The sequence below is a fragment of the Callithrix jacchus genome, chromosome 7 (genome assembly GCF_049354715.1).
Source record: "Callithrix jacchus isolate 240 chromosome 7, calJac240_pri, whole genome shotgun sequence".
Lineage (NCBI taxonomy): Eukaryota > Metazoa > Chordata > Mammalia > Primates > Cebidae > Callithrix > Callithrix jacchus.
The window spans coordinates 157,455,990-157,743,062 of NC_133508.1; the positions used below are offsets into that span (position 1 = coordinate 157,455,990).

General features: G+C 44.7%; 6 protein-coding genes, 2 long non-coding RNA genes and 10 pseudogenes across 24 annotated transcripts; 7 read left to right on the forward strand and 11 right to left on the reverse strand.

Moving 5' to 3' along the window:
• The first annotated feature begins 12,441 nt into the window (after positions 1-12,441).
• Positions 12,442-48,055, forward strand: HAO2 (hydroxyacid oxidase 2). Of its 2 annotated transcripts, none has more exons than XM_009001993.5 (8): positions 12,442-12,616; positions 34,654-34,792; positions 36,483-36,634; positions 38,306-38,583; positions 40,134-40,343; positions 45,437-45,595; positions 45,928-45,997; positions 47,092-48,055. In XM_009001993.5, exons 1-8 carry the CDS (start codon positions 12,547-12,549, stop codon positions 47,145-47,147), a joined length of 1,134 nt encoding a protein of 377 aa, XP_009000241.1. In that variant the 5' UTR covers positions 12,442-12,546; the 3' UTR covers positions 47,148-48,055. The 2 variants fall into 2 exon arrangements, with proteins under 2 accessions (XP_009000241.1, XP_003733590.1); XM_003733542.6 differs by having other exon boundaries at positions 12,442-12,559.
• LOC144577088 (uncharacterized) lies at positions 39,701-47,629 on the reverse strand. Its single transcript, XR_013520374.1, has 4 exons — positions 47,029-47,629; positions 45,491-45,588; positions 44,873-45,079; positions 39,701-40,232 (listed from the first exon to the last, which is right to left on the reverse strand). It is a non-coding gene; the product is annotated as an uncharacterized LOC144577088 (long non-coding RNA).
• A 12,569-nt stretch (positions 48,056-60,624) lies between the features above and the next one.
• LOC100404791 (heterogeneous nuclear ribonucleoproteins A2/B1 pseudogene) lies at positions 60,625-64,305 on the reverse strand (annotated as a pseudogene). The gene is made up of 2 exons (XR_013520605.1): positions 64,291-64,305; positions 60,625-62,252 (listed from the first exon to the last, which is right to left on the reverse strand). The product of XR_013520605.1 is annotated as a heterogeneous nuclear ribonucleoproteins A2/B1 pseudogene (transcript).
• A 2,966-nt stretch (positions 64,306-67,271) lies between these two features.
• Positions 67,272-75,160, forward strand: LOC100400416 (3 beta-hydroxysteroid dehydrogenase/Delta 5-->4-isomerase type 1-like). 2 transcript variants are annotated; one of them, XM_017975059.4, is made up of 4 exons: positions 67,272-67,314; positions 67,443-67,673; positions 71,605-71,826; positions 73,943-75,160. In XM_017975059.4, exons 2-4 carry the CDS (start codon positions 67,532-67,534, stop codon positions 74,752-74,754), a joined length of 1,176 nt encoding a protein of 391 aa, XP_017830548.2. In that variant the 5' UTR covers positions 67,272-67,314; positions 67,443-67,531; the 3' UTR covers positions 74,755-75,160. The 2 variants fall into 2 exon arrangements, with proteins under 2 accessions (XP_017830548.2, XP_017830549.2); XM_017975060.4 differs by having other exon boundaries at positions 71,662-71,826.
• A 14,994-nt stretch (positions 75,161-90,154) lies between these two features.
• On the forward strand, positions 90,155-92,209 carry LOC100405151 (copine-1-like; annotated as a pseudogene).
• A 1,000-nt stretch (positions 92,210-93,209) lies between these two features.
• LOC118143111 (glyceraldehyde-3-phosphate dehydrogenase pseudogene) lies at positions 93,210-94,147 on the reverse strand (annotated as a pseudogene).
• Positions 94,148-98,500: 4,353 nt separating this feature from the next.
• LOC100389654 (3 beta-hydroxysteroid dehydrogenase/Delta 5-->4-isomerase type 1) lies at positions 98,501-176,605 on the forward strand. Of its 8 annotated transcripts, none has more exons than XM_078332871.1 (5): positions 141,619-141,659; positions 141,784-141,829; positions 167,629-167,845; positions 172,054-172,218; positions 175,406-176,605. In XM_078332871.1, the coding sequence occupies exons 3-5, from the start codon at positions 167,701-167,703 to the stop codon at positions 176,215-176,217; spliced, it is 1,122 nt and encodes a 373-aa protein (XP_078188997.1). In that variant the 5' UTR covers positions 141,619-141,659; positions 141,784-141,829; positions 167,629-167,700; the 3' UTR covers positions 176,218-176,605. The 8 variants fall into 8 exon arrangements, with proteins under 8 accessions (XP_078189000.1, XP_078188999.1, XP_078188997.1 ...); XM_078332869.1 differs by lacking the exons at positions 141,619-141,659; positions 141,784-141,829 and adding exons at positions 144,085-154,348; positions 155,588-155,690; XM_078332873.1 differs by lacking the exons at positions 141,619-141,659; positions 141,784-141,829 and adding an exon at positions 141,510-141,613.
• LOC118143113 (proteasome activator complex subunit 2 pseudogene) lies at positions 118,227-124,255 on the reverse strand (annotated as a pseudogene).
• Positions 124,238-126,567, reverse strand: LOC100387123 (glyceraldehyde-3-phosphate dehydrogenase pseudogene; annotated as a pseudogene).
• Positions 132,330-140,378, forward strand: LOC100387484 (3 beta-hydroxysteroid dehydrogenase/Delta 5-->4-isomerase type 1). The gene is made up of 3 exons (XM_017968999.4): positions 132,330-132,520; positions 136,799-136,963; positions 139,173-140,378. Exons 1-3 carry the CDS (start codon positions 132,376-132,378, stop codon positions 139,982-139,984), a joined length of 1,122 nt encoding a protein of 373 aa, XP_017824488.1. The 5' UTR covers positions 132,330-132,375; the 3' UTR covers positions 139,985-140,378.
• Positions 133,666-141,424, reverse strand: LOC144577091 (uncharacterized). Its single transcript, XR_013520378.1, has 2 exons — positions 141,135-141,424; positions 133,666-136,973 (listed from the first exon to the last, which is right to left on the reverse strand). It is a non-coding gene; the product is annotated as an uncharacterized LOC144577091 (long non-coding RNA).
• LOC144577089 (coiled-coil domain-containing protein 86 pseudogene) lies at positions 144,085-160,875 on the forward strand (annotated as a pseudogene). Its single transcript, XR_013520375.1, has 3 exons — positions 144,085-155,690; positions 156,624-156,989; positions 158,549-160,875. The product of XR_013520375.1 is annotated as a coiled-coil domain-containing protein 86 pseudogene (transcript).
• On the reverse strand, positions 156,398-157,153 carry LOC100388199 (ubiquitin-conjugating enzyme E2A pseudogene; annotated as a pseudogene).
• On the reverse strand, positions 156,398-171,305 carry LOC100388922 (keratin, type I cytoskeletal 18 pseudogene; annotated as a pseudogene). Its single transcript, XR_008473127.2, has one exon. The product of XR_008473127.2 is annotated as a keratin, type I cytoskeletal 18 pseudogene (transcript).
• A 10,147-nt stretch (positions 176,606-186,752) lies between the features above and the next one.
• ZNF697 (zinc finger protein 697) lies at positions 186,753-216,481 on the reverse strand. Of its 3 annotated transcripts, none has more exons than XM_009002002.5 (3): positions 216,357-216,481; positions 193,376-193,638; positions 186,753-191,441 (listed from the first exon to the last, which is right to left on the reverse strand). In XM_009002002.5, exons 2-3 carry the CDS (start codon positions 193,599-193,601, stop codon positions 190,030-190,032), a joined length of 1,638 nt encoding a protein of 545 aa, XP_009000250.4. In that variant the 5' UTR covers positions 193,602-193,638; positions 216,357-216,481; the 3' UTR covers positions 186,753-190,029. The 3 variants fall into 3 exon arrangements, with proteins under 3 accessions (XP_009000250.4, XP_035108524.2, XP_035108523.2); XM_035252633.3 differs by having other exon boundaries at positions 215,976-216,481; XM_035252632.3 differs by having other exon boundaries at positions 215,546-216,481.
• Positions 215,218-217,141, forward strand: LOC144577090 (uncharacterized). 3 transcript variants are annotated; one of them, XR_013520376.1, is made up of 2 exons: positions 215,218-216,785; positions 216,920-217,141. XR_013520376.1 is itself a non-coding variant. In XM_078332876.1 (2 exons), exons 1-2 carry the CDS (start codon positions 215,838-215,840, stop codon positions 216,945-216,947), a joined length of 792 nt encoding a protein of 263 aa, XP_078189002.1. In that variant the 5' UTR covers positions 215,218-215,837; the 3' UTR covers positions 216,948-217,141. The 3 variants fall into 3 exon arrangements, 1 of the variants encoding a protein (XP_078189002.1); XR_013520377.1 differs by having other exon boundaries at positions 215,218-216,774; XM_078332876.1 differs by having other exon boundaries at positions 215,218-216,601.
• Positions 217,142-262,351: 45,210 nt separating this feature from the next.
• On the reverse strand, positions 262,352-262,817 carry LOC100406615 (small ribosomal subunit protein eS19 pseudogene; annotated as a pseudogene).
• Positions 262,818-273,204: 10,387 nt separating this feature from the next.
• Positions 273,205-273,757, reverse strand: LOC108590093 (interferon-induced transmembrane protein 3 pseudogene; annotated as a pseudogene).
• Positions 273,758-287,073: the final 13,316 nt, after the last annotated feature.

The following is a 287,073-nucleotide window of genomic DNA, read 5'->3' on the forward strand; positions in this document are numbered from 1 at the left end:
CACTCTATCACCCAGGCTGAAGTGCTATGGCCTGAACATGGCTCACCACAGGCTTGACCTCCCAGGCTCAATCTATCTACCCACTTCAGTCTCCCAAGAAGCTGGAACTACAGGGGTGAACCACCACACTGAGTTGATTTTTAGTTTTGTTTTTTATAGAGATGAGTTCTTGCCATGTTGCCCAGGCTGGTCTTGAACTCCGGGATGCAAGCAATTCTTCCAACTTAGTCTCCTGAGGTGGTAGGATTACAGCCTCAGCCCCAATTTGGAAAAGAAGCCTACGGATCTGCATGTTCATTTGTGGTCGAATTATAACCTGACTCACACGGAGGTCAAGGCTAGTTATTACCTTGTATAACAAGAAGTCCTAGGTTGTAGTGTCAGGTTCCCTTTGACTTTGGCTAAAGGCAACCTGACTGACACAGCAAGGCACCAGGTGTGAGTCTGAAATAAAGAAATGATTATGGCAGAATATCGGTTCTCAGTGAGTATGCAATGCATGGCAAAAGGCAGAGAAGTACATTAAAACATTCGGAGAAGCATTTAAGTACAGGCATGGAAAAAGCAGAGTCGGGGCAGACAGAGTGTACTGTTGGTTATAAAACCCCTCAGTGACATCACCAAGGGCTGGGTGTTGCTCTTTTTCCTCTGCTGTCCTCAGCATGCAGGCTCCCAACCCCAGCAAGCTCTCTTCACAGTCATGAGCCTGCTCTTACCTGCAAACCTCGCAGCCTCCAGGGGTGCCCCTTTGTCAGGAACAAGGAGATCTTTCTCAGAAGCTCCCAGGAAGACATCCCCTTCTATTCATTGGTGGAACAGAGTACCACACCCCTCCCTCAACCAAGCACAATAGGAAATGGGTTTCCCATGATGAGGACCCATCAGCTTTTACCCCTGAGTAATGGGATCAACTTTTCTAAGCAGACGCCTGAGTAACGGGATAAACTTTTTCAAACACATGGTTCACTGGAAGAAGGTGAACACCTGAAAAAAATCGGGGTTCTACTACCGAGGAAGAAGTTGCAGAAGGAAGGGGACTGGGGGATAAATTCGGTGTGTGGAACCGATAGTATCTAATAAAATAACACATGATAGCAGTGTCTATTGAATTTCACCTCACCTTCGATTGACTCATTTCATCAGTTCTAGACACAGAGTATTGAGAAGATGGGATCTGGGTCAGAAAGGCTTTGTTGGGGAAGAAAACATATAGGAATGGATGAGAGCCTGAGGCCTCACCCAGCCAAAGAGCCAATGGGGTGTGAAATCTCAGTAGGGAGGAGCGGGAAGTCAACCCAGAAATGCACCTACGCCAAGCGCTGGATTAGGATATCCATACACATTATCCTATTGAATCTTCATAAGAACCCTTCAAAGCTACACGGTACTATTCTCCTATTACAAATAAAGAAATCAAGGCTCAGAGGAGCTAGGTGGCTTACAAGGGTCACAGAGTAGTGAGCAGCAGAGAGAATTATGTTGGCTGCTGAAAGTGGCTGCTGCTTTCTCTATAAGGTCCAAGTTTCTAAGGAATCACGGGAATGCAGACCTCAGCCAAACAAATAGGTTGCTATTAGCTGAAGCTTTGGTTCCCCAACCTCCGTGAAGTTTCCTGTCAAGATGGGTCACTGATGAGCAGTGAGATTTTACGGGGGTAGGAAGATTGTAGTGTTAAAAATGGGAAAGCTAAAAGCAAATTTACAAAAGCCAATTGGCTAAAAACAGGGTAGCCAACAATCAGTTTTGTGAAATCATTTGCTGAGTGATCAATTTTCCAAACTAGCAGTTACTAAATTCTCGTTGATGTTAGCTGCTCCTAGAGTTTGTGGCAATTCATGTCGTTTGCGACAGTTTCAACACACTTTGGAGAACTTTTCTAGATTTCCCAGAGGCTTTGCCACAGCCAGAGGAACTAAGTACCGTAGAAGAATTCTGCGTATGAGAGGGCTTTGTACCTGTGATCCCTGATGGAAGAACGGCCCCCATTTTCAGAGATGTTTGAGTGCCCGGCTTAGGGAAGGATTCCAAGAAGCAGTGAGGAGTGGCCATGCAGGCAGCCACAGACGCCGAATCAGCCAGATCTGTGCATTCAGGGACACGTGTGGCAGCCCCTACAGGCAACCCCGGGCTAGATGCTGAAGATGCCTGTAAGTCAAGTTACTGAGTTTGAAATTCCCAGGGGGTGCTGAGGAATCGCTGAGCGCTATAGTGCTGAGAGTGTAGGCGATACCTGCAATAGTGCCTGGCACACCAGAGGCACCCAGTACGTGCTCATTGAATGAACGGCTTATCCTAAGACGATCCATGTTCTTCTGCTGCTACATAAATAGCAAGGCTGGAAGCGTCCTCCTCTTTGAAGCAGATTACACTGACAGTAGTTCTGCTCTCCTCAGGAAGAGGCCACAGCCGCGTCTTTGGTATATTTTTTGGGATAAGTGTGGTCCAGCTGCCTTGCTTATTCTCTAAAATAAGTATAATTAAAAAGGCAATTACATGTGAGAAGCATTATATCAGCAGACTTCCATGGTCTTCAAAAATTCTGATGCCCAAAGATCAGCCTTCTTTGCGTCCTCCACCTCACTCATGGGCTGAAGAGGTGGGCCCATGTGTTCTCATTGTTCAACTCCCACCAGCTGCAGCTTCCTAATAGCACAGGGCCTTCTGCACCAGCCATCCTGGCTCTCAGCTGCCCCGCTACACCCACCTTTCCCCCAGGCTGGGCCCTCCTTCTCCCTTCTCCCCTGCACTGATTACCACCAGCTCTTTCGCTGTGTGCTTGCTCTTGCCTTTGACCTTGAAATCCACAGACCTAATGGAGGGGACAGGCCTTGATGGCCTCAGTCACCTTCCTTTGGTCACTTCCTTCTTTCCTTCTCAGGCACCTACATCTTGACTTTCTTTTTTGATGGGAAGAGACTCTTTTTCTTTCTTCTTCCTTCCCTCCTTCCTTCCTTCCTCCTTCCTTTCTTCTTCCTTCCTTCCTTCCTTTTTTCCAGAGATGGGGTCTTTCTATGTTGCCCAGGCTAGTTTCAAACTCTGTGACTCAAGCAATTCACCCATCCTGGCCTCCCAAAGTGCTGGGATTACAGGCATGAGCCACCACACCCAGATAGAAGAGACTCTTTTTCATCTTTACTGTCTTAGAAAACCCCTGGTCCCGTATGGAGCCCATCTCATCCTCTTATGGCAAATCCTCCTCCCCTTATTGTCACCCATCCATTCCGGATAATGACAGCTTCCGGTTTCAGGGGCAACTTTAGCCACGTCTCAGAAACTCTGTCGCTCATTTCCATATACAGATGCTCCTCCGTCTACAATGGGGTCAGCCCTAGCTTGCCTTAAACATGCTCAGAACACTTATATGATTAGCCTACAGTAGGCAAAACCACCGAACACAAGCTGTTTTAGAATGAATGGTTGAATGTTTCATGTAATTTATTGAAAAACAGAACGATAGTGTCGGTACGCAAAGCATAGTTTCTACTGAGTGCACATGGCACAATGAGAAGCCATAGGCATGTAAAGCTGTTTCTCCAGTTCACCGACACCACCAGACCAACGCCTCTTTCTATGATACAGATGGAATCGTTGCCCCTTTACCATCCTAAGATTAAACTCACAGTTTAACCGACATCTGCACATTATTATAAAAATCAATAGGCCAGGTGAGGTGGCTCATGCCTGTCATCCCAGCACTTCGGGAGGCGGAGGCAGGCAAATCAAGAGGTCAGGAGATCGAGACCATCCTGGCCAACATAGCTAAACCCCATCTCTACTAAAAATACAAAAATTAGCTGGGTGTGGTGGTGTGCACCTGTAATCCTAGCTACTCGGGGGGCTGAGGCAGAAGAATTGCTTGAACCCTGGAGGCGGTGATTGCAGTGAGCCAAGTTAGCTCCACTGCACCCCAGCCTGGCAACAGAGCAAGACTATCTCAAAACAAACAAACAAACAAACAGTATACTATCCTAACTGTGCTAGAAAGGTTAAAACATAGTATTCTGTGATAAAAATATACAACTATATATATATATATATATATATATATATATATATATATATTCACACATAAACAGCACATAACTGGGTCACATGCTTGCATCTACTTAAAATGATTGTTTGAATTGGAAAAAATAATGCCATGCGTGTAATCCTGGAACTTTAGGAGGCTGAGGCAGGAGGATCACTTGAGCCTAGGAGTTTGAGACCAGGCTGGACAACAAAGTGGGACCCTTACGTCTCCAAAAAAAAAAAATTACCCTGGTGTGGTGGTGTGTGCCTATAGTCCCAGCCACTCAGGAGGTGGAAGTGGGAGGATCACTTGAGCCTGGAAGGTCAAGGCTGCAGTGAGCAGAGATGGTGCCACTGCACTCCAGCCTGGGTGATAGAGTAAGACCCTGTCTCAGATAAATAAATAAATAAACATCAGAAGACACTCTACACAAGAAGTGCAGGAAAATAAAACAGCCGAAATACCAGACACTAGAATAAAACCTTGATTCAGATAAATGACAATAGGCCAGTCTGATTATTTGTATGTGATAAGACATAAAATAAAATAATCTTAATTAACCAGAAAAGGAAATGTGTTTTACATTTGGGTCAATGGAGAATGAAAAAAAGAAAGCAGCTACAGGAGGCAAGATATAAACAGAGATCAGGAAATCAGCAGAAGCTGGAACTCACGAAGTATCTAAAAAAAAGTTCATCTTTTGAGAATCCGTGGAAATATGGAAAGGGAGGAATAGAAATTCCAAATTCTATGTGATATGGGAGCCAGAGCCAGTTTTCTTTTTAATATTGAAGAGAAATTGGCCCCATATGACCAGAGAACAGGAACACGTGGGAGGTTGAAACTTGGGTTGAAAATCACAGCCCAGGTAGAGTTGCTGTCACTGTGTGAGATTTATCAAGAGAATAAACCATGTGCCTGGTCCAGAGTGGGCACTTAACAAAGGCTGGCTGTCAGCCAAGCTAATATGCATTTGCTTAATGGCCCCCTTGTATAATTCAGACAAGGAGCCTACTTAATATTGAGGTTTTCATGTACTGTGCACCCCCATGATGGTGCTTTATCTACATTGCCTAATTCTTCTAACAACTCTGTAAGGCACTTACTATTATCTTTATTTCATGGGTATGAAAACCCAGATTTGGAAAGTTGAACCCAGATTTGGTCAAGCTCTTGGTAGGATGTGGATGCAACCGTTTCATATTTGAGTCTCACCCTCATCCCAGGTGATAGGTGGCCAGTAACAGGAATTACTCTTCCCACTTTGGTTCTGAGTCCCCTGAAGCCAGCAACGGTGATGTAACTTGCCAGATGCTGGGCAGCTGGTGTGCAGCATCCCCCTCCTCCCTGGAAAGTCCCTGTCTTCTCGGCATTTACATCATATCTTGTGAAATGCACATCAAATTTGTTTTCGGGATCTCAGAAATCAGCTGCAATCTTAGGCAAATTAAATTAAACTCTACCACCCAAATAGGAGAACGGTAACTTTCACATCAGAGAGCATGCATTTAAATGTCACTTGGTTAAGATCATTTAGTTAAGATCTGTGCTCAGTATGGGGACAATTAGCTAACAAGTTGCAAATACATTCTCTGATTACTTTTGGGGATGGAATAGTGACTTGTTACGAAGCCATTCCTGGATACGATGGTGATGTGGCTCTGTCGTCTGCATCAAGTTGCATGTTGATTTTGAGCCCGCATGGTGGTGGGCTGAGCTGCTCTGTCTTCCTTGCCCATTGCTCTTTGAACAATCTTCCCAAATTTGCATGCTGGGCTGAAGGTCCCGGTGAGTGGAACACCCTTCTCCTGTCAGGGTCATCCGAGGGTGAAGCATCTCCTGAGAGGCAGAAGGCCCTGTGAAATTGGTTTATAGAAACCAGTCTGATGGCTGTACGTGCTCTCTAATCGGTGGCTACGTGCGACTGGAATGAAGCCTAAGTGAAGTGAAATAACTAGAACTTGTATACTTTGAAGGTAGGAACGTAAAATGGGACTCCTTTTTCTTACAGTTAAAAATACATCTGCCTGTTACTCACCGACTTTACTATGAAGACTTTAAGAGAAATAAAATACAGTCACAAAAAATTCTGTGCGAATATTCACAGCGGTTTTATTCATAGTAGCCCCCCAAACTGGAAACCATTTGAACGCCCACCAGCAGATGAATGGACAAAACCAATGCGTATTAGATTCATACAACAGAACGGTGCTGAGCAATGGTGAATACAGTGAAGTACTCAGCCAAGCAAAACACAGATGACTCTCAAAAGCATGTTGAGCGAAGGAGTCGTAAATACATGCATGCATGCATATTTAATTGATCCCAATAATTTGAAATTGTAGAGCAATAATTTGAACTCTATGTGATAATGAGGGAAGCCAGAACAGTGAATGTCTTGGTGAGTGAAACAGCATTGCCTGGGAAAAGACAAGGAAACGTTCTGTGATGATGAAAATGTTCCGTTATCTTGAGTGTGGTGGTACTGATGCCTGTCTTGCCAAAACTTGCACTGTGCACTTAAAAATGGATTTATTTTACCGTGCATAAATTATATTCCAATTTAAATGAAAGCTAAGACGATTTCAGCTACTGGAAGATCAGAACTGTGTTCTGTTTCCACTCCTGCCTTCTCTTCTGCTTCTTTCTTTTATGCTACAAGCCGTAAATGCCACCCCTGCAGCAAGCGTTTGCCTGGGCATCCAGGCGCTTCCACACATCTGATATCTGGGCGGAGGTTTCCAGACCTCAATTCTTGACTTCTGTGCACCCGCAGGTTTAACACAGCATGGAAGCTGCTAAGGTGTAGGGCTTGGACCCTCTGAAGCCACAGCCTGAGCTGTACCTTGGCCTCATTCAGCCACTGCTGGAGCACCTGCAACACAGGGCACCAAGTCCCCAGGCTGCACACAGCACAGGGACACTGGGCCCCACGCATGAAACCACTTTTTCCTCCTGGGCTAAAGGGCTTGCGCTGGGAGGGGCTTCTGTGACGGTCTCTGATGTGGCCTGGAGACATTTTCCTGTGGTCTGCTGGGAGGGGCTGCCGCCATGGTGTCTGATGTGGCCTGGAGACATTTTCCCTGTGGTGTGCTGCGAGGGGCTGCCGTGATGATGTCTGATCTGGCCTGGAGACATTTTCCCGTGGTCTGCTGGGAGGAGCTGCCTTGATGGTGTCTGACCTGGCCTGGAGACATTTTCCCTGTGGTCTTGGGGATTAGCATTAGACTCCTTGCTACTTATGCAAATTTTTGCATCAGGCTTGAATTTCTCCTCAAAAAATGATTCTTTTTCTACTGCATCATCAGGCTGCAAGTTTTCTGAATGTTTATGCTCTGTTGCCCTTTAAGATGGAATGCTTTTTAACAACACCCGAGTCACCTTTTGAATGCTTTGCTGCTCAGAGTTTTCTTCCACCAGATACCCTAAATCATCTCTCTCAAGTTCAAAGTTCCACAAATCTGTAGGGCAGAGACAAAATGCCACCAGTCTCTTTGTTAAAACATAGCAAGAGTCACTTTGCCTCCAGTTCCCAAGAAGTTCCTCCTCTCCACTTGAGACAACCTCAGCCTGGACCATATTGTCCATATCCCTGTCAGCATTCTGGGCAAAGCTATTCAAGCCTCTAGCAAGTTCCAAAGTTTTCCATGTTTTCCTGTCTTCTTCTGAGCCCTCCAAATGGTTCCAACCTCTGCCTTTTGCCTGGTTCCAAAGTCACTTCCACGGGTTTGGGTATCGTTTTCAATAATGCCCCGCTCTACTGGTACCAATTTACTGTATGAGTCCATTTTTATGCTGCTATCTGATAAAGACATACCAAACTGGGAAGAAAAAGAGGTTTCATTGGAGAGTTCCACATGGCTGGCAAGGCCTCAGGATCATGGCAGGAGACAAAAGGCATTTCTTACATGAGGGCAGCAGGAGAAAATGATGAAGAAGCAAAAATGGAAACCCCTGATAAATCCTTCGGATCTCATGATAGTTATTCACTATCATGAGAATAGCATGGAAAAGACTGGCCCCTGTGACTTAATTACCTCCCCATAGGCCCCTCCCACAACAGGTTAACATTAGGTTGGTGTGAAAGTAACTGGTTTTGCCATTAAAAGTAATTAATGCAACCTTGGGTTGCTAGGAATTCTGGGAGATACAGTTCAAGTTGAGATTTGGGTGGGGACACAGCCAAACCATATTAGGCTCTAACTGGGAGTAAGTGGTACCCATATGGGCAAGGGACTGAGGGTCTCATTAGACTTTTAGAACTTAATAAAACTACCCTTCATGAAGCTGATTGTACTAACATAACCTGGTGTGCTCACTTGGACGCCCTTGAGAGTTAAAAAATGTAAACATTAGTCCAAGATCAAGATGCCCTGACCTTTTCATTAAGTTGGCCATACCCTTTCAGGGGAGACCATGGATGAAAGCAGAGAGAGCAGGGTGAGACTGGGTGGAGATGGGCATAAGTAAGGCTGACTGCATCCTATCCCCTGCTTCTTTGAGAATTCAGGTTTTAAAATCTGTTCTCTAATTCCACAACAAACAATCATCATGCACCTACTATGTACCAGGCTCTGTGCTGGGCAGTGAGATTCAAGAATGAATGCAACATGGCTCCTGGCCTCAAGGACTCAAAGTCCTGAAAAAGTCACACCATAATGACAAACTGCAATACAATGTGACAATGACAAGTTTCTCCCTCCCTCCCTGTCTCTCTCACACACACATACATGTGCGTGCACGTGCGCGCGCACACACACACACACACACACACACACACAGAGCCAGCTCTGCCCACAGGCATTGAGGAAGGCTTCAGGGATGAAGAAACACATCACCTGAGTCCTAAGGATGAGGAGTGATTAGAATGTTCCAGAATGAAGAAACAGCGCATACAAAGCAGAGTCTTCTAAAAAATGGGTTTTGATGTAGGCAGAGCAAAAGTCTTCCAGTGGGCTATTAGAACTTTCCTGAAGACTTGGATAGTCTTGAAGAGTTTCTCACCGGCTTAACCACTGGTTTCCCGCTCCCCGCAAGCTCTCGCTTCAGCAGGCCTGTGGCCTTGGCTAAATAGCCGGAGCTCAGTTCACATAACAGCAGGACCTGTGGACTCAGTTTCAGACCCAAGGACTAGGGCTGGTAGAAGACAACAGAGTTCAGTTTATGTGAAAGGGCCAGCTGAAACAGCTGTCTATTCTGGCAGTATTCCTCGGTCACCCTAGCTGGAAGCCATCTGACCCTGTTCTGGTCTCCCATTGGCAGCTCTTTGTAGCATTAATTAAAAGCACCACAGGTAAGTGTGGACTATGGGGCCAGAATGCCTGGTTTTGAATTCCAGAATGCCTGGCTTCTGCTTCCATGTCTGAAAACAGAGATAATAATTATCCCTACCGAATGAGTGAAGAACTACCAAACCCTTAAAACACTGCCTGCCACATAGTAGATGCTCTACAAATGTTACTAGTTATTATTATTGAAGATAATGCAACCATTCATCGAGCATTTACTGGTACTAAGGGCCATGCTAGGCCCTTTACACACCTTATCATTGCTCAGCACACAGTGCTGAGTGTCTGAGCACAGAGGATGTCACAATATTAGGTGACTTTAGGGAGGACATTTCTGCTTTCTCAGTAGAAGAAACTTTCTCTCCTGCTGAAGCCATCTGACATAGAAGTTGTGTTTGATCCTGGCTCAACATAAACCCCTTGAAGAATACAAACTGTCACCAAGATGCCAGTGACTCTGACATCAACAGGCTGAGAGTGGATCCCACAGCATGTCACACACAGGCACCCATGTCCTTGACCCCAGACACCCAGCAGATCCAGAAATCCTGATCGTTTTACTTGTACCCAGCAACTGACTTTCTCCGTGATCTTGGGAAGGTCTGTAATCCCAGCTCCTGCTATCTAACTCATCTCCACATCCAGAAACCCCATGTTCTTCAGGTCAAATCTGATCTATGTAGCAAGCTCAGGAGCTAGAGGGACACACTTCCTTCCTAATTTAGACCCTATAAAGCCAGCACAAACAATGCAATCCCATGACAGAAGTCGTTGGCCTTGGACCAAGGTCTCCAGCAGGCCCACCTTCAGCCTTTCTCTCCATATTTTCTTGTATCTCACTCTGCACAGCTGCCCCCATCCACTATGTGGCCATTACAAAGGGCTTGTAACCTATCAGGGACTTGGTGGCTGCAGAAATGTGCAAACGGTCTTAAGTTTGACTTAAGTGTATGACTGCTTTGGCTTCAGTTGGCAACAACCCAAGGTTGCATTAATTACTTTTAATACTTTTAATAACAAAACCACAGTTACTTTTGCCCCGACCTAATATTAACCTGACCACAGCACCAAAGTGTTCATCTTTAACCCCGACAGGCTTGAGCACAGAATGCAAAGTCCAGGGCTCATCCTGACTTCCAGAATCACCTCAAGCAGTATGGATGGCTGGGTTAGGACAGCGGCACAGTGATCAGAAGGACGTAGCATGCTTTTAATCCCCTCCATCATGAAGAATTTTGGCAGTCTATTCTACTGTGAAACGGCATTTGCTTTCTAAAAGACTGGGACACGACAGCTCAAGAATGACCCGACATTTCTCTTCATCCAAAATAAGCAGGCGTATTGCTCAGTGGGTACCCACGACCACCTGAATAAAATCAGTTATTTTCATAACTTCATCTTGAAACATTCTCCAAGCCTAATGATGGGTCCAAAGCTGGTCTGTCTTATCCATGGACCCATTCCCTGAAATTCAAGAGGTGCTGCAAAAATGTCACCTCAAATAGCTCTCCCTGTGGCCCTGTATCCCCCAGTTGAGATTAATTCACTTTGGTGCAAACATCAGAGGCCGATATTAGAGTGTGTTACCTTGAAGAGAAGATATTCTTTAACTCAGTGCAATGATGCGATTTAAAAGGTCTCCAAGATGGCCGTTGTTTCAAACTTGAGAATCTCCTATGAGAACCTCTACCGTTCTACCTGCTGCCGGCACCTTTTCAGCATGAACTTCCTTACTTTTCATTACAGCGTGGGAGGTGTTAGGAGGACACTGAGGCGCAGAGACTTTAAGTAGCATGTGGAGGTGAGTGAGTACCTGCAGTTTGGAGTTGGAGCACCATGATCCAGGCTGTGCTCATCACCACGCTTCCTTCTGGAAGGGACAGATAGATTCCAATTCTGGAGGACAGCAAGGGAGGGTCTGGATCAGGGGACTGTGAGCAGGCCCGGGGGTGTGAGAGCTGACTGAGGACATGGCCTCGAGGCTGATCATGGAAGTGGTCAAAATTGCTATGCAAAAGAAATTTCCAGAACCCAGATTATGGCTGCCTTTGAAAGCATTTTTGAGGTAATGCTGTCCTCTAGTGGCTAGATAGCAGGTAGCGATCACCCCCCAAATAAATAGCCAATGAGCCTTGAGTGGGGATGCTATGACACGTCCGTGGGAAACTCGTTACTTTGCACTCTCAGTGCAGATTTTAAAAGACAGGCAAACCCCACTGCTACGGCCATCGGTGCAGCTCAGGATTTCTGCCTGCCTCTGTGTGTCGGCTACAGGCTAGGTTCAAATCCCAATTCTGCTCGTGACTGCTGAAAGGCTTTGGGCACGTTCATTAAGCTCATTCGCTCTTCTGAAAAAGAGACGATCTTGGAAAGATTTGACTTTCTGTGAAGATGAAATGAGGTGATACGTGTAGTGCGCGTCTGGAGTAAGCACGTCGCACACGTGAGCTGGGGCGACACTGAGGAGCCTTGCAAGGGGCCTGCAACGAAGGAGTGGAGATGAAGGGACCTGGAGAAATTAGAGGCCGTACTGGGACCCCTTAGAACTGTTCCGGAGAAATTCGTTCTGTTTCTCCGTGCCCTTTTAAGTTAGCTTTTCCTGACATTTCTTCTACTTTCCTGAATAATTTTCCACCCAAACGTTTTACTGGTTCTCCCTGCTTCCCATATGAATGTAGACATCATTAATTTCCCCAGGACAGTTTTGTGGGCAGGGAGGGCTCTACACTGTGCATCCTTCAAATTCCCAAAGCTCAGACTGTCCCTGCCTGTGTCCCCACTGCTATCCCACCCACGGGCTCCCAGGCTGCGCTTCCTCTTCTCCCACCCCAAACCGATCTCCACAGACAAGCCCCTCCTTCTCCAACACGGGGACTTTGGTAATTTCCTGCCTGAAATCACCCACTCCCTACCTCTAACAGTCTGTGGTGAGCAGAGGACAACATAAAATTTGAGAGAAAAGAAACCGTCTGTTCACTTTGACGTTTAATTTTGTAATAAAAGTTTACTTAATTTTGAAGTAAATTTGCAAAGCCAGCAAAGTCCTTTCAAAGTCAGCCTCGCTCTGGCCTCGTTGCTCATTTACTGCTGAGCAGGATGTTTTCCTTAAAAGATTAACTTGGAGCCTTCAGCCTCTTCTTTAGCATGAACTGTGGGTAGTGACGTGGCGTGTTTCCTAACACCTCCAGCAGTGAGCCAGGCTTTGAGTGGCTGCCTCTAAACACCTCTTTCCCTGAGGACTGGGAGATGTCAGAATCAGGTTTGTCACTGAGCGTGTTCTGTGTGCTTGGAACTGAGAAAGGAGATGAAGTGGCAGGTAGGGTGGGAATGGGAGATATCATGGAAGCCAACTCTGAGTATGCAAAGCAAGGACCGTGGCAAACACGGTCCTAGGGAGACAGGTGTTAGGGAACTCGGGGGGCATGGGCAAAGGAAGACTTCGTTTCACAATCATACCAGGTTAAGTCTAGGAAGTTAAGTCTTAGAATTGTATGGTGGAATATGTGTGGGTGTCTGTGGGAAGAAAAATGGGTTAAAATGTTTTTACTTGACAGCATTCTGAAAGCTAAAAGGTACAGCCATTGCCTTCAGAGATATATTTAGTATTTTGACCACTGCTTCCTGGCCACAGGCAGAGGAAAACAGTGACAGAGCTACTGCGCCTAAAAAAGTAAAAGAAGTTAATATGTCCCAAACGGTGTAGTTCCTTTGGGGAATACGCTTATTTGGAACAAATAGGTTACAAAGTCCATCTAATGAAGAGCCTCTGGGGTCGTGATTGGATTACGCTGGATCTACAGATCAGCCTGGGGAGAACTGCTGAAGAACACTAGTGAAGACAGGAAGGGACCGGAATAAAGATAGACAGTAGGTCAGTGGGACAGAGTAGAAAGTCTATTAGCAGGAAGCAAAATCCCCAGAGCTTTGATTCTTAACTACTGCTATATTCTGCATTTCACAAGGTCCTTTGACTGAGATAGACGGTAACAGCCTAATTTAAAGATAGATGGGAATTGGAGTTTGTCTAGAATAGACTGAGTGCAACATCATTTGTGGGATATAATTTGAGAAGTAATGGGAATATTGCCAAATTCCCACAAAGGGACTCTGTTATATCTAAATGGTATCACCTGTCACATAATCAGCTATTAAAGTCTGTCTTCTACTGTAAGCTTCTTGAGAGCAGAGACTGATGTGATAAAGGTTTTGGGTTTTTTCCCCCCAGATCTCTAGTGTTCACCATAATGCCTTCATATATTATGTTAGATTAGGCTATGTTATAGTAAAGAAAAAACCCTGAAGACCTAGTGAGATAACACATAAATATTCCTTCCTCCTCACACAACATCAGCTCATCTCCAGAGCTACTCCTTTCCAAACGGCAATTTGGGGATCCAAGTGGCCTTCCTCTTGCAGCTCTGCCTTCCAGAGGACGGAGGATCACTGCAGAGAAGGAAACAAAGCTGAAGGTCACATACCAGCCCTTCAGTCCTTGGCCTAGAATAACGACAGTAGTTATTATTAGAAGCGGGTCTGCAGAGTGACGCTTTATCGGGCTAACAGGTCTTGTCTTTAGTGATGGACAGGGAGGGGCATAAGCAGAGGTTGTGTAACTGCTTTGCTTTTCTTTAAATCGCAGCACGTTAGCGGGCGCATGCTCTGCTTGGCTGTGTGTGCTTCTTTGATGCTGACAATTTTCTGTTTCTGAGTGACTTCAGGCCAAGTTTCTAGCTAGTTTGGACCACTAATGATAAAAATATCTGCCTTTGTGTCTAATAAGCGAGTAAAATTCTTATTTCTAATTTTCAAGGTAATCATGGATCTCTGATCAGTGATAATTGCTTCTAATATACTCTTGTGGCTCCTGTGTGTCTACAACTTCTTTTTCGTTTTTTTTTTTTAATTTGGGCGTTGAGGACTTAGTATGGTAAAAGCAGTAACTGAGCTATCTTTGACTTAGAGATAAGAATAGGCAGAGTTTACATTCTGTCATCACTAATCTTACCCCTAAGTCAAAGGTATCCATTAGTTTGGTGATCACACTGGGACTAACCTTACTGCTCTTGGAGGCAGTGGGCTTTTGATCTTGGTTGCAACCATTTTGGGGTCTTCTTCTCTTAGCACTAATTCATTGGGACAGGGTGATCCAGTCCTGCGCTCCTAGGGGTGACTGCTCTGAGAGAGAGGACAGTGGGCTTTCCATCTGACTAGGGAAAGCCACCGGCATTGCCTTGGTTGAGAGTGGGGCTTGGGGCTGGCCTCTGGAAGTTTCCTTTCTGCTTGTTTTTATCAACTCTGGACTTGCAACGATTTGCTCGATGTCCCCTCTTCTCACATTGGGGGCATACAGAAGGGGGTTCTTTCTCTGAGTTACTTTGGTCTTTACTATTGGGGCATTCCATCTTCATATAACTTGGCTCTCTGCAGAGTAGACAATTTGGGTTTCTCTCCTTTTGCATTTTAGGAGGCCTTAATGCCATAGCCAATATTTTGGCTCTGTGTGTCAGTTCCCTCCAGCTGGAAAGCTCGTGTTAGTTCCTTCACAGTAGCTGCCTGTCCTCTGATTGCCTGCGTGGCTTGCTGGCAATCCACCTTAGTGTTTTCATAAGCTAATTGTGCCAGTAAGATACCAGCAGCCTGGGCATGACTAATTTGTCTTTTAATTGCCTGGGTTAACTGATTAATAAATTCAACAAATGGTTCCCGAGGCCTTGGTCGAATACTTACAAAGGATCTTCGGTGAACTTCCCTTTGGGGAATTCAGTCTTAAGCCTCAGGAGAGCACAAAGACACCTGTGCCGAGTCTTGGGGAGCAGACTTTATTTGCTGTCATAGTTGGTATAGGAGCCCCTCTCCCGGAGCATAGCAGCTGTTACGTCTTGCCCGGCCGCTTGAAGCTGGTGGGCTTGCAGTTCGCACAACTTACCACATTCTGCCTTCTAGAGGAGGCACTGACTGGGCTCTAAAGTTGTCTTAGCACTGACTAGTCTTACGGAGTCATGCAGCAGTTGTCTGCTACGGCCTCCGTTAATCTTTCCATAAATGCGCTAGTGCCTCCGTTCTCTCTCATGTTTCTTCTTATCTCTTTGTAAGTGTCAGGAGAAATGGGTTCGTGTACTGGATTGCCTTGTCGATCTTGCATTGCCGGGCACGCCAAGAGCTCCTCTTTCAGCACTGACGGCCTGAGACAGGGTCCTATGGCTGTAGCGTATCTTTCGTCTTTTTTCTAATTTATTGGAGGAGGGTGCTCAGGGAGAATTTCTGTCTCCTCTGTGGCATTTCTACTCTGTAACAGTGGGACTGAGGGAGATGGAGAAGGCGGTCAGGTAGGTGATGGTTCCTTCTCCCTTCCCTTTTTAGGGTCTGCTGTGTACAGCGGGGCCAGAGCAGCCTTGACTAAGGCCTATCATGTTAGAGGTGTTACTGGGACCCGTTGCCCTTGTGCATGATGCTATTCAAGATTTCTCCTCACGTGTTCTATGTCTAGCATGCCTTCTGCTGAGAATCGTGGGTTATGGAAAACAACAGTCTGCATTAAGGCCTTTCATCGAGCCTGCAAAACTGAGGCTCAGCCAGCTTTAGGCAGCTGTTTCAATACTGTTATATACTGTTTCTGTTGTGCTAAGTGCTGTCCTGTGGTGAAACCTTAGCCTGGACAAGCGGGGAGGTGGAAACTTGGAAATCCTGAGCAGGCACTCATGACGACGTCCTGACTTACTGACCCCACAGTCTCTTCGCCTTCGTTTTCAAGGGTGATTCCCTCAAACTTGGAAATCCTGAGCAGGCACTAATGACAACGTCCTGACTTACCGACCCCACAGTCCCTTCGCCTTCCTTTTCGAGGGTTCCTTCACGGTCTGTGATCCACTGCAGCATTCCTCACTCAAGGGCACCAGCTCCTGAGCTTCACAACCAGTCTCCTGCTTCAGGATCTGTAAGCCTCAGAGTCCCCTAGCCACGCACACAAGCAAAACATCTATGTCTACGTACTTTTGTCATCTGTCGCTCAGATAGAGTCCTCCAGTCAAACTCAGCAGCCTACAAGTCTCAGTCCATTGGCAGAAGAGCTAGTCACAGAGCCCTGCCTGTATTTAAGCCACAGGGACACGTTAAGCATGTGGGGAGCAATAAATGCCTCCACCATCCTGGCCGAGAGTGCGTGTCAATAAACCTCAGTTAAACTAACTAGTAAATCTGACAGAGGTTTAAATTACACTATGACAGAAATACTCAAATCCTGAAGCAGCTTTCAATTTCCAGAGCCTCAGATGAAATCACACACGTCATCAACAGGAGGAATAATGAACATGGAGCTGCCTTTATCAACCATCTACTCTGTACAAGGCACTGTTCTAGAAATCTTTTTTTTTTTTGAGACGGAGTTTTGCTCTTGTTACCCAGGCTGGAGTGCAATGGTGCGATCTCGGCTCACCGCAACCTCCGCCTCCTGGGTTCAGGCAATTCTCCTGCCTCAGCCTCCTGAGTAGCTGGGATTACAGGCATGCACCACCATGCCCAGCTAATTTTTTGTATCTTTAGTAGAGACGGGGTTTCACCATGTTGACCAGGATGGTGTCGATCTCTTGACCTCGTGATCCACCCGCCTCGGCCTCCCAAAGTGCTGGGATTACAGGCATGAGCCACTGCGCCCGGCCTGTTCTAGAAATCTTATAAGGGCCATAGTCTTTAGTCCTCTGGCGGCCTTATAGGATGGATGTTAATATTCTCCTTTCAGAAATACGTTTTGCATGTTGTGAGCAAGCAGTAGAGCTGGGATTTCAGTCTCTATTTGCCAAGTATCAAAGCTTATGATACAGTCAATCTTCTTTATTCTGCTGACTCACTGAGTCGTTAGTTCCTTGGCCACAGTTGATTGGTAGAAAGCAATGGCCCTCAGAAACACAATCTGGGTAGTTGCCATAGGCAGAGATGCCAGGAGGAAGGCAATGAGAGACAAAGCTGCACTCCACAGCTGGGCTCTTCCATCCCCAGCTGCTCAGCCCTTTCTCCTCTTTCTCCTGTACCACCCAGTGATTGCCACTGTGAGAAGAGGTACACCTGCAAGAGCTGAAGTCAGTCGTGGTGCACAGGGCCTGTTCTGCAGCTCTGTAGGATTCTGAGGTCTGCTTTGCACATTCTATCCTTGTTGAGCAGATGGAGAGGCAGGAGCAGTGAATCCCCAGTATCACCTAGGACTCCTTTCCCAATGGCCCGGACTTTCTGGAAATTGACCAAGCTCACTCACTCTGTCCAGCTCTCTGAGCATTCAGAACAGCTCTCCGTCTCCTTCATACTACTAACACTCCATCTGGCTGAAAGACATTGGAAACAAGCCAGAGGATTCCAGGGCAGGCTTTGCCACTTCTGTTGTGTTAGCTTGGATAATTCACATGGATTCTCTGAACTTTAATTTTTTCATCTACGACATGGGGCTCGTACATATACTCCCTGGATTGCTGTAAGCAGCAAATGGAGTCCTGTACGGAAGAGTGCTCTGTAGACTGTTAAGACAGATTTAAACGTAAGAGGTTATCTTTTAGTGATTGGCTGAATAATGAAGATTTTTTTTAACTTTGACAGAGTTATGAGCTTTTGAAGCAAGAAAGCAAAGTTGCATATGCCCATGATATTTTAATCGGTCATTCTATAAACCACACTTAGCTGCACCCATTTTCTTCTAGTAGTTAAGAGCCAGGCCACTGGAATCATGACACGTTACCAAATATGTAATATTGAACAAAGTATTTTAACCTCTTAAACTTCAGGTTTCTCACATGTGAAATGGAGATGATAATATTTGCATTGACTATTAAAGAAGGTTGACAACAGTCACGCATGCAAAGCACTTTACACAGTGCGTGGCACGCCACGGAGCACTTTACACAGTGCGCGGCGTGCCACGGAGCACTTTACACAGTGCGCGGCGCGCCACGGAGCACTTTACACAGTGCGTGGCGCGCCACGGAGCACTTTACACAGTGCGTGGCATGCCACGAAACACTTGATCAACGGTTGCAATAGCAGCAGCGTTATTGTGATTCACATCAGGGAGCCATCATGCTGCCTCCAAGGCTCTTTGCATAATCAACCTATTTCCACTGTTTGAAAGAAGAAGAAAATCCTCAATTTTTCAAAACACTTCATACATATTTGCATCAATATCTCCCAGTATTCCCTAAACTATCTTCAATGCCCTATGAACAGCGCCCAGTTTACAGCACGGCTGAGCTCCAAAACTCTACTTGGAAGGCATTTGTCTGAAACTCAGAACAGAGTTTCCCATAGAAAGAACGCTATTAAAATAGCGGTTGGAGTCCCAGGTGACTGAAAATGCCCACTTGATTCACAAAGTAGCAGAAGATTAGCATATTTGCAATGCAAATGACTATAAAGCAATGTTACTGCATTGCTAGTCCTTAACCAAAACTGAAAACTAAGAAAATTATGTTATAAATCATTTTAAAAATTTCTTGTATATGCAGCTGATGAAGAAAAGCAGACCTAATTAGAGGAAGAGAGAATTCAATGGAAATGTAAGTAAGAAACGTTAAGATGCCTTTGAGGGTGTTTTTGAAGGTTTTTGAAGTCCTTTCCTAGGTCTAATAGCACTTCAAAATTGTTTCACTTTGTTCTTGATACAAAGGACTACAGAGCACTAATTTCATCTACCATAATGAAATTATTTTTGGTTTGCAAATAGAAAAACAAAGGCAATGGGAGAGATTAAGAAAAGAGAAGAAAGGGTGAGAAAGATTTCCCTGAGAAAGGCACTCAGTAGTTTGGAGAAATTGAGAACGGAAGAAGAGGCACATCTATGTAGTAAAATGGCTTTTGATTATCTGGTCTGAGAGCAGGAAAAACAGCGTGTGTGGCATGCCTATCCCCTCGTAAAAGGGAAATAGTGACAAGACTGGTTAAGTAGTTATCCACTGGAGCCATAAGGTGGTACCACTGGACCAGAAGTGTTCATGAAAAGAAAGGCCCTAGGCTGGGGAGGAGGAGTGAAGGCAGGCTTGAGCACCCAGCTAATTGGTGTTAGCAAACATGTCTAAATATTGTGCTGGTTCCCTGTTCTATACTTTATTGCCGCAAAGTTAATGCCGTACTAGAATATCCATATGATCTCATCTAAACAGCTCCTTGAATTTATGGGCAAAGGAAGCACAGAATATGAATACTTGAAGGACCTCAGCTCAGCTTTTAATTTCAGGTGGCTTCAAATCTATCACGGATAAGCTAAAATATACAAAAATGTATATTTTTTCAAATGAGGAAGCTGAGACTTGGAGCGGAAGGCACGTAGCCTGCCCCTGCTCAGATAAATGTCTGTAACTATCCGCCTTGAAGGAGCCTGCCTCTAGACTCAACTGGAGTCAACACTCAACTCATCTACACTGGATTCTATCATTCCCTCAAGGATAGTGGATGCGAAGGGTATAGCCATCACCATAGCATTGCCAACAACAGCATTGTCACGGGAGAGGCTGCAGCTAGAGGAGGCCCTGAGAATGAAACGGGGGATGGGGGAGAAGGATCCCCGAGCTGGGGAGACTGGGAGAGCCGTGGGCAGACACATGATAAAATCTAGTGTGGAGGAGTTGGGTCTCTAGAAATCTTAGGTCTGTGCTGAGAAGCTAATTCTCAAGTGAGGAGAAGTAATTCTAGGTTATACCGCCATGCTATCCAGAAGCAATTGCAATAGTCCCATTGTAAGTCCCAATCCTCAACAGGCGGGATGTGTGGGAGGCAGGACAGTGGTAGCTAATTGCATAATTAGGTCACAACAGCTTCAGGGTGAGCATGTGTTTGACATAAACATGCCCTACCCCGGACTCAGAAACTCTTTCAATCTATGACACACAAGGCTCCTAGAGTAAAGCAAAAATGTGAGTCACTCCCCTGCCATGACTAGGGAAGCCATTCCGAAGAAGTCAGGCATACACTTCTTTTTTTTTTTTTTTTTTTTGAGATGGAGTTTCACTCTTGTTACCCAGGCTGGAGTGCAATGGCGCAATCTCGGCTCACCGCAACCTCCGCCTCCTGGGTTCAGGCAATTCTCCTGCCTCAGCCTCCTGAGTAGCTGGGATTACAGGCACACGCCACCATGCCCAGCTAATTTTTTGTATCTTTAGTAGAGACAGAGTTTCACCATGTTGACCAGGCTGGTCTCGATCTCTTGACCTCGTGATCCACCCGCCTAGGCCTCCCAAAGTGCTGGGATTACAGGCTTGAGCCACCATGCCCGGCCAGGCATACACTTCTTATGACAGAACATGCTCACAGGTCGAGAAGAGAATTTTCATTACCCAGAAGGAGAAAAAGGCTAATGAGAATGGTTGAGGAATGGCAGGCTAAAGAGGAGACATTATTATTACATAAATCAGAATAAAACAGACAAAAAAAGGGGTCGGTCATTCTGGTCCAGAAGGAGCCCTGCATCCTTGATTTACAATGTGCAAGGGCGCAGGGAAGAAGCCAGAGCCGATTCTGGGCTGACGGGTGCCAGGAATTCATCCTTGCCGCATCTGAACTGAACTGGCTCTTTCTCTCCTCACACCTATACAAATGCCATCTTTGATTCCTCAGGTCACTGCAGTGTTAAAAACGGTCTGGTTCCCATTTTACTCTGAGGGCTGACCTGCTGTTCCTGGGAATCCAAGTTCTTCCCCCTGCCCTTTCCTCCCCATGCTGGGGTCTCATTGGAGGCTCATCTGCTTCAGTCACAGGAGCATTTTCCAATGCCACTGATTCATGTCTTCCCTGAACCCAACACTGCCTCTGCACACGGCTCTCCCAGTCTCCGCAGCTCGGGGATCCTTCTTTCTCTCTCATCACCTGCTTCATTCTCAGGGCTTCCTCTAGCTGCAGCCTCTCCCATGACACTGCTGTTGCTGGCAATGCTGTGGGGAAGGCTGTACCCTTCGCATCCACTATCCTTGAGGGAAAGAGTGATTAAAGCATTTTCAGCAAACTTAGAACAGTGTAATCTCTCCAACTCGGCCCGTAAAATGTAGCCTTGGTATTATCTGACATTCCATTGGGAAACTTGGCATAAGTTCCTAAAGAACTAGGACAGAGGTCCTGGAAGTGCTCCATCCTAGGGCACCAAGCAAGTACTTCAAAGTCAGGCATCAGAGGCTGACTTTCATCCCCCATTGTGTCTCCACAGCCCACCCTGCGACTTTCACCCTGAGATTTCCCACAGACTGTCTAGGAGGTTTCCATACAAATAGAAGCTCTGATAACCCTGAGCTCCAAAAGCGACACTAACGCAAATCATATGAATCACATAAAATCTTCAAAAGAAGGCAACTTGTTATCTGGCTGATGTTAAATCAGATGCAATATTGAAGAAATAGAAGGCTTCCTTAAAAAGCCTGCCTGCTCCTCTGCACCCGTCCTTCCCTTGGTCAGGAGAGTTTGAAATTCAGATTGTTAGTAACAGCTACTCCTGAATGTCCTTGCTCTTAGATTTCTGCCTGCTTGTCACTGGCCTGCTAAATGTATCTCACTGTTTTTTTTTTTTTTTTATTGCATTTTAGGTTTTGGGGTACATGTGAAGCACGTGCAAGATCATTGCATAGGTACACACATGGCAGTGTGATATGCTACCTTCCTCCCCATCACCTATACCTGGCATTTCTCCCCGTGCTGTCTCTCCCCAACTCCCCACCCCCCACTGTCCCTCTCTATTTCCTCCGACAGACCCCAGTGTGTGATGCTCCCCTCCCTGTGTCCATGTGTTCTCATTGTTCAACACCCACCTATGAGTGAGAACACGCAGTGTTTGATTTTCTGTTCTTGTGTCAGTTTGCTGAGAATGATGGTTTCCAGGTTCATCCATGTCCCTACAAAGTTCACGAACTCATCGTTTTCGATGGCTGCATAATATTCCATAATGTATATGTGCCACATTTTCCCTGTCCAGTCCAGTCTATCATCAATGGGCATTTCGGTTGGTTCCAGGTCTTTGCTATTAAACACAAGGCTGCAATGAAAATTTGTGTGCATGTGTCCTTATAGTAGAACGATTTATAATCCTTTGGATATATACTCAATAATGGGATTGCTGGGTCAAATGGAATTTCTATTTCTAGGTCCTTGAGGAAGTGCCACACTGTCTTCCACAATGGTTGAACTAATTTACACTCCCACCAACAGTGTAAAAGTGTTCCTATTTCTCCACATCCTCTCCCGCGTCTGTTGTCTCCAGATTTTTTAATGATCGCCATTCTAACTGGCGTGAGATGGTATCTCAATGTAGTTTTGATTTGCATTTCTACAATGACCAGTGGTGACGAGCATTTTTTCATATGTTTGTTGGCCTCATGTATGTCTCCTTTTGTAAAGTGTCTGTTTGTATCCTTCGCTCACTTTTGAATGGGCTTATTTTTTTTTCTTGTAAATCAGTTTTAGTTCTTTGTGGATTCCGGATATTAGCCCTTTGTCAGATGGGTAGAGTGCAAAAATTTTTTCCCATTCTGTTGGTTGCCGATTCACTCTAGTGACTGTTTCTTTTGCCGTGCAGAAGCTGTGGAGTTTGATTAGGTCCCATTGGTCTATTTTGGCTTTTGTTGCCAATGCTTTTGGTGTTTTGGTCATGAAGAACTTGCCTACTACTGTGTCCTGAATGGTTTTGCCTAGATTTCCTTCTAGGGTTTTTATGGTGCCAGGTCTTATGTTTAAGTCTTTAATCCATCTGGAGTTAATTTCAGTGTGAGGTGTCAGGAAGGGGTCCAGTTTCTGCTTTCTGCACACGGCTAGCCAGATTTCCCAACACCATTTATTAAACAGGGAATCCTTTCCCCATTGCTTGCTTTTGTCAGGTTTATCCAAGATTGTATGGTTGTAGATATGCTGTGTTGCCTCCGATACCTCTGTTTTGTTCCATTGGTCTATATCTCTGTTTTGGTACCAGTACCATGCTGTTTTGATTACTGCAGCCTTGTAGTATAGTTTGAAATCCAGTAGTGTGATGCCTCCCACTGTGTTCTTTTTGCTTAGAATTGACTTGGCTATGCGGGCTCCCTTTTGGTTCCATATGAAGTTTAAGGTGGTTTTTTCCAGTTCTGTGAAGAAGGTCAATGGCAGCCTGATGGCGATAGCATTGAATCTGTAAATTACTTTGGGCAGTATGGCTGTTTTCACAATATTGATTCTTCCTAACTATGAGCATGGAATGTTTCTTCATCTGTTTGTGTCCTCTCTTATTTCGTTGAGCAGTGGTTTGTAGTTCTCCTTGAAGAGGTCCTTTATATTCCTTGTAAGTTGTATTCCTAGGTATTTTATTCTCTTGGTAGCAATTGTGAATGGCAGTTCGTTCTTGATTTGGCTTTCTTTAAGTCTGTTATTGGTGTATAGGGATGCTTGTGATTTTTGCACACTGATTTTGTATCCTGAGACTTTGCTGAAGTTGCTTATCAGTTTCAGAAGATTTTGGGCAGAAATGATGGAGTCTTCTAAATAGACAATGTGTCATCTGCAAAGAGACAATTTGACTTCCTCCTTTCCTATTTGAATACCCTTTATTTCTTTTTCTTGCCTGATTGCTCTGGCTAGAACTTCCAGTACTATATTGAATAGGAGTGGTGAGAGAGGGCATCCTTGTCTAGTGCCAGATTTCAAAGGGAATGCTTCCAGTTTTTGCCCATTCAGTATGATATTGGCTGTTGCTTTGTCATAAATAGCTTTTATTATTTTGAGATACATTCCATCAATACCTAGTTTATTGAGGGTTTTTAGCATAAAGAGCTGTTGAATTTTGTCAAAAGCCGTCTCTGCATCAATAATTATGTGGTTTTTGTCTTTGGTTCTGTTTATGTGGTGGATTACATTTATAGACTTGTGTATGTTGAACCAGCCTTGCATCCCGGGATGAATCCTACTTGATCATGGTGGATAAGCTTTTTGATGTGCTGTTGCCATTGGTTTGCCAGTATTTTATTGAAGATTTTTGCATCTATGTTCATCATAGATATCGGCCTGAAGTTCTCTTTTCCTGCTAAGTTTCTGCTGGGTTTTGGTATCAGGATGATGTTGGTCTCATAAAATGATTTGGGAAGGATCCCCTCTTTTTGGATGGTTTGGAATAGTTTCAGAAGGAATGGTACCAGCTCCTCTTTGTGTGTCTGGTAGAATATGGCTGTGAACCCATCTGGGCCTGGGCTTTTTGTGTGTGGTAGGCTCTTAATTGCTGCCTCAACTTCGGACCTTGTTATTGGTCTATTCAGGGTTTTGACTTCTTCTTGGTTTAGGCTTGGGAGGATGCAAGTGTCCAGGAATTTGTCTATTTCTTCCAGGTTTACTAGTTTATGTGCATAGAGTTGCTATAATAATCTCTGATGATAGTTTGTATTTCTGTGGAATCTGTGGTGATATCCCCTTTATCGTTTTTTATTGCATCTATTTGATTATTATCTCTTTTCTTTTTTATTAATCTGGCTAGTGGTCTGTCTATTTTGTTGATCTTTTCAAAAAACCAGCTCCTGGACTTATTGAGTTTTTGAAGGGTTTTTTACGTCTCTATCTCCTTCAGTTCTGCTCTGATTTTAGTTATCTCTTATCTTCTGCTAGGTTTTGAGTTTTTTTGATCTTGGTCCTCTAGCTCTTTCACTTTTGACAATAGGGTGTCAATTTTAGATCTTTCCTTGCTTCTCATGTGGGCATTTATTGCTATATATTTTCCTCGAGACACTGCTTTAAATACGCCCTAGAGATTCTGGTACGTTTTGTCTTTGTTCTCATTGGTTTCGAAGAACATCTTTATTTCTGCCTTCATTTCATTATTTATTCAGTCAACATTCAAGAGCCAGTTGTTCAGTTTCCATGAAACTGTGTGGTTCTGAGTTAGTTTCTCAATTCTGAGTTCTAAGTTGATTGCACTGTGGTCTGAGAGACTGTTTGTTATGATTTCCGTTCTTTTGCATTGACCGAGGAGTTATTTACTTCCAATTATGTGGCCAATTTTAGAGTAGGTGTGATGTGGTGCTGAGAAAAATGTATACTCTGTGGATTTGGGGTGTGGAGCTCTGTAAATGTCTATTCAGTTTGCTTGGTCCAGGCTTGAGTTCAAGTCCTGGATATCCTTGTTAATTTTCTGTCTTGTTGATCTGTCTAATATTGACAACGGGGTGTTAAAGTCTCCCACTATCATTGTGTGGGAGTCTAAGTCTCTTTGTAAGTCATTAAGAACTTGCTTTATGTATCTGGGTGCTTCTGTATTGGGTATGTATATATTTAGAATCATTAGCTCTTCTTGTTGCATTGATCCTTTTATCATTATGTAATGTCCTTCTTTGTCTCTTTTGATCTTTGTTGCTTTAAAGTCTATTTTATCAGAGACGAGAATTGCAACTCCTGCTTTTTTTCTTACTCTCCATTTGCTTGGTAAATCTTCCTCCATCCCTTTATTTTGAGCCTTTGTGTACCCCTGCATGTGAGATGGGTTTCCTGGATATAGCACACTGATGAGTTTTGGCTTTTTATCCAATTTGCCAGTTTGTGTCTTTTGATTGGGGCATTTAGCCCATTTACATTTAGGGTTAATATTGCTATGTGTGAATTTGATCCTGCCATTTTGATGCTAACTGACTGTTTTGCCCATTAGTTGATGCAGTTTCTTCATTGTGTCAATGCTCTTTACCATTTGGTATGTTTTTGGAGTGGCTGGTACTGGTTGTCCCTTTCTATGTTTAGTGCTTCTTTCAGGAGCTCTTGTAAAGCAGGCCTGGTGGTGACGAAATCTCTGAGTAATTGCTTGTTCGTAAAGGATTTTATTTCTCCTTCACTTATGAAGCTTACTTTAGCTGGATATGAAATTCTGGGTTGCAAGTTTTTTCTTTAAGGATGTTGAATATTGACCCCCACTCTCTTCTGGCTTCTAGGGTTTCTGCCGAGAGATCTGCTGTGAGTCTGATGGGCTTCCCTTTGTGGGTAACCTGACCTTTCCGGCTGCCCTTAGCATTTTCTCCTTCATTTCAATCCTGGTGAATCTGACAATTATGTGTCTTGGGGTTGCTCTTCTTGAGGAATATCTTTGTGGTGTTCTCTGTATTTCCTGGACTTGAATATTGGCCTGCCTTGCTAGGTTGGGGAAGTTTTCCTGGATAATATCCTGAAGAGTATTTTCCAGCTTGCATTCATTCTCTCCGTTACATTCAGGTACATCTATCAAACGTAGATTAGGTCTTTTCACATAGTCCCATATTTCTTGGAGACTCTGTTCATTCCTTTTTATGCTTTTTTATCTAATCTTGCCTTCTCATTTTATTTCATTGAGGTGATCTTCGAACTCTGATATCCTTTCTTCTGCTTCGTTAATTTGGCTGTTGAAACTTGTGTATGCTTTGCAAAGTTTTTGTGTTGTGTTTTTCAGTTCCATCAATTCACTTATATTCCTCTCTAAGCTGTTTATTCTCATCAGCATTTTGTCAAATCTTTTTTCAAGGTTCTTAGTTTCTTTGCATTGGGTTAGAACACATTCTTTTAGCTCAGAGAAGTTTCTTATTACTCACCTTCTGAAGCCTGTTTCTGTCAATTCATCACACTCATTCTCCATCCAGCCTTATTCCCTTGCTGGTGAGAAGTTGTTGATCCCTTGGAGGAGGGGAGGCCTTCTAATTTTGGGTGTTTTCATCCTTTTTGCACTGGTTTCTTCCCATCTTTGTGTATTTATCCACTTGTCATCTTTGTAGTTGTTGACTTTCAGATTGGGTCTCTGAGTGGATGTGCAGTTGGTTGATGATGAAGTTATTTCTTTCTGTTTCTTAGTTTTCCTTCTAACAGTCAGGCCCCTTTGCTGTAGGACTGCTGAGGTCCACTCCGGGCCCTGCTTGCCTGGGGATCACCTGCAGTGGCTGCAGAACATAAGGGTTGCTGCCAGTTTCTTCTTCTGTTATCTTTGTCCCAGAAGGATACCTGCCAGATATCAGTCTGAGCTCTCCTTTATAAGGTGATTCTTTGGATATGCAGGGTTGAGGGAGCTGCTTGAGGAGACAGTCTGTCCTTTATAGGAACTCAAGTACTGAGCTGTGAACTCTGTTGTTCATTCATAGCTGCTGTGCAGGTATGTATAAGTCTGTTGCAGCAGAACTCATAAACACTTTTTTCCCCTTGGTGCTCTGTCCCAGGGAGTTAGGGCTTTATGAGTTTCTGTTGTGCTGCTGCCTTTTTTCAGGGCTGCCCTGCCCAGCAAGGAAGCAGCCTAGTCACTGTCTGCCTGCAGAGGCTTTGCTGAGATGCTGTAAGCTCCGCCCAGCTGCTGTGTAAACTTCCTTGCAGTCCTGTTTATACAGGTATAGTTAGAACTGCCTCGGCAATGGCGACCCACCTCTGTAATGGTGGACTCTCTCTGTAATGGTGGGCCATCTCGGCAATGGCAGGCTGCCTCAGCAATGGTGGACTACCTCTGTAGTGGTGGACTGCCTGGGTAATGGCAGATGCTCCTCCCCCACAGAGTGGACCATCCAAGGTTCAGCTGTGCTTGCTCTGAAACTCTCAATCCAGAGCATTTAAGATTGCTGTTTTTTTTGTGGGGGTAGGACCAGCTGAACCTGATCACCTGGTGCCCTGCCTCAGACCCCATGTTTTTTTAACATTGAACAGGTGACTCTGTCTCCCAGATGTTCCAGTTGCCTGTTGAAAAGGTGCCAGGATCTGTGTGATTTCCCATGTGGTGACCCACTGCACAAGCTGAAACAGCTGCACTGAGATTCATGGCACTTTTTTGCCTGGGGATCTCCTGGCCTGGCTCCCTGTTTCAGTCCTTTTTATCAGTTGAGTGGGTGACTCTGTCTCCCAGGAGCTCCAATCGCCAGCTAAAACAGTGCCCAGACCTGTGTATTTTGTGTGGAGACCTGCTGCACTGGCCAAAACCGCCGTGCTGGTAACCCGTGAGGCTCCTCCACCTGGTAATCTCCTGGTCTGTGAGCAATAAAAATCCACCTGGAAATGTGGCGTCCACTCATCCTCCATGCTTTCGCTGGGAGCTGCAATCCTGAGCTGCCCTTAATTAGCCATCTTGGATCTGTCCACCTCACTGTTTTTACTATCACATAAAAAGCCTAAAGAGGTTCAAGGAACTAATATGAGCTGAAGTTTCTAGAACAATAGCTAGCAATTGGTGAATTTGCAATTTTATTCTTTTCTCCTCTGTCTCTTCTTCTTAGGCAGTAAGAATAAAAAAGGAAAAAGAAAAAAAGCATTGAAATGAAAACAAAATAAAATGGGAATACAAGAAAACCATTAGAATACTTGAATCTTCCCTTTAATTTCTGGTGGCTTTAAGGCTGGTAGGGAACAAATTGAAATAAAGTACATAAAAATATACGGTGCTAAGTTCTTCCAAATTTAGAAAAAGCTTTGAACAATGAAGTTATCCTTTTCTTTAATTATAAACCTTATATTAAACATCTAGTAAAAATAATAGACCACTAAGATTTACATATATTAAAAAAGAAAAAATTATAATTGTACTTTTAAACCTATGAAATTATCTTAAGTTCAATATAAAAAGCAATTTATGAGAACCAACTATATTGTTCTTTACATGAAATTGAAAATAGAGAATGTCTATCTTTAGAAGCTACCAGAACACATGAGTCTGGGACCATCTCTCATAATAACTTACTACATGATTGTATTAGTCCATTTTCATACTGCTATAAAGGAATATCTGAGACTGCATAATTTATAAAGAAAAAGAGGTTTAATGGACTCCCAGTTCCGCATGGCTGAGGGAGCCTCACAATCATGGCAGAAGGTAAAGGAGAAGCAAAGGCATGTCTTACATGATATCAGGCAAGAGATAGTGTGCAGGGGGACTGTCCTTTATAAAACCATTGGATCTCAGGAGATTTATTCACTATCATGATAGCATGGTGAAACCCACCCCCATGATTCAATCACATCCCACCGGGCCCCTCCCATGACAGGTGTGGATTATGGGAGCTAAAATTCAAAATGAGATTTGGGTGGGGACACAGCAAAACCATATAATTCCACCCCTGGCCCCTCACAAATCTCATGCCCTCACATTTCAAAACCAATCATGCCTTCCCAACAGTCTCCCAAAGTCATAACTTTTCAGCATTAACTCAAAGTTCACAGTCCAAAATCTCATCTGAGACAAAGCAAGTGTCTTCTACCTATGAGCCTGTAAAATAAAAAGCAAGTTAGTTACTTCTTAGATACAATGGGCATAGAGGCATTGGGTAAATACAGCCATTTCAAACAGGAGAAACTGGCCGAAACAAAGGGGCTATAAGCCCCATGCAAGTCCAAAATCCAGCAGGGCAGTCAAATCTTAAAGCTCCAGAATGACCTCTTCTGACTCTATGTCTCATAACCAGGTCACACTGATGCAAGATGTAGCTTCCCATAGTCTTGGGCAGCTCTGCCCCTGTAGCTTTTCAGGATACAGCCTCTCTCCCAGCTGCTTTCACAGGCTGGTGTTGAGTGTCTGCGGCTTTTCCAGGTGCACAGTGCAAGATGTCAGTGGATCTACTATTCTGGAGTCTGGAGAACAAGACCTCTTCTCATAGTTCCACTAGGCAGTACCTCAGTGGGGACACTGTGTGAAGGCTCCAACCCTACATTTCCCTTCTACACTGCCCTAGCAGAGGTTCTCTGTGAGGGCTTTGCCCCTTTAAGCAGACTTCTGCCTGGACATCCAAGTGTTTCCATACATCCTCTGAAATCTAAGCAAAGTTTCCCAAACCTCAGTTCTTGTCTTCTGCACACCCACAGGCCCAACAACATGTGAGAGCTGCCAAGCTTTTGGGCTTGCACCCTCTGAAACGAAGATCTGAGCTATACTTTGGCCCCTTTAGCCATGGCTGGAACACAGAGCCCCCAGTCTTGAGACTGCACAAAGCAGCAAGGTGCCCTGCATCCTAGGCCTCCAGTCCCATGATGGGAAGGGCTGGGATAAAGATCTCTGATATGCCCTGGAGACCTTTTCCCCATTGTCCTGCAATTAACATTTGGCTCCTCATTACATATGCAAATTTCTGCAGCTGGCTTGAATTTCTCCTCAAAAAAATTGGTTTTTCTTTTCTATTATCACATCATCAGGCTGCAAATTTTTTTGAATTTTTATGCTCTGCTTCCCTTTTAAACATAAGTTGCAATTCCAAATCTTATATTTGTGAATACATAAAACATAAAACTCAATGCTTTTAACAGCCTCCAAGTCACCTCTTGAATGCTTTGGTGCTTAGAACTTTCTTCTGCCAGACACTCTAAATCATCTCTCTCAAGTTCAAAGTCCAACAGATCTCTAGGGGAGGGGTAAAATACTGCCAGTTTGTTTACTAAAACATAGCAAGAGTCACCTTCATTCTAGTTGCCAATAAGTTCGTCATCTCCATCTGACACCACCTCAGCCTGGACTTCATTGTCCATGTTACTATCAGCATTTTAGTCAAAGCCATTCAAAAAGTCTCTAGGAAGTTTCAAGCTTTCTCACATCTTTCTGTCTTCTTTGAAGCCCTCAAACTGTTTTAATTTCTGCTTACTATTCAGTTCCAAAATCACTTCCACGTTTTCGTGTATTTTTACAGCAGTGTTCCAAGACAGGGTACCCATTTACTGTATTGGCCCATTTTCATACTATAAAAGAAATATCTGAGACTGGATGATTTATAAAGAAAAAGAGGTTTAATGGACTCCCAGTTCCACATGGTTAGAGAGGCCTCACGATCATGGCAGAAGGTGAAGGAGGAGCAAAGGTGCGTCTTACATGGAGGCAGGTAAGAGAGCAGTTGAAGGGAACTGTTCTTCATAAAATCATCAGATCAACCAGGCATGGTGGCTCATACCTGTAATCCTAGCACTTTAGGAGGCCAAGGCAGGGGAATCACTTGAGGTCAGGAGTTTGAGACCACATTGGTCAACATGGTAAAACCCTGTCTCTACTAAGAATACAAAAATTAGCTGAGTGTGGTGGTGCGTGCGTGTAATCCCAGCTACTCAGGAGGCTGAGGCAGAAGAATCACTTGAACTGGGGAGACAGAGGTTGCAGTGAGCCAAGATCATGCTAAGCTTTATATACATTATAAAAATTAAATGCATAGTTGTATTTTTAAACCTACAAAGTTCTCTTAAATTCAATGTAACTAGCAATTTATGAGAACCAACTATTTTGTTCTTTACATGAAATTGAAAATGGAAAATGTCTATTGTTAGAAGCTACCAAAACACATGAGTCCAAAACCTACTGCACTCCAGCCTGCGTGATAGAGTGACACTCCATCTCAAAATAAATAAGTAAATAAGTAAGTAAGTAAATAAATAAATCATCAGCTCTCATGAGACTCATTCACTCTCAGAAGAACAGCATGGGAAAACCCACACCCATGATTCAATTACCTCCCATCAGGCCCCTCCCGTGACACATGGGGATTACAGGAGCTACAATTCAAGATGAGATTTGGGTGGAGACACAGCCAAACCATATCACCGATCTTTCACCAGTTATTTCATTTCTGAGGCCTCAGTCTCTTCAAATGCAGAATAGGAAGACTAATACCTACTCTGTCTTCTTCACAGGGTCATTGAGAGAAAACTGTAAATAGAAAGAGTCTAAGGAAAAATTAGAAGTGGTATAGGAATGAGATAAAATAGTGTATGTTATATATAAGATGCTAGGGTTAATTCTTAATGTCCAAGCAGCTTTCAAATTGTATAATTCACACTATTCAAGGCACATGACTCTGAGTCAGCATGAGCCATTTCTTCTGGATTAGACACAATCTTTGTGTCATTTTTACGCTAGAATTGTGTAGAACAGCATTTCTGAGTGTATAGTTTGAGGATATGTAGATTTGTCGAGATATTTGGAGTTGAAACCTGGTGAAGAATTCTTATTCAATAATGCAGAGAACTGGCAGGCAGGGGAATGTTAAATTCACATAACGAACATTTATAAGCAGCACCTCAGTGCCACGTACTATCCTAATACCTAGGAAAAGTGTGTTGGGAGTCCTAGGTTCAGTTCTTCAATAGGAGGAACACATAGTTGAGGCAATACTTTGTTACTAAAAGGATGCAACACAAAACTGGCAAAGGGTAAAATGGTTCTTGCAGCAAAGTCTGGAGGAAATCAGGTATAAGCTTCCATGAGTCCTCTGCCCGCGACTCATGTGGGATGCAGTGAATTCCCCCAGCAACAAGATGTGATGTCAAATGAAAATGTTACGTACCTGGGGCGCTCGGGGGAGATGCGACGCCCAGAGCTTCACGTTGGGGGCTGGTCAGAAGATCACCCTCTGCCTAGCCCATACCAAACTTTTAGACTCCCAGAGGAGAAGCAAATGTTTGTCATACACCACATTGTTTATACAGTCTACACACAGGGAGCTGCTCTTATCAAGGAACGCTGGGAACCCTGTTGAAATCCAAATTCCAACCAAGGTCTAAAGTTGCAAGCAGACCTTTGGAAGAATAACGTTCCCAGGCCTGATACGTTAATTCTTTTATGCACACAGAGAAACAAACAAGCAATTGCAATAGAGTTGGATACTTGCAATTATTAATTCGTTTGACTCACGTTATTAACCCTTTGAAGGGTGGAGTAAGAACGAGCTACATTAAATATGTTTGTAGTACTTTGTCAGACTCAACTCCCTACCCGACGGTTCTCTCCTCACTCACTGGCGAGTACTTTTTCTATAAAAAGTGCTATGGCAGGACTACAAATTCCTCCTCATAGCCTCCATCAGGAGCCGAGTGCACATCCTGGGGCCTCTGTTTTTCTGTCCATCATCTAATTTCTTCCTGCTTAGCCTCTTTAGTAAGTGCAAGGGCTGCTCCTGTTTCACTTGACCAGATTCCGGCTTGACTCGAGGTGCCCACAGGCAAGTTCCGCCCCATCCCTGCCCCAGCCAAGATTCCTAGGACCCCACATCTCATCCGGCCTCTCTGTCCCCTTTGTCCAGTAGAGGAACTAACCCATTTCTGGTTGAAGCCCTAGTTACTGGGACCTATTCCTTTCCTTTAGATAATGGGTTAAAAGCCATTTCGTTTCTACCCACAGCCTTGTTAATTGTCACATGGGTGCTAACTGCCTGGGAGTTGGCTGGGGCTTAGAACTTCAGGTTTCTCTGTTTTTCTTCTGGAACCTTCTCATGCAGGAGCTCGGCATGCTGTAACTGACAGCAACTAGAGTCTTCAGCATCTTTGCTGCTGCTGTTCCTACTGCCCTGTTTCTACTGGAGAGATTTATTTGGTTACCCCCAAGCCCTGCCCTCTTTCTTCTTTCAGGAGTGTTGTATCAAAAGTACCAAGCTCTGGGTTTATAGGGCTCAAATTGAAGATGGAAATAAATGGAGGTAATATACATTGTTTCCCAGGTCCCAGAATTAGCAAAAATAGAAAAGAGGTAGATGGTGACACTTGGGCCTCCTAATAATATCAAGCAACATGTTCAGTGACCCAGCTAAGAATTACAAAGTACACTTTCTCTTGTCCCTTCCCCACCCTGTCATCCAGAGCCCCAGGCAATTCAGACATTCAGATGTTCCTGGGAACTCCCAGATATCAGTATCAGTTCACCAAGAAATGAAGCTGCTGAGGCAGTGAAGAGCCAAGCCCTAGAAAGCTGGGAATGCCATGATGTGAAAGGCAACAGGCAGGCACAATCAGCCTTGAACTCTAGGAAGGTCACAGGCAGCCGAAGGAAGACAAGATGGGGAGTTAATGTAAAGGCAAGATACAAAAATAAGAATTTTTTGTGATTAAGTTTTTAAGAGGTGGTAGGGCCTCAACTAGGTCTGAGGTGGTGTGTGTAGAGTGGAGGAGAAAAGATGAGAAATATTCAGAAGGCAAATAATCGGGATTTGGGAAGGGGAAGAGGGGAATGGAGGGATGGACCACTATTCCCTGCCTTCCGGCTTAGGGATTGCTGGCTTTGGCAATAACTCTATTAAGATAAAGAATACGGGCTGGGCGCGGGGGCTCAAGCCTGTAATCCCAGCACTTTGGGAGGCTGAGGCGGGTGGATCACGAGGTCAGGAGATCGAGACCATCCTGGTCAACATGGTGAAACCCCGTCTCTACTAAAAATACAAAAAATTAGCTGAGCATGGTGGTGCGTGCCTGTAATCCCAGCTACTCGGGAGGCTGAGGCAGGAGAATTGCCTGAACCCAGGAGGCGGAGGCTGCGGTGAGCCGAGATGGTGCCATTGCACTCCAGCCTGGGTAACAAGAGCAAAACTCCGTCTCAGAAAAAAAAAGAATACACGGAGATCAATGTTAAATCCAAACAATTTCATACTGCAGCTTCCCCTTCATTTTCTTTTCTGCATCTGAAGTGTTCTTACTGGGTTTGGTTTGCTTTGGTTTTCTCCTTGGAAGGTCCAGAAATGTCCTTGGTGTGTCTGACAGACTTTCAGGCTCTTGCACGGGAGCACCTGTCTAAGTCAACTCGGGATTATATCGAAGGAGGAGCAGATGACAGTGTCACGCGGGATGACAACGTTTCAGCATTTAAAAGGTTTGGTCTTCCGCAGCCTGTCTATTGTTAGGCTAAGGTGCACTGGGGGAGTGCCCCTTGGATGCTGGTAGTCCTGGTTTCTGCTTCCAAAAATCACAGACCACTCAAGACCTAGAAATGTGGGTAATATTTTGTTGTTTTGGCTTAGTGTGGCCGGGGCGGGGGTTGATGAGAAGTTGGAAGAAGAGGGTATTTATCTTATCACTAGCATAAGTGAGTCATTCTCTTTCATCTCAGCAACTATGCAACCTGGCAAAACAGAACAGGAGTCCCAGAATGACCAGTTCCGTGGGCAGGAAGGATGGGCCTAGACCTCCTGAGGTCCTAACCTCTGGCTTGGAGAAGGAAATGGAAGACAGGAGAGAACACTTTAGGTTTAGAGAAAATACGAAGATCCAAGGAGTCTTAACGATATTAAGAGATTGAGTCAAGGGAGAAGAGTTAGGCTGAAAAAGTAGGAGGTGGAGCATCACTCAGCCAAGAGCAGTCCCCAGGCAGAGGCTGACCTGCCACTTAGAGCATCACTCAGCCAAGAGCAGTCCCCAGGCAGAGGCTGACCTGCCACTTATTTTTCACAGTCCACAACTTAAGGACGGCTTTGCATTTTTGAATGGCTGGGGTGTAGGGGAGTCAAGAGAAGAAAAATTTTAATATATAAAAATTATATGGAATTCAGATGTTAGCGCCCATAAATAAAGTTTTATTTTAACATATCTGCGCTCATTTACTACTGTGTGGAGGCTTTTGCCCTGTAACAGCCGTGCTGAATAATTGTGACCGACTCTCTGGCCCTTTATAGAAAAAGCTTGCAGATTCCTGTGATAGAGGGGTCAGGAGAAAACTGAAAAATGGCGTAAAAGGGGCCCTATATTCTGTATTTTCACAAGTAATAGCAGTACACTAGGCATCGTGCATCATTTATTTCATTTCGTCTTCACAAAACAACTGGGAAATTTGAACTATTATTCCTGTTTCACAGATGAAGTGACTGAGGTCACTCAAATTTGCACAATTAGAATTTTCAGAAAATTTTTCTAAGTTCATGTACAGAAATGATACTATTGTGTAAACAATGAAAACTCGGCCCCTGAGGCTAAGTATACATTTATCTAAAAAGCGTGTTTGGCCTGTTTGTTATTTGTAAATTCTCCTATCTTCTTCTAAAGCAGTGTTTAAGTCAAATCTTCAAATGAACTAGTCTCTCTCTCAGGAGCCTCCATCACTCCCTGGGATTTGTTCTCATTCAGTGGCCTTTTCTTACCTTCTGGAGACTTATTCCTGACCTGAGAGGAAAAGAGCCTGGAACTTCTTCCTACTTGTTCTTTTCCTTTTTGTCCCTGTTATGATGAACCAAATCAAACCAGCCCAGTGCTGCAGTGTAGTCAGGGAGGCGCGGCTCAAAGACACAGACCCTGACCCAGCAAAGCAGGTATAGTGTGGACTTGGTGTGCACTGGGGCTTCAGAGAAGGCTGGGGAACGGGGAACGAGGTGTTGGGAGCGGCTACCAGGAGGAGAGCCCGTCCTGAATCCACACAGGTTGCTCAGCTCTCAGCCAACTGAACCCAGCAAGGTTCCACAGGACCCACTCTGGCTCAGACTTGCATCAGGAATCAGGGGTCCACCCCAGACAGCACATCCCCACTGCAGAGTTATCGCACCAGCGGAAAATCTCTTTGTTGTCTGGCACAGAATTCGCCTCCGTCCCCGGTACCTGAGAGATGTGTCTGAGGTGGACACCAGGACCACAATCCAAGGGGAGAAGATCAGCGCCCCCATCGGCATCGCACCCACAGGCTTCCACTGCCTTGTCTGGCCTGATGGAGAAATGAGCACAGCAAGAGGTATGAACCATCACCACGAGGCTCCTTTCCCAGAAGAAGGTGTCCCTCAGAGCAGTGGCAGAGTGCTCCAAGATTCTCTCTAGAAGGGCCTTAGGAATGCAATCTGGTTAACACTAAGGAAGGCAGGAAAGAACACTTACAGCTACACTTGTGTGACTTGAGAATGAGAAAACATTCATTTTCCGTAATAAAGAAGAGTTAGAGTGGGAGGGCGGCTACAGATGAATAAGATGATGCTAAAACCCAACCCAGTCATCCCTCAGGAAAGGGGTCCTGGCCCCTCTGGCTCACATAACCTGTAGGGAAAGGGATGCTTAATGCAGCCCCACGGCTAGGGCTCTCTTTGGCCCTGATGGGCTGGAGCTGGGGCTGAATGACAGTCTCTGAATATAGGATGAGGAGAGAATCCTGACATTAGGTCCTACCACAAGGCCCTGGCAGCTGCGGTTGCCCAAATATTCCATTTCCCTTCTCCTCAATTGAACTTGTCATCTCATTTGACAAAGACTTTCTTGTCGGGTTCCATCTCCTTCCCAGTCACACATCCTCCTCCGCCGCCACCACCAGCATCACCACCATCACCATCTAAAATCATCATCATCATCATCATCATCATCATCATCATCATCAGAGTAAAGGAGAGATGGGGCTGAAGATGCTCCTGGGACTCTTTTGCAATCTTCACTCTAAGTCACATCTGTCTTTGTGAATTAATTGCTCAGGGCTTCCCTGAGGTCTTTTCCTTTGACTCCATGATGTGGGAGGCTAGGAAGTCAAGGATTCTAGAGCTGGAGACCATGTCTAGCTAGGTTGAAATATTAATATCCTCTATTAATATGACTAGTTGGCTAAATTGTCATGGTTGAACGTGTTGTTTGGGAGTAGGATGAAAGAATGGGATATCTCCTCTTGACATGAAAAATTGAAAATGTTAATGTTTGCTTAGGCCAAATTCTCTGCCCATGTGTTGTAGTGGGACACTGACATTAGCCTGTTGTCAATTTCACCGAAACGAATAAAGTAGGAAATGGGAAATCTGCCAGTCAGCAGCAGCAGCATGAATGTCATCACCACCACTGTCATTAGCACGGCATCTCTGCGGAACACCACTTTGCAATGTAAAGCACAGACCCATAGTCAGTATCTTATTCCGTCTCCCAACAACCCTAAAGGCATGTATGATTATTTTCCCCATTTTACAGAAAAAGGAAATAAGGGGCTCGAGGCGACACAGCAAAGAAGGGGTAGAACTAACATTCTTCTAATTTCATGTGTTGTTTTCTCCACTATGAAATTCAGGATTCTCCACTGGAATGGCATTTCCTCATCTTTTCCCCTCTCTCACTCTCTTCTGCCTCATTAGGAGTTCATAAGAAGCCCAGTTTCCTGTCTGGAGGCTGTAGCACAGCCAACACGGTTTTGGAGATTGGATGGCATCTCTAGCTGGAAATATTCTGTTATTGAGCGGAGGGTTTGTAAGACAGGTTATAAGGGGGAGAATGCAAACAGCGTTAGGTCTCTCGGTCTGATCACGTTGCCTTCCATCCCTGCCTTACAAGGAAGCAGAATGAAGTTAAACTTTATCTGCATTCATGGGGCCACATGGCCAGAGGCTACACAGACTCCCAGGATTTCTCAGCCCTCTAGCCTGTGCCGTCTTTTGCTTTGCAGCTGCCCAAGCAGCTGGTGTCTGCTACATCACCAGCACAGTTGCCAGCTGTAGCCTTGAAGACATTGTTACTGCAGCTCCCACAGGCCTCCGCTGGTTCCAATTCTATGTACATCCGGACCGGCAGCTGAGCAAACAGCTGGTGCACAGGGTGGAATCCCTAGGTTTTAAGGCCTTGGTAATAACTGTGGACACACCTGTGTGTGGCAACAGACGATATGACGTTCAAAACCAGTTGAGGAGGAACTTAACACTAAAAGATCTTCAATCACCTAAAAAGGTAAGAAGGATGCCATACTCAGTGGGCAGGCATTACAGAAGGCAAACTTCCTTTCCTCTTTTCTCTTTTCCTCCATTCTTTCTTTCCACAAGTATTTATTGAATGCCTGCTCTGCGCCAGACACGGTTTACAGCAGTTTGAAAAAGCAGATACGGTTCCTGCTCCCTAGAGCTTCCAGACAAGTGGAATATAAGACCAAATGTTCGCACCCTTGGATCTGCCCAACCTGTCACCGGAAGTGTCTGGGCAGAGCTGCAGGCTGAAAAATCGAAAAGCCATAAAAAAGATTTTTTAATGGAGCAGGACGGTAACGAAAAAAGTTCATCCAACATTTTCTACCTCAGGACAAACTCAGAAAATGCTAATTTTGGATGGCACACATAGACAAACTGACTCTCCAAAGGGGATGTTAATGACCAAGGTGACTGGCCAGATAGTCCAGACAGGCCAGGTTCTACCCTGCTGCCCTTAGAACTGGGGAATCAGTGTCTCTGCACATACAGAATTCATTTGTGGAGCACCCGGTTGCTATAGCACATTTGTTTGTAATCTCTGAACTAGGTGACTACGAAGGGTACCTTCCCCATTAAAATCCTACGATTAAATGGCAAGAAGTGCCCCAGAGAGAGACAGCCAGGATGAAGTTGGAATCCCTGGCTCTAGTAGAGATAGTAAAGCCAGGCCTTTCAGACAGTGCGTAGCCGTAACACCCAGCCGAGCAGCTCAACGGTTCTCATGAATCACAGATTGGCCTTGAGCTGCTCCAAAATTCTTCTTCACATTCCAGAAGCACACTGAGATTCATAAATATTTGATGTACATGGTGAGTCAAGAGTAAATATTGGGTAATGACTGATTTTGTATTGCTTAGTTCTTATCCTGGGTACGTTTTAACCGTAACATAACACGTTGACCTTTAAGTGCGTGTGCTTGTCAATATCATATACTAAACTCTGAATTTTTTTAAAGTAGAAACTTTGTCTTATTTGTCTTTGTGTCCCCAGGTCCTAGCACAATTATTGAGCAACAACATGATTCATGGCTAATGACAAGCAATTGAAGTAGAAATTCTTTTATACAAATTTTGTTAGAAAAGGGAGTTAGAAACATTGTTGGGCTTTGTTGCTCCCATTTCTTTTTATCTTCTTTTTTGTTTGCTTTTGAGACAAGGTCTCACTCTGTCACCCAGGCTGGTATGTGGCGGCACCATCACTGCTCACTGCAGTTGTGACCTCCCGAGCCCACGTGATCCTCCCATTTTAGCCTCCCAAGTAGCTGGACTACAGGCATGCATCACCATGTATTTTTTATAGAGGACCAGCAGCAGGGTTCCTCTGTTTCCCATGCCGGTCTCAAACTCCTGGGCTCAAGACAGCTTCCAGCCTCAGCCCCACAAAGCGCTGGGATTATATGTATGAGCCATCATGCCGCGACCTGTTCCTCCTCCTTCCAGTTTATAAATGGCAACTCTCCACGTGCGTCTCATCTTTGGAATGCATCAGGTAGACGTGTGAGAGTTCAGAACTAAGTTCCCTTTTTATTTCCTGTAGGGAAATTCATTACCTTATTTCCAGATGGCTTCTATCAGCACCTCTTTCTGTTGGAATGATCTCTCCTGGCTGCAGAGCATAACTCGATTGCCCATCATCCTTAAAGGGATTTTGACAAGAGAGGATGCAGAGTTAGCGGTGAAGCACAATGTCCAGGGCATCATCGTTTCCAACCACGGTGGGAGGCAGCTTGATGAGGTTCTGGCTTCAGTAAGTAGGATTGCTTCAGAGAGGGTTGTGCTTGTGAATGGTGTGTGTGTGTGTGTGTGTGTGTGGTGTCCACATGAAGGCACTCTGTGAAATCTGGCGCGTATTTCCCACCCCCATACCACATGTGTGTATGTATTTGTGAATTTTAAAGACTGTCATTGACAATAGCCTACTGTGTGCCAGGCTGTTTTTTCGACCTTCACATATAGCATCTCTAAGTCTCGTGCCAATGCTGGAAGACGGGTGCCATCATCACTGTTTTGTAAATGGGGATACTGTAGCTTAGAGATGTTAAGTAACTTGTGTTTAGCTCACATAGATAATAAATGGTTAATGTGGAATTTGATTAGAGAGATCTTCTAAAGGAAACATCTTTCATGGCAAAACTCTATAAACACCCTCATGAGTCTTTTGCTAAAATCTACAAAAGTCCATACTTTCTTCCCCTAACCTATAAACTTATGTCCATTATAGATGAAGTTTGAAGGCAAAAAAGAAAAAAGAAAAAAAGAGGGACAGGAAGGCAGGGAAAGAATCTTTACATGGAAATTTGTTGTTGATTTGTTTTCATTGAGTTATATTTTTCCAAATGTTCTATTGCTGCTTGACTTGTTTTAAGAAAGAGAAATGAAGTTTTTTCCTTTTCAGTCTCCTTGACACGTATAAATAAAACATGTTCACTGCAGCTAAGTTAGAAAATATACATAAGCAAAAGATAAAATCAACACTGATTTTATCACTGTCACTAATGTCAATATTTTGGTCATTGTTAACATCTTCATGCAAATACAACTTCTTGTGTTTAAGAAAATTATAAATTGTATTTTGTTATTTTATTTAGCATAAAATTAAGAGCAACTTTTTGTTTCAGTATATATGCTCCTCTTATTTTTAATGGCATTTAATATGAACAGACAACTATATAACCGACCTCCATTGTAGAACAACTGTATCCCCTCTGATCGTTTATTTTAAACAACACATCAGTGACTGAATCCTCAGCACATTCTCAAGTACTTCTTCAAGATCAATTCCAGGAACTAGGAATTTGCACTAATTGGTTGATACATTCCAAGACACACGATGCTTGGAAGCTGAAGGTCCAGCCACTCACCTCCTCCTCTGCACCAGCTCTAACTGGTAGAGGCAGAGGAATGGCAAGCCCACATGGAAAGCAGGGGCCACACTTCACTGTGGCTCTCTGGTAAGAGCTGGACTGAAGTGGTCAGGCCTCCTACTTTCCATCCCACCTCTTGATTTGCAACCTTAGGAGAAAGTGGCTGGGCAGAGCACACACTAAACTCTCTCACCCAACCCCTGCCAGAAAGCCTACAAGTCATCCAGTATTTAGCAAAACAGAGAAGGCAAAAGAGTGTTGCATCCAAAAGCAGCAAACGGTAGAATATAGACTTTTGAAAGAAAACTAATAAAATACATTATACGATAGGTGTCAGGCTCTCATTAATCAACTTAGCTGGTCTTGTTTCCTTGGGAGAACTGAGTAATGGAGAAAGATGAAGACTAATTCTCCCATCGTGCTTCTCCAGTAGAGAATGAGCATTGGCTAAGGCATGGGCCAGGGAGAGGAGAGTTTTCCTATCTTATGGTGCTGGTCAAATTATCGTTCTCCCAAGCTATTTGATTCCACATCCAAACCCCAGGTCACTCAGAGACAGCACCAATATCAGCGTGAGCCTAGTGAGGGTTTTGCTTCGGCAAAACCTGACCCTGCACTTGTAAAACCCTGCCTCATTCGCCTCACCGTAATCCTAGCTCCAAATCTATTTATTTATAAAAACAAGCTTCCAGCTCACAGGTCAGACTTTCCCATTTGGTTTTTTAAAACCCTCTATTCAAATATCATTTATCTGAGTTTTTAAAAATACTTTCATAGTTTATTAAGGAACAAGTCGTGTTCTGTTACATGAGTAACTTCTTTGGTGGTGATTTGTGAGATTTTAGTGCACCCATCAACTGAGCAGTATATACTGCACCCTGTTTGTAGTCTCTTATTCCTCACCCCTTCACACCCTTTCCCCCAAATCCCACTGTATCATTCTTATGCCTTTGCACCCTCATAGCTTAGCTCCCACTTACGACTGAGAACATAGGACGTTTGCTTTTCCATTCCTGAGTTACTCCACTTAGAATAACAGTCTCCAATCTCATCCAGGTTGCTGTGAATGAATTCATTCCTTCTTATGGCTGAGTAGTATTTCATATCTCCCAGTTTCTTTAGCCATTTGTTGATTTACGGGCATTTGGGTTGGTTCCACATTTTTGCAATTGTAAAATGTGCTGCTATGAAAGTGTGTGCAAGTATCTTTTTCATGTGACTTCTTTTCTCTGGATACACACCCAGAGTGGGATTGCTGGATCAAATGGTAGTTCGGCCATTTTGTTCTTTAAGGAATCTCCACACTGTTTTCCATAGTGGTTGTACTAGCTTACATTCCCACCAGCAGTGCAGAAGTGTTCGCTGTTCACCACATCCATGCCAACGTCTATTTTTTTTTAAATTTTTTGATCATGGCCATTCTTGGAGTAAGGAGGTATAGCGCTGTAACTTTGATTTGCATTTCCCTAATCATTAGTGATATTGAAACTTTTTCATATGTTTTTTGGCCATTTGCATATTTTCTCTTGAGAATTATCTGTTCATGTCCTTCGCCACTTTTTGATGTGTTTGTTTTTTTCTTAAGTTGTTTGAGTCCCTTGTAGATCCTGGATGTTAATCTTTTGTCAGATGTGTAGATCGTGAAGGTTTTCTTCCACTCTGTGGGTTGTCTATTTACTTCACAAACTGTTCCCTTGCCATGGAAAAGCTCCCTAGTTTCATTAAGTCCCAGCTATTTATCTTTGTTTTATTTGCTTCTGCTTTCTTGGTCATAAAATCCTTACCGAAGCCAACGTCTAGAAGGGTTTTTCCTATGTCATATTCTAGAAATTTTATAGTTTCAGATCTTAGAATTAAGTCCTTGATCCATCTTGAGCTGATTTTTGTATAAGGTGAGAGATGAGGATCCAGTTTTATTCTCCGACCTGTGGCTAGCCAATTATCCCAGCACCATTTATTCAATAGTGTGTCTTTTCTCCACTCAATGTTTTTGTTTGCTTTGTCAAAGATCAGTTGGCTGTAAGTATTTGGGTTTATTTCTGGGTTCTCTATTCTGTCCCATTGGTCTATGTGCCTATTTTTATACCAGTACCATGCTATTTTGGTGACTATTAGTAACTAGAGAGAATTCATGTCCAAATAAGAGAAATGTTTTATAGTCCCAGCATGGTATTATTTGAATTTTTTTTTTTTTTTTGAGATGGAGTTTCACTCTTGTCACCCAAGCTAGAGGGCGATGGCATGGTCTCAGCTCACTTCAACCTCTGCCTCCCGGGTTCAAGCAGTTATCCTGCCTCAACCTCCTGAGTAGCTGGGATTACTGATGCCCATCATCACGCCTGGCTATTTGTATTTTTAGCAGAGATGGGGTTTCACCATGTTGGCCAGGCTGGTCTCAAACTCCTGACCTCAGGTGGTTTACCCACCTCAGCCTCCCAAAGTACTGGGATTACAGGTGTGAGCCACCATGCCCATTACAATATTTTTGTAATGTTGTGAAAGAGAAATTTGTTTGTACAAACTCCAAGTAAGCCACACTATGGAGTGGAGTTGGTAATAAAAGTGAAATAAAGTGGGGAGTGAATTTCACCTTAGGGTGCAGCGAGGCTTTAATTTTTAATAGGACAGAACAGGACATTCATTAGCGTCTTCTGGGGACAACAGCTGACTTATCCTTTTTCCCGGTCCCAAGAGGAAGTACAAAGATAATGTCAGCTATGAAACCTCAGAAAGGAGAGAACTTTACTCAAAATGTTCACCTTTATGGCACTGACACCAGCCTGCAGGGAGTGGGATGCTGACCGCAGGCACAGAATCTAAGCGGGTACCAAAAGCTCAGACACTACAGTTTGAAATCAGGTGATTTCAAAGTTCCTCATAGAAATTCCCAACCTCTTTCACAACATTGTAAAAATATTCCAAATAATACTATGCTGGGTCTATAAAAAATATCTCTTATTTAAACATGAATTTTCTCTAATTATTACACGTAAGTTCAAAACATATTCAATTCACCCCTCTAAATCTCCCACCTATAAATTAAAGGAGAATGTTATTTCCTCGCTAGTTTCTTCTTCCGTTCAGTCTCAGCCAAAGGATCCCATTCAGACAGAATTCTGATATATTCCTTTGGCAGCAGAAGGCCTCATAGGGCCTTCTTCTCTTCTTCTCAGACCATCCCTCAGAGAAGCACAGACAAGCACCCTGAGGCTCCCTCCCCAAGGATCTGTCCCCCGATCCAGAAGGGACCTCCTGTCACTTCATCTTACAGACTTGCAACTACCTAGAGGCGTAGATTGGCCTGGGGTACCTTGTGTGGTCAAGGCCTATTGGCCTGTTCCCTGGAATAGAAGAGGCAACATAAGACAAAAAGTTCTGTAGAAAAAAAAAATCAGGCCAAGGTAATTCTTACCATGCTGCACTTTAGTCCTATCTCATTTTCTCAGATAGGGCACGAGGGACTCAGGGACAAGTTGGTCAGGTGGTGCATGAGAAATGATACGCAGCCCAGTTTCTAAAGTCAGGCTGCAATCCAGACACGCAGGCCGTGGATGAGCATACGTGTCTTGCCAAAAAGACCTAGTGCCTTCGCGGTGGAGAGTCTTTCCAGTTGTGCCATCTAGAAACAGAGAGAGTGGAAGAAAATTAAAAGTCAAAGTGTTGCTTGAAAAAAAGAAAGTTAACGTGAACATTATAAACGGAAAATGTCCCTTTTAGGACGGAAAAAGCAACGAAGCAGTTCTTCCGACCCGTGAGACAGTTAAGTGAGTCAGAGGAAAGCTGGGCTGGGGTCAAGGCAGGAGGGCCTCGGGAATGTAACCGCTGCCGCCTTTGATCAGCGCCCGCAGCCTCAGCATGGAACGGGAAGAAATTGTCAAGGACATCTTCCCAGCCTGGTTTTCCTGATCGCATTAGGAAGACCACGTCTGAGAGTCAAAACAGAAAGCCCCCCAGCCCATGTGTGTCTCCTTTTCAGATTGATGCTTTGATAGAAGTGGTGGCCGCAGTAAAGGGGAAGGTTGAAGTCTACCTGGATGGCGGGGTCCGAACTGGCAACGACGTGCTGAAGGCTCTGGCTCTGGGGGCTAAGTGCGTTTTTCTCGGGAGACCGATCCTATGGGGTCTTACCTGCAAGGTGAGCATGACAAAGCTAACCAGCAAGAAGATACGGAGCTTCCCATTCATTTCCTTGCTTTTCTGTGGTTCATTTTCCAAGATGAGCCATTTGCCAAGTGATTCCTACAGGAGAGTTACACCCAACCTGCATCTCCATGCTTTCTCTGAAGCATACTGCAAAACATTCAATAGCTCTCATCCCCTATCTTTGTCTCCATGCTTTCCCAAGGTGATTCTCACTTCGCAGATTCCCATCCTTCCCATCATAGCTCTATGTCCAGAATTTACCCTCAGTGGATCGTCTGAATGTTCCTTCATGTCTCTTTGTGTCTCTGTCTGCCTTGGGAGCAGGGTGAACACGGTGTTAAGGAAGTTTTGAACATTTTAACAAATGAATTCCACACTTCCATGGCCCTTACAGGTAAGTTTAAAACGCTGCTTTTTCCTGATTTGGAACTTAACGCAGGATGACTAAAGAACAGGGGCAACCGTCCTTCCCTCCAGCTGACCCTTACCTGGCGTGGCAGCTGTCCAGAAGACAGGCCAAGGAGGCAACATTCAAGACAAAGATTAAGCACTGTTCTGTGCCCAGTGGAAATCAGAGCCCTCCTCAAGATCACTGTCAGTTCTGGGGAGTGTCAGCTCTGGCTCTGAATTCTTGCTTCTGTTGAATTTGTTCAATTTCAGGGCATTGATATAGCCCATGCTTGCTGTTTCTGTCCACTCCAATCAACCCAGGCGTGAAACTCAACTCTTTTCTATGCTTCTATTTTTAGGAAAAGACCTTCTTATTAGTATATTTCTGTGACTAATATGTTTTGCCCAAGTTATGGAGCATACATCATAAATATGGAACGAATTCCCAGTTAAACATTACATAGCCTGTTACTGAATTCTTTCAGTCTCTCATCTCCGGGGACTTCCCATTGCCTGGTCAATCCCACAACTCCCCGGCCCCATAACATCACACCAGCTCCTCTTCCTCCCTTCTTTTCTTATCTGGAGTTACTCTCTTCAATCCTTATGTCCAACCTGAGCCACAGTTATAACTTCCCATATTAATTAAGATCTTCTTCTAAAGAAGAGTCTTTTCCTTTGACAGAACTTTCCCTTAGACGGCAATTGTTATGTGGAATATTCACCCTATCTCCTTCGCTGTGTGTCATATTCCTCCCTAACAGATACTTCCTATATCCCTGAGCCTTATCAGAACCAAGATAAAGATGAAGGCCATCTATTGCACATGAAAATTGATTTTAGAAAATGCTAAAATAGGGTTTTTATAGGTTACCCTGACATTTTGACATGGCTGTGTTCAGAGATGACATGGGCCCGGGTTCACAGAGTAATTCCCGATGCAAACAGAGTTACATCGTTCATTCTGTATGCAAACCATCCTGTAAGAGTGAGCACAAAGGTCAAGTCAGACTTGCTCCCCTTAGCACCGCTTACCCGTAAGGCAGTGAGTTGCTGGTGTTTGAGAGAAATGAGCTGGTAACCACATTGTTCTTTTAGGCTGCCGGTCGGTCGCTGAGATCAATCGACACTTGATCCAGTTTTCCAGGCTGTAAGAAAAAAGAGCTAATAACCGGACTGCTGAGGTTGCCCACAGGAGAATCGCAAACTCACGGCACAGTGTGTGATGCTGTCCCGCCTGGAACCCATCCTTTCCGGAGGCTTATGCCCCATATTCCCAATCCCTCCGCCCCTGTGCTTCAGGTTCTCCAAACCCCTTGTGTTCCTGAAATGTGCCGTGCGTTTCTTTGCTTCCCTATTGCATGTTGTTCTCTTGCCTAAAACTTTCCTCTGAAGTGAAAGATCTCAAGGGGAGAGATCATTGATAACCGGAACAACTAATGGGTTATATGTTTTGCAGACTCTGTATAAACTCTATGAAATGACTATAGAGCTTTGCAGTCTGCACAGAGGAGCTGTACATACAAAGCATTTTTCCAACAACAAAAAAACAGACCTATCTATAGAAAACAGGGAAACAGTGAAGGACATAGACTTCGGAGCCACGCAGACGGATCTGACGGCCAGGACTACTGCTGGCAAGCGGAGTGACTTGGGCAAGTTTTCCTATCTCTGTGTTTCTGAGTCCCAGTCTGTAAAATGCGGATGACACTCCCTCAGCTAGTAGTTTGGGAAAAAGTTTAAGTAAGATAATGTGTTTGAAGTTCAGAACACAATGCTTAGCACCTAGTACTAGTTTAAGAAACAGGAGTATTTAATATATATAATATATACAGATACATATATGTATACACATATAATAATTGTTTGGAAAATTTCTACTAACTTTCAAGGCCTTGTTCAACTGTCACCGAATATTAACCCTGGCTATTTGCTCAGTGCTTCCTGTTGTATTTTGCACATTCCAATATTACAGCCCTCACTATAGTGTGCCGTGTTTCTTTATTTGCATATCTGTCTCCACAAATAGACAAATAGACAATAAATGGCTCCAGACAAGAAACTGTATGTTTGATCCTGGGCTTGGTAGATAGAAACATCTCATTGAACATTTCTGGGATGGCTAGATGGACGGATGGACAGAGGGACAGATGAAAGAGAGCTGAAAAATAAATAAATGACCTATCAGAATAAAACCTCCCGAGACCAGTAGTCAGCTAGAATAGATTTCAAGAGCAGGGGTACCCAGCTGAATAAGATCTGACACTTGAAGACATCAAGAAGGTTACAGATGGCTGGGATGAAGGTTTATGCCTATAATCCCAGTACTCTGGGATGCCAAGGCAGGAGGATCACTTGAACCTAGCAATTTGAGACCTCAGTGGGCAACATAGGGAGAACTCTGCAAAATTAAAAATTTGTTAAAAACCTAGCTGGGCATGCTGGTGAGCAGCTGTGGTCCCAGCCATCCAAGAGGCTGAGGTAGGAGAATCACTTGGTCTGGGAAGTTGAGGATCGTGCCACTGTGCTCCAGCATTCTGGGTGACAGTGCAAGACCCCGTCTCAAAACAACAACAGCAAAAACAAATAAACAAACAAACGAACACAAAAAAAGAGGATTAGAGAAAAAAACCTATGTCTAAAGTAATATCTTCAACAATGGTCTCCAGCTGCTTGCCACACTGTTCTCCACGCAACAGCCTGAGCGAGTTTTAAAAAGTAAAATCAAATCCTATGCCTCGCCTATTCAAAACCTTTCTATAGCTCTCCATTCCACTTGCTTTGCACTCTAAACTGATCCCCAGCTATCCCGGGCCCCCCACGATCTGCTCCACTCTAAACTGATCCCCAGCTATACCGGGCCCCCCACGATCTGCTCCACTCTAAACTGATCCCCAGCTATCCTGGGCCCCCCACGATCTGCTCCACTCTAAACTGATCTCCGGCTCTCCCGGGCCCCCCACGATCTGCTCCACTCTAAACTGATCCCCGGCTCTCCCAGGCCCCCCACGATCTGCTCCACTCTAAACTGATCTCCGGCTCTCCCGGGCTCCCCACAATCTTCTCCACTCTAAACTGATCTCCGGCTCTCCCGGGGCCCCCAAGATCTGCTCCACTCTAAACTGATCTCCGGCTCTCCCGGGTCCCCCACGATCTGCTCCACTCTAAACTGATCTCTGGCTCTCCTGGGCCCCCCACGATCTGCTCCACTCTAAACTGATCCCTGGCTCTCCCGGGCCCCCCACGATCTGCTCCACTCTAAACTGATCTCCGGCTCTCCTGGGCCCCCCACGATCTGCTCCACTCTAAACTGATCTCCGGCTCTCCCGGGTCCCCATGATCTGCTCCACTCTAAACTGATCCCCGGCTCTCCCGGGCCCCCCACGATCTGCTCCACTCTAAACTGATCTCCAGCTCTCCCGGGGCCCCCACGATCTGCTCCACTCTAAACTGATCTCCGGCTCTCCCGGGGCCCCCACGATCTGCTCATCCTTCCAACCCATTTCCTCATCACTCTCCCTTTACTCAAAGGCCGCAGCCAGACTGGCCTCCCTTCTATTCCATAAACAAGCAAAACAAGCCACCTCCGGATCTCCACATTTATCAATCCCTTTCCATAAAACGGTGTTCCTCATCTTCTCATGGTTGACTATTGACAGGTAGATCTCTGCTGAAATGTCACTGCCCTGATGAGGTGAGACGTCCCCGACCATCCTCCCCGAGTGCACTCTGCTTCACTCATCACATCACCCGGTTTCTCCCTTCCTGTTACCACAGCCTGCAACTAACTTATCAGTTGTCTACTTTATTGTTCATCTGTGCCCACACAGGGACCTTAGACTGTCTTGCTCCCTGACACGTTCCCAAGAGCCTGGAATCATGCCCAATGTCATAGACAGCGCCATAAATATTTATTAAATAAATTAATCCAGGAAGACAAAGCTGGATCAAACTCTATCAACAGATCTGGAGAATTATAGTAGTCAGAGGAGGAAAACAGTGAGCTAGGATGGAACCCAGCAGAACGGGTCACTACGCAAGCCAACAGATCTAAAAAGCCTTCTGTCAGTCCTTGACTGGACACTTCCCTGCATGAACCCATGCCACAGTGCAGGTCCACTTTTGTCCAGATTAACCCACAGAGCCAAGGGCTGGGCCAAGGGAATATTAGCATGGGAAACACCAAAAGAAAAAGCATTCCCACAGCAGTTGCCCTGGTCATAACCTTTACGGCTTACTTGCTTAACCTAAATATAGGTATAGGGCATGTACCACCCACATATTTAGAAAGGGAAAATGAAGTTTGCTCACACAACCTGCTTGCCTACAACTGCAGTTCAGAACCCAGAATTCAGAAGTGAATACCCAAACTTTCAAATCAGCAGTTCCTTTAAAAAAAATAAGTTCACGAAGTGTATGACGCAAAGAAGTCCCTTTGATTCTTCTCAGAACAAAAGATCTTAAAAGGGCAGATCAGAAATGACTGAAATAGCCCTTGGATTATAATATTTTGCATATTCTTTTATCTCTATGAAATAACTGTGGAGCTTTGCACCCTGGACAGAAGAGCTATACTTATAAAATAAGCCCCAACAAAGATCATACTATCTATTAAACAATGCAGCACAGACAAACCAAATGAAAAGAAAGAAAAGCAGATGTTGTTAGAATACTTGGAAGAGCAACAGATACTTTGGAGAATTGTGGTCATTGAAAAGGGGCTCAGAAAGCTAAATTAGATATAATTGTTAATGAGTTGATAAAAAGAAAAGGGAAATTGACCATGATCCTGGTTTTCGGCCTTAACTTTTTATTTACGTGTCAAATTGGCTGCTGCATTGGTGGGCTGATAATATGAGGTCAAGGAGGGGTCTTCAGTCTGGCAGCAAGGATGGCGTGCTTGTGCTAAAGGCTTGGGGAAATACTAAGAAAGCACGTGTCTGGGGTGACTGCCTGCCTGACACAGAAGTCACAGTTGCATTGTGGGACAGGAGGCCTAGAGGAGCATGGGCCTTGAAGATGACCTTCCACACCCTGATTTGCATGGCAACATGTGACTTGTTAAAAATGGAATTTAGTCTGTTTGTGCTAGTATAACAAAATATACGAGATCAGATAATTTATAAACAACAGAAACTAACTTCTCATGTTCCAGAGGCTGGGAAGTCTGGTGAGAGCTCAGTGTGTCTCCTTCCAAGATGGTTTCTTGTTGCTGCCGCCTCTGCGGGAGATGGACACGGTGTCCTCACTTGGTGGAGAAATGGAAGGGGCCACCTAGTTTCCTCGAGCCCTTTTTTAAGGTCACTAATCCCATTCATGAGGGCCCTATTCTCATATGTTAATCACTTCCTAATGACCCCACCTCTAAATACTATCGCATTGGCAATTAAGTTTCAACATATGAATTTGGGGGGAACACATTCAGACCATACAGTTTCACAAGACCAAGAAGGAATGTGGGACAAGGGTGATCTTGATATGCCCTAACTCGTGCGCTGCTGCAATGGACTTTGGGAATATTTTTTATTTCGAGTCACACAGCCAAGGCCAGAGCAAGACAGAACAGAGGAACAAATGAAAGCCTAAAATATTCATTGTCGTGACCCAGGATGTTACAGGATTTTATGGCCCACTGACTAATGTTATTCTGTGCAATACACTGACCTCCCAGAAAAATAGCAGAAAGAGAGTTTTGGATAAGAGATGCAGGGACTCTAAACAAATTAATATTAACTCGTCCAGTTCTTCTACAGTAAATGAGAAAAAAGATACCTTTATTTTGGTCATATTGGATAGTTTTAGTATTTAGATGGAGGCTTTCTCAATACAGGACTAAAGAGCTAAACAAAGGGCAGAGATTTAAGTCTAAGAAATCTTACCCAGGGGTCCCCAAGAACATGGCCTCAGACAGTGAGCAGACTCATGAGAGAGCTGTCCCACCAGCCACTTCCCACAGCATATGACCAGCTTAGACAGACTTGGCTCTTCTCTGGCCTGTACCTCAGTCCTCGTACCCTTGTCCTCCGTCAGGAATCAGCCTCACAGGCAGTGGGACCTGGTGCCCTTTCTGGAACTTGGCTCTCTGGAATTTTACTTCTTTAAGTGAACTTTTTGTCAGATGCCATTTTTTCAGCCTCGTTCCATTTGTGTTAAGTTGATAACTATGGTCTCATGGTTCTGCTCACATCAGAAAAAGGTAAGAACATCTCAGTACTAAATTGTTCTTCTGATTTTGTAAACAAGTAAAGCCTTCAAGATAAGACTTGAAATTAGAGAAAACAAAAGCAGGGGCCAGGCGCGGTGGCTCAAGCCTGTAATCCCAGCACTTTGGGAGGCCGAGGCGGGTACATCACGAGGTCAAGAGATCGAGACCATCCTGGTCAACATAGTGAAACCCCATCTCTACTCAAAATACAAAAAATTAGCTGGGCATGGTGGCACGTGCCTGTAATCCCAGCTACTCAGGAGGCTGAGGCAGGAGAATTGCCTGAACCCAGGAGGCGGAGGTTGCAGTGAGCCGAGATCGCGCCATTGCACTCCAGCCTGGGTGAAAAGAGTGAAACTCCGTCTCAAAAAAAAAAAAAAAAAAAAGCAGGATAACATCCACCCCTCCAAACACTCAATCACAGTCTCGTAAATTAACTTTTTTTCGTGCTTTCATGCTAACTAGTGGTCACATTGCAAAATTTCCCCAAGTTTCTTTTATTACAGGGACTTCAGTGCAGGCATTAACTGTCTGCCTAAGGTCGTCTCTTCAACCCTGAAATCATCAGCCGAGGACGTGTGGGAGACATTACAGATTGGTTTGTGGTAAGAATGAAGCAAATCACATGAGCATATGGTGTTAAGGTAATGTGATACACAGACAATGACAACAGCTTACTTTATAAGAGAACGTAGAAGCTCTTTGTATACATCCACCTGGTGACAGCTATGTTCCCGGATACATGTGTGTAATTTTTTAAGTTGTGTCTGGGTTCAGAGGGCTAGATCCAAAATTATAAGGGAAATGAGCAAGAATGTTATCAGGATAATAACAAAAGACTGTTGTCTATTGCTCAGAAACATGAATAAAGGAATGATCACAGTAAACTGAAGAGATGCATGTGAAATCTCAGATGCAATCTCTTAACTCCTAAAAATGTCTTACATTTGGAATGCAATCTAATATAAAGATAGTCAAAAGACCTGAACAGACACCTAGCCAAAGAAGATATATTGATTACCAAAAAAAAAGCATATGAAAAGACAGGTAAAAGACCTAAACAGACATCATCCGCCAAAGAAGATACACAGATTTCAAAAAAAAAAAAAGCACACGAAAAGATACTCAACATCATATGTCATTAGAGAATTTCAAACTAAAACAAAAATGAGATACCACTGCACACCCATTAGAATGGCAAAATCCATAACACTGACAACACCAAATGCTGGCAAGAATGTGGAGCATCGGGAGTGCTCATCCATTGCTGGTGGGATGCAAAATGGTACAGACACTTTGTACTGGCAAGAATGTGGAGCATCGGGAGTGCTCATCCATTGCTGGTGGGGTGCAAAATGGTACAGACACTTTGTACTGGCAAGAATGTGGAGCATCGGGAGTGCTCATCCATTGCTGGTGGGGTGCAAAATGGTACAGACACTTTGTACTGGCAAGAATGTGGAGCATCGGGAGTGCTCATCCATTGCTGGTGGGGTGCAAAATGGTACAGACACTTTGTACTGGCAAGAATGTGGAGCATCGGGAGTGCTCATCCATTGCTGGTGGGGTGCAAAATGGTACAGACACTTTGTACTGGCAAGAATGTGGAGCATCGGGAGTGCTCATCCATTGCTGGTGGGATGCGAAATGGTACAGACACTTTGTACTGGCAAGAATGTGGAGCATCGGGAGTGCTCATCCATTGCTGGTGGGGTGCAAAATGGTACAGACACTTTGTACTGGCAAGAATGTGGAGCATCGGGAGTGCTCATCCATTGCTGGTGGGGTGCAAAATGGTACAGACACTTTGTACTGGCAAGAATGTGGAGCATCGGGAGTGCTCATCCATTCTGGTGGGATGCGAAATGGTACAGACACTTTGCACTGGCAAGAATGTGGAGCATCGGGAGTGCTCATCCATTGCTGATGGGATGCAAAATGGTACAGACACTTTGTACTGGCAAGAATGTGGAGCATCGGGAGTGCTCATCCATTGCTGGTGGGATGCGAAATGGTACAGACACTTTGCACGGCAGTTTGGCAGCTTCTTATAAAACTAAGTATATTCTTACCATATGATCCAGCAATCATGCTCCGTTGCATTTACACAAATAAATTGGAAACCGATTTCCACACCATAGCCTACTTTTAGGTTAGATTTTTATAGTAATTTCACTCATGATTGTCAAAACTTGGAAGCAGCCAAATTGTCCCTCAGTAGGTGAATGGATAAATAAGCTGTGGTATATCCAGATAATGGAATATTATTCAGTGCTTAAAGACAAGAAGAAAGCTATCAAGCCATAAGACGACATGAAGGAAACTTAAATGTATGAAACCTAAATGCAAGAAGCCAATATGAACAGACTACATGCACTGTGATTCCAAATATATGGCATTTGGAAAAGGCTAAACCTTGGAGATGATGAAAAGATCAATGGCTGTTAATTTCAGGTGCACAGATGGATGAATAGGCAGAGGACAGAGGATGTTTAGGGAAGATGATACTATAATGGTGGTTACATGTCATTATACATTTGTCAAGACTCAGAGAATGCGCAAGGCCAAGAGTAAACTGTAGGCTTTGAGTGACAAAGATGTGTCAATGCAGATCAACTGGTTGTACCATATGGACCATTGCGGTACAGGATGTTGATAGTGGGGGAGGCTATGGATGTGTGGGGGTACGGAACATGTGAGATCTCTCTACTTTCCCTCAGTTTTGTTGTGAAGTAAAAACTATTATAGAAAATAAAGTCCATTTTAAAAATTAAATGAGATAACATATGTAAAGCTCTTGATACATAGTAAAAGGCTCAATTAATATATTAGAGCTTCTATGTAGAGCTTTCTGTGTGCAAGGAGATGTCCCACATTACCTCTTGATCTGATCATAACTGATTATTCCTTAAAATAAATGTCCAGAGAGGAGGGAAAACGGCTGACAGGAGGCAGGACTAAATTGCTCCTCCCACTTGGATGGACAAAGCAGTGTGTGGAGACTCACATGGTGAACTTTTGCTTCAGAACGACTGAAAGAATATACCAGGAAAGCTGAGAGAATCCGCAGACTCTCTGAAGGAAGTAGATTGCTCCTGCAGAACTTGGAAGACAGCCCAAATACTCTGAACGCCCAAGGCAGGAAAGTGAGAAAAGGGTAATCATCCGTTTCCAAATATATACCCTCACCAAGGAGCCTGAAGGTCTGGATCACGGGATAAGGATTTGATCTTACCTGGAGCTGAGTCCATTTAGAGAGTCAAGCAAAATACAGGTGTAGAGGGAGCAGTGGGAAAAGCCCTGTGGACTCTCTGGGTCCTCAAAGGAGCCATTTCTGACTTGTCTCACAAGGGTCCCTGGGGAGAGCTGCCAAGGAACCGGGAGAAGAACGTAGAGAGAAGGAACCTTCAGCTGACCTTTGTAGCAATTCTAACCAAATAAACTCAAAGGAGGGTGTGAATCTAGTGTGCAGACCCGACAGGCAGGAAGGCATGAGAGCCCTGCTTACTTGCTCAGCTGGGAGGCTTGTAACCTGGTGCAAGTTCTCAGTCCTGCTGGCACACTGCCTGGAAACACACTCAGTGATGTTGCAGGAGAGGAATGATGGGAGTGAGACCAACTTTTTGGATGTGTGGGAGGGAGCTGGGTGAGGCCTGTGACTGCTGGATTTCCCCCACTTCCCTGACAACCTGCATGACACAGCATAATCTTCCTGGGAACATAACTCCATTGACCACCACTGAACCACAGCCCTATAGCCCAGCAGCTGCAGCAAGCCCACCCATGGAGAGTCTGAGCTCAGACATGCCTAACCCTGCCCCCTCCTGATGGTCCTTCCCTATGCACCTGGTGGCTGAGCGGCATATTTTCTTAGGAGTTCTAGGGCCCTGCCCACTGCCTGATCCTCCCTATACTACCACAGCTGGTGCTCTCTTAAAAATCCCACCTCTTGTCTAGAGGCCAACTGGCACAAAAATAGTGCATTTAATCAACCAAAACTAAGAACTCTCACAAAGTCGATTTCACTCCCCTGCCAACTCTACCAGAGCAGGTGCTGGTATCCACAGCTGAGAGATCTGTCACAAGACTCTGTGCAGACAACCCCCAGTACTAGCCCAGAGCCTAGTAGCCCTGCTGGATAACTATACCCAGAAGAGAAATAACAGTCACTGTGGTTCAGCTTTCAGGAAGCCACATCCCTAGGAAAAGGGGGAGAATATACATCAAGGGAAGGCTATATGTGACAGAGAATCTGAACAGCAGCCTTGAGTCCCAGATCTTCCCTCTGACATGCCTACCCAAATGAAAAGGAACCAGAATAACAATCCCAGTAATATGACAAAACAAGGTTTTTAAACACCCCCCACCAAAAAAAAAAATCAAACCAGCTCACTAGCAATGGATCTGAACCAAGAAGAAATTCCTGATTTACCTGAAAAAGAATTCAGAAGGTTGATTATTAAGCAAATCAAGGAGGCACCAGAGAAACGTGAAGTCCAATTTAGGGAAATTAAGAAATGATACAAGATACGAGGGGGAAAGTCTCCTGTGAAATATACAGCATAAATAAAAACAATCACAACTTTGGAAAATAAAGGACACAGAGAAATGCAAACTATACTGGGAAGTCTTAGCAATAGAATTGAACAAGCAGAAGAAAGAACTTCAGAGTTCAAAGACAAGGTTTTAGAATTAACCCTATCCAATAAAGACAAAAAAAAAAGAAAAATTTTAAAAATGAACAAAGCCTCCAAGAAGCTGGTGATTATGTTAAATGACCAAACTAAGAATAATTGGCATTCCTGAGGAAGAAGAGAAATCTAAAAGTTTGGAAAACATATTTGGAGGAATAATCAAGGAAAGTTTTCCTGGCCTTGCTAGAGACCTAGACATCCAACTACAAGAAACTCAAAGAACACCTGGGAAATTCATTGTAAAAAGATCATTGCCTAGGCACATTGTCATTAGGTTATCTAAAATCAGGACAAATGAAAGAATCTTAAAGCTGTCAGGCAAAAGGGCAAGCGCTTTTTTCCTTATAGGCAAAATCCATAAAGGAAAGCCTATCAGATTAACAGAGACTTATCAGCAGAAGGGATTGGGGCCCTATCATTAGCCTCCTTTAACAAAAAAATTATCAGCCAAGAATTTTGTATCCAGCAAAACTAAGCTTCATAATGAAAGAAAGATACAATCTTTTTCGGACAAATAAATGTCGAGAGAATTCACCACTACCAAGCTACCACTGCAAGAAATGGTAAAAGAAGGTCTAAATCTTGAAACAAATCTGAAAACACATCAAAACAGAACCTCTTTAAAGCATAAATCTCACAGGACCTACAAAACAAAAATACAATTAAAAAAAAAAACCCAAGGTATACAAGCAACAAATAGCACAATGAATGGAATAGTACCTCAAATCTCAATACTAATGTTGAATATAAGTGGCATAAAGGCTTAACTTAAAAGATACAAAATTGCAGAATGGGTAAGAATTCACCAACCAAATGGTTCCTTCAAGAGACTCACCTAACACATAAGGACATTTATAAACTTAAGGTAAAGGAATGGAAAAAGACATTCCATACAAATGGACACCAAAAGTGAGCAAAAGTAGCTATTCTTATATCAGATGAAACAAATTGTAAAGCAACAGCAGTTAAAAAAAAAACAAATAGGGTCATTATATAATGATAAAAGGCCTTGTCCAACAGAAAAATATCACAATCCAAAATGTACATGCACCCAACACTGGAGCTCCAAAACTTATAAAACAATTACTACTAGACCTAAGAAATGAGATAGGCAGTAACATATTAATAGTGGGGGACTTCAGTACTCCACTAACAGAACTAGACAGGTCAACAGAACAAAAGTCAACAAAGAAACAATATATTTAAACTATACCCCATAACAAATGGACTTCATGTATATTTACAGAGCCTTCTACCTGACAACTGCAGAATGTACATTCTATTCATCAGTTCATGGAACTTTCTCCAAGACAGACCATATGATAGGCCACAAAACAAATCTCAATACATTTAAGAAGATTCAGATTATATCAAATACACTCTCAGAGTACAGTGGACTCAAATTGAAAATCAATTTCAAAAGGAACCTTCAAAGCCATGCAATTGCATGAAAATTAAATAAACTGCTCTTGATTGATTATTGGGTCGAAAATGAAATCAAGATAAAAAATTTTAAAATTCTTCAAACTGAATGATAATAGAGACACAGCATATCAAAATCTCTGGGATACAGCAAAGGCAGTGCTAAGAAGAAAGTTCATGAGGCAGACCTTAAACGCCTACATCAAAAATTCTGAAAGACCACAAATAGGCAATCTAAGATCACACCTAAGGTACTAGAGAAACAGCAACAAACCAAACCCAACCCCAGCAGAAGAAAGAAAAAAACCAAGATCAGAGCAGAACTAAATAAAATTGAAACAAACAACCAAAAAACAAAAGTAAAACAAAAAGGTGGGTCTTTAAATAGATAAATAAAATTGAAAGACCACTGGCAAGATTAGCCAAGAAGAGAAGAAAGCTAAATAAGTTTAATCAGAAACAAAATGGGAGGTATTACAACCAACACCATGGAAATACAAAAGATTATTCAAGGTTACTATGAACAGTTTTATGTGCATAGACTAAGAAACCTAGAAGAGATGGATAAATTCCTGGAAAGATACAACTCTCCTAGCTTAAATCAGGAAGAATTTGAAACGCTGAACAGACCAATAATAAGCAGTGAGAATGAAAAGGTAATTTTAAAAATTACCACCAACAACAAAAAAGTCCAGGACTAGGTGGATTCACAACTGAATTCCACCAGGCATTTAAAGAGGAATTGGTACCAATCCTATTGACACTATTTCACAAGATTGAGAAAGAAAGAATTCTCCCTAAACCATTCTATGAAGCCAGTATCACCCTAATACCAAAACCAGGAAAGGACATCACAAAAAAAGAAAACTAAAGACCAATATCTCTGGTGAATATAGATGCGAAAATCCTTAACAACATATTAGCCAACTGAATCTAACAGAATATCCAAAATATAATCACCATGATCAGGTGGGTTTCATACCAGGATGCAGGGATGGTTTAACATACACAAGTCAATAAATGTGATATATCACATAAACAGAATTAAAAAGAAAACATCACATGATCATCTCAATCCATGCAGAAAAAGCATCTGACAAAATCCAACATCCCTTTATGACTAAAGCCCTCAACAAAACTGGCACACAAAAAACATAATATTATACTATTTTACGAAAATAGTATTATAATATTATATAATATTTTTTCTAGTTCCGTGAAGAATAATGGTGTTATTCTGATGAGAATTGCACTGAATTTGTAGATCGCTTTTGGCACTACGGTCACTCTCACAGCATTGATTCTAGCCATTCATGAGCATGGGAAGTGTTTCCATTTGTTTGCTTCATCTATGATTTTTTTCAGCGGTGTTCTGTCGTCTTCCTTGTAGAGGTCTTTTGCCTCTTTGGTTAGGTGTATTCCTAAAATTCATATGAAATCCAACAAGAGCCTGCATAGCCAGATTAAGACTAAGCAGAAAGAACAAATCAAAGGTATGAATAGCAGGAGGTAGAGATGATCATTGCCACCTCGGAGGCTGGCTACCATACCATCGTTGTCAGCCTCTGGAGCCCCTGATTGAATGGCATCTATGTGACCTCCCTCCCAAGATACTTGGCAGAGTTATTCGTAAGGGATGGGAAAGAGATTTTGCTAAAGCCTTCTTCCTCAAACTGAAGGCCTTGCTGGGAAAGACAGCCAAACGGAGCTCATATAACCCAAAAGCTCTGGACCTAGCTCCCGGTGTACAGTGGGGGTAATGACCCATTCTTCCTTACTTCTGACAACCAGCTTTTCAAATATACTTCAAACAATTGGGAACCTACTCACATCCATCCTCTGAATGGGAAGAAAATTGCTTCTCCTCGGCAAACATCTCTGGCCTGGGCAGTGGTCCCAACCCGTCATTAGTATGAGAAACTTTCCAGTATGCTCATTTTTGTGGTCACTGTTCTTTTCTATTTCCTTTTATGTATTAGTTCATAAGCACTAAGTTTCAAAAGCACAAAAACATTCTAGAGTCCTCGATTGCTCACTCATCCTTCCACTCATTTATTCCATAAACGTTTATTAAGTTTCTATTATGTGTCACATGTTGTGCACATTCTTATGGTAATAAAAAGATGTATGAGACACAGACATTATTTAGTCGCTCAACAATGTTTGAAGATCACTCTGTACGGGGTGCTACGGATCAATAAAGGGAAGAGTCCAGCTTAAGACAACACAACAAAAAGAAACTCTTGACTCCACTGGCCGTAACATCTTTTTACTGAGATCTTCATGGCACAACTTCTTGATGAGCAGGTATTTTTTTTCCTTTAGAATTATTTTATTAAATCATAAATGTACAACAGCTTCTTAACTCTAAACACGCACTTAAATTTTTTTAAAGGAAAAACGTTATGTCTTATTACACCATGATCCTGGCTAATAGCTTTTCAAAACCTTGAGAAAAATCTTTAAAAAGGTTTCACATGTCACCTGAAACTTACAAATTTAACATTATCAAAGAAGGAGTGCTTCTACACTCTTACAAAGACCACTAGAAAGAAACAACAATTAAAAAGCTAAGAAACTGTCTCAAAGGCATTTTTTTTTACAATGCTTCCTCCACAGTAAGGTAATGTTATCAAATAATCCAATCCATTCACAAAATGGCTCTCTGCATCTGCTCTGGTGTCTTCTGCCATATCACTGCATATTTATGCATGACTGAGATGAGAGTTTCCTTAACATTGTTATTTCAATAACCTGAAGCTGTTCTGTTACCTCTGGGTTCTCATCCTTTCCTATTTTTACACAGTGAAGCCCATGGCAAAGAGGAAGAAGCTCAATATCGGCTCCTCCCACCATAACCCCCCCTTCCTCCACTGCCTCCTGGACCATAGTTTCCTCCACCATATGGTCCCCCCATGTCCCTGCTGCCACCAAAGTTTCCACTTTTCATTGGACCGTAGTTAGGAGGTTGCTGGTTATAATTTCCAAAATCATTGTAATTTCCGCTGCCATAATTTCCTCCTCCATAGTTGTCATAACCACCTCTGTAGCCCCCACCCTGGTTGCCATATCCAGGTCCCCCACCACCATATCCTCCTCTGCCTCCTCCATAACCAGGGCTACCTCCAAAATTGCCACCTCCGGGTCCTCCTCCATACCCACTGTAGCCATCCCCAAATCCACGTCCACTGCCATATCCATCAGCTCCTCCTCTAAAGTTACTTCCTGGTCCTGGTCCGAAATTTCCTCCACCGCTACGAGAATCCCGAAAGCCAAAGCTGCCTCCTCTTCCACTCCTAGAACTTTGAAGTTCCTGCATTTCTTGTCTAGACAGAGCCTTTCTTCCTTCTGCATTAGGACCACTGATGCTGTGGTATTTCCGCAACACGATTTTATCCGCAGGATCATGGTCATCAAAGTAACCAAGCCAAAGCCTCTCTTCTTTCCAGACTGCCTATCAGTAATTATTTCAATGGTATCGATCTTTCCATACTCCTCAAAGTCATCTCTAAGGTGACGTTCCTCAGTATCTTAATTCCACCAACAAACAGCTTCTTCACAGTTACATGAGCCCCCGGTTTTCCAGATTCCTCTCCTGCTACAGCACGTTTTGGTTCAAGGACTCTCCCATCAATGGAATGAGGCCTTGCAGCCCTGAGCATCAACCTCAGCCGTGGAGGAGAAAGTCACAGAACCAGATCCTCTCGATCTTTGGCTGGATCCCTCATTACCACACAATCTGTAAGCTTTCCCCATTGTTCGTAGTAGTTCCTCAAACCTCCTTCTGTGGTTTCAAAGCTTAAGCCACCAATAAAGAGCTTATGGGACGGTTCCTTTTCTCTCTCCGACGCGGACTCGGTGGCTTCAGCCCGATTTCCCGCAGCCGAGCGAGAGGAGAGAGATCTCCGCGGACCAACACGAACTGACTCGTCCTGGCGCTGTAGTGAGAACTGCCGCTGCTCGAGAAACAACAGGTTTTTTTGTTTTTGTTTTTGTTTTTGTTTTGAGACGGAGTTTCTCTCTTGTTGCCCAGGCTGGGGTGCAATGGCGCGATCTCGGCTCACCGCAACCTCCGCCTCCTGGGTTCAGGCAATTCTCCTGCCTCAGCCTCCCGGGTAGCTGGGATTACAGGCACGCGCCACCATGCCCAGCTTCCTTTTTGTATTTTTAATAGACACGGTTTCACCATGTTGACCAGGATGGTCTCGATCTCTTGACCTCGTGATCCGCCCGCCTCGGCCTCCCAAAGTTCTGGGATTACAGGCGTGAGCCACCACGCCCGGTCACAACAGGTATTTTATTACTGGTCACTCCCTTCACTTCTTCCTTCTTCTCCTCAACACACAGATGAATTGTGTGCTGTACTTTCCAGTTGAGCTTTCAACCCAAATGTTCAAGGAAATTGCTCTTACCAAATTACTGAGGATGTTGCCAAAACCAAAGGCCAATTTTCTTCCTATTGGATTTGATGCACCCAACATAGGGGACCACACTCTTCTTGAAACACTTTCTCCAGGTGACTTTTACAATGCCATCCCCTAGTAATTTTCCTCCTGTCACCAACTCCTACTCAGTATCTTTAGCTGGCCCTTCCTCCTCTGTTCAACCTCTAAATGCTGTTATTTCTATTCCAGGATTCAATCCAGAAACTTTTTCTTTTATCCATGCGTATTCTTACCTTAGCTATTTCATCTAATCCTGTGTTTTTAAAATCTATTCTATACTTTTCATGTACAAATTGACCTCTCTAGGACGAGCATAGGGGTGTAATTATCCTAAAGTAACGCAGGAATTTAATAAGCTGGCCAAGAAGGGAGATTTTCCTTTTCCCAGCATGAGCGATTGTGTCTACTATAGCTTCCTGTACAATGGGTGGCTTTCTCCCCCAAGAAAAAGGAAACTCTTCGCACAAGTCCCAAGGTCTCTACGTGCTGGGAAGTTGATTTTCCCAATGTTGTGAGCAGCTGGCACCTAAATCAGACTGTTTCACACCAACAGCCTGTGTTCCTCCATTGATAAGGATGTGTCCTTGTGCTTACAGGATAAGAAATTATAATAAAGGAGAATAGTGTTCCTACACTGGAATTAAGACGCACATTGCGAGCCCAGCAATCTTTTGATAATTTATGCCTCAGCATAAGACAGGAGGATGGGGAAATCATGCCATCTGTTCTTTTGCTGACCAGTAATCTTTGTGAGTTTTCCTAACACAGCATATTATTTAATCCATGATTATCATATTGAGAAATTCTTCACAAACTCTGACGCCAATAGGTGGTAACTCAGATGGGCATGACTTTACACAGCATGCGGACCTTCCCTGAGCATGTGGACAATTTCGTTGTCTCCGTGTCATATGTATAAACAACTTTCCCATTGAATTTGCCTTTCGCAAAATCAATTGATCATATGAATTTAGGCCATTAACTCACACATAAGCAAAAATTCCCTCAAAATGGATTATAGGCCTAAATGTAAGGGCTAAACTATACACGTCTTAAAGAAAACAGATTAACATATCCGTGACATTGGATTAGGCAAAAGCTTACGTTTTCCTGGTAGAAGGAAAGGAGTTGAAAATGAGACAGGATCAAAACTAAAAATGTTTGCATTTAAAAAGCTATCAACACCAATAAGAAAGTGAAAGGATAAGCCACAGACTGGAGGAAAAAATTAAATCACAGATTTGAGAAAGGACTTGTATCCAGAATGTAAAATGCACACACAACAAAAAGGTAAATAACCCGATTTTAAAGTGGGCAAGATATTTGAACAGCCATTTCACCAAAAAGGAAATGACCAATCACGTGAAAAGATGGTCAGCCTCATCAGTCAGCAGGGAAATGCAAATCAAAACCACAGTGAGACACCGTTTCTTACCCACGAGAATGCTACCATAAAAAAGACAGACAGTAACAACTGAGGAAGTGAAAACACAATGCTGTGGGGAAACTGAAATACTCATGCATGGCTCACGGGACATGCAGCCATGTTCAGAAACATTTCAGCAGCTTCTTAAAACATTAAAGACACATTTACCATATGACCTAGCAGTTTCACTCCTATCTGTCTACCCCAAAGAGATAAAAATGTATGTCTACACGCCACATGAATATGAATATTCATAGCAGCTTTACCCATAATGCACTTTGGGAGGCTGAGGTGGGCAGATTACGAGGTCAAGAGATCGAGACCATCCTGGCCAACATGGTGAAACCCTGTCTCTACTAAAAATACAAAAATTAGCCAGCCATGGTGTTGTGCACCTGTAGGCCCAGCTACTCGGGAGGCTGAGGCAGGAGAATCGCTTGAACCTAAGAGGCAGAGGTTGCAGTGAGCTGAGTTTGCACCATTGCATTCCAGCCTGGTGACAGAGCAAGGCTCCATCTCAGAGGAACAAAACGAAACAAAACAAAACAACAAAAACTGGAAACACATTAAATATCTATCAACTAATAAATGAATAAATTAACGGGAGCCATCCGTACAATTTAATGGAATTTGGCGCCTTAAAGGCATGAAATCTTGATATGTGCTACCACATCCATGAACCGCGGGAGTGTATTAAGCCAAGTGAAAGAAGACAGACACAAAAAACCACATATTGCATAATTTCATTTATATGGTGTCCAGAGAATCAAATCTTTGGAGTCAGAAAGTCAATTAGGGCCTGCCTTGAGCTAGCTGGGGGTTTGGGAATAAGGGATGGCAACCGAGGAGCATGAGGAATTCCTTAGGAAAGATGGAAATGTTCCCAAACGAGATTGTGGTGATGGCCACACAAATCTAAAATTTTACTAAGAATAATTGAACTGTCCACTTAAAACAGGGGAATGTTATGATACGTCAATAATACCTCAGTAAAGCAGTTTAAAAACAGAAAGTTGGTAGTATGGCCCCCACCAGCCTTGCTCTTTGTCTTATTTCTCACTTTCCTAAAGAAAATAAGATATCTATTGGTTTAAAGGAAGCTTACAGTTATCGCTTCCACTCAGAGACGCTGAGAGACACTGGCTGAAATCTATTAGCCTCCAGAACTCTCAACAGCTGAGGGAATGTCCGGCCCCATCCTGAAGGTGATGGGGGGTCTGTAAGGTGCACTCCAGCATCTGCTACAGCAGGCAAAGGTGTGTGATGCACCTGCGTGGTCTCAGCAAGACCCAGCACTTGTAGCTAGTTCTGAGAGCTTCAGAGAACAAGCTGCTACATCTTGAAGCACAGGGCCAACCTCTTCTAGGCAAGTGGGTTTGAAGTGTTGCTAGTCAGGTCCCAGGTAGTAGTTGAATGTCTGCAACACGGAAGGAGGGCAAGATCCAGAGTGGGGTTTCAAAGCAAATCATCTGTAGAGTATTACTTCCAACAACTGCAGAAAGCATTGTTTTCGAGTGTTTACGGCATTTTCACCAACTTAGACCATACGCTGCACCATATAACAAGTCTCAATATATATCCAAAATCAAAATCATACATGGCAAATGCTCTGGGCATAATAGTATTTAATTGGAAATCCATAACAATAAGACATCTAGAAAACCCCCAATTTTAGAAAACAAGCAACATGCTTCCGAATAACACTTGGATCAAAGAAAAAATCTCACAAAAGAAAATCAAAACGCCATTAACTAGATGCTGATAACCCAGTGCATCAAAATGCTGGCTACAGCTCACATGTTGTTTAGAGAAAACTTTACAACTGTAAATGCCTACGGTGGAAATGAGCAAAGGAAAAGTCACTTATCCACGCTTTTATCATAAGAACCTGAAAAACAAGAGTAAAATGAACCCAAAGTTAATAAATGTCAGCCAATAATAAAAATAATGAAAATCACAAAGCAGAAAGATGAAAAACAAGAGAGCCAATCGAGGGTCAATTCTTCCGTACTTTATGAACAAAAGTTTAGTTCAGAGTGATTTTATATTTAAATATATATCCAGAACCACAAAGATCTTAGAAGAAAAAAGTAGGAAAACATAGAAATAAGATGGGAATTCTGTGGGAATAAAAATCTGAAACTGTCTACCAGGTAAATGGGGAAAGGGTAAGAAATTAACTAAGAACAGGCAGAAAAATGTCCTGGACTGAAGGAAATGGCTTATATCTTCCTTGGGGTGGTACTTAGGTTGACATACATCACTGTCAAGCTTCACTGACACTGCACACTTACGTGTACAGTGAACGCTTAAGATACGGGCCTTACCATGCATGTAAATCACATCTGGATTTTTTTAAATAGAGAAAAGTGTCTTGAGGATTTTATGGCAGTGATGTTTGGGCAGACGGGCGTGGGTTTCAGAAGCATTCATGGAATCTTCCATTCAGAAACTTGCTATTTTGATAGGACTCATTGGGGCACACAGTCACAAATCCCCACACTTGTAGTACAGGCCAGGTAATTAAGTTATCACTAGATACCTTTTATTCAGTGAGGTTCTTCCACCGGGAACCCGGAGCTCTCCAGGGGAAAACTGCAATTGAGGCTTTGGATATACCGGTGGAAAAGAGTCACCTGACATAAAACTTAGTGACTGGAGCTGTCACCATCGTAAATTTCTAAACTTTGCAAGACAGCAGCCACATTTCAAATGGCACTCTGAGAGGGGAGTGAATGGGCTAACGTGGATTTCCATCTGGGTGGATTTACTATACAAGGACAAAATTTACATTTCACTTGGAGATTTCTCCCAGTTTGGTTAAATTCACAGATTGCCGACCCCAGACAGCTGGTGCCGACTGATCAATGTTCTGTTAAGGCTAAACCCAAGGCTCTTTATCGGCCTTAAGATTGGATTTCTCTTCCTGTTCCTGGGAAGAATTAGAGATAGAACCTAAAGGTCACTATTCTGTGAAAAGGGATCCTGGAGGAGGAGGGAGCAATCAGTATATGGCAGGAGTTCAAGGTGATAAGGGCTGAGCCAGAAGCCACAGAGCATAAAGCTCCGGTGCTGCCTCCAGGGATGAGGCAACGAGGACCCCGACTCCTCCATCCAGGCTAACCCACGGTTAGAGCTTTTTTCTTTCCTTTCAACTACTCCTGGCAGTAGTCAGGTCATGGAATTTTTGCAAAAAAATGGGTGGAGGAAAATAAGTGATCTGTCTGAGTATATAACCATTTTGCCTCTGTTTTTAGCTTTCTTCAGGGTCACCCTAGAATCAGATCTGCTCCCCGGCATCTTCTGTTTCCTGGGGAGCGTCTCCTGCTACCTTGAATTTTCCACGATGGGCTGGAGCTGCCTTGTGACAGGAGCAGGAGGGTTTCTGGGTCGGAGGATCGTCCGCCTCTTGGTGGAGGAGAAGGAGCTGAAGGAGATCAGGGCCTTGGACAAGACCTTCAGACCGGAGTCGAGGGAGGAATTTTCTAGTAAGTAAACTTGGCTCATGGGTGTGTGGTCCATCTTAAACTCTGCCTGGGTGTGGGGACGTGGACTTTGTCTAACAAGTTATGGAAAGTCGTAGCCAAATGAAAGCCAATTCCACATCCAAAGTCATCAGAAAGGAAATCGTATTAAATGGGACAGTGTGAAGGATACTGGACGGGGTGTCCAGAGACTGGATTCTGGCCCTGCCCCGGAACTTGAGCAGCAGCCACCTCAGCCTCCAGGCCTCTTTTCTTCTCTCCTAGAAAATCCCACATCAGTTCTTTTTTGTCTACAACTCTTTTACGTTCTGAAGCTTTTTGTCTTGGCAATTGCTGTGCAATATTCACAAAGGACACTGTTTACCTGGAGACCTCACCAGGGGGTCCCTGTCTCTGCAGAGTGCCCCAGGCTTTGTTTCATTTGATAGTTCCTTAGCATCTTTAGTGATGGCAAAATAAAAGGAAGTGAGGGTACAGATGTGTGTGTAAATATGTGTGTGTCAGAAAGAAAAAGAAAACGAGGGGGGAAGAAAGTCAGAGAGAGAGAGAGAATCAGAAAGACAGACAATGAATGAGAAAGATCGTGTGAGAGAGAGCATCAGTGAGAGAGAGAGTGAGAGAGCATCAGTGAGAGAGAGAGAGAGTGAGAGAGCATCAGTGAGAGAGAGTGAGAGAGCATCAGTGAGAGAGAGAGTGAGAGAGCATCAGTGAGAGAGAGAGAGAGTGAGAGAGCATCAGTGAGAGAGAGAGAGAGTGAGAGAGCATCAGTGAGAGAGAGAGAGAGTGAGAGAGCATCAGTGAGAGAGAGAGAGAGAGTGAGAGAGCATCAGTGAGAGAGAGAGAGCATGCACAAGTGCACAGCACAGAACAGAGACAGAGTAAGAAGCAGTAGGAGACAAGACATGCGCATTTATATTTCTCGCCTTATTTTTCTAACCATTTGTCTCTGTGGCTGAACACCCCAAGGAAATTGACTGCAGAATTTGCTGTAGTAACTCCTTGGGCAAATAACCCTGTGAAGAAGGTAGAAAAAAGGTCACATGCAACTGGACAATAAACCCATCAAGGTCCAGAAACATAAGGTGACTCGCCGAGACGAGCTGATGGATGTGTAGCAGGACTCAGACCAGAGCTTCAGCCAGAGGCTTCATCACTTGTCTCCGGGGCTGATCCTTGGCAGAGTGGGTCTTCAGTCACTCCCTTTGCCTCTCTGTGGGCCCCAGACCAATTCCCTGTGCTCCTCCCAACCCAGGGGATTGGGGGATGTGGGTTCTGGCTGCCTAGAAGGTCCAGCCCTGCCCACACAGCCCCCCGACCCCCTGCCTTGACAGCACTCTGGGACCACACGCAACACTCTACTCTTCTTTCACTCTTCTCTGACCTCTTTTGATTTCCTCCACCCTCTGTTTTAATGGTGTCTTTGATAAACAAATATTAACACACGACCAATATTAAATGTTCGTGATCCTTATGTCTCAGCAATATTTGCAATCTAACATCTGATGTCAGGAAAAAGGAATGCCCAGCCTAGAGGAACAGTTCTCCTATGGTGAAATGCAGGGGGCATAATGGATGGGCAGGGGTCTGTACGAAGATAAAACAGAATCCTTCCAGTGTTCTTTCTGTGCCGGGCACTATGCTGACTCATGACTCCTCATAACAACTCTATGAGATCAGAAACATTATTATCCTTTTTTACAGATGAGAAGACAGGCACAGAGAGGTTAATCAACTTGTCTAAGCTCCCACAGTTAGATTAAGGCAAAGCTGGATTTGAACCCAGGCAGTCTAGTGCCGCATCTGCGCTCTTAAACAGTACTTTGTCTAGCAGCTTCTCTAGACCCCTCTAGCTCAACTCACACCATATAAGTGACTGCGTTTAGTCTACATAAAACACTTGCTGAGTCCACAGGAGAAGGAGGGAGCTCTGGCTCCGTCAACGAAGTCCCCTTTCCTGGTCCCTCTAGATCCCCGCAGACTCACTGGGGAAGAGTCCTTTTCTCTCTGCTTTGGGCTCTTCTGCTTTGACATAGCCATTCCTTTGAGCCAGTCTGTCTGAAGTAGCAGCACAGGAGAAGCAGAGGAAGGGAGCAGGAAGGGCAGAGGTGGAAATGCAACCAGAGAAAATTCCACTCTCAGGCTGTCACCCACCTCCTCCCCAGCAGCCTCTTCCCTGCCTCCCCCACTGCAGGGCCTTCCTGGAGTTTCCTGACAATGGAAGGGGCTGGGAGTAGACAAAACAACGGCAGAGCCATCGGGAGAGCAAATGGTCCCGCCTGTACCCCATGAAGGAATTTCTTCAGCCTTGAATTTTTCGTTCTGAATTTTGCTCTCACTGTTGTTTGTCCTTTGCTGCCAATTTCAGTTACACTGATTTATTCTTAATCTTTCTCAGAAAAGTTGATTCTAAATAGCTAGTCCTGCACCTGGGGCACAGACTACAAAGCTTGCGGTGGGGTGAGCAGGTTTGAGCCTTCACAAGAAGCCTGACCTCGGATCTGTGCTTCAAGTCTCTGAGCCTCAGTTCCCTCATCGATACAGTGGGACTCAGAATGCCTACCTCCCGAGATGGCTGTGAAAGGAAATAAGCCAGCTGTGAGCCGCGTGCAGATTACAAAGCATGGATGAGTGCAGAGTATTTATCTGGGCTCCATGTAGCACGGTGTTCACGGCGTGGGCTAACTCCAGGTGACCGCTTTACTGGCAGCCTCAGTTTCTGTGGGTTTCAGAGGAGCCTGAAGGTATCGGCGCTGTACCCTCTGCCCTTGGCTAGACGCTAGACAGCTGGATGTTGGTTCACTGGTGGCTGACTCATTTTCAGCATTGCTGTCTGCTTTTGATGATATCTGACAAGAGTTTTTCAATGAAATTCATGATTGAAGCCCATCCGCAATTCCTAAGTAAGGGCCCCACTCTCCTCCCAGTTGTCCAAACAGGAAACTGTAGGGGTGATTTTGTCTTCTTTTCCTCTCAGCCCAGATCCATTAGGTACCAGGACATTCAAGGTGAGGTATGAAATTCAAACACGATGTATCTCTCCCCTTCTCCGCTTCCACTGCTGGATCCTGGTTACGGTCCTCGTGAAAACTTTGGCACCGACATTCTGGTTAATCTCTTGATCATTTTGTTTTCTCTTCTATCCCCTATACCAGTCCATTTTATAGCCTCATGCCAAGGCAAACATCCTATGCCACAACTCTGCTTCTGTTTCTTTTTGATGATTATTACTATTATTTTGAGACAGTGTCTTTCTCTGCCACCGAGGCTGGAGTGCAGTGGCATGATCTCAATTCACTGCAACCTCTGCCTCCCAGACTCCATCCATCCTCCTACCTCAGGTTTGTGATTAGCTGTGAGTTTAGGAATGTGCCATCACGCCTAGCTAATTTTTTTAATTTTAGTAAAGACAGGGTTTTGCCATGTTTTACAGCCTGGCCTTGATCTCCAGAACTCAAGTGATTCACCATCTCAGAGTCCCAAAGTGCTGTAATTACAGGCATGAGCCACTGTGCCTGGCCTGTTTCTCTACTTATTCCAATATAAATAAGGGGTTTCTTTGACATAAGAGGAAGAGTTTGAAGTAAATCCTGTAGGTAATGAGGAATCATTATTTTCAATGATTCCTCATTACCTACAGGATTTACTTCAAACTCTTCCTTTTGTACCCAACTCTCCACAATCACTCTATTCTCCATAAAAAAATTGGTGACTCTTGCATGACTCTAGGAATGCGTATATTCCAGGCACATCTGACAGCTCACTGTTCAGATTGCTTTTCTGGAATAAGATAGGGTATAAACAGATGCTTTCTCTTTCCCAGTAAACTGCTACCCATGCTTATTTCTGTACTTATTTCTTTTATGAAATGTACACCCTCCATTCTAACACCCCACTCTTACCATCCTTGAACACCTATGTAACATCGCCTTACCAGAAAACTTCCCAGCCAGATCCAGAAATCCTTCCATTGACCTGACCGGTGTTCACGCAGAGCTCCAGAAGAAGACCAAGCTGACGATGCTGGAAGGAGACATTCTGGATGAGTCATGTCTGAAGACAGCCTGCCAGGATGTCACGGTTGTCATCCACACAGCCTCTATCGTTGATGTCTTTGGTGTCATTCACAGAGAGTCCATCATGAATGTCAACGTGAAAGGTACCGTAGCCTGGGGAGGAGATGGAGCAAAGTGGGGAAATAGGATCAGAAGGAAGGACAAGGAAGGGAAGAGAAGTCCCTCCGCTGACACCTTCTGAGCTCTGAGCCAAGTGCCTTTGCTGATCATGCTGACCTCAAGTCGGGGAGTTCAAGGCTGCTATCCTCAGTTTTTTAAATGAGAAAACTAGGGGTGGGAGCCAGCAAGTAACTTGTCCAAGGCCCCACAGGTAAGGAAGTAAGTAGGAGAGTCAGACTTTAAACTCACTGCTGTGTGACTCCAAAGGCTGTGGAAGCTCTTTCTACTGCAGCTCCAATCAAAAGTCAATAATATCTGACTTCAGACACCTGATATCCAGCCACCCCTCGGCTCCCTGGGCCAGAATCAGACCTTCCAGGTGCTGCCACAGTCATCATTTTGAACCTGCTGTGCAGGCTGATGAGAACATTCAGAGCCCTCCTGCCCATCTGAAAGATGAAGTCCTCCCGGGAGAGCTGGCACAGCTGGTTCACAGAGGTCTGTCAGGACAGAGTCACCCAGCACACACCTTCCCACAGTATTTTCTGAACAGTAAGAGTTTCCCAGGACACAGAATAGGATCTCTCCAGCTCACCACAGGCCTGCATTACAGAGCCGTTTCCAGCCAGGCACCCAAAGTGAACCTCACTCCACCCTCGTCCCTTAAATGCTTGGTGGTCTTCCCGAATTGTGTCTTTCCGACAACCTTAAATTCAGACACCTTTTTAAAAAAGGAATCTTGCCATGTAGTCTCACCCTCTGATTCCCAGAACCCAGTCTCTTCAGCACCGCAGCACCCCAACCTAATGCCTGGCCCTCCCCTCCACATTCAGTCTACTTAAACTCCTTTTCTAAAGCAACTAATTGCCCTTGAGTCTCCAGCACCATCTCAAGAAAACAAACAGACAAACAGACAAACAAAATGCCCTTCCCAGTTTCTACTTAGCCATACCCGTAAGTACCGCTACCGTTCAACGAGTGGGCTAACAATTTTTTGTTTTAATATTTTACTCTCCACAGCTCCCAAAACAGAAGATAAGAAATGACAGGGGAAGTGTCAGGGGCATCTGTTTCCTAAAACCATTATCACTCCAGGCTTAGAAAATACTTCACAATGATGGTCATTTCATGAGGCTGAAACTCAAATTGCATAGACGTTAAAAGTGGCTAAGAACACAAAAATAGGTAAATGCAAGGGATCCTTTGCCTAGGATTTTGTCTTTCTTCAAAGGAAGGCGCTCTGGATACCTCCATGAGCTTCGCTTCCACACAGCTCTGGGGATGCTGGACGGTCCTCCCAGTGCAGGTGTTACCAGCAGAGGGCACACTCCCTCCCCAGTCTTCCAGCAGGCTCCACAGGAAATGCCAGGGCAGGGCTTAAAGGAAGGTTTATCACTCCTACTTTACATAAGTGGGTAAACAGAGTCAGCCAGAATTGGAAGCAGCTTTCCCAGGGAACACACAATCAGGAAAAAGGGTGCAGGTTTCCAGCATCTCCCTATAACCCACTGTTTGCTCAAAGACGCCAGGGATGGTCCTTGTGACAAAGTTTTATTAGTTCACTCAAAATGATAAAAATACCAGCAATTGCATGTATATCTAAGAGTGTATATTGCCTATATTCAACTGTGAATTTGTGTGTGTAATGCAAGTTCTTCCACTGTCCTTTTTTGCCTAAGGACTGACTGGCACTGTTCATTTTCTCAGAGAATAGCCTCCTGATTTTTTAGATTTTAAATGATCTGTCTTTAATTGTATCAGTGACAAACCATAATGTTTCGATATCCTTACATGGCAAAATAGAAAGTGATTAGCCTAGGTCCTTCTCCAAAATTACACACACACGCACACACACACACACACACACACACCCCACACACAAACATAGGTCCATGAAACCCCAAAGGTCAGTTGCTTTTTATTTTTGTGTTTTTCCTATGGCTGTATCATGACCCAATCTTAGAGCCAAAGGAGAATGCAGCCTAAGTCTGTTATAACCACTGCACTTGGGTGTGGGGAATGGGGCACACAGATCTGTGCATGTGGTTGCAAAACCTTAGGGGTATTTCCTGACCCTGACAGCTTGCTCTTCGTGGGTAGGTACCCAGCTCCTGTTGGAAGCCTGTGTCCACGCTAGTGTGCCAGTCTTCATCTACACCAGTACCCTAGAGGTGGCCGGGCCCAACTCCTACAAGGAAGTCATCCAGAACGGTCATGAAGATCAGCCTCTGGAAAACATGTGGTCTGCTCCCTATCCAAACAGCAAACAGCTTGCTGAGAAGGCTGTGCTGGCGGCTAATGGGTGGACTCTGAAAAACGGTGGCACCTTGTACACTTGTGCCTTAAGACCCATGTACATCTATGGGGAAGGAGGCCCATTCCTTTCTGCCACAGTAAATGAAGCCCTCCACAACATGGGGGTCCTGCCAAGTGTCGGTAAGTTCTCCACAGTCAACCCAGTGTATGTTGGCAACGTGGCCTGGGCCCACATTCTGGCCTTGAGGGCCCTGCGGGACCCCAGGAAGGCCCCAAGTGTCCGAGGACAGTTCTATTACATCTCAGATGACACACCTCACCAAAGCTATGATGGCCTTAATTATACCCTGAGCAAAGAGTTTGGCCTCTACCTTAATTCCAGTTGGAGCCTTCCTCTATTCCTGATGTACTGGATTGGTTTCCTGCTGGAAGTAGTGAGCTTCCTGCTCAGCCCAATTTACACCTATCGACCCCCCTTCAACCGTCACACAGTGACACTGTCAAATAGCACGTTCACCTTCTCTTACAAGAAGGCTCAGCGAGATCTGGCATATAAGCCGCTCTACAGCTGGGAGGAAGCCAGGCAGAAAACCGTGGAGTGGGTTGGTTCCCTTGTGGATCGGCACAAGGAGACGCTGAAGCCCAAGACTCAGTGATGTAAGGATGACGGAGATGCCCATGTGGGTATCGTTAGGAGATGTCATCAAGCTCCTTCCTCCTGGCTTCATACAGAAAGTGACAGGAGCACACGCCCAGGTCCTGCTGCTCCTTTCGCACAATGACCAAATTGTCTTCCTCGTGTCATCAAAACCTGTGCAATCAGTGGCCCAACTGAAAGCTTTTTGTCCTACTCATAAACCAGAGGAAACATGTGATTTGCTTTTTCCAAATCTCAGTGGCTGATTCTGAACAATTTGGGGTCTCTTTTAACTTGAGGATCTCTTTTGACTATTAGAGCTCCATTTCCCCTCTTAAATGACAGAGCATTTCTTTTCTCCTTAAACTCCTATTTTTTTCACACAGTTCAATGAAAAGAGCAATAAATATTTTAATGCTTAACCTGAAGGGAGGCATGGTTTCTGTTAATACATACTTTCTTCCTTTTCCATTCATTTCCAAGTATCACCATCTCCAACTTAGAAAGTAGCATGAAACTGGGTTTGCGGGCGGGGGCAGAGTAGTAGGAGGGTCAGGAAGGGCGAATGAAGACTCAGTAAGCTCTACGACACTCCAAGTATGTATGAAATGACCTACATATGTCATATATTGCTTCATTTAACACTCATTAGAAACCTGTCAATTAAGGAAAATGACAAGAGATGTCTCAATAATTTTAGGTGATTTATTTGAAGATGTGCCCAGGAGACAGGGCTATGCCTTCCTTTCTTTAAAGATGAATTGAGGGCTCCAGTTCAAAGGGGAAAGAGAGGGTTATTGAGAAGCACACAGTTTTTATGTAAGGGGGTGACAGGGAAAAATAGTCATTCATGTTTTTGGCCCAGTGAACCTGCCTTTTTTTACATAAGATGACATAAACAATGGGGGCAGAGGAAAAATGCAGGGAATCTGAATTTTACATAAGATAACACAGACAAATGGGGTGGGGAACATCAGATATGCATTTGTGTCTGGGGTGACTGTACCTATAATGATAAGCTATCAATTTGCATGGCCATGGTGAAGTTTTAACAGCTCACCAGGAAATTCCTGCGGGCAAAACACGGGGGAGGCGTGTAACCTTTCATCTTGTAGTCACATTATTTAGGAACCAAAAGGGGAGGCGGTTTTGTATGACCCAGTTCCCAGCCTGACTTTTTCCTTTGGCTCAATGAATTTGGGGTCCCAAAATTTAATTTTTTTCACATTTTTCCCCTTTTTTCTTTAAAACCTTTTAACATTTTGAAAAAAATATGCATTCCTGGCCTCAGATTACTTTTTCTTCCTTTTCTGCTGGTTTCTTGTGGCTAGGATGGTTCATTCCTAGAAGTTCAGGTCTCACAATCACTAAGAAGGCTCATTCCTGGGAGGTTATGTCCGACATTGCTAGGAAGGCTTATTCCTAGGAAGTCTTGTCCCATGAAAATTACAAAAAAAATGGAGGGGCTGTGGAAGAAGGGAAAAGGAAAGGAAACCAGAGAGAGAGAGAGAGAGAAGAAAATATATAGGGACCTAGGCCAGATTTAGAGCAACAAAAGGAAACCAAACCTGGAAACTGAGTCAACATTACTGGCTCCTCAATTAGAGCAATTCCCTGGGCAGTCATCACCCTGGCCCTTTGAGTTGCACATTGACTTATGTTCAAGCACACACCATAACAACATTGTAAGCAAAAACAGGACAAAACACAAATGGTTATTATTATTCCTATTATAAGCAGTAGTTCCCACCACCGTCTTCCCCAGGATCCATCCGTGAGGGTATGGATCTGACAGCTTGGTTATCTGGGTTTTCATATCGGTCATAAGTTGCATTGTTTCCTTTGATTCGTCTGGAATATACACGCGACATTTAGTTTGTGTGATGGCACAGGCCCCGCCTTGTGCTGTCTGAGTAGCTAAAGCCATTTGCAGCACGGCTTTCCTCATAAGCATAACCTCATTATTTAGCCAAAGCAGGGGTGAGCCAGGTAAATCCGTCACAAATTTGCATTATTCCATTCTGAAAATAGACTGCTGTTTGGGGTGTTGTTTGATATTCTATCCAGTCCTGACCCACCATGGCGGGTCACAGCCACTAGAAACAGTCATGAGCTCACATAGCCACAGGGGTCCTTTCGTAATCTATCTGCATAATGCTGAGCACAATGTAGAAACAGGTTTGTTTCATGGGCATCAGTAGGTGGCAGTGGCAAGAAGGTATAGGGATATATGATTAATAACATCAGGGTTGTGAAATTCATTTTAGTTACTAAAACATGCTAAATTAGACCAAGCAAGCACCCTGCTGTTTGTAAGACAGGAGTTGCCAGGATAGCTAGGACAATAATTGTCATGGTTATTGTACACAGAACAGAGACATTTCTTTGCATACAGGTCTGGTCCTGGGTTTAAGCAGTCCACAATAGCCGTCATCCACTTCTAATTTTGAGGTTAAGGTTGCTGTTTAATGAACTGGAGGTGGAGGTCTTTGGTGGAAGTTACAGTTCACTCAGGAGGTTGTGCCTTTTTTTTTTTTTTTTTTTGAGACAAAGTCATGCTATGTCTCCCAGGCTGGAGTGCAATGGCATGATCTTGGCTCACGGCAACCTCCACCTTCTGGGTTCAAGCAATTCTCCTGCCTCAGCCTCCTGAGTAGCTGGGATTACAGGCATGTGCCACCATGCCCAGCTAATTTTTTGTATTTTTAGGAGAGACGGGGTTTCACCATGTTGACCAGAATGGTCTCGATCTCTTGAGGTCGTGATCCACCCGCCTCGGCCTCCCAAAGTGCTGAGATTACAGGCTTGAGCCACCGCACCCAGCCGTATTTTTTTTTTTTTTTTTTTTTTAGTAGAGTCAGGCTTTCACTATGCTAGTCAGGCTGGTCTCAAACTCCTGACCTCAGGTGATCCACCTGCCTCAGCCTCCCAAAGTGCTGGGATTACAGACATGAGCCACCACACCTGGCCGAGGTTGTGCCTTTTAAGATGAGTGATGTGAACCCAAGAGTCTATACTCTCTAATTTTGTGGCACAGGGATTAGTCAATAGCACCTGGTAAGGGCCCTTTCGTCAGGGCTAAAGGGAGTCCTTAATTAGATGTCTTTTCCAATAGACAAAATTTCTGGGTTGCAGATTGTGACCAGGCACCTTATCTTCAGGGAACGCACTGTGAAAGGAATGCTTTACCAAATCTTGACTTTTTTAAAGGTGATAAATAAGTCCCTCATGATATTGCAATATATGTCCCCTGAGAAAAGTTGGATTGGTCATGTTTGTTCCCATACACATGGGCCTTCCCATTATAATTTCATAACGGGACAATTAATGTTTTACAAAAGGGGTTGATTGGAGTGTAAGCAGCACTGGGGGGAGTGCTTTGGGCCAGGGGAAGGAAAATGCCTCTGTGAACTTAGCCGATCGTGTTTTAATTATTCCATTTGTCCTCTCCACCAGGCCTGGGACTGGGGATGGCAGGCACAATGGAAATGTTGAAACATGGGTCAAATTTTACAATATTTCCAATAACCTGGCCTGTGGAGTGAGTGCCCCTGTCACTGCGAAGTTCACAGGAGACTCCCCACGGTGGGATAATATTTTCCAGTAGGATTTTTCCAACTACCATGGCTGTTGCTTGCTTACAGGGAAAAGACTCAACCCAATGGGAAAACATGCAGACCATTATTAAAACATACTTCTAACCTTGAAATGATGGCAGTTGGATAAAATCAAGGCGTCATACCTCAAGAGGTCCATGCAGAAGGGAAAAATGATACTGGGCCCCAAGGAGGGACTTTCCTGAGTTATATTTGGACAAATAACACATCCAGAGTAAACATTTTGTGCAACTGTGAAGGATGGTTTCCAGCAATACTGTTTACACCAGGATATTACTTTATCTGGATTCCAGTGAGTTAGATTATGAACATATTCCATAGGGGCACCTGACATCCCATTAGAATAATGGGTTTATATTAGGTTCACACCATATTTCAGTTTTGGGAGGTAAGTATTCCCCTGCCTGTAGATTTCTCTTTCATGGGAACTATGCTCTGTGTTTCTTTCAACATGTTTCTATGTGATTTAGGTATTATGGCCATTTCTTGGATTGGGGCTGGTGGCTTGGATGCTGCCCTTTTAGCTGTGGTGTCAGCCGATTGGTTACCTGATTTTCTGTGGTGTCTAATTTTGAGTGACATGGGATCTTTATCATTGCCAAACGTTTTGGTTTTAAAACAGCTTCTAACAGCTCTCATATTTGTTGCCCATTTTTTAATGGGTCGTCCTGAGGAGGTTAAATATCCTCTCCCTTTCCATAGCATCCCAAAGTCACAAGCAATCCCAGAAGCATAGTGGCTGTCAGTGTAAATGTTTGCATCCTGGTCTTCTGCCAATGGACAAGCCTAGGTCAGGGCAGTCAATTCAGCCACTAAAGCTCATCTGGCTTGGGGAGGAGGACCGACTTCAGTCACCTCTGTAAGACAACCGCAGCATGCCCTGCTCTAAAATTTCCTTCCTCTCCTGTTACGTAACACACATCTGGATATCATTCCATCTCAGCATTATCCAGTGGCATCTCTTACAGCTCTGTCCTGGGGAGGAGAAGTCGGTCAGTCATCAGAACCCACAGCCATGAGGGGTTTCATTGGAAGGGCCTGGCAAGGAAGTGGCTGCAATAAGATTATTAGAGTGGGAAATAGTGATATTGGAAGATGAAAAAAGAGGCTATATCTTTTACCATAAGAGGCTAGCCAGCTGACAGCTGTCAAGTATGATGAGAGTGTAGAAGGGTCTCGAGAATGTGGCACAAAAATGGTAAGGCAGGAACCCATAATTACTTCTTCAACAGACTTGTATAGAAGGGCCACAGCTGCCATTGCTCTCACACAATGAGGCAGCCCTCGAGCCACAGGGTCCAGCTGTTGGTTGCAATAGCCTATAGGTCTCTGATAATCACCATGTTTCTGGGTCGGTACCCTGGATACAGTACCTCGAGTTTCATGTAGGAAAAGAGAGAAAGGCAATTTGTAGTTTGGGTATCCTAAGTCTGGGTCATTCGTTAGAATTTCCTTTATTTTTTGTACAGCTGATTGTCCCTCTGGAGTCCGCATGAGGGGATCAGATTGTTCGTTTTTTAGGTCTGCATATGGAGGTTGAGCCATAAGGGAGAAATTTGGTATCCAGTTTCTACAACAACCTGCCAGGCCCCCAAATCCTCTAATTTGTTCATAGCAGGGGGCATTGGAAAAGCTAAGATTCTTCTCACTCTGTCAGGGTTAGTACTCAGTCCTGTGACGGCGATAATACGCCCCAGATACTTAACTTGCAGCAAGCATGGCGGAAGTTTGCCTTTGGACACTTTGTGTCCTTTGGTGGCTGTTTGAGGAAATACAGACTGTGGTCCTGGGAGGAAGATAGTGTGCCTGAACAAAGGAGAAGGTCGTCCGTGTACTGGATGAGTGTCGAGCCCTGGAGAAAAACTAAATCATCTAAATCAGTTTTTAATATTTGGGAAACATAAGTGGGACTTCCTGTACACGCTTGGGGCATTACAGTCCACACATATTGCTGTTCTTTCCCAGTAAAGGCGAACAAATCCTGGCTGTCTCACTGCAGGAATCCTAAAAAAGGCACTGCAGAAATTCACAGCTGAGAAGGACTGGCTGGCAGTGGCTACAGCTGATAGAAAGTTGGGCGGCTGAGGACTCCCGGGTGCCTGGGTGTTACAATGTTGTTAATTACCTTCAAGTCATGCACAAATCTCTATTCGCTCTCTCTTTTTTTTTTTTTTTTTTTTTTTTTTTTAATACACGGAATATAGGGCGGTTGCAGGGGCTTATACAGGGAATAATGAGTCTCTTTTTCAGATAATCTAGTGTAATAGGGGCAATATGGCTTCCTGTCATAGAAGATATTGTTTAAGGTTGGGTAGGGGTTTCTTTGGGTTTATCTCTACCTTTACTGAAGTGGCTGAGAACACCTTCCCCATGTCTGTATTTGACTGAGGCTGTAAGTGGGAGGGAACATCTTGAGCAAGTACTCGCTTCTGGTGTTAACAGGAAGATTGGGGAAGCTAAAGGAGTTTTACAGCTTCCTGCTCTTAAGAAAACATTCCAGTGTTTTCTCTCCTCCCTTACTGTTTCCTCCTCTGTCTCCATTTTGTTTTCGCAGTCACAGATGACGTTTTAACCTTACTGCACTGAACTGTGGTGCACCCTCAGCATGCTTTTCAATTGGCTATTCTTGATCCCCTGGCTTCACTTCTAAAAAGAATTCACCTTTTGATAAAAAAGAGCTACGGGCATTATGGATGTTGAGAAGATCATGGCCCAAATGATTGACAGGGGCCCAAGGGCAGATAAGAAACATATGGGACCTACTGAGTGTGTCACTCTGAGAGCCTGCAGCAGGGCAGGTGAAGCCGACGAAACGATACAGGTTTAGACTTAAAACACGGGATCGTTTCATTAGACATACCCACCATGTTCAACCTTTCATTACTTTAGGAATGGGGTTTCTAAATAAGGTGTGGTTTATAAGAGAAACAGTTGTGCCCGTGTTGAGGCAGCTGTAAACTCATGGTTTATTATTATTATTATTATATTTGAGACAGAGTCTCACTCTGTCACCAGGCGCCAGGCTGGAGGGCAATGGCGCGATCTCGGCTCACTGCAACCTCCGCTTCCTGGGTTCAGGCAATTCTCCTGCCTCAGCCTCCTGAGTAGCTGGGATTACAGGCACGCGCCAGCATGCCCAGCTAATTTTTTGTATTTTGAGTAGAGACGGGGTTTCACCATGTGGACCAAGATGATCTCGATCTCTTGACCTCATGATCCACCCGCCTCGGCCTCCCAAAGTGCTGGGATTACAGGCGTGAGCCACCGCGCCCAGTCAGTTTGCTATTATGTTAATCTCTCCCAATTTGTTTGTCAGGGTAGAATATTGAAGGAGGTGAAACCCCGTATTTCCGCAGCGCATTCCTAGTCTTCCTGAGTTGCAGTCCTCCCTTTTCTTTTGCTAGGACTAAGGCGAGCCCTCTTGAGGCTCCCAGTCCTTCACAGTAGTACCAAACTGGGAGGAAAGAGTTCTCAGACTGAGGGAGCTTAAAAATCTTTCTGAGACCGAGAGGTTTGAGAAGTTAGTTGCTTTCACTGTAAATGCATACTCAGGCACTCTTCCTTTTCTTTTTTGATCCTAGTGGGAGATAATTAGTCAGATAAGTTAACTAGTTCATTAGTTCTGGTTGTGGCCCAATTTGTCATGTGGTGTTTTACAAGGGTGATTAAATCATCATCTAGTCTGTTTTAAAAATTTGCAATTGGTAAAATATCATTTTTGTTGTTGTTTTCAAAGCAATCAACTGACATCCTAAAATATTGTCTTAAAGCTTTATCAGAACTTGTGAAATAATCTAACACTGATTTACTGGGTCCTGGCAGCACTGTTGGATTTTATTCCAATCCACAGCCCTTTGGAACACTGAAGGAATAATATGTAACAGACTGGTCGCCCATTCCCTTGAGTCTTTACAACTGTCTTCTGGATTGGTGGGGGCTCGGATTATTGTGGCTCTATTGGGCCTTCGGGGGCAAATCTGCTATAGGGTCTGACCATTGTGCTTTTTCCAGCCATTCCTTAGTTTTAGCTTATGATGCCAACATGTGGACCAGCTGATAATGATCTGAATGTCCTGGGCCGTAGGTTCTGATAATAAGCTCAACTTCTTGGGTAAACCCAAATGGATGTTTATGGGGTCAGGAAGTTCTCTAAGCCTCCCTCATAATTCGAGCTTTGACCAGGCTTAGTAAGCAGTTGCTGAGGTTCCCTTACCTGTTCCCATTTGTTCCCCAAAGGAGGAAATCATGAGAGAAGTCCCTGCGGCTCCCGCTTTTCCTCATCTTCCAGGTAAGATGCTGCCACTGCGGCTGTCAGGGAATCAACAGCGGGTGGGGACTTTGAAGTCAGATTTCCTGCCTTCTGCTGAGCAAGTGTTGAGCATGCAGGGAAAAGCAGGGACAGATCCGGTCCGGGAAGTTCAGAGAGGTCAGGGTAGAGTGGGAGTGCAGTGGAGCGGGGACGGTGCCAAGGGGAAGTAGGGGAGCCTGAGGATTTCTTTAAGAAAGATACAAGATTAGAGAGTTCTTTCTTGGCATTCCTACGTGGTTTGTTCACCTCATGTCGGGAGATGAGATGGTCTTCCCACCTTTTGTTACTTTCTAGATACCACTGAAAATTAGTTCTCCCATTCTGGTGGTTGGGTTTTTGTGCCTGCGTCTTCCACCCTGGCTCACAAGTATGCTAATTCGGGCATCTCAAGAGATCCCCATTTAGGCCATTGTGACTTAGAATCTGCTTTTGTTACAGTGGCGTCCACTTGGGTAAATATTTGCATGATGATTTGCCAAAAGTACTTTGCATATACCTGGCTAGAGTTTCTAAAGGGGAAACTTTAGGTTTCCCAGCTGCTGGGATCTTAGAGGCCTCATTCCCCATAATTTAGAGCTCCTCTTCAAATTTGACCAAACTGGGACATGTGTCAGGCCCAAAATGTGCTGCTCGCAGACATAGCTTTTCAGAGCCACTACCCTCAGACCCGGCTTGGTCCACCCGTGTCATGGCTACCTGGCATAATGTGTCAGGAGCTCAAGATGCAGGAGGGGTCAGTTTCTTATATGCACCTGCCGGCTGAGATCAGACCCTAATTATGTTCTTCTGAGGGGGAAACCTATTTAGAGCCACTGCGTGTCTTAGAAAGCATTTCTCTCAGACACCCTCACACAATTCTGTCACCTGAGAATACCTCGAAAGGCTGATGGGAGCAAGATGCTCTATTTCTTCAGAGTGGAAGATTCCACACTCATGAACTAGAAGCTTCAGAGTTGGTCCAATCAACAGAAGAAAGGACTGAAACATACACACACACTCGCAAACAAAAGCAAGCAGCAAAACAGTTAAGCAAAGCTAACAATGATCACACAAAAGATACGATTTCTGAGTGCTCCAAGTGTAAGCAGGAAATTAACACCAGCCGGTTGTTCATGTTAATTTTAGTCATTTACAAGAATTGGTAAGACACAATCCCAAACCAGTTTCTTACCTCGTGATGGGGCCCAAGCTGGAGACCACTGTCCACTGACACAGAAGCAGATGAGCTCACCTTCCCTGACGGAAAAAAGTAGAAAAACTACCACACAAAAGGGAGTTGTTTTAACAACAAATAAACCTCAGACCCCTAACTGAAAAATATTGGAAGATCAGGGATCCCTGGAGGAAAGAGGTCCCCAACTTCAACAAATCGTCCTGTCAGTTTGGGATATAAAGAGCCCAAGCAGGTACCAAGTACCAAGAGGCAAACTGCCACAGGCCAGGTCACTTTCACTCAGGATCCCTCCACGAGTTACCAGATGTCAATGAAGGAAAATGGCGAGACAAGTCTCAATCATTTTAGCAGATTTATTTGTCAAAGTTAAGGACGTGCCCAGGAGACACGTCTGCGCCTTTCTCTGAAGATAATTTTGAGTGCTCCAAATTCAAAGGGGGAAAAAGTGACATCTTGAGAAGTACACAGTTTTTATGGAAGGGTAGGGTAGGAAAAAGTAATCGTTCACGCCCTCATCTGACTCAGTACTGAGTCTGCATTCTTTTTTAACATAAGATGACATAAAAGAGGCAGAGGAAAAATGCAGGGAATCTCCATGTTACATAAGGTAACACAGAAAACACTGGGTAGGGGAACAAGCGGATACACATCTGTGTCTGGCAGCCCCAGTGGCTGTAGCTGTATCTGTAAAGATAAGCTATCAATTTGCGTGGCCACGACGAAGGGTTGGTTTGTTGGTTGGTTTGTTTAAGACAGAGTCTTGCTTTGTTGCCAGGCCCCAGGCTCCCTGCAACCTCCGCCTCCCAGGTTCAAGCAGTTCTCCTGCCTCAGCCTTCAGAGTAGCTGGGACTACAGGCGCACGCCACCACGCCCAGCTATTTTTTTTTTTTTTTTTTGTATATTTTTAGTAGAGACGCGGTTTCGTCATGTTGGCCAGGATGGTCTCGATCTCTTGACTTCGTGATCTGCCCACCTCGGCCTCCCAAAGTGCTGGGATTACAGGTGTGAGCCACCGTGCCCGGCCGCCATGATGAAGTTTTAACAGCTCACTAGAAATTTCCCTGTGGGCAAACTATGGGGGAGGGGTGTAGCTTTTCATCTTGTCGCCATCTTATTTAGGAACCAAAATGGGGAGGCAGGTTTGCATGACCTAGTTCCCAGCCTGAGTCTTCCCTTTCACTAAATGAGTTCGGGGATCTCAAAATTTAATTTTCTTTCACAAACCTATGAGGTGAGGGTGACTGTTCTCACTTTATCAGTGAGGAAGGGTGTTCACAGTCACATTGATTAGTGGCCAGGCCTGCTGCCAGGGAGTCGACCTTGAAAGTCCGTATCTCCCTACGGAGTCTCACAGCCAGAACTGGTCTCGTTAGAGTGCCGATCCTGGAAGAGCACCAGCTCACTTGGGTTACCTTTTTCTTGCTAGAATTCTCCTGGCTATATACGTGTTGGCTGTTCTGGTCATTTATAACCCTGCACTTTACCCTTTCAAATCACACAATGAAGCTACAGCATGGGTTCCTGACCAAGTGTGAGCTTCTCTGAAAATATACCTTCTATTCAGCCCCCAAAATTGAAGTCCACTATTCCACATCCCCAGATTTAACTGTCTGTTTCTCCTTCTCTTCTTTAAATCACATCCTTTCATAATCACCGGACCTCTCATTCTTCTCAATTTCCCTGAGGAGAGGAGACCAATTAAGACAAATGCCAGTACTTCAATAATGACAGTCATTCACCAACCAAAGAAGCAGCAGTTAAAAAAAACACTGTTAGGGGCATCAGGGGCAGAGTGAACTGAAGCCGATGAGGAGGTTGCTGTGGGTCTGGAGTGTTGGGGGGGCAGCTGCTGTCTGCTGGACCTGTGTGTATCACAGCCATGATGAGTGTCACATCCAACATCAAAATGGCTTCTTTCATACACAGGAAATTTACAGATCATTAATCAGTTGAATTTGATTAGTGCAAAGGAGATAGTTTTAGTATTTATTCTGAAGGAAAAAAGGAAACAATTCTGGCCCAGATGAGCAGGTTTCTACCACCTTCAAAACCCCAAGGGACAGACGGTTAGCATGAGCGTCAGGGTGGAGTGACCCCAGGCAGTGGGGTGAAAAATGGAACCCCATGCTTCCCCAGCCACTGCACAAAATGCAAGAGCCAGCATCTGTCTGGCTCTTTTACACCATCCATATGTTAATGATAAACAGCACGGGAAGGATAGGAGGGTGTTGGAATCTGGGGCAAGAGACCTTCCTCCTTGTTTTTCAGCCTAGTGAAACCCTACACCTATAAAACCACCAGGGCAATTTTCACAGGGAAGGGAAGGAAAAAGCCTACCTCCAACAGGCAGCAAGGGGTGTTCGAAGAAAGAGACCAGGGGGACGATGGGTCAGCAGTCTCAACTGAACAAGCAAAAAGACAGAGAATGAATCTGACGAATTGACAGAAGTGGGCTTCAGAAGGTGAATAGTAACAAACTTCTCTGAGTTAAAAGATCATGTTCTAACCCAATGCAAAGAAACTAAGAACCTTGAAAAAAGGTTAGATGAAATGCTAACTAGAATAACCAGCTTAGAAAAGAACATAAATGACTTGATGGAGCTGAAAAACACAGCACGAGAACTTCGTGAAGCATACACCAGTTTCAACAGCCGAACTGATCAAGCAGAAGAAAGGATATCAGAGATAGAAGATCAAATCAATGAAATAAAATGAGAAGGCAAGATTGGAGAAAAAAGAGTGAAAAGAAGTGAACGAAGCCTCCAAGAAATATGGGATGATGCAAAAAAAACCTAATCTACGCTTGATTGGTGTACCTGAATGTGACAGGGAGAATGAATCCAACTTGGAAAACACTCTTCAAGATATTATCCAAGAGAACTTTCCCAACCTAACAAGGCAGGCCAACATTCAAATCCAGGAAATACAGAGAACACCACAAAGATATTCCTCAAGAAGAGCAACCCCAAGGCACATAGTTATCAGATTCACTAGGGTTGAAATGAAGGAAAAAAATCCTAAGGGCAGCCAGAGAGAAAGGTCGGGTCACCCACAAAGGAAAGGCCAACGGACTCAAAGGCCAAAACGCCCCAATCAAAAGCCACAGACTGGCAAGCTGGATAAAAAAATCAAGGCCCATCCGTGTGCTTATTTAGGAGACCTATCTCTCATGCAAAGGCTCACATAGACTCAAAATAATGGGATGGAAGAAAATGGAGAGCAAATGGAGGGCAAAAAATAAAAATAAAAAAATAGCAGGGGTAGCAATCCTAGTCTCTGATAAAATGGACTTTAAACCAACTGAGATCAAAAGAGACAAAGAAGGGCATTACATAATGGTAAAAGGATCAATGCAACAAGAAGAGCTAACTATCCTAAATATTTATGCACCCAATGCAGGAGCACCTAGATACATAAAGCAAGTTCTTAAAGACCTACAAAGAAACTTAGACTCCCACACAATTATAGGGGGAGACTTTAACACTCCACTGACAATATTAGACAGATCAATGAGACAGAAAGTCAACAAGGATATCCAGGACTTGAATGCAGATTTGGACCAAGCAGACCTAATAAACATTTACAGGACACTCCACCCCAAATCCACAGAATAGACATTCTTCTCAGCATCACATTGCACTTACTCCAAAATTGACCACATAATTGGAAGTCAACCACTCCTCAGCAAATGCAAAAGAACAGAAATCATAACAGTTTCTCAGACCACAGCATGATCAAATCAGAACTCAGGATTAAGAAAAGCACTCAAAACCACACGATCACATGGAAACTGAACAACTTGCTCCTGAATGATGAATGGATAAACAAGGAAACGAAGGCAGAAATAAAAATGTTCTTTGGAACCAACAAGAATGAAGACACAATGTACCAGAATCTCTGGGACACATTTAAAGCAGTGTCTAGAGGGAAATTTATAGCAATAAATGCCCACATGAGAAACAAGGAAAGATCTAAAATTGACACCCTATCATCAAAATTGAAAGAGCTAGAGGAGCAAGATCAAAAAAACTCAAAAGCTAGCAGAAGACAAGAAATAACGAAGATCAGAGCAGAACTGAAGGAGATAGAGACACGAAAAAACCTTCAAAAAATCAATAAATCCAGGAGCTGGCTTTTCGAAAATATCAAAATAGACAGTCTGCTAACTAGACTAATAAAAAAGAAAAGAGAGAAGAATTGAATGGATGCAATAAAAAACAATAAAAGGGAAATCACTGATTCCTCAGAAATATAAACTACCATCAGAGATTACTACAAACAACTCTATGCACATAATCCAGTAAATTTGGAAGAAATGGATAAATTCCTGGACATTTACACACTCTCAAGACTAAGCCAAGAAGAAGGTGAAACCCTGAATAGATCAATAACAAGGTCTGAAGTCGAGGAAGAAATTAATAGCTTACCAACCCAAAAAAAGTCCAGGTCCAGACGGGTTCACAGCTGAATTCTACCAGACATACAAAGAGGAGCTGGTACCACTCCTTCTGAAACTATTCCAAACAATACAAAATGAGGGAATCCTTCCTAACTCTTTCTATGAGACCAACATCATCCTGATACCAAATTCTGGCAGAGACACAACTGAAAAAGAAAACTACAGGCCAATATCCATGATGCAAAAATCTTCAATAAAATACTGGCAAACCAAATCCAACAGCATATCAAAAAGCTCATCCACCATGATCAAGTAGGCTTCATCCTAGGGATGCAAGCCTGGATCAACATACACAAATCTATAAACATAATCCACCACATAAATGGAACCAAAGACAAAAACCACATGATTATCTCAATAGATGCAGAGAAGGCCTTCGACAAAATTCAACAGTCCTTTATGCTAAAATCTCTCAATAAACTAGGTATTGATGGAATGTATCTCAAAACAATAAAAGCTATTTATGACAAACCCACAGCCAATATCATACTGAATGGGCAAAAATTAGTAGCATTCCCTTTAAAAACCGTCACTAGACAAGGATGCCCTCTCTCACCACTCCTATTCAATATAGTATTGGAAGTTCTAGCCAGAGCAATTAAGCAAGAAGAAGAAACAAAGGGCATTCAATTATGAAAAGAAGAAGTCAAATTGTCTCTATTTGCAGATGACATGATCATATATTTAAAAGACCCCATCCTCTCAGCCCAAAAGCTCCTTAGGCTGATAAGCAACTTCAGCAAAGTCTCAGGATACAAAATCAATGTGCAAAAATCACAAGCATTTCTATACACCAATAGCAGACAAACCGAGAGCTAAATCATGAGTGAACTCCCATTCACAATTGCTACTAAGAGAATAAAATACCTAGGAATACAACTAACAAAGGATGTGAAGGACCTCTTCAAGGAGAACTACAAACCGCTGCTCAATGAAACAAGAGAGGACACAAACAGATGGAAAAACATTCCATTCTCATGGTTAGGAAGAATCAATATTGTGAAAATGGCCATACTGCCCCAAGTAATTTATAGATTCAATGCTATCCCCATCAAGCTACCATTGACCTTCTTCACAGAACTAGAAAAAAACACTTTAAACTTCGTATGGAACCAAAAGAGAGCCTGCATAGCCAAGACAATCCTAAGCAAAAAGAATAAAGCTGGAGGCATCATGCTACCTGACTTCAAACAATACTACAAGGCTACAGTAGTCAAAACAGCATGGTACTAGTCCCAAAACAGAGATATAGACGAATGGAACAGAACAGAGGTCCCAGAAGAAATACCACACATCTACAACCATCTGATCTTTGACAAATCCGGCAAAAACAAGCAATGGGGAAAGTATTCCCTGTTTAATAAATGGTGTTGGGAAAACTGGCTAGCCACATGCAGGAAGCTAAATCTGGACCCCTTCCTTATACTTTATACAAAAATTAACTCCAGATGGATTAAAAATTAAACATAAGAACTAACACCATAAAAACCCTAGAAGAAAACCTAGGCAAAACCATTCAGGAAATAGGCACAGGCAAGGACTTCATGACTAAAACACCAAAAGCAATGGCAACAAAAGCCAAAATAGACAAATGGGACCTAATTAAACTTAAGAGCTTCTGCACAGCAAAATAAACAATCATTAGAGTGAACCAGCAACCAACAGAATGGGAAAAAATTTTCACAATCTACCTATCAGACAAAGGGCTAATACCCAGAATCTACAAAGAACTAAAGGAGATTTACAAGAAAAAAGCAAACCCATTCAAAAGTGGGTGAAGGATATGAACAGACACTTTTCAAAAGAAGACATATATGAGGCCAATAAACATATAAAAAATGCTCATCCATTTTGTGAAGTGGCGAAGGAGGTGGTGGCTGCCGCGGGTTCCGGGCAGCCGTTCGGGCTGGGGCTGTCGGCCGCGGGGCTGAGGCACTCGCGCGGGGGGTAATTCAGGGTCTGGGTTCTGGTGCCGCGCAGCTTTCCCTGATGGCCCACTGCGTGACCTTGGTTCAGCTGTCTATTTCCTGTGACCATCTCATTGACAAGGACATCAGCTCCAAGTCTGACCCACTCTGTGTCCTTTTACAGGATGTGGGAGGGGGCAACTGGGCTGAGCTTGGCCGGACTGAACGAGTGCGGAACTGCTCAAGCCCTGAGTTCTCCAAGACTCTGCAGCTTGAGTACCACTTTGAGACAGTCCAGAAGCTACGCTTTGGAATCTATGACATAGACAACAAGACACCAGAGCTGGGGGATGATGACTTCCTAGGGGGTGCTGAGTGTTCCCTAGGACAGATTGTGTCCAGCCAGGTACTGACCCTCCCCTTGATGCTGAAGCCTGGAAAACCTGCTGGGCGGGGGACCATCACGGTTTCAGCTCAAGAGTTGAAGGACAATCGTGTGGTAACCATGGAGATAGAGGCCAGAAACCTAGATAAGAAGGACTTCCTGGGAAAATCAGATCCATTTCTGGAGTTCTTCCACCAGGGTGACGGGAAATGGCACCTGGTGTACAGATCTGAGGTCATCAAGAACAACCTGAACCCTACATGGAAGCGCTTCTCAGTCCCAGTTCAGCATTTCTGTGGTGGGGACCCCAGCACACCCATACAGGTGCGATGCTCCGATTATGATAGTGATGGGTCACATGATCTCATCGGTACCTTCCACACCAGCTTGGCCCAGCTGCAAGCAGTCCCGGCTGAGTTTGAATGCATTCACCCTGAGAAGCAGCAGAAAAAGAAAACTTACAAGAACTCTGGAACCATCTGTGTGAAAATTTGCCGGGTAGAAACAGAGTATTCCTTCCTGGACTATGTGATGGGAGGCTGTCAGATCAACTTCACTGTGGGCGTGGACTTCACTGGCTCCAATGGAGACCCCTCCTCACCGGACTCTCTGCACTACCTGAGTCCAACAGGGGTCAATGAGTACCTGACGGCACTGTGGAGTGTGGGCACCGTGGTTCAGGACTATGACTCAGACAAGCTGTTCCCAGCGTTTGGATTTGGGGCCCAGGTTCCCCCTGACTGGCAGGTCTCGCATGAATTTGCCTTGAATTTCAACCCCAGTAACCCCTACTGTGTAGGCATCCAGGGCATTGTGGATGCCTACCGCCAGGCCCTGCCCCAAGTCCGCCTCTATGGCCCCACCAACTTTGCACCCATCATCAACCATGTGGCCAGGTTTGCAGCCCAGGCTGCACATCAGGGGACTGCCTCGCAATACTTCGTGCTGTTGCTGCTGACTGATGGTGCTGTGACCGATCTGGAGGCCACACGTGAGGCTGTGGTGTGTGCCTCGAACCTACCCATGTCAGTGATCATTGTGGGTGTGGGTGGCGCCGACTTCGAGGCCATGGAGCAGCTGGACGCTGATGGCGGACCCCTGCATACACGTTCTGGGCAGGCCGCTGCCCGTGACATTGTGCAATTTGTACCCTACCGCCGGTTCCAAAATGTGAGTGGGTGCAAATTTGATCTGGGAGTTTACCCTTTCACCTTAACCTGATGTGAGTAGAGTTGAGGCCCAAGGGATGCTTATCTTTTCCTCTAAGTCTGGGGCAGGGTTGGGTTCTTGGGGGTGAAATGCAGACTTTGGGCAGCTGTTCTGGGCCACCACTGACCTCTCCCAGGGTTGGGTCCCGCTCAAGCCACTTTTCCACCCTCAGCCAAGGACCCGGCAGAGGCCCCCCAGGCCTAGGTTCCCTTGGAGGCTATGGCAAGTCCTCAATCCTGTGCCCCAGAGGTCCCTCTGGGCCACAACCCAATGCTTCATACTCTCCTCGGTGCTAGCATTTTGTATTTTTTGATACGTTTATACTTATTTCTGCTATTGCTGCTCTTGATCCCACCTTCTTGCTCCTGACAACCCTCGTTTAATAAAGGCCAGTGAAGATCAAAAAAAAAAAAATGCTCATCATCACTGGTCATTAAATAAATACAAATCAAAACCACATTAAGATACCATCTCATGCCAGATAGAATGGCGATCATTAAAAAATCTGGAGACAACAGATGCTGGAGAGGATGTGGAGAAATAGGAACACTTTTACACTGTTGGTGGGAGTGTAAATTAGTTCAACCATTGTGGAAGACGGTGTGGCGATTCCTCAAGGACCTAGAAATAGAAATTCCATTTGACCCAGCAATCCCATTACTGGGTATATACCCAAAGGATTATAAATCATTCTATCATAAAGATACATGTATATGTATGTTCACTGCGGCACTGTTTACAATAGCAAAGACCTGGAATCAACCCAAATGCCCATGGATGATAGACTGGACAGAGAAAAAATGTGGCACATATACACCATGAAGTACTATGCAGCCATAAAAATGAGTTAGTGTCCTTTGTAGAAACGTGGATGAATGTAGAAACCATCATTCTCAGCAAACTGACACAAGAACAGAAAACCAAACACCACGTGTTTTCACTCATAGGTGGGTGATGAACAACGAGAACAATTGGGCACAGGGAAGGGAACAAGACTCACAGGGCTAGGTAGGGGGTGGAGAGGAGGGGAGGGGAGGGGAGGGACAGTGGAGGGGGGAGGATGGGGAGGAATAACACCGGGAGAAATGCCTGATGTAGGTGACGGGGGTGGGGGTGATGGAGACAGCAAATCACCATGGCATGTATGTACCTATGTAACAATCCTGCAGGATGCAGGATGTGCACATGTGCCCCGGAGCCCAAATACAATAAAAAAAAAAAGTTAACCATCCTGGAAAAAAAAAGTGGGTGGAGAGGGGTCAGTGGCAAATCCATTCATTCTTGGTGGTATGTCCAAAATATACATTATTATATCATATTCTCAGATTTTCTGTATGTTTAACATAGGTTTAATTTTTTAATAAATTAAGTTTTGTCGGGGGAAAGCATGCAAACTAATAAAACCAGTCTGCAGGCTGGACCAAGGCCTAATACTTCTGATTTTCCACTTTTGCTCCCAGTCTAGTGGGGGAGATAAAATATTGGACATGTTAGGTGCTGTGCTCAGTAGATGTGAAGAGTGCCATAAGAAAGGAAAGTACTTTTGGAGGATTGATCCTCACAGGGGATTCATGGGGTCCTTGCATTTGGGAAGGGATGACCTCACCCACAGCCTTGGCAGTAGCCGTAATGACATTCTGGAGAGCCTCGTGACCGTCAGCCACAGTTTCCCAGAGGGGCCATCCACAGTCTTCTGGATGGCAGTGATGGCGTGGACTGTGGTTATGAGTCCTTCCACGACACCAAAGTTGTCATAGGTGATCTTGGACAGGGGTGCTAAGCAGTTGGTGGTACAGGAGACATTGCTGATGATCTTGAAGCTGTTGTCATACTTCTCACAGCTCACATCCATCAGGAACCTGGAGGCGTTAGCAGAGAGGGCAGAGATAATAACCCTCTGGCTCCCCTCTGAGACAGAGCCCCAGCCTCCTCCATTGTAGTGAAGACACGGATGGACTCCACAAGGTACTCAGTACCAGCATTGCCCCATTTGACTTTGGAAGGATCGAGCCCCTGGAAGATAGTGATGGGACAAGCTTCCCATTCTCAGCTTTGACGGTGCCATGGAATTCGCCATGGGTGGAATCATACTGGAAAACGTAGGCCATGTAGTTGAGGTCAATGACAGGGTCATTGATGGTGACGATATCCGCTTGACCAGAGATAAAAGTAGCCCTGGTGACCAGGCAGTCAATATGACCAAATACATTGACTCAGGCTTTCGCCTTCACTGTGGTTTCTCAAGGATGTGGCTGGAACAGAACAGGACAATGTGGCTGCCCATGGAACAGGAAGAGAAGAGAGCTAGCTACACCATAATATTTACCACATGGTTATCAGATGGAGAAATTCTTCACACTCTGAGGCCAATAGGGTGTGACTTAGATGGGCATCGTTTTACATAGCATGCTGAAATTCCCTGAGCATGTAGGCAATTCAATTGTCTCAGTATCACTTGTTTAAGAGACTTATCATTTTCCTTAATTGAATTTACTTTTGTCAAAATAAATGGGCCATATGAATTTAGACAATTAACTCATACATAAGCAGCAATTCTCTCAATATGGATTATAGGCCTAAATGTAAGGGCAAAATTATATACATCTTAGGAGAAAGCATAGATTAACATATTCATAATCCTGAATTAGGCAAAACCCCAACTTTTCCTGGTAAAAGGAAAAACATTTGAAAATAAAACAGGATCAAAAATACAAATGTTTGCATCTTAAAAGACATCAATATGAAAATGAAAAGATAAGCCACAGACTAAGAAAAAAATTTTTCAAATCATGTATTTGATAAAGACTTGCTTCTAGAATATAAAGTGTACTTACAATTAAACAACAAAAAGGTAAATAACCCAATTTTAAAATGGGCAAAATATTTGAGTAACCATTTCACCAAAAAAGTGTAGGAATGGCCGATAAAGCACATGAGAAGATGGTCAGCATCATCAGTCAGCAGGGAAATGCAGATCAAAATTACAGTGTGACGCCACTTCTTCCCCACTACGATGCTACAATAAAAAAGACGATAACAACTAGAGGAAGTGAAAACACAACAATGTGAACAAGTTGAAATACTCATGCATTGTTGATGAGACATGCAGCCTCCGTGGAAAACAGTTCGGCAGTTTCTTAAAATAGCAAAGTTACATTTACCATGTGATCTAGCAGTTTCACTTCTACCCGTCTACTGCAAAGAAATAAAAATGAACGTCTGCACGACATGTGAATGTGAATATTCCTAACAGCCTTATCCATAGTAGTCAAAAAAGGGGAAACACACTGAATATCAATTGATGAATGAATAAACTAATGGGAGCCATTCACACAATTTAATAGAATGTGGCACCTAAAAGGAATGAAATATTGATATGTGCTACCACATACATGAGCCACAAAAATGTATTAAGCTAAGTGAAAAACGGTGGATACAAAAGACCACATATTGTATGATTCCATGTATATGGTGTCCAGAAAAATCAAATCTGTGTAGTCGGAAAGTTAATTAGTGGCGGCCTAGAGCTGGGGGCTTGGGAATAAGGGGTGGCAGCTGGTGGGCATGAGGGATTCCTTAGAAAAGAGAGAAGTGTTTCAAAACAGAATTGTGATGACGGGCACACAAGTCTAAAATTTTAATAAACATAATTGAACTGTGCCTTAAAACAGGTGAATGTTACGATATGTCCATTATACCTCAGTAAAACTGTTTAAAAATAAAAGAAAATTGGTTCACTTCAGTCTTGCCCTTTATTTCTTACTTCCCTATGGAAAATGAGATATTTATTGGCTAAAGGAAGCTTAAATTTACTGGTTCCACTCAGAGACTCCAAGAGAGACACTGGTTGAAGTCTATTAGCCTCCAGAGCTCTCAAGCATTGCTGGAATGAGTTACCCTGTCCTGAAGGAGATGGGGAATATCTAACGTGCACTCCAGCATCTGCTACAGCAGGCAAAGGCATGTGATGCACCTGCGTGGTCTCAGCAAGACCCAGCACTTGTAGCTAGTTCTGAGAGCTTCAGAGAACAAGCTGCTACATCTTGAAGCACAGGGCCAACCTCTTCTAGGCAAGTGGGTTTGAAGTGTTGCTAGTCAGGTCCCAAGTAGTAGTTGAATGTCTGCAACACGGGAGGAGGGCAAGACCCACCGTGGGGTTTCAAACCAAATCATCTGTAGAGTGTTACTTCCAACAACTGCAGAAAGCATTCTTTTCAAGTGTTTACGGCATTTTCACCAACATAGACCATACGCTGCACCATATAACAAGTCTCAGTATATATCCAAAATCAAAATCATACGGAGTACCTGCTCTGGCCACAATAGTATTTAATTGGAAATTCATAGCGATAAGAGATCTAGAAAATCCCAATCCTAGAAAACAAGCAACATACGCTAAATAATACTTTGGTCATAGCCAAACTCACAAGAAAAAATTCAAAACATCATTAAGTGAATGAGGATAACCCAGTGCATCAAAATGTTGGATACAGCTACCATAGTGCTTAGAGAGAAATTACAACCTTAAATGCCTATAGCGGAAATGAGCAAAGGACGAAAGGCAATTATCTATGCTTTTATTGTAAGAACCCTGATAAAAAAATCCAAAGTTAATAAATGTAATCCAATCATGAAAATAATGAAAATCATAAAATATAAAAACGAACACACAATAGAGAAAATAAATAGTTATGTTTTCTGTACACCATGCGCAAAACTAAATTTTAGAGTGATTTTATATGTAAACATATATCTAGAACACAGACATCTTAGAGGAATAAATTGGGAAATGCAGGAAATTGAAATAGAAAACGGGAATTCTGAGGGAATAAAAATCAGAAAGTAGTTGCCTATGAGGTAGGTTGGGGGAAGGGCAGGGAATTAACAGGAAACGGAGTGAAGGAAATGGTCTAGATCTTCTTTTGGATGGAATGTAAATGGGCATATATAACCGTCAAGGTTCATTGACACTGAACGGTTAAGATCTGGGCATTGTAATACATGTAAATTACATCTTGATCTTTTTTAAAGAGGAGTGTGTTTTGGGGAGCTTATGGTAGTGATATTAGGAAAATTGTCAGGCAAACGTCACAGAAGCATTCACAGCATATTCAGTTCAGGAATCTGTTCAGAATGGTTTTGCACTCACAACTATGGGATAAATTCAAACATCTGTGATACGAGTCATTGGTGCAAACAACTGCAAATCCCCACCCTTGCGGTACAGGTCACATCTTTACGCGGTTATCACCAGATAGCTTCCCTTCAATGACACGCTTCTTCTAGGAATCCAAAGTTCTCCAAGGGAAAATTGCAATTGAGGTTTTGGATATATTGGGTAGGAAAGAAGTCATCCCTCATAAATCTCACTGATTGGAGCTGTCACCATTGCAAATTTCTAAACTTTGTGAGACAGCAGTGACCTTTCAAATGACATTCTGAGAGAGGAGATGACGGGCTTACGTGGGTTTCCCTCCATACAGGACAAAATTCACATTTCACTTGAAGATTTCTCCCAGTCTATTTAAGTTCACAGGTTTGGACCCCAGAGAGCCGATATCAACTGACCGGTGTCCTGCTAAGTCTAAACCCAAGACTCTTTATCACATTGCAGCCTTAAGGTTGAATTTCTCTTCCTGTTTCTGGGAAGAATTAGAGATAAAACCTAAAGGCCACTATTCTTCTGAGAAAAGGGATCCTGGAGAAGCAGAGAGCAATGAGTTTGTGGCGGGAGTTCATGGTGACACTGGCTGAGCCGGAAACCACAGTACACAAAGCTCCAGTCTTGCCTCAGGGGATGAGGCGACCAGCACCCTGACTACTCTGTCCAGCTATTAATAATCTAACTAATGGTTAGAGATTTTTTATTTTCTTTCAGCTACTTCTAGCAGTGGTGGGGATGTGGAATTTTTGCAAAAAAATTGGGTGGAAGAAAAAAGGCATTTGTGTGAGTGTAGAAACAGCTGACCTTCTTTTTTAGCCCTCTTCAGCGTCACCCTAGAATAAGATCTCCCTGGCATCTTCTGTTTCTTTCTTTCTCTCTCTTTCTTTCTTTCTTTTTCTTCTTTCTCTTTCTTTTTTTTTTTTTTTTTTTTGACAAAATTCTCTTGAAAAGTTTATTAACATAAGTAACAATAAATCATTCAACTTTTCGGTCTTCAGGAAGTTTTTAAGGATTAAATATCAGAAGTCCTCATGTAAACAAATCAGATATGAGAAAAGCCCTTATGATGAACTTTTCAAATAAATTTTTAAAATATCTTTTTTCTTAAGATGACAATAGTATTAACACGATAGAGAGCTGAGGTGGGGTTTTCTAGATGAGAAGATAAAGGGGACCTGGAGGCTGAGGTGGCTGCCTCTCAAGTTCCAGGCAGGGCCGGAATCCAGTCTCTGGACACCCCGTCCAGTATCCTTCACACTGTCCCATTTTATACGATTTCCTTTCTGATGACTTTGGATGTGGAATTGGCTTTCACTTGGCTACGACTTTCCATAACTTGTTAGACAAAGTCCACGTCCCCACACCCAGGCAGAGTTTAAGATGGACCACACACCCATGACCCAAGTTTACTTACTGGAAAATTCCTCCCTCGACTCCGGTCTGAAGGTCTTGTCCAAGGCCCTGATCTCCTTCAGCTCCTTCTCCTCCACCAACAGGCGGACGACCCTCCGACCCACAAATCACTCTACCAAATAACCGTCTGCTGTTTATTGCCCTGGTACAGTTTTGTGCCGAGTCTTTACCCAAAAATAAAATGAATGCAGCCCCTTTCCTCTCCCCGGTATCTTTGTCTTTCCTCACGGTAACCTTTACAGCTTTGCCCTTGGTGGAAAATGTCCGGTCCGAGTCACGGTTTGCCAGGGAAAAAGGCGAGGTGGACACATACACTGCGCTCTACTTGGAGCCAGGCCCCCACTCGTTTCCGTAGGAGGCGCGGGCCCGGGAGGGCAGGGGTGTGCGAGCCCTCGGCTCAGCTGGGGCTCAACCCCGACTCTTCGTGGCCACTGGCAGCGGCCTTGGCGTCACGAGTCCTGGGAGGGGTCCAGCGCGGAAACCAGACGGTAGCAGCCGCTGGGCCTCTTCCCGCTTGTTGGAGATTCCGGCCCCGAAGGCCGCGTCTTCTGTTTCCACGCAAGTGTTTCCTGCTACCTTGGATTTTCCACGATGGGCTGGAGCTGCCTTGTGACAGGAGCAGGAGGGTTTCTGGGTCGGAGGATCGTCCGCCTGTTGGTGGAGGAGAAGGAGCTGAAGGAGATCAGGGCCTTGGACAAGACCTTCAGACCGGAGTCGAGGGAGGAATTTTCCAGTAAGTAAACTTGGCTCATGGGTGTGTGGTCCATCTTCAACTCTGCCTGGGTGTGGGGACGTGGACTTTGTCTAACAAGTTATGGAAAGTCGTAGCCAAGTGAAAGCCAATTCCACATCCAAAGTCATCAGAAAGGAAATCGTATAAAATGGGACAGTGTGAAGGATACTGGACGGGGTGTCCAGAGACTGGATTCTGGCCCTGCCCGGAACTTGCGAGGCAGCCACCTCAGCCTCCAGGTTCCTTTTTCTTCTCATCTAGAAAATCCCACCTCAGTTCTCTTTCTTGTCTGTAAGTCTTTTACATTCTGAAGCTTTTTGCCTTGGCAATTGCTTTGCAACACTCGCAAAGGACACCCTTGCCCTGGAGCCCTCACCAGTGGGTCCTGTCTCTCTAGACTGCCTCAGGCTTTCTTTTGTTTGGAAGCCTCCTTCGCATTTTTAATGAAGACAAAATAAAAGGAAGCAAAGGTAAAAATGAGCACGTCACTGTGTGTGTGGTTTGTGTGTGTGGGTATTAGAGAGAGAGAAAATGAAGAGAGAGAATGAGAAAGAGAATGAATGAGAAAGAGGAAGAGGATGAGAGAGAGAGCATCAGTGAGAGGGAGGGCACGTGTACAAGTGCACAGCACAGAGCAGAGACAGTAAGAGGCAGCGTGAGGCTGGACACGCCTCCTTTAGGGTTCTCATATATGGCTTTCTTTTAACCACCACTCAATACTCCAAAGAAATTGACGGCAATAACTCCATGAAGAAGGAAGAAAATGGGTCACATCCAACTGGACAATGAATACATCAAGGTCTAGAAACGGAAAGCGACTTGCCCAGGCCGTCTGATTAACACGCAGCAGAGCTCAGACCAGAGCTTCTTCCAGAGGCTGCATCGCTTGGCCCCGGGGCTGACGCTTGGCAAAGTGGGTCTTCAGTCTCTCCCTTTACCTCCCTGGGTGCCCCAAACTGATACCCTGTCCACCTCCCCAACCCAGGAAATTGGGGAGACTGTGTGTCTACATGGGGGCTCTGGCTGCCCAAAGGGTCCTGACCTGCCCACAGAGAAGTCCCCCTTGACAACATTCAGGGACCACACCCAACAATGTACTCCCCATTCACTCTTCTCTAACTTCTTGAAATGTCTGATTTCCCCCACCTTCTGTTTTAATGGTGTCTTTGATAAACAAATATTAACATGCCACCAATATTAAATGCTTGCAATCTTTATCTCTCAACAGTATTTATACTCTGACGCCTGATACCAGAAAAAAGAAATGCTCAGCCTACGGGAACAGTTCTCCCACGGTGAAAATTCACAAAGTATAACGAATGGAAAAGGGCCTGTATGAAGATAAAAACAGGGAATCTTGGCAGTGTTCTTTCTGTGTGAAGCACTAACAATTTTGCATGCGTCCACTAATTTGATCCTCAAAACAACCCTGCGAGATTGGTTTTTTATTATCCTTTCTTACAGTTGAGGAGACAGAGAGAGGTCGATTAACTTGTTCAACGTTCCACTTAAAATGTGCTCAAGCTGGATTTGAACATACGCAGTCTAGCACGACATCTGTGCCCTCAAGTAGTGAGTAGTCAGTCTAGCAGCTTTGGGAAGGAGGGAGCTGTGGCTCCATCAAGAAAGTCCCCTTTCCTGGTCGCTCTAGATCCCTGGGAACTCACGGGGGAAGAGTCATCTTCTACTTGTTTTGACTTACTCCGCTTTGAAATTGCCATTCCTTTCAGCCAGTCTGTCTGAAGTTGGCAGCAAAGGAGAAGCAGAAGAAGGGAGCAGGAAGGGCAGAGGTGGAAATACAACCAGAGAAAAATTCACTCTCCGGCTGTTACCACCTCCTCCCCAGCAGCCTCTTCCTTAACTCCTCTCACTGCAGTCCCTTCTTGGAGTTGCCTGACTATGGGAAGGGGCTGGGAGTAGGTAAAACGTGGCAGAGGCATCAGGAGAGCAAATGGTCCTGCCTGTACCCCAGGAAGGGATTTCTCCAGTCTTGATTTTTTCACTCTTACAGTTCTTTGTCCTTTGCTGCCAATTTCAGTAACACTGGCTTATTCTTAATCTTTCTCAGAAAAGTTGATTCTAAATAGCTAGTCCTGCACCTGGGGCACAGACTACAAAGCTTGCAGTGGGCGAGCAGGTTTGAGCCTTCACGAGAAGCCTGACCTTGGATCTGTCCTTCAAGTCTCTGAGCCTCAGTTCCCTCATCGATACAGTGGGACTCAGAATGTCTACCTCCCGAGATGGCTGTGAAAGGAAATAAGCCAGCTGTGAGCCGCATGCAGATTATAAAGCATGAATGAGTGCAGAGTATTTATCTGGGCTCCATGTGGCACGGTGTTCACGGCGTGGGCTAACTCCAGGTGACCGCTTTACTGGCAGCCTCAGTTTCTGTGGGTTTCAGAGGAGCCTGAAGGTATCGGCGCTGTACCCTCTGCCCTTGGCTAGATGCTAGACAGCTGGATGTTGGTTCACTGGTGGCTGACTCATTTTCAGCATTGCTGTCTGCTTTTGATGATATCTGACAAGTTTTTCAATGAAATTCATGATTGAAGCCCATCCGCAATTCCTAAGTAAGGGCCCCACTCTCCTCCCAGTTGTCCAAACAGGAAACTGTAGGGGTGATTTTGTCTTCTTTTCCTCTCAGACCAGATCCATTAGGTACCAGGACCTTAAAGATAGAGTCTGAAACCCAAGCTGGTGTATCCCTCCCCGCTCCGCTTCCGTGGCTGGACCTGGCTCCAGTCCTCATCTAAACTTTGGCACCGACATTCTGATTAATCTCTTGATCACCTTGCTTTCTCATATCCCCTGTACCTGTCCATTTTATATCCTCATGCCAAGATTAGCTTCCTATACCACAATTCTGCTTCTGTTTCTCTCTCTCTCTCTCTTTTTTTTATTTTTTGAGGAAGTGTCTTGCTCTGCCTCCCAGGCTGGGAAGCTCACTGCCACCTTCACCTCTTGGGCTCCATCCATCCTCCATCCATCCTTCATCCATCCTCCATCCATCCTTCTGCCTCAGCCTCTGGAGTAGCAAAGACTATAGGCACACGCCACCACGCTGGCTAGTTTTTGTATTTTTAGTGGAGATGGGGTTTTACCAGGTTGTCCAGGCTGGTCTCAAACTATCCACCCACCTTGGCCTCCCAAAGTTTCAAAAATTACTTATATTTTCAGTACAAAAAGAAAGGCATGAGCCACCACTCCCAGCCTGTTTCTCTTTTTATTCCAAATATCAATAAGCGTTTTTCTTTGACATGACCCTGGAGACCCAGATTCATGATTCCATACATGATTCCTCATTGCTTACAAAATTAAATTCAATTTTTTTCCTTTTATACCCAACTCCCCACAGCCACCCTACTCGCCTTAGGAAATCTGGTGAATCTCTCGTGACTCTAGCACTGCTTATATTCCAGGCACACCTGCCAGCTCATTGCTTAAATTACTTTTCTGAAATAAGGTAGAAACAGATGTTGCCTCTTTCCTGGTAAATCGCTACACATGCTGATTCCTGTGCCTTTGTTTGCTTGTTCCCTCCATGGAATATACACCCTCTATTCTTTTTTTTTTTTGAGACGGAGTTTTGCTCTTGTTACCCAGGCTGGAGTGCAATGGCACGATCTCGGCTCACCGCAACCTCCGCCTCCCGGGTTCAGGCAATTCTCCTGCCTCAGCCTCCTGAGTAGCTGGGATTACAGGCACGCACCACCATGCCCAGCTAATTTTTTGTATTTTGAGTAGAGATGGGGTTTCACCATGTTGACCATGATGGTCTCGATCTCTTGACCTCATGATCCACCCACCTCGGCCTCCCAAAATTCTGGGATTACAGGCATGAGCCACTGCACCCGCCAGTACACCTTTCATTCTAACACCCCACTCTAACCATCCTTGAATACCTACATGACGTCACGTTTGTCAGAAAACTTCCCAGCCAGATCTGGAAATCCTTCCATTGACCTGACCGGTGTTCACACAGAGCTCCAGAGCAAGACCAAGCTGACGATGCTGGAGGGAGACATTCTGGATGAGCCATTCCTGAAGAGAGCCTGCCAGGACGTCACGGTTGTCATCCACACGGCCTCTATCATTGATGTCTTGGGTGCCATTCACAGAGAATCCATCATGAACGTCAACGTGAAAGGTACCGTAGCCTGGGAAGGGGATAAAATACTGTGGGAAGGCGTGAGAATTAAGGATCAGAAAGAAGGACAAGGAAGGGAAGAGAATTCCCTCCGCTGACACCTGCTGAGCTCTGAGCCAAGTGCCTTTGCTGATTACTACCAACTGGGAGAGCTCAAAGCCGCTATTTTCAGTTTTTTAGATGAGAAAACTAGGGCTGAGCAATGACAAGTAACTTGTCCAAGGCCCCACAGGTAAGGAAGTAAGAGAGTCAGACTTTAAACTCACCCCTGTGTGACTCCAAAGGCTGTGGAAGCTCTTTCTACTGCAGCTCCAATCAAAAGTCAATAATATCTGACTTCAGACACTTGATATCCAGCCACCCCTCGGCTCCCTGGGCCAGAATCAGACCTTCCAGGTGCCGCTACAGTCATCATTTTGAACCTGCTGTGCAGGCTGATGAGAACATTCAGAGCCCTCCTGCCCATCTGAAAGATGAAGTCCTCCCGGGAGAGCTGGCACAGCTGGTTCACAGAGGTCTGTCAGGACAGAGTCACCCAGCACACGCCTTCCCACAGTATTTTCTGAACAGTAAGAGTTTCCCAGGACACAGAATAGGATCTCTCCAGCTCACCACAGGGCCTGCATTACAGAGCCGTTTCCAGCCAGGCACCCAAAGTGAACCTCACTGCACCCTCGTCCCTTAAATGCTTGGTGGTCTTCCCGAATTGTGGCTTTCCGACAACCTTAAATTCAGACACATTTCATTAAGGAATCTTCTCATGCAGTCTCATCCTCTGATTCCCAGAGCTCAGTCTCTTCAGCACAGCAGCACCCCAACCCCAGCCTGGCCCTCTGTATTCAGGCTACTCAAACTCCTTTTCTAAAGCAACTAATTGCTTTTAGGTCTCCAGCACTATCTCAAGAAAACAAAAACAAACAAACAAACAAACAAAACCCCTTTCTGGTTTCTACCTGCCCATACCCTCTAAGTATCCCTTTAGTGCAAGGAGGATGCTAAGAGTAACCGGTTTTTTCATTTGAATTCCTGCTCTCCGCAGCTCCCCACAACAGGGGACATGGAGTGACAGGGGAAGTGCCAGAGGCATCTGTTTCCTAAAACCATCATCACTCCCAGGCTTGGAAAATACCTCACAATCTTGGTCAATTCCCCCTTGAAGATAAGCTAACTGCAAATTTTTTCCCTCATTAGATTAACTTTTGAAAACGTGAGGCTGCCTTGATTCCAGTTGGAGCCTTCCTTTATTCCTGAGGTACTGGGTTGCCTTCCTGCTGGAAGTAGTGAGCTTCCTGCTCAGCCCAATTTACACCTATGGACCCCCCTTCAACCGTCACACAGTGACGCTGTCAAATAGCACGTTCACCTTCTCTTACAAGAAGGCTCAGCGAGATCTGGCATATAAGCCGCTCTACAGCTGGGAGGAAGCCAGGCAGAAAACCGTGGAGTGGGTTGGTTCCCTTGTGGACCGGCACAAGGAGACGCTGAAGCCCAAGACTCAGTGATGTAAGGATGACGGAGATGCCCACATGGGAGGATGTTATCAAGCTCCATCCTCCTGGCTTCACACAGAAGGTGACAGGAGCACACGCCCAGGTCCTGCTGCTCCTTTCACACAATGGCCAAATTGTCTTCCTCGTGTCATCAAAACCTGCGCAGTCACTGACCCAACCAGAAGCTTTCTGTCCTAACCATACACCGGAGGACACACAATGTGATTTGCTGTTTCCAAATCTCGGTGGCTGATTCTGATCAATTTGGGGTCTCTTTTTACTTGAGGGTCTCTTTTGATTAGTATAGCTTCATTTCTCCTCTTAAATGAGAAAGGATTTCTTTTCTTTTAAATCTCCCATTTCTTCACACAGTTCAATAAAAAGAGCAATAAATGCTTTAATGCTTAACCTGGAGGCAGGTGTGGTTTCTCTTAATACATACTTTCCCTTAATACATTCTTTGGCTTTTATTTCTGGGTATCACCATCTTTAACTTAGGGGAGAAGCATGAAAACAGGGTTTGGGGCTGGGGAGAATAGGTGGAGGGTCAGGAAGGGTGGTTGAAGGCTCAATAAACTCTACCTTGTTTCAGGCATGTACAGCATGAGCTATATGTGACATATGTTACCGCCTTTCAAAATGGCCCTGAGCAGGAAGAGCAAACAAAAAATGCATCCAGCCTCCACCAGCTTCAGTGCCAGTTTCCTTGGAAGTTTCTGGAGCACGCCTGGCTACATGTGCGATGGTCATCTGGGTCATTCATAATCTTGCATTCCACCCTTTCAAATCACCCAATGAAGCCACACCGTGGGTTCCTGGGCAAGTAAAGGCAACGGGTGTCAACTTCTTCAAAATATACCTCCTATTTAGCTCAAAAAGTAGACGGGTCCTATCCCACATCCCCAGATCGAACTGCCTCTTCTTTCTTTATGCTTCTCTCCTTTGAATCACATCCTTTATGCCTTTATTCTTCCATCTCTAACTTCTTTCCTTCCCTCCATCTCCCTTTTAATCACCGTCCTTCTCATTCTACCCAATGTCCCCAAGAAGTAGAAGCAAATGAGGACAAGTCTGGGGACTTCAATGACATTAACCAACCAAAGAAGCAACAGTTTAAAAAAACATCCACTCTCAGGGGCATCAGGAACAGAGCTGAACTGTCCTCACTCTCAGGTTGCTGTGGGGTCGGAGTGTGCAGAGGCAAAGCTGTCTTCCTCTTCGCCAGGGTGTGGCAGCAATGATGAGAGTCGCACTCAACATCAAGATGACTTCTTTCCTACAAGGGAAATTTACAGATCATTTATCAGTTGAAATTGATTACCACAAAGGATACAGTTTCAGTGTTCATCCTGACAGGAAAAGAGAAAAGCACTCTGGCCCCGATGAACAGGTTTCCATCACCTTCAAAACCCCAAGGGACAGATGGCCAGCACCAGCATCAGGGTGAAGTGACCCCAGGGAGCAGGGTTAAGGTGAAAAATGAAACACCATCCTTCCCCGGCCGCTACACAAAATGCAAGCGCCGGCATCTGTCCAGCTCTTGAAAGGTATTTACACCATCCATGTGTTAATGCCAAATAGCATGGGAGGGAAAGGAGGCTGGTGGAATCTGGGACAAGAGCCCTTCCTCCTTGTTTTTCAGCCACACCTGTGAACCACAAGGGCAATTTTCACAGGGAAGGAAAGAGAAAGGCCACATCTCCATCAGGAAGCGAGGAGTGACCGAAGAAAGAGACGTGGTTATTGGATAGCCAGCATTTGCAACTGAACAAGCATGGAGGCCTCATTGTGTTGTCACCAACAAATGTGCCATCCCTTCTTACACCTGCGGGTGCCAGGCAGGCAGAGCTTCTGCACCAAACCCCGCTGCATCTCACGCGGGGCACCACACGGGGGCAGCAAAGCCTCGGAGAGAAGAACAAGGAACCCTGACCCAGCGAGGGTTTTGGGGGGGTCCCTTTTCTCCACCTGGGTGGCTCTGAAGTACCTGGAAAAAGAATGAACGGAAGCACGACGAGTGCTGAGCCTCCGGCTTAAGGGCTAGGTGCATATGAGCACCGAGAATGGAGCTGAGCGAAAGTCACTGGGAAAAGCCACAGGAGCCCGCGGGGCTTGAACGAAGCTTTGGATTCTTGGGTCCAGGGAGGGGGCACAGCCAGACAGTGATATGGAGGAGGACGAGGGGTATAAGCAGCCCCCCGCCACGCGCTGGGAAGCGTGTACAGAGGGAAGACGAGGGGGCTCGCGTGCCAGACTCAGCCACAGGCCCCACAGGCAGGCTCCAAGCTTCTGGGTAGGGTGTGGAGCCTCTAACAGTGCGGAGAACCGGCAGCAAAGTGGTAGGAGGCCAATTCTTACGTGAAATCTTTGCTTTCTAAAGACTAATGACTAACTCTAAATCTGGAAAAGCAGTGTGAAGACCAGCTCCAAGAGGGAAGCGTGGGCTAGCCTTCACACTGTATATGCAGGATTTTATTTCTTGAGACGTGGGCAGTGAGATGTCGGCAGCAAATCGGTTCATTCTTGATAAGTCCCAGATATACGTTACGATATCATAGTCTCAAATTTTCTGTATTTTTACACAGGTTATGATTTGTTTACAGTAAATTAAATTTGCTGGGGGAAAATATGCAAACTAACAAAACACATTCACAGGCTGCCCCAGGCTTAAGGTCTCCGGTTTTCCACGTCTGCTCCCAGTCTAGTGGTTCAATGGGGGAGATGAAATACGAGACACGTCAGGCGCTGCGCGCAGTAGGTGTGCAGAGTGCCATAAGAGAGGACAGTGCTTCCGGAGGATCCATTCCCATAGGGGATCCATGGGGTCCTTGGATTTGGGCTGGATATCAAATGATGGGTAGGATTTCAACACACAGGAATGCGAGTGAAAGTGTTCCAGGCAGAGGCAAAGACCCAGATGAGAAAACGGTCAACAATGGGACCAGACCAGAGAACAGTAGGCCAGGGGAGAGATGGAAGATAGACCTGAAGAAATGATGGACACAGACCATGATCACCCACGGTCACTTCTGGAAGCACCCTGCCTGCTCCCTTCTTTGCCCTCAGGATGCAAGTCTGTGCCCGCCCCCCCTTAAAAACCACTTGACAATCATTTGCTTCTCATATCAAATACCTCATCTTCTCTCAAAAATTGGACTCTAAGGGTGAAGAACGTCTCCTCTAGCAATGAATATTGATGGTGGTGCTAAAAGCTGGGACGTCATTCACTATGCAATGGGAATTGTTCAGCCGTCCCTGGAAGATCACATTGGCTGGATTTTGTCAGATGGACTGAGAGAGATGAGGAGGATACTTCAAGAATCTAGGTAAGAAATGAAGGCCTGATTTCTGTGTTGGTAACAAAATGGAATACAGGGACAACTGAGGCAGGCCTGAGGCAGAATGGCCTCTAGTTTAGACAGGACTGGGTGTGGGCACGGAACTCCCAAGCACCCACTGTCTCAAGCCAGAAACCCGGATGGCAGCCCCACACTCCTCCCACCATCATTCGGAGCTGCCAACTTTACTCCAAAGCACCTCTCGAATGTGTCCTCTTCCTCCCTGGTGACCTCCTTCCTTCCTTCACCCGCCACAGGCCTCCCTGTCTTGGAGGGTCCCCCATGAAGCCCATCTGCAGCAGTGTCACCAGGGTTGTCCCGCCAAACTCCTCTCACCTCGTCACTCTCATCCTTCAAACCAACCGCTGGGTGGAGCCCCAGGACTGTCAGGATGAGCCTGGGACCTTCACAGAACACACAGGGCCTCTGAAGCCCTGGGCCCTGCCTGGCTCTCCAGACCAACTCTCACCAATCCCTGCCCTGTCCCCAGATGCTTCCACTTTGTGCCTCAGCGACTTTCCAAAACTAAGGACTTCTGCCTGCAGCATGCTTCTACATGCCCCCAGGCTGGGGCACAGCGTTCCTTCCGCTTAGAGGCGCCCAGTTCCTCTGCCAGCACCTCCTTCCCGGCTCCTTATTCACCATCTGAAGCCGCTCATTTTACAGCCTCAGCGCCTTGTGCATATCTAGTTGCACTGCCATTAATATTTCATTTATAGTTCACGTTCCCCACCCCTACACTGCCACCTCCTGAGGACAGTAGCTCACCATGTCATCTCTCTGTTCTCAGTGCCTGATGCAAAATAGACAGACACAAGGGCTGATGGATGGATGGATGGATGGATGGATGGTGGCATGGATGGATGGATGGATGGATGGTGGCATGGATGGATGGATGGATGGACGGATGGATAAAACACAGGCAAACTCAACTGCTGTGATCGAGAGAGGGGGAAATGGGGAGTCAGGGAGCAGAATACTTTGAATGACAAAGCAGGAAAGAATTCACAGATGACTTTTCAAGGTGTCGATGAACCTGAAGAAGCTGGATTATCATGATGAAAACCGGGAAAAAGAGAAGCCACATGGTGGGTCTGGGGCTGAGAATGAACTCATTTGTGTAATATGGAGAGTGAATGTGACTGTGAGAGGCCATGAGCAGGGAAAGGGGAAGGCTGGTGAAGGCGAAGCTCAGCTGCCAAGGTTACAAAGGGACTGGGAATTAGATCCCAAACCTGAAATCCTGCAGTGCCCAGAGCATTTTCACACTACAAGAAGAAAAGGAAAATCTGCTTTTGAAAACTGAATTCAGAAGGGAGTCTCCCACTCTTAGGTGACTCAGGTGAAGAACTCTCAACCTCTCTGGCTGCATGTGCCTCTTAAGACATCAGGCAGCTCTGGTGGAAACTTGGGTGAAGTTCTTTATTGTCATGGCCGGAGATCCCACCCAAAAGTAAAGAGCAGGGAATGGAGTTGGTGTTCTGAGTCACTAAAGAAGGTTGTGATGAGGAAGCGGAGGGGAAAGGCCAGACGAGCAGAAGGAAGTGGTTTGGCCACTCTCTTCTCAAAGGCAGGGGGCACTGAGGTCAGTTGCAGACTCCAAAAATGTCAGGAATCTGTTCTGGAAACCTGAAGCTCCCTATTGAACGTGCAATCTTTCCTCAAGAAATGGAAGAACCAGCACTAGTGAAGTCAGCTCTTCTTCCTAAACAGCTGCTGGCGACAGAGGGGTGGGTGTGGGGTGGGCTGGGGGACTATCATCATCCTAGCCTGAATCCTGGCCACTGAGGCAGGAACATCCTGCTCATGAGCCCAGCACTAACTCTTGCGCACCATGTAGAATCTGTCAGATCCCTGGGGTACCTCTGAGCAGGGCAGCTCCATGGGCATGCGGCTGGTGCGGTCACGCAGGGCCTGTGCGTGGCTTAAAGGGCTGCCACAGGACCCCATATTTCATTTGCCACTGATTCAATTTCTGTAAAATATACAGCCAGTCCCCATTATGCGAAATTCTCTCAGCAGCAGGCAAAACAGCTATGGCCGGAGTTCAATCGTGGGGACATGACAAAGGCTCCCTGCTCCTCAATGACAGATTGATGTTTTTGTGGAGTTTAGAATTTTGAGCTAAAAAAGGCTTCATTAGGCATGGTGGGGCATGCCTGCAGTCCCAGCTACTCAGGAGGCTAAGCGGGGAGGATCACTTGAGCCCAGGAGTTCAAGGCCAGCCAAGACCTCATCTTTAATTTTTTTTGGAGGAAGACAGAGTCTCGCTCTGTTGCAAAGCTGGAGTGTAGTGGTGTGATCTTGATTCACTGCAACCTCCACCTCCCAGGTTCAGGTGATTCTCCTGCCTCAGCTTCCCGAGTAGCTGGGATTACAGGCACGCGCCACCACACCCAGCTAATTTTTGTATTTTTTAGTAGCGACAGGGTTTCACCATGTTGATCAGGCTGGTTTCGAACTTCTGACCTTAGGTGATCCACCCACCTCGACGTCCCAAAGTGCTGGGATTACAGGTGTGAGCCACCAGGCCTGGTCTAATTTTTTTTTTTAATTAAAACTTAAAGAAGGTGTTAGAGACATTTACTCCAGCTGTTAGCTGTGGACCTCTTTCCTTCTTCCATTTACCAGTGAGAAAACTGAGGCCTGGGAAGCGAAGTGACTTTCCAGTACTCACTGAAACCATCAGTACCAGAACAGAACTAGAACCCAGGTCTCTCCACTCTGCTACTTTAAAACAAGCTGGAATCCCTATGGTAAAGAAAAGAGAAGAGTTTGTGGCAAGGGTCCTGGCTGCAGAAGACACACAGATTTCAGAGCAGAAGCACAGCTCAGCCAGGGGAATTATAGCTTCTGCACAGCTCCCACCACCAGCTGCTCACAACCAGCCACGCCGAGACTCCACCATGACGGCTTCTGTCTGCAACGTGTCCCATCCCCTTGGCAACCTTTCCTCGGCTGACTCCTCCTCATGCTCACTGCGCCATTCCTAGGAGGTCTCCAGCCTTCCAAGGATCCGTGAAGGGTCCATCCACTAGACACCACTTCCAGTACAGTGTGGGTGCCATTAACCTGATGGGACAGAGGGAGGGAGGGAGGCAGGGAGGGACAGAGGGAGGAAAGAAGAAAGAAAGGGAAAGAGGGAGGGATAGAAGGAGGGATAGAGGAAGGGAGGGGGAAGGAAGGGAGGGAGGGAGGGAGGAAAGGAAAGAAGAAAGAAAGAGAAGGAGGGAGGGAAAGAGGGAGGGATAGAGGGAGGGAGGTGGGGAAGGAAGGAAGGAAGTTTCTCAAAAGAAAGAGACCCTGGACCAGAATAAATGCGATCTTAGGAAATGATCTGGAAGCTGTTCAGGTGTGAGCGCCTCCCAAGGAGGACAGATTTAGGCTGTATCTCAGCGGCAGTGGTGACCTAGTATTCGCTAACCCTAAGCTGAGAAGGCAGGTGAAGCCACAGAGCAAGGAGGCTGTCCTACCAACATACATAGTTTAAAAAAACACACAAACAAAAAAAAAAAAAAACAAAGCTCGAATGAGACATTTGAAAAGACAGTAGAAGGCAGGTCTAGCCACCAGCCAACTGCCTAAGTCATCTGCCTGGATGAAACAGCCCATCCCCCGCCTCAGCATCAGCCTGTGGGATGAGAGTTCTGTGTGAATGGAGACAGGCAGGTGCTCATGGTATAGGAATAAAAGTAGCTGGGGTGAGGACAAAGGAAACGGGGAGAGGAGGGCAGAAAGAAGCAAGTATTCTTTCATTTTAGAAGCAGAATATTTCTGGAAATGGGAGTGTAGGGTGCAAATCTTGGGTTCTCATTTCAATTTTGCCATCAAAGTTAAGCAAAACTCTTCACCATGCTGGGTCTGTTTCCATTCCTGAAAATTGAAGGTTACGGCTCATTTCTGAGGCATGTGGCCAGTGGCATGGGGCTGTAACACTGTGAGATGATTTGCAACCTCTGGCACCTGCACACTTCTGCAGCTAAGCTTCATGATAACACAATCTCCATGTGCTTATTTGTTTGCAATGAAGCCAAAGCCATCTGGGGAAGTGGATTCCCAGCCCTTCCCTGGCTCCAGTGGCACCTGGCACCTCACTGGGAAAGAGGCATCGTACCTCTCACAGGGTTGTGAAGGATGAGAGGTGGGGCCAAGTAGGAACCGATTCCCCCCCTCCCTGACATCTGATGACCACGGAACAGCAGAACTTAGAGCTGACTTAAATACAGACCTTTGTCTTTGCATTAAGCTATGGATGTTTCCCAAGTAGGTTTTAAAACTCTAAGACAATTACTAGACATTAAAGTGGGCAGAGCCAATAGAGACAGTGCTTACTGAAGAGGAAACAGAAACCCAGAAAGGTCAGTGCCTTCCTCAAGACCACTGCCGGCTAATGCCAAAGCTCCGCCCTGCACACTCCCCACACAGTGCACGCTCCAAGGGAAAGCAGAATGGGTTCCTTCTTTCTTCCTGCTCTGAGGAAAGGGAGGCCATGCCTTCTCACTCCCTCATCACCCTGCCCCAGGAGCTAGAAACCCCAGAGGACACAGTCCACATGCACAGCAACTGCCTCTCCTCCTTCCAGGCTCCCAGGGGCTATGATACAGGACTTTAGGACGCCCCCCAGCAGCCCCTTCTCTGCAGCACTGGGCACAACCATCCAGTAACCACCGTGCCTCCTAACATCCACACAAGCCCCTGAATCTTACAAGAGCCTTCATGTTTGTCATATTGCTTGATTTCCCACACCTCATACCTGCATCTTTCCACTGCACAGATGAGGCCAAGATCAACAAGACCTATAGCACTTGGTCTAGGCTGCAGCCCACTGAACAGTGGCTGTGTCAGTCCAGTGACTCTCAGGCTGTGAGTCGTGTGTCTCTGCTTTGTACTAAATCTATCAACTGCAACCCAGAGAGCAGCAGAACTACTTCACTGAAACCTTGAGATGATACTCGCTTCACACATTCGCTAATGCTACGCTTGACAAGAGAAATGTGTAGCCAGATCGTTTTCCAGCCCCTTGACAAAGTGAGCTAGCTTTTCCAAGGTCACACATTCTCTCTTCCCTTGCCCAGCAAAGGCAGCTGAAGTAAACATTGCTTGATTGGCAGCAGTGGTGGGGACCCTGGCTTACACTTGCAAAGCCCTTGGCAGAGAAGCTGCTTCACGCTGAGCCTTTGCTGATGCGCCATCTTGCTCTAGCATAACGTATCTAAATCCTTGACATGAAGTTCCACCTGTCTGCCTCTCATGCCCTGAAGCTTCTAGTGCCAATCCCTCAAGTCATACTTAAAGTTAGCAAAATGATTCACTACAAGCATGTTGGGCAGGCAGGGAAACAAAATCAGCCTTCACTTCATTTTTGAAATAGTGCTGAATGTGGAAGCATCTGTACCTCTCTCATATCTGTCTCCCTAGCACTGAGTGCTGTGCCAGGCACGTGCCTCCTCAGCTGATGGGTGAACTTCTCAGCGACTCTGCTTTTTTTTTTTTTTTTTTTTTTTGAGACAGAGTTTCACTCTTGTTACCCAGGCTGGAGTGCAATGGCGCGATCTCGGCTCACCGCAACCTCCGCCTCCTGGATTCAGGCAATTCTCCTGCCTCAGCCTCCGGAGTAGCTGGGCACCCGCCACCATGCCCAGCTAATTTTTTGTATTTTGAGTAGAGACAGGGTTTCACCATGTTGACCAGGATGGTCTTGATCTCTCGACCTTGTGATCCACCCGCCTCGGCCTCCCAAAGTGCTGGGATTACAGGCTTGAGCCACCGCGCCCGGCCGACTCTGCTCTTAATGAGACAGCCTTGAGGCCTGGAGTAGGCCAGCCAAACACAGATGGTACCAGAACACCCAGGCAGAACCACTCCCTACTTCGGTTATTGTAGGTCCAGAAAGGCATCTCAGCAGAGTATCTTCAGTGAATAAAAAGACTGCATGGAACTGCTTCCAATGAAGCCCTGGTCTCCAGGAACTGGAGTCTGTCAACCTTTTTACTAAGGTCAGACATCCTTCAAATACACGTGTGGGAATGCCAACTTGAACACGGCACGTACACTGACATCTTTTTCAATCTTCTGAAACAGGGCAATTTGGTATATGAGACACCTTTCTGCCCACCTCATTGGCTTCCTTCCAAACTGAGTGTTCCTGACTGCTGGAATGAGGCAGGGTGCTGGCTGGATGCAGAGAACATTGAGAACAGTGGCCTGGATCTCACAGGAACCGCTGGAAATTGAAACCCATTGGAATGTGCTTTGGGTTAGTGAGATGACCTTGACACCAGAGTCTGGCAGCAGAAAACTGCAATCTACAGGACACTTGAGGTTGTGACAGGGAGACAGAGAGTACTTGGTGAGGTGGGGGTGAGACTGTGCAAGACAAGTAATTCCCCTCAGTTACTTATTTTTTTTATAATTTTTAGCTTAAGATTTTCTATTTCTTTATTTCCTCTTGTGACAGTCGGGAGCTTAGAGGCAACACCTGCCGAAACATCGAGTTTTCAATTTCTAGGACTTTAAGAAGCACAGCTTACTTTGGAAACTTATAGCCAGAAAAATTAGAATTTAATTTAAACACTAGAAAATAATAAGAATTGAAAAATGTTAGGCAACACTATAATTTAACAACAGGTGTGCTATATTTTTTGAAACACAATTGTCTCTCTTCAGTTTCCCATTTGTATTAAAAGAATATCATGCTAGGACTGGTGTGCTTTATTGTACTTCACTTAATTATTTGCACACAGTGCAGCAAGAATAATTATTCAACATACGCAAGTCTATAAACGTAATTCACCACATAAACAGAACCAAAGACAAAACCACATGATTATCTCAATTGATGCAGAGAAGGCCTTTGACAAAATTCAACAGCCCTTTAGGCTAAAAACCCTCAATAAACTCGGTATTGATGGAACATATCTCAAAATAATAAAAGCTATTTATGACAAACCTACAGCCAATATCATACTGAATGGGCAAAAACTGGAAGCATTCCCTTTGAAATCTGGCACTAGACAAGGATGTCCTCTCTCACCACTCCTATTCAATATAGTACTGGATGTTCTAGCCAGAGCAATCAGGCAAGAAAAAGAAATAAAGGGTATTCAAATAGGAAAGGAGGAAGTCAAATTGTCTCTATTTGCAGACGACATGATAGTATATCTAGAAGACCCCATTGTCTCAGCTCAAAAACTCCTGAAACTGATAAACAACTTCAGCAAAGTCTCAGGATATAAAATCAATGTGCAAAAATCACAAGCATTCCTATACACCAATAACAGACTTAAAGAGAGCCAAATCAAGAACGAACTGCCATTCACAATTGCTACAAAGAGAATAAAATACCTTGGAATACAACTCACAAGGAATGTAAGGGACCTCTTCAAGGAGAACTACAAACCACTGCTCAACGAAATAAGAGAGGACAAACAAACAGATGGAGAAACATTCCATGTTCATGGTTAGGAAGGATCAATATTGTGAAAATGGCCATACTGCCCAAAGTAATTTACAGAATCAACGCTATCCCCATCAAGCCACCAATGACCTTCTTCACAGAACTGGAAAAAGCCACCTTAAACTTCATATGGAACCAAAAGGGAGCCCGCATAGCCAAGTCAATTCTAAGCAAAAAGAACACAGTAGGAGGCATCACACTACCAGACTTCAAACTATACTACAAGTCTACAGTAATCAAAACAGCATGGTACTGCTACCAAAACAGAGATATAGACCAATGGAACAGAACAGAGGCATCGGAGCCAACACAACATATCTACAACCATACAATCTTTGATAAACCTGACAAAAACAAGCAAGGGGGAAAGGACTCCCTGTTTAATAAATGGTGTTGGGAAAACTGGCTAGCCATGTGCAGAAAGCAGAAACTGGACCCCTTCCTGACACCTTACACTAAAATTAACTCCAGATGGATTAAGGACTTAAACATAAGACCCAACAGCATAAAAACCCTAGAAGGAAATCTAGGCAAAACCATTCAGGCCATAGGAGTAGGCAAGGACTTCATAAAACACCAAAAGCATTGGCGGCAAAAGCCAAAATAGACAAATGGGACCTAATCAAACTCCACAGCTTCTGCACGGCAAAAGTCATTAGAGTGAATCAGCAACCAACACAATGGGAAAAAATTTTTGCAGTTTACCCATCTGACAAAGGGCTGATATCCAGAATTTACAAAGAACTCAAACAGATTTACAAGGAAAAAACAAACAAGTCCATTCAAAAGTGGGCAAAGGACATGAACAGACACTTTACAAAAGAAGACATACATGAGGCCAACAAACATATGAAAAAATGCTCATCATCACTGGTCATCAGAGAAATGCAAATCAAAACTACATTGAGATAGCCAGGTTTAATGGTCTTCTTTTATGTCTGTGGACTAGACTACCTAAGGCCACAAAATTAGAAGTTAGAGTATCTTACTAAATAGTTCAAGATGTGACCATCTTCATTAAACCAGTATTAAGGTTTCACTTCTTAAAAAATTACACAAGCAATGATTATTCTGTTTGGGCTGAGTTACAGTTTTGTAACCTCTATGCCAAATTTTGACATCTTATAGTATTTGGCAAAAATAAATATGAAATTGCCTGATCAAAAATGCATGCTGGCAACTCTTAAGACATTTTTAATTTTACTCTGCCAGTAAATTTTCAAGATCGATCACGTGAACTGAAAGGTCCCACAGCTTTTACTTTTCCCTTAAAAATATTTTATTTAAGTGCTTATTTTTCTTAGGTCAATTAATTAGAGCTCTTTTTAAATGGATGTCACACACATAACACATACATAACCACACAGACAACCGAAAGTAGACAGAGTAGTTACAATATTTTTTTTTTTTTTTTTTTGGCTAATTTCCCGATTGGATTATTGTCCTTTGGGTGAGGTGTTTAAGAACAGGGCGAGGAAAACAGTTTCCAGGGCCTAACAAACATGCATAACTGGAAAACAAAGACAGGTTTTCAGAGGAACTTATTCCCCTTTAATTCCAGGAGTTCCATAAGGAAAGTAATTTTTTTTCCCAAACGGCAATTTGTGGTACCTTTTGTGTTTTCCCAAGGAGTCTCAGGCCACCAGAAGTCGTTTTAGGGTTTTTCATCCATGCACCATGAGTGGCAAGACAGGGTATAGGAAAGTAATTCTGTTAACTGAGGAAAAACCTTTTCCAGGAAAACAAGATATATGAAGAGGAAAATGTGAAGGACTTTTGAATATACTCATAGCTTAAATATGCATTTTCATTAATCTGAGCACTCTTTTTGATTGGATTATGTGCAGGAACTTCCCGCCATAATGAGAGGAATTTTTAGAGAAAGATCCCAGATGCTGTTTGATGTGTGACAAATCAGACATGGAGAAAGAGACATGAATGTGAGCGATGCCTTCAGCCTCAGCCACTTCCCAAAGAGAGAGAATAGCACAGGTGGTTTTTGAATGAGTAAGAGATGGAGACGGAGAAGGAGCAGGGTTTGGGGCTGAAGGCTTGGGGAAAGGAGGGGGCACCAGGGCAGAGGGTTCAGACAAGCAAGGAGTGGATGCAGGGGGATGAGAATACAGAGAGGGGCTTATCTGCAGGGTAAAAGGGGGTTTCATAGGAAGGAGAGACCAGGGCAGGGTTTTTAATCAAGAAGAAAGATTTCATGAGTGTTGTGAGCTTGACACAGGGAGAGTTGGGATGTAAGTAGAAGTAGAAGGGAACCTTTTGCCATTTGCCTTTTTTTTTTTTTTTTTGAGACGGAGTTTCCCTCTTGTTACCCAGGCTGGAGTGTAATGGCGCGATCTCGGCTCACTGCAACCTCCGCCTCCTGGGTTCAGGCAATTCTGCCTCAGCCTCCTGAGTAGCTGAGATTACAGGCACGCACCACCATGCCCAGCTAATTTTTTGTATCTTTAGTAGAGACGGTGTTTCACCATGTTGACCAGGATGGTCTCAATCTGTTGACCTCGTGATCCACCCGCCTCGGCGTCCCAAAGTGCTGGGATTACAGACCTGAGCCACCGCGCCCGGCCCGCCATTCTTGATTATAAAGTTGCCAAGGTTCCTGAGAATTTGAAAGTTAAAGATGCCATTTTCAGGCCATCGGCTGTCATTACCTAATTTGTACTGGGGCCAGGCCATGTTGCAATAAGAAACTAAACACGTAAGCCAAGTTTGGCACGGTTATGAAGGAGACAGCACAGTGGAGAGGGCATAGGAATGTGGGATTGTTTGGCACCTCTGTGAACTGGTGAGAAGAAGCTGAGGGTGTTTGTTTTTGTTCTAGGCATCCCCAGACAAAAGACAGAGAGACCTGCAATTCTTTTCCTAAAGAAGACGGTCAAGCTGAGAAAAAAAACTTGGCATCGCCAAGATTCCCTCTAGCTCAGTCCCGCTGGTCATGAGGACCAGGCAAACCTGACTTTCCAGTGTTCTGTGAGAAAGCCAGGGGAGGGCAGGTCTTACCAGTCAGCTGGATTAGTGTCTCATTTTGGATGTTCCAGTCGGAATTGGCAAAGGGCCTCTTAGACCGGAGCTGCACGAGGAGGAGAGTGAGATAGAGAGAGAGAGAGGATGAGGGGGGAGGAGGGAATAGAGCTAAATACCCACTGCGGGTGGTTGCAGATGGATTCCCAAGACTGAGGGTATTGACAACTCACTGGGGAGTAGCCCTGGTCAGAGCCTCACAGTCCCCTTCAGGTTACTTGTCCTCCTCACGCAAATCATTCAAAAAGTGATGGCCAGAAACCCTCAGGATCCAGGAGTTAACTCAGGATGAGGTTCCATTGCCCACTGTTTCCTGGGTGGCAAGAGAGCCTCTGCCCCCAGCCCTCATCCCAGGTTTTGACACCAAATGTGAGAGTTAAAGAAAGGAAAGAAACACAGAATGCAGTTCCACAGTCAAAGGCAGATTTATTTTAGGGAAATCAACCTGAGAAGGGCTTCTGGTCAATTTCAATCAGGAGCATTTTCTCTTACAGACTAAAAGCGTATATTGGTGGTATCAGGGTGAGGGGGCTTATCACAAGCTTGGAATGTTTCTGTGTTAAGGATAAGTTTATGGCAGGGTTGGAATGTCTTTGGGCGGAGGGGAGGTCATCCTGGGGCTGACATCTTTCTGGCCAGAGGGGAGGTTATCTCAGACTGGCACGTCTCTGGTCAGGGAGGGGTTTGGAATGTTTCTGGTCAGGGGCTTGGAATGTTTCTGGTCAGAGATGTTATTTGCTGTTTATGGTAATGCTAACCTTAGCCATCCATTAGGCTGATGCCCTTTGGAAGATTCATGTCCATAAGCCCAGCACTCTGGGAGGCTGAGGCAGGAGGATCACTTGAACCTAGGATTCTGAGCTCACTCTGGGCAACACAGGGAGACCCTGTTGCTACAAAATTTAAAATGTGTGAAAAGCCTAGCTGGGCACGATGGTGCACACCTGTGGTTCCAGACACTCCTGAGGCTGAAGTGGGAGAATCGCTCTGCCTGGGAAGTTGAGGCTCATGCCTCTGCACTCCAATACTCTGGAGGACACAAAAAGTCCCAGTCTCAAAAAATCACCATTCTAACTTGCATGAGATGATATCTCAATATGGTTTTGATTTGCATTTAAACTTTTAAGACCTATTTGTTTAACCAAAATATATGTATAGGGTGTTCACCACCCACATATCTAGAAAAGGAAAATAAAGTACAGTCATACAGGCTGCATGCCTATAACTACAATTCAGAATTTAAAAGAAGTGAACACCCAAACTTTCAAATGAGTAGTCTGTTTAAAACAAATTCATAAAGTGTATGACTCAAAGCGGTTCCTTTGATTCTTCTCAGAACAAAAGATCTTAGAGCAGATCAGAAATGACTGAACTAGCCAGTGGGTTATAATTTTTTGCACATCCTATATATCTGTATGAAATAACTGTGGAACTTTGCAGTCTGAACAGAAGAGCTATACCTATAAAATATTTCCCAATGGAAATCATACTCTCTATATATTAAACAGTGCAGCACAGAAAAACCAGATGAATGGGGAAAAAAATGTGTCTTAGAATACTTGGAATAATAGTGGATATTTTGAAGAATTGTGGTCACAAAAAGGGGCTCAGAAGGCTAAATTAGATGCCATTGTTAATGGGCTGGTAAAAAGAAAAGGGAAATTGAGCACAATCCCAGTGTTAGGCCTTAACTTTATATTCAGGTCTCAAATTGGCTGCTGCACTGGTGGGCTGATAATTTGAGGCCAAGAAGGGGTCTTTAATCTGGCAGCAAGGATGGATCACTTGTGCTGAAAGTTTGGGAAATATTAAGAAAACACATGTCTGGGGCAGTCATCTGGCTGACACAGCAGTCACAGTTGCATTGTGGGACAGGATCTCTAGATGACTATGGGCCTTGAAAATGACCTTCAACACCCTGATTTCTGTTGCAACATGTGACTTGGGAAAAATGGAAGCTTCATGGTTTAGTCTGTTTGTGCTAGTATCATAAAATATATTCAATCAGATAATTTACAAGTAACAGAAAGTTATTTCTCATGTTGCAGAGGCTGGGAAGTCCATGGTCAAGGTATCAGTATGTTCCATGTCTGGTGAGAGCCCAGTGTCTCCTTCCAAGATGGCTTCTTTTTGCTTCAGCCTTGGCAGGAGATGGACATAGTGTTTTCATGAGGCAGAAGAATGGAAGGAGCCACCTACTTCCCTCAGGTTCTTTTATAAAGCCACGAATCCCATTCATGACGGCCCTGTCTGCAGATGTTAATCTCTTTCTAAAGTTCTGAGGTCTACATACTATCGCATTGGCAATTAAATTTCAACACATGAATTTGGAGGGAACACATTCAGAACATACGATTTCACAAGATCAAGAAGAAATATGGGGCAAGGGTGATGTTAGTACAGCCTAACTCATGCGCTGCTGCAGTGAACTTTGCCCATTATTTTTACTTTGAGCCACAGAGCCATGGCCAGAGGCAAGAAGGAATGGGGAGGAAAAAAAGCCTAAAATATTTATTCTCATGACCTAAGATGTTACAGGATTTTGTGGCCCACTGGCTAATGGCTATTCTGTGCAATGAGCGCACTGACCTCCAAGAAAAGTAGTAGAAAGAGTTTTCAGATAAGAGATTCAGGAAGCATCAAAGCAATTCAAATTGGCTAATCCAGTTCTCCCACAATAGGAGAAAGGAGATACCTTTTGTTTTGGTCATATTGGATAGTTTCATTAGCTAGATGGAGACTGTCTCAATAAAGTACTAAAGGACTAAACTAATGGCAGAGATTTAAGTCTAAGAAATCTCTTACTCTGGGGTTCCCAAGAACATGATCTCAGGCAGCAGGCAGACTCATGAGAGAGCTGTCCTACCAGCCACGTGTCATAGCATGTGACCAAACCTAGCAGACTTCGCTCTCCTTGGGCCTGTCCTGCAGTCTTCATACCCTTGTCCTCCATCAGGAATCAACCTCATGAGTAGTGGAACTCAGTGCCCTTTCTAGATCTTTACTCTTTGGAAGTTCACTTCTAGATCATAGAACTCTTTGTCAGATACCACTTTTCTCAGCCGCCTTCCATTTGTGTTAAGTTCGTAACTGTGTTCTCATGATTCTCCTCATATCAGAAAAAGAAAAGAACATCTCAACTAAATTGTTGTTTGTGGTTAAGAATATGAATAAAGCCTTGAAGATAAGACTTGAAATCAAAGAAAACATAAGTAGCAGAACATCCACCCCTCCAAACAGCCGATCACAGTCTTGTAAATCAATTTTATTTCATGCTGTCCTGCTGGCTAGTAATCACGTTGCAAAATTCGCCACATTTTTTTTTTTTGTTTGTTTGTTTTTAAAGGCACTTCAATACGGGCACAATTGTCTGCCTAAGGTCATCTCTTCAACCCTGAAATCACCAGCTGAGGACTTGTGGGAAACATTACAGATTGCTTTGGGCCAAGAGTGAAACAAATCACATGAATATCTGGTATTAAAACAATGTGATATACAGACAATGACGTTAGTTTACTTTGTAAGAGAATGTAGTAGAAGCTATCTTTGAATACATCAATCTGGTGATAACTTTGCTCCCTGGCATACATGTGTATAATTTTTTAAGTTGTGTCTGGGCTCAGAGATCTAGATCCAAAACTCCAAGGGAAATTCTCAAGAATATTATCAAGGTAATACCAAAAGGCTTTTCTCCATCGCTCACAAACATGAAAAAAGGAATGCTCACAGTAAACTGAAGAGGTGCCTAGGAAATCTCAGAATAAACCTCTTAATGTCTTAAAATGTGTTACGTTTGGAATGCAATCTGATACAGGTATTCACAAGACCTGAACGGACACCTCGTCAGAGAAGATATAGAAATTGCAAGAACGCATATGAAAAGATACTAACCATCATATGTCATTACAGAATTGCAAACTAAAATAAAAATGAGATACCACAGCACACGCATTAGAATGGTGAAAACCTACAACACTAACACCAAATGCTAGCAAGAATGTGGAGCGTTAAGAGTGCTCATCTGTTGCTTGAAATGCAAAATTGTACAGACACTCCCTATGGAAATTTGGCAGTTTTTTATAAAACTAAACATATTCTTAAGGTATGATCCAGCAACCCTGCTCCACTGCATTTACATAAATAAATAGGAAACTGATGTCCACACAAATACTTACCTTTAAGTTTGATCTTTATTGCAGTTTTATTCATGATTATCAAAACTTGGAAGCAACCAAATTGTCCTTCAGTAGGTGAATGGATAAATAAACTGTGGTACATCCAGACAACGGTATTTTATTCAGTGCAAAAAAAGAGCTATCAAGCCACCAATAACATGGAGGAAACTTATGTGTATATTACTAAATACAAGAAGCCAATATCAGCAGGCTTCATGCAGTGTGATTCCAAATAAATGACATTCTGAAAAAGGCAAAACCTTCGAGACAGTAGAGATCAATTCAGGGTCAGGGTGCCCAGAGAGATGAATAGGCAGAGCACAGAGGATTTTTAGGCCAGATACTATAATGGTGGTGACATGTCATTGTACATTTGTCAAAACTCAAAGAACGTGCAAGACCAAGAGTAAACTTTAAACTGAGTGATAAAGATGTGTCAATGCAGGTCAACTCATCGCAGCAAAGGTACCATCCTAGTGCAGGGTGCTGGTAGTGGGGGGGGCTGCACATGTGTGGGCTGGGAGAATACGAGAACTCTCTGCAGTCTTCCTCAATTTCGTTGTGAAGCTAAAGCTATTATAGAAAATGAAGTCCCTTTTAAAACTTAAATGAGATAATATATATAAAGCACCTGATACACAGTAAAGAGCTCAATTAATATGTTAGAGCTCATATGTCGAGCTTTCTATGTGCAAGGAGATGTCCCATATGACCTTTTGGTCTGATCTCAACGGATTATTCTTTTTTATTTTTTGGGGGTCATTTATTTTCCTTCTAGTCCTGGGTTCAGTACATAGATGGCTTCTCTTCACCCTTTGGGTTGACGATTTTCTCCAGGTTGCTGCTTATGATATAATAAAGCTCAGCATAGAAGGCCCTCAGGTCCAGCACCACGGCCCTGAGCTCCCCATAGGCTGCCTCATCTCGCTCGTGCACCGAGGCCCAGTAATCCATCACAGGAGTCTCCTTGGAGGCCTTGGCCACAGCATCCCCACATTCTGAGAAACACTTGGAAATGGTTGTCTGAAAAGCTTCCACTTTGGTCCTGACGGCATTCACCCTCTCCAGTTCCTTCTCCTGGATTGCTACCCCAAAATCATTTCCATCTTCAATCTTGGGGATCAGGTGCTGGATCCATGTGGTCACCAGAATGCATTTCTCTTTGAGAGTCCAGACTTCTGGCTTAACCAGGGCAGGCAGGGACAGGACCCTCTCATTCCTAGGGAGAAATCCACACTTAGGGACTTCTTTCTTTTTTTGCTTATCTGTTTCCATCTCATCATCGTGGGTGGAGGATCTGGGATGGGGATGTCCAGTGTGGCCCGGAGGGAAGTCAGGTCAGCCACATTGAGGGAGTCCTCTTGCAAGAGCTGATTCAGGTATGTGATTTTCTGTGGCAAGAATCTATAGAGGAATTCCTCCGCCTCGTGGAAAAGATTCTGCCTGAAGATCTCCACCTGTTTGTGGGCCTCCCCGCTCAGGCGCACCCCACATGGCTCGGCCACGCTGCTTCAAGTCGCTAGATCTCTGGTCTCCCCTGATTATTCTTTAAAATAAATTTCTGGAGTGGACTTGCTGGGTCAAATGTATGAAAGTTTAAAATATTTTGCCAGATACTCACTAGACATTTGTTTCAGCTTACACTTCCACAAAAAACATGCTTGTTTTCCTACATCGTCACCAACACTTAGTAACTTCAGTATTCTAATATTTGCTAAACTACCTGTGACTTTCAAACGGGGTTCAATGAGGGCTAATGTTCTTTATAATGCAAAATAAATCCCCAAGGAAAGAAGGTAGCTTGCTGGAAATATGATGTCTACCTTTCTTCCACCCTTAAACACTGGAGTTTCAAGCACTCTTGGGTTGGCGTAAAGTTCCATTTTCATTCGAAGACTCTGCTGGAGAAAGGTCTACTTTCAAGCTCACTTACAGAGTTGTTGGAAGATTCAGCTCCTCTCAACTTATTGGACCGAGAGCCTCTGTTCCTCCTTGACTGTTGGCTGCTCTCAGTCCCTTGCTATGTTGTCTTCTCCAGCATGGCAGCTTGTTTCATCAAAGCCAATGAGAAAGATGAAAGCAAGATGAAAGTCACAATCCTTACTATTCTAATCATAGAAGTGACATTCCATTATTTTATTATATTATGATGGTTAAAAGCAAGTTACTAGGTTCAACCCACACACAAGAATACGAATACCAGGAGGTAGAGATTATTGGAGTCACGTTAGAGGCTGGCTACCATACCAGTACAGTCAGCCTCCAGAACGCTTGGTTGAATGGCTTCTATGTGACCTCCCCTCCAAGATAATTGGCAGAAAAAGTAATAAGTAGGAGATGGAAAGAGATTTTCCCAAAGCCTCTCTTTTTCTCTCAAACTAACGCTGGGACTGATGGTCCAGGAGTCTTATTCCTTGGAGACTATGTGGGCATTGAGGTCCACCACCCTATTGCTGTAGTCAAATTCATTGTCATGTTAGGAAATGAGCTTGGCAATGTGGTCACTGAGGGTGATGCCAGTCCCGGCATGGAAGGTGGAAAAGTGCATAATACTGTTCTAGTCAGAGGAGACAACCTGGTGCTCAGTGTAGCCCAGGATGCCCTTGAGGGTGCCCACCAATGCTGCTTCACCACCTTCTTGATGTCAGCATATTTGGCAGCTATTTCTCGATGGCAGGTCAGATCCACAACCAACACATTGGTGATGGGGACATGGAAAGCCATGCCATTGAGCTTTCTGTTCAGCTTAGGGATGACCTTGCCCTCAGGCTTGGCAGTGCCAGCAGATGAAGGAATGAAGTTCTGGAGAGCCCCATGTCCACTATGCCAGTTTCCTGAAGGAGCCATCCACAGTTCTCTGTGTGGCAGTGACGAAATGGACTATGGTCTTGAGTCCTTCCATGACACCAAACTTGTCATGGATGACCTTGGCCAGGAGTACTAAGCACTTAGTGGTACAGGTGGCATTGCTGATGATCTTGAGGCTGTTGTCATACTTCTCATGGTCCACACCCATCCCAAAAATGGGTGTGTCAGTAGAGGGTGCAGAGATGATGGCCCTTGTTGCTCCCTGCTTCAAGTGAGCCCCGGCGTTCTCCATAGTGGTGAAGACACCAGTGGATTCTGCAATGTACTCAGTGCCAGAATTATCATATTTAATTTTGGTGAGATTTGGCTCCTGAAAGATGGTGATGGAATTTCCATTGATGACAAGCTTTTTGTTCTTCGTGACAAGCCTTGACATGGAATCTGCCATGGGTCAAATCATACTGAAACATATAGGCCATGTAGTTGAGGTCAATGAAGGGGTCATTGATGGTGACAATATCCAATTTACCAGAGCTCAAAGCTGGCTTTGTAACCAGGAGCGCAAATATGGCCAAATCCATTGCTTCCAGGCTTGACCTTCACCATGGTGTCTCAGGCACATGGCTGGTGCTGCATGAGCAGATGCAGCTGACTGTCGAATGGGAGGAGCAGAAAGCTACAGCATATTATTTAACCCGTAATTATCATATTGAGAAATTCTTTGTGAACTCTGATGCCAATAGGTGGTGACTCAGGTGGGCATCACTTACATAGCATGCTGGCATTCCCTGAGCATGTGGATCATCCAGTTGTCTCAGTATCACTTATTTAAAAGACTATCATTTTCCCTCATTGAATTTACTCTTGTTAAAATCTATTTGCCATATGATTTTGACCATTAACTGACAATATGCAAGAATTCTCTCAAAAAAGGTTATAGGCCTAAATTTAAGGGGTAACTATACACTTCTTCAAAGAAAATGTAAATTAATATGTTCATGACCTTGAATTAAGAAGAAAACCAAAAAAACCTTTTTGTGCTAAAAAATAAAAGTTAAAAAGTGAGACATGATCAAAACTAAAAATGTTTGCACTTTAAAAGACATCAGTAAGAAAATGAAAAGATAAGCCCCAAAGTGAGAAAAAATATCAAATTATATATTTGACAAAGGACTTGTATGCAGAATACAAAATAAAATTACAACTAAAGAACACTAGGATAAATGACCCAATTTTAAAATCAGCAAAATTTTTAAATAGATAATTCACCAAAAATATATAGGAATCACCAATAAAGCACATGAAAAGATGGTCAGCATCATCAGTCAGCAGGGAAATTCAAATCAAACTATAATGTGACACCCCTTCTTACCCACTAGAATGCTATAAGAAAAAAAGAGGACAAGGCCAGGCCCGGTGGCTCAAGCCTGTAATCCCAGCACTTTGGGAGGCCGAGGCAAGTGGATCATCAGGTCAAGAGATCGAGACCATCCTGGTCAACATGGTGAAATGCTGTCTCTACTAAAAATACAAAAAAAAAAAAAAAATTAGCTGGGCATGGTGGTGCATGCCTGTAATCCCAGCTACTCAGGAGGCTGAGGCAGGAGAATTGCCTGAGCCCAGGAGGTGGAGGTTGCGGTGAGCCCAGATCTTGCCATTGCACTCCAGCCTGGGTAACAAGAGAGAAACTCCATCTCAAAAAAGAAAAGAAAAAGGAAGGGCAATAGCAATTGAAGGAAGTGGAAAAACAATGATGTAAAAAATTGAACTCATGCATTGCTGATGGGACGTGCACTCATACTCATGCATTGCTGTGGGACGTGCACTCATACTCATGCATTGCTGATGGGACGTGCACTCATACTCATGCATTGCTGTGGGACGTGCACGCATACTCATGCATTGCTGTGGGACGTGCACTCATACTCATGCATTGCTGATGGGATGTGCACTCATACTCATGCATTGCTGTGGGACGTGCACTCATACTCATGCATTGCTGATGGGACGTGCACTCATACTCATGCATTGCTGATGGGACGTGCACTCATACTCATGCATTGCTGATGGGACGTGCACGCATACTCATGCATTGCTGATGGGACGTGCACGCATACTCATGCATTGCTGATGGGACGTGCACTCATACTCATGCATTGCTGATGGGACGTGCACTCATACTCATGCATTGCTGTGGGACGTGCACTCATACTCATGCATTGCTGATGGGACGTGCACTCATACTCATGCATTGCTGATGGGACGTGCACTCATACTCATGCATTGCTGTGGGACGTGCACTCATACTCATGCATTGCTGTGGGACATGCACGCATACTCATGCATTGCTGATGGGACGTGCACTCATACTCATGCATTGCTGTGGTATGTGCACTCATACTCATGCATTGCTGTGGGACGTGCACTCATACTCATGCATTGCTGATGGGACGTGCACTCATACTCATGCATTGCTGATGGGACGTGCACTCATACTCATGCATTGCTGATGGGACGTGCACTCATACTCATGCATTGCTGATGGGACGTGCACGCATACTCATGCATTGCTGATGGGACGTGAACTCATACTCATGCATTGCTGATGGGACGTGCACTCATACTCATACATTGCTGTGGGACGTGCACTCATACTCATGCATTGCTGATGGGACGTGCACTCATACTCATGCATTGCTGTGGGACGTGCACTCATACTCATGCATTGCTGTGGGACGTGCACTCATACTCATGCATTGCTGTGGGACGTGCACTCATACTCATGCATTGCTGATGGGACGTGCACTCATACTCATGCATTGCTGTGGGACGTGCACTCATACTCATGCATTGCTGTGGGACGTGCACGCATACTCATGCATTGCTGTGGGACGTGCACGCATACTCATGCATTGCTGTGGGACGTGCACTCATACTCATGCATTGCTGATGGGACGTGCACTCATACTCATGCATTGCTGATGGGATGTGCACTCATACTCATGCATTGCTGATGGGACATGCAGCCACATTGGAAAACAGATTGCTAGTTTCTTAAAACATTAAAGATACATTTTCCATATGGCCTAGCATTGTCACTCCTAGCTATCTACCTTAAAGAAATAAAAACCTATGTCCTCACAACACAAGAATGTGAATATTCATAGCAGCTTTATCCGTAAGAGTCCATAAAGTAGAAACACATCAAATATCTATCAACTGATGAATGAATAAACAAATGGGAGCCAACCCTCACAATTTAATAGGGTTTGGTATCTAAAAGGAATAAAATATTTAAATGTGCTGCTACATAGATGAACCGCAAGAGTACATTAAACTGGCTTGGGTGTGGTGGCTCACACCTGTAATCCCAGCACTTTGGGAGGCTGAGGTGGGTGGGTCACTTGATGTTAGGAATTTGAGACCAGCCTGGGCAACATGGTGAAATCCCGCCTCTACTAAAAATACAAAAATTACCCAGGTGTGGTGGCAGGCACCTGTAGTCCCAGCTACTCTGGAGGCTGAGGCAGGAGAATCGCTTGAACCCGGGAGGTGGAGGTTGAAGTAAGCCAACATCGTGCCACTGCACTACAGCCTGGGTGACAGAGCAAGACTCTGTCTCAAGAAAAAAAAAGTATATTAAGCTAAGTGGAAGAACAGAAATACAAAGACCACATATTCTATGATTCCATTTATATGGTGTCCAGAAAAGGCAAATTTGTAGAGTCAGTGAGTCAATTAAAGGTTGCCGTGAGCTGGGAGTAAGAATAAAGGGTGGTGACTGATAAGCATGAGGGCTTTTTTAGGAATGACGGAAATGTTGCAAAACTGGATCGTGATGATGATCACACAAGTCCAAAATCTTACTAAAAATAATTGAACTGTACACTTAAGCAAATGTTAAGTCAATTACACCTCAGTAAACTTGTTTAAAACAAAAGAAAGTTGGTAGTGTGGTTCCCAATCACTGTTGTCCTTTGTTTCATTTCTCTCTTTTTTTAGGGCTTATACTTACTGCTTCCACTCAGACACTCCAAGAGACATGAGCTGAAATCTACCAGCCTCCAGAACTTGCAACAGCTGAGGGAATGTCTGGCCCCACCCTGAAGGCAACAGGGGGTCTGTAAGGTTCACTCCAGCATCTGATACACATGTCTCAGCAAGACCCAGAGCCTGTAGCTTCAGAGAACAAGCTGCGACATCTTGCAGCATGGGGCCAACCTTTCCTAGCCAAGTGGGCTTGAAGTATTGGTAGCGAGGTCCAAAGTAGAAGATGAATGTCTACAACATGGGAGGAGGGCAAGACACTGAGTATTACTTCCAGCAACTGCGGAAAGCATCCTTTCCAAGTGCTTACAGCATTTTCACCAGCATTGACCATATGCTGGACCATAAAACAAGTCTTAATAAATATCCAAGAATCAAAATCATACAGAGTACTTGTTCTGGCCACAGTAGTATTTAATTAGAAATCCGTAACAATAAGATCGCTAGAAAATCCCCAATTTTAGAAAACAAGCAACACACCTCTGAACAACACCTGTGTCAGAAAAGAAATCACAAGAAAACAATTTAAATACCATTAACTGAATGATGATAATCCAATACATGAAAATGTTGGATACGGCTAACATAGTGCTTAAAGAGAAATTTACTTTATTTACTTTAATATATATATTTTATTTTAGAGTTGAGGTCTCGCTGTGTTGCCCAGCCTGGAGGGCAGTAGCCATTCACAGGGGATCCCACTACTGATCAGCACGGGATTTTTGACCTGCTCCATTTCTGACCTGGGCCAGGTCACCCCTCTTTAGGCAACCTGGTGGTCCCCCGCTCCCAGGAGGTCACCATATTGATGCCAAACCTAGTGCGGATACCCGATCAGCATAGCACACTACAGCCCAGAACTCCTGGACTCAAGCGATCCTCCAGCCTCAGCCTCCCCAGTAGCTGGGACCATAGACACACACCGCGCCTGGCAAATGTACAACTTTAAATGCCTATAGTGGAAATAGGAAAAGAGTAAAGAAAAACAATTTTTGATGCTTTTAATATTAGAATCCTGAAGAATGGGGCTGTGCCCAGTGGCTCATACCTGTAATCCTAGCACTTTGGGAGGCTGAAGTGGGCAGATCATGAGGTCAGGAGTTCAAGACCATCCTGGCAATATAGTGAAACCCCTTCTTTACTAAAAATACAAAAGTTAGCTGGGCGTGGTGGCACATGCCTGTAATCTCAGCTACTTGGAGGCTGAGGCAGGAGAACTGCTTGAACCTGGGAGGCAGAGGTTGCAGTGAGCCAAGGTGGTGCCACTGCATTCCAGCCTGGGTGAGAGAGCAAGACTCCATCTTGGAAAAAAAGAAACAGACATGAAATAGAAAAATAAATAATAGAGACAATCAATGGTCAATTCTTCTGTTCTCCCTACACAAAACTTCTTTTCAAAATCATTTTATATTTAAACATATATCCAGAACCACAGAGATCTTAGAAGAAAAATTTAGGGAAATAGAGAAATAAAATGAGAATTCTGTGGGAATAAAAATCAGAAAGTAGTTGCCTATGAGGTAGGTTGGGGGAAGGACAGGGAATTAACAGGAAACAGGCAGAAAGTCACTTTCTGGAGTGAAGGGAATGGTCTAGATCTTTCTTTGGGTGGTACTTACATGGGCATATATAACTGTCAAGGTTCATTGACGTGAACACTTAAGACTAGGCTTTTTAAGGCATGTACGTTTTATTTCAATGTTTTCTAATTAGAGAAAAGTGTCTTGGAGAGCTGATGGTGGAGATAGTTGGGCAGTTTTTGGGCATAGGCTTCAGAAGCATTCACAGCATCTTCGGGTCAGGAATTTGCTGAGGATGGCTTTGCAGGCAAAAATATGGGCTAAGTTCAAACATCTCATAAGAGTCACTGGGGCAAACCACCGCAAATCCCCACCCTTCTAACACAGGCCATGTGATTCAGTGCTTATCACCAGAAAGCTTTCCTGCAATGGTGGTGGTCTTCATCCAGGGACCCAAAGCTCTCCAGGGGAAAATGGCAACTGAGGTTTTGGGTATATAGGGTAGGAAAGAAAGTCCTCTCACGTAAAATTAAGTAACTGGAGATGTCACCATTACAAATTTCTAAGCTTTGCAAGACGGCAGCAGCATTTCAAATGATAGTCTCAGAGAGGCACTAAGGGGCTAACACGGATTTCCCTCCTGATGGATTTACTGAACAAGGACACAATTCACATGGCACTTCTGAGATTTCTTCTCGTCTAGTTTAAGTTCACAAATTGTGGATTCCAGACAGCTGGTATCAACTGACCAGTGTCCTGTTAAGGCTAAACCTAAGAATCTTTGCCACACTGCAGGGTTAGGACGGGACTTCTCTTCCTGTTCCCAGGAAGAACAAGACATGTAACCTGAAGGTCACTATTCTTCTGAGAAAAGGGATCCTGCAGGAGGAGAGAGGAATGAGTACGTGGCCAGAGATGAAAGTGATAAGAGCTGGGCCGGAAGCTCTTATCACAGTGCATAAAGCTTCAGACCTGCTGCAGGGGATGTGGTGACTAGTACTTCCACTCTTCTGTCCAGCTTTTAACAATCAAACGAAAGGTTAGAGCTTTTTCACTTTCTTTCTGCTACTCCTGGTGGTGGTGAGGACACAGAATGTTTGCAAAAAAAAATGGGGTAGAGGAAAATAAGGCATCTGTGTGAGTGTTTAACCATTTGACATGTCTTTTCAGCCCTCTCTTGGGTCACCCTAGAATCAGATCTGCTCCCCAGCATCTTCTGTTTCCTGGTGACTATTTCCTGCTACTTTGGATTGGCCATGACGAGCTGGAGCTGCCTTGTGACAGGAGCAGGAGGGTTTCTGGGTCAGAGGATTGTCCGCCTGCTGGTGGAGGAGAAGGAGCTGAAGGAGATCAGGGTCTTGGACAAGGCCTTCAGACCGGAACTCAGGGAGGAATTTTCTAGTAAGTAAACTTGGGTCATGGGTGTGTGGTTCCATCTTAAACCATGCACGCATGTAGGGGGAGGTGTACCTTGCCTATCAAGTTATTAAAATTTGTAGCCAAATCTAAGCCAATTCCACATCCAAAGTCATCAAAAAATAAATATTAAATAATATAAAATGGCATAGTATGAAAGATACCAGATGGGATGTCCAGAGACTGGATTCTGGAACTGACCGAGCACTTGAGAGGCAGCCATGTCTTTTCTTCTCATCGAGAAAATCCCACATCAGTTTTTTTTCTTGTCTGCAACTCTTTTATGTGCTGAAGCTTTTCTGTTCTGAAGACAATTGCTGCGTAACATTCACAAAAGACATCATGATCCTGGAGGCCTCCCTGTGGGCCCGTCTCTCTAGACTGCCCCAGGCTTTGTTTTGTTTTGTAGCTTCCTTAGCATCTTTAGTGAGAACAAAATAAAAGGAAGCAAAGAGGAGAAGATGGGGGGGGAGGGAGAGAGAGCAAGAGAGAGGGGGAGAGAGAGAGCGAGAGAGAGAGGGGGAGAGAGAGAGCGAGGGAGAGAGAGGGGGGGAGAGAGGGGGGGAGAGAGAGGTGGGGGAGAGAGAAAGAGAGGGAGAGAGAGGGAGAGAGGGAGAGAGGGAGGGAGAGGGAAAGAGAGGGGGAGAGAGAGAGAGGGAGAGAGAGAGGGAGAGAGAGAGAAAGAGAGGGAGAGAGAGAGAGGGAGAGGGAAAAAGAGGGAGAGGGAGAGAGAGAGGGAGAGAGAGAGGGAGAGAGAGGGGGTAGAGAGAGAGAAAGAGAAAGAGAGGGAGAGAGAGAGAGGGAGAGGGAAAGAGAGGGAGAGAGAGAGAGGGAGAGAGAGAGGGAGAGAGAGGGGAGGGAGAGAGAGGGAGAGAGAGGGAGGGATAGACAGAGAGAGAGAGAGAGTGTGTGTGTGTGTGTGTGTGTGTGTGTGTGGTGTGTGTCAGAAACAGGGGAAAAAATAAGGGGGAGAGAGAGTCAGAGAGAAACAATGAGAAAGACAGAGAAATATATAGTGAGAGAGAGAGAATGGGTGAGAAAAGATAAGAGTGTGCACTGTGCACAGACCAGAGACAGAGTAAGAGGCACTAGAAGGCCAGACATACCTCATTTAGATTTTGCATATTATGGCTTTTTAAATGTGTATTTATTTATTTATTTTTACCGTTTATCTGTGTTGCCCATCATGAAAAAGAACTTGACTGCAGAATTTGCTATGGCAACTCCTTGTACAAATGACCCCAGGAGGCAGGGAGAAAAGGGGTCACATCCAATTGGTCAGTGAACCCACCAAGGTCCAGAAACATAAAGTGACTTGCCCAGGCCATCTGATGAATGTGTAGCAGAGCTCAGACCAGGGCTGCATCCAGAGACGTCATCGCTTGGCCCCAGAGCTGATGCTTGGCAAACTGGATATTCAGTCTTTCCCTTTGCCCCCTGGGAAAGGGAAACAATTCCCTGTCCTCCTCCTCAACCCAGGGCACTGGGGGGACTGTGTGTCTACTTGTGGGCTCTGGCTGCCCAGAGGGTCCTGCCCGGCCCGCAGAGATGCTCCTCATCAACAGCACTCAGGGACCACACCCAACACTCTGCTCTTCTCCTGCTCCTCTCTGACCTCTTGAAATGTCCGATTTCCTCCACCCTCTATTTTAGTTGTGTCTTTGATAAACAATTATTAACATACTACCGATATTAAATGCTTGTCACCCCTGTAATCAGCAATATTTGCAATCTAACATCTGAAATTAGGAAAAAGCAATGCTCCGCCTAGAGGTATTGTTCCCCCATGGTGAAAATGCAGGGCATATAGATGGGCAGGGGTCCATAAGAAGATAAAAACAGAGAATCCTTTCAGTGTTCTTTTTGTGCCAGACACGTGGCCAAAGGTTTTGGATGTGCCAACGCATTCGCTCCTCATAACAACCCTATGAGATCGGTAATATTATTCTCCTTTTTTACAGATGAGGATAAAGAAGTGAGAAATTGATTAACTTGTCCAAGATCCCACAGTTAGATTAAGGCAAAGCTGGATTTGAACCCAGACAGTCTAGTGCAGCATCTGTGCTCTTAAGCAGCAGTTTGTCTAGCAGCTTCTCTCGGCCTTCCTCTTGCCCAGCTCACACCACCAGAGCTACTCTATTTAGTCTACATAAAACACTTGCCAAGTCCACAGTGTCTTGGAGAAGGAGGGAGCCATGTCTTCATCAAAAAAGTTCCCTTTCTTAGTCCTTCCAGACTCCTGGGAACTCACTGGGGAAGAGTCCTTTTCTCTCAGCTTTGAACTTCTTCCACTTTGACATGTCTTTGAGCCAGTCTGTCTGAAGTAGCAGCACAGGAGAAGCAGAGGAAGGGAGCAGGAAAGGCAGAGGTGGAAATACAACCAGAGAAAATTCCACTCTCAGGCTGTCACCCACCTCCTCCCCAGCAGCCTATTCCCTGGCTTCCCCACTGCAGGGCCTTCCTGGAGTTCCCTGACAATGGGAAGGGACTGGGAATAGACAAAACATGGCAGAGCCATCGGGAGAGTGAATGGTCCCGCCTGTACCCCAGGAAGGAATTTCTCCAGCCTTGAATTTTTCACTCTGAATTTCGCCCTCACTTGTCTTCATTCTTTGTTGCTAATTTCAGTTAAACTGACTTATTCTTTGGAAAAGAATAATATTAAATAACAGAAAAGTTATTACTAAGCAGCCAGTCCTGCTCCTGGTGTTTGTCTTACAGCTTCAGCGTACAAAGCTTGGAGGCAGGGTGGTCATGTTTAAGCCTTCACTAGAAACATGACATTAGATCTGTCCCTTAATCTCCCTGAGCCTCAGTTTCCTCCCTGAAAAAGTGGGACTCAGAATCCCTACCTGGTGAGATAACTGTAAAAAGCAATAAGGGTGCTGTAAGTTGTATACAAACTATAAAGCACAGACAGGTGCAGCGCGTTCCTTTGGGCTCATGTCCCACAGTGTTCATCTTGTGGGCTAATTCCAGGTGACAGCTTTACTGGTGGCATCACTTCCTGTGTATGTCAAAGGAGCCTGAAGACATTGGTCTTGTAACCATTGCCCCTGGCTGAGCTGGGATGTTAGTTCGTTGGTGGTTGTCTCATTGTCGGCACTGCTACCTGCATTTGATAATATACGATAAGAGCTTTTCAAGGAAATTCGTCATTGAAGCCCACGTGCGATTCCTGAGTAATGGCTCCAGCCTCTTTCCATTGCCCAAGAAGGAAACCATAGGGGTGATTTTGTCTCCTTTTCCTCTCAGCTCAGGTCCAACAGGTATGAGGACTTCCAAGATAAGGTCTGAAATTCAAACCTGGTGTATCTCTCCCCATTCTGCTTCCCCTGCTGGACGCTGGCTCCAGTCCTCGTCTAAACTTTGGTGCAGACATGCTGATTAATCTCTTGATCACCTTGCTTCCTCACACCCGCTATACCAGTCCATTTTATATCCTCACGCCAAAGTTAACTTCCTACATCACAACTCTGCTTCTGTTTCTTTTTTCTTTTTTTGTGTGTGTTTTTTTTGAGACAGGGTCTTGCTCTGCCACCCAGGCTGGAGTGCGGAGGTGTCATCTCAGCTCACTGCCAAGAGCCAGAGACCCCAGCCTCCATTCATCCTCCCACATCAGCCTGAGGAGTATCTGGGACTGTAGGCACATGCCACCGTGCCCAGCTATTACATGTATTTTTAATAGAGATGGGATTTCACCGTGTTGTCCAGGCTGCTCTCAACCTCCTGCACTGCAGTGATCCAACCATCTCTGCTTCCCAAAGTGCTAGAGTAACAGGCATAGCCACGGTGGTTGGCCTTTTTGTCATCTTATCCCAAATATAACTACGGGGTTGTCCTTAACATGATGCTGCAGACCAGAAATTATGATTTCATACATGGCTTCTCAACACCTACAGAATTAACTTCAAACTTGTCCCCCTTGTACTCTGCACAATCACCCTACTCTCCTTAAGAAATTTGATGAGCTTCTCATGACTCTATCAATGTTTATATTCCAGGCACACTTGACACCTCATTGCTCAGATTACTTTTCTGAAATAAGATGGGATAAAAACAGATGTTTGCTCTTTCCCAAAAAATTGCTATACACTATGATTTCTGAGCCATTGTTTACTTGTTTCTTCCATAGAATGTACACCCTCTAGTGTAACATCTCACTCTAAACATCCTTGAACACCTATGTAACATCACCTTTGTCAGGAAACTTCCCAGCCAGATCCAGAAATCCTTCCAATGACCTGACCTGTGTTCACACAGAGCTCCAGAGCAAGACCAAGCTGACGATGCTGGAAGGAGACATTCTGGATGAGCCATTCCTGAAGAGAGCCTGCCAGGACGTCACGGTTGTCATCCACACGGCCTCTATCATTGATGTCTTGGGTGCCATTCACAGAGAATCCATCATGAACGTCAACGTGAAAGGTACCATAGCCTGGGGAGGAGATAAAGCATGGTAGAGAATTAAGGATCAGAAAGGACAGGAAAGAAGGAGAAGTCCTTCCACTGACACCTGCTGTGCTCTGCGCCAAGTGCCTTTGCTGATCACTACCAATTGGAGTAGTTCAAGGCTGTTATCCTCATTTTTGTAATGAGGAAACTAGGATTGAAAGATGGAAAGTAACTTGTCCAAGGTCCCCCAGGTAAGTAAGTAGAAGAGTTAGACTTTAAACTCACCCCTGTGTGACTCCAAAGGCTGTGGAAGCTCTTTCTACTGCAGCTCCAATCAAAAGTCAATAATATCTGACTTCAGACACTTGATATCCAGCCACCCCTCGGCTCCCTGGGCCAGAATCAGACCTTCCAGGTGCCGCCACAGTCATCATTTTGAACCTGGTGTGCAAGCTGATGAGAACATTCAGAGCCCTCCTGCCCATCTGAAAGATGAAGTCCTCCCGGGAGAGCTGGCACAGCTGGTTCACAGAGGTCTGTCAGGACAGAGTCACCCAGCACACGCCTTCCCACAGTATTTTCTGAACAGTAAGAGTTTCCCAGGACACAGAATAGGATCTCCCCAGCTCACCACAGGGCCTGCGATTACACAGCCGTTTCCAGCCAGGCACCCAAAGTGAACCTCACTGCACCTTCGTCCCTTAAATGCTTGGGAGTTCCTCCAAATCATGGCTTTCCAACGACCTTAAATTCAGACACATTTCATTAAGGAATCTTCTCATGCAGTCTCATCCTCTGATTCCCAGAGCTCAGTCTCTTCAGCACAGGAGCACCCCAACCCCTAGCCTGGCCCTCCACATCCAGTCTACTCAAACCCCCTTTTAAAAGCAACTAATTGCTTTTGAGTCTCCAGCACCATTAAAAACAAAACAACAAAAACAAGAAAACCCTTTCCAGTTTCTACTTACCCATACCCTCTAAGTATCCCTTTAGTGCACGGAGGATGCTAAGGGTAACCGGTTTTTCACTTTAATTCCTGCTCTCCGCAGCTCCCCACAACAGGGGCTATGGAGTGACAGGGGAAGTGCCAGAGGCATCTGTTTCCTAAAACCATTATCACTCCCAGGCTTAGAAAATACTTCACAATCTTGGTCAATTCCCCCTTGAAGGTAAACTAACTCCAAATTTTCTCTGCCAGGAAATTAATTTTTGAAAACATGAGGCTGCCTCTCCAGAAACTCGAATTGCACAGAGACGTTAAAGGGGCCAAGGATACAGAAAACTGTAGATAAAAATTATCCTTTGTCTAGGAAATTCCTCCCGTCTTCAAGGGAAAGTGCTCGGGATACCTCAGTGAGCTTCGCTTCCACACAGCTCAGGAGAGGCTGGACGGTCCTCCCAGTGCAGGTGTTACCAGCAGAGGGCACACTCTCTCCCCAGTCCGCCACTAGGCTCCACAGGAAATGCCAGGGCAGGGTTCAAAGGAAGGTTTATCACCCCACTTTACATAACTGGGTAAACAGAGTCAGCCAAAAGTGGAAGCAACTTTCCCAGGGAACATACAGTCAGGAAAGAGTGTGGATCTCCAGCATTTCCCCACAACGCACTGTTTGCTCAAAGACTCCAGGGATGACACTTGTGACAAAGTTTTATTAGTCCCCAACAGAATGAGAAAACATACCAGCAATTTCTTGTGTATTGAAGGGTGTCTACTGCCTATATACAACTGTGTGTGTGTGTGTGTGTGTGTGTGTGACAGAGAGAGAGACAGAGGGGGGAGAGAGAGAGAGAGAGAGAGAGAGAGAGAGAGAGAGAGGTGAATTCTTCTACTGCCCATTTTTGCCTGAGGACTCTCTATATTCTCAGAGTTTAGCCTCCTGATTTTATAGATTTTAAATGATCTGACTTTAATGGTATTGATGACAAGTCATAATTTTTCAATACTCTTTTCGAGAAACCTAAGTCCCTTCCAAAATTAAGGCACAGACACACACACACACGTCCATGAAACTCAAAAGTCTGAAAATCCTTGCTCTCCAGAACCCATGTCAGTTTCTTTTCATCTTGTGTTTTTCCTATGGTTATAGAATGTCCCGATCTCAGTCAGAGCCACAGAAGACCATACCTTGACTCTTATAACCGCTGTACTCGCGAGTGGGGAGTGGGGAACATGGATTTATGCACGTGGTTGGCCCCCCTTAGGGGTATTTCCTGACCCTGACAGCTTGCTCTTCGTGGGTAGGTACCCAGCTCCTGTTGGAAGCCTGTGTCCACGCTAGTGTGCCAGTCTTCATCTACACCAGCAGCGTAGAGGTGGCCGGGCCCAGCTCCTACAAGGAAGTCATCCAGAACGGTCATGAAGATCAGCCTCTGGAAAGCACATTGTCTGCTCCCTATCCACACAGCAAACGGCTTGCTGAGAAGGCTGTGCTGGCGGCTAATGGGTGGACTCTGAAAAACGGTGGCATCTTGTACACTTGTGCCTTAAGACCCATGTACATCTATGGGGAAGGAAGCCCATTCCTTTCTGCCACTGTAAATGAAGCCCTCCACAACAGGGGGATCCTGCCAAGTACTGGCAAGTTCTCCACAGTCAACCCAGTATATGTTGGCAACGTGGCCTGGGCCCACATTCTGGCCTTGAGGGCCCTGCGGGACCCCAGGAAGGCCCCTAGTGTCCGAGGACAGTTCTATTACATCTCAGATGACACACCTCACCAAAGCTATGATGGCCTTAATTACACCCTGAGCAAAGAGTTCGGCCTCTACCTTAATTCCAGTTGGAGCCTTCCTCTATTCCTGATGTACTGGATTGCCTTCCTGCTGGAAGTAGTGAGCTTCCTGCTCAGCCCAATTTACACCTATCGACCCCCCTTCAACCGTCACACAGTGACGCTGTCAAATAGCACGTACACCTTCTCTTACAAGAAGGCTCAGCGAGATCTGGCATACAAGCCACTCTACAGCTGGGAGGAAGCCAGGCAGAAAACCATGGAGTGGGTTGGTTCCCTTGTGGACCGGCACAAGGAGACGCTGAAGCCCAAGACTCAGTGATTTAAGGATGATGGAGATGCCCACGTGGGAGGATGTCATCAAGCTCCATCCTCCTGGCTTCACACAGAAGGTGACAGGAGCACACGCCCAAGTCCTGCTGCTCCTTTCACACAATGGCCAAATTGTCTTCCTCGTGTCATCAAAACCTGCGCAGTCACTGACCCAATCAGAAGCTTTCGTCCTACTCATAAACCAGAGGACACACAATGTGATTTGCTGTTTCCAAATCTCTGTGGCTGATTCTGAACCATTTGGGGTCTCTTTTACCTTGAGGGTCTCTTGACTACTACAGCTCCATTTTCCCTCTTAAATGAGAAAGCATTTCTTTTATTTTTAATCTTCCATTCCTTCACATAGTTTGATAAAAAGAGCAATAAATGTTTAAATGTTTAACGTGGAGGGAGATGTGGATTTTGTTAATACATCCTTTCCTCCTTTCCTTTCTTTTCCAGGTGTTGCCATCGCCAATGCAGAAGAGTAGCATAAAACCTGGGTTGCGGGGAGGGCAGAGTAGTGAGAGGGCCAGGAACGGGGGATGACTCCATAAGCTTCACTACTTTTCAGGCATGTTCAGCATGACCTACTTATAACATATATTACCTCATTTAATACTCATCAGAAGCCCATCAGGTGGAAGGTGGGAGGTGACTATTCCCATTTTACCAGTGAGGAAACTTGTTAGCAGTCACACTAACTGATTCGTGGCTAGGCGTGCTACCCTGCTACCTGGAAAGTCCTTATCTTTCCATGGAAACATGCAGCCTGAACTGGTCTTGCCAGTGGCACAGCAAAGGACTGGAGCATGGGGTGCTGATCCTTGCAAGAGAACCAGCTCTCTTGGGTTACATTTTTCTTGCCCAGTCCCATGCGTGGGACTCTCCAGAACCCAGGAGCATCCCTGAGGAGCATCTGGAAGGGCCCGCAAGCCTTGCCCAAGGACCCTGAGCAGGGGTGACTTAAGCAAAAACGCATCCAGCCACCTTCAGTGCCACTTTCCCTGAAGTTCTCTGGAACACAGCTGGCTACATGTATGTTAGACGTTGTGTCATTCGTAACCGTGCATTTCACCCTTTGAAATCACACAATGGAGCCACACCGTGGGATCCTGGGAAAGTGAAGGGAACAAGTGTGAACTTCTCCCGGAACGTACCTTCTGCTCCGCCCAAGAAGTAGACGTTTACTGCTCCACGTCCCCAGGCTTAACTGCTTCTCTCTTCTTTCTCTTCTTGAAATCTCACCCTTTTCCCTTTATTCTTTCATCTCCTTAGCCTCTTTCTTCCCCTCCACGTCTCCTTAAACCATTGACCTTCTCGTTCTTCTCAATTTCCCTGAGGAGAAGACGCCAGTCAAGACAAGCCTGGGGACTTCAGTGAAGACACAGTGATCAGCCAACCAAAGAAACAACAGTCAAAGAAAAAACCCACTGCCGCCGGGACATCCGGGACATCCGGGACATCCAGGACAGAGCGGAACTGAAGCAGGTGAGGAGGCTGCTGTGCGTCCGGAGGGGGGGAGGGGCCGCCGAGACATCCGGGTCAGAGCGGAACTGAAGCAGGTGAGGAGGCTGCTGTGCATCCAGAGGGGGAGAGGGGCCATCGGGACATCCGGGACAGAGCGGAACTGAAGCAGGTGAGGAGGCCGTTGGGACATCAGGGACAGAGTCGAACTGAAGCAGGTGAGGAGGCTGCTGTGTGTCCGGAGGTGGGGGGGGAGGGGCCAGCGGGACATCAGGGACAGAGCGGTACTGAAGCAGGTGAGGAGGCTGACGGGACATCAGGGACAGAGCGGAACTGAAGCAGGTGAGGCGGCTGACGGGACATCAGGGGCAGAGCGGAACTGAAGCAGGTGAGGCCATTGGGACATTTGGGACAGAGCGGAACTGAAGCAGGTGAGGCCGTTGGGACATTTGGGACAGAGCGGAACTGAAGCAGGTGAGGCCGTTGGGACATTTGGGACAGAGCGGAACTGAAGCAGGTGAGGCCGTTGGGACATTTGGGACAGAGCGGAACTGAAGCAGGTGAGGCCGTTGGGACATTTGGGACAGAGCGGAACTGAAGCAGGTGAGGCCGTTGGGACATTTGGGACAGAGTGGAACTGAAGCAGGTGAGGCCGTTGGGACATTTGGGACAGAGTGGAACTGAAGCAGGTGAGGAGGCTGCTGTGCGTCCGGAGGGGTGTTGGCAGCTGTCTCCCTCTGGACCTGGGTGTATCACAGCTATGAGGAGAGTCGCATCCAACATCAAGATGGCTTCTTTCTTACCCAAGAAATTCATAGGTCATTAGTCAGCTTAATCTGATTACTGCAAAGGAGATAGTTTCATTATTCATTCTGAAGGGAAAAGGGAAAAACATTCTGGTCCAGAAGAGCAGGTTTCCACCACCATCAACATCCCAAGGGACAGATGGTCAGCACGAGCAACAGGGTGGCGTGAACCCAGGCAGTGGGGTAAGGTGAAAAGCGGAACCCCCATCCTTTCCTGGCTGCTGCACAAAATGCAAGAGCTAGAATCTATCCAGCTCCTGTAAGGCATGCACACCATCTATGTGTTAATTTAAAATAGCAGTGGAAGAAAAGGAGGGTGGTGGAATCTTGGACAAGGCCTGCCCCCCTCGTTTTTCTGCCTAGTGAAACTCCACACCTATTAACCCACCAGGGCAAATTTCACAGGGAAGGGAAGAAAAAGAGCGTATCTCCAACAGGCAATGAGGGGTGTTTGAAGCAAGAGACGAGAAGATTGGATAGGCCAACAGTCTCAACTGAACAAGCACAAAGGCCTCTGAGAGTCGTGGCCGAGAATATGCGCCATCCCTTCTCATATCCCTGCGAGTGCCAGGCGGGCAGAGCTCCTACACCAGGCCCCGCTGCACCTCACACAATGCACTACACAGAGGCAGCAAAGGCTCAGAGGGAAGAACCAGGACCCCTGACCTGGCAGGGACTTTGGGGTCCTTTTTCTCCACCTAGGTGGCTCTGCAGGGTACCTGGCAAAGGACCGAATGAAAGCACAAGCAAGCACAGCCTGAGATTTTGCTGAGTGTACCACCTTGCCCTAGCATAACATATGAAGCCTTGATATGAAGTTCTCCCCCTCCACCTCCCACCCCCTGCAGCCCTTGGCCCCAAATTCCTGAAGTCATCCTTAGAGTTGGCGAAATAATTCACCACAAGCAGGTTGGGCAGGCAGGGAACAAAATCAGCCTTCACCTTCACCCTTAAATGGTGTTGGAATGTGGAAGCATCTCTACCTCTCTCATATCTATCTCTCTAGCATTGAGTGCTGTGCCAGGCACATGCCCACTCAGATGATGGGTGAACTTCTCAGGGGCCCTTCTCTTAATGAGACACAGCCTTGAGGCCTCGAGGAGGCCAGCCATGCACAGATGGTATCAGAACACCCAGGTAGAACCATACCCTACTTCAGTTATTGTAGGTCCAGAAAGGCATCTCAACGGAGTGTCTTCAGTGAATAAAAAGAATGCATAGAACTGCCTCCATTGAATCCCTGGTTTCCAGGAACTGGAGTCTGTCAATCCTTTTACTTGTGTTGAACATTCTTCAGATATATGCATGGGATGCCAGCTTGAACACTGCACATGTCCTGATGCCTTTTTCAAACTTCTTAAACAGAGGGCAACGCGGTATATGGAACATCTTGCTGCCCACCACATGGGCTTCCAAAGCTGAGCATTCCCGGCTGCTGGAATGAGGCAGGCCACCAGCTCGATTGAGAGAGCACTGTGAACAGTGCCCAGGATCCCACAGGAGCAGCTGGAAATGGAAACTTACTGGAATGTGCTTAGTTAGCAGAGATGACCCTGACACCGCTGTCTGGCAGGAGAAAACTGCAATCCGCACGGCATTTGAGGTTGTGACAGGGACAGAGAGGAGCAAACAGGACCAGCAAAGCTAGAGAGAGTTGGGTATTAAGACTCATGTCTATAATCCCAGCATTCTGGGAGGCCAAGGTGGAAGGATCACTTGAGTCTAGGATTTCGAGATCACCCTGGGCTACATAGGGAGACTCTGTCTCTACAAAATTAAAACTTTATTAAGGTCAGCGGGGGCTACACGTGTACAAGGGTTTGGAAACTTACCAGCTGAGCCATGGACACACCGCTAAGGCGCAGTCGACGGCTGGAAGGCCTACGGCCCGAATACTCCGAGAGCCTCACCTTAGTTTCGCCGGCAAGACGGGACCTTGTGGAGTTCACGTCGAACCCAGAAGAAACTAGGGAGCCCAGGTCTCCTCCAAGTGTGCAGCAAGCTGGCCTGGGCTCCCCCGAAGGCCGTTGGAGGCAAGCCCAGGATCACCCAGTCTGCAGCAGTGTGCAGGCTTGGAGTCCCCCCGAGGGCACCCAGAGCCAGGCCCAAGCTCCCCCCAGCGTCAGCAAGACCTACATCCGGAGTCGCCTCAAAGACAGCGGGAGTCCAGTCCTGAATCTCCACGATGTCAACCGAAGCCAAGCGAGGAAGCGCCAAAGTGTTCTCAAGGCCAGGGAGTACTGGCCTCGGAGTTGGCCCAAAATGAGGAGCAGCTGACCCCGGGGTTCCCCCAGCATCAGCTACCGCCTGGCCCAGGATCACCAGAGCCTTACCCTGGTCAGCAAGCTCCAGGTCCGGAGCCCTCGCAGCCACCACTGGAGCTGACACCTGAGACACCTGGCTCTCCCCGGGGTCAGCACGAGCCGAGCAAGCCACCTCCAGCTGGAGAGACGGTGACAGGTGTCTTCGGGGCAAAGAAGCGAAAAGGTTCTTTATCCCAAGCCCCAGCGTCCAAGAAGTTGAAGGAGGAGGAGCTTCCTGTAATCCCGAGTGTGGAAGGACCACTGCAAGAAAAGATTCTCCCAGATGCACATCGTGGCAGTGGAAGATGAAGGAGCAGCAGGAGAGGAAGCTGGCCAAGGAGTTTGCCCGTCACCTGGAGGAGGAGGAGAGGCCCCGCCGGGAGAAGAAACTCCTCCTGGAGAATGAGCGGAGGAAGGCAGAGATCATCCAAGTGATCTGAAAGCCTGCGAAGCTCAAGCGGGCAAAGCAGCAGCAGCTGCGCTGCGTTGAGAAGCGGGACACCGGCCCTGCTGCAGAAGCGGCCACCCCCTCAGCCAGCAGCCGAGATCTGAGCTCAGGACAGCCGAGGCCTTCCATGGCCAACCACCATGCCAGACACAGCACCTCCGGCCTCTGCTGGTGCCGGCACTCCAGCCCCATGGCTCCAAAACAGGGACCCCATGCCAACTGGGGCTCCTGGGCCTTTGAAGGCTTGCAGGCAGGTCTCTGTGGGACACAAGCCCAGAGGGGGCCTGGGGCCTGGAAGATATGTGGGCGAGAAGAGAATCAGCCCTTATTCCTCCTTCCTCCCCTTCTCCCAGTGCCTTCAAACCAAGAACAGTACATTCTTCTGGTTCCTCAGTGAGCTGGTGACTGGCAGTTGGCTCCCCCAAGTGGTGTGTGTCTTGTTTCAGCGTCCTGGGTCCATCTTAGGCCTGGAGGCTGGCAGTTGGGAATCCAGCTTCCCCTATACCTTCCCAAAGGCTGCTCTGGGCACCTCTGCACCCCACTGGCTCTGTCCCCAGCAAGCTGAATCCGGCTCCCCATTTTCAACACTGAAAGATTAAAAGGGGTAGGTTGCAGGGAACAGGGTTTTTCCCTAGCGCTCTGTCTCCCAAACCAGATTCTGCAGAAGCCCCAGAGAATCTAACTCCTGTCGGTCCAGTCTACAGCACAAATATTTATTGCGTGCCTGTCGTGTAAAGTCTACAGCACAAATATTTATTGAGTGCCTGTTGTGTACAGTCTACAGCACAAGTATTTATTGAGTACCTGTTGTGTACAGGCACAGTCCTAGGCACCAGCAAAAACACACAGTAGACCAAAGTCTCTGCCCTCGACGTGCTTTCATTCTGATGGAGAGAAAACATAATAATCAAGCAAAATGTAAAAAAAAAAAAACTTTATTAAAAGCCAATCAGGGCTTGGAGGTGCGCACCTGCGGTCCCAGCCCCTCCCGAGGCTGAAGTAGCAGAATCACTTTGCCTGGGAAGGTGAGGATGATGCCGATGCTCTCCAGTACTCTGGGTGACAGAGCAAGACCCTGTCATAAAATAAAAGAAAACAATAAGACAGAAGACAGGTTACAGGGGAAAAAAAAAGAATGCCTAAATGAATAATCTCAGCACTGGATTTCCCATGATCTCTTTTGCCACACACTACTCTCCATTTGATGTTTAAAGTAAAATCAAATGCTATGTCCTGCCTATGTAAAACATTCCTGTGGCTTCCATTCCACTTGCTCTACACTGTAAACTGATCTCCAGCTCTCCCAGGCACTGAACGATCAGCTCATCCTTCCAACTTGTTTTCTCTCACTCTCCCTTATACTCACGGTGCCTCAGCCAGACTGGCCTCCCTTCTATTCCATAAAGAAGCAAAACGCTCTTGCCTCTGGATCTTCACCTTTATCATTCCCTTTACATAAAATGGTGTTCCTCATCTTCTCATGGTTGGCTCTCAGTTGACAGGTAGATCTCAGCTGAACTGTCACCACCCTGATGAGCTGAGATGTCCCTGACAATCCTCTCCCAAAAAGGCTTGGCTTCCTTCATTACATCACCCCGTTTTTCTGCTCCTAGCTGTTACTACAACCTGCAACTAACTTATCAGTTGTCTATTTTACTATTTATCTGTGCCTGCAATAGGGACCTTACTCAGTCTTGCTCCCCGCTACATTCCTAAGAGCCTGGAATCATGCCCAATGTCATAGAGAGCTCCACAAATATTTATTAAATAAATTAATCTAGGAACGCAAAGCTGGATCAAACCACATCAGCACATCTGAAGAATTAATAGCAGTCAGAGGAGGAAAACAGTGAGCTAGGATAGATCCCAGCAGAATGCATCACTACATAAGCCAACAGATCTAAAAAGCCTTCTGTCATCCCTTGACTGGACACTTCCCTGTATGAACCCATGCCACAGTGCAGGTCCACTTTTGCCCAGATTAACCCACAGAGCCAAGATATGGGTCAAGGCACATTAGCCTGGAAACACCAAAAGAGAAAGCATTCCCACAACAGTTAACCTGGTAATAATTTTTAAGGCCAATTTGTTTAACATAAATATATGTAGAGGTTGTACACCACCCATGCATTTATAAAGGAAAAACAAACTGCCGTAGTATAGCTCTGCTTTTCTATAACTGCAATTCTGAACACAGAATTCAGGAAAGTGAACATCAAACTTTCAAATCAGCAGTCACTTAAAAATTTTTTTCCCACAATGCGTATGACTCAAAGCCCTTCCTTGGCTTCTTCTGAGACCAAAATATCTTAAAAGAGCAGCTCAGTAATGACCGAAACAGCCAGTGGATGACAAGTTTTTGCACATCCTTTATGTTGCTAGGAGATAATTATGGCATGTTGCACTCCAGACAGAAAAGCAATACTTATAAAATATTCCCCCGAAAAATCATTCTATCCTTTTTATTTTTTAATTATACTTTAAGTTCTGGGATACATGTGCAGAATGCGCAGCTTTGTTACATAGGTAGACATGTGCTCTGGTGGTTTACTGCACCCATCAACCCGACACCTACATTAGATATTTGTCCTAATGCTATCCCTCCCCTTCCCCCACACCCTTCGACAGGCCCCAGTGTTGTTCCCCTCCCTGTGTCTGTGTCTTCTCATTGTTCAACTCCCACTCATGAGAACATGTGGTGTTTGGTTTTCTGTTCCTGTGTTAGTTTGCTGAGAATGATGGTTTCCAGCTTTATCCATGTCCCTGCAAAGGACATAACTCATTTTTTGTGGCTGCATAGTATTCTATGGTGTATATGTGCCACATTTTTTTTTTCCAGTCTATCACTGATGGGCATTGGGGTTGGTTCCAAGTCTTTGCTATTGTACACAGTGCTGCAATGAACATACATGTGCATGTGTCTTTATAGTAGAGTGACTTATAACCCTTTGAGTATATACCCAGTAATGGGATTGCTGGGTCCAGTGGTATTTCTGGTTCTAGATCATTGAGGAATCTCCACACTACAATGGTTGAACTAATTTACACTCCCACCAACAGTGTAAGTGTTCCTGTTTCTCCACATCCTCTCCAGCATGTATTGTTTCCTGACTTTTTAATAATCACCATTCTAACTGACATGAGATGGTATCTCATTGTGGTTTTCATTTTCATTTCTCTAATGAGCAGTGATTATGAGCTTATTTTCTTATGTTTCTTGGCCACATAAATGTCTTCTTTTGAGAAATGTCTGTCATATCCTTTGCTCACTTTTTGATGAGGTTGTTTGTTTTTTTCTTGTAAATGTGTTGAAGTTCCTTGTGGATTCTGGATATTAGCCCTTTGTCAGGTGGATAGATTGCAAAAATGTTCTCCCATTCTGTAGGTTGTTCACTCTGATGATAGTTTACTTTGCAGTGCAGAAGCTCTTTAGTTTCATTAGGTCCCATTTGTCGATTTGGGCTTTTGTTGCCAATGCTTTGGTTTTTCAGTCATGAAGTCCTTGCCCATGCCTGTGTCCTGAGTGGCATTGTCTAGGTTTTCTTCTAGGGTTTTATGATTTTAGGTCTTACATTTAAGTCTTTAATCCATCTTGAGTTAATTTTTGTGTAAGATGTAAGGAAGTGGCCCAGTTTCAGTTTTCTGCACATGGCTAGCCAGTTTTCCCAACACTGTTTATTAAATAGGGAATCCTTTCCCCATTGCTTGTTTTAGACAGGTTTGTCAAATATCAGATGGTTGTAGATATATGGTGTTATTTCTGAGGCCTCTGTTCTGTTCCATTGGTTTATATATCTGTTTTGGTTCCAGTACCATGCTGTTTTTGTTACTGCAGCCCTGTAGTATAGTTTGCTACCTGACTTCATCAGAGTGATTGAAGTCAGGTAGCATGATGCCTTTAGTTTTGTTCTTTTTGCTTAGGATTTTCTTGGCTATATGGGCTCCTTTTTAGTTCCATATGACATGTAAAGAACTTTTTTATAATTCTGTGAAGAAGGTCATTGATAACTTGATGGGGATAGCGTTGAATCTATAAATTACTTTGGGCAGTATGGCCCTTTTCACAATATTGATTCTCCCTAACCAGGAGCATGGAATGCTTTTCCGTTTGTTTGTGCCCTCTCTTATTTCCTTGAGCAGTAATTTGTAGCTCTCCTTGAAAAGGTCCCTCACATTTCTTGTAAGTTGTATTCCTAGGTATTTTATTCCCTTTGGAGCAATTTTGAATAGGACTTCACTCATTATTTGGCTCTCTGTTTGTCTATTATTGATATATAGAAATGCTTGTGAGTTTTCACATTGATTTTGTATCCCGAGACTTTGCCAAAGTTGCTTATCAGCTTAAGGAGTTTTCGGGCTGAGATGATGGAGTTTTCTAAATATACAATTATGTCATCTGCAAACAGAGGCAATTTGACTTCTTCTCTTCCTATTTAAATACATTTTGTTCCTTTTTCTTGCCTAATTGCCCTGGCCAGAACTTCCAATACTCCGTTGAATAGGAATGGTGAGAGAGGGCCTCCTTGTCTTATGGCAGTTTTCAAAGGGAATGCTTTCATTTTTTTGCCATTCAGTATGATATTGGCTATGGGTTTGTCATAAACAGTTCTTATTATTTTGAGATATGTTCCATAAATACCTAGTTTATTGAGTGTTTTCAGCATGAAAGGGTGTTATATTTTATTGAAGGCCTTTTCTGCATCCATTGAGATAAACGTGGTTTTTGTCATTGGTTCTGTTTATGTGATGGATTATGTATTGATTTGTGTATGATGAACCAGCATTGCATCCCAGGAATGAAGCCAACTTGATCATGGTGGATAAGCTTTTGGATGTGCTGCTGGATTTGGTTTGCCAATATTTTATTGAGTATATTCACATCAATGTTCATCAGGGATATTGCCCTGAAATTGTCCTTTTTCATTGTGTCTCTACCAGGTTTTGGTATCAGGATGATGTTGGTCTCATAAAATGAGTTTCAGAGGAATCTCTTTTCTTCTGTTGTTTGGAATAGTTTCAGAAGAAATGGTACCAGCTCCTTTTTAGATCTCCAATATAATTTGGCTGTGAATCCATCTGGTTCTGGGCTTTTATTTTGTGTGTGTGTGGGGGGGTGTTTGGTAGGCTATTAATTACTGCCTCAATTTCAGAACTTGTTATTGGTCTATTCAAGGATTGGACTTCTTCCTGGTTTAGTCTTGGGAGGATGTATGTGTTCAGAAATTTATTCATTTCTTCTGGATTTTCTAGTATATTTGTTAGAGGTATTTAGACTATTCTCTGATGGTAGTTTATATTTCTGAGAGCAGTGGTGATATCCCTGCTATCATTTTCTAATGAAACAGAATATTTCATTATTCTCTGTTTTCTTCATTGTTAGTCTGGTTAGTGGTCTATTTTGTTAATCTTAAAAAAAAAAAAACAGTTCCTGGATTCATTAGTTTTTTGAGGGGTTTTTTTGTGTCTCTGTGTCCTTCAGTTCTGCTCTGATCTTTGTTATTTCTTGTCTTCTGGTAGCTTTTGAATTTGTTTGCTCTTGCTTCCCTAGTTCTTTTAATTGTGATGCTAGGGTGTTGATTTTAGATTTTTCCTGCTTTCTCTTGTGTGCATTTAGTGCTATAAATTTCCCTCTAAACACTGCTTTAGCTGTGTCCCAGAGATTCTGGTATGTTCTATCTTTGTTCTCATTGGTTTTAATCACTTATTTATTTCTCCCTAATTTTGTTATTATACGTAGTTGTCATTCAGGAGCAGGTTGTTCAGTTTCCATGTAGTCATCCAGTTTTGAGTGAGTTTCTTAATTCTGAGTTCTAATTTGATTGTACTATGGTCTGAGAGACTGTTCATTATGATTTCCATTCCCTTGCATTTGCTGAGGAGTGTTTTACTTCCAGTTATGTGGTCAGTTTTAGAATAAGTGCTATGTGGTTTTGAGAAGAATGTATATTCTGTTGATTTGGGATGGAGAGTTCTGTCCACTTGGTCCAGAGCTGAGTTCAAGTCCTGAATATCCTTGTTAATTTTATGTCTCATTGATTTGTCTAATATTGACAGTGTCTTTGCACATGAGATAGGTCTCCCGAATACAGCACTCCAATGAGTCTTGACTTTTTATCCAATTTGCCAATCTGTGTCTTTTAATTGGGCATTTTGCCCATTTGCACTTAAGGTTAATATTGCTATGTGTGAATTTGTTCCTGTCATCATGATGCTGGCTGGTTATTTTGCACATTAGTTGATGCCATTTCTTCACAGTGCCATTAGTCTTTTTATTTTGATATGTTTTTGCAGTGACTGTTGCCAGTGTTTCCTTCCCCTTTTTAGTGCTTCCTTCAGGAGCTCTCTTAAGGCAAGCCTGGTGGTGACAAAATCCCTCAGCATTTGTTTGTCTGTAAAAGATTTCATTCCTCCTTCACCTATGAAGCTTAGTCTGGCTAGATGCGAAATTCTGGGTTGAAAATTATTTACTTTAAGAATGTTGAATATTGGCCACATTGTCTTCTGGCTTGTTGGGTTTCTGCAGAGAGGTCTGTTGTTAGTCTGATTGGCTTAGCTTTGTGGGTAACCCAAGCTTTCTCTCTGGCTGCCCTTAACATTGTTTCCTTTGTTTCAACCCTGGTGAATCTGATTATTATGCTTCTTGGGGTTGCTCTTCTCAAGGAGTATTTTTGTGGCATTCTCTGTATTTCCTGAATTTGAATGTTGGCCTGTCTTGCTAGGTTGGGGATAATATCCTGAAGTTTGCTTTCCAACTCGGTTCCAGTCCCCCGTCACTTTCAGGTACACCAGTCAATCGTAGGTTTGGTCTTTTCACATAGCCCCATATTTCTTGGAGGCTTTGTTTGTTCCTTTTCATTTTTTTTCTAATCTTTTCTTCATGTTTTATTTTATTAAGTTGATCTTTAATCTCTGATATCCTTTCATCCACTTGATCAATTCAGCTCTTGATACTTCTGTATGTGTCATGAAATTATTGTGCTGTGTTTTTCAGCTTCATCAGGTCATTTATGTTATTCTCCAAACTGGTTATTCTAGTTAGCAGTTTCTGTAACACTTTATCAAAGTTCTTAAATTTCGTGCATTGGGTTAGAACAGAGGAGTTTGTTATTACTCACCTTCTGAAGCCTACTTTTGTCAATTCATCAAACTCATTTTCCATCCAGTTTTGTCCCCTTGCTTGTGAGGAGTTGTGATGCTTTGGAGGAAAAGTGGCATTCTGGTTTTTGAAATGCTTAGCACTTTTGTGCTGGTTTTTCCTCATCTTCATGGATTTATCTACCTTTAATCTTTGATGCTGATGACCTTCAAATGGGGTTTTTTCATGGGCTTCCTTTTCATTGATGTTGTTGCTATTGCTTTCTGTTTGTTAGTTTTCCTTCTAACAGGCCTCTCTTCTGCATGTCTGCTGCAGTTTGCTGGGGGTCCACTCCAGACCCCGTTTGCCTGGGTATCACCAGCAGAGGCTGCAGAACAGCAAAGATTGCTGCTTGGTCTTTCCTCTGGAAGCTTCGTATCAGAGGGGCACCAACCAGATGTGAGTACCTCCTGTATGAGGTGCCTGTTGAATCATGCTGGGAGGTATCTCCCAGTCAGGAGGCCTGGGAGTCAAGGAGGCACTAAAAGAGGCAGTCTTTCCCTTAGCAAAGCTCGAGTTCTGTGCTGGGAGATCTGCTGCTCTCTTCAGAGCCAGCAGGCAGAAACATTTAAGTCTGCTGAAGCTGCACCCACAGCTGACCATTACACCAGGTGCTCTGTCCCAGGGAGATGGGAGTTTTCTCTACAAGCCCCTGACTGAGGCTACTGCCTTTCTTTCATAGATGCCCTGCCCAGAGAGGAGGAATCTACAGAGGCAGTCTGGCTATAGAGGCTTTGCCACACTCCAGTGGGTTCCGTCAAGTCCAAACTTCCCAGCAGCTTTGTTTACACGATGAGGGGAAAACCACCTACTCAAGGCTTAGTAATGGCAGATGTCCCTCCCCCCGCCCCTCCCCTCACCCCTCCCCCATCCAAGCTCGAGCTTCCTTGGTTGACTTCAGACTGCTGTGCCAGCAGCGAGAATTTCAAGCCAGTGGATTTTAGCTTGCTGGACTTTGTGGGGGTGGGACCCAGTGAGCAAGACCACCTGGCTCCTTGGCTTCAGCCCCTTCCCAGGGGAGTAAATAGTTCCGCCTCACTGGTGTTCCAGGTGCCACTGGGGTATGAAGAAAACTCCTACAGCTAGCTCGGTGTCTGCCCAATCAGCTGCCCAGATTTGTACTTGAACCCAGGGTCCTGGTAGTGTAGACACACAGGGGAATCTCCTGGTCTGCAGGTTGCAAAAACCGGGGTAAAAGTATGATATCTGGGCCAGATAGCACAGTCCCATTGTGGCTTCCCTTGGCTAGGGGAGGGAGCTTCCTGACCCTTTGCACTTTCCAGGTGAGGCAATGCCCCACCCTGCTTCTGCTCACTCTCCATGGGCTGCACCCACTCTCTAACCAGTCCCAGTGAGATAAACCAGGTACCTCAGCTGGAAATGCAGAAATCACCTGCCTTCTGCACTGGTCTCGCTGTGAGTTGCAGATCGGAGCTGTTATTCAACCACCTGCTCAGATCCCCATGATCTCTGTCTATTAAACAGCGCAGCAGAGAGAAATCAGAGGAAGGGGAAAAAAGCAGGTGTCATTAGAATACTTGGAATAGTAGTAAAAACTTTGGAGAATTGTGATAACTTAAAAGAAACTCAGAAGTCTAAATTAGATGTCATTGTTAACGGGTTGATTAAACAAGGGGGAAATTGACAATGATCCCAGTGTTAGGCCTTCATTATTTATTTATTTAGAGACAGGGCTTCACCATGTTGGCCAGGCTGGTCTCAAACTCCTGACCTCAGGTGATCTACCCACCTCGGCCTCCCAAAGTGCTGGGAATATAGGCTTGAGTCACCATGCCTGGCCTTTGCCTTTATTTTTTTATGCAGGTCTCAAATTGGCTCCTGCTTTGGTGGAGTGATAATTTGAGGCCAAGGAGGGGTCTTTAATCTGCAACAAAGATGGCGTGTTTGTGCTGAAAGTTCAAGGACGTTCTAAGAACGCACACGTCTGGGGCTGACTGTCCGTGCGACACAGCAGTAACAGTGGCATCGTGGGACAGGAGGCCTGGATGATTGTGGGCCTTGAAGATGACTTCCCACACCCTGATTTGCGTGGCAACATGTGACTTGTAAAAAGTGGAAGCTTTATGATTTAGTCTGTTTGTGTTGGTATAACAAAAGATATGAGATCGGATAAGTTACAAACAGTAGAAACTTATTTCTAATGTTCTAGAGGCCAGGAAGTCCATGATGAAGATGTTGTTCTGTTCCATATATGGTAAGAGCCCAACGTCTCCTTCCAATACAGCATCTTGTTGCTGCATCCTCTGCAAGAGATGGACACTGTGTCCTCACATGGTAGAAGAATGGAAGGAGTCACCTAGTTCTTTCAAGTCCTTTCATAAGGTCACAATCCCATTTATGAGGGCCCTGTCATATATTAGTCGCTTCCTAAAGGACCCAGCTGTAAATACTATCACATTGGCAATTAAAATTCAATATACAAATCTAGAGGAGATACATTCAGAACATTCAATTTCACAAGATCAAGAAAGAATATGGGACAAGGGTAATCTTGGTGTAGCCTAACTCATGCACTGCTGCAAGAGACTTTGGGAATATTTTTTACTTTGAGTCACAGAGCCAAGCCAGAGACAAGAAAAAATGCAAGAGTGAAGGAAAGCCTAAAATATTCGCTGTGAAGACCTAGGATGTTACAGGATATTGTGACCCATTGACTAATATTTATTCTGTACAATGCACTGACTTCCAAGAAAAGTAGCAGAAAAAGAATTTTCAGATAATAGATCCAAAACCATAGAAACAAATTAATATTGACTAGTTGAGTATTTCAACAGTAAATAAGAAAGGAAATATCTTTATTTTGGTCATATTGGGTAGTTTTAGTAGATAGATAAAGGCTTACTCAATCAAGTACTACAGAGCTAAGTGAATGGCAAAGATTTAAGTCTAAGAAATCTCCTTTTACTCAGGGGTCCCCAAGAATGACATCTGACAGTGGCAGACTCATGAGAGAACTATGCCACCAGCCACGTCCCACAGATATGACCAGACCTAGGCAGACTTTGCTTTCCTCTGGCCTGTTCTCCAACCCTCTTACTCTTGTCCTCCATCAGGAATCAGCCTCACAGACAGTGGGACTTGGTGCCCTTTCTAGAGCTTTACAAGTCCACTTTGGAAATGCACTTCTAGCTCATAGAACTATTTGTCACATACCACTTTTCTCACCTCCTTTCCATTTGTGTTAAATTCATAACTGTGGTCTCATGATTTTCCTCACATCAGAAAAAGGTAAGAACATCTCAGTACTAAATGTTCTTTGTGGTTAAGTAACAAGTAAAGCCTTGAAGATAAGACTTGAAATCAGAGAAAACGTAAGTAGGATAACATCCACCTCTCTAAACACCCAATCACAGTCTTACGTCATTTTTTTTTCACGCTTTTATGCTGGCTAGTAATCGTGTTGCAAAATTTCCCAAAGTTTTTTTTATTACAGGGACTTTAAAGCAGGCATAATGGCTCCTTAAGGTCATCTTCATCTTTTCAACCCTGAAATCACCAGCTGATGACTTGTGGGGGTCAACAGAGATTGGTTTGGGGTAAGAGTGAAACAAATCACATGAGCATTTGGTATTAAAGCAATGTGGTATACAGACAATGGTGTTAGCTTACTTTATAAGAGAATGTAGTGGAAGCTATCTTTGAATACATCTACCTGGTGATACTGTGCTCCCAGATACACGTGTAATTTTTTAAGTTGTGTCTGGACTCAGAGGTCTAGATCCAAAATTCCAAGGGAAATGGCAAGAGTATTAAGATAATGCCAAAATACTTTTCTCCATTGCTCAGAAACAGGGAAAAATGAGTGCCCACAGTAAACCAAAGGTGCATATAAAATCTCAGAAGGAATCTCTTAACTCCTAAAAAGTCTTATATTTGTAATGCAATCTGATACAAAGATAGGCAACAGACGTGAACAGACATCTTGCCAAAGAAGATGTATAGAATGCAAAAAAAGCCTGTAAAAAGATAATCAACATCATATGTCATTAGAGAATTACTGACTAAAATGAACATGAAATGCTACCGCATATCCATTAGAATGGCCAAAATCCACAACACTGACAACACCAAATGCTGGCAAGAATATGGGGCATCAGGAGTGCTCATCCATTGCTGGTCAGGATGTGAAATGGTAAAGACACTTCATAAGGCATTTTGGCAGTTTCTTATAAAGCTAAACATATTCTTAACATATGATCCATCAATCATGCTTCATTGCATTTGCACAAATAAATTGGAAACATTTCCACACCAAACCCTACTTCTATTTATTTATTTTTTTTTTAGCTATTTTGCTTTTAATAAAGTAAATGTAATGACAAGAGTAGGGAGGTGACAAACACATCAATATGTATTTTTCTTATGGCCGGTTTCTTCTTTAACTGTACCCAGGGTCAACAATCGCGCTAGCTTTGTTCTACTATTGCAGTAACATGCTTTTCATATTCCCGCTTGTTCTCCTGGTACAGCTGAGCAGCCTGGCTGTTTGCTGGACTATTGGGATTGGGTTCATCCAATAGAGACTGCATGGATGTTAAAATCGAAGACACATCATAGGTTGGACTCCAACGGTTCTGAAGTATATCCAGACATATACTACCATCTGCATAGACATTTGGATGGAACATCTTAGAGACAAATCTAACTGTAGGTGGCTTATTTGGATATTCTTCAGTGAATTCTATTGTAAGTTTAAATGTTCCATCCTCAAATGGGGTCCCTTCAGGCCCGAAAATGACCGCGTTCCACACCATTATGTTGTTCTCGGACGGAGCCCCACTGACTGTGGCTGGAGGATCCTCCTGCAACCTCTTGAAGTCCCGCATGAGGCACCGGTGAGCCAGGGTGGACATATCGCGAACCAGGTCAGGGGTGCGGCATACACTAGGGTCTTGGGTTCCCGTGGAGGGAGGAGGCCGAGGAGGCAGAAGAAGCCAGAGAAGGGGAGGCAGAAGCACCCAAAGGTACCGCGCTACCTCTCCGAAGTCAAGGGTCGGTCCAAAACCTACTTTTAAATTAGATTTTTATTTTTATTTGAGGTGGAGTTTCACTCTTATTGCCCAGGCTGGAGTGCAATGATGTGATCTTGGCTCACTGCAACCTCCACTCCCAGGTTCAAGCCATTCTCCTGCCTCAGCCTCTCAAATAGCTGGGATGTGCAACCACTTCAGGCTAATTTTGTATTTTTAGTAGAGACATGGTTTCTCCATGTTGATCAGGCTGGTCTCGAACTCCCGATCTCAGGTGATCCACCTGCCTTGGCCTCCCAAAGTGCTGGGATTGCAGGTGTAAGCCACCATGCCCAGCCGGTTAGGTCTTCATAGCAGTTTTATTCATTATTATAAAAACTTGGAAGCAGCCACATTGTCTTTCAGGAAGTGAATGAATAAATAAACTGTGGTGCAACCAGATAATAATATACTATTTAGTGCTAAAGAAGAAAAAACTATCAAGCCATAAAAAGACATGAAGGAAACTTCAACGTATGTTACTAAATGCAAGAAGCCAATATCAGCAGGCTATATGCAATGTGATTCCAACTATATGACATTCTAGAAAAGGCAAAACCTTGGAGACAGTAAAAAGGTCATGGCTGTCAGAGTCAGGCTGCACAGAGGGATGAACAGGCAGAGCATAGAGGATGTTTAGGGCAGATCATACAATGGTGGTGACATGTCATTGAACATTTGTCAAAACTCAACGAATGTACCACATCAAGAGAAAACTTTGGACTTTGAGTGATAAAGTGTCAATGCAAGTCAACTCATTGTAGTGAATGTACCATTCTGGTGCAAAATTTTGGTAGCGGGGGAGGCTGTGTATGTGTGGGGTGGGGTATATGAGAACTCTCTGCACTCTCCCTCAATGTTGTAGTGAAGCTAAAGCTATTATAGAAAATAAAGTCTATTTTAAAACTTAAATGAGATAATATATATAAAGCACCTGACACCCAGTAAAGAGCTCAATTAATATGTTAGAGCTCATATGTAGAGCTTTCCATGTGCAAGGATATGTCCCATGTGACCTCTTGGTCTGATCTTAACTGATTAATCTTTATAATAAATTTCTGGAGTGGACTTGCTGGGTCAAGTGTGTGAAAGTTTAAAATATTTTGTCAGATACTCACCAGATATTTGTGTCAACTTACACTTCCACAAATAACATGCCTGTCTCTCCCCACATCTTCACCCACACTTAATAACTTCAGAGAATCTAATATTAATATTTATTAAATCACTCGTAGTTTTCAAACTGAGTCTGATAAACAGCTAATGTTCTTCGTAATGCAAGAGAAATCCCCAAGAAAAGAAAGCAGTTTGTTAAAAGTATGTCAGTCTACCTTTTCTTTTCTTTTTGACCTCTCAACTTTTTATTGGCCTCCTGCTCCCCCAAGGGTCCCCTGCTTCTGCTGGCCTAATGTCTCAGAACTGTGGTGTCATTGGTCTCAGACACCACTTTGCCATCGACTCTCCGGCGGGTGGTCGTCTTTTGAATGGTTTGCATGCAGTCGCTGCTGTCCAGGGCATCGCTAAGACTGCAGTCCTCGCCATCTTCCAGCAGGTGGCGGTAGGTGGCGATCTCGGCCTCCAGCTTGACCTTGATGTTCAACAGAGCCTCGTACTCCTGGGCCTGGCGCTGTCCCTCTGCCCGGGTCTGTGCCAGCTCTGACTGCAGGTGCAGCAGGATTCCGTTGAGCTGCTCCATCTGCAGGGCGTAGCGGGCCTCCACCTCCCTCAGGCTGTTCTCCAAGCTGATCTTCGTATTTCTCATGGAGTTCAGCTCGATCTCCAAGGACTGGACCTTACGTCTCAGCTCTGTGAGCGTCATCTCAGCAGCTTCAACCTCGGTGGACTGTGTGGTGAGTACTATGGTGCTCTCCTCAATCAGCTGAGTCCAGTACTCACCCAGCTCCTCTCGGTTCTTCCAAGCCAGCTGGTCATTGAGCCCGGATTTCTGCCATGATCTTAGTGAGGTCCTGAGATTTGAGGGCATCTACCTCCACGGTCAACCCAGAGCTGGCAATCTGGGCTTGTAGGCCATTTGCTTCCTCTTCGTGGTTCTTCTTCATGAAGAGCAGCTCCTCCTTAAGAGCCTCGATCTCTGTCTCCAGCTGCAGCCGAGTGACGTTGGTGTCGTCGATGACCTTGCAGAGCCCATGGATGTCGCTCTCCACAGACTGGCGCATGGCCAGCTCAGTCTCATACTGACTCTAAAGTCTTCAGCAGCAAGACGAGCACTGTCAATCTGCAGAACGATGCGGGCATTGTCCACAGTATTTGCTAAGATCTGAGCCCTCAGGTCCTCGATGGTCTTGAAGTAATGGCCCCAGTCTCTGACCTGGGGTCCCTTCTCCAGGTGCCCCCGGGTTTTGCTCTCCGACTTCCGGTTCTCGGTCTCCAGGCTCCTGACTGTGTCCAGGTAGGAGGCCAGGCAGTCGTTCAGGCTTGGCATGGTCTCCTTCTCGTTCTGGATGCCTCCCGTTCCTGCCAGACCCCTGGCCATCCCCATGGCAGGGCCCCCGACCCGCTTGCCGCTCTGGAAGCTGGCGGAGCATGTCATGGAGATGTGGGAGATGCGGGAACCAGAGCCCCCAGTGCCTGCATAGATGCTGGCCATGCTGCTGATGGGCCGGGCATCGTAGCTGGGCACCTGCACGGAGCCCACAGACCAGCAGTTGGTGGAGAAGGTGGAGCGAGTGGTGAAGCTCATGCTGCCTGGGGAGGAGAGCGAGAGGACAGGACTCAGGCTTTGCCAACCACCTACCTTTTCTTTCCTTAAACGTTGGAGTTCCAAGCGCTCTTGATTGGAACAAAGTTCCGATTTCATCTGAAGACTCAACTGGGGAAATACCTACTTTCAAGCTCACTTACATAGTTGTTGGAAAATTCACTTCCTCGAAGCTTATTGGACTGAGAGCCTCGGTTCCCCTTTGTCTGTTGGCTGCCCTCAGATCATTGCTAAATTGTCCTCTCCAGCACGGCAGCTTGCTTCATCCAGCCCAGCGAGAAAGAGGAAGTGTAAAACCAGATGAAAGTCCCTACCTTTTCTAAACTAATCATGGAAGTAACATTCATTTTTGTCTTACTATACGGATTAAAAGCAAGTTGCTATGTTCAGCCCACACACAAGGGAATGAATACCAGGAAGTAGAGATGAATGGAGTCACCTTAGAGGCTGGCTACCATATCACTGTCAGACTCGGGAGGAAATAATTGAGTGACATCTATGTGACCTCCCCCAAGAAATAATTGACAAGGAGAGAATTCAGTAGGAGATGAAAATCAGATTTTGCTAAAGCCTTCTCCTCTCTCACTTTGAAGGTTTGGCTTGGAAAGACAGCCAAGTTGAGCTCACATAAACCAAAAGCTCTGGCTCTACTTCTCCCTGTATGGTGGAGGGAAGCTCCATTGTTCCTTACTTCTGAAAACTGGCTCTTCAAGTACCCTTCAAATACCTGGGCTCAGATGCATATCCATGCTTTAGATAAGAAGAAAATTGCTTCTCCTTGGCAAACACTTTGGCCTGGGCATGATCCCAGCCTCTCATTAGTATAAGAGACTTTCCAGTAGTTTCATTTTTGTGGTCACTGTTCCCTTCTGTTACCTTCTGTGTATTAGTCCATAAGCACTATGTCTCAAAAGCACTAAGACATTCTAGAGTCCTTGATTGCTCACTCATCCTTCCATTCATTCATTCAGTAAACACGTATTAAGTTCCTATGATGTGTCACATGTTGTGCAAATTCTTATAGTAATAAAAAGATGTAGGGCCAGGTGCGGTGGCTCATGCCTGTAATCCCAGCACTTTGGGAGGCCAAGGCAGGTGGATCACAAGGTCAAGAGATCGAGACCATCCTGGTCAACATGGTGAAACCCCGTCTGTACTCAAAATACAAAAAATTAGCTGGGCATGGTGGCGCGTGCCTGTAATCCCAGCTACTCAGGAGGCTGAAGCAGGAGAATTGCCTGAACCCAGGAGGCAAAGGTTGCGGTGAGCCGAGATCACGCCATTGCACTCCAGCCTGGGTAACAAGCGTGAAACTCCGTCTCAAAAAAAAAAAAAGATGTAGAACACATAGACACTTTATTTAGTCAAACACTTAACAATGTTTGAGCACCTACAAGGTGCTCTGTACAAGGTGCTAAAGATCAGTAAAGGAGTAGCCCACTTTAAGACAACACAACAAAAAGAAACTCGGGACTCCTCTGGCTGTAACACCTTTTTACTGAGATCTTCCTGGCACAACTTCTTGAACAGGTGTTGTTTTTATTAATCACTCTCTTCACATTTTTCTTCTATTCCACAACACAGATGAACTGTATGTTGGACTTTCCAGTTGAACTTTCAACCCAACTGTTTGTGGCAGTTGCTCTTACCAAATGATTTACAACATTGCCAAAACCAATAATCAATTGTTTTATCTTCCTGTTGCATTTCGTGTGTCAGCAGCATCCAACATAGCGGACCACACTCCTCTTGAAATACTTCCTTCACTTGACTTTCACAAGGCCATCTCCTCCTAATTTTCCTTCTGCCCGCCACCGACTCCTACTCAGTATATTTAACTGGCTCCTCTTCTGTTCAACAGTTTTGTTTTTTTGTTTGTTTGTTTTTTCCGTGTTGGAGTTTCACTCCTTTTTACCCAGGCTGAAGTGCAGTGACGCAATCTCAGCTCACTGCAAACTCCGCCTCCCGGGCTCAAGCGATTCTCTTGCCTCAGCCTTCTAAGTAGCTGGAAATACAGGCGCCCACCACCACACCCAGCTAATTTTTGTACTTTTACAAGAGACAGGATTTCACCATGTTGGCCAGGCTGGTCGCGAACTCCTGACCTCAGGTGATCCACCCACCTCGGCCTACCAAAGTGCTGGAATTACAGGCATGAGCCACTGTGCCCAGCCCGCTGTTCCACTTCTAAATATTGATATGTTTACTCCAGGATTCAGTCCAGAAACTTTCCCTATTATCCATGAATATTTTTACCTAAGCTTATTTCATCTAGTCCTGTGCCTTTAAAGATTATTCTATGCTACTCGTGTCCAACCAGACCTCTCTAGGACTCAAGCACAAGGGGTGTAATTATCCTAAAGTAACCCAGAAGTTTAGTAAGCTGGCCAAGAAGAGGAATTTTCCTTTTCCCAGCATAAATAACTGTGCCTGGTAAAGCTCTCTGTAGAATGGGTGGTTTTCTCCCCTAAGAAAAAGGAAACCCTTTGCCTGAGTCCCAAGGACTCCAGGTGCTGGGCAGTTGATCTTCCCAGACAATCTTGTGAACAGCTGGCACCTAAATCTAGATTGTTTCACACCAATAACCCATGTTTTCCTCCACTGATAAAGCTGTGTCCATGTGTTTACATGATAAAATAAGGGAGACTAATGTTCCTACACTGGAGCAAAGACTCCCATTGTGAGCCCAGCACTTCCTGATCATTTATGCATCAGTATAAAATAGGAGGATGGGGAAATCATGCCGTCTAAATCATGCCCTCTATTCTTTTGTTGATCAGTAATCTTTGTGAGTTTTCCTAATACAGCATTTTTTTTTCTGAGCACATTCAGGGGACATTTTGATGATACATGACAAGGTGGGGTTTTTTTAGGCCCCTCCCTCTTCAGGGTTCTGCATGGAAACTGTGAGGAGGGGAGATTCTCAGTGTGGTGGGGGACTGAGTGTGGCAGGGACTCCTGAGCAGCTGAGGCCCTCTCTTCTCTGATGCTCTGCTAGGGCTGGTGGTTCGGAGGTCTTACTCCTTGGAGGTCATGTGGGTCATGAGGTTCACCGCCCTGTTTCTATAGCCAAATTCATTGTCATATCAGAAAATGAGATTGAGAAAGCGGTCACTGAGGGCAATGCCCATCCCGGGATTGAAGGTGGAAGAGTGGGTGTCAATGGTTAAGCTGGAAGAGACAGTCTGGTTCTCAGTGCAGCACAGGATGCCCGTATGGGGACCCTCTGATGCCTGCTTCACCACCTTCTTGATGTTATCCTATTTGGCAGGTCAAGTCCATGACCAACGTGGTGGTGGGGGGGGTAACAGAATGCCCTGCCACTGAGCCTCCTGCTCAGCTCATTGATACACTTGCCACAGCCTTGACAGTGCCAGTAGATGCAAAGATAATGTTCCTTTGAGCCCTGCAGCTGTCATGCCGCAGTTTCACAGAGTGGACACCCACAGCCTTTTGTGTGGCCGTAATAGCAGTGACTGTGGTCATGAGTCCTTTCACTACACCAAAGTTGTCATGGATAATCCTGGCCAGAGGTGCTAAGCAGTTGGTGGTACAGGAAGCACTGCTGATGATCTTAAGGCTGTTGTCATATTTCTCATGGTTCACACCCATCACAAACATGAGGGTGTCAGCAGAAGGGTTAGAGGTGATGACCTTTTTAGCTCCCCGCTGCAAGTGAGCCGCAGCCTTCATGGTAGTAAAGACGCCAGTGGACTCTATGATGTTCTTGGTACCAGCATCGCCCTATTTGATTCTGGTGGGCTCTAGCTTTTGGAAGATGGTGGTGGGATTTCCACTGATGACAAGCTTCTCATTCTCAGCCTTGATGGTACCATGGAATTCGTCATGGGTGGAATCATACTGGAACATGTAGACCATGGATTTGAGGTCGATGAAGGGGTCATGAATGGTGACAATATCCACTTTACCAGAGTTTTAAGTAGACCTGGTTACCAGTCACCCAACAGGGCTGAATCCGTTGCCTCTGGCTTCCACCTTCACCATGGTATCTCGGGGACGTGACTGGTGCCGCACAACAAGAGGCGGCTGTTGGTCGAAGGGGAGAAGCAGAAGGCTGCAGCATATTATTTAACCATATGATTGTATTTAGAAATTCTTCACACACTCTGATGTCAAAAGGTGGTAACTCAGATGGGCAACACTTGACATAGCATGCTGATATTCCCTGAGCATGTGGACAATTCACTTGTCTCAGTATCACTCGTTTAAAAGACTATCTTTTTTCCATATGGATTTTTCTATTGTAAAAATTAATTGGCCATATGAATTTAGGCCATTAACACACACAAAGGCAAAAATTCCTTCAAAATAAATCACAGGCCTAACTTTAAGGGCAAAACTGTTTACCTCTTAGAAGAAAATATAGATTAACATACTCAAAAGGCAAAAAGAAAACAACTTTTCCTGGTTAAAAACCAGTTGAAAAATGAAACATGATCAAAACTAAAAACGTTGGCATTTAAAAGTCATCAATAAGAAAATGAAAAGGTAATCCATAGACTGAGAAAAAAATTCAAATCATATATCTGATAAAGGACTTGTTTCCAGAATATAAAATACACTTACAACTAACATCAAAAATGTAAATAACCCAATTTTATAATGGGCAATATATTTGAATAACCATTTCATCAAAAAGGTGTAGGAATGGCCAACAAAACACATGGAAAGATGGTCAGCCTCATCGGTCGGCAGGGAAATGTAAATCAAAACTACAGTGTGACACCACTTCTTCCCCACTAGAATGCTGTAATAAAAAAGGACAGTAACACCTGGAGGAAGTGAAAAAAACAATGATGTGACAAATTGAAATATGCATTGCTGATAGGACATGCAGCCATGTTGGAAACCAGTGAGGCAGTTTCTTACAATGCTGAAGATACATTTATCATATGATCTAGGACTTTCACTCCTAGCTAACAGCCCAAAAGAAAAAAAAACTATTTCCACACAAAACATGAAGGTGAATATTCATAGCAGCTTTATCCGTAACAATTCATGAAGCAGAAACACATCAAATATCTATCCACTGATGAACTAATAAAGCAATGAGAGTTATCCATACAATTTAATAGGATTTGGCACCTAAAAGGAATGAAATATTGATACGTGCTGCCACATACGTGAACCGTGAAAGTACGTTAAGCTAAGTGAAAGAAAACAGATACAAAAGACCACGTATTGCATGATTCTATTTATACAGTGCCCAGAAAAGGAAAATCTGTAGAGTCGGTACGTCAATTGGGCGCTGCCTGGAGCTGGGGACTAGCGAAAAGGGGTGGTGACTGATGAGCAGGAGGGATTTCTCAGGAATGATAGAAATGGTGCAAAGCAGGATCATGGTGATGGCCACACAAGTCTAAAATTTTATGGAAAATAATTGAACTGTACACTTAAAACACAGGAATGTTATGTCAATTATACCTTAGTAAAGTTGCTTAAAAACAAAAGAAATTTAGTAGTGTGGCCCCCATCAGTCTTGCCCTTTGTTTAATTTCTCACTTTCTTTAGGGCTTATATTTATTGGTTCTACTCAGAGACTCCAGGAGACATTGGCTGAAATCTGCCAGGCTCCAGAACTCTCAACAGCTGAGGGAATGTCCTGCCCCATCCTGAAGGTGATGGGGGGTCTGTAAGGTGCACTCCAGCATCTGCTACAGCAGGCAAAGGCATGTGATGCACCTGCGTGGTCTCAGCAAGACCCAGCACTTGTAGCTAGTTCTGAGAGCTTCAGAGAACAAGCTGCTACATCTTGAAGCACAGGGCCAACCTCTTCTAGGCAAGTGGGTTTGAAGTGTTGCTAGTCACGTCCCAAGTAGTAGTTGAATGTCTGCAACACGGAAGGAGGGCAAGATCCAGAGTGGGGTTTCAAAGCAAATCATCTGTAGAGTATTACTTCCAACAACTGCAGAAAGCATTGTTTTCGAGTGTTTACGGCATTTTCACCAACTTAGACCATACGCTGCACCATATAACAAGTCTCAATATATATCCAAAATCAAAATCATACATGGCAAATGCTCTGGGCATAATAGTATTTAATTGGAAATCCATAACAATAAGACATCTAGAAAACCCCCAATTTTAGAAAACAAGCAATACACCCTGTTGGTATGGGTCACGTGGGTCAAAGATGAGCTGACAATAAAAAATTCAAAACATTGGTAACTGAATGATGATGACCCAACACATCAAAATGCTGGGTACAGCCACCATAGTGCTTAGAGAGAAATTACAACTGTAAATGCCCGCAGAGGAAATGAGCAAAGGACGAAAGGCAATCATATGTGCTTTTATAATAAGAACCCTGAAAAAGGAGACTAAAAAAGAAGCTCAAAGACAATAACTATAAGCCAATAAAAATAAAGGAATCATGAAGTAGAAAAATGAACGAACCATAGAGACAGTCAATTCTTCTGTACTCCATGCACAAAACTTCAGCTCAAAATGATTTTACATTTAAATGTATAGCCAGAACCACAGAGATCTTGGAAGAAAAAATTAGAAACATTTAGGAATAAAACGAATATTCCGTGGGAATAAAAATCAGAAAGTAGTTTCCTACCAGGTAGATTGGAGTCAGGGCAGGAAATTAACAACAGGCAGAAAAGAAATTTCTGCAAGGAAGGAAATGACCTATAGATTTTTCGGGTGGTACTTACATGGGCATACATAACTGTCAGGGTTCACTGAACTGAGCACTTGAGATCTGGGTGTTTCAATGAGTATAAATTATATCTCAATTTTATTAAGTAGAGGCAAGTGTCTTGCACAGCTTATGGTGGTAAAATGTGGCCAGTTATCAGGCCTAGGCTCAAGAAGCATTCACAGCATCTCCAGTTCAGAAATTTGCTGAGAATGGCTTTGCAGCCAAACATATGGGAAAAGTTCAAACACCTACGATAAGAGTCACTGGGGAATACAACCACAAATAGCCGTTCTTGTGGTACAGGCCATATCATTAAGTGGCTGTCACTAGATAGCCTTCCTTCGGTGATGTTCCTCAGTTAGGAACCCAGAGCTCTCCAGGGGAACATTGCAACTGAGGTTGTGGGTATTTTGAGCAGGAAAGAAAAGTCACCTCCATAAAACTTAGTGATTGAAGCTGCCACCATTGCAAATTCCTAAACTTTGCAAGACAGCAGCCACATTTCAAATGACACTCTGAGAGAGGAGATAACGGGCTAATACGGATTTCCCTCCAAACATAGTTACCGCACAAAGGCAAAGTCTGCATTGCACTTGGCGATTTCTCCCAGTCTAGTTTAAGATCACAGATTGCAGACAGCTGGTATCAACTTACCAGTGTCACGTTAAGGCTAAACCTAAGACTCTTTTCCACACTGCAGCCTTAGGATTGGACTTCCCTTCCTGTTCCCGGGAATAATTAGGGTTATGAACTAAAGGTCACTGTTCTTCTGAGAAAAGGGATCCCGTAGTAGGCAGGATCAATGAGTCCATGGCAGGGGTTCAAAGTGATAAAGGGCCAGCCAGAAGCCACAGAGCATAAACCTCCAAGGCTGCCACAGAGGATGAAGTGACCAGCGCCCCAACTCTTCTGTCCAGCTTTTAACCATCTAACGGTTCCAACTGTCTGTCAGAAGTTCTTCATTGTCTTTCAGCTGCTCCTGGTAATGGTGGAGACGTCAAATTTTTGCGAAAAAATGGGGTGGAGGAAAATAAGGCATCTGTGTGAGTATATAACCATTTGATCTCTTTTTTTAGCCCTCTCCTGGGTCACCCTAGAATCAGATCTGCTCCCCGGCATCTTCTGTTTCCTGCTACCTTGGATTGGCCATGACGGGCTGGAGCTGCCTTGTGACAGGAGCAGGAGGGTTTCTGGGTCGGAGGATCATCTGCCTGTTGCTGAAGGAGAAAGAGCTGAAGGAGATCAGGGCCTTAGACAAGGCCTTCAGACCAGAACTCAGGGAGGAATTTTCTGGTAAGTAAACTTGATTCATTTTAAACCCTGCCTGGGTGCAGAAACGTGGACCTTTTCTAGCAAGTTACAGAAAATTATAGTCAAATCTAAGCCAATCTCACACCCATGGTCATCAAAAAAAAAAAGAAAGAAAGAAAAGGAAAATTAAATAATATGAAATGGCATAGAGTAAATGATATTGGACAGGGTGTCTGGAGACTGGATTCCGGCCCTGACCCAGAACTTGAGAGGCAGTCACTTTAGACTCCAGCCGCCTCTTCTTCTCATCCAGAAAATCCCACATCACTTCTCTTTCTTGTCTATGACTTTTTTTTTTTCTGGAGCACTTCGTCTTGGCAATTGCTTTGCAACATTAACAAAGGACACGATTTACCCGAAGACTTCACCGGTGCGTCCCTGCCTCTCTAGACTGCCCCGAGCTCTGTTTGGTTTTATAGCACCCTCGGCATCTTTAGTGAAGGCAAAATGAAAGGAAGTGAATGTAAAGATGAGTGTTTAAGTGTGTGTGGGTGTGTGTGCGTATGTGTGTGTGTGAGAGAGAGAGAAAACGAGGGGGAGAGAAAATCAAAGAGAGAGAGAATCAGAAAGACAAAAAATGCATGAGAAAGAGGGAGAGAGAGAGTCAGTGTGAGATAGAGAGAGTGTGCACAAACGCATAGCACAGAACAGAAACAGACTAAGAGGCAATATGAGGCCAGGCAGGCTTCATTTCAATTTTTCATATACGACTTTTTTTTTTTTTTGAGACGGAGTTTTGCTTGTTACCCAGGCTTGAGTGCAATGGCCACCCGCCTCAGCCTCCCAAAGTGCTGGGATTATAAGCATGAGCCACCGCGCCCAGCCCATATACAACTTTTTAAAAACCATTTGTTGGCTGGGCGCGGTGGCTCAAGACTGTAGTCCCAGCGCTTTGGGAGGCCGAGGCGGGTGGATCAGGAGGTCAAGAGATCAAGACCATCCTGGTCAACATGGTGAAGCCCTGTCTCTACTAAAAACACAAACAATTAGCTGGGCGCGGTGGCGCGTGCCTGTAATCCCAGCCACTTAGGAGGCTGAGGCAAGAGTATTGCTTGAAGCTGGGAGGCGGAGGTTGCAGTGAGCCGAGATCACGCCATTGCACTCCAGCCTGGCACCTGGCAACAAAGCAAGACTCTGTCTCAAAAAAAAAAAAAAAAAAAAAAAAAACCATTTGCCTCTATTGCTCAATATCCCCAAGAAATTGCAGAATTTGCTGTAGCAACTCCTTGTGCAAATAACACCATGAGGAAGGTAGAAAAGGGGTCATATCCAGCTGGACAATGAACGTCGAGGTCCAGAAACAAAGCAACTTGCCCAGGCCATCTGATGTACATGTAGCAGAGCTCAGACCAGAGCTTCATCCAGAAGCTTTATCGCTTTATCCTGGAGCTGATGCTTGGCAAAGTGGGTCTTCAGTCTCTCCCTTTGCCTCCCTGTGTGTCCAATTCCCTGTCCTTCTCCTCAACCCAGAGGACTGGGGGGACTGCGTGTGGCTATGTGGGCTCTGGCTGTGCAGAGGGTCATGCCCTGCCCACAGAGACGCCCCTCATTGGCAGGACTCAGGGACCACACGCAGCGTTGTGCTCGTCTTTCACTCTCCTGTGACCTCTTCTGATTTCCTCTGCCCTGAGTTCTAATGGTGTCTTTGAGAAATATTAACACGAGACCAAAGTTAAATGTTTGTAATCCTTATGTCTCATCAATATTTGCAATCTAACACCTAATACCAGCAAAAAGCAATGCTCAGCCTAGAGGTATAGTTCTTTCATGATGAAAATGCAGGAGGTAGAATAGATGGGTAGGGGCCTGTATGAAGATAAGACCAGAGAAACCTTTCAGTGTTCTTTCTGTGCAAGGTACTGCGCTACATGGTTTGTATGTGCTGACTCATAACAGCCCTTTGAGATTGTTAATATTATTACCTTCCTTTCTTACAAATGAGGAGGCAGACACAGAGAGGTTAATTAACTCGTCAAAAGTCCCAGAGTTAGAACAAGGCAAAGCTGGATTTGAACCCATGCAGTCTAATGTAGCATCTGTGCTCTTAAACAGCCGTTTGTCCAGCCGCTTGAGGAAGGAGGGAACTATGTCTCCATCCACAATGTCCCTTTTCCTGGACTCTCTAGATTTCTGTGGACTCATTGGGGAAGAGTCCTTTTCTCTTGGCTTTAGATGTCCTCTTTGAAATAGCCATTCCTTTGAGCCAGTCTGTCTGAAGTAGCAGCACAGGAGAAGCAGAGGAAGGGAGCAGGAAGGGCAGAGGTGGAAATACAACCAGAGAAAATTCCACTCTCAGGCTGTCACCCACCTCCTCCCCAGCAGCCTCTTCCCTGCCTCCCCCACTGCAGGGCCTTCCTGGAGTTCCCTGACAATGGGAAGGTGCTGGGAATAGTCAATACACGGCAGAGCCATCGGGAGAGCAAATGGCCCCGCCTGTACCCCAGGAAGGAATTTCTCCAGCCTTGAATTTTTCACTCTGAGTTTTACTCTCACTGTTCAGATAATGAAATCACTCTCACTTCAGATAATGAAATTGGCCTTGGTTGCCAATTTTGGTTGAGCTGGCTTATTCCTACTCTTACTCAGAGAAGCTAATGATAGACAGCCAGCCCTGCACCTGGTGTACAGGTATACGGGCTCGGAGGTGGACTGGGCAGGTTCGAGCCTTCACTAGAAACATGACCTCAGATCTGTCCCTTAATCTCTCTGATCCCAGAAAACCTATCTCATGAGACAGCTGTAAAAAGAAATAAGCAGGCTGTGAGTCGTGTGCAGACTATAACGCACAAACAAGTGTAGAGTATTCATCCAAGCTCCACGTAGCGCAGCGTTCATTGTGTGTGCTAATTGCAGGTGACAGCTTTCCTGGCAGCATGACTTCCTGTGGATTGCAGGGCAGTCTGAGGACACAGGCTGTAACCACTGCCCTCCGCCAGACAGCTGGAATATTAGCCCCTTGGTGGCTAACTGTCAGCACTGCTATCTGCTTTTGGTATCAGATAAGAGTTTTTCATGGAAATCCCTCATTTAAGCCCATCCACAATTCCCTGGTAATGGCTCCACTCTCCTCCCAGTTGCCCAAGCAGGAGACTGTAGGGATGAGTTTGTTCTCTTTTCCTCTCAGCCCAGATCCAATAGATCTCAGGACCTTCTAAGTAAGGTCTGAAATTCAAACCTGGTGTGTCTCTTCCCTCCTCTGCATCCACTGCTACAGCCTGGTTCTAGTCCCCATCTAAACTTTGGCACAGATGCTCTGATTAACCTTGATCACCTTGCTTTCTCACACCACCCATACCAGTCCATTTTATATTCTACCTCACAACTGCTTCTGTTTCTCTCTCTCTCTCTCTCTCTCTCTCTCTCTCTCTCTCTCTCTCTCTCTCCCTCTCTCTCTCTCTCTCTCTCTCTCCCTCTCTCTCTCTCTCTCCTCTCTCTCTCTCTCTCTCTCTCTCTCTTTGTAACAGGGTTTTGCTGTGCCACCAAGGCTGGAGCGCAGAGGCATGACCTCAGGTAATTGCCACACTCACCTCCTGAGCTCCATTCATCCTCCTGCCTCAGCTTCCCAAGCAGCTGGGACTATAGGCACACACCACTACGCCAGACTAATTTTTGTATTTTTAGTAGAGACTGGGTTATACCAGGTTGTCCAGGCTTGTCTTGACTTCCTGGAAGCAAGCAATCTGCCCACCTAAGCCTCCCAAAGTGCTGGAATTACAGGTGTGAGGCACCACACCCCGCCTGTTTCTCTACTTATTCCAAAAAATAGGGGTTTTCTGTGACATGGTGCTGTACACCCAAAATCATGATCCTTTATTACCTACAAAACTAATTTCGAACTTTTCCCTCTTATGTCTAAGCCTCCACAACCACTTGACCCTCCTTAAAAATCTTGCTGAGTCTCTCTGGACTCTAGCAATGCTTATATTCCAGGCACACCCGACAGCTCGTTGCTCAGATTACTTTTCTGAAATGAGACGTGGCAGAAACAGATGTTTGCTCTTTCCCAATAAATTGCTACACATGCTGACTTCTGTGCCTTTGTTTACTTGTTCCTTCCATGGAATGCACACCCTCCACTCCAACACCCTGACTCTAACCATCCTTGAACACCTATGTAACATCACCTTTACCAGAGAACTTCCCAGCCAGATCCAGAAACCCTTCCATTGACCTGACCTGTGTTCACACAGAGCTCCAGAAGAAGACCAAGCTGACGATGCTGGAAGGAGACATTCTGGATGAGCCATGCCTGAAGACAGCCTGCCAGGACGTCACGGTCGTCATCCACACGGCCTCTGTCATCGATGTCTTTGGCGCCGTTCACAGACAGTCCATCATGAACGTCAACGTGAAAGGTACCGTAGCCTGGGGAGGAGATGGAGCAAGGTGAGGAATTAAGGATCGGAAAGAAAAACAAGGAAGGGAAGAGAAGTCCCTCCGCTGACACCTGCTGAGCTCTGCGCCAGGTGCCTTTGCTGATCACTGCCAACTGGGGGGTTCAAGGCTGCTGGCTTCAGTTTTTTACATGAGGAGACTAGGGCTGAGAGATGGCAAGGAACTTGTCCAAGGCCCTCCCAGTAAGTACGTAAGTAGGAGAGTTAGATTTAAACTCACCCCTGTGTGACTCCAAAGGCTGCGAATGCCGCGGCTCCAATCAAAAGTCAACTAAACTCTAACTTCAGACACTTCATATCCAGCCACCCCTTGGCTCCCTGGGCCAGAATCAAATTCTCCAGGTGCCACCATAGTCATCATTTTAAACCCTGTGTGTAGGCTTATGATAATGAAATGGGGAAAATTCCCTCCTTCCCCTCAGCAGGCATGCAATGGGAGGTGTGTCTTGCTTCTTTTTTTTTTTTTGAGACGGAGTTTCACTGTTGTCACCCAGGCTGGAGTGCAATGGCGTGATCTCAGCTCACCGCAACCTCCACCTCCTGGGTTCAGGAAATTCTCCTGCCTCAGCCTCCTGAGTAGCTGGGATTACAGGCACGCGCCACCATGCCCAGCTAATTTTTTGTATTTTGAGTAGAGACGGGGTTTCACCGTGTTGACCAGGATGGTCTCGATCTGTTGACCTCGTGATCCACCCGCCTCGGCCTCCCGAAGTGCTGGGATTACAGGCTTGAGCCACCGCGCCCAGCCAGTGTCTTGCTTCTTTTGTGCCCCACTGCTCAGCCCTCTAGGGGAGCACACAGGCAGGCTGTGGGTCTCTGACACCAAGGCAGCATCTGGGGTGAATGTTTACAGATCCTGAAGCCCCACTGGGCATGTGTTACAGGGTGCTCTTTTAGTTTCATTTTGCCATCTATAGACAACTTGTGTTAAGCAGCTCAGTTAGACCCTCTACCTTGTCAGAAGGACAAAGGACTTTCTGTATCCCAGGTTCTTGCCTTAAGAATTGGATCACACCTGGGCTTGGAAAATGAGTGCACAGCTTTGTTGAGTGGAGGTAGCTCTCAGCAGCTGGGGGATGCCAGAAGGGGAGGGTTTTCCCTGGAGTTGGCTGCTCAAAGGCCCAACCCTTCTCTGAGTGCCCCAGGCAAACTCCACACTGTTCTGCAGGTCGGTGTGTTCCCGGCAGTGTCCAGCTGCCCCTGCTTTCCTCTGCTGATATCCAGCCCCTTCTGTCTTCCGACAAATTACTCCTCTCATTGTCCGGCAGCTTATGTGTGTGCCTGCTAGGGTCTGGGGGGTTTAAAGGCACAGAATGAGTACATGGCAGGCCAGGGTGGTCTTGGGAAACGCAACATTTGGGCGGAAAATGCTTGTTCACATCTAGGTCCCTGGGGGTGGAGTTCTAGCCAGCCTCCTCCAGCCAGCACCTCCCTTCCCCCCTCCCATATCATTTAAAGGGACGATGCTCTTCCCTTCCCAGCACTCCCGTAAAAAGAACATTCAGAGTCTTCCTGCCCACCTCAAAGAAGTCCTCCTGGGAGAACTGGCACAGCTGGTTCACAGAGGTCTGTCAGGACAGAGTCACCCTGCACACGCCTTCCCACAGTATTTTCTGAACAGTAAGAGTTTCCCAGGATACAGAATGCGATCTCTCCAGCTCACCACAGGCCTGCATTACAGAGCCATTTCCAGCCAGGCGCCCAAAGTGAACCTCACTCCACCCTCGTCCCTTAAATGCTTGGGAGTTCCTCCAAGTCATGGCTTTCCGACAACCTTAAATTCAGGCGCATTTCCTTAAGGAAACTTCCCATACAGTCTCACCCTCTGATTCCCAGAGCCCAGTCTCTTCAGCACAGCAGCACCCCAACCCCAGCCTGGGCCTGCACATTCAGTCTACTCTGAAGCCTTTTCTAAAGCAACTAATTGCTTTGGGGTCTCCAGCACCATCTCAACAACAACAACAAAACACAACAAAAATCTTCCAGTTTCTGCTTACCCATCACCTCTAGGTGCCCCTCCAGTGCACGGAGGATGCTAAGAGTAACCGGTTTTTCATTTTAATTCCTGCTCTCTGCAGCTCCCCACAACAGGGGATATGGAGTGACAGGGGAAGTGCCAGAGGCATCTGTTTCCTAAAACCATTATCACTCCCAGGCTTAGAAAATACCTCACAATCTTGGTCAATTCCCCCTTGAAGGTAAACTAACTCAAATTTTCTCTGCCAGGAGATTAATTTTTGAAAACTCCTTTGACTAGGAAATTTCTTCCTTCTTCAAGGGAAGGCACTCCAAACACCTCCATGAGCTTCGCTTCCACACAGCTCAGGGGATGCTGGACGGTCCTCCCAGTGCAGGTGTTACCAGCAGAGGGCACACTCCCTCCCCAGTCCTCCAGCAGGCTCCACAGGAAATGCCAGGGCAGGGCTTAAAGGAAGGTTTGTCAGCCCCCATTTTACCTAACCAGGTAAACAGTCACAGCCAGAACTGGAAGCAGCTTTCCCACGGAAAGCCCAGTCAGGAAAAGAGCGTGGGTCTCCAGTAGTTCCCACAGCCCACTGTTGCTCAGTGACGCCAGGGATGGGGCTTGTGACAAAGTTTATTAGTCCACTCAAAGTGAGAAAAATGCCAGCAGTTGCATGTATGTCCAAGAGTGTGTATTGCTTATATACAACTGTGTGTGTGTGTGTGTGATGTAAATTCTCCCACTGACCTTTTCTGAATGAGGACTAGGACTGTCTGTTCTCAGAGTATAGCTTCCTGATGTTTTCATTTTTCAACAATCTCCCTTGGATGGCATTGATGTCACATAATTTTTCAACATGCTTTCTTGGCAAAATACAAAGTAATGTTGTATTACTTAGGTCCTTTGCCAAAATTGAAGTATACATGTGCGCGCACACACACATCCATACACACAAAAGTTTAGAAATCCTCACTCTCCATAACCCACGCCAGTTTCTTTTCATTTTGGTGTTTTTCCTATGGCTGTGAAATGACCCAGTCTCAGTTAGAGCCATAGAAGAAAGTACCCCGAGTCTGTTATAACCCCTGCACTTGGGAGTGGGGAGTGGGGAACATGGATTTATGCACGTGGTTGGCCCCCCTTAGGGGTATTTCCTGACCCTGACAGCTTGCTCTTCGTGGGCAGGTACCCAGCTCCTGTTGGAGGCCTGTGTCCACGCTAGTGTGCCAGTCTTCATCTACACCAGCAGCGTAGAGGTGGCCGGGCCCAGCTCCTACAAGGAAGTCATCCAGAACGGTCATGAAGATCAGCCTCTGGAAAGCACATTGTCTGCTCCCTATCCACACAGCAAACGGCTTGCTGAGAAGGCTGTGCTGGCGGCTAATGGGTGGACTCTGAAAAACGGTGGCACCTTGTACACTTGTGCCTTAAGACCCATGTACATCTATGGGGAAGGAAGCCCATTCCTTTCTGCCACTGTAAATGGAGCCCTCGACAACAAGGGGATCCTGCCAAGTACTGGCAAGTTCTCCACAGTCAACCCAGTGTATGTTGGCAACGTGGCCTGGGCCCACATTCTGGCCTTGAGGGCCCTGCAGGACCCCAGGAAGGCCCCAAGTGTCCAAGGACAGTTCTATTACATCTCAGACGACACACCTCACCAAAGCTATGATGCCTTTAATTACAGCCTGAGCAAAGAGTTCGGCCTCCGCCTTGATTCCAGTTGGAGCCTTCCTCTAGTCCTGAGGTACTGGGTTGCCTTCCTGCTGGAAGCAGTGAGCTTCCTGCTCAGCCCAATTTACACCTATCGACCCCCCTTCAACCGGCACACAGTGACATTGTCAAATAGCACGTACACCTTCTCTTACAAGAAGGCTCAGCGAGATCTGGCATATAAGCCGCTCTACAGCTGGGAGGAAGCCAGGCAGAAAACCATGGAGTGGGTTGGTTCCCTTGTGGACCGGCACAAGGAGATGCTGAAGCCCAAGACTCAGTGATTTAAGGATGACGGAGATGCCCACATGGGAGGATGTTATCAAGCTCCATCCTCCTGGCTTCACACAGAAGGTGACAGGAGCACACGCCCAGGTCCTGCTGCTCCTTTCACACAATGGCCAAATTGTCTTCCTCGTGTCATCAAAACCTGCGCAGTCACTGACCCAACCAGAAGCTTTCTGTCCTAACCATACACCGGAGGACAGAGAGCTTTCTGTCCAAATCTCAGTGACTGATTCTGAACAATTGTGGTCTCTTTTAACTTGAGGGTCTCTTTTTACTACTAGAGCTCCATTTCTCCTCTTAAATGAGAGAGCATTTCTTTTCTTTTAAATCTCTTCTTTCTTCACACAGTTCAATGAGAAGAACAATAAATGTTTTCATGCTTGACCTGGTTTCCGTTAATACATACTTTCCTCCTTTCATGTCCAAGTATCACCACCTTTCACTTAGAGGAGTAGCAATTAGCGGGGTTTGGGGAGTGGGCAGAGTAGCGGGGAAGTCAGGAAGGGCAGATGAACACTGAATAAGCTCTGCTATGTTTCAGGCATGTGCAACATGACCTACATATGACACATATTACCTCATTTAATAGTCATCAGAAACCTATCAGGTGTGGCTGACTCTTCCCATTTTACTGGTGAGGAAACTTGCTCATAGTCACTGATTAGTGGCTAGGCCTGCTACCAACCAACTGGCCTTCAAAGTCCTTATCTTTCCACTGAGTCACGCAGCCTGAACTGGTCTTGTCAGTGACACAGCAGAGCCCTGAAGCATGGGGTGCTGATCCTTGGCAGAGCCCCAGCTTTCTTGAGTTACCTCCTTCTTGCCCAACCCCGTGCAGGGGACTCTCTAGAACTGGGCATCTGAAAGGGTTTGCATGCCTTTTCAAGTGGCCCTGAGCAGGGCAGAGAGAAGCAAAAATGCATCCAGCCGCCACCAGTTTCCGTGCCAATTTCCCTGAAGGTCTCTCTCTGGAGCAGACCTGTCTGTATGTGTGTTGGCCATTCTGGTCACTCATAAGCCTGCATTTCCCCCATTCAAATCACACAACGAGCCACAGCATGGATTCCTGGGCAATTAAAGAGGCTGAGGCGGGTGGATCACGAGGTCAAGAGATCGAGACCATCCTGGTCAACATGGCGAAACCCCGTCTCTACCAAATACAAAAAATTAGCTGGGTATGGTGGCACGTGCCTGTAATCCCAGCTACTCAGGAGGCTGAGGCAGGAGAATTGCCTGAACCCAGGAGGCGGAGGTTGCGGTGAGCCGAGATCGCGCCATTGCACTCCAGCCTGGGTAACAAGAGCGAAACTCCGTCTCAAAAAAAAAGAAAAAGAAAACAAGTGTGAACTTCCCCCAAAATATACATTCTATTCAGCCCAAAAGTAGAAGTCTATTATCCCACATCCACGGATTTAACTGCCTCTCTCTCCTTTCTCTCTTCCTTCTTTAAATCACATCCTTTTTTCCTTTATTCTTCTGTATCCTTAGCCCGTTTCTTCCATCCATCTCCTCCTTAATCACTGGGTCTCTCATTCTTCTCAATTTTCCTGAAGACAGGAGACCAATCAAGACAAGTCTGAAGTCTTCAAAGATGACACGGTCATTAACCAATCAATGAAAACAGTCAAAAGAAACACTGTCAGGGGGTCAGGGACAGAGCTGAACTGAAGCAGGTGAGGAGGTTGCTGTGGGTCCAGAGAGTGGGGCGGGGCAGCTGTCTCCCTCTGGACCTGGGTGTATCACAGCCATGATGAGAGTCACACCCACACATCAAGACGGCTTCTTTCTTACACAGGAAATTAACAGTTCATTAATCAGCTGCATTTAACTACCACAATGGAGTTAGTTTTCATGTTCATTCTGAAAAGAAAAGGGAATTATATCCTGGTCCAGATGAACAGGTTTCCACCACCATCGAAACCCCAAGGGACAGATGGTCAGCACGGGCATCAGGGAGGAGTGACCCCAGGCAGTGGGGTAAGGTGAAAAGTGAAGCACCCATCCTTCTCCGGCCACCGCACAAAATGCAAGGGCCAGCGTCAGTGCAGATCTTGTAAGGCATGCACACCATCCACGTGCTAATGCCAGATACCATGGGAACAAAAGGACGATGGTGGAATCCAGGACAAGAGCCTTACACCTTATTTTTCAGCCTAGTGAAACCCCACACCTATGAAACCACCAGGGCAATTTTCACAGGGAAGTGAAGGAAAAGGACATATCTCCAATGGGCAACAAGGGCTGTTCAAAGAAAGAGACGAGGGGGAGGATAGGTCAGCAGTCTCAGCCGAACAAGCACAAAAGCCTCGGAGTGTTGTGGCCAACAAGATGTTACCCAGGCTGGAGTGCAATGGCGCGACCTCGGCTCACCGCAACCTCCGCCTCCTGGGTTCAGGCAATTCTCCTGCCTCAGCCTCCCGAGTAGCTGGGATTACAGGCATGCGCCACCGTGCCCAGCTAATTTTTTTGTATATTTAGTAGAGACGGGGTTTCACCATGTTGACCAGGATGGTCTCGATCTCTTGACCTCGTGATCCACCCGCCTCAAAGTGCTGGGATTACAGGCGTGAGCCACCGGCCATCCCTTCTTATACCTGAAGGTGCCACGTGGGCAGGCCACCTTCACCCAGCCCCACTGCACCTCACGTGATGCACCACACGGGGGCAGCAAAGGCTCAGAGGAAAGAACAAGGAAACCTGACCTGGCCGGATCTTTTGTGTTCTTTTTCTCCACCTGGGTGGCTCTGCAGGGTACCTGGCAGGAATGAATGAACGCACAGGAAGTGCTTAGCCACAGGCTTAAGGGCTAGGTGTATATGAGTATAGAGAACGGAGCTGAGCTGAAGTCACTGGGTAAAACCACAGGAGCCAGTGGGGCTTGAACAAGGCCTTAGATTTCTGGGTTCAGGCAGGGGGCACACCCTGGGCAGTGGTGTGAAGGAGGGAGAGGGGCATCAGGAACTCCTTCTGCCTTCTGAAAAGCGTGCACAGAGGGCAGATGAGGGAGCTCGGTTGCCAGACTCAGCCACAGACTCGTGGGCAGGATTCAAGAGTCAGGGTGGGCCCCAGAGCCTGGGATGGACTGGTGAAAACTGGCAGAAAAGTGGTGGGAGGCTGACGGTTATGATGTGAAATCCCATGATTTCTAAACAATAGTGACTAACTCTGCATTTGAGAAAGCAGCATGAAGACCTGCTCCAGGAGTGCGATGCGTGAGCTAGTGCTCAATCGGTATGTGCAACAATTTCTATCTTAAAAAGCAGGTGGCCAGGTTTCAGGAGCAAATCTGTTCATTCTTGGGGATAAGTCCCAAATATACATTATTATATCATATTCTCAGCTTCTCTGTGTGTTTAACATAGGTTAGAATTTTTCAATAAATTAAATTTGGTGGGGGAAAATATGCAAACTAACAAAACACATTCACAGGCTGCCCCAGGCTTAAGGTCTCCGGTTTTCCATGTCTGCTCCCAGTCTAGTGGTTCAATGGGGGAGATGAAATACGAGACACGTCAGGTGCTGCGCGCAGTAGGTGTGCAGAGTGCCATAAGAGAGGACAGTGCTTCCGGAGGATCCATTCCCATAGGGGATCCATGGGGTCCTTGGATTTGGGCTGGATATCAAATGATGGGTAGGATTTCAACACACAGGAATGTGAGTGAAAGTGTTCCAGGCAGAGGCAAAGACTCAGATGGGAAAAGGGTCACTTTTAGGGAACAGTGAGACCAGACCGGAAAGCTCTAGGCCAGGAAAAAAGTGGAAGTTACACCTGGAAAGACATGATGGGCACAGACCAGGATCACTTGGGGTCACCCCTGGAGTCACCCTGCCTGCTCCTTTCCTTGACCTCAGAGTAGGAGTTTTGTGCCCCCTTTAAAGATGACTTGGGCTGAGTACGATGACTTGTGCATGTAATCCTAGCACTTTGGGAGGCTGAGGCGGGTGGATCACCTGAGGTCAGGAGTTTGAGACCAGCCTGGCCAACGTGGCAAAAGCCTGTCTCTACTAAAAATACAAAAAATTTAGCTGGGCATGGTGTCAGCTGACTGTAATCCCAGCTACTTGGGAGGCTGAGGCAGGAGAATCGCTTGAACCCGGGAGGCAGAGATTGCAGTGAGCCGAGATGGTGCCGACGCACTCCAGCCTGGTGACAGGGTAAGACTTTGTCTCAAAAAAAAAAAAGACTTGACATTCAGTTACTGTCCATATAACACACCTCATCTTCTCTCAAAAATGGGACTCTAAGGGTAAAGAAAGTCTCCTCTAGCAATGAATATTGATGGTGGTGCTAAAAGCTGGGACGTCATTCACTATGCAATGGGAATTGTTCAGCCGTCCCTGGAAGATCACATTGGCTGGATTTTGTCAGATGGACTGAGAGAGATGAGGAGGATACTTCAAGAATCTAGGTAAGAAATGAAGTCCTGATTTCTGTGTTGGTAACAAAATGGAATACAGGGGCAACTGAGGCAGGCCTGAGGCAGAATGACCGCTAGTTTAGACAGGACTGGGTGTGGGCACGGAACTCCCAAGCACCCACTGTCTCAAGCCAGAAACCCGGATGGCAGCCCCACACTCCTCCCACCATCATTCAGAGCTGCCAACTTTACTCCAAAGCACCTCTTGAACGTGTCCTATTCCTCCCTGGTGACCTCGTTCCTTCCTTCACCCGCCACAGGCCTCCCTGTCTTGGAGGGTCCCCCGTGAAGCCGATCCACAGCAGTGTCACCAGGGTTGTCCCCACCAACTCCTCTCACCTCGTCACTCCCATCCTTCAAACCAACCGCTGGGTGGAGCCCCAGGACTGTCAGGATGAGCCTGGGACCTTCACAGAACACACAGGGCCTCTGAAGCCCTGGGCCCTGCCTGGCTCTCCAGACCAACTCTCACCAATCCCTGCCCTGTCCCCAGATGCTTCCACTTTGTGCCTCAGCGACTTTCCAAAACTAAGGGCTTCTGCCTGCAGCATGCTTCTACATGCCCCCAGGCTGGGGCACGGCGTTCCTTCCGCTTAGAGGGCGCCCAGTTCCCCTGCCAGCACCTCCTTCCCGGCTCCTTATTCACCATCTGAAGCCGCTCATTTTACAGCCTCAGGGCCTTGTGCATATCTAGTTGCACTGCCATTAATATTTCATTTATATTTCCTGTTCCCCACCCCTACACTGCCATGTCCTGAGGACAGTAGCTCACCATGTCATCTCTCTGTTCTCAGTGCCTGATGCAAAATAGAGACACGGGCTGATGGAGGGATGGCTGGCTGGCTGGATGGATGGATAAAACACAAGCAAATTAAACTGTTAGAATGGAGAGAGGAGGGGATGGTGAGTCAGGGAGCAGAATGCTTTGAATGACAAAGCAGGAAAGAATTCACAGATGACTTTTCAAAGTGTCATGAACCTGAAGAAGCTGGATCATCATGATGAGAACTGGGAAGAATGAGAAGCCACAAGGGGGTGGGGGGTGAGGGAATCAGAATGCACTCATTTGTGCCATGTGAAGAGTGACTGCGGGAGGGAGAGGCTATGAGCAGGAACAGGGGAAGCTGATGCAGGCGAAGCCCAGCTGCCCAGGTTGTAACAAGACTGGGAATTAGATCCCAAACCTGAAATGGTGCAAGGCCCAGAGCATTTTTATACTACAGAAAAAGAGAGGAAAGTCTGCTTTTGAAAACTGAATTCAGAAGAGAATCTCCCACTCTTGGTTGACTCAAGTGAGGGCTGCATGTGCTTCTTAAGACATCAGGGGACTCTGGTGGAAATTTGCAGGAATCCTTTCTTTATCATGGCCCACGATGCCACCCAAGGCTAATGGCCAGGGAACGGAGTCGGTGTTCTGAGGCATGAGAGAAGTTCACTATGAGGAGGTGGAGCTGGATGAACAGAAAGTGGCTTGACCTGGCACCTTACTAGGAAAGGGACGTGATACCTCTCATAGGGTTGTAAAGGATCAAGAAGTGGGGCCAGCCGGGTGTGGTGGCTCAAGCCTGTAATCCCAGCACTTTGGGAGGCTGAGGCAGGTGGATCACGAGGTCAAGAGATCCAGACCATCCTGGTCAACAAGGTAAAACCCCGTCTCTACTAAAAATACAAAAAATTAGCTGGGCATGGTGGCGCGTGCCTGTAATCCTGGCTATTCGGGAGGCTGAGGCAGGAGAATTGCCTGAACCCAGGAGGCGGAGGTTGCAGTGAGCCAAGATCGCGCCATTGCACTCCAGCCTGGGTAACAAGAGCGAAACTCCATCTCAAAAAAAAAAAATGAAGTGGGGCCAAGTAGTAACAGATTCTCTCCCTCCCTGATTCCCTCTGTCCCCAAAGGCAGGGGGCACTAGGGTCAGTTTCAGACTCCGAAACATCAGGAAGCTGTTCTGGAAACCTGAAGCTCCCTATTGAACGTGCAGTCTTTCCTCAAGAAACGGAAGAACCAGCACTAGCGAAGTCAGCCCTTCTTCCTAAACAGGTGCTGGCGGCAGAGGGGTGGGCGGCAGGGGGGTGGGTGTGGGGTGGGGTGGGCTGGGGGACTATCATCCTCCTAGCCTGAATCCTGGCCACTGAGGCAGGAACACCCTCCTCATGATCCCGGCCCTCACTCCCTCCCCCACCAGCTGGAGTCTCTCAAGTCCCTGGTGTAGCTCTGAGCACAGCAGCTCTCTGGAAACACGGCCGGTCCCTTCCTTGGCTTGAGGGGCCGCCATGGGACCGCACATTTCATTTTGCACTGATTCCTGTAAAATGCACAGGCAGTCCTGATTATGAGAACTTCTTTCAGCAGCCGGCAAAACCGCTATTGCTGACCTATGGTGGGCAAATGGAAGAGGCTCCCTGGCTCCTCCAGGGCAGAGCAACGTCTTTGTGGCGTTCAGATTTTAGAGCTAAAGAGAGCTTCATCAGCCATGGTGGGGCAGGCCTGTAGTCCCAGCTACTGAGAGGCTGGGGGAGGATCACTTGAATCCAGGAGTTCACGGCCAGACAAGACCTCATCTCTAATTTTTATTAAAGTTAGAGAAGGATCTAGAGACCTTTACTCCAGCTTTTAACTGAGGGCTCCTTTTCTTCTTTCATTTCCCCAGTGAGAAAACTGAGGCCTGGGAAGCAAATTGATTTTCCCGATGTTCGCCTAGACCACCGTGTGTAATGCTGACCTAGTTTGCTACCTTTAAGGTGAAATGTTTATGAAGGGGAAAAAAACTGGGATGAGAGACATCTGGAAAGATGGCAGAGGGCAGGTTTAACCAGATGTCAGCTGCCTAAGCCAGATCTGTCTTGCCCATACCACCCAACCTCCCATCTGAACCTCAGCTTCTGGGATGTGGGTCCTGCATAAAGGGAGACAGGCAGGTTTTTCATGACAGAGAAATGAAGGTGGCTGGGGTGAGAGGGACTACGATAAGGGGGCAAGGAGGGCAAAACACAAGTAAGGATTCTTTTGTTTTAGAAGCACAATATTTTTGCAAATAAGAGTGAAAATCCTAAGTTCTCGTTTCAATTTTGCCGTCGAAGTTAAGCAAATCTCTTCACCTTCCTGTGTCTGCTTCCTTTCCCGCAAAATGAAGGTTACGGCTCATTTCTGAGGCATGTGGCCAGTGGCACGGGGCTCTAACACTGTGAGATGATTTGCACCCTCCGGCACCTGCACACTTCTGCAGCTAAGCTTCATGATAACACAATCTCCATGTGCTTATTTGTTTGAGTGAAGCCAAAGCCATCTGGGGAAGTGGATTCCCAGCCCTTCCCTGGCTCCAGTGGCACCTGGCACCTCACTGGGAAAGAGGCGTCGTACCTCTCACAGGGTTGTGAAGGATGAGAGGTGGGGCCAAGTAGGAACCGATTCCCCCTCTCCCTGACATCTGATGACCACGGAACAGCAGAACTTAGAGCTGACTTAAATACAGACCTTTGTCTTTGCATTAAGCTATGGATGTTTCCCAAGTAGGTTTTAAAACTCTAAGACAATCACTAGAAATTAAAATGGGCAGGGCTGATAGAGAATGCCTACAGGAGAGGAAATCGAAATCCAGAAAGGTCGGTACCTTCCTCAAGACCACTGCCAGCTAATGCCAAAGCTCCGCCCTGCACACTCCCCACACAGTGCACGCTCCAAGGGAAAGCAGAATGGGTTCCTTCTTTCTTCCTGCTCTGAGGAAAGGGAGGCCATGCCTTCTCACTCCCTCATCACCCTGCCCCAGGAGCTGGAAACCCCAGAGGACACAGTCCACATGCAAAGCAACTGCCTCTCCTCCTTCCAGGCTCCCAGGGGCTATGATACAGGACTTTGGGATGCCCCCCAGCAGCCCCTTCTCTGCAGCACTGGGCACAACCATCCAGTAACCACCGTGCCTCCTAACATCCACACAAGCCCCTGAATCTTACAAGAGCCTTCATGTTTGTCATATTGTTTGATTTCCCACACCTCATACCTGCATCTTTCCACTGCACAGATGAGGCCAAGATCAACAAGACCTATAGCACTTGGTCTAGGCTGCAGCCCACTGAACAGTGGCTGTGTCAGTCCAGTGACTCTCAGGCTGTGAAGTATCTGTGATTTCTACCAAATCTATCAACTTCAACGCAGAAAGTAGGAGAACTACTCCAGCTGAAACCTTGAGGTGATACTCGCTTCAGACATGTGCTAACGCTTCACTTGACAAGAGAAATGTGTAGCCAGAGGCTTTTCCAGCCCCTTGACAAAGTGAGCTAGCTTTTCCAAGGTCACACAGTCCCTTCTCTCACCCAACAGAGCCAGCTGAAGTGGACATTGCCTGATTTGCAGCAGTGGTGGGGAATCTGACTTATAATTTCAGAGTCCTTGACAGAGAATCTGCTTAAGGCTGAGCCTTTGCTGAATGCACAATCTTGCCCTAGCATAACATGTGAAGCCTTGACATGAAGACGTTCCCCCGTCCCCCTCCCACCCGCTGCAGTCCCAGGGGCCAAATCCTTAAAGTCCTACTTATAGCTGGCAAAATAATTCACTACAAGGAGGTTGGGCAGGCAGGGAATAAAATCCTTCACCTTCACCTTAAATGGTGCTGGAATGTGGAAGCATCTCTACCTCTCTAATATCTGTCTCCCTAGCATTGAGTGCTGTGCCAGGCACATGCCCACTCGGCTGACAGGTGAACCTCTCAGGGGCTCTGCTCTTAATGAGACACAGCCTTGGGGCCTGGGGAAGGCCAAGAACATCAAGGCAGAACCACTCCCTACCTCAGCCCTTGATGCTTTCAGAAAAGCATCTCAGTGGAGTGTCCTCAGTGAATAAAAAGAATGCACAGAAATGCTTCCAGTGGACCCCTGGTCTCCAGGAACAGGACTCTGTCAATTCCCTTACTTGTGCTGAACATCCTTCAAATACATGTGTGGGAATGCCAGCTCCAACACTGCACTTACCCTGACACCTTTTCCAACCTCGTTTATCACAGGGCAACGTGGTAGACGGAACAACCTGCCGCCCACCTCACTGGCTTCCAAAGCTGCACATTCTCGGCTGCTGGAATGAGGCAGGGCACCGGCTGGATGCAGAGAGCACTGTGAACAGTGCCCGGGGTCCCACAGGAGCAGTGAGAAATTGAAACCCATTGGAATGTGCTTTGGGTTAGCAGAGATGACCCTGAAACCAGAGTCTGGCAGCAGAAAACTGCAATCTGCAGGGCACTTGAGGCTGTGACAGTGGGACAGAGGAGCAAGCAGGAGGCAATTCATGCTGGAGACTGGCTGGGTGTGCTCCTCCCCTTCCACCAGGGCAGAGAGGATTGCCCAGGGCAGCTGAGAAAAGGAGTCATGCCTGGGATTTCTGTGGTAAGCGAGCCGAGTCGGGGGACTGTAGATCTGAGAGAAGGGGAAGAAGGCATACTGAGTGGCGGAGACGGTGAAGGCCACCAGCAGCCTTCCACACCGATTCCACTGTCATCTGATGGACAGCCAAGACAGGCACTGTTCCTGGCTCTCACTTAGATTGTCTTCAATATTTGGAGCGGCTGCACGAAAGGAGGCCTACCAGGAGCAGACAAAGCCTGCTGCACCTTGCACTGCCCTTTGCCTCCATAATTCTGCTGGAGAGGATTTGAGCCTTCTGTGTTATACTTACTGTAATCCCCAAGAGGAAAAGGGGTCTCTAACTGGTCCTACACAGTTCTCAATCCTGTTTGCCCATTAAAATCACCTGGGGAGTTTCTATAAAATCACAGGAACTTAGGCCTCACTCCAACTAACCGCTCTCTTCATTTAAAAGGCAAACAATCAAAAAAAGCTCTCCAAGGTTAAGAAAATCCGTAGCTGAATCCAATCAAAGCTGAAGCACTCCATGGTGACCAGGTACAGTTTTTCTAACTGAAATGTGGGCAGAGGCCCACTCAGCAAATTCAGGGCGAGGTAGCACAGATAATATGTAAATGTGGCTGTACGGGTATGACTTTATTCTACTGCAGTTTTATGTCCAAAAATATGCAGGGCAGATTTGGTAGTTTGCCAACCCTTGCTCTACAGGAACACAGCTTCTATAGATAGAACTGAGTGACATCGAATGTGTCAGAGAAGAATGACAGTGAAAGACTGATACGGATTTAATGACAAATATTCCATAGTGGGTCCTCAACAGCAGAATGCTGCCCACGGAACCATCATTAAATAAAACAACCTGAAAATAAGGTAATTCTTACGTACACAAGCACACACACGCGACACCTGTGACTTTTAGGGTCATTAACTTATTCACTATTTTAACAAACAGCCGTAAAATAACATTACAGTGAAGAAAAATGTGCACAAACTTCAGAAACACAGTTTAGATTGTCTATGAACACAGGTCCTTAATTTGTATATTTTCACATATGTACAGTCTCTTGATTGTAAGGAGACCACACGGCTCAAGGGCTTGACTTCTCATTTTCTCCTTCCAACTCAGAGCTCAAGATTTCATCAAAACCATTTCGCCTATTTAAACTGCTCCAGGTTTTGCTTAGCAAAGGGCAGCGGCGGAAGCTTTCTCTTGACCAAACTCTCCAGGAAACGAATAATACACGCGCTTCCACCATTGTTAACGGGTTGGTGGAAAGAGTCCTTTAGCGTTTCCAAGGGAGAACCCGCAGTAAACAGGGTTTGCTGAAGAAATATTATTATTCTAAAACTAGATGGAAGAAACAACCTCCTGAATGCATTTAACCTCACTTAATGCAGATAAGTTCCCTGAAGAATTGTAAGAAAAAATGGAATCACATTTTAAATGCACCAGTAGAGTCGGGTGTTGGTAGTTGAATTGTTTTCTTCTGCTAAGAATTTGCTCATAGAAGGGATGTCGACGTAGAGGCTGACTCTCTTATCCATAGAGGCAAACGAAGTCCAGAGCTTCCCACTGCCACTAACCTATTTCACATTAGCTTCACTCTCCACGCCCCGCTGAACCCGTTCTCTAAAGTTGCTGATATGTAGTATATTTGATGCAGACAAGACGGGGCATAAAAATGGTAGCAAAAAAAAACAAGAAAAGAAAAAAGAAAGAGAATAATCAACCGTGAATAATCAAAAGTTGGATGAGATTTCATAGGCACAGACTCGAGAGAACTTAAAACAGCTGGAAGAGGTAGATATACGGGGAAAACACCCACAAGCAATAAGATTACCTACAAATTGGCTCTACCATGTTCAGGTGGGTCTAATATGCTTAGTATTCAGATTACATGTCAGAATTCAAAACAGACACCTGCTTTGCTTACATGACTCCTGACTAAAAGAAAACGAGAATTAGTGTCTTTCAAAACTGTCTATAAGTTTGAAATTCTATTTGCATTTGTGAATGACAATAAATTAAGAGGGCAAGATTTGTTGCATTTATTATACAAGCCCAGAATTATCAATATTTTTAAGTGTTTTTAAACCACAAAAACATGCTTTCCTATAGTCCCCAAAGAGGTTCTTTACTAGAATACAACTGATCAAGTATCAATTACAAGCATCCACAGAAACTTTGCTAAACCTGTAAAAACCATCTCATAGCTTCTCTCGCCCCACTTCAACTGTGTCCAGTAGTTTGTGAAGATGCTTCCATGAAATGTGCAGGGTAACAATCACTAGTGAAGAAAACAATACTGCTTTCCACAACTCTAACTTCTAAAGGCTCACCTAGGGCAGGGATCTTCAGTATAAGTAACTGAAATCTATACGAGTCATCTAACTACAGCCCCTACCAAAAATGGAACATAGCTAGGGTACCCTAACTAGCCGACAAAGACCAGCTTTGTCAGTAAGGACATGTTTGGCCCTTCTAGGCTAGCCTTAAGTTTTTCATCAAGCGTAAGAATTTTCAGTGTCCTTATTTTATTATATAAATCATGACAGGTAAGTCTTCCTAGCAGCTGAGCTGAAGAATGCAAAAGGTCAGGCTACAATGATGCATGCACACTGTCCGCAGCCTCCCTTCAAGACAACCTGCACACTCCAGTTCCCAGGCCTTCCCTAAGACAGGGGTGGTAACACTGATCTAACTCACAGTGATGTGAGAAACAACTAACAATTATTAAAAATCATAAAGCACTTTGCAGATATCAAAGAGCTATTTTGGCATCTATTAACAACCAGAAAACATTCATTGCTTGTGCTATTTGGCAATTTTGCATTTACACCTCTCCCTGACTGGGCTCTCCTGTGTAAAGTGTTGAGATTTCTACTGGGCCTCCACATGCAGGAAAAAGACATTCGCACTTAGATTAGGTCCCTCATCAATATGCATGGCGGTGGGCGTTAGCGGAGGCCACTAACAAGTGCAAAGTGAAGGCGAGACACCCAGGAGTCTCACATCCCAACACTGTGAACACTTTACTTTCCTAGATTTCTCACGTAAAGGCCAGCAAAACTCTGAGCTAGCTGACTTTTTAGCAGGCCACTGGGCAACGGAGTTGATGATCTAAAGTTCACTTGAAACGCCCACATCAAGGTGAGGTCTTAAAAGGAAAGTCACACATAGCTGGGATTTTTCCTTTTCCCTGCACTTAAAAGATCATAGTTGCGACCTGAAAAAAATATTAGGTGTGGCACACACCTGGGATGAAGGGGGGTGGGGGAGAAGGGTCATCCAGGTAAACAACCTTGACCCAGCATAAAGCTAGAGTATTTTCAAGGAAGTAGCAAAGAACCCGGAGCAGAATCAGGATTTCCCACATCTGAGAACCAGTTACAAATGAATTTCTAAACCCCAGACGTGGCCCCTTGAAATGAGAGTGTGGCATTTTTCGGCCCACTTTGCCCTGGATGCCTCAAAATAGCAGCTAACTGTGGCTCAGAGAAAGGAAAAGTACATTACATATCCCTTCCTATGTGACTGACAAGGCTCCCCTCCTTTTTGAGACAACAGCGGATGACTTGTGGGGATCGGGCAAACTCTGGCTTACCACTTGGTGGGAGATTTTGCCCTATAGTCCTTATTTAAACCCTCTCCCCGCAGACTCCCACAGGCCATCGCAGCCTGTCCTAGTCTATTGCCTGTCATCCTGTTCCCACCCCAGCCCAGGAACTGCTCTTCCTGAAGGTCCTCAAAGCGCCTCCTGGTCCTCCAAGCTCTTCGCCCCCTACAGCGTGTATTTAAGGACGTCATCACCCCCAGCGCATCTCCTGAACATTTCTTCCATGAGAGGCAGGTATAGCACCGGGAAAGAACTGTTACTCAACCCTCCCCCCACTTTGGGAAACCCCAAACACCAAAAGGCTCCCCAGTCACTCTCAGATTGTCCCTCCCGCCCCTTCCCCACTTCCTTCCCCTGGGTCAGTCCCAGGACATGCGCCCCCACGGGCTCCCCACCGGGCAGCCTCCCTCGGACCCCGCCCCTAGCACAGGTGCAGCTTCTGGTGCTGCGCCAGGTGCGTCTTGTAGCGGAAGCCTTTGCCGCAGCCCGTGCACTTGTGCGGCTTGTTGCCCGTGTGGATGCGGCGGTGCCGGATCAGGTGCGAGCTCTGGATGAAGCTCTTGCCGCACTCGATGCACGTGTAGGGCTTCTCGCCCGTGTGCGTGCGCTGGTGCTGCGTGAGCGTGGAGAAGTCGCTGAAGCGCTTGTCGCACTGGCCGCAGCGGAAGGGCTTCTCGCCGGTGTGCACGCGCAGGTGGTTCACCAGGTGCGAGTTGCGCCCGAAGCCCTTGCCACACTCGCGGCACACGTAGGGCCGCTCGCCCGAGTGCGTGCGCTTGTGCGTGAACAGGTGCGAGCTGACGCTGAAGGCCTCGCCGCACTCCGAGCACATGTAGGGCTTCTCGCCCGTGTGCACGCGCTGGTGCTTCACCAGGTCCGAGCGCCAGCTGAAGCGCTTGCCGCACTCGCCGCAGCCGTGCGGCTTCTCGCCCGTGTGGATGCGCTGGTGGTTGGCCAGGTGCGAGCGGCGCACGAAGCCCTTGCCGCACTCCCCGCAGGCGAAGGGCCGCAGCGCCGCCGCCCCCGCCCCGCTGGCTGCCGCGTGCGCGCGCCGGTGGCTGAGCAGGTGCGAGCTGAGGCTGAAGGCCTCGCCGCACTCCGGGCACGGGTAGGGCTTCTCGCCCGTGTGCAGGCGCCGGTGCTTGAGCAGGTCTGCGCGCCAGCTGAAGCTCTTGCCGCAGTCGGCGCACAGGTTGGGCCGCTCGCCCGTGTGCAGCCGCAGGTGGTTGGTCAGGTAGGTGTTGCGGCTGAAGCCCTTGCCACACTCCCCGCAGCGGAAGGGCTTTTCGCGCGGGGGCCGGGCCAGCGCGGGCCCGGCCCCGAAGCCCCCCGCCACCCCCACGCCCATCATGCCCACCATCGCGCCGCACTCGCCCGCCAGGCCGAAGGGCTCCAGGCTGGCGGCGGCTGCGGCCTCCGCCAGGCGGTGAATGCGCTGGTGCTGCAGGAAGGGGGCGCCGGGGCTGAAGCTCTCCCCGCAGTCGGGGCAGATGGTGGGCGCGTCCATGATGCTGGCCACCAGGCTGTCCAGCTCCCCGAGGTCCATGGCCATGGGGTGGTGAAGCCGGTGGAAGCGTCGGTGGGCGGGCTTGTCACCTCGGTGCCGACTCCCCAGGGAGAGGTGCCGCCTCCAGGGAAGTATGGGAGGGGGCGGCTGCTCCTCTTCCTCCTCCAGCCGGTTCTCCCCAGCACTCTCGTCGTCGTCCTCCCGGAGGCTCTGGGATATGCTGTCAGACTCACACAGTCCTGGGAACATCGCCATGTCGGCTACACCAGGTTGGTCATCCTCTTCCCCACGGATAGAAAAGCTTTCCTCCTCACTCAGCTGCCCCCCTGCAACAGAAAAAGGTGACAGTAGAGGATTACTGTACTTGGCATTCAAAAGGGAAGCACAGAGGAAACCTCAGTAACAAAACCGTGATCCCCTGCCCCAGGCACTCTGGGTCCCTGCCCCTCCAAGGTCCCCTGAGAGTCCAGCCTCTCTCTCACCTGGCTCCTCCAGGGAAAAGGCCTAAAGGAGAGTTCACTCACTGCCCCCTCTGCCCACCATTTCTTCAGGAAGCTGCCTGGGGCCCAGGCCCCACTAGCTCGACTCGAGGCACTGCCTAGCAGAGCCATCTGAAAGGCCTGAGTGCCTGCGCTCGGTATGGTCAAGTCTGTGCCAGGTGGGACACTCCCTGAGATCTCAGGAAAAAAGGTTTACTCGCTCCAAGAGCTACCAATGCCTTTTAAGATTCTAGTCTCAAAAGACAAGAACAGTCTGCCAACCTGAGAAAGACCACCTGGCCTAACCAGGCCCTGGACTAATTTTTTTTTTTTTTTTTTGAGAAGGAGTCTCACTTTGTCACCCAGGCTGGAGTACAGTGGCATGATCTTGGCTCACTGCAACCTCCACCTCCCGGGTTCAAGCAATTCTCCTGCCTCAGTCTTCAGAGTAGCTGGGATTACAGGCACGCACCACCACGCCCAGCTAATTTTTCTGTTTTTAGTACAGACAGGGTTTCCCTATGTTGGTCAGGCTGGTCTCCATCTCCTGACCTCGTGATCCACGGCCTCAGCCTCCCAAAGTGCTGGGATTACAGGCGTGAGCCACCACACCTGGCCGCCCTGGACTAATTTTTAAAGTACATTTGGTCAGTCCAAAACAGCTTACGTTGGAACAGAACACTGAACTCACCTTCAGGACTTGACTATGGGAGGGGGGAGGGGGGAGGAAATAAAGGAAGAGGTTACAGAGCCCAGGTTAGAGGCTGGTCAGGACACACACCTGTTGGTCTCTGGCTGTTTATCCACAAGTAGAGTGAAGTTTCTGAGATGTGAAAGGCCTCACACGTGCCCTCCTCCACATGCTTGTTTGCACTGCAGAGGAGGGCAGCAGGAGTCTGGGACTGTGTCACAGGCAGAGGAATTTAACCTCTCACAGTCCGGGCCATAAAGTATTTTAGCTCATTTCTGTCCCCAGAGCGTGTGCTGAGCAGGCTAAAGGAATAAATGCCTAAAGACGGAAACAAGGAGGTGGGTGGAGGCCCAGCATTCACTCTTTCAAAGCCAGTAAAAGTAAGGCGTTTGGCAGAGGCCATGGGCACTTCGGGAATTAGCCACATGAACCGAGGGAGGTCACTTAGCACTGAGCTGACTTATCTGCAAAGGGAGATGGGGACGTAGCTGTAAACACCTGGATACTTCCTGTTTGCACAGTACTGTGCTTAGTAAGCACATGCAGCAACTCGGTTAACCCTCCCAATAGCCCTCTAATGCCACCTGGGTAACTGTGCAGTGTCGTTCCAGGGGTTAATGTACAGTGGCATTCTCTGCACTGTAAAGTGCCGCGTCAGTGTGTGAGCCTCTTCACTGCTTAAAAACCCAAACATGCCAGCCCCTCTCATTTTAGCAGACACATCGCTTGACTCCTTCTGAGAGAGAATAATGCACTCCTTAAATTAGAGGGAAAAATCAAGCCCTTTCCTTTACTGTCATAGAATATGGCTGTGCAGGTTGGTCAGTCAATAGGCCCTGAAATGCAGATTAATTCCTTTAGAATGTATACTATTTAAAACGCCATGTTTCCAGTAACTCACCCCAGACTGGGCTGAAGAAAAGGACGCTCCTCTAGCCAACACTAGAAAGGCAAGTGAGTACAGAATCCCGCCCAATGGTCCCCTTTAGGGAGCTCCCTTAGGGAGGATGCTGCCCTGGTTATGATTCTGGAGGAGCTTAGGAGTGAGTGCGAACGAGGCAACCTGCAGAGAGCCCCAGCTTCTCCTCACCTGTGCAGGTGTCATGCCCTGCTTCCCCGTGCCTTGCGTCCTGTGGGTCGGGGGCCGTCTCCAGCTCCAGGTGGCCTTCTCTCGTGTGTGTGTCCTGTGGATTATAGCCCATTTCTCTCTCTTCTGGGTCCCCTTCCATGTCCTCAGAGTCTTCAAAATCGGAACCCATCCCTTTGTCTTCTGAGTCCTGGTGTGCACAGACACCCTGCTTTTCTTCTTGTTTCATCCAGGAAGAAAAGGGCAATGGAGGTGACCAGGAATCCCTGCTCCAGAAAAACACAAAGAAAGGTCATGTCAGTCTAGCCTTAATTTCCAAGTCTAATAAAATATACAGAGTTCCAAGCCCCAGGTGGCAAAACTCCACTCCACTCTACATTTTAAGGTAAACGAGTGAGTGCCAAGGAGGGTGGACTGGGTGGCAGAAGAACAGTGACAGCCCCCCTGAGACCACAAGCCAGCTCTCACTGGACCAAATCTTGATCTTCTGGCTTTGATGCGGATGTCTGTTAGTGTGGTTTTAGTTTACCTGTGGGGTAGCTATGCCCGTTTTTACCAGCTGAGAAAACTCAAACTCGAAGAGGCCCCTAATCCAGGGCTACGTAACTTATAAGCAGTAGAGAGGGGATGAAGCAACTGTGCTGCCTCAAACTTCCATGCCTCTCAGACTCTTACTAAGCTTCCTCTCCTCCGGGCCGCAGCAACTTTGCAAGTATTTTGGCTGATCGTGCAAGTATTTTGGCTAATCGTGCAAGTATTTTGGCTAATTTAAGGAGCCAGAGGAAAAGTACATCGAGACACAAGAATAACAGAAGCATCAAGGGTAGTAACTTCGTGTCTAAGACCATGTCATCAATGGCACGATCAACTGGGCTTTGTAGTAAGGATCTGCACTGCAGGAAGGAATGAGCCAAGATGATTCAAGTAGATCTGGTGGGGCCAGGAAGAGCTGCAGGGGCTCCTCTATATTAGAAACCATCTCTATCATATTAATTACATATTTTACAGTATCTGAATTATAGAGATGTTCCCTTAGCAGGAACATACATCAGAGATAATTGGTAACCCCTCTACAGAAAAGGCCAACGTGTGAATCATAGGGGGAAAATGACATCAGATCCCTTAACCTTTTGTAGATGTCAGGATAACATTTCAAATTTAAAGGGCCCCCTGCCAAGACTGAGCAGCTGAGCCAAAAATAATTATTTCTGCCATCCATCACTCCTACAGCTTAGCTCCAGGCAGCCAAACAGGTTTCTGGGTCGAAGATCTTGGCCTATGACTTTGAAGAGACCAGCTCTCTGCCTCAGGAGTCCCCAAACGGCAAGAACATGGCTGAGCAAGGTGCCCCTTCCTTGGCTGGGAGCTCTTCTGCCTCTGTGGAGGCCTTCTCTGAGGCCACCCCAGTTCTACAGAGCTTTTGGAATCGTAGGCTGGAGTTCCACCCAGCGGAAGTTGGAAATTTCAGCTGGGTCAGCCTCACTGTAGAGAGCCCAAGGCAAGTCAATTAACCTCTCATTGTTCCAGTGTCCTCGTGAGTGGAAGAAGGGTAATGCTACTTAACCCTTCTCACAGGGAGGGTGTCCGAAGGAAACTAATGAAAAAGCACTTTGGAAAATACTGCGGAATAATTGATGCTTTGAGTTTTCTAAGTGTGTGATACACACGTTTCCTCTTTTTAAGTCCTGGTGCCATCCCCTTGGTAATTCTGGCAGACACATCCATCACCTGACTCTGAGAAATGATAATGCACTCCCTAAATTAGAGGGAAAATCAAGTGCTTTCCTTTAATGTCTTAGAATATGGCTGAATCTGAGGTTGCTCAGTCAACAGGTCCTGAAATGCAGATGAATTTCCTTTAGAATGTATACTGTTTAAAACACCAGGTTTCCAACATTTGGGGATTTCTTGTCTAAGATGGGGGGAGAAAAATCTCATGAAAGCTATAAACCTTCTAAGAGGTAGACTCCGTGACTACTGACGCCAAGTCACTTCTGCCCACCACTCTTTTGCCTCTTTGGACAAGTACATCCCTTGAGTCTGCAAACATAACACACATGAAAGTGGACAGGCAAGAGCAGGGTCATCAAACATGACATATTGATTTGCTAATGGTGGAAAACAGCACAGGCGCTGGTGGGACGTTAACAGGGGACTAATCAATGGTTTCTACCAATGTGAGACCAGCAGGAGGATTCTGTGTCAATAGGGTCATGACATCGGAAATAAGCATGTCATCGGAAACTCAAAATGGCAAGGGACAGTGCCCAGCATGGCATAAAAGGGACCACGGCGTTCCAACATGAACGACAGAATTTAGGCGTCCAACCTGGGAAACAGGAAGCGGGGCGGCTTAGGGGGCACCTCAGACACAGAAATAGTGGAACATTTTGATTTGTGATTTATTGGGAACCAAGATACCAGATACTAAATGCAGAAACATGGTTTTTCTAGATGTAAAGGCAGGGAGAGGGGAAAGCCAGAGGGAGTTCCCTCTTAGGGCTGGCGTACGAAAAGTTCACAGTGCTGCCTCAGAGTTAAGAGTTCTGAGATCCATAGGGAGGACTTCCTGATCCTCATTTTCATTTAAACTGGGGAAGCAGGGATTAGGTGTGCTCTGAAAAGGGCTTGAAGCTCTTGTCACCCGGATACCATTCATGGCCCAATGGCTGCTCATATCTGTTTAAAAATGTGTTATGTTAGCGTAAAACTGGAAATCTGAATGCCCAGTAACAGGAATTCAGTTCCATTCACACCAGCACGTCATGGGGTTTTCGGCAGTTGTCAGGTAATGAATGAGGTTATTTAGAGGTTAGGAAAGGTAACAACAATACAATTATACGAAAAGCAGCTGGTTGAAAAATATTTCATTTTGACTTAATATATGCATACTTACATGTATATTACACATGTATACACAGGTCAGAGGAAGACTAGAAGTTTATTAAAATGTTAAACATCTCTTGGTCACTTTGGGGGCTTTGCAGCTATTAACGTATTTGATGTTAACCTAATGAAGTAGGATATTATTTCCAACTTCACAGAGAGGAAACGGGAACAGAAGTGACCGGTCCAAAGCCGTACAAATTATAAACTGCAGAGCAGGGATACATAACCTTGCAGGTCTAGCTCCCACACACACATTCTTCACTAGAAGCTCGTATAGAGTTTGGGAAGACTTGACCTTTTTTAATCAGAAAACCAACTTTCTTTTCTTAACATGTTAAACCTACAATTACTCTAGAAGTGACAAAAAGGAAGACAAGGGCAGGAGTTGTGATAACCTCAATCTAGAAAACGTAATATTCAAAAACACGAGACACCCTGGTATAAAGTGTCAGATATTCAGGCACATTTTGTTGTATCCCATTCATTCTCAAAAACTGGTGACATGTTTTGTTAGGTAATGCTGGAGCTGGATATCTGACGCACAGCAGGGCAGTGTGATAGCTTCGTGGCCAGACTGACCTGGGTGTGAATCCCCTGCTCTTTGCCAGCCACTTTACCTTGTACAAGTTTCTCAGCCTTGCTGAATCTCAGATTCTGCATCTGTAAGAACCTGCAGGCTGTCTCCGACCTTGCGGAGCTGTTTCTCGAGCCACAGAGATTAATGTTTGTAAAAGCTGCTGGCATGTTAGAGACACAATAAATGATAGTTATAACTATGATGAAACTCAGCCAGCTTCTTAAAAAGAAAATTATACCCTCATTCTAAATTGGGGGTCACTGGTTCACAGCTACGTTCACAGAGAACGGCCTTTGGCAAGTACAACTTCCCCCAGCCTTGCTGCTAAAGGTCCTATTAATGAACAACCCACCATGTGGAGGGACTAGTTGCTTAAGGGAGGAGGGTGGAGGGAGAAAGGTTTACTTCCAAATTCACTTGGTTTTCAGCTGCTGATAGCCCATCCTGTATACAGGTATAGGTCTAAAGCTGAGTAGGGTGTGGGTGCCTGGTTCAGTAAGCCCTGACTTACATCACCTGTAAGGGAGCTCTCCTTCCCCCAGTAAGAAAGAATAGAAGTTGAAGGGGGAAAAGCAACAGAGTGGTGGGCATACAAAACTAATTCTACATCTAGTGGGAATCGCTAAGGGAGACAATTCTGATTTTTGGCCAACACAACCACTATGCTGTGTGACTTCAAGTATTTGCCCCATCCGGGCTTCTGTTCCATGACACGGTTGGGTCGAATGTTCCTGAGTCCTCTTCAGGCTTGTCATAGGACACACAGGTGAGTTGATCCAGGAAGGCTCCATTGTCCTTCCTGTTTCATTCGACACTTCCAGCTCCAGCTTGTTAATCCACACAGCAAACTCGTGATCCCCAAACACTCCACCACCAGCACAAAACCTTTTTCCTGGATATAGATCCCTTCAGGGTGGGGTTGGGCAACTTCAACAAAACTGGCTCAAATCTGGCTTCTAGAACTTGTGATATTTTCATGTCCCTTTCCCCACCCCCATCTCAAAAAAGTAAGGCTTATCACCCTGTCACTAGGCAAATGCTCAAGAGCCTTCTAAACAAACTCAGCCTCACTTGAAAGAAAAATCAGATCACTTTTAAGTCACTGCTACAGAGCAGAGGTAAATGTGATAAAACATCTTAAAAAAAAAAAAAAACTCCAGCCTGGGCAACAGAGCAAGATCCCTTCTCTACAAAAATTTAAAAAATAATAACTGGGTGTGGTGGTGTATGTCTTTAGCCCCAGCTACTTGGGAGGCTGAGGCAGGAGGATCACTTGAGCCCAGGAGTTCCAGGCTGCCATGAGCCAAGACTGTCCCCACTGCATTCCTGCCTGAGAAACAGAGCAAGACCCCATCTCAAAAAGGAAGAGAGGGAATGAGGTGGGAAGATGGGGGAGGGTAACTGAAGCCAGTAGCAGACCCAGAATTAGAATTTAAGCCGAGTTTATCGGCACATTCTCCCGATCCCCCACTTTGGGGTTACCTGTAAAAACCGTAACGCTTCAACAAGAGCCCCCACCACTTTGTGGATTTAACCTAACTGCCTACGAAGGGGTTAGGGCAGAGGAATGCACACGTCTCCCCCCTTCCTGGATTGTGCATAGAAACCAATAGTACCAAGTCGCCCAGCCTCTCAGAGATAAGGCAGGGGCGCGGCTGCCGCCTCCCCGGGGCGGACCCCCCCAGCCCGCCCGGATGCGCCTCGGCGTTGCCTTCGCGCCGACCTGGCACCCTGCACCGCAGGGACGGCCGGCTCCAGAGCAGATCGCTCCCGGCCCGCCAGCCCCCCGCCAGCCCCCGGGCAGAGGGCTGAGGAGTCACGTGCCGCGGCCGCTGCCAAGTGGCGGGGAGCCAGCCTGCTGGGCCGTCATGTCAGGGGAAGGAAGTGGCTGGCGGGCGGCGGGCCAGGAGCAGCTCCCACTCGGGCCTCCGGACTGCAGCTCCTTTCCTGGCTCCCACTCATCTCGAGGATCCCTTCTCTACCTCCTCAGGGGGACGCGGGACCGGCCAGCAGCAGCAGCTGGAGGCTTCTTCCTCCCTCCTCTTCCCACGGTCCCCCCCTGCCCACCACTATCTCCCAAGGGAGAGTTTCCACAGCAGAGTCCAGGCGGGGACACCCGATTGGGTAGAGTGCTGGAAAAACAGTTTCAGCCTGCGGTTCGAAAGGCTGAACTCATGACCACAGCTGGGGTCTAACCAGGGATTCCAGGGGGTTAATCATTTGTCCATCTTCAGCACCAACCGGGTAAAAAGTCAGCTAGCCTCTCAGGGGATAGGACCATCAGGGTCCTGCCTCCTCAATGCTAAGTTTAGGGTCAAAAGCAACGCAAAGGGCAAAGAGAGCCACCTTGCCATATTTGCTGGGGATGCCCTACTGAGCATGGGGTAAAGCACCTTACACAGAGGGTGTCCACATCCAAACGGGGCAGGCGAACTTCCCCTCAGCTGGCTTGGCCAGGCACAAACCCAGACTGCCCAACCCAAAATCCCAGCCACCCAAGTGGCATACGGCTGCATGAGGGTGAACATTGATTCCAGACAGGTACAGCCAAAAGATGACTGCGGCTACCTGTTGCCCACTCTCCAGACAAGAGCAGCTAAAATCATACGGTTTCTGCCTTGTGGTTACTGCTTTTTTACCTGGAGAGGAAAGCCCAAGTTGAAAAAAGAAGGCGGCTCAGAACCGAGGCAACAGAGCAATCAGCCTGCATCCCATGGGTCAGTGCCGGTCTGAGGCTCCTTCCAAACTCTGTGGTCAGGAATAGCACAAACGCCCTTGGGGTCAGGCATTTCCTGTCCATCAGTCAGGGTAGGGCCCCTCAGTTTAGCCTGAAGGCTTCAGCTTATCACAAATGCCAATCCTTCACCACCCTCTTTCCAGTGCAGACACAGATCCTGAGAGCCCTCAGCTGAGTATCTGCCCTCAGCTGAGTATAAGTCACAAAAGCTAAAGGTTTTCCTGTTGGCATTTACCGTCCATATTTTACGTTTAGCTGATGAGAATCTTCTGCAACATAAATCGGAGTGACCCATTTTCCTGTGTATTTTCCTCACATCCAGGACATCCTTCTGTTCATGGGTTTTAATTCCCTGTGCTCCACGAACACTACTGTCTTACAACCTCGGCTGTGTCATTTACTAAGAGAAACTTTGGGCAGCCCTCAGAATTACGATCTCTAGACACCTTCTCAGCAGCTGGCTCAAATAGTCCATGTTTGCATGTCGTGAAATCACAGACCGTGGAAATCCCTTTCTTTAACCTTTTACACAGAAGAAACTGAGGCTAAAAAGGAAAAGTGACTGAAAGTCAGGTTTTACTGAAGAGCTGTGGCCACACTCAATTTTGCTGATAGCGTCTCCAATGATCTTTGCAGCTCTTTAATATAAAACACATCTTCAAAAAAATAGCCAGGTAAATCAAGGACAGATACTTGGCTTTTTTTTTTTTTTTTGCACCCTGATTAATCAGGGTCCTCCTGAGAAACAGAACCCATAGACCAATAGGGTGTATTTGTGTGTGGGGTGTGTGTGTGTGTGTGTGTGTGTGTGTGTGAGAGAGAGAGAGAGAGAGAGAGAGAGAGAGAGAGAGATTTATCATAAAGAACTGGCTTATGCCATTATGGGTCTGGCAAGTCCAAAATCTATCTGTAGGGTGGGCTGACAGGCTAGGGACCCAGGAAAGCAGATGCAGTTCTTGGCTGAAAGCCATCTGCTAAAAAAATTCCTCTGAAGATCAGTCCATTTGTTCTATTCAGGCCTTCAACTGATTAGATAAGGCCCACCCACATTATGGCGGGTAATCTACTCAAAGTCCACTGATTTATATGTTATCCTCATCTAAAAAACATCCTCACAGAAACACCCAGCATAATGTTTGACCACAAATCTCGGCATTCTGTGGCCCAGCCAAATTGACACGTAAAATTAACCATCATATATAATGTAGCTTCAAAGTGTAGTCTGCAATAATCACATCATATTTCATATTTACCCATATAAACATTTTTTATAAAAACCATTACTACATACAGATAGTTGAATAGAGTCTCAGGGTATATGTGCTATAAAGGACAGCAGGGAAAAATCAGGATTCACCTTTAAGATCTATATAGCCACGTGTGTATATGGGCACACACTCCTACAGCAGAAAGACAAGTAATTTAATCATCTATTTCACTGAAGGGCAGAAGGGAAAACAGGCTAAGACTGCACAAGGGGTTTATGTGAGATATGGGAGTTGTCAGCAAACAGCCTTGTTCGGGGAAAGTTGATGCTGGAATCCCATATTAATGTTACCAGATGGGGCCAGGTGATCTCAGGAAGTCTTTTCCAACCCAGATGATTCTGTGCTCATATTTCCACTGTGGTGAACAGCCCTAAAAAGAATGCTTAGCATAACACATCAGGAGAGAGGGGTGTTAGGGCCAAAGGACTTGAGGCAGACACTCAGTCACCTCCGCTTCCCACCGTAGATTCAACAACAGCAACAGCAAAAACTGCTCTTCCAACTCTCTGCCCAAAATGACCGTTTGGTGCTGTTGATGAAGAATGGCTGGCGTGTTCCAGCCGGTGCATTTCAGCAGTGGGTAAGTGACACTTCTCCTTATAATCTGCCAAGATGTCTTCCAAAAAGAAACAAACCAAAAAAAAAAAAACAGGAATGAAAATGTAAGGAAATCACCTGAGGCCTGAATTTTCCTGCCCAACTGTCAACTTCCATAGCTAGTTTTCAGCATGAAGTAAAACTTACTAAGTTTTTAAATGGATAATTATATTTTTTTCTGAAATGTTGGGTTATTTAAGTACTGGCCAGAACATAATAAAATCTCAGTGATTTCCATAAAAGGAATAGCCTGCTTTTATAAATCATGCCAAAACAAGAGTGGTTACGAGGCCTGATACTGAATAAAGCTCATGGGAACTGGGAGAAGGGGCAGGGAAGCAAAGATGCTAATGCAAAGAAACTTAAGTTTGATGCTTTTTGCTCTTTTTAAAAATGAGATAAAGGAATAGCTGTTATGTTCAAAATAGAATCAGATTGTTTCCATTTTCATCTCCTTTTATATTTCCAAACAACTAAAAAAAGGATCCTGATCACTAGTACTTGTTTATTTCCACTATTAACAAGTCTACACTGCAGACCAAGAAGGGATAAGCTGGATTAGGGGTCCTAGTTGTGACCATTCTGTGAGGGGAGCGCTTTATCCCCAGGACAGACACACTGATGAAATGATCTAAGGGGCCAGTGCATTAAGTACATCAGTAATGGGTCCTCCCTAGAATGACCTTCTCAGAGGATGAAAAATGGAAGAGTGTGTATGGATGAAAAGCAAAGTCATACAGTAGTGATTTATGAAAATGTGATCTCCGCGAGATGAACTCTGACAGGAAAAGATTTACTTTACTAGCCCAAGCTGAGAGCTTTTAAATTTCAACAGTGTCCTCAGACAGCACTCAGAGAAACTCAGAGGATGCCACCAAATTGCTTCACACCATACTACAGAGAGAGCCCTAGAAGATACCATGTTCCCACCTGACATGAGAACTGAAAGCTCACAGGTATGTTCCGTTTCAGCCAATGGTGCACAGGAAATCTATGAGGCACACACCCACTCACAGGACACAGCTTTCCTCCAGAACGTGGCACATCAGTCTCAAGAAGAAGGCTTGCATGTCCGGGATTCATTCATAACTTGAACATCATGTTACTGAGCCATTCGTCAGGTTCAGTCTGGGTTCCTTACCTCTAGTTCCTAGCATTTCCCAAAGACAGCAACAGTCCTATACAAACTTACAAACTTAACAGTATTTTTCTTGAGTGTGAGTTCTTAGCCTGAGGGCCTCAGAATCTGTGAACTCCCTGCAACCTTATGGAAATGTGTTTGCAGACACTTTCTTCTGATGAGAAGGCCCATAGCTTTTTCTTGAACCCTGAAAGGATTCATGGGAAAAAAAAAAAAAAACCCTGGTGTAAACCGCTTTTACAAAGGACTCACGATACAGTTCCTTATCATGATTCAGAAATCATCCACAGTGCTTTTGGGTAAGAGGGATAAGAGCTATTTCACCACTGTATGCCGCAAGATCTTTTGGTGTGCTGGTGGAGAAGATAATGGCAGTAAGTCCAAAAGCAGAGAGTAGCACAGACAAAAATATCAGTTAAGTTTCAAATAGAGATGGAGAGTGAGGGAACTAACATCCTATTTTACAGATGAATCAGACAATGGAGCCCGAGGAAGGTTAAGTGAATTGCCCATGAACACACCAGTTAAGGGCAGACTGGAGCCTAAATCATTGGCATATTAACCTTTGTTCCAACGCCCCTCCCCATTCAATCTCACACAGCCTCTGGCGCTTGGCTAATTCACACTTGCGATTCGGCTCTCCCAGCATCATGAGTTCACCTACTTTTCACTTCCTAGTCACTCAGGTGCACTAAGAGGGAGAGAAGTTATTCTTCAAGACTGTAACACCCTGCCTCTCTAGGATGTATCCAACTTACAAGCTTGACCCCAGGTTTATGGCTCCAGTAGCTGCTTACTTACACAGTGAGTAGAATCACATTAATCAAGCCATAACCTACCCAGTCCACAAAATGCTTTGTTAGTTAATCCTTCCCCTCTCAATGGAAAAATAATTAAAATCTGGACAAAGTCACCAACGCCTTCCTAACAAATCTTCAGTGTTAGGAAAGTCGTCTTGCCTGCAAAGAATTACGTGCAAACACCCAGATAAAGAAGGGCCTTCTGGGAGCTGCACACAACTACAACGTAAGGAGGGCTAGTGCACATTTAACTGCAGCCCGGGACAAAGGACTCAGTTCATCCAGCGGGACCCATTACAAGTAGTTTCTCAGCTCCACCGTGTGCTTGACCAGCTTTGCGGTCCCGGTATGGGAAGCTGTGCAGATGTGTCTGGTGGCAAGGACAGCACCACTCCAAGTACACTTTGCTGTAGAGAATGAACCCCCAGATGATGAGCAAATCTCACAACATAAATTCACAAAGCTATCAAGTTGGTAGACGATGGGGCCCCCCTTCAGGTTACTGGATTCCTTTTACATACAATCTCCCTTGGACCACATTCTTCCGACCCACTGTCATATTCCTGAGTCTCGTGCTCTGGCTTCAGTGACAGCATTTCACTGACTCCACTTTTCTTGTTTTCTTCCAGACACCTGCTAATTTTTTTCCTATTGTCATTTTGTGACATGGTAAAAGCCCCATCAAACTGCATACCTCAACCATACCTCAGCTTTCTGTTGAAACTGCTCTCTGTAACCCAAATGGGAATAAGTAATTAAGGGGTGTGATCGCCACCCTACCCAGACAATGTGTAGACGAATGCTAATCTTAGCTTTTGTGAACCACCCAAGTAACAATCAGAATGTCAAATAGTCCCCTGGCCCTCGGAATGTCTGGAAACCCCTCACCCCCATCCCCGCCCAGAAGGTGATTTGCAGAATCCACTAACCCTCAGAATGTCTGAAGCCTTTCATCCCCATCCCCGAGCCTCACCCCCACTCCCAAGGTGGTTTTACGAGTATAAAAAGGTCTTGTCACCCTTCTTTCTCTGCCACGGTTTGGAGAGACGTGAGTCCTCCGTGGTCGCCGGCAATAAACCCTGTAATTTGGCATACTTTTGTCTTGGTGTTGACTTTCTATGCTCGGTCCGGTATAACAATTTCAATTATTTTTCCTCTAGAAAAACATAGAAAATGTTCTTCAAACTTAACTTCTTGTGATCCTCCGAAATGATCTCTGACTTAACAGGTTTTGGATTCTCTGCTGTTTTTACTACAGAAAAACAGAGCAGCTTGTTGGCTAGAAAAAAAGCAGTTGTTTGAATTAGCATTGACTTAATGAAGTGTTACAGTAAACACTAAATGATACTGAGTCCTTTGTATAGTATTTAAAAAAAGTCATCGTGTGTATGTCTGTTTGTGTGTGAGAGAGAGACACAGGCAGGAGAGAGAGAAAGGGGAGGGGAAGACCAGGAAGCCTCAGCAGTGCTGGTTATACCATTAAAAAGAATCTTTAAAGACCACAGGGCACGGTGGCTCACGCTTGTAATCCCAGCACTTTGGAAGGTTGTGGTGCGTGGATCATGAAGTCAGGAGTTTGAGACCAGCCTAGCCAACACAGTGAAACGCTGTCTCTACTAAAAATACAAAAATTAGCTAGGTGTGGTGGTGGGTGCCTGTAATCCCAGCTACTCGGGAGGCTGAGACAGGAGAATCACTTGAACCCAGGAGGTGGAAGTTGCAGTGAGCCGAGATCGCGCTACTGCACTCCAGCCTGGATGACAGAGCTAGATTCCATCTCAAAAAAAAAAAAAACCTTTAAAGACATTTTTCCATTCGAACTCTGAAACTCATTATAAGGGGAGACTGCCTTATTGTACAGTATCATTTTTAAATGACTAAAATCAATTATCAAACTATTATTATATTTCCTCCTGCATTGCCATTTTTTTGGCCAAATAAATCTCACAGGTTATTGGGAAAAGGAAGAATAAGTGCTCGCGAGCCCCAGTTAAAAACTAACATCACTACCACCACTACCACACGCTCACAGTTTCCCAGTGAACCTGGGCTTCCAGACGGGACATCAGCAGACAGTGTTAACTGGTAACATTCAGTTAGTGATCCAGGCCCACATCAATTATCAGCTGTACTTTTCTACCTTCCAAATTCAGTGGTCTCCTCTTCTTTGCTCTCACCATCAACACTATAAAGTGCTTGGCATTTAATAGGAGCTCAGTAAATGGTCTCGAAAATCCTGTTGAGACCCTCCTTGGAAATTCCCTTTGCTGAGCCCCCATGATACTGCACTGCCCTAGCCCTCCTCACACTTCACTGAACACCGTCTCCTCTTCTTAACTCCTGAAATAGGTCAACCTTCGAGCGTCTTTTTACATTTTCCTCTCCCTCTCCCTCAACTGTTTTGCCTCTTCCTATAGCTCAACACATTCCTTCTGTCCAAAGACCTCACAAATTCGAACCTCTCACCCAGTCACTGACCTGCACTCCAGATCCACATTTCTCATGATGCCCGAGTGTTAGGACTGAGGAGCTTGAATGTCCTTTCCAGTCCTGAAGTGCTGTCCTGCATGTCCCATGTGACAAGGGACAGGAGGCCGCAGAAACAGGAAAAGCACATGCGAAGGAGCCAACAGCCCGGGTTCAAGTAGAAGTGTGCCCCTGACACAAGGTGCGCCCTGGGGCGGTTATGTCACCTCTCTGTCTTAGTTTCACCCTCTACACAATAGGGGGAAACAAGCTACCCTGAAAGGGTGCTATAAAGACTCAATGAATTTCCATCTGTAATGTATCTGGCCCAAGTCAGACTGAAAAACGAGTATTAGTTATTTTCTTGAATCTTTGCTACAAATCAGCTCCTCCTGGCAGTGTCCGTTTCTGTCAAAGCCGTCTTTGTTCTCACTCAGAAGCGCAAAACCCTGGACTCAACTTTGACCTGTCCCTCACCCCCTTCAATCAAATCAGTCGCCATGTTCCTTTTACTTCTCTCTTTTTTCAGTTGCCTCTATCACTGCGGTATATACTCTTGCCGGTTACACGCCCCCACGCGTCACTCCTGTATCAATCTTAAATCACGATTGCCACTTCATTATTCTGCTCAGAAACCCCTAAGAGACTCTGTCACAGAAGCACAGATTCTAAGTCATCCACAATGTAGCCTAAGGCTCTCTTGCCTCACGTTAACCTCTGTCCCCTAACCCCAGCCCAAAAGGATCGCTCTAAATTCCCCCAGAAGGCCTCTGTTCTCCCTTCCTTGCATGCTTTTCCTCCTCAAAGCCACAGTCTGTCCTTTTCTGGAGGCAGCAGCCCTGTAATGGTTAGAAGCTCAGATTCTGGGCAGGCACTGTGGCCCTGTAATCCCAGCACTTAGAGGGGCCAAGGCCAGCGGATCACTTGAGCTCAGGAGTGCAAAATCAGCCTGGGCAACAGAGCAAAACCCCATCTCTACCAAAAAAAAAAAAAAAGCCAGATGTGGTGGCATACACCTGTAATCCCAGCCACTTGGAGGGCTGGGGCGGGAGGACAGCTTGTGCCCCGAAGGTATTTACACCACTGCACTTCAGCCTAGGTGACAGACAGAGAGAGATCCTGTATCAAAACAACCAAAAAAGCAAACAGGATTGTGGAGTCATACCACCTCTGTGAATCCAGCCTAGCTGTTATTAGCCTTAAGCAAGTTGTTCAACCTCTTTTAGCCTGAGCTTTCTTTATAAAACAGAGAGAACAACTGAACCTACCTTACAGGAATAGTAAGTGCTCAGATAAAATTAGTTTTTCACTTTGCATGACTTATCTGTCTAATAGTAGCTTTTTAAATAGAATCATACTTACAATAATTCGTGTCTTATGTTTGGCTCTCCCTCTTCCCCTCCCACCTCCCAACTGTAAGTCCCTCATGGGAACAAGCATTTTATTGCTTTGATAATTTCCGCACACAAGAAGCCTTCCAATAGTTGGAAGTGGATAAAATCAGGAGTAATTATTTCTCCCAGTCTCAAAAGGAAGAACTAAAAAGACTAGGAAATGTAGTGACCCAGCAAAATCACATCTGGTAAGGCAGAGCCATAGAGAAACCCAGCGCTCCTAACTGGACCCAATAAGCTGTTAGCACCAGGAGCCAAGCGTGCTTAAGTGCCCTGCTCAACAGGCAGCCATGACAGGAAGGGGCAATTAGCCTCCCATGGCAGACCATGCTAAACAGGCAGCCATGACAGGAAGGGGCAATTAGCCTCCCATGGCAGACCATGCTAAACAGGCAGCCATGACAGGAAGGGGCAATTAGCCTCCCATGGCAGACCATGCTAAACAGGCAGCCATGACAGGAAGCGGCAGTTAGCCTCCCATGGCAGACCATGCTAAACAGGCAGCCATGACAGGAAGCGGCAATTAGCCTCCCATGGCAGACCATGCTAAACAGGCAGCCATGACAGGAAGGGGCAATTAGCCTCCCATGGCAGACCATGCTAAACAGGCAGCCATGACAGGAAGCGGCAATTAGCCTCCCATGGCAGACCATGCTAAACAGGCAGCCATGACAGGAAGTGGCAGTTAGCCTCCCATGGCAGACCATGCTCAAAAGAGAAGTCTGCATCTCTTGGCCCAAATGCCAGCACGCTTTGTTAGTATCGAGTGCCCCTGTATGGGTCCTCCCTTCACTCCAAGGGTTTAACCCTTGATTCAGCTGTGCAAACAGAGGTGGCACGGAGCTGTTTATATTCACTGTGGGGAATGCTACTAGACCGTCCCACTACAACAGGACAGCTGCTTCTCTCCCACCCAGCGAAAGTTGGGACTAGCAGTCACAGAAATTAAATGGCAAATGAAGAAAGACCAACATTCAACCTTCAAAGTAATTATGAGACTAAAGGAGTTGCTGGGTGTGGAAGGGCAGGGAGTGCATTCAAATTCAGGAAAGATTTGTATTTAACATTAAGAGCGGCTATTCAGACTAAAGTTTTATTCTCTGGCAGTTTTCAAGGGCTTCATGTTTTGTTTTATTTTTCTTACTACAAGAAAGACATGGATTTCTTTTTTTTCTTTTGAGACGGCGTCTTGCTCTGTTGCCCGGGCTGGAGTGCAATGGCGCAATCTTGGCTCACTGCCACCGCTGCCTCCTGGGTTCAAGCGATTCTCCTGCCTCAGCCTCCTGAGTAGCTGGGAATCATACTTACAATAATTTGTATCCTATGTTTGGCTCTCCCTTTTCCCCTACCACCTCCCAACTGTAAGGCCCTTATGGGAACAAGTCTCAAAGGCACGCACCACCACACCCAGCTGTATTTTTGTACTTTTAGTAGAGACGGGGTTTCACCATGTTGGCCAGGATGGTCTTGATCTTTTGACCTTGTGATCCGTCGCCTCGGCCTCCCAAAGTGCTGGGATTACAGGTATGAGCCACCGCTCCCGGCCAGGCATGGATTTCTTGATTGCTCTTTTCACCTGCATAGAATCATCAGCCTTAGAAAACCCTTTTCCTAAAGGCCCAGAATTAGGCTAAGAAGCAAACGAAGGCTCTTAAGATTAAGTTAGTAAAGATTACCTGCCACATCGGAGCTGTTGACCAGGAGTACCTGCCACATCACCAAGTCAATCAATAAACACAGGCACATATTAGGAAGTGAGAAACAGGAACAAAGGATGTCCTGTGACAACTGCCCCCTCAGGCTGGTGTAGGTCGTAGTTGCAGTCTGGTTAAATTCAACTGACACTTACTATTATAAGGGTGGAGGTGGTAAGAGGGGAGTGTTTCAAGTTAATTTCACATTTTGGTTTCTCAGTTCTGGAGTAAACTACTTTTATATTAAATCTGGCAGATACCCCCCAAAAAAGAAAAGATGGGGAAAGCTAATATACATTAAAAAAAAAGAAAGAAAGAAAACGAATCACAGATGGGGAGAAGATATTTGTAAAAGACATATATGATAAAAGACTGTTAACTAAGACATAGAAAGAACTCTTAAAACAGTAAGAAAACAAACAACCCAATGAAAACATGGACAAAAGATCTGAACGGACAAGGCACATGAAAAGATGTTCAACGCTGATATGGTTTGGCTGTGTCCCCACACAAATCTCATCTTAAATTGTACTTCCCATAATCCCCATGTGTCATGGAAGGGACCAGGTAGGAAGTAACTGAATCATGGGGGCCGTTACCCTCAGGCTGTTCTCCTGATAGTGAGAGTTCTCACAAGATCTGACGGTTTTATAAGGAGCTTTTCCCCCTTTGCTTGGCACTTCTGCTGCCGCCATGTGAATAAGGATGTGTTTGCTTCCCCTTCTGCCATGGTTTTAATTTTCCCAAGGCCTCACCAGTCATGTAGAACTGTGAGTCAATTAAACCTCTTTTCCTTATAAATTACCAGGTCTTGGGTATTTCTTCATAGCAGCATGAGAACCAACTAGTACAAAACATCAGTGTCGCTTGAGAATGTCAAGTTAAAACAAGATGCCACAACTCGCCTCTTGAATGGCCAAAATCCAAACACGACGACACCAAATGAGCTATCAAGCCGTGAAAAAACATGCAGAAACATTACAACGTATACTCCTAAGTGACAGAAGCCAGTATGAAAAAGTCACATACTGCATGATTCCAACCACGTGACAAACTATGGAGACAGTAAAAAGATCACTGGTGACCAGAGGTTAGAGGAAGGGAGGGATAAATACATGGAGCACGGAAGGTGTCCAGGACAGTGAAGCTATTCCGACCATACTGTAATGGCAGATACCTGTCATTATACACTTGTCAGAACCATGGAATATACACCAAGAGGGAACCCTACACTAAATTAAGGATTTCGGGTGATAATGATATATCAAAGTAAGTTCATAAGTTGTACCAAATGTATCACTCTGGGGCAGGATGCTGAGAGTGGAGGCTGAACATGTGTGGGAGCAGAAGGCAGACAGGAACCCTACTTTCTGCTCAATTTTTTAGTGAACCTAAAACTGCTCTAAAATATTTTTGAAATTATATATATGTACATATATGTGAAATATCTTCCCCAGCTTATATAATGCATAAGCATACAAAAATATTGTCTGTGCCATCATTTTAGGAACAAATCAAAATAAAATTTTAAAAAATATAACACATTCATTCAACAAATATTTATCAAACCCTTACCATGTACTACCCATTATTCTAGATTCTCTGTTGTAGAGATTACATTCTAATGAACTTTTTTTGAGTCTAGCTTTTTAAAACTACTTTCTATTGTCAGAAATCATTATGAATACCTGCCTGAAGGATTGTTTTAAAAACTAGCAAAACAAAAATAAACTGATTCTTTGGAATTCACAAAGATTTCCAAGTATGGGGGGGAAATGGTCAAGAACTGGAAAAATCTTCCTGTAGTGCCCTGCTGAACTTCATCAACCATTAACGATGTGCCAAGCACATGGAATAGCTCTGAGACGCTGAGCCAAAGCGAAACACTTCTTAGCAAATAAAACCCAAAAGTTTATTCCTGTTTCATAATTATGGTAAGATCCTGATAAGCATCTCAGAAGACCATATATATCCGAAGCCACTCTCTGAATAAAAGTAGGCCCTTTCCCTTTAACTACACATAGCAAATTTAGCCTCTCAGGAAGGAGAAACCTGAACCATCACATATGACCCCCCACACACCTGCTGGAACACTGCTGCTGGCCTGTGGATGCACAGAACATGACTTGCTGAATAGATTCAGTGATCCCAAGAACTGTCCTATTATTCTCTTTTAACATGACTAATGTGCTTATAACAACCCACAGCACGCTGTGTTTATACCAGGGCTGTCAAAGTTCTGTGCACCCTTGAGGTCAGGAAAAAAGGTGTAGTCAACCTCAGGAGATGGGTTCAACTTTGTGACAGGTCCAACCCTCTTCCACCCAAAGAGGAGAAGCTACTGATCTTTTGACCATCCCCATCAATACATGATGCAATGAAAGCCAAATCTATACCCCGCACAAATCTTGCTACTCTGATGAAGAGAATGAATAATCTTCCTTCCTCCTCACAGCCCTCTTTTCCCCTCGTAAGTGCAGTCAGGGAAACCCCTCTGATTTTCTCAGATGTGCCTGACATCTGAGAGATCTGGCATGACAGCAAAGGGAAACATACTAACCAATGCCCCAGCCCTGCTACACCAAATCATCAGACGCTATAACCATCCAGCACCAGTGTTAGTGAAGCTCAGAAGTCAGCTTACCGTGGTCTGCTCTGGCGTATTTCAAGAAGGTACTTAACTCTTTTGGAAGTTACACGAAAAGGGTAAAAATTAACTAAGAAAATTACTATCCTCTTTTTAATCCTTCTTCTACAATAGAAGCAAACTCTCAACATGCAAATATTGTTTCATGCCTCCATTTCTGCATTTTAGTCGTTGCCAACTCATCAGTTTCTGAGTTGATGATGCCAGGTTGTATGCTGGACATAGAGCCTCTGTCATGTGTGGGAACCCACTCAAGTCTACTTTCATTAAGACACTGAACTGCAGAATTTTAAACAATGCAAGAGACTAGAGGAGAGGCTGAGGGTGGCCTGGGACAGTCAAGAAAGAAAACCCAGAAGAAGTGAGGCTTGGCCTGGCAAGAGGAATTCCAGGCCAAGGGTGGGAGAAAAAAGAAAAGAATTCCAAACACACACAGTTCTGTACCCCAAGGTCTTACTAGGGATTCTGAACCTGGCCTTTCCAACGATGGTCATGGGAGTTTAAGGACATAAAAATAACAAATCTATGAAAAAACAAGTTTTTCTCAGAATAAGATCCATGAAGCCCAACAATGTTACTGGTAGGAAACCCTGGAAGTGGAGGACTGCAGAAGACAGGATAAAGAACTGTCAGTTGTCTCCAACAGAAAGCAAATTCTGAACAGACTTGGCAGTTGGCAAACCTGAATTCCAGTGTGCACTCAATTCAGAGTCTGGGACTCCAGACAAGTTTCTTAACTCCTCTCGAAGCCCTAGTTTCCTCATTTTTAGAATGAAGATAACAATACGTAAGTCATCAGATTAAAGAAGGAACACATGTGAACCACCTAGTTTAGTAGCTGACATACAGATGTTCCATAAGTGGTGACTATTACTATAATCACATTTCTAAAAGTATGAAAAATTGCCCAGTTAGAGGTAAGTGAGGTACGACTACATTGCAGTGTCTTTCGGGAAAGTTCAAGAGTCTGACCGGTTTCCTACTTCAATACGCTACATTTTCTCCTGGTAGATGCTTGGGCTATGAAAATAAAGGTGACATGGTAGGTGTCTGGCTTACTTGCAAAGAGCAGGACACTCTTTGTGGTGCTGCTTTTCTTTTTTTTATTTTTGAGACGGAGTTTCGCTCCTGTTACCCAGGCTGGAGTGCAATGGCGCGATCTCGGCTCACCGCAACCTCCGCCTCCTGGGTTCAAGCAATTCTCCTGCCTCAGCCACCCGAGTAGCTGGGATTACAGGCACGCGCCACCGTGCCCAGCTAATTTTTTGTATTTTTAGTAGAGACTGGGTTTCACCATGTTGACCATGATGGTCTCGATCTCCTGACCTCGGGATCCACCCGCCTCGACCTCCCAAAGTGCTGGGATTACAGGCGTGAGCCACCGCGCCCGGCCTGTGGTGTGCTTTTCTAACGAGCACACTGCACCTTCCTAATTAAGTGGAAAGAGTTACCTTATTCAGTCTAGGAGAATGACAAAAATTGTTGATTATTTGCTTGGAATTAACCCACTCCATATTCTGCCTACAGAGTTTGAAATTCGGGCTGGCAAACAATTTATTCAACCAACTTTTTGTGAATGTTCTTGTACTAGACACTGCAATGGGTACTTTCAGGGTCTCTTAATCCAGGAGCAAAAGGAAAACTTCAGTCTGGCATGTCCTAGATGCTTTACTTGCACAATTGCAATGAATCCTCACAGGTCTGTAAGAAAGACTCCATGTAATCCCAGCACTTTGGGAGGCCGAGACGGGTGGATCACGAGGTCAAGAGATCGAGACCATCCAGGTCAACATGGTGAAACCCCATCTCTACTAAAAATACAAAAAAATTAGCTGGGCATGGTGGCACATGCCTGTAATCCCAGCTACTCAGGAGGCTGAGGCAGGAGAATTGCCTGAACCCAGGAGGCTGAGGTTGCGGTGAGCCGAGATCGCGCCATTGCACTCCAGCCTGGGTAAGAAGAGCGAAACTCCGTCTCAAAAAAAAAAAAAAAAAAAAAGACAAGACTCCATCCCCTTTTCTAAGGAAAAGGAAAGAGAATTAAGTTTTTTTTCATCCTTTCACTCATTCTTTCATTTATTCATGTTTTCAAATCAAACATCCTTTAGGCGTTTGTAAGGTATTAACACCTAAAGCAGGTGTCATTGAAATAATACAAACTACCAAGGGGTAAGATTAATTTTGAATGCAAAGTTTGGGAAGACGTCTATAAGGGAGTTAATCAGCTGGGCTAGGAGATGTACAAAAGAATCAGGAGCAGGACAGGGATCCTCAGCAAGCCTGGGGTTCAACCTGACAGCCACAGAGGTAGAAGAATGTCTGCTGCATCTTCTGAGATTGGGGAGCGCTTTGCTCGGAGGATGGGCAGGTAAATTAGGGTGGGGCAGGTGCAGTGAAGAACAGAGGTAGGCCGGCACTGAACCGTAAGGAAGTTTAAATGTCAAAGTCAGGAGTTACTTTTGTTAATTATATTAACTCCACATAACGTGTGGTACTAAGAAACCTGTTAAGGGGCAGGTCAAACACAGATAAGAAAAAAGAAGTAGGGTCTTAGATACAAAGCCAAGCCCGTGTGGTACTGACCTAGGTTCAAGCTCCAGACCTCTTACTGACACTGCAGCTATTTTTTTCTTTCTACCGAAGCAGACAAGCTCCTTCTTGCCTTAGCTTATCATCCTTGCGGCCAACCTTTACCCTTTCTCCTTCTCTTCACAGGACACTGGTAATTAGGAAAAAATGTAGATTCTGAGGAAATTCAAAGAGTGTTGGTGAGGGAGGGAGAGGAAATGTGATGCAACCCCATGAGCCTTAGTCATGCAGCCGATGTGAGGTCACCATTTACCATTTCAATCCAGCCGCGTCAGCCGCTGCTTCTGTCTGACTAGCAGCCATTTACCCCTCTCTCCCAGGAGTTCTGAAAGGCCCTCTATGTGTTCCTTTGTGTAACGTAAAGGGCACTCTGACTTCACATTTATGATCTTGGTTCAATCGGATGCCATCTTATTCTCTGTTGGGCCTGGCTGAACTTTTGACATCAACTTTCTTCCCTCAACAACAACCCCCACTTCCAACACAAACACACACACACACACACACACACACACACACACGGCCAATATGTTCTAACTAGAAAGCATCTGAGTTCACAGAGCCGTTTTCCTTCACTTCACTATCCTCATGCCCTCACCCTAGACAACTGGGATTTTTTTCTCCATTCCATTCTTTATCTTGGTTCAAATGCCTCATCTCTCCTAAAGAAGCCAGGGACCAGTCATTCATGTCAGGCTCAGAGCTCTCTCCACACCCTACAGCATCATTCTTCCCACCGCAATCCTTGCATACGCCCACCTGGCCATATGAGTGGCATTCTTAACGGTTCATTTGGCTCTTAAAACGTATTCCACATTAAGTAATATCCATATGTTGACTTGTTGCGAGAAGAAGGTAAACAGTTGAAGACATCAACAAAAAATCAGGTGAGGGCAGAAAGGAGAGACAGTGAGTGGCCCCTTAGGTGAGCTGAGTTCAGGTAAAAGTTACACTTGGGCTGTGTTCAAAGTTGCCCACTCATCCACGGCAGCTGCGCAAAGACAATTAACTTGTAGCCATTATCCAGCCGCATTTACCAGGCGCTCAGTCTTGTGGGAGGAGGGTAAGGCAGTAGGGGATGTGGAGTATTGGTGTTATCCTACAGGTTAAGGACAAATATGCCCGCTACAAGAGCAGGGATACATCACCGACTTCAATTCAGCCCAGGGTCCATGTAGCAAGGGGTGAGTGAGTCACTCCTGTGGGGGAGGCTGGTGGGGTTGGGGGTGGCGGCTGGTGGTTAAGAAAATGGAAAATCGTGGAAAGTCCCACAAGAAGTGGTAATCGATTCCCGATGTGTGGCCATAATGTACACTGGCCATAAGGTATATTCGGCGCCTCTGCGTCGCTGCTCCCCCTCAACCTTTTACTCACCCTCTGCTCCCAACACGTGCCTCACCCGTGCTTCCAGGGCGTCTTCTCGAGGTGCATGCAGGTCCAGCTCTGCCCACCACCCGTCCACCTGCCGACACGGACCCTTGTGGTCGGAAGGCCTCCCGGGGCTAGACGGCGACTCCTCCTGGGCTGCGAGCTGCGGCGCCTCCCTCCACCCGCCCGTCCTTATTGTGTCATTTGCCCTGTCTGATGGCAGCCCCAAGCCGCTCCTCTGAGTGGGCTCGAATGGAGAAGAGAAGGGAGGCACACACTGCATTCACCAGGACCCAAGATGACCTGCCGCCTCTCTCCTGCCCCTCCTCGGTGCCCCCCACTCCCCCTCAGCCCCAAGGGGGGCTGGGAGCGCGGACAGTCAAGGCAAGAAGGGCGCAGTCCGTCAAGGTCCACAGCTGCACACAAAGCCCTTCACCTTCTCCTCGCCTTCCAAGCTCCTCCCTGGGCTTCGCTTTTCCGAGGGTCTCTGATGCCCCCTTCGGTGGCCGGCGGGACGGTCCGATTCCCTCTCGCATCGCTGTCTCCTCCCTCAGGTCTCAGCCTCCTCCTCCCCGCCCCTCGCCTCACAGCCCTGCGGGAGCTCAGCCCCGGCTCCGGGGGCGCGAGAGCACCCCACGAGCCCGGGCCCCTGCGCCCCAGGGGAGCGGACAACGGTCCGTTTTACAAGGCACAACTTCGCCCAGCCGTTCCGCCACCGCACTCGGAACACACACCCCGACCCCGCGGCGGTGGGGTCCGGTCCCGACCAGCCCCATCCCCGGGAGGCGGGCGAGCCCAGCCACAGCCACGCTCCTACCTGCCCGGCGTGGCTGGCGCGGCGGGGAGCGAGCGCACCGCGCGCCCCGGCCCGAGCCCCGCACCGCGGCGCGTCTCTGCCCTTGCGCGGCGCTGGCTGCCCGGCTGCCCGGCTGACCCCTCACTGGGGCTTCCTGTAGGGCTGGACAAAGGACATTTCCTGGGAGGAGCGGAGAGCGTTCCCAGCATGCCTCGATTTGTAGTTCCCGGGGACTTCCTGCCACTGCGGCGGCGGGCGCCCTGGAGGTGGCTCGGCCGGGCTGGGACCCGGGGACTCGGGGAAAGGCGCTCGCGGCTTCCCTAAGCGCCGTGGGGACGGGAGCGGCCTGCGGGGTCCTGCTCCGCGCCCCGCCCGCCCCCGCGGCGCTCTTGGATCCCGGCACCCGGGAGGACGCGAGACCCCCGCGCTCGCGGCACTGGTTGTCCCAGGGTGCGGGAGGGCTCTGCGGTGGGCGAGGCCCTTTCTCTAACAATCGGGAAGTTTGTGATGGGGCCCTTTTTAACAAATCCATCTAAATAGATAAAATCTGTCTTTTAACATAAATTTTCTTTTTGTCTTTGAAGCCATTGGCATCCTGCTTGGGGCGGATGAAAGAACTTGACGGCCCACCCGGAATTCAGGTTCCTTAAGATCTTGCTGCTTCATCCTTAAAACCACACAGAGCTGATTGTGACCAGATCCCGACCCGGTGACATTCCTCCCTCCGTTGTTGGCCTCCTCCCAATTTCTTTTCAAGAAAAGCAATTAAATTGAGATTGAAAATAAATTCCGTAAATTAAATATTAGACGTGAAAACCTGTGTGCTGCTGAGCTAGGATCGCGCTGGACTTTCTGCCTTTAAGATGCAGCCTCGTTGGTCCTATACAACAGATGTGAGGGCCACTGTATATTGAGTGTGTGTGTTTTGGGAAGTGGAAGGGTGAGGGTAAGAGGACATTGGCTACAGGAGAGGAAGTCCACTTCCAGCCTAGCGAGGGTCTATGATGTCCTGCACACGTTTTCGTGTATTTCTGGGACCACGTACTCAGGACTCTTAGAAAACCAAGGAAAGACCACACAGAGTCTAAATGACTAAAAGCTGTATTGTCTTCAGGAGCATGAGCAGACTGTAATAAACTGAGCTAGGAAAGGACAAGTTCTAGGATGCTCTAGAATGTGTTTGAAAAGTAATCAGAAAAGTCTCTGGGCTTGGTGGCTCACACTTGTAATCCCAGCACTTTGGGAAGCCGCGATGGGAGGGTCACTTGAGTCCAGGAGTTCAAGACCAGCCTGGGCAACATAGCGAGACCCTGTTTCTACCCAAAAAAAAAATTATAATAATAATAGCAGGTTTGGTGGCGCCTCCCTGTAGTCCTACCTACTCAGGAGTTTAAGCAGAAGGATCCTTTGAGACTGGGAGTGCGAGGCTGCCGTGAGCCGTGATTGTACCTCTGCACTTGACAGATTGAGACTCTGTCTCAAAAAAAAGAAAGTCGTAGTTACCTGTCATCTCTGCTTGTCATTTCACATTTTAAATCCATATGAATCAGAACATTTGGGTGAGGGGTTTAGCTTACATTTAAGTAAAGTTGATCCACTAGGAGAATACTACAGTGCTTTTTCTCTAGAGATCCTTAACCAGAGGGATAATATGGACTGGAATAAAATGTAGAATTGATGAGAAACGTGCAGATAGGACTGTCTACCTCCCAAAAGTCCCTGTTGTATGCCCACCTGAAAGGTCGTATTCTATGCCTGCTCTGTTGACTGTCGCCTAAGTTAATTTCGCTGTGATCCTTGCATTTTCTGGACCCTACAAATTTCTGCTCCTTCACATTCTCAACCTGGTAATGTCCCAGCAGAACTACCCCCCCAATCTCCTCCCCAAAGAATTGATTATTGTTTGGCAAACCAAGTAGCCTCTAATGGTGTTCACTTTGAAAAACATGGCCTGCTTGCTTGTAGCATTTAACATGTAACATTGCCCACTATGGCCCCGTTGAAGCTATTTTTTGCCTTGCTTTTAATACAACACACTCTCCTCCTTCTACACTTCTAACTTAAGCTCAGGATAGTTAAAATGTCACTAACCCACCCCATTCCAAACCTGTCCCTTCTTCTTGTTTCCAACCCCAGTCACTTCGTTATTTCAGCGAGTTTTATTTGACACATCGTGATTCATGCTAGTCTTCATGCCTGGAGTAGACATGTGACATTCAGCAGTAACTACCAGCTATGTCTGACCCCCAAGAAGCCCACACTCCAGTTGAAAAGACAGACTTCACACAATTACTTCACAGTGTTTAGGGGCTACAATGTTGCCTTGTACCTCTCTAAAAATGGTGCTCTTTCCATAAGGTTTCTGCTCTGGTGAGTGGTGGGAGTGGATAGGAGTGGCCAGCGGAAGGCTGGGAGGGACTGAATGCGAACGGTAAAGAAGACAAGTAGTGTGTGAAATTTGGTTGTGAATGGGGTGGTAGCTGAGAAGGAAGTGGGATCAAAGGACATTTTTCTGTTTGTGGTGGTTTTATTTGTTTGGTTTTTAAGATGAGAGATCCTTGGGAATGTTTAAAAGCTGATGGGAAAAAGTCTTGGAGAGAAGCAGAGGGTAACAAGGAGGAGAGAGAAAGGAAAAAAAGAATTCTTATTCAACAAATACCTGTTGAATTAACTAATTCCTGCAACTTAGTGTTGAAAATGTTGAGAATGAAATGAACAAATTGCACATTCCCAGCTAAGATATGCAAAGTCTGAGACCAGAAGGAAATGGCATTTCTTTCCTCCTGTCATGTGTTCCCTCCTGCCCTTGAGGCCCTCAGGGGAAGGTGAGACAAGTGAATAAAAGGAGAAAATGGAGGCTTCCTCCACTGTTGAAGATGAAGTCTTTGCCGAGTTGACAGTATGTTGGAAAGGCACCCCGCAACTTCAGAAAAGTCTAAACTTTCAAGCTGTGGATTTTTGTTTTATTTTTTATTTATTTTATTTATTTATTTATTTATTTATTTTTTTGAGACAGAGTCTCACTCCATCACCAGGCACCAGGCTGGAGTGCAGTGGCACAATCTCAGCTCACCGCAACCTCCGCCTCCTGGATTCAAGCAATTCTCCTGCCTCACCTTCCCGATTAGCTGGGACTGCAGGCACATGCCATTACGCCCAGCTAATTTTTTTGTATTTTTAGCAGAGACAGGGTTTCACCATGTTGATCGGGATGGTCTCGATCTCTTAACCTTGTGATCCACCCGCCTCGGCCTCCCAAAGTGCTGGGATTATAGGCTTGAGCCACCGTGCCCGGCCTTTTATTTTATTTTTAAACTAAAACAAAAAAAATTTTTTTTTGCCCTTGCCCTTTTCTTCTTCTTCACCACTTTGAGGCAAAGTAGGTAATCATTCTCATCCTCATCTTTCAAACAAAGGGTTGAACCTGGACAGATGTGCTTCCATTTTGTAAGCTTCCAGCTATAAAACGGATGACCTCTGCTGATTCCCCTTAACCTAGCAAGCATCCATTTCCCTTTTTTGGGTAACGGCACCTTTGGGAAAGAACCTCCTTTCCACGTTAGGTCTTGGGGTTTAGAGTAGGGCAGAGCCCATCTTCACCTCCGCTTCGTTGGTAGACAGTGTTTAAGACCCAGCAGTTAGCTGATTCGGTGCTGTATGAGGGATGAGCTATTAAAGGGAGCGAAGCTGAGAAAAGGGGTGTGGGAAGGGATGTATGCATCAGCAAATTGTTATGGCCTGTTTGATCATGCCTGAAGCCAAGGTACCCTCAGACTTTTTAGTTACAGGAGCCAAAACATTCCCTTTTGGGCTTAAGCTATTTTGAGTTAAGTTCTATCTCTTGCAGCCAAAAGGATTCTTTACAGCTGGAAGTGGGATGCTGTCGCACAGATCCTTAAATGTAAAATTGGCTGAGTTGAGGAATGGTGAAAGTAGGAAAGATCCCTCTGCGCCAGGCGAGGGAACTGGAAACTCTTATGATATGGTTGCCAAGAAACTGAGTCAGAGGTCTCAGACCCCATCACTTCCAGGGTAGAGTCTGAGAGGTCTTGATTGACAAGTGTCAGGGTTTTAGGGAGTTTGGCCGACTTACAGTTTTTATAAATGTTCCAAAGAAAAGGGCAAGCTAATGTTGAAACTTGTCTATGTAGGAGCAGAGAGGAAAAAAATTACAGTGTGATTAAAAGATTCCCTTTCTGCCAGTACCCAGCAAGCCCAAATGGTCCGAACTCAGATATATTGAGCCATGCCACGCTGGAAAACTGAAATCCTCTCCCTTTTGCACAGTGACAGCAAAGGCATAAGGTAAAAAACTGATAATAGAAAGACTGTCTCCTGAGTCTACATCAAACTCCTCCTGCTGTGCTGCTCCTGCCTGAGGAAGGCAGGAATTAACCCCATTTTAATTGGGTGACCATACGATTTCTTATCAAAATGGGACAATTCTGAGTGTGAGTATGGGTGCTATTAATAATTATACCTAGATGACAGCCTTAAAACAGGTCACCCTAATTAAAAGAGCTATCCACTAGGACACCACCTTGCATTAAAAGGCCACTCCATTAGTCCTCCTCACCTACAGATAGTTATTTCAAGTCGCCCCAAGGCAGAGGCCAAGAGGGTGGCTGTTAATCTGAAGACTGTGGAAATGAATCAGCTCTAAGGCTTTTCCTTACAAGACAGAAACTCCCAGGGGACAGGGTCTGGAGTGCAGACAGACTCCATACCTCTGAAATACAAGGGCAGGCAAGCTAAAACAATTCAGTCCCCAGCCAGGTGCGGTGGCTCACGCCTATAATCCCAGCACTTTGGGAGGCCGAGGAGGGTGGATCACGAAGTCAAGAGATCGAGACCATCCTGGTCAACATGGTGAAACCTCATCTCTACTAAAAATACAAAAAATTAGCTGGGCACGGTGGTGCGCTCCTGTAGTCCCAGCTACTCGGGAGGCTGAGGCAGGAGAATTGCCTGAACCCTGGAGGCGGAGGTTGCGGTGAGCTGAGATCACGCTATTGCACTCCAGCCTGGGTAACAAGAGCGAAACTCCATCTCAAAAAAAAACAAAAAAACAATTCAGTCCCAGGAAATGGAATCCTCTCCAATTCCCATTACAGTTGTGATCGTGGAAGAAAACAGTCAACAGGAATCCTTTCCGAGAGTAGAACTGAAGGAAGCTAAATTGGCCAACGAACTCAGTTCCCTGTGAGGCAGGTAATTCTTGCTATTTCTAATTAGCAGAATGTAGTACATCCTGTGGTACAGTCTCCATGCTGATTATTTACCCTTTCTTTTGCTTTCCTGTAGAGTTACTCTATTTTCCCCCTACCATTTTATACTGACTATGTGGGGAGTAATCAGATTTGTAGTTTTGCCATAGGTTGCCAGAGAGAACGAAAATTACTTAAAGGTCATGGACTAGGAGCTAATTACTTAAAGGTCATGGACTGGGAGCTAGACACAAAGAGAAACAAGACAACACCTGTGATCCAGCACTTTGGGAGGCCGAGGCGGGTGGATCACGAGGTCAAGGGATCGAGACCATCCCGGCCAACATGGTGAAACCCCGTGTCTACTAAAAATACAAAAAAAAATTAGCTGGGCATGGTGGCACGCACCTGTAGTCCCAGCTACTCGGGAGGCTGAGGCAGGAGAATTGCCTGAACCTGGGAGGCGGAGTTTGCTGTGAGCCAAGGTCACGCCACTGCACTCCAGCCTGGCTCCTGGTGACAAAGTGAGACTCTGTCTCAAAAAAAAAAAAAGAAAAACAAGACAAATAAAATGAGTTAGACACGTGAAAATGCATTTACCTTTTGGAATGTGGATGAACGCATTTTCATGCATATGTAGAATGATTGCATGTTATTAAGTAAGGGCATTTTTAAAACGGTGTGGAAGAAGGGAAGCCCAGAGATGGACTTCATAGTGTGACTACTGTTTTCTTCATGGCTCCGCATTCGTTCCCATTTTCTTGTAACAGCACTCTAATTTTCCTTCGGAGGAGCCACCCCTCCTGCAACTTTAGTCTTGTCTGGAAGAGGGTCTATCTTCCCCCACCTCCACCACTTCATTGCCCAGTTCTGGGGCCGGATCTGTAACCCAGGCCTGGGCAATCCATGGTCCCATAGCTCACAGCCCAGTAATTGTGTCAGAGAGGAGCATATGGCGCAGAAGATAAGGTCAAAGCAGCACTCTTTCTCTGTTGGAATTGCTAACATTAAAACGATACTTTAAATTGCTTTAAAAAGATAACATTGAACTGACATGTTGGAAGATACAGCCTGAGTGTGGAGTCAATACAGAGGGTGAAGAGGGCGAGAGGGAGACACAGAAAGAGGGAAATGGACCTGAGCTCTTTGATCCAGGAGCTCTGAAACCTACCTTGCACTTCCAGTTCTGGGAACCGCTAAATTCTCCTCCCCCTCTATTTTACTTATCTGATTTGAATTGGATTTTTGCCTAGTTCAACAGAAATAGCTCTGAGCAAACTCAGTACTTTAATGCTTTTTGGAAATTTTTATGGTGGAATTACTCAGGAACGAAGGATGGGAGAACAAGACAGGGGAAAAGGGGTAGGTTCATATGAAAAACAGCTACCGCCGGGCGCGGTGGCTCACGCCTATAATCCCAGCACTTTGGGAGGCCGAGGCGGGTGGACCACTAGGTCAAGAGATCGAGACCATCCTGGTCAACGAGGTGAAAGCCCATCTCTACTAAAAATTCAAAAATTAGCTGGGCATGGTGGCGCGTGCCTGTAATCCCAGCTACTCACGAGGCTGAGGCAGGAGAATTGCTTGAACCCAGAAGGCGGAGGTCGCGGTGAGCCGAGATCACCCCATTGCACTCCAGCCTGGGTAATAAGAGCGAAACTCCATCTCAAAAAAAAAAAATTTAGAAAAACTGCTACCAACAAAATGTTCTTTTCCTCAGTGGAGACACTGTTGTTCCCAGCAGCAGCTCTCTAGCTCCACAATCCAGGCTGGAGAGTTAAGACTATGTGTGGTAAACTGACCATATTCTAGGACATAAATAATGGGGACACATGGTTCAGTCGGTGCCTATTAGGAGAACTCAGCCATGTTTTCATTCTTGTATTGGTTCTTATGCTAAAAAAAAAAAAAAAAAAGGCTGGGCGTGGTGGGTCATACGTATAATCCCAGCATTTGGAAAGCCAAGGTAGGAGGATCCATTGAGCTCAGGAGTTTGAGATCAGCCTGGGCAACATAATGAGACCCTGTCTCTACAAAAAAAAAAAAAAAAAAAAAGCTGGCTATGGTAGTGCATTCTTGTAGTCCAGGCTACTTGGGAAGCTGGGGCAGAAGGACTGTTTTAGCCCAGGAGGTCAAGGCTGCAATGAGCTCTAATCATGTCACCTTGGTCTCAAAAAAAAAAAAACAAAACTTCAATTCTTTAAGTGATTGTTTAGCCTGGTTGGTTTATTAGTAGGTAATACACAGCTTGGCTTTCCAATCTTATGTTTTGTTTCCTGTCCTGGTGGCATTTAGCTGCTTCATCTTAAGTTCTAAGACTTGTATTCCCATTCACATCAGTGCCTTTCCCCTCTTCTGCCTGGAATCAACAGTCCACCTCCAGCCCCAGCCTTTCTGTGGGAACCTAAATTTCACCTTCTTACAGCAATCTTCTCTGACCGCTCTATCTAAAGTAGGCCCCTTTATTCTCTGCTAATCCTTTGTTTTCTTCTTCTTCTTCAAAACACTTTAAACTCCTTAAACTTTGTTTACCTGCTTTTGCTTTCTCTCTTGAAACTAGCTGGAAATTCCACAAGAGTGGCGATCTCTATGTCTGTATCAATCCTAATTTTGTCCCAAGAGTCCAACACTGTGCTTAGCTTTTACAGTAGAAACTCATAAGAATATTTGCTGAATATATTTAATGATTTTTTTTTTTTTTTTTTGAGACGGAGTTTCGCTCTTGTTTCCCAGGCTGGAGTGCAATGGTGCGATCTCGGCTCACCGCAACCTCCGCCTCCTGGGTTCAGGCAATTCTCCTGCCTCAGCCTCCTGAGTAGCTGGGATTACAGGCACGCACCACCATGCCCAGCTAATTTTTTGTATTTTTAGTAGAGACCGGGTTTCACCATGTTGACCAGGATGGTCTCGGTCTCTTGACCTCGTGATCCACCCACCTCGGCCTCCCAAAGTGCTGGGATTACAGGCGTGAGCCACCGCGCCCGGCTAATGAATATTTTTAAAACAGCTGTGAGGAACGTCGTTGTTCATTCGTGGACAACTTCTCTTCAGTATATTTTTTCAAAGTAAATTTTTTCAAAATGTAATATATAAAAGTGCATATTTCATTAATATGTTCAGATTTTGAAGTATATCTTATTCCCCAGAGGAGGATTTAGGGAAGGGAAAAGAGACAGTATTTCCCAGAGGAAGTGGAGGGAGGAGGGAGGGATGTTATCGCTGGGATTAGCTGGGCTGAGGACTGGCTCTAAAATAGCCTGCCTTCCACAGGTGTTTCTCCTAGCTAAAGGCCAAGACACTGTTTCCTTGCTGGGCTTCATATGGCCTGGAACCTCTAATTCCTCAAGGTTGGGAAGAGAGGGAAAATCAACTGTGAGTTACAGGAAAAGTAGGTAACATAGGTCAAGGTGTAGATTTTACTGGCCTTCACACTACAAAAACTAGAAAGGTAGCCAGGCACGGTGGCTCAAGCCTGTAATCCCAGCACTTTGGGAGGCCGAGGCGGGTGGATCACAAGGTCAAGAGATCAAGACCATCCTGGTCAACCTGGTGAAACCCCCTCTCTACCAAAAATACAAAAAATTAGCTGGGCATGGTGGCGCGTACCTGTAATCCCAGCTACTCAGGAGGCTGAGGCAGGAGAATTGCCTGAACCCAGGAGGCGGAGGTTGCGGTGAGCCGAGATTGCGCCATTGCACTCCAGCCTGGGTGACATGAGCGAAACTCTGTCTCAAAAAAAAAAAAAAACAACAAAATAGATCAAGTAAAAGCAAAGGACTCTATCCCCGTCGGCTGAATGGGGCCGTAAACTGCTTTGTGTTCTTTTACTGTGTCCATTGGCATGCTAATTTTATTATAATGTACCACCAGTCACAGCTTTTTCAGTGTTGTTACCAAAACTTTCTCCTATTCTCAACAAAACTGCTTTGGCAGCCCAGCACGGTGGTGGCTCCTGCCTGTTATCCCAGCACTTTGGGAGGCCACGGTGGGTGGGTCACCTGAGGTCAGGAGTTCAAGACCAACCTGGGCAACATGGTGAAACCCCCGTCTCTACTAAAAATACAAAAATCAGCTGGGCGCGGTGTTATGTACCTGTAATCGCAGCTACTTAGGAGGCTGAGGCAGGAGAATCACTTGAGCACGGGAGGCGGAGGTTGCAGTGAGCCAAGATCGCACCATTGCACTCCAGCCTGGGCAACGGAGCGAGACTCCAGTTACAAACAGCAAAAACAAAAACTGCTTTGGCATCTGATTGACTCGACTAGTCCTCCCCACCTACCCTTCTTTTCTCCAGGAGCACCGTGGCTTCCTCACCAGGCTCATTGTTTCTGATCAGCTATGGGGATACGGCTTCCGCGAAGGAGAAAAGATAAATCTGTTTGTTCAGTACATATTTACGGAGCATTGACAGTGCCAGGAATACAACAGTGAATAAAATACGGTTCAAAGAGCGTATAGACTCGAGTTGACTGATCCATGCCAGAATCCGAATCTCAGCCATTCCGGCATTTGCTGGTTCTGATGTTGTGTGCTAAGCCTTGTTCCACATGCTTTGTGTATGAACCCTTTCGTCACTCAGTACTCTTGACAACCTCATGAGACAGGTACTGCTGTTATCACCCTCACCCGATTTACCTTCCTTGCCCATTTCATCTTCTAGTTGGCTCAGAACCCAAGCAGTGTAGCACCAGTGTCTGTGCTCTGACCTTCACGTTAACTGCTAAATGACAATCTACTGTGATAAATGACCTGATACAGACACACTATGTTAGAAAAATGTCCAGGGTGCTACTGGCACCGACCATAGTCTTAGGGGTGAGGAAACATGTTCTGAGAAAGTTGGTAGCTGGGCCTGGAGGTGGGAGGAGTTAGGCAGGAACAGAGGAAGGAGGGAAGCGATTTGGGGTAAGGATCCTAAGCCTGGGAACAGCTTGTCACTCAGAAGAGCTGCAGAGCATTTTGGAAGGCCAAAATGGGGCCAGGATGAGGGGGTGAGGGTGAGGGTGGGAAGGAGTAAAAATAAAGTTGGCTGTTTTAGATCTTAACATTTTACTGCTAGAAAAGATTGCACACAAGGCAATAGAGCCAAGTTCCAGAAAATCCTGAATTTAAATATTACATCCCTTTAAAGGCATGCTGGCCTTTTTTCTTCAAACCAAGACCAGAATTATTTTTTGGACTTGTGGATTTACTTAGGTAATAAGTCTTACAAAAGTAGTTCTTATTAATTACGTGGAGTTTGATATTTAACCATTCATCTTTGTTGCAAGAAATAAAAGTATGTTAAATTATATAACATCCCATAAATGAGTAATAAAATGACTGAACTACCATTCTTCTATTCAATGTATTTTTTTACTGAGCACTGCTATATGCAAGGCCTAGTGTATAATGCTAGAGGACGCATCAGTGAAGAAGGAGACAGGTGCTTGGGTTTGCAGTATGCATATTTCAGCAAATCCTGAGTATCTCCGTCTGAAAAGCGTGCTACTCATACTTCTAGAATATATGAGTTTTAATCCAAGCATCTAATTTTAGAAATGAAGAAAACGAAGATGTTAAGTGATTTACCCAATTCATGCATTTCAGTTTGGAGACTTGACCCAGTGTCGCACGCTGTCGGGCCGTTGCTCTCTCCAGTAACATCCTACGTCCTCATATATCATGAACCATAGTGCGAGAGAACTGTTTTACAAGAAGTAAAAGAGTCTTGTAAGTCAGGATTCTCACTGGAATATTTCTTTTTTTTTTTTTTTTTTTTTTGAGACAGAGTTTCGCTCTTGTTACCCGGCCTGGAGTGCAATGGCGCGATCTCGGCTCACGGCAACCTCCACCTCCTGGGTTCAGACAATTCTCCTGCCTCAGCCTCCCGAGTAGCTGGGATTACAGGCACGTGCCACCATGCCCAGCTAATTTTTTGTATTTTTAGTAGAGACGGGGTTTCACCATGTTGACCAGGATGGTCTCGATCTCTTGACCTCGAGATCCACCCGCCTCGGCCTCCCAAAGTGCTGGGATTACAGGCGTGAGCCACCGCACCCGGCTTCTTTAACAATCTCGTATTACCCTTCGCTAGCGAAATAATAGCCTACATATGTCCAACATCGTCCTCTTTGCGAAAATGTTTTCACACTCATTATCTCATTTGAGCTTTGAGTGGCCCTATGAAGTAGATTCTGAAGATATTAATATCCACGTTTTACAGTTGGAAAGACTGAGTTTAGAGAGTTTCAGTGACATGAGCATGATTACAAAGCGAAATCAGACTAAGGGCAGACTCAGCTGCCCCAGGCCTCAATTCATGGAGGCCCTAAGACATTACTGGAATTAATCAGGGATTCAGTGTTATTTAACCCAGGTTTCTACTGACACTCCAACACAAGTGATGAAATGTAAATTAGTTCTACTCCCACTCAAGGAGGAAGTGTCTTTGGATAGAAATGGAAAAACACTTCTAGGCCTACAGATTTATCTGTGATACATACACGCATGTTTCTCGGTGCAATTAGAGTCGTGTCCCAATCCCAGAAAGACCCGAAGCTGGCAGCTGAATTCTGAAACTGAACAATGTGTGGCGGAGCTCAAGGAAGAAGCTGTTTTTTAGACTATTAATTTTAATCCCTTTAGTATATCTCCTATCGAGGTCATCTAATTGGACGATTGAAACGAAAACTGAAGAGAGAACAAAAACTACAGAACTGTGGCAAATGTTTTATTGGTGTGAGAGCCAATACATAAATAATTAATATAGGAGAAACTTTAAAAACATATTTCTGTGTATAGATTCTGCAAGTGATGTGTGAATACATTTTTGCTATTAAGGAATTACCATTAAGTATTTTTTTTTTTTTTTGAGACAGAGTTTCGCTCTTGTTACCCAGGCTGGAGTGCAATGGCACGATCTCGGCTCACCGCAGCCTCCGCCTCCTGGGTTCAGGCAATTCTCCTGCCTCAGCCTCCCGAGTAGCTGGGATTACAGGCACGCGCCACCATGTCCAGCTAATTTTTTGTATTTGTAGTAGAGGCGGGGTTTCACCTTGTTGACCGGGATGGTCTCGATCTCTTGACCTTGTGATCCACCCGCCTCGGCCTCCCAAAGTGCTGGGATTACAGGCGTGAGCCACCGCGTCCGGCCAAGTTCACTTTTCATATACTACCAGTGGTCTTGCTATTCTTATAGCACTTTCATAAAAACATTTTTTTTCTAGAAAAAAATACCTGGACCAAGCCTGTGTAACTATACCAAGCAGGTTATCTTTGCCCTTGGTGAGTGTGAGTGACTAATGCTTTCCAGTGGAAACAAAGCACAATTCCAAATAAGTAGAATATTCTGCCCTAGTCAGTGCCCACAGCAAATCTCCTATTTGACCATAAAGAGAGATTTTATTTTATTAATTTAAATAATCATCAATTTTCCCATCTCTTGCTAAATTAAAGGATGTTAATTTGAAGGGACACCAAATTATCCAGGGGCCGGATCTCGCTCTTGTGGCTCCTGTTCAGGGGCTGTTTTCCACTTGATAGGTTTTCCTTTAACTCTAAGTCCCCCTTTCACTGCTGTCTATTTCCCACCCCTGTAAATGCCCACCGTTCTGATAAACTGGACCACAAAGCACTCATGTTTCACTTTACACTGTTTGCATCGGCGCTTGGAATGTGTCAAGCAATACATTGGTTCTGCCTCCCCAGTTCTAAGCTGTTTGGCCCGGGGATCCTGCCTCGGGCTTCGCCTGTCCCTCCGAGTGCTCCAAGCTGCACTGCACACCGAGCAGGAGTCCCTCGAGGAATGTAGCCTTCCCCTCTCTCTTCTACAAAACGCAGAGGGACTCTTCAGTAGCCACATGCTCTCATCCAGCAGAATTTTTTTTTTTTTTTTTTTTTTTTTTGAGAAGTTTCGCTCTTGTTACCCAGGCTGGAGTGCAATGGCATGATCTTGGCTCACCGCAACCTTCGCCTCCTGGGTTCAGGCAATTCTCCTGCCTCAGCTTCCGAATAGCTGGGATTACAGGCACGCGCCACCGTGCCCAGCTAATTTTTGTATTTTTGGTAGAGCCGGGTTTTCACCATGTTGACCAGGATGGTCTCGAACTCTTGACCTCGTGATCCACCCGCCTCGGCCTCCCAAAGTGCTGGGATTACAGGCGTGAGCCACCGCGCTGGGCCAGCAGTGGATTCTTTAATAGTTGCTGTAATGATCAACAGTTACAGTTATGTATAGATATTTCCCAGTCTAGGCTATAAAATGTTTTCCTCCATCCATGTCCATGCAATGGGGACTTCTGTCCCATATAATTGTGTCTTATATGCTTAGATTTTTCCAGCGTGTTCTCCATGCACATTTCATGGTCATTTGCTTCAGCTGCTGATACAGAGAAACCAGTTTAACAGCTTAAAAGGTCAACTGAAAGAGGAGCAAGTCACCCTGTGTACTCATTAAAAATAAATGGAAGCATTATGGAGAGTTATTATATATCTTATACCAAGACTTTTTTGGAGGGGGAATGGAATGCAGGGCCAGGTGGGAGATGGACGGTCACCTGGGATTTTATTCTTAGCTACAACTGTTAGGAGATTTGGGATTCCTCCGTATGAAGAGCCAGAAACCCAGAACAAGACTTTATACCAGGCTGGAATCTCTAGAGATAAGGATTATGTGACAGGCTTTGCAGGCACAGAATCCAGGGGACTAACTATTGTAAGAATTCGGACAGCTATTAAGAACCATGTTGAAAAATGAGACCAAGTGGAAAAAGAAAGAGACAGGCGCTGTCAAGGCAGAGTTCAGCTAAGCAAGCTGGTTAATGGTTAATAGCAGTAGCTTCTCTGCGTGTTGCTTATGTCCACCTCAATTCCTCATCCTACCGTAGAGCTGGTTTTTAAATCTGAAAACTCAGGTGTGCCCTGAACTGATAACCAGCTGAGAAAATGTAGGGAAGAAAGTATCAGGTGGGCAAAGTTAAAAATAACAGTAGAGCAAAGCAGAGGTACTGGGTTCTCTAGAAGGCGGCGGATGAAGGGACCTATTGTTATTGAACAAAATTTAGCCAGAGACCCCGAGACACTGCATTAGCAGACCAGGACCCACGACTCTTTCCCAACTCTACCTGCAGTTTAGAACTACATGGTAGGTGGAGTTGACAGAAGCGAAAGAAAAGGGGAAAAAAAACACAAAAACTAAAGTAAAAAGAAGGAACTACATGTCTGCTGTAAGGGGTGCTTGGAGAGGAGGGAAAGAGATGAAGTATGTTTTTCTGCTTCCCATGTCTCTTTAAAATATAGGTGCTGTGGGTGAGGTATTCATCATCCCCTCCCTCTGCAAGCCCTCGGATGGCAGCGGCTGCCTCATGGAGGTGCTGTTTGATGACACGGTCGGAAGATGGTTAGTGCGCAGCAGGAGGTGGACGGGGTTCAGTTGGTCTTACATATTCAGATCTGGTGCCCATCTAGGGATGGTGCTATGGAAAAATAAGAGCTGGTAACTATTAAGAACGTAATATATTCCAGAGACTGAGCTGAAAGTCTCAAGAGTACTTCCTCATTTGCTTCTCCTGTCAATCCAGTTAGGCAGTTATTACCTTGTTCATTGTACCTATGAGGACACTGAAGCTTAGAGAGGTTCAGTCACTTGTCCAAGGTTCACAGCCAGTAAGTAGGAGAGATTTTCCAACCCAGGCCTGCCTCTGGAGCTCATGCTGTCAACCACCTTGCTGTCCTAGGAAAGGCACTGTTAGCTCACATGGCTGAAAGGAAAGCTAATGCTACATTTTTTTTTTTTTTTTTGAGACGGAGTTTCGCTCTTGTTACCCAGGCTGGAGTGCAATGGTGCGATCTCGGCTCACCGCAACCTCCGCCCCCTGGGTTCAGGCAATTCTCCTGCCTCAGCCTCCTGAGTAGCTGGGATTACAGGCACGCGCCACCATGCCCAGCTAATTTCTTGTATTTTTAGTAGAGACGGGGTTTCACCATGTTGACCAGGATGGTCTCGATCTCTTGACCTCGTGATCCACCCGCCTCGGCCTCCCAAAGTGCTGGGATTACAGGCTTGAGCCACTGCGGCCGGCCACATTTTTTTTTAACCCTGCAAGTTAAAGAGTTAAAAATAGAGGTGAGATGCTTATTTCCTTACACTGTTTGGTGCACTTTTCTTCCTTTCACCAGGCATTGTGCCCCATGTCCAGGTGCTGGTCTTGTGCTTCCGGTTACTGCTGAGTTGTGTGGAAGGGCAAAGCAGATTTATTTCAATGGAAGAGTGTTCATTCATCACATTGACCCACCTTTATACAACACCAATGCAGATGACACACTCCCCCAGGGTGTGGAGAGGGCTGTGCACAGTCCTCACTCTCAGGGAATTTACAACCGCCTTTGAAAGCTAAGACATGCCTGTAAAAAGATAATCCAAGGCAGCAGATGATAAGCGCTAACCCACCAGCTCTTCACGTTGGAGGACGCGGAGCGTGCTTCTCGGCAGGTGGGCGAGATAGAATTCCCAGAGGACAAGGCCGGTTCTGTAGACTGAGAGAGCTATTTGTTTTCGGGGTGGTGGAACCCTAAAGTGAATCACAGAGAGAGGAAGTGAAAAGTGTGTTTGGGAATAGCCGCAGCACGGGGTTGACTTTAGGGAGGCCCACAGGGGAGGAGCAGGAGCCGGGCAGGAAAGGCAAGCTGAAATTGGGCTGCGCAGATACTTGAAAACAACGCGCAGCAGTTTAAATTCACGATAAATGAGATTCACAACGTAAAACAGCAGGGCTACACAGGCACTTAACAAACGGAGGAGGTTTGCAAGCAACAGGAGCAGAAAGAGCGAGAGCTTTGGAAATGAGGTCAGCCTGAGTCAAATTCTAGCTCTGCCATTGATTAGCAGTGTGACGTTAGACTACTGAATTGCCTGAGTTTCAGTTTATTTATCAGTAAAATGTGAATACTTCCCATCTCACACAGCCGTAGAGCGGGGATCAGCAAACCTTTTACGTAATGAGCCAGATCATAAAGATTTTAGTCCATGGACCATGTAGTCTCTGCTATTATATGGTGAAAGCACATTGACAATTACATTGACAAAAATGAGCGTGCCTGTGTTCCAATAAGTCTATTTACAAAAAGTCAGCTAGCTGAATTTGACCTTTGGGCTAGTTTACCAATCTCTGTTACAGAAGACGAAATGAAATATTATAAAACATCTAGCACAAGATAGTTTTCAATAGGCATTCCAACCTTTGACCATTGCTTTTGATCCCCCATGAAGAGGCTTCCATCTCTATTCCCACATGTTGCAGTGGAGACTTATGCATATATTATCACTTGTTTTTCTGTGGTGCTGGCCATAATATTGTCCCATAAAAGTGGATTTCAAAACCAACAGAGTTTTCGAGGTTCTTAGGAGTATTATTTGCTAAAGGCATACAGAAAAGGAACGCTTGCTATTCATAAGCTTACGTGAGAACCATGTCCAATTTTGGGGCTGAGAGGCAATGAGGCAACGTGCTCCGTTCCGTTTCCTCACTAGGCTGTGAGAAAAAAGCACTGAAACTCCACACACTGAATATGGAACAGAACAGTGTAGGGAATTTGGAGTGAAAGGGAGCCCCCTCATGGAGCTTTACAAAACTAAGCTGAATGCTGTTTGTTTCACTACTCCAGCTAGAATTAACCAAGATGAATCTACCTTGTGAGCAGTTTTACTCTTTCCAAGTTATCTCTCTCTCTGAGACAGGGTCTCATTCTGTCCTCCAGGATGGAGTGCAAGGGCATGATCATGGCTTACTGCAGCCTCGAACTCCTGGGCTCAATTGATTCTCCCACCTCAGCCTCCTGAGTACCTGGGACCACAGGTGTGCACCACTATGCCCAGATAATTTTTTTTATTTTTGGTAGAGACAAGGGGTCGCTATGTTGTCCAGGCTGGTCTCCAACTCCTGACCTCAAGTATCCTCCCATCTTGGCCTCCCAAAGTGTTGGGATTGTATGCATGAACCACCGTGCTTGGCCGTGTTACCTTATTTGGTCAATAACTGCATTGTGAGATAATTTTGCTCCTGAGGAAACTGAAAAACAAGTAGTTATGAATTGAGCCAAGGCTGCACTTCACCAGGCAAAGCAATTGAGAGAGAGCAGGCTCGGTGTTGGAGGTGTGGACACAGTGGAGAGGCTTACAGGGCCAAGAGTGGGATGCTTTGCCAGGCCTCACAATTTTATATAGGACCTGTTGCCAGCACCACAACACACTGAAATGCGGTAAGATATCATCAGCCCTTCTCACTGAAGCCTCTGCAAAAGAGTTGTAATTGAGCTTGCTAAACTCTAGACACAGCAGCCCTCCAGCTGGTAAGCCAGGCTAGCCAACAGGATGACCTAATGGCTGTTTACCAACAACACTGTCCATTGGAGTCACGGGACACCCATTTGCAACTGGCTCTTCATCATCCCCTTTCCCCTAGCCAGTAAATCACCTCGTTAGTTGCTGAATGAGGCTTGTTGGCTACGGGACCATGTCCTGGGCTCATTGCAGCAAATATCCAGTCACCCGGGAACCCTCTGTCATCGCCTCGGAATACTGGAAGCCTGAGGATACGAAGTGAGCCCGACCATGCTGAGGAAGAGGAAACTGATTTTTGTTCCATAGAGTAAAACCTCAATAAATTGGCCATCTGATTCCTCCGTGAACTGTATAAATAACAGAATTTGTAAGGTTAATTAAGGGCAAAACCAAGACGACGGTATGAAGTATTTTATTAGCTCACGAAGCAAACTCAAGTACAAATCCTCAGGAGTCTTGTTCCTTAGAGCAGTTATTCTCAAACTCAGCCTCTACTTATTCCGTAAAGAGGAATTTTTAAAACTGAATTTGAATCATCATATATTGGCATTTCTCCGGGAAAAAAAAATAGGTAATGGGAAAATTTTCTTAGTTCTATCTGTAATTGTTTACCCTTTACTTATGCTAAATCTAGTGTGAACACTAAAATATTCATTTAACATAGCAGTATTTTATTATATTTTATTTTCTTTTTGGTGAAGACAACTTTCACTTCGGACCGTTCTTTACCTGAACATGTTTTTGTTTTGTTTTGTTTTGAGATAGAGTTTTGCTCTTGTTGCCCAGGCTGGAGTGTCACAGTGCCATCTTGGCTCACTGCAACCTCTACCTCCCGGGTTCAAGCGATTCTCCTGCCTCAGCCTCCAAAGTAGCTGGGACAACAGGCATGTGCCATCGTGTCTAGATAATTTTGTATTTTTAGTACAGACAGGGCTGCATCATATTGGTCAGGCTGGTCTTGAACTCCCGACCTCAGGTGATCCACCCGTCTCAGCCTCCTAAAGTGCTGGGATTACAAGCGTGAGCCACCACGCACAACCCTGCACGTGTTGAAGGACCAGTGAGATCAACACTACTACAGAGTGTTGTCTGAGAGCAACAGGCTAGCTACTATTTCATTATTCTTGAGCTTTAATGACAAAACAAATCTCCAACTTGAATGCAGTTTTGCTAGATCAGCCTCTTATTTACTTCACCCCCTAGGCCATTAGAATAAGGATTTTCTCTCCATGGTTGACACCCGTGCTAAAGAATTGGGCCTTCCACCTGATCTCAGGAGCTCTCCTGACGGCTCTCCAGGATATTCAGTGTCCAGTTACCTCCCTCTGGTGCTGATCTCTCATAATCTTTACCATAGGGCTGACTCCCCCGTGAGCCTTGTGTTTGTGTTAGGGACCTAACCTGGGAAGCCAGCAGACAAGACCTGGTTAGAATTGCTAAGTACGTTGGCTAGACACATTGGCCAGGAAGAATTGGGTCTGCCACATTTAGGTGAGAATCTTCAATTGGTTTGGGTCCAAGTTCTTTTTATTTTTATTTATTTATTTATTTTTGAGACGGAGTTTCGCTCTTGTTACCCAGGCTGGAGTGCAATGGCGCGATCTTGGCTCACCGCAACCTCCGCCTCCTGGGTTCAGGCAATTCTCCGGCCTCAGCCTCCTGAGTAGCTGGGATTACAGGCATGCGCCACCATGCCCAGCGAATTTTTTGTATTTTTAGTAGAGACGGGGTTTCACCCTGTTGACCGGGATGGTCTCGATCTCGTGACCTCGTGATCCACCCGCCTCAGCCTCCCAAAGTGCTGGGATTACAGGCTTGAGCCACCGCGCCCGGCCCCAAGTTTTTTTTTTGTTGTTTGTTTGTTCGTTTTAATTCTCAATTTCTCAATTTTCTTGTCCGGGCCTCACCAACAGGCTTGCACGTGGACATGAGCAACACTGTCCCTGAAGGTCCCGTGTGTGCTCTGGGCGTATCAGCCTCTGAACTACCATGGAGAATTGGGAAAAATGAAATCGATGTCCGGCTGTCTCTAGTGGGGCCCATTCTGGGACCCAGAAGCCAGGTTAATAGGGTGACAGATCATCCCGGGTTGCTGGGACTGAGGAGCTCATGGGAAAACTGGTAAAGTCCTGGGTAAAAAGCCTCTGTCGACCACTTTGCTGGTTAGAAAGGACTGTAACTGAGGTTCAGAGGTCTACCGAGGTATCTAAAGAACTGGAGAACCCTGAGAAATGCAGGACACTAGGAACTCTCAGGGGACTCTCAACTGGTCCCCCGAGAGCAGATGACCAGGAATAAAGAAACATATTGGCTGGGCGTGGTGGCTCACGCCTGTAATCCCAGCACTTTGGGAGGCCGAGGCGGGTGGATCACGAGGTCAACAGATCGAGACCATCCTGGTCAACATGGTGAAACCCCGTCTCTACTCAAAATACAAAAAATTAGCTGGGCACGGTGGTGGGTGTCTGTAGTCCCAGCTACTCGGGAGGCTGCGGCAGGAGAATTGCCTGAACCCAGGAGGTGGAGGTTGCAGTGAGCTGAGATCGTGCCATTGCACTCCAGCCTGGGTAACAAGAGCGAAACTCCGTCTCAAAAAAAAAAAAAAAAAAAAAGAAACATATTGAGGTTGGGTCAACCGAGCAGTAGCATCTGGAGTTAGAGGAGCAGGCGCTCCCGGCATAATGCCCAGTGCTTGTTATTGCTACCCTTCCATGCAGTCCCCCTTTGTTCCCACGATACCTGTGAGCTCTGGGAGGCTAAGACAGTGGTAGAAACGCTATAGAATGGTATCTAAGAGCAAACGTGGCACAGCTGAGGGAGTCCTCTCAGAAAGAACTGGACATGTGGAGGTACTGGCCAGACAGAAGAGGGCGCAGGAGACTGGGAGAGAGAAAGAGGTGTCAAGAGAAGGACAGGAGTGGCAAGGCCAGCACCGGAAATGATGAAAGTGACAGCGGGCAACAGAGGAGAGGATCCGCAGAGCCCCTGATTATACGTGAGGCAGAGATCACCAAAAGCTGATGGCTCCCTGAAATTATGTATTTCTGGGAATTCTCAGAAATAGCTGGAGAATCGAACACTGAATAAACAAAAGCCTACTTACTGATCAGCAGTTATGGGCAGCATAACAAATTGAAATTGGGATTATTATTGCAAACATGATCCTGGGCTAGAATTAGGTAAAACTGCCTAGTAAACATACAGACTATAATAACATGCAACCATTTTATGTAAATTTCTATTAAAATAAAAGTACATAGAGAAAAGCACATTAATCACAGGTCCATGGCTCACTGAATTTTCTCAGAGAGAACGCGCCTGTGTACCCAAGATCTAGATTAAGAAACAGAACATTATCATCATCCCGGAGGCCCACCTCATGCCCTTCCCAGTCACTGCCCCCTCACAAAGTTAGCAAGCATCCTGATTTAGAGCAACACACAATAGTTGTTGTATTTGTCTGTTTTTGAACTTTATATAGATGACAATATATGCAACTCTTTCATTTGCCTTTTTTCACTCAACCTTGTGAGATTCATTTTCATTGTTATGTGAGGTTGTAATTTATTTTTTGTTACTGCTGTATGGAACCCGTTATGAAAATACCACTATCTACGTATCCATTCTACTTCTGTTGGGCATTTGTTATTTCCAGTTTGAGGCTCTTGTGAATAGTGCTGCCATGGACATTCTGCTATGTGAGATTTGGTAACTATCTGATGCATTTCTGCTAGCTATACACCTACCAGTGGAAACGCTATGTCGTAGGACATAGGGATGCTCAGCCTTGACAGATACTGCCTACCAGTTTTCTGAAGTGCTCATGCAATTCGTATTCCCCCAAACAAAGTCTGAGTTTCCGTTGCTTCATGTCTTCTCCAACACTGTCTTTCTTTCATTTTGGCCATTCTAGTCGGTGTGAATTGTACATAAAACTTTGAAGTTTTGACCAGGCCCAGTGGCTCACACCAGTAATCTTAACACTTTGGGAGTCCGAGGCAGGAGAACTGCCGGAGCCCAGGAGTTGAAGACCAACCTGAACAACATGGCAAAACCTAGTCTCTGCAAAAAATAACAAAAATAAGTCAGGCATGATATCACAGTCCTGTAGTCCCAGTTACTCGGGATGCTGAGATGCAAGGATGACCTGATCCTGGGAGGCTGAGGCTGCAGTGAGCTGGGACTGTAGCTCAGCCTCCATTGCACTCCAGACTGGGCCACAGGGCAAGAGCCTGTCTAAAAAACCGAACAAGAACAAAGCTTTAAGTTTTATTTTCAGGTGTGCCAGCTTCCCCGGCTCCCAATTAGTCAGATCTTGTTTTGAATGTGGGCAATTGGAGTCCTCAACATAAACATCTCAATGGATTCTCTAATTCTGAAGACGTTAACATGTTTCTAAGAGATCTGACTTAAAGAAAAATGCATCCTTGTTTTCAGGGTTTTAGGGCGCTCTACGTTCTGAATCCAAGAGCAAAAACAAAGGTAGATATAAGGGTAGCTATACAGGAACATTTTTTTTTCCTCCTGGGCTGGTTCTTTTTCTTTCTTTTCTTTTTCTGAGAGGTCTCACTCCGTCACTCGGTTGGCGCAATCTCGGTTCACTGCAACCTCTACTTCCCAGGCTCAAGCAATCCTCCCACCTCAGCCTCCCAAGTAGCTGGGATTACAGGCGTGTGCCACCATGCCTGGCTAATTTTTTGTATTTTTGGTAGGGACAGCCTTTCACTATGTTTCTGAGGCTGGTGTTGAACTCCTGAACTCAAGGGATCAACCTGCCTCAGCCTCCCAAAATGCTGGGATTACAGGCATGAGCCACCAAGCTGGCCTTCCTGAGCTGGTTCTTTAATACATTACAGTGACGCTTGATGCTTATACATTTTCTGATAGATGCATGTTGTCTCTTCAGATCTCTGGCCACAATAGCATAACCTATGAACCTTTCATTTAATCTACACATCCCAAAGTAGAGAATATGATTGCTGGAGACCTGCAGGCACTATTAGCAGGGGAATGCAAGGCTTTTTCTATGTTTGATCTCAAAAGGGAAGAGTGTTTTCTCATAGACCATTTATCGAGGGGTGGCTGTGTGTAAGTGGAAGGAATCTATCATAACCAAATTGCAGACAACAACGCAAATCTGGGGTTGGCATGGGGTTTCTTTGATTTGTACCCCAGAGATTAATATGTAAGGTATGCATGATGGGTTTTCTCTGTTTTTTTTTTTTTTTTAGACGGAGTTTCTCTCTTGTTACCCAGGCTGGAGTGCAATGGCGTGATCTCGGCTCACTGCAACCTCCACCTCCTGGGTTCAGGCAATTCTCCTGCCTCAGCCTCCTGAGTAGCCAGGATTACAGGCACGTGCCACCATGCCCAGCTAATTTTTGTATTTTTAGGCGAGACGGGGTTTCACCATGTTGACCAAGATGGTCTCAATCTCTTGACCTCGTGATCCACCCGCCTCGGCCTCCCAAAGTGCTGGGATTACAGGCGTCAGCCACCGCGCCCGGCCTGGGATTTTTCTGTTTGAGATCTCCCTTGGCCTAGGGAATCTGAATTCTGCAGGGTTATTTTGCCTTTAAATGAATCATTGGCCTAGCTGTCCCCAGTGTGTTAGTTAGCATACTTACATTGTGTCGTAGAGCACTGAAAAGACTGAAAGGGAATGAGGGATCCTCAACTCCTATTAGTAACTTTCTCTGGTCTCGGTTGGCTTGAAAAAGAGAATCTCCCCCACTGGCCTGAAAACAACTTTTTTAAAAAACTAAAACTAAATTGTGCCTTTGTGCAAAACGGACTTTGTCCTTCAGGACTGAAAACAAGTACAGTTAAGAAGAAACCGCAGAGCCAGGTGCAGTATTGCATACCTGCAATCCCAGCTACTCTGGAGGCTGAGCGGAGAGGATCCTTTGAGCCCAGGAGTTCAAGACTGTAGTGTACTATGATAACGCTGTGCACTCCAGCCTGGGTGACATAGTGAGATCATGTTTACTTTTTATTTATTTATTTATTTATTATTTATTTATTTTTTGAGATGGAGTTTCACTCTAGTTGCCCAAGCTGGAGTGCAATGGCACAATCTCTGCAAACTGCAACCTCCGTCTCCTGGATTCAAGCAATTCTCCTGCCTCAGTCGCCCAAGTAGCTGGGATTACAGGCACCCGCCACCATGCCCAGCTAATTTTTTTTTTTTTTTTGAGACGGAGTTTTGCTGTTGTTACCCAGGCTGGAGTGCAATGGCACGATCTCGGCTCACCGCAACCTCTGCCTTCTGGGTTCAAGCAATTCTCCTGCCTCAGCCTCCCGAGTAGCTGGGACTACAGGCGCGCACCACCATGCCCAGCTAATTTTTGTATTTTTAGTAGAGATGGGGTTTCACCTTGTTGACCAGGATGGTCTCGATCTCTTGAGCTCGTGATCCACCCGCCTCGGCCTCCCAAAGTGCTGGGATTACAGGCGTGAGCCACCGCGCCCGGCCTTTTTTGTATTTTTAGTAGAGAAGGGGTTTCACCATGTTGGCCAGGCTGCTCTTGGACTCCTGACCTCAAGTGATCCACCCACCTCAGCCTCCCAAAGTGCTGGGATTACCGGCATGAGCCACTGCAACTGGCCAGTGAGACCACATTTCTAAAAGAAAAAAAAAAAAACCCCACAAACTAAAACACATGACTATGTAAATGTGAAAGGACATGAAATAAAACAGGAAAAAGGAGACCTGAAAACTTTTAAGAATTTTATGTTATCATTGGTATTTTCCTCAAAATCACTTAAGTGATTAAAAGCTTTGTGGGAAACTTGGTTTGGCTGCAAAGAGAGAATTCAGGGCATACTCACCTAGTCGTTATCTGAGGGGCTTCCTCTTAACAGCTCTTAATTTCCCAGATTATGTATCGCAGCCTTGTTCCTCAACCAGACTGTAATCCTCTGGAGGGCAGGGACCATTGATTCACTCAAACATTTTTGTTAGGCACCTGCTAGATGCTGGGGATGGTAAGATGACACTTTGTGCCATCACACCTTCCTACGCCAGCCACCTGCCTGCATCCCTGACTAGCGCCCACTCGCCAGCTCCTGAGAACTACACTCTCCTCTTCTAGAGACTCCCTGTATTGCTGAGCCCTCATGATACCAGCTACTTGTTTGGACCCGCACCTGTTTCTTGCCTGAACATATGTTCTGCCTCATAGACCTTTTCTCTGGCCCTTGGAACCAGTCTACCACCCCCACTTCCAACTGCCCCTCTCCATTAACGTGTCTCCTTTGAGGTTCTAGACTCTCTTAGCCTTCCCAGACAACTCTTTTCTGGGCTGTCTTATTCACCCATAGATATTTTCATTCCACAAATGTTCATGGAGCTTCTACTTAGTGCCAGGGACCGTGCCAAGTAATAAAGACACAAACATGTTAACGGTTATCAGGCTGCTAAGGAAAACATAGGCATGTGAATAACTACGTATAAGAAAATGCTACACATGCCTCCAGAAATGTGTGGTGAGATAGAGGGGTACCGAAGCACAGGTGATCATTTTTTCCATGAGGTTAGGGGTAGCAGGTAAGATTTCATGATTAAACATTAGATAAAGTAGTTTCTCTGCTTCTACAACAGCTCTTGACATTCCCACTTGACCACTCCACATTGCTGGTCAGAGCTCTGGCAGCACTGGACAGAACAGAGGGCAAGATAGGCTATTTCAAGGTATCTAGCTAGGTCTTATCTCCAAATTGGGTTATTTGTTCTTGTATTGTTGAGTTTTAAGGGTTCATTATGTAATCTGGATACACATAATGAATGTTATTTCATTATGTGTTTTCCTCTAAATTAGCCTTTTTTTTTTTCTTTTTTTGAGGCAGGGTCTCACTCTGTTGCCAAGGCTAGAGTACAGTGGTGTGATTATGGCTCACTGCAGCCTCCACCTCCAAGGCTCAAGCTTTCCTCTCCTGCTTCAGCCTCCCAAGTAGCGGGAATATAGGTGTGTGCCACCATACCTGGCTAATTTTTGTATTTTTAGTAGAGACAGGGCTTTACCATGTTGCCCAGGCTGGTTTTAAACTCCTGGGCTCAAGCAATCCACCCTACTCAACCACCTAAAGCACTGGGATGAGAGGCGTGAGCCACTGTGCCCAGCCCTTCTAATTTAGTCTTGAGGTGTCTCTCTTAGGATAGAGGCTATGAACTCTAGTCTTGGGCTTCGAGGAATTTGGTCACGGCTGCCTACAGTGTACCTTTCGTGAGATACTTCTTTATCCTGACAGATGCTTTTGTTGCTGTCTGGTCTGTGTCCAGTTTATTCCTACCAAGATGGCCACCCTCTTGATGACCCCTGGCCAGTGAGGAAGTTAGATTTGGGTGTGTCAGTCAGGTGAGCCAGGTAAGAGGCAGCACAACAAAATGCATGAAGTAGCAGAGGCAGCATATTACTCACAGGTCTCAGAGGGAGGAGGGCAGCACACCAATGAGAGTGGGGAGCCACCTGGTACAAACAGGCCCAATTTTATTTAAAATGGATACCAAGACAAGATAAAATTATATGAATTCACTACCATTCCTTACAAACTATGATTTGTAAATATTTTCTCACATCATTAAACTATCTTTTTACTTTCTTTTTTTTTTTGAGACGGAGTTTCACTCTTGTTACCCAGGCTGGAGTGCAAAGGCGCGATCTCAGCTCACCACAACCTCCGCCTCCTGGGTTCAGGCAATTCTCCTGCCTCAGCCTCCTGAGTAGCTGGGATTACAGGCATGCGCCACCATGCCCAGCTAATTTTTGTATTTTTAGTAGAGACAGTGTTTCACCATGTTGACCAGGATGGTCTCGATCTCTTGACCTTGTGATCCACCCGCCTCGGCCTCCCAAAGTGCTGGGATTACAGGCGTGAGCCACCACACCTGGCCAAGTTTGACTTTTTTAGATTTCACAAATAAGTGAGCTCATGTAGTGTCTGTCTTTCTGTGCTTGGCTTATTTCACTTAGCATAATGAAGAAGAAAGTACTACCAAACTATTAATATCAATAATAGGTCAAAAAAGAAAATCATACAAACTTAAATGATGCTGAAACAGCATTTGATAGAATATTCATTCTGATAAAGACTTTAAAAACTTACTCATAGACAAACGCTTCCTTAAAAATGTAAAAGAATATATACTTCAGACCAAGAGCAACACTGTACTCAAGGGTGAATCATTTAAAGTTATCCCATTATCAGCTGGGCGCCGTGGCTCAAGCCTGTAATCCCAGCACTTTGGGAGGTCGAGGCGGGTGGATCCACAAGGTCAAGAGATCGAGACCATCCTGGTCAACAAGGTGAAACCCCGTCTCTACTAAAAATACAAAAAAATAGCTGGGCCTGTAGTCCCAGCTATTCGGGAGGCTGAGGCAGGAGAATTGCTTGAACCCAGGAGGCAGAGGTTGCGGTGAGCCGAGATCGCGCCTCGCGCCATTGCACTCCAGCCTGGGTAACAAGAGCGAAACTCCGTCTCAAAAAAAAAAGAAAAGAAAAGAAAAAGAAAGAAAGTTATCCCATTGTAATATCTATTATCTCTATGACTATATATTGTCATTTGAGAAGTCCTGGCTAACACATTAAGGTATGACACAAAAATAAGCATGACTTTCAGGAAGCAGACACAAATAATTTCTATTTACAAGTGATAGTATCCACTAGGAAACTAAAAGAAATAAACCAAAAAAAAGTTAAAATTAATACAAACAGAAAGTACAATGGCTGGATCCAAAGTAAATATAATTCAATAGTTCATTTTACAAATAATAATAATACAACCCATTTTACATGAGCACATGTTGTGTGGTAAGCACTGTGCTAAGTACTTTACATAGACCATCTAATTTAACCTTCCTAAAGTCCTTCAGCCATTAATGAATGAAACTTTACAACAAATTTTATGAGGAATGTGTTACCATTATCTCCATTTTATAGAAGAGGAAGTCAGAGCTTAGGGATAAATGTAACTTTCCTAAGGCCACAAAGCTAGTATAAAACAAAGCTAGAATCCGCTGAGCCTCACTCTTCATTATATTATTTCGTACCAATCATCAGTATGACTATCATGATTGATATTATTATATGCTGAAAGTGTTGAAGCCATTTTTTATAGGTGTCTCCCATTTCTGCTTATCTTTTTTTTTTTTTTTTTTTTTGAGACAGAGTCTCACTCTATCACCAGGCGCCAGGCTGGAGTGCAGTGGCACGACCTCGGCTCACTGCAACCTCCGACTCCCGGGTTCAAGCAATCCTTCTGCCTCAGTCTCCCGAGTAGCCGGGACTACAGGCGCGCGCCACCACGCCCAGCTAATTTTTAATGTATTTTTAGTAGAGACGGGGTTTCACCATGTTGGCCAGGATGGTCTCGATCTCGTGCCCTCGTGATCCGCCCACCTCGGTCTCCCAAAGTGCTGGGATTACAGGCGTGAGCCACCGCGCCCAGCCTTTCTGCTCGTCTTGTGAGCAGGGGCACCAACTGATGGCCTTCGTTCCTGACTGTCTTTTCCAGGCTGTTTGTATAAGGAATAGCCTTGGAAGCTAGAGACGGTATCTCTATCCAGAGCAAAGGACAGGTTTGTTTACGGTACAGTATAATAAAGATACGATCTCCCTTCAGGAAAAAAATCTTTAAAAATATTTTAAAAATAGAAAAATGCTCAGGGCTCTTCTCACATAATGCAGGTTTCCACTGGAATAATACATTGCCAAGAATCGCTACACTTTTTTTTTTAAAGAAGAAAAAAGAAAGTGAAGAGGAAGTGCTTGCTTTATCAGATGTTAAATTACTCATAAAGCTATAACCACTAAAACAGTAATTGTGGTTCTGGCATAAGAAAAGATAGGCAAATCAATGGAACAGAAAGAGTAGTGGATTCTAAAACACAGAATCTCAGAAGCAGATGCTAAAACACAGAAGTTAAAATATCATGAGGGCAGCACTGCAAATCAATGGTGGAAGGCTGAACGAGTTGGAAGTTTTGGGGAAAAGTCAATTTGGGGATTTTGATGGATAAGAATTAAATAGAGAGAAACACATCAAACCATTAGCAAATAAAAAATGTAAAAGCAACGCCTGGAAGAAAATCAAATCTCCAGATAAGGAAGAACATGTAGGAATGGCTTTCAGGATGTTTTAATTATCATGTTTTTGACCCAACACTTTAAGAGAATGCAAACATGTTTCCTCTCCTGGATTCCATCTTTCTGGATTCTCTCACTCAGTGTGAGAGTTAGCCATTTCTTTCTCTCTCCTTCTCCTGTTTCTCTCTCTCTTTAAATAAATCACTTCCTACCAAAAAAAATAAAAAAAGGGACTCCATGTTTGGGTCCCCTTCCACGAACACTCCCTTCATGGAAGCTGTTTTTCTCTGTCCTGGATTTCCCCTCTGGAGTCCCCTTCCACACTCTCTGTGGAAGCCTGTCTTCCCCTCCTAAACTCACTCTCTATTCCCTTACATTCCGTGTGGAAGCTGCTTTCCTCTCCCGTATTCCATCTTTCTGGATTCTCTCACTCAAAGTGAGAGTTAGCTCTTTCTCCTTTTCCTGTTTCTCTTTAAATAAATCACTTTCTACCAAAAAAAAAAAAAAAAAGAGAGAGAGAGAGAGAATGCAAACATCATCTTTATGGATCTCCAGCAATTGACTAGCTTGCTCACTGCTGCATTTGCAGATGGTAGAAAGTCAATAAATACTCATTAATTAAACAAAAAATGTTGCACAAAAACGGAAAGGTTCAGAAAGGATATCATAGTGGTCCCGCTGGTCTGAGTCAGCAGCCAGCAGTCACGCTATGCCTTGAGATTTAGATGAAGTTCACCTGGGAATCCTAACCCCGTGGGATGTACATTGCTCTGCCTGTGATTTCTGTGTTTTGGCCGTTTCATTTTCTCACAGTTCTTTCTATCTTGCTCAGAGCTCTGTTGCCGTCTCAAGCCCACTTGCGTCTCACCCCTTTTAGCCCATCCTGTCTTTTTTATTTGAATCTACCTACGCGTAAAATTCAATCCCCTTTCTTTACCATTCCATCTTCTCAAGACAAAACAAGACGAAGGAGAACCACCAATATACTGCCCAAGCCATCGAATGTGGATTTTTACAACCACACAACTGACTCATTCGCTGTCGGCTGCTCTCATTAAGAAGGGAGGGATTTATTTACCACGCCTGCTGTCAGTGGTTTTCCTTTGTGTTTAATATTAGAAAAACAGATTTGCAGCTGTTTAGCACAAAACGTCTTGTCTGCAGTACGCGTTACTCTCGGAAAACAAAAGGTGTTTAAGATGGCACCGTAGTACTACAGGTATCTTCCATTTTCATCACTTCTGGCTCTGTCCTTGTATTTCTTTTTGTTCTCAAATGTATTCATCCATTGCTGGGGATTATAGCCATGCTATTTGATTTAGCCTTATATTTTGCAAATTAAAAATGAAGTTATAATCCATTTTGTGGTGAAACCTCGGTGTATCTTCTGGTTAATATTTCTTAGCAATGCAGTCATATTTAAGTTGCAGATGTTTATTGGAAAGAATTACCTGGCAAGACGTTAACTCTTAAATCTTTTTAATGAAGGAATGATGTACACAGTGGAAGATTGTCATAGAGATAGTTTATGTTGTTATATATATACGTATATGTTTTATTCATTTTGAAATAAGCTATGTGGATTTTGCTGCTAAAGCTTCTTTAAAACCTTTTAATTTCCTTTCTGGAATCTGTCTGAAGGTAGGATATTAAAGGCAGTATCAGGTAATGTAACTGACAGGGGTAGACCAGTTGAGTAAGCTTTGACCAAAGCGTCAAACCTTGTGTGATAACTTTATGATAATGATGTTAGTCATCTATAAAGGAGTGACAGAATTTCTTGAATTAGTTTTTACCATCTATAATTTAATGCTTTGTTATAAAAAAAAAATCTGTCTTTTCTATTTTTCTGCTTTCTTCTGTGTGGCTTTTTTCTTGTTCTTTCTTTCTTTTTTTGAGACAGAGTTTTGCTCTTGTTACCCAGGCTGGAGTGCAATGGTGCGATCTCGGCTCACCGCAACCTCCACCTCCTGGGTTCAGGCAATTCTCCTGCCTCAGCCTCCTGAGTAGCTGGGATTACAGGCACGCACCACCATGCCCAGCTAATTTTTTGTATTTTTAGTAGAGACAGGGTTTCACCATGTTGACCAGGATGGTCTCGATCTCTTGAGCTCATGATCCACCCGCCTCGGCCTCCCAAAGTGCTGGGATTACAGGCGTGAGCCACCGCGCCCGGCCTCTTTTTTTTTCAGAGATGTACTCTAGCTACTGATGACCACATGCTGATTAATTCTCTTGAGATGGAATAGCAGGTCCATATCCTTCTGTCATCGGCGCCATTTCCCCTTGCTGTCATGTAAACCAGCAGTAGAGGGCGCTAACAAAAATGATTATGGTGTAGTAGCATCACAAGTTTCTACTGTGCTGATTGGGACCTTCAGTATAATTCTAAGTCTTCCTGTTACTTAAGACTTGGTTAAATTAGGCAGAAGCATTTTCTAGTTTGTTCAAACTAGAAAGAAGCAGGAATGTTTTAACTTAAATACTTTTATAAATTTGAGTTATTTAAATCTCTAATTGAGATTGCTATTCTTGTTTTAGAGCAATTGTATTACTCCTTATTTTTAAAAGGTTTGTTTATATTCCTAAGTTTGAAGAAGAATGTGTAATAATTGATCCGTATTTATTTTGCATATTTGGAATACTTTTTAATCTTCTTTAAAAAATTCATAGTAAGATCCCTTAAATATGTATTTTAAACGTTAAATACGTCTAAAATGGTAAAAGGTTAAGCGTAGTAAGGAAAATTACAATTAATTGATTGATAATACTGTATAATTATTTTTATATGTCTTATCTAGACTTAGGCTATGGATGGGTTGGCAGAGAGCTACTACAGGAGGTGGTGACTAGCAGTCACTCAGATGTCAGCGAGTTTTAGATTTTATCTTTCCTTTCCCTTCATGTCTTTTCCTACTGGTGGCCTTCCCCTACCTCTTTAGTTAAGAATCAGCGCATACATTACTACATATATTAAATTTGCCCATTGTAAATTAAGGAATATAACAGCTTTGAGATCTTAAATGCAGCAAAAACATCTTTGTTCATTACTGTATGCTTGATTAAAATAACTTATCTTAACAAACTATATAAATAAAAATACCTTTGCATATAAATAATTGCATGAGACAGTGTATTTAGTTGTCTTTTCATTTTGTGTCCATATAGTTATATTAATGTAACTGTACGTTTTAAGCCTTTCATTAGGTATAACGTTAGAGTATTTCCTTAATTATTTTTAGTGGCGTTTCTGTAAATGCATCAATATCGGTACCGTAATAGGATAGCCAGACTCCTTATCTTGAATTAAGTAGGTATTGAATTACTAGGAAACCCTGTGTTAATTTCTTATTTTAGGACGTCATGGTTCTTTACATGTGTGTATGTGTGTGTGTGTGTAAATAGTTTTTCATTTTCTGACAGGTATTTCTTTAATTTAGTATTCTAAATCCTGAGGGCTCAGTAGTGAATAGGTGTGATTCACTTACATGTTTATGAACTGAGAAACTTTCCCACAAAGTCATGAGCTACATTGTAGCATGGAGAAAAACTTAAAGTATCTTATAAATGGCAAGTATTAATCATTTATTAGGAGGACCTTAATATGACAAAGCACGTGAAGTATTTGTTTAGTGCTGTTTTCTTCCTTCCTCTAGTCTCTTGTATTTTTTTAAGTGGCATACATACTCTTCTATGTAGTAGCTGTGGAAGCATGTGCTAAGAAACTTGAGAATATTTTTTAAATAACAGCATAATAATTTCTCATAGTTGTGTTTTTATTTTGCTTTTTCCCCTTTTGGATTTATCTGTATAAATCACTTTTAAGCATGTGATTAGAGCCAGATGTAAACACAGATGCAATATCACGTGGAATTATATTGTTAGCTACTCAACTACCTGTACTTAATTTACAGTGGAGGAGGAGAAAAATCATACAGATAAGCCGGGCGCGGTGGCTCACGCCTGTAATCCCAGCACTTTGGGAGGCTGAGGCGGGTGGATCACCAGCTCAAGAGATTGAGACCATCCTGGTCAACATGGTGAAACCCCGTCTCTGCTAAAAAAAATACAAAAATTAGCTGGGCATGGTGGCTCAAGCCTGTAGTCCCAGCACTTTGGGAGGCCAAGGCGGGTGGATCATGAGGTCAAGAGATCGAGACCATCCTGGTCAACATGGTGAAACCCTATCTCTACTAAAAATACAAAACATTAGCTGGGCATGGTGGCACGTGCCTGTAATCCCACCTACTCGGGAGGCTGAGGCAGGAGAATTGCCTGAACCCAGGAGGCGGAGGTTGCAGTGAGCTGAGATCGCGCCATTGCACTCCATTCCAGCCTGGGTAACAAGAGCGAAAATCCGTCTCAAAAAAAAAAAAAAAGAAAAATCATACAGATGTTGGAAGAAGATATACACAGGGATTGCGTTTATCTGTGCATACACACATTTCTCCTCCTACTCAGCATTATGCATTTATTGAGAGTTGGTACATAGAGGTTGAGGTATGAACTATGGCTGTTTGTAGAAAACCTTACAGTGTGGCTTCACAGTAACAACTACATTTGTTGACCAAAAAAAAAAAAAAAAAAAGAATTCTGATAAATGACCAAAAAAAAAAAACAAAACAACTACATTTGTGCTGAAAGTATTCATAACAGATGTTTTATGATCTCTTAATTCTCTCTCTTTCCCTTACTCCCATTGAGATTTAAAATTAAATGTGAATGGAAAATAAATTTATAAATTATGTTAATTTCCTTTTATTGTTTAGTCTATATTGAAAGTCCTCTGTTTTCTGTTTTAAGATAGTCTAATTTTAAATATTTAAGATATTTAAGTATTCTGATTTCAGTTTTCTTTTAATAAAATGTAACACCATTATTTAGATATCCATTACTATTCATGGTCACCACCTAAAATATATGCTGATTTCCTTTACTCTTAAGGTTTTTATATTCATTGAATCCATAATTCTAGCGGTGTTTGGTTTGGGGTTTTGTTTTGTTTTTTTTTTTAAGTAGATAGTGCTGAGTGTAACTGGTTTTCTGATTTAAAAAACTCATTTTCTTGGAATCATACATTTTTAATATGGAAGATCATCTTTTCCAAAATAACTTTTTATCTGAAAACTGACACAGATAAGCTGAAACTTAGGGCCTTTAAGTAGAAACCCTGGAAGAGACTTGAATGTGTGTTTTCAGAAGTGGTGTTGCCAGGCAGATACAGTGACATACGGAAGAGTGAAATCCTTCAAAAAGTAGATTGTCTGAACCTGGGCTCTGGTTAACCTTGCTCTGCTGTCAAAAATCACTGTATCTCTTTAATGTTTTCTCCTTTTGCCCTAAAACTAACTTAGCATTCGCTCCTATTGCTACATCATTTTTCTGAATCTCTTGATACTCTTGGGGTTTGCTTTATTTGGGAGGGAGAAAATAAAGGAAGGAGGAACTGGAGTAGATAGAAAATAATTTTATATTAATAAATATTCATTAAGAAAATAAAGTGGAATAATTTTGGACTGGAGCGATTTGGGAGAATCATCCAAAGCCATTTTGCAGTAAAGTAAACAAAGAGTTAACAACGACTTTGCTAAGTTTGCATCACTAGTTAGCTTGGACTAGGTCAGTTTTTTGGGTTCCTAGTTCAGTACTCTTTTTATTAGGTCATTTGAACATATTTATCTAAGATGGTAACAAGCAAGAACTAGATACCATGAATTTTCAAATTTGTCGTAGTTAAAACCAGAATAAGTAGAACACTTCATCGTCTCAGACTAAAGGGGAGCTCTAATACATATGCATACATCTATCAAATTTAGTAGCTGATATAGTTATTTACTTAAAAGAATTCAGATGCAGAGCATTCATATTATTTAGAGGCATTCTCTCATTTGGATTATATTTTTAGTCATCATTCCCAACCTCAGCTCCCATCCTTTCACTCTGTCCTTCTGACCTTGGACCCAATCTGTTTTATATATGCCCTTGGTTATGTAGCTAGCCTTGTTAAATTGTGTAGCTCTTTGTGTGTTTCGTATTTACATAAGTGCTACTTTGCTATATAATTTACTTTTTTTTTTTTTTTTTTTTTTTTGAGATAGGGTTTCACTCTTGTTGCTGGCCCAGGCTGGAGTGCAATATCTCTGCTCACTGCAGCCTCCGTCTCCTGAGTTCAAGTGATTTTCCCATCTCAGCCTCCCAAGTAGCTAGGATTACAGGTGCACACCACCAAACCCAGTTAATTTTTGTATTTTTGGTAGAGACAGGGTTTCACCATGTTAGCCAGTCTGGGCTTGAACTCCTGACCTCAGGTGATCCACCTGCCTTGGCCTCCCAAAGTGCTGGGATTACAGGCATGAGTCACTGCGCCTGGCCCGGAATTGACTTTCTTAGCATTGTTTGATAGCTAGTCATGTTGCTGTGTGCACATCTAGTCCACTGTTTTTAACCTTGCAGTGTTTCATTTGTACAGTAAAGACAAATTACCTATCAATTCCCCTAATGGCAGATTCCCAGATTGACTCCAATTCTTGGATACCAATAATTCTGTAATAAACATCCTCCTACATGTTGCTAATGGCTGTGGAAGAGTTTCTCAGCATTATCATATCTAGGGACATGGTGTTGTCCAGTATCGTATTGCCGAGTAAAGGTCAGTCACGTATTTAATAATCACTAAATTCTGTCAGATTATTTTAAAAACAGGAACACCATTTTTTACACTCACCAACAATGTAAAAGAGCTGTTTTCTCAGGTTTTTGCCAGCCTTTGGTATTGTACAACATTCTACATTTTGCTATTTTTTCCGTTGCTAAATGTAATAGTTGCTGTAGCTTATGCTTCTCTGTTTACCAGGGGCATTTCGTGATCATTTCTTCATTTCCTTGCTAGCTGTTTGCATTTTCCTTTGTATGAATGGCCTCTTCATATCTTTTGTCCCTTTTGTTGGATATATTTCCAATTCTTGTTGATTTCCCAGAATTTCTTGTGTATTTGAGATAGTCATCCCCAATGTGTCAGTCATTTGACTATGGTTCAGGAATCCTTAATTTTAATACCAAAATTCGACTTCATGGGTAGTAAGAAGTTCTTCCTAATTTATAGATTATAAAGATACTTTCCTAGATTTTCTTCTATTATTTTCAGAGTTTTTTTTTTTTTTTTTTTTTTGAGACGGAGTTTCGCTCTTGTTACCCAGGCTGGAGTGCAATGGCGTGATCTCGGCTCACCACAACCTCCGTTTCCTGGGTTCAGGCAATTCTCCTGCCTCAGCCTCCTGAGTAGCTGGGATTACAGGCACACACCACTATGCCCAGCTAATTTTTTGTATTTTTAGTAGAGACGGGGTTTCACCACGTTGACCAGGATGGTCTCGATCTCTTGACCTGGTGATCCACCCGCCTCGGCCTCCCAAAATGCTGGGATTATAGGCGTGAGCCACCGCGCCCGGCTGAAAGGCTGTATATTCAATATTCAAATACTCTAAGCAAATGGAGTCTGCACCTTCTCATATATCCATTTTGCTGGGAATATACTTAAGAAGACGGCTGTCTTACTCCATTCCCTTGGTATAGATCAGGCCAATTCTAAGACAAAAGTTAAAACTATACCCTGGGGTGGGTGTGTGTGTGTGTATGTGTGTGTGTGTGTGTGTGTGTGTGTCTGTGTGTGTGTGTGAACTTGAGGTATAATTTACAATAAGATACACCAGTATGCATGTACATTTTGATGAGCTTTGACATACATGCATGTGTAACTACTACCACAATCAAGATATAGAACATTATTTCCATCATCCGAAAACAGTTCTTCCCCACCTATTGCCCCTAGCAATGATCTTCTTTTGGTCACTAGAGGTTAGAGTTAATGTTTCTAGAGTTTCATATAAACTAAATCGTACAATATATACTTTTTGTGCTTCTTTTGCTTAGGATATTATTACCAAGATTAGTAAGTGTCAGTAGTTCATTCTTTGTGTATTGCTGAGTAGTATTCCACTGTATGAATATACCACAGTTTGTGGTGCTGTTCACCTCCAATGGAACTGTTAACTTGGGTTTTTTAGATCTTTGCTGTAATGAAAAATGCTACTGCGAACATTTACATAGAAATTTATATGCATATATATCTTACATTTCTCTTGAGTCAACACTTAGGAGAACTGTTACAGTATGGGTAACTGTATTCCTGAGAACATATAATAAGTTTATGTTTAACTTGGTAAGAAACTGCAAAATTGCAAACTGCTTGTAACATTTTTACATTTCCACCAGCCATGTATGAGAGTTCTCTTTGTTCCACATCCTTGCACACAATTGTCTATATTTTTATTCTTTTTTTTGTCTTTTTGTTTTTTTCCTTAGTAGGTGAGTGGTAGTGTCATTTGGTTTTGATTAGGTTTCACTGGCGACTAATGATGTTTGAAGATCTTTTGGTATATTTATTGGTCACTTGTATATTTTCTTTTGTGAAATGTCAGTTCAAATAGTTTGTCCATTTTTAATTGGATTATTTGCCTTTTTATCATTTAGTTGTAAGAGCTCTTTGTATATTCTGGACCAAACTTCTTTGTTGGAAACAGGTATTAAAGATATCTCTCCCTTTCTGTTGGCTTATTGGTTTTCTTAGTGCTATCATTGAAGTGCCAAAGCTTTAAATTTTGATTGAGTTTAATTCATGATTTTATTCATTTAAGCTTTGTGTTCTAAGAAATCTTGGCCTATTCCAGATCTTCAGCATTTACTCCCTTTTCTTTTTTTTTTTTTTTAGACGGAGTTTCGCTCTTGCTACCCAGGCTGGAGTGCAATGGCGCAATCTCAGCTCACTGCAACCTCCGCCTCCTGGGTTCAGGCAATTCTCCTGCCTCAGCCTCCTGAGTAGCTGGGATTACAGGCACACGCCACCATGCCCAGCTAATTTTTGTATTTTTAGTAGAGATAGGGTTTCACCATGTTGACCAGGATGGTCTCGATCTCTTGACCTCGTGATCCACCCGCCTCGGCCTCCCAAAGTGCTGGGATTACAGGCTTGAGCCACCGCGCCTGGCCTTACTCCCTTTTTTTTTTTTTTTTTTTTGAAGAAACTTACACCTTTAATATTTAGGTCTGTGATCCATTTCAGGTTGATGTTTGGTCTTAACTCACCAGAATTTGGCATCGGAATTTGTATTTGAAAATTTAAAAAATGTTTTTTCAGGGCCCACTGAGACCCAAAGCTCAGGATTATAGGGAACACAAACTCCACTTCCCTCGTTCTGAACGTATTTAACTGAGAGTGAGTGCCTTGTGCCTGCTCACTGTTTTCAAGATTCCTCATGTCCTTAACACATTTTAATTCACGGAAACATGCTTTAGGGAGGATACAGTTTCAGAGAAAGATGACCAAGGAGAGTTGAGGGCATGCGGGTGTTGTCTTCATAGTTTCTTATTTCTCGCAAGGTTTTAATGAATTTAGCATTATACCAATTCATTTTCATGTTCCAGAGATTTTATCTTTAGATGGGGAGTTTGTGTAAACCTAACATTTATCTTGAGTTTTTAAGGGATGTAGTTTTCTTTTTGACATAAGTGCTTGATCTGATTGATTTTTGCCTACATGTTTTACCCCCTCACTTTGCTATAGCTAAGAAAACGTTTTTAGTTACTTTGAACTTTGATAAGTTGATTACAGGTATGTTAATTTACTTATATTTATTTTTTCATTTCTTAAAAAATGTAGATGTCACTTACTAATTCCTATGTAATTCTTATTTTAAGATAGTTTTTAAGTCTAACTTTTCTATTTCATTTTATCACCTATTCCTAGTCCTTGAAAATTCATTATAAATTACTTGTGTCTTATTTTTGTTTTTAACTATCTCACTTTTTAATACTCCTTTTAGTTCTGTGTCTGTCTTGAATATTCTAGGTATTAATGTATAATTCTTTCTGGTCTGGTAGCCTTAGCTGCATTTATAGAAAAAGCATTTAACTGGGAGAAGTCTTAAATTCTAATATTGAATCTGCCATTATTTGGCCTATGAAATTGAGAAAATAATTCAGTTTATCTGGGCCTATGTTTGTTCATCTGTGGAATGAACATGATGGATTACCATATGCAAGGTAATGAGACTCTGAGAGGAAAGATACCGTGCGTTGCTCCAAGGAGGCTCTAGTGTGGGAGAGAAGAAAAATGAAGAGAGAAACCTTTAGAATACAGTTTGGTAACTGATGTGATATTTTGTCTTAGATGCATAGAGGGGATGGCACTTAAACCAGGTTTTAAAGTATGTGTGTGAGCTATTCTAGTAAAATATCATAGTGGAAAATAATTTTCTATATAGAGGGAATAGTACATGTAAAGGCATGACACACATGCACACACATTGTGGGACGCAAGTCACGTTTGGTAAAACTGTGCAGGATCAGTGGAAGAATGGCTAGAGATGAGGCTCGAGAATTAGTAAGCAAATGAAGAAAAAAGCTTTATATTGCTATCCTGAATTTAGATTTTTATCTTGGACATCATGGGAAATTACCATAGGTCTTGAAGCAAAGAGTGACATGATTTCATTTATATACAGTAATTCATAATGTTATGTTTATATATTTAGTGTTAATATGATTAAGCGTTTAAGACTATGGGCCAGGCATGGTGACTCAAACCTGTAATCCCAGCACTTTGGGAGGCCGAGGCGGGTGGATCACGAGGTCAAGAGATCGAGACCATCCTGGTCAACATGGTGAAACCCCGTCTCTACTGAACATACAAAAAATTAGCTGGGCATGGTGATGCGTGCCTGTAATCCCAGCTACTCAGGAGGCTGAGGCAGGAGAATTGCCTGAACCCAGGAGCCGGAGGTTGCGGTGAGCCGAGATCGCGCCATTGCACTCCAGCCTGGGTAACAAGAGCTAAACTCCGTCTCAAAAAAAAAAAAAAGAATTTAAGACTATGTATACTTGCTTTACTAAAAGTGAAAAAAGTTGTGAAACCTAATGTATCCTGTTTCCTGAGTTTTTGCTTATCTATTTTGATAATACTAATAGATTTGTATAGTAATTACTTTGAAATGATGCTACCAGTAGCACTTCTACCACCATACTGTCAATAAAAGACTTGGCTGAGGCACAGTGGCTCACGCCTGTAATCCCAGCACTTTGGGAGGCTGAGGCAGGCAGATCAAGGGGTCAGGAGATCGAAACACTGTCTCTACTAAATATACAAATATTAGCTGGACATGGTGGTGCGCACCTATAGTCCCAGCTGCTGGGGAGGCTGAGGCAGGAGAATCGCTTGAACCCGGGAGGTGGAGGTTGCAGTGAACCCAGATAGCGCCACTGCACCCCAGCCTGGCTACAGAGTGAGGCTCCGTCTCAAAAAAAAAAAAAAAATACTTAAACTACTGGGAGCATTAAGTAGCCTTAGGTTGGAGTGGCTGATATCTATGCACCAAGTTGGCTGTGCATTTCTTTCTTTCTTTTTTTTTTTTTGAGATGGAGTTTCGCTCTTGTTACCCAGGCTGGAGTGCAATGGCGCGATCTTGATCTCGGCTCACCGCAACCTCCGCCTCCTGGGTTCAGGCAATTCTCCTGCCTCAGCCTCCTGAGTAGCTGGGATTACAGGCACGTGCCACCATGCCCAGCTAATTTCTTGTATTTTTTTTTTAGTAGAGACGGGGTTTCAGCATATTGACCAGGATGGTCTCGATCACTTGACCTCGTGATCCACCCGCCTCGGCCTCCCAAAGTGCTGGGATTACAGGCGTGAGCCACCGCGCCCGGCCCGGCTCTGCATTTCTATTCCCGGCACTGTTATGGGGAATTGTATATTTTTATTTTCTTCTTTTCTCAAATAAATAAAGCAGTGCAAACAAATGCGTTGTGGATTTCCAAACCTACGGAATTAAATCTCTTTACATCCATCAGTTATGGTTCTCCAAAGACATAAAGCGCTCTCCACTTCCTAAATAACCTTCTGGATTACTTCCGGCATTTGTTAATGGGTCTGCATAGAGCTCCGTCTTGTGAACCTGTGATTGTACTTTGATATCCGTTTTCTGTCATAGGTATTTAATAAGTAAAATAAAACTTTATTTATCTGAGTGTTTCTCATTCAAAATGGCTGTAATTCAGGCCTGGTGTATGTTTTTATTTGAGTAGAAACAGTTCAAGTGTGTTTTGGAAGTTATGCTGTATTCTACAAGACAGTAAAACCAGTGCCTTTTTTTTAGCCCAACTGCTGAGCTGCTGAGGAAATACCTTTATCATGGTTCAACCTCTAAGTTTAATAATTCTTATGTAATTATTGTCTGATGTATGTTATCAATTGTGTAAACATTTCACATGTGATCTACTTTGTATATTATTTCAGAGACTTTTGTGTCCTATGTTATTAGTTTATTTTTTAACCCAAACTTTAAAATTTAACCCCATTTAATTAGTATTTGTTTATACTTTACTATACCTCGTGTGCATGCTTAACCTGTATTACCAGTGACAATGTCACTATGTATTATCAGTGACAATAGTGAGACTGAGTAGTTATAAAATGCTATATAGTTTTATCAAGTCAAGCTGACTATTTTGGTGGGGAACACCATCATCTTCTTGTTTCTAATACATACTGGAGTTTTACTGTACTAATTTCAAAAATGGTACAAAGCAGTAAGGCAGATATTCAGTCTATTCTTTGATAGTATATTGAGCATGTGGAGAAGAAAGCAAGGTGTTAGCTGTTTTAGGGGTTCACAGCAACACCCCCATCTTGTTCATTTTCACCTGAGTTGTATAGAGCCTGAGAATTGCTATCTGTCTTTAATGTAAGGTCAGCAGTGCAAGTAACAGTATTGGATCATGCTTCCGCCATTATGTTCTCTGAGTTTCTGATCACCACATTCTCATAGATAAGGAAGGCAGCTGTAGATGGAAGGTCTGAGACGTGAAAAGGATGAAAAACACAGGAGGTGGTAAATATGTGGTCACGGACAGACATGGCATAAAACCTGGGAGGAGGGAAAAATTATCGATTGCTTGTGGGTAGGCCTGGTAGTTAAACATGCATGTTAAAATTTCTAAGATAAGGAATTAAAATCTAGAAGGTATGTGTACCTTCCAAACTAGCAGAGAAGGGAAATAGAACAAGAAAAAAAATTCAATCTGAACAAAAGGTAAGGAAGTTGGAGAAATAATACATGGAAAAGAGAAGGCAGGTAGAAGGCCCAAAATAGCAGCAACAAGTGCAAATATATTAGTCATTACAGTACGTAATTACTGTAATTGAAAGAATCCTCCAGTTGAAAAAAGCCTCCACTTAACAGAAACTGGTTATTAGATGGGATAAAATAACAAAATATATGCTGTTTACAAGCAATATCTTAAAAAGCATATTCTAGCTTGAAAGTAAAAAGGATTTAAAAATATATTCCTGACACAACTAACCAATAGAAATGTTGTATGGCTATATTAATATGATACAAAGTTGACTCTGAGGCAGAAAACCTGTCCCAGAGAGTGAGGGTCACTAAATAGTGGCAAAAGGAAGGTATAATTTAAAATAAATGATTGCCTGAAACACTCTTTCAAAATATGTTAAGCAGAAATTAGGACTGCAGGAGAAATAGGTAAATTTATCATTATTGTAGGTTATTTAAAATAATCTCTCTTAATATCAGAACAAGCAGAAAAAAATTAACAAAACGTGATGATTTTAATAACAGGATTTACAAGCCTACTGCAATGGACATGTATGGAACACTGTACCCCACAACTAAAGTAGAAAGGAACACTTAGCAGAACCGATCACATTCTAGTCCAATACAACCAGTTTTAACAAATTTTAGTAGATGACATCATATTACACTGTTTACAATGCCATTAACTTAAATAGAAAAAATGTTTTGTGTGTGTGTGTTTGGAAACTAACATGTTTATTTCCAAATAACTTGTTGGTCGAAGAAAAACTTGTAAGAATAGCAACAATACATTATTGTACATGACAAATCGCATATAGCAAAGTGGAAATTTATAGATTTTAATGTTTATATTACAGGAATAAAAGTTGAAGAATAATAAACATGCATTTTTCAGAATTAGAAAAAACACTCCCTGATTGAAATAACGAGGAAATAATGAACTAGAGAAAATAAAAGTAATTCAGAGAGGAAACAATGCAAGTAAAAAGATTATTTGAGAAGACTAACAAAATTAGCAAACTACTGGCAAGATTAATAGGCGGGGAAAGAAGAGGAATGACAACACCAAGTCTGGAATGACAGTGGGAATGTTACTGCAGGTGTTTCAGGAATGATCAGCTTTATGCTGACGTAGTTGAAAGCTTAGATTAAGTGGACCAGTTCCTAGAAAATGTAGCTCATATTGGCTCAAGAAGTAATAGAAAATGCCATAGCCTTAAAACACAAAGCAAAAATATTCTTACAAAGAAAAAAATACCAATTCTAGACAGGTTTACCAGCAAATTCTACAAAACATTCAAAGCACAGTAATTCCAGTCATAGAGAAAGTTTTCACGGTTTAGAGAAAGAAATGACTGTCCCAACTCTTTTCACAAAGCCCCAAGTATGAGAAACGATAATTGTCTTTAACTCAGACATATGTAAAAAAATTCATAGATTAGATATCAACACATAGTTGTACCCCCTTATTCATGATTTCCGTTACCTATGTTCAACCACAGTCCAAAAATATTAAATGGAAAATTCTAGCAATGCACAATTCATATGTTTTAAATTGCCCATCCAGGATGTGGATCCTTCCTTCATCCGGTATATCCATGCTGTCTATGCCATCTGCCCCTTAGTTACTTGGTAGCCGTCTTGGTTATCAGATTCAAAAAACAGTATTTATATGCTTCCATGCTACCCACGGTCTCAGGCATCCTCAGGGAGTCTTGAAATGTACTCCTGTTGATAAAGGGAAATGACTGTGCTTGACCAATACTGAGTAAGAAAGTAACCCATCATAACCAAGTTGGGTTTACTCTAGAATTTCAAAGTTGGTTTTATATTAGAAAGTCACTTAACAGAATTGACCACATCAGCTCTTTAAAGGAAAATAATCGTGTGAGCATCTGAATAGATACATCTGTGGTAAAACTCTTAGCAAGTCAGTGAATGAGAGGCCCCTTTCTTAACCTGACAAAGGCATTTTTTTTCCGAAGAAAATTTCCAGTCCTACCTTCTTTACATTTCATGGTGAAGAATTGAAGGCATTGGATCCCTTTGGTGTCAAAGGAGAAGTGTGCCTGCCACTTTCAGTCAACATTGTACTAGAAGCATAGCTAGTACAGTAAATGGGAAAAGGATACAACAGTTAGAAAAAGCTATTATTATTTGCAGATTATATGATCATCTGTGTAACCCAGAAAAATTCATAGATGAATTACTAGGATTACTCAAAGTTTAAATTTGGATGCAGAATTATTATACAAATTTTCAGACTCTGCTGGCCTAGAAATGCAATTAAAAGGTATTGTTATATTACTATAAAAGTATAAAGCAATATAAGTAACAAATAACATGCTCAGCATCTTTATGGAGAAATTATAAAATGAGCAGACCTAAAGAAAGATTTAATTAAATATTATAATGTGCCATGTTTATAGACAAAAACTTGGACATTGTAACGGTGCCAGTTCTCCCCAGTTGTATCTGTAGGTTCTGTGCCATCTGATTAAAATATCAACAGATTTTTGTGGAATTTGACAAGCTAATGCAAAAGCTCATACGGAAGAGCTAAGAGATGATGGTAAGATACTCATTAATGAAATGGGTCTGTGATAGCACTGGGATTGCCAATGAGTGAAATAAAATGACGCTTTCAATAACTGGGACTGGTTAATTAAGTGAAAAGAATTTGGGTCGGACTACTACCTCACACTAGGGAAACCAATTTTGATGGATGATAGATCTAAATCTATAGGTAAGGTAAAGGTATAGGCAAAGTAAAATGTTAACACTTTCTGAAGATAATATGAAGATAATAGGGTAGAATATCTCTATGACTTTGAGTAAAGATAAAAGGTATAAAGCATAGAGCAAAAGATTGGCAAATATGACTACATCAAAATTAAGAATTTTGTTTCACTAATAGATACTGTAGAGTGCCCAATCCAGCACTTAGCACATATAAAAATATACCACCCAGGGAAATAAAGATAAACAATCTGATAGACAACTGGGCTTGAATAGTTACTTCACGAAAGAATAAACTCATTTTGCCAATGAGTATATTATAAGATATTCAACCCCATTAGGAATCAGGGAGATGCAAATTAAAACCACATTAAGAAGGCATTTCACATCGCCTAGATTCTCAAAACTTAAAAGCCAACTGATACTGCTGTTGGTATAGACATGGAACAACCGAACCCTTAGACATTGCAGGTCCTAATGTAGACAGGTACGTTCACTCTGGGAAGTGATTTCACATTATTAAAGTTGAAGATACAGATAGGCTATGATCCGGTATTCCTAGGGGTGTGTCTCAGGGAAATCTCTATACATACATGCCAGGTGATGTATGCAGTTTATACATACAGGACTGATCATAATAACAAAAACAGAAAATCAATAGTAGGGTAAGTAAATTGTAGTATGATGGAATGCGTTAGGATACTGAAAAGGGATGGACTACACATGTGGCTCGACAGCTTGGGTCATTGGAGGAAAATAATGTTGGAACAAAAGAAATCACTGAAGAATACAGTCTGATTCCATTTATATGAAATTCAGGAACATGCAAAATTAAGTAATATATTGTTGAGGGTACTGATACACATAATACAAGTCTATGATAAACATAAAACTCGGGGGTGAGTGAGTTGGGACACAAATTAGATATCAGAAGTCAAGATAATGTGTATTTTAAGAAAACAACTCGATGGGCCGGGCGCGGTGGCTCAAGCCTGTAATCCCAGCACTCTGGGAGCCCGAGGCGGGTGGATCACGAGGTCAAGAGATCGAGACCATCCTGGTCAACATGGTGAAACCCCGTCTCTACTAAAAATACAAAAATTAGCTGGGCACGGTGGTGCGTGCCTGTAATCCCAGCTACTCAGGAGGCTGAGGCAGGAGAATTGCCTGAACCCAGGAGGCAGAGGTTGCGGTGAGCCGAGATCGCGCCATTGCACTCCAGCCTGGGTAACAAGAGTGAAACTCCGTCTCAGAAAGGAAAGAAAGAAAGAAAGAAAGGAAGGAAGGAAGGAAGGAAGGAAGGAAGGAAGGAAGGAAGGAAGGAAGGAAGGAAGGAAGGAAGGAAGGAAGGAAGGAAGGAAGGAAGGAGGAAGGAAGGAAGGAAAGAAGGAAAGAAAGAAAGAAAGAGAAAGAAAGAAAGAAAGAGAAAACAACTGGATGGTGAATGGTGAAGACTCAGATATTTATTTATTTATTCCTTTTTACGAAGGCGGCAATTTATTAACGCAGCACGCTTCGTTCTAATGGTTCTTGTTGGCAGGTGCCGGCGATTCTGTCCAGATCTCTGTGTCCCTGAGGTGTCACTTTGCGGCTCCCATCTTGGTCCTTTTCCACCATTTTCAGCCCCTCCGGGGCTTGGAGGGCCCGGCGGGCCACGCTCTTGGAGCCTCGGCTGAAGTGGCCGGGCATGACGCCACTTCTCTGACGTCCCCATCGATCTTGGTCATGGAGCCACCCCCAGCGCCACCCCGGAGGTGCAGGTGCCACGTGTAGAACCGGTGCCCAGCGTAGGGAGCAAGCTCTTTGCGCTTGGCCAGCTTGACGGTGCCACCCATTCAGGGACTTTCAGCTTCCCGGACTTTCTGAGAAAGGCGGCCAGCGCTCTGACGAGCTCCTGCCGGTTCACGTCTTTTACCGTAACTCCAGGCATCGTGCGGCCTCCGCCTGCCAGCCAGGGGAAAGGGGCAGATATTGATTACGTTATTCTTTATACCTTAAACTTATAGAGTTCTTTAATCTTTGATATTAATGATTACCGATAGTGATTTATGGCTACTGATAATCAACGTTCGATCTAAAATAGTGACTGAAAAAATAGAAGTGAATGATTTTGGGGAGAACTCAGTATTTTCCATGTACTTCCTATGTATGAATATTTAATTTTTGTGAGTTCTCAAATGTAATCAATTTCTTTTGGGCGTCTTTAGTATTTTATTCTATCTTTGTATTTAATATAGCAGATAAAGCATAATCATTCCTCACCGTGGTTGTGTGATATTCCAGAATGTGTTCATTTATTTTTAGGGATATAGGTGTTTTACTTTTTTTTTAAAATATTTTTACATTTTTCTAATCACTAAATTTTCATAGCTTCTACGTTTACATATTTCTGGTTTATTTACCACATTTTAGGAAGCTCGAGAAAGATATTACCTTATTATTTTTTTCTACCTTAAAATATGTATATTCTTACGATTGCATTCGTGGATATAACATTTCATTTTAGAATACTCACATTTTATTTTGTTTATCAAACAATAGCACTTTTGTATCAGGCAATATTCTCAGTATTGTTAAAATATTCATTTAGTCTTCATTGCAAACCTGTGAGAAAGATATTGTTATCTTTGTTTGATAGATCGAGGGAAACTGAGGCACAGAAAGTGTTAGGTAAGGTCACTTAGCTAGCAAGTGGAGCCTGTACTCAAACCTAGGCAGTCTGGCTCCACACTCTGTGCACTTAACCACTAAGCTGTAAAAGGCCATATGAAGTAGATCTCTAAGAGGAGGAGTATGTCATCATTTTCAATGTTCTTTAATAAATGGTACTATTTTTTAGGGTTGCCAGCATATTATCAGATTATGATGAAATGATTATATTATTCCCTTTCTTTTATCTGACAATGTAAAAAGTAATATTGGTAAATTACACACTGCTGGACTTTGCTTAGATTTACTCTTAAATGAATTTTGTGTTCATATGTTCATGAGATGAGAAAAATAGATAGAAATACCTATTAGTCTAATTGCAGGTCTACCCATAATGCACAGATGGTGATAGTGTACTTTCTTCTTCCAAAGGTGGGTTAATGGAGTCATGGCTTAAAATAAGAAAGTTTAACAGTATGCATGTATAAATTTGATATTTGTGCATTATGAATAATATATAAATCATTTACGGTAGAGTAATACTTGTTTCAGGGATGTTGACATAATTTTGGGAAATTCTCATTGTAAAATAAAGTTAGACTGTTAATAGAGAAAATTCTGAGTCATTCGTGAAGAAACTAGGAGCAGTAGTCTAAAGTGAGGCACTAGACGTAAAGAGAGAAGAATCAACAAATCCTTCTGAGTAAGAGTTCTTGACCCATTCAGACTCACACTCCATTCAGAGTGTTACTTTACACTTTGGGAGGCCGAGGCGGGTGGATCAGTAGGTCAAGAGATCGAGACCATCCTGGTCAACATGGTGAAACCCCGTCTCTACTAAAAATACAAAATTAGCTGGGCATGGTGGCGCATGCCTGTAATCCCAGCTACTCGGGAGGCTGAGAGAGGAGAATTGCCTGAACCCAGGAGGCGGAGGTTGCAGTGAGCCGAGATGGCGCCCATTGCACTCCAGCCTGGGTAACAAGAGCGAAACTCCGTCTCAAAAAAAATATATATATATATACATAACATCCCTAAGAATTTCAGCTTCTCTTTGTGCTTTTGGTTGGTTACTTTAAATGGCGTAACTTTCAGTGACACATGGTTTTAACAGGCAAAACACATGACTGTTAATGATTTTTCTTTAGAGCAGAAATGATGTATATGGCCTAAATTCACTTTTAGAGATTCTTCGAAGAGACAGTATTCCCTGTCTCTTTGCACGTATGTGGCATATTGTCAGGACTTACTTTGAAATAAAAAGGAAAGCTCTTACAGTGGTGTAAAGACATTTATTTTGTGAAGAGCCTACATAGAATAGCCTACAGCAGTTTATAGCTGTGACCGCCAAGTCAGATAATTTGGGATGTTCACTAAGAGCCCTGCATCATTATAACAGTGTGCCACTCACATCTGGCACTTGTTTTGCTTCCCTTCTCTGCTAGGAAGAGGAGGTCATATAATATATGGTATTTTATGTTATTTTATTTTATGGTATTTTTGTGTTATTTTAGATAAATCCATATCAACACAGCACAAGAGAACAAATTATACCCTAGTAGTGGGGTATACTTTGTTATACTTCATGAAATGTTTCTCAGAAAGTAAGAAATATTTCTTGATTTTATCTTTTTTAATTTTTTATTGGATTATAGGTTTTGGGGTACATGAGCAGAGCATGCAAGACAGTTGCGTAGGTACACACATGGCAGTGTGCTTTGCTTTTCTTCTCCCCTTCACCCACATTTGGCATTTCTCCCCAGGCTATCCCTCCCCACCACCCCCTCCCACTGGCCCTCCCCTTTTCCCCCCAATAGACCCCAGTGTTTAGTACTCCCCTCCCTGTGTCCATGTGTTCTCATTTTTCATCACCCGCCTATGAGTGAGTATATGTGGTGTTTCATTTTCTGTTCATGTGTCAGTTTGCTGAGGATGACGTTCTCCAGATTCATCCATGTCCCTACAAACGACACAAACTCATCATTTCTGATTGCTGCATAATATTCCATGGTGTATATGTGCCACATTTTTCCAATCCAGTCTATTATCAATGGGCATTTGGGTTGATTCCAGGTCTTTGCTATTGTAAACAGTGCTGCAATGAACATTCGTGTACATGTGTCCTTATAGTAGAACGATTTATAGTCTTTTGGATATATACCCAGTAATGGGATTGCTGGGTCAAATGGAATTTCTATTTCTAAGGCCTTGAGGAATCGCCACACTGTCTTCCACAATGGTTGAACTAATTTACACTCCCACCAACAGTGTAAAAGTGTTCCTTTTTCTCCACATCCTCTCCAGCATCTGTTGTCTCCAGATTTTTTAATGATCGCCATTCTAACTGGTGTGAGATGGTATCTCAATGTGGTTTTGATTTGCATCTCTCTGATGACCAGTGATGATGAGCATTTTTTCATATGATTGTTGGCCTCATATATGTCTTCTTTCGTAAAGTATCTGTTCATATCCTTTGCCCACTTTTGAATGGGCTTGTTTGTTTTTTTCCTGTAAATCTGTTTGAGTTCTTTGTAAATTCTGGATATCAGCCCTTTGTCAGATGGGTAAACTGCAAAAATTTTTTCCCATTCTGTTGGTTGCCGATCCACTCTAGTGACTGTTTCTTTTGCCGTGCAGAAGCTGTGGAGTTTCATTAGGTCCCATTTGTCTATTTTGGCTTTTGTTGCCAATGCTTTTGGTGTTTTGTTCATGAAGTTCTTGCCTACTCCTATGTCCTGGATGGTTTTGCCTAGATTTCCTTCTATGGTTTTTATGGTGCCAGGTCTTATGTTTAAGTCTTTAATCCATCTGGAGTTAATTTTAGTGTAAGGTGTCAGGAAGGGGTCCAGTTTCTGCTTTCTGCACATGGCTAGCCAGTTTTCCCAACACCATTTGTTAAACATGGAATCCTTTCCCCATTGCTTGTTTTTGTCAGGTTTATCAAAGATTGTATAGTTGTATGTATGTTGTGTTGCCTCTGGTGCCTCTGTTTTCTTCTATTGGTCTATATCTCTGTTTTGGTACCAGTACCATGCTGTTTTGATTACTGTAGACTTGTAGTATAGTTTGAAATCCGGTAGTGTGATGCCCCCCGCTGTGTTCTTTTTGCTTAGAATTGACTTGGCTATGCGGGCTCTCTTTTGGTTCCATATGAAGTTCATGGTGGTTTTTTCCAGTTCTGTGAAGAAAGTCAATGGTAGCTTGATGGGGATAGCGTTGATTCTGTAACTTACTTTGGGCAGTATAGCCATTTTCACGATGTTAATTCTTCCTAACCATGAACATGGAATGTTTCTCCATCTGTTTGTGTCCTCTCTGATTTCGTTGAGCAGTGGTTTGTAGTTCTCCCTGAAGAGGTCCCTTACGTTCCTTGTGAGTTGTATTCCAAGGTATTTTATTCTTTTTGTAGCAATTGCGAATGGCAGTTCGCTCTTGATTTGGCTTTCTTTAAGTCTGTTATTGGTGTAGACGAATGCTTGTGATTTTTGCACATTGATTTTATATCCTGAGACTTTGCTGAAGTTGCTTATCAGTTTCAGGAGTTTTTGGGCTGAGGCCATGGGGTCTTCTAGGTATACTATCATGTCGTCTGCGAATAGAGACAATTTGGCTTCCACCTTTCCTATTTGAATACCCTTTATTTCTTTTTCTTGCCTGATTGCTCTGGCTAGAACTTCCAGTACTATATTGAATAGGAGTGGTGACAGAGGGCATCCTTGTCTAGTGCCAGATTTCAAAGGGAATGCTTCCAGTTTTTGCCCATTCAGTATGATATTGGCTGTTGGTTTGTCATAAATAGCTTTTATTACTTTGAGATACGTTCCATCGATACCGAGTTTATTGAGGGTTTTTAGCATAAAGGGCTGTTGAATTTTGTCAAATGCCTTCTCTGCGTCAATTGAGATAATCATGTGGTTTTTGTTTTTGGTTCTGTTTTTGTGGTGAATTACGTTGATAGACTTGCGTATGTTGAACCAGCCTTGCATCCCTGGGATGAATCCTACTTGATCATGATGAATAAGTTTTTTGATTTGCTGTTGCAATCGGCTTGCCAATATTTTATTGAAGATTTTTGCATCTATGTTCATCATGGATATTGGCCTGAAGTTTTCTTTTCTCATTGGGTCTCTGCCGGGTTTTGGTATCAGAATGATGTTGGTCTTATAAAATGATTTGGGAAGGATTCCCTCTTTTTGGATTGTTTGAAATAGTTTTAGAAGGAATGGTACCAGCTCCTCCTTGTGTGTCTGGTAGAATTCGGCTGTGAACCCGTCTGGACCTGGGCTTTTTTTGTGTGGTAGGCTCTTAATTGCTGCCTCAACTTCAGACCTTGTTATTGGTCTATTCATAGTTTCAGCTTCCTCCTGGTTTAGGCTTGGGAGGACACAGGAGTCCAGGAATTTATCCATTTCTTCCAGGTTTACTAGTTTATGTGCATAGAGTTGTTTGTAATATTCTCTGATGATGGTTTGAATTTCTGTGGAATCTGTGGTGATTTCCCCTTTATCATTTTTTATTGCATCTATTTGGTTGTTCTCTCTTTTCTTTTTAATCAATCTGGCTAGTGGTCTGTCTATTTTGTTGATCTTTTCAAAAAACCAGCTCTTGAATTTATTGATTTTTTGGAGGGTTTTTCGTGTCTCAATCTCCTTCAGCTGAGCTCTGATCTTAGTTATTTCTTGTCTTCTGCTGGGTTTTGAGATTTTTTGATCTTGCTCCTCTAGCTCTTTCAATTTTGACGATAGGGTGTCAATTTTGGATCTCTCCATTCTCCTCGTATGGGCACTTATTGCTATATACTTTCCTCTAGAGACTGCTTTAAATGTGTCCCAGAGGTTCTGGAATGTTGTGTCTTCGTTCTCATTGGTTTCGAAGAACTTCTTTATTTCTGCCTTCATTTCGTTGTTTACCCAGTCAACATTCAAGAGCCAGTTGTTCAGTTTCCATGAAGCTGTGTGGTTCTGGGTCGGTTTCTGAATTCTGAGTTCTAACTTGATTGCACTATGGTCTGAGAGGCTGTTTGTTATGATTTCAGTTGTTTTGAATTTGTTGAGCAGTGCTTTACTTCCAATTATGTGGTCAATTTGGGAGTAGGCGTGATGTGGTGCTGAGAAGAATGTATATTCTGTGGATTTGGGGTGGAGAGTTCTGTAAATGTCTATCAGGTTTGCTTGCTCCAGGTCTGAGTTCAAGCCCTGGGTATCCTTGTTGATTTTCTGTCTGGTTGATCTGTCTAATATTGACAGTGGAGTGTTAAATTCTCCCACTATTATTGTGTGGGAGTCTAAGTCTCTTTGTAAGTCATTAAGAACTTGCCTTATGTATCTGGGTGCTCCTGCATTGGGTCTATATATGTTCAGGATCGTTAGCTCTTCTTGTTTTATCGATCCTTTTACCATTATGTAATGGCCTTCTTTGTCTTTTTTGATCTTTGTTGCTTTAAAGTCTATTTTATCAGAGATGAGAATTGCAACTCCTGCTTTTTTTTTGCTTTCCATTAGCTTGGTAAATCTTCCTCCATCCCTTTATTTTGAGCCTTTGTGTATCCTTGCATGTGAGATGGGTTTCCTGGATACAGCACACTGATGGGTTTTGGATTTTTATCCAATTTGCCAGTCTGTGTCTTTTGATTGGTGCATTTAGTCCATTTACATTTAGGGTTAATATTGTTATGTGTGGATTTGATACTGCCATTTTGATGCTAAGTGGCTGTTTTGCCTGTTAGTTGTTGTTGATTCTTCATTATGTTGATACTCTTTAGCATTTAGTGTGATTTTGGAATGGCTGGTACTGGTTGTTCCTTTCTATGTGTAGTGCCTCTTTTAGGAGCTCTTGTAAAGCAGGCCTGGTGGTGTCAAAATCTCTGAGTACTTGCTTGTTCGCAAAGGATTTTATTTTTCCTTCACTTCTGAAGCTCAGTTTGGCTGGATATGAAATTCTGGGTTGAAAGTTCTTTTCTTTAAGAATGTTGAATATTGGCCCCCACTCTCTTCTGGCTTGTAGTGTTTCTGCCGAGAGATCTGCTGTGAGTCTGATGGGCTTCCCTTTGTGGGTAACTCAACCTTTCTCTCTGGCTGCCCTTAGTATTTTCTCCTTTATTTCAACCTTGTTGAATCTGACGATTATGTGCCTTGGGGTTGCTCTTCTTGCAGAATATCTTTCTGGTGTTCTCTGTCTTTCCTGCATTTGAGTGTTGGCCTGTCTTGCTAGGTGGGGGAAGTTTTCCTGGATGATGTCCTGAAGAGTATTTTCCAGCTTGGATTCATTCTCTTCGTCCCCTTCTGGTACACCTATCAAACGTAGGTTAGGTCTTTTCACATAGTCCCACATTTCTTGGAGACTTTGTTCATTCCTTTTTGCGCTTTTTGCTCTGATCTTGGTGTCTCGTTTTATTTCATTGAGTTGGTCTTCGACTTCAGATATTCTTTCTTCTATTTGGTCGATTTGGCTATTGAAACTTGTGCATGCTTCGCGAAGTTCTCGTATTGTGTTTTTCAGCTCCTTTAATTCATTCCTATTCCTCTCTAAGTTATCCATTCTTGTTATCATTTCCTCATATCTTTTTTTAAGTTCCTTAGTTTCTTTGCATTGAATTAATACATGTTCTTTTAGCTCACAAAAGTTTCTCATTATTCACCTTCTGAAGTCTAATTCCGTCATTTCGTCACAGTCATTCGCTGTCCAGCTTTGTTCCCTTGCTGGTGAGGAGTTTTGGTCCTTTCTAGGAGGCGAGGTGTTCTGGTTTTGGGTGTTTTCCTCCTTTTTTCGCTGGTTTCTTCCCATCTTTGTGGGTTTATCCGCTTGTCGTCTGTGTAGTTGCTGACTTTTCGATTGGGTCTCTGAGTGGACACCCAGATTGTTGATGATGAAGTATTTCTGTTACTTGGTTTTCCTTCTACCAGCCTAGCCCCTTCGCTGTATGACTGCTGAGGTCTACTCCAGGCCCTGCTTGTCTGGGGTGCACCTCTAGCAGCTGTGGCACGGTGAGGGATGCTACCAGTTTCTTTTTCTGCTATCTTTGTCCCAGGATGATGCCTGCCAAATGTCAGTCTTTTGGATATAGAGGGGTCAGGGAGCTGCTTGAGGAGATAGTCAGTACTTTTTAGGAGCTCAATTGCTGAGCTGTGAGCTCTGTAGTTCATTCAGGGCTGTTAGGCTGCTATGTTTGATTCTGCTGCAACAGAGCTCATTAAAAAAACCCTTTTTTTCTCAAATGCTCTGTGTTGGGGGGTTCGGGCTTTATTTTTCGATGTCTGTTGAGGTGTCCTGCCCAGCTAGGAGGCAGACTAGCCACTGTTTGCCTGCCGAGGCTCCGCCCTGCTGTTGTGTGATTTGCCCTGTTCCTGCAGGCTCTGCTGTGGTCTCCGCCACGCCCTGCGGTGGAGTCTCTTCGTTGTAGTGTGTTGCCTCGGCAACGGCTGGCTGCGTCAGCGGTGGGCGTGTATCTCAGTAGGGACGGGTTGCCTCGGCAACAGCTGGCTGCCTCGGCAGTGGGCGTGTATCTCAGTAGGGACGGGTTGCCTCGGCATCGGCTGGCTGCATCAGCAGTGGGCGTGTATCTCAGTTGGGGTGGGTTGCCTTGGTAGTGGTGGACACCCCTCCCCCACAGAGCGTCTCAGACCGTCTGCTCGGGATAGTTTGAAATCACGGTTTTGTTCGTCCCACTGGGTACCCCGAACGCTCTGTCCCTGCAATCCCCTGGGCTGGCCTACTGTCCACGTCTCGTTCAGTCTCAAGTCCAGCCCTCTCAAGTCTCAGGTTGCCGGTTCAACAGGGCACCCGGACAAGCACGCCCTGTGGGGATTGCTGGGTAGGGCCGGCCGCCGCTGCCCCGGCTGCCGGCTTCACCAGGCAGACCTACTGCCTGGCGTCCCGTGTCTTTTTTATACTTGGGAGTTTCCCCATTCTGTGGGCAACAAAGATCAGTCTGGAAATGCCCCTCCGACTCACCTCTTTGCGGATTCAACGAGAGCTCCAATCCTGGATTGTTCTCACAGCGCCATCTTGAGTCCCCCATCCCGATTTTATCTTTAAAATTAATGCAAAATTGCTATGTTACTCCGTAATTTATTTGTGTGCATTACTGTAAGGATAGTATGTATTCATATTAAATTTTTTTTATTGGGTTAAATGAATCCTCCAGGATGATTGTATTGTTTAATCGGTGGCTTCAAATGTTGTCTCTCCCTTTCCATACCAAGCATATCCTGCTTTTTGCACAGGGTACATTTCTTTCAGATGTCAGAACACTTACGGATACATTTGATGAATTACTAACTTTTTTAGGACAGACGTGAAATCATTTAGAGGGTAAACTCCAGCAATATAGAAGTCTGTTTTTTGTGGAATGGAGTAGCAGCCAATCGTAAAGACCCATTGATAGCATTTTAGTAGTAGCACTTAACATTCAGAAAGGAAAAATAAATCATCCAGCTTCTCATCTTAAGTTTTATGTAACTTTACAATTTGATACTTGATGATTTGCTATTGGTATGAGACTGGATAGTGTGATGTGACAAACATGTGACATTTGCCTACCATTTTCTAGGCATTGGACCAAGTGCTAGAGATGGAATGGTAGGTAAAGCTATGGTTCTGCCCTTAGGAAGTTCACAGTCAGATGAGGGATACAGTCACAAAACAGATACGTGTATAAAGTATGGCCACTATACATCAGAGAAATGGAAAAGAATGGCCGAAGAAAGCTTGCTTGAAAAGAGAATGCCTGAACTGAACACTAAAGGGAGGTGGCAGGGAGCGACAAAGAAGGGCAGATATTGTGTGTGCGTGGGCATTGAAATGAGGGGGCACGGGGAAATAGGAAGGGAGGAATAGCCTGAAGGAGAACAGGAGCAGAGACACGTGGGTGAGAAACAACATTGAGTGTTCTGGACATACAAGCAGATATCTGTTGACAGGAATATGATATGAGGGTCAGCAGGTGATTGAAAACGGGTCCGGACAGATATGTGACCACATCATGGGAGCTTGTTAAGCGCCGTGTTTAGAAGCTTGAACTTATCTCTTTGTGCGTCGGACAGTCATTGAAGGGTTTTAAGTAGGGGCCCAGTTTGACTGTATTCGGGTTTAATAGTGTACTCTGATAGTTGTTGTGAAGGATAAATCGAAGGAAAAAAGATTGGAGGGAGAGAGGCCATTTGGGGAGTAGCTGGCTTGATAAGAGGTGAGGAGCGCTCAACTGAGACTGTCAATAGAAATAGAGAAGTGGGAGTAGATCTCAGTCTAGATGTGTTTTTGGTTGATACATAGTAAATTTAGTAAGACTTGATGCTTGGAAATGACCAGTGGGAGAGAAAAAGCAGACAAGATTAACTCAAGTTTCTAGCCAAGGTGACTGCAGGGTTAGTGATGACACCACCAAGCAGTGACTACGTGAAGAATCAGTTGGGGAAACGGTACAGAAGTCGGTTTTGGGTAGTGTGAGTGTGAGATGACGGTGACGTCACTAGTGGAGGAGAACTCACAAGGCAGTTGACTTTTGAACTTGATGCTACGGAATATAGACGGGGCTCCCGGGCTGGAAATTTGCTTGAAGAGTTCATCAGTTTGCGAGAGTTGATTGAAACTATAGGACCATCAAGAAGACAGGAGCTTGGGTGAACATAAGTGTTTTTTGTTTTTGTTTCTTTTTAGGAACACGTGCACCTTATTGAACACAACTGTAGAAAAGTGTGTGAGGGTAAAGGGCTGATACAGGATCGACTGGGGGCAGGGTGAGGAATGGAAGCTGGAGTGCGTGGGAGACAGGTCACGGGCAGAACCCCTGGCCGGGATGATTCCTCTGATCTACTGATAGGCTTGCAGAATCAGTATTGGGATGATGATCAGCAGAATGGTCATGATGATGCCCAAAATCAGGGCCCAGATGTTCAGGCACTTGGCGGTGGAGGCGTAGGCCTGGGCCCCGGTCAGGTCGCCAACCATCTTCCTGTCCCTAGACTTCACGGAGTAGGCGAACGCTATGAAGCCCAGGCCGCAGGAGTTCATGAAGAGGGTGTTGAACCGGGACCAGACAACGTGGTTGGGCCCAGAGGCCTCGCTTCGGATGTGAATCACAGTGGATGTCAGGGGCGCAGGGTTGTGGGGCGCCCCCAGCGCAGCCACCTCATGCTCCTCCTTCAGCATCTCATAGTTCGGGGGACGGTCGTTGCTGGCGGGAGTGAAGAAGATTTGGACGGTGTGGTGCATGGTGTCCAGGGAAGACTGGCCGTGGTCGGGTTGCTGGGATGCTTCTCCCATAAGTGTTTTAAGTAGAGAAAAAGAAGCTCCACAAAGATAAGAAAAGGAACTGATAAATGAAATAATTAGTGAGCCAACTTGGAGATGCAAGTCAGACTAGAAACCACACAGGTTTAATGGAACAAATCTATATAGTTGTAATTTCCTTAGAAGTCTTAAATGAATGAGGGAGATTAGAATGTAGCTTTAGTCTAGGATTGAGGTTTTACCAGACAATACAGTAAAAATTGTGAGTTTAGGGAAACCAAGTTGTTGAAGTTAGAGCAGTTTAGATGATCAGCTGTGCCAAATACTGCAAATGATGTGCTGTACATTATTCTTTACATATATTGACTCTTAACCCTCGCAACAACCATAGTTGTTACAGAAGATTCTAGAATGTAAGTTCCATAAGAGCAAGGAGGGTATGTTTCTCTGTCTGTGCTATTCTCAGTGTCTGACATACAAATGGGCTCAAATACTTGTTGAATAAATGAGTGAATATGAGATACATGCTACTATTCCCATTTTTCAGATATGGAAACTGGGTAAGAAGAGATTAAGTAACTTGCATATGCAACTATTTAGTGGTAGAGCCAGTAGGAAAGGCATTGAGCCCAGGATTAGGGAGCTAGTGGAAAACAGAGAGATTTTAGGTCTGGAGATCTCTATGGGCGTAGTGGAAATGAAGGCATGAGAGACATAGAAGGGGAGGAAGTTATCATCAGAGAGTAAAATGGTGGAGTTTATCATTTTTTTGAGATAGGATTGTTCAGGGTTATGACAAAGGGTCAAGTCTCAGCAATGGAGTAAAGGATGTTTATTAGCAAAGCTTTGTAGGCATCTAGGTAGATGTTGAAAGGTGCTAAGGTTATAATAGAAGTTTGAATGGAGAGGAACATTATAATACTGTCCTCCTAAATGAGGTGGTATAATTGGAGATCTATAGATAAGAAGCAATAGAGGGTGGAATAGATAAATGCTATTTTCTTATTTCAATTCCAGCTTTTTATTATTTATTTATTACTTTAAAATCTTTATTTTGGGCTGGGCTTGATGGCTCACGCCTGTAATCCCAGCACCTTGGGAGGCCAAGGCAGGTAGATCACTTGAGGTCAGGAGTTTGAAGAGGCATGAATTTCCCCACAGGCGGAATTGTGCTGATGGCACAAACTTATTCCCTCCCCAAAGATAAACCACAAACAAATGAAGTGAACATAAACTCAAGATTTTATTGTCTTCATAAAAGATGACACTTAGAACTGATCACTTGGCCCTTTCTCTTCTTATCTCCTACCAGTTCAAAATGCTTGCATCTTTCAATAGCCAGTGTTCTCTTACTTCTGAAGTTGGGCTCAACGCACTCGAGCCTTAGCACAGTCTTTGTAGTTTTAGCCACTCTGTTTCCTGTCATAACTACAGAGAATCCATGCCCTTCTTGTACTGTGCCACTTTGTGGGGTTGGTGCTTGCCACACTTCTTACAGAAAGTCCGGTGGGTTTTAGGAACGTTCACCATTTTTGCGTGAGCGCTACTGGCCCGGAAAGAAAGAGCAATTCCGGCTTTTTAAACATAGATTGAGCTTAGATCTGGTTTGCTGAAAAGACAGGAATAAATTGGGCTTGCTGCATATAATTTATTTCCCCCATATGGATAAGCTGGTTGGAAAGCTCCAGAAGTATTCAGAATGTAAATACAAAAGTTTTAAATTTTACCCGATGTGCCAGCTCTGCTTAAGGTAGGAATTCTAAATATTAATCTCTTCCCTGCAAGGAAAGCTACCTCCTCCTTTTTATACAATTTTTGTTTGTGTGTGTGGCAGCACCTCTCACCTCTCTCTGTTTTGTAGCTGCTGAGTAGTCATTCCAATGATGGCAAAATCAGAATGCACTTGCACTTCTAAATATTTAGCCACCGCCTAATGGATTGCGTTTACGCTCAGTTCCCCTCCCCCATGTCTCTTTTTGAATGCTTTTGTCTCACGAAGCTCTTGAGAGCTTTCTATTTATATTGTGGCACAGGAAAAAGTTCATTTTCACACTATAGTTAACATTTTAAGTTGATGATTTTTAAAATGTTTCGATAACCTAAGCAATTAATCCTGTTTCATTTTTAGAGATGATGCAATCTGATATTTTATTTGCTTTTAAGGCTCTAATTTATTTTCATAGCGTTGTAATTTGTATCCTGAATGTTTCCCTTCAGAGAAATATAAAACGCTAGTAATCCAGCTGGGCGCGGTGGCTCACGCCTGTAATCCCAGCACTTTGGGAGGCTGAGGCAGGTGGATCACCAGGTCAAGAGATCGAGACCATCCTGGTCAACATGGTGAAACCCCGTCTCTACTAAAAATACAAAAAATTAGCCGGGCACGGTGGCGCGTGCCTGTAATCCCAGTTACTCGGGAGGCTGAGGCAGGAGAATTGCCTGAACCCAGGAGGCGGAGGTTGTGGTGAGCCGAGATCGCGCCATTGCACTCCAGCCTGGGTAACAAGAGCAAAACTCCGCCTCAAAATAAAAAAAAAAGCCAAAAAAAAAAAAAAACCCAACTCGTTTCAGCTGGATGAAATAAAGGCGTCACTTCTATTTTGCGTCTTTTCTTCTGCAGGTGGGCAAAAGAGAGTCTTGCAACTTTGTTGCTAATGGATTCTCTGTTTTGCGGACGCCTCATGGTAGCTGCCCGGAGCCGAGATGGCGCCATTGCACTCCAGTCTGGGTAACAAGAGTGAAACTCCGTCTCAAAAAAAAAAAAAAAAATCTAGTAATCCATTATATATAGTATTGTGTTAAGCCTAAGATTCCATTATTTATCATATACATTTATTTCATTTTGTTTTTTATTATGCACATTTAAATCACAGCCTTTGATTTATATAATTTTCCATTTCGTGGTTGTGCCTCCTTACCTTGTTGTTTTTGTTTGTGTATGTCTTTCATACAAATTAGTATCATTCTATCGTAGCTGTCAGGAAATTCAGTTAATCAAATACGTTATAACATGTGTTTGTATAATAATGTTGGAGGAGACGATTCTGAAGGTGCGTTTTAGAGCAGGTGTGCTTTGCTTTTGTGGCTTTCTACGCTCTGCCCACTTTAAATCTCAGTAGGCAGCAGCTGAAATACTACGAAATGACCTTTGACACAGAACCCATGAATGCTACTAGTATGATTTCATGTCACCACGTTCTTGGTAAACCTAAATGTTTGTCAAATCAGATGTGTGTTTAGATCTTTTTACTGAATACGCCTTGAGGAGAAGAATAAAGCTTGGGGTCAGTTTGGCATAATCCCCACGTTTGTCTTTTTCTATTATAGAGGTTTCTTGCAGAATGGAGTGACAGTTCTTTCAGAGGAAAAAAAGTTCAGACTAAGTGTAAGTGGACTTACTGTCTTCTCCATACTTTTTCTAGCAGCCTGACCGGGTCCTGGTGATCATAAATGCAAAGCAGACTAGATGGGTTGCTGGTCGGTATATTTGGTTCTTATTTGATCAAGGTGCCTTTGGTTATATAATAGGTATATAATAGGTACATTAACTGACAAATTATATTAAGCAAATAAATATGTAGCCATGGGCTCTGTATGTACAAGTGTCTCACTTTTTAAATCAATAATTAGATTGTCTCCCAGTAATTAATAATTTTTCATGTGTTCATGTATATATATGTAGTATATATTAAAATATTGTTTGTGTATTTTGGTGTAAATTTGGCAATTTTGAGTTTGTCAACTCAAGTATAAAACACTTAAATATACTTAAATAAGTATTGAAGATTTAATGTCTTTACAGTAATGAAATAGAAAATTCTCGAATGTTACTCATTTAAATTTTCTGATTTGTGTTCTGATAATCTGTTAGGAAATTCGTAATATGCTTAGGCTCACTTCACTTTCCACAGCAGAGACAATTATATCCTTACCGGTTAGAAGTTGCCAATAGTCATTAATTGTTAAAAATATAAGAAGGTTGTAGGGGACCAGCCGACAAAAGAACTAGTTATCTTTACAGTTTGTTCTCTGTACCTCTTCTAACACTTTGTGTTGGAAGAAAAGCTCTATTCAGTGCCTTGGGTGAAAAGACCCTTACTTCCTTTTAGAGTCCGATTGTGGGAAATTTCTTGCTATCTTGGACATTTTAACTTGTTCAGGGTTATTTTGAGCATATTAAAGTGGACTCCTGGAATGGTTGAGAACTAATTCATGTTTGTTTGTTTTTTTGAATCAGTAGTTTAGTGATTAAAGCTTATGATTCTTTTAATAGATTTATTTTAATAGAAAAGAAACATTAACTTGAAATTTAGATTAATGAAAAGAATAACCAGAGGAGATATTCAATATTTTGATATGGGAAAGTAGAGAAAATAAAATTTTTTAAATTTATCCAGATATTAGTGTTTGACTATAAGTTTTCTACCGGAAGAATTTGTTTGGATTTTACAATTTGTGAGAGGCGTAAGGGAGTTGGGGAGGTGGTCAAGCCCAAATTAGCATGTTGAATATCCAGATTCGCAGACATTCACTACACCATTTATGTATTTAGCATTTTTGTTGATTAGTCTTTTCTTTTACAGCGCTCTTAAATCACTCCATTTCGTTTACTCCGTTAGCTGGAAATTAAAGTATATACTGTGATAGCAGAAAACAGATTGGGAGGTTGTCTTACATAACGTAGTAAATCCTATTAAGGCTTTTAGCCAGGCATGGTGGTACATGTTTGTAATCCCAGCTACTCAAAAAAAAAAAAAAAAACTTTCAACGTAGAAAGATTAATTTTACATTTCAGAATTGTCTTAGTGACAGGAAAGTAAACAGGTAACCTAAAATTCACTTTGTTCTCTAGGTTTGCAGCATTTTATGTGGTGAGTGTAGATCCTAAGCGTTATGAGTTACCCACCTGTATGAAATGACTTCCCAGAAGCCTTGATGTTCCCATAAAAAGCTAAAGACAAAACCAAATCAACCCTTAACACCTTTTATGGGACATCAACTTGTGTGGGTTATGAGACCCACCTTGACCAAGCAGGACATCTAGGGAAACCTGCCCAGTTGGAATTAATAGCTGATACTCTACAAGGAGAATGGCGAAAAGAAGGCTGTTAGCAGAAACAGCCTCATTCATTTACAGAGATCATCTTGTTAAAAGGGAAATCGGCTTCCCTAGATCCCAAGCGGGTATTGAAAATGCAAAGAGAGAACCTAGAAAACTTTTCTGTGCAGATTGTCAGTAAAAGGTGAAAACATTTCTTTTACTGTAAAAAAAAGAAAATATTTTTTTCCTTCTTTCAAAGATGCTTTACTACCTTTGAAAACGATTTTTAAAAGACTCAGAGAAAATGAAATACAGATTCTTAAAGTGGAATGGGGCCTTAGAAATCCATCTGGTCTGGTTCATTTTATAGATAGAACTGAGAACCTCAAAAAGTTATGTAACTTGGTTTACATTACATACACTCCATTACATAAACTACAGACAAGAGCTAGTTTGAAGCAGAAGCTGCAGTTTTCTTGCTGGGTCCAGTTGGTTACTAGTATGAACAGTCATCATTAAAATGTAACCACCCCTTGCACACGCTGCCCCTTCCATTGCCATCAGGTGCCTTGTGTGTGAACCTTGCCAGCCAAACCGTTAACGTCTGGTGTCCTTTGTGCATGTGCCTCTCCTTCCAGTACCAATCAGGCACCCCGTCTACCCTGTGCCCTCCCCCGCCGCCATTGCTCGCAGGTGCCTCACGTGCATATTTTGCCCCCCTCCCGCCCCTGCCACCGACTCCACATTGCTAGCAGGTGCCTGGCGCACATACCTTGTCACGGGAAACCTGTAAGATCACCCTTCCGGCATGGATCATTCACTCGCGCCCATCTTTCCACGCTCCCCACTCGCTCAGACTTGAATGATGCGTTTCCTGGCAACAGGAGAATGCTCCCTTAGCCTTTGGCCAAGTTGGCAGCAGGCAAGAGGACACTCAGAGCCCAGCTCTCAAGAGTTCAAGCATCCAAAAATACCCCACTGCTCCCAGGAGCAGTTAGCTGGGCACCCTGTGCCCCTTATCCCTGTCCCGGTCCCGTCCCGGGGCCGAGGACCAGCCAGCAGGACTCTGAAATGATTTTCAGGGAATACAAATTAACACATGGCCATCTACCTTAGAAATAAAAAAGCCTATATTTTAACATATTTTAGTCCTTCTAGAGTTCTTGGTACACTCAGGCACTCTACTGTGTCATAAAGAAACTGGTCTCTATCCTCAAAGAGATTCTACAAACTAGAAAACTAGGAGGGTCTCAGAAGAGGAAGATAATACAGACAGTTTCTCACTAATTGCCCCAGAGTGGTACAACCCTGAGAGGTACAGGCTTCAGAGAAGGTTGAGAGCAGGGTGACTTTAATGGGTACCATGCACAAAATCAAACAAACAGACATGTGCTGCAAGAGTGGGGGTGATATGCAAAAGAAAAAATATGATAGGGAGGCTTACCTGGCTGAGAATGAGAATAAGGCTTGCAGGCATAAGCATGTGTGGTTTTTGCTCAACCAGAGCTCTTGCACAGCTAAAAATACTTCAAGTCTCTGTCCTGTGCTGGGAAAAGGTGTGAGGTCATCCTCACACCTCTGAGGTGTGGGGTGGCCCTATGGACCAGTGAGTCTGTGATCTTGTCTGGAAAATGGGGTTGGAATGCAACAGTGCTTCTTGGACTGTAGGCTGACCCAGTAGGGATTGTGAATTGATTATTAAATAAAATACACAGACTAGAGTAGGACTCACCAGGGTGCAATAAATGAACATAAGGTGGGTACAGGACATGAGATTTCATTCCATGTGGTGTGTCGGTGCATGATGGGAATGTGTCAAATCTATGTCTCACTGAGTCTTTTTAACCCCTTCAGCTCACTTCGAAGTGAGCACCCCACTTTGGGTGGTGCTCAGAAGAAAGGTGCTCACTTGGGTCAGAGCAGAGAAAGCTTCCCCAAATGAGCCACTCTTAGCTGTGACTACCACTACACAGAGCCATGTTTTCTCTTCCTCTGCTTCCAGCTCCCCTGCCTTCCCATATCACTCCTGCTTTTTGGCTATGTCCCCCACTTTCTGAATTCCCCTCTACCCAGTACCCTTTCTTCGCTGCAGCCCTTTTAGAGCTCTTCGCGTGCCTCCAAGCTTCTGATTTTATCATATCCCACTCTCCATTCAAATACTTTTACTACTCAAACTCTCTTCCAAATTTTTTCTAACTTAAAAAAAAATTTCAATGGTTCTATTTTCTTCGGTTTGATTTTCACTCCAACTTCCTCCCAGTCTAGCACCTTTAAATGCTGCCAGGTTTCAATATCCTCAATCGCTTAAATGTCCAATTTCTTTCCTCCTTTGTCCCTACCGATGATCTGGTTACTCCTTTTTGCTCCAGCATTCTCCCAAACCTTCTCAAACACTGATATTTTCCCCTCTTTCCCCACAAATCTCCCTGTCAGGCTTCTGCCCCCAAACATCTTCTCACCCCTTCAAACCATATCACCCAGGTCCTTTAGATTTCTATGCACCCGATTTCTCTGTCCCCTCACACTGCCTTGCTTCCCTTGCTCGCACCGTGGCAGTGTCCATCTGCTCCTCCCCGCTCACTCAGGTCTGCTGCTCGGGACGCCTTTGGCGACGGCGAGGGAGATTCTTGCTGAAGAGCGGCTCCGGGGGCAGCATGGCAATCCGGGGGACCTTTCTTCTCATTGTTGGCCTTGGCCCCAAGTGTGTGTGCCCAGGTGCTGATGGAGCGCCTGGGGTGTGTGAGCCCTGCCGCCAGGGCCCGGCTGGGGTTGCGCCAGGAGCTGTCCGTGGTTCTGAAACGATGCCGGCTAAGGCGCCGACTGTGACTGCGCGAAAGAGCGCTGTCCGCAGTGCTGAAGAGGTTCCTAGTCTCCGGCGGCAGCGGTGCCTGGGAGGCAGGCAGCCGGAAGACCACCAGGTAAGAAATCCTGGCGGAGGCTACGCTTGCAGCAGCTGCTGATGCTCCCACAAGCAGCGATTCTCCGCGCTCAGCTCCGTCCAGCCGCCGCTCCAGCTCGACGATACTGTGGCGCTGGGTGTGGACAAGGTTCTGCTGGTTCTTTTTGGTTCTTTTTCTTTTTTATTTTGACGGAGTCCCGTTCTGTTGCCAGGCTGGAGTGCAGTGGCACGACCTCAGCTCACTGTAACCTCCGCGTCCCAGGTTCAAGCAATTGTTCTGCCTCAGCCTCCCGAGTAGCTGAGACTACAGGTGAGTGCCACCACTACCAGCTAATTTTCGTATTTTTAGTAGAGACGGGGTTTCACCGTGTTGGCAAGGATGGTCTCGATCTCTCGACCTCGTGATTCACCCACCTAGGTCTCCCAAAGTGTTGGGATTACAGGCGTGAGTCACCGCGCCCGGCGAGGCTCTGCTGGTTCTGCATGATGGCCCTGAGCCCCTTGAGGTAGAGCCTGGCGCACCAGATTCTCAGGCAGCCTCTCCAAGCCGCCCATCCACCGCCTGTGCCCTGCCTGCGCCTGGGCGGGTGGCGCGGAGCGTGAGGGAGCAGGATCCTAGCAGCCCAGCATTCGGCTTGCTTCCTTCTCCCCCGGACCTTACTTCCCTTCCGCCGCTGGCGCCGCGTCACTGCCACCCTGGCCTTCACGCACCCACCGCGGATCGGCGCCAAGACACAGGGCAGGCCCTCCTGTCTTGGAGTCCAGAGGAGGCTCTTACTCGCCGGATATAGAGAAGAGGGAGAAAGCAAGCAAGACGTTCGGGTATGGGATGGAAGCAGTATAAATGCAGGGAACTGTGGAAGGGTGGTGAATCTGACTGGCGAGACGCAAAAGCTTTGAAGTTGCTGGACAAGGACACTCTGGGTTCTCAGTGCCCTCCCCTGGCATTTGTGGCAGGTCCAGGTCCTTAATACTCCATGAGGGTTGGTGAGATGGAGATGGAGGTGGAGGTGGTGCAGCCTTAGCCTGAGCAGGGTCCCATCAGTGCCCTCTGCCCACCACATCCTCACACAGGGCAGTGGACAGAACACACTGAGTCCCAGGCTTCCATACCTCATGTCCACCCTCAAGGCAGGAAGGCCAAGGCCCCCCGGCAGCCCTGGGTCCACCCAGCAAGTGGCATGGGTGGGTAGGATGGTTCAAGAACTGGCTTCTACAGAAGCTCCTTCTACAACTCTTGTCTTCTCTTTTTTAAAAACATAATATAAGACAGTAAATGAAGAAAAGACACAGTGAAGAATGTGATGTGACCCGGACATAGAGCGCTGCGAGATCTCATTGTGGACATTAACGCCCACACCTCCATCACGACATAATCCGGCTGATGACAAAGGCTGCCTTCAGCACCTGGATGTCCCTGGCCACTCCAGACACACAGTAAATGCCCACCTCCTTCACGCCATGATGCTTGATCTACTCCACACATTGGTGCAAGATAAAGGGCACCTTGTCAGGTTGTTCAGTTATTTCATATTTTTGTGTTGTTACCTATTTATTATAAAGTGCCTGTGTCAGCTTTGCAAAGCTTTCATGTTCATTTATAGTGAAAGTTTTAAAATTCATTTGTTTGCTATAAATAGATTGAGTGCATTTTTAAATGCCTGTTTTTAAGCCTAGTAAAAGTATGTCTGAACTTACTTGGAAGTTTCTGTTATAGGCCATAAATATTAAATGACAGAAATGCCATTTTATGGTAGGTTCGTTTTATTTATTTATTTATTTAATTTTTTTGAGATGGAGTCTCACCCTGTCGCCAGGCTGGAGTGCAATGGTGCGATCTTGGCTCACTGCAACCTCCATCTCCTGAGTTCAAGTGATTTCCCCTGCCTCAACCTCCTGAGTACTTGGGACTACAGGCGCATGCCACGAAGCCTGGTTAATTTTTTGTATTTTTGTAGAGGTGGGGTTTTGCTGTGTTGGCCAGGATGATCTCGATCTCCTGACCTCGTGACCCACCCACCTTAGCCTCCCAAAGTGCTGGGATTATAGGCATGAGCCACCACACCCAGCCTGGTAGGTTAGTTTTAAAGGTTCTTGACCCCCTTAGTATATAGCTTAAAACAATGTATTGGTGTCAGAAATGTGTAATATGGCATTTTTGATGGTTAGTTTCATGTTTAATTTGAGAATACTTCGCCTTGTAAAATCAAACTAGCAAATTACCTTAGTAGACAACACAGTTGAAACAGTTTTAATAAGAAATCTTACTGCAGTTTTATGTAAGAAGGAACTGGTGTATTTAAAACTGCATGTAAAATCTGAGTTTTAAGTTTATTATGCTAGCCGTCTCTTTTAGTTTTCTAGGAGCGCCATATCAAAGTACCACAGACTGGGGGCATAAACAGCAGAAATGTGTTCTCACAGTTCTGGAGGCTGGAAGTTCAAGACCAAGGTGTCAGCAGGGTCGGCTCCTTCTGAGGCCTCTCCTTGGCTTGTAGGTGACCCTTTTCTCACATGGCCATCCCATATGCATGTCTCTGTCCTGACTCTTCTTTTAAGGCTACCAGTCATACTGGATTAGGGTCATCCATATGACCTTGTTTTATCTTAATTACGTCTTTAAAGATTTTGTTTCCAAATAAAGTCACGCTGTGGCCAGGCACGGTGGCTCATGCCTGTAATCCTAGCAATTTGAGAGGCCAAGTCAGGTGGATCACTTGAGGCCAGGAGTTCGAGACCAGGTTGGCCAACATGATGAAACCCTGTGTCTACTAAAAATACAAAAAAATTAGCCGGGGGTGGTGGCACCTGCCTGTAGTCCCAGCTACTCGAGAGGCTGAGGCACAGGAATCACTTGAGCCCTGAGGCAGAGGTTGCAGCAAGCCAAGATCGCAGCGTTGCACTCCAGCCTTGGCAACATAGTGAGAGTGAGACTGTGCTGGGAAAAAGAAAAAACCAACCGAAGAAAAACACCAACCAAATCCAGTCGTCACACTGAAGTACTGGGTTAGGGCTTCAGAATATAGTCTTGGGAAGACATAGTTTAGTTCAAAACACCATCTTTAAATTGAATCCTTTTTGTAGTTTTCTGTGTGTGTGTGCGTGCGTGTGTGTGTTTAATAGAAATAGAGAAGTTTTAGCTCCTTGACCTAGTAATCCTGCCATTCACGTTCATTTGCTTCCTGGCAGGAAAGACTTTATTTCTTGAAGGGCAAGTGTGAAGTTACACATGCTGGCCAAGCAGAGGCACAGCCTTGAATTTCCTAAGTGATATTTAAAAGATAGGGCAGCAGAGTTGCTTTTCTCTTCTTCAGAGCCAGATTCCGTATCACTCACAGTAGTTCATGTGGTTTTCATAAAATCCCCAAATTCTTAATCTGTTATAGAGCATTTCAGGTATGTAAAATATCTCCTTTCTCCATTGTTATTCCCATCCTGAAGTGTGCACAGATTATAATCTGTTCCTTTTAAAAGGAACAGATTTTTATATATGAGAGGGAACCATCTGTGGTGGAGGGCTTTATATGGTGAATGTCCTGAGAATTATTTTAGTAAAGAAAGCTGTTTATCTTTGTTAAAGACTAGTAATTTCTCAAAGATATTTGGTGACAAATATACAGTACCTACTTATATCTTGTGGAACATGCTTTGGGGAAACTTGCTTCTCTAACCAATAACCAGGAGAATTTTGGTGGTAACTTGCCCCATCTCCAACCTCTTTAGCCCCTTCTACCCATAAATGTTTATTGACCACATATGTGCTGTGCACAGTAATAATTAGAATAGCTACATGAGAAGAAAAAACACAATAGTAAGTTTTTGCTTTAGTCCACAGAATAATAATTATTTATTACACTAACAGATAAGTTACTTAATATGATCTGGCTAGCTGATGAAAGAAAGGGTTGACCCCAACAACTGTTACAGTATAAAGAACAATTTCTACTTTTTCTTTGGATCTTTGCAGGGCTTCTCACCCATGCATGTGCTCCTCAGTGAAGGGCCCTCTGCACCTCATTCAGCCTTTGCTGGGTTTGTGCATCCAGTGTATGGATTCCTCCTCTGTCCCATTTTCAGAGAACCACCATGAGCACGTAGGTGATCATGAAATCTGCACTAATACAGGAGCCACGTACCCAAGTGAAGCTAGTACAGTTTAGAGTTAAAGTTAATTAAAACTACTAGTTCAGTTTCCCAGTTACCCTGACTGCATTTCAGGTGCTCAGTGCAGAAAGTTGAACGGCACTCCTGTAGATGGTGAAAACTTTATTCTTTGAAGTTTACTCCTCTGTGTCTGTATTGGATAGCCAAGTTCTGGATGCCAAGGAGGGGACATTATTGGCCACTTTTAACCTAGGGTAATAGTTCCCCTTTGGGGACAGATGCCAAATCTTTGCTGCAGTGGCTTGACCAGGAGCGTCCTTAACTCTCTCTTCTCTTCTTTGACATTTAGTTCTAAAGGAGCATATTTTTCTTCACCTTTGTTTTAATAGGTGGCTGTTTGGGCCTGGAGCCCCCTTTTCTTTTTCCATAGAGTTTCCATCTTTACCTGAGAAATACCTGCTTAATTGAGGCATTTAGTTAAAACTAGCAGCTCTCTTCAAGGTTTTGGTCCTATCTCCAAGCTTAATTTTCCCACCCCAACTCAAAAGTAATAGGAATTGGAGGTAGACCACACCCCCCGCCTCCCTCCCCCACCTCCAGTTCAGGTCATTTCATCCCATCAGATGAGCTTGCATAGAAAAGAGCTGTGCTTCTTTCCTAGAGGGACATTCCACTCAGACTAGATTGATTCTGTTTAACTTGGTGATGTTTAATATAGCCTTTCCTTTACACCTGTAGCGCATAATAATTTTGCTCTAATATACTAAAGATACTCTAAAAAACTATGGGTTTCTCCCCACGCCCATCCACCCCAACACATGCACACCCTACCGCAAACCGGAATGATGTTTGTCTCTTGCTAATCTTGCAAGTTCCTGAGAACAGATTGGCTCCTCAGAACTGTAAGGGAAACATCATGGTCAGATTATGGGAGTGGGAATTGAGGCAATAATGGGAAAGAAAAACGAGAGACAGAACGTCTTCCCTGATGCTCAGAAGTCTTACGACAAAACAGATATACAAAAAGGGAGGCAGAGAGCCTTTTCTAAAGGCAAATCGCTGTGCAAAGTGTCTGTCTACCTTTGACCAACCAAGTACGTGTTTTGTCGGTTCCCTTGTGTTTCTCCTCCCCATTTTGGAAAACACTTAGGTTTCACTTGAAATGTTACCTTTTGGTGAACGGTACTTCTCTGGAAGATTGTGTGTGTTTGTTAACTCGGGGTCTCTGGTATTTACTTGGCCTCTGTTCTGGCTTGGATTTAAAAATGGCACAAATGTGAACCAGCACCCTTAACAGCTTTT

Excerpts from the sequence above, each read along its gene's own strand:
- LOC100400416 (XM_017975059.4), top strand. The coding sequence starts at position 67,532 with ATGGGCTGGAGCTGCCTTGTGACAGGAGCAGGAGGGTTTCTGGGTCGG. Across the intron at positions 67,674-71,604 it reads GTCGAGGGAGGAATTTTCTA|AAAACTTCCCAGCCAGATCC; the intron begins GTAAGTAAACTT and ends TCGCCTTACCAG. Across the intron at positions 71,827-73,942 it reads CATGAATGTCAACGTGAAAG|GTACCCAGCTCCTGTTGGAA; the intron begins GTACCGTAGCCT and ends CTTCGTGGGTAG.
- LOC144577090 (XM_078332876.1), top strand. The coding sequence starts at position 215,838 with ATGACCTGCCGCCTCTCTCCTGCCCCTCCTCGGTGCCCCCCACTCCCC. Across the intron at positions 216,602-216,919 it reads CGGCGGCGGGCGCCCTGGAG|CCATTGGCATCCTGCTTGGG; the intron begins GTGGCTCGGCCG and ends TTGTCTTTGAAG.
- LOC100389654 (XM_078332873.1), top strand. The coding sequence starts at position 167,701 with ATGACGGGCTGGAGCTGCCTTGTGACAGGAGCAGGAGGGTTTCTGGGT. Across the intron at positions 167,846-172,053 it reads ACTCAGGGAGGAATTTTCTG|AGCTCCAGAAGAAGACCAAG; the intron begins GTAAGTAAACTT and ends GTGTTCACACAG. Across the intron at positions 172,219-175,405 it reads CATGAACGTCAACGTGAAAG|GTACCCAGCTCCTGTTGGAG; the intron begins GTACCGTAGCCT and ends CTTCGTGGGCAG.
- HAO2 (XM_009001993.5), top strand. The coding sequence starts at position 12,547 with ATGTCAGAATCAGGTTTGTCACTGAGCGTGTTCTGTGTGCTTGGAACT. Across the intron at positions 38,584-40,133 it reads ATCTTCAATCACCTAAAAAG|GGAAATTCATTACCTTATTT; the intron begins GTAAGAAGGATG and ends TATTTCCTGTAG. Across the intron at positions 45,596-45,927 it reads TATGGGGTCTTACCTGCAAG|GGTGAACACGGTGTTAAGGA; the intron begins GTGAGCATGACA and ends CCTTGGGAGCAG.
- ZNF697 (XM_009002002.5), bottom strand. The coding sequence starts at position 193,601 with ATGAAACAAGAAGAAAAGCAGGGTGTCTGTGCACACCAGGACTCAGAA. Across the intron at positions 191,442-193,375 it reads AGGGCATGACACCTGCACAG|GGGGGCAGCTGAGTGAGGAG; the intron begins GTGAGGAGAAGC and ends TTTCTGTTGCAG.
- LOC100387484 (XM_017968999.4), top strand. The coding sequence starts at position 132,376 with ATGACGAGCTGGAGCTGCCTTGTGACAGGAGCAGGAGGGTTTCTGGGT. Across the intron at positions 132,521-136,798 it reads ACTCAGGGAGGAATTTTCTA|AGCTCCAGAGCAAGACCAAG; the intron begins GTAAGTAAACTT and ends GTGTTCACACAG. Across the intron at positions 136,964-139,172 it reads CATGAACGTCAACGTGAAAG|GTACCCAGCTCCTGTTGGAA; the intron begins GTACCATAGCCT and ends CTTCGTGGGTAG.